At 40.4% G+C, this 226,217-nt stretch overlaps 4 protein-coding genes and 3 long non-coding RNA genes across 17 annotated transcripts; 2 read left to right on the top strand and 5 right to left on the bottom strand.

The window, feature by feature from the left end:
• Nucleotides 1-2,643: 2,643 nt before the first annotated feature.
• On the bottom strand, nucleotides 2,644-129,263 carry EEFSEC (eukaryotic elongation factor, selenocysteine-tRNA specific). Of its 10 annotated transcripts, none has more exons than XM_064432705.1 (7): nucleotides 129,130-129,263; nucleotides 91,746-91,953; nucleotides 89,616-89,712; nucleotides 87,860-88,024; nucleotides 58,841-59,482; nucleotides 43,896-44,052; nucleotides 2,644-4,501 (listed from the first exon to the last, which is right to left on the bottom strand). In XM_064432705.1, the coding sequence occupies exons 2-7, from the start codon at nucleotides 91,931-91,933 to the stop codon at nucleotides 4,317-4,319; spliced, it is 1,434 nt and encodes a 477-aa protein (XP_064288775.1). In that variant the 5' UTR covers nucleotides 91,934-91,953; nucleotides 129,130-129,263; the 3' UTR covers nucleotides 2,644-4,316. The 10 variants fall into 10 exon arrangements, with proteins under 10 accessions (XP_064288775.1, XP_064288771.1, XP_064288767.1 ...); XM_064432701.1 differs by lacking the exon at nucleotides 129,130-129,263 and adding an exon at nucleotides 125,106-125,393; XM_064432697.1 differs by lacking the exon at nucleotides 129,130-129,263 and adding an exon at nucleotides 124,522-124,829.
• Nucleotides 129,264-131,271: 2,008 nt separating this feature from the next.
• On the top strand, nucleotides 131,272-147,786 carry RUVBL1 (RuvB like AAA ATPase 1). Its single transcript, XM_064432707.1, has 11 exons — nucleotides 131,272-131,515; nucleotides 132,216-132,302; nucleotides 132,919-133,051; nucleotides 136,872-137,023; nucleotides 138,280-138,369; nucleotides 139,194-139,343; nucleotides 140,675-140,738; nucleotides 141,843-142,041; nucleotides 143,738-143,840; nucleotides 146,801-146,892; nucleotides 147,193-147,786. Exons 1-11 carry the CDS (start codon nucleotides 131,375-131,377, stop codon nucleotides 147,350-147,352), a joined length of 1,371 nt encoding a protein of 456 aa, XP_064288777.1. The 5' UTR covers nucleotides 131,272-131,374; the 3' UTR covers nucleotides 147,353-147,786.
• Nucleotides 133,270-135,843, bottom strand: LOC135308007 (uncharacterized). The gene is made up of 4 exons (XR_010368575.1): nucleotides 135,705-135,843; nucleotides 135,481-135,629; nucleotides 135,170-135,352; nucleotides 133,270-133,327 (listed from the first exon to the last, which is right to left on the bottom strand). It is a non-coding gene; the product is annotated as an uncharacterized LOC135308007 (long non-coding RNA).
• On the top strand, nucleotides 143,847-146,228 carry LOC135308008 (uncharacterized). Its single transcript, XR_010368576.1, has 2 exons — nucleotides 143,847-144,700; nucleotides 144,955-146,228. It is a non-coding gene; the product is annotated as an uncharacterized LOC135308008 (long non-coding RNA).
• LOC135308006 (uncharacterized) lies at nucleotides 147,459-155,100 on the bottom strand. 2 transcript variants are annotated; one of them, XR_010368573.1, is made up of 3 exons: nucleotides 155,040-155,100; nucleotides 148,951-149,173; nucleotides 147,459-147,817 (listed from the first exon to the last, which is right to left on the bottom strand). It is a non-coding gene; the product is annotated as an uncharacterized LOC135308006 (long non-coding RNA). The 2 variants fall into 2 exon arrangements; XR_010368574.1 differs by having other exon boundaries at nucleotides 148,951-149,170; nucleotides 155,040-155,099.
• Nucleotides 155,101-166,820: 11,720 nt separating this feature from the next.
• Nucleotides 166,821-178,804, bottom strand: SEC61A1 (SEC61 translocon subunit alpha 1). Its single transcript, XM_064432709.1, has 12 exons — nucleotides 178,698-178,804; nucleotides 177,436-177,503; nucleotides 176,726-176,791; nucleotides 176,559-176,637; nucleotides 175,627-175,758; nucleotides 174,165-174,274; nucleotides 173,813-173,966; nucleotides 172,847-173,007; nucleotides 172,011-172,208; nucleotides 171,542-171,733; nucleotides 169,897-169,973; nucleotides 166,821-169,145 (listed from the first exon to the last, which is right to left on the bottom strand). The coding sequence occupies exons 1-12, from the start codon at nucleotides 178,702-178,704 to the stop codon at nucleotides 168,959-168,961; spliced, it is 1,431 nt and encodes a 476-aa protein (XP_064288779.1). The 5' UTR covers nucleotides 178,705-178,804; the 3' UTR covers nucleotides 166,821-168,958.
• A 13,293-nt stretch (nucleotides 178,805-192,097) lies between these two features.
• KBTBD12 (kelch repeat and BTB domain containing 12) lies at nucleotides 192,098-222,417 on the bottom strand. Its single transcript, XM_064432710.1, has 5 exons — nucleotides 221,236-222,417; nucleotides 220,054-220,324; nucleotides 216,699-216,849; nucleotides 206,484-206,681; nucleotides 192,098-194,668 (listed from the first exon to the last, which is right to left on the bottom strand). Exons 1-5 carry the CDS (start codon nucleotides 222,303-222,305, stop codon nucleotides 194,499-194,501), a joined length of 1,860 nt encoding a protein of 619 aa, XP_064288780.1. The 5' UTR covers nucleotides 222,306-222,417; the 3' UTR covers nucleotides 192,098-194,498.
• Nucleotides 222,418-226,217: the final 3,800 nt, after the last annotated feature.

Below are 226,217 nucleotides of genomic sequence, written 5' to 3' on the forward strand. Positions count from 1 at the left end.
TCATCTAGCAAAACTGGCCTTTGTGATTGCAGTCATAAAGTTCTTCCTTTTCTGCAGGCTTGGCAGGTTAGCTCCCAATACTAGGCTCTATCTTAAAATAATTCTATTTATATCCTCAACAAGTTTGTTTAAAACTCGGTGTTTGTAAATTAAGCGCTTTCCAGCTCACTGTGGATATTAAACTAAAAGGGAAGCATGAAGGGGTTTTGGAACTGCTAATAAGGTAGCATTCCTCTGCTGCCTTTCATCCCTCATTTCACAAGATCCCAGAGCACTTTGCAGATGTAAACACAGAACTGCTCTCCCAGCAGTGAGAGGCAAACAGTGCTGGGGTGGACTGTGGCTTCACCACTGCAACTCCCCACGAGCTGTGATGGGCTCTCCTTTTGCTTTACCACCCCGTGGCTGTTCAACTGCAGAGTCCAACAGGCAAGGAAAGTGCTATTGCCCAGAAATAAATGCCTTGTACACGTCAAGAACTGCCCTGGTGCAGATGGTTCACTTTTCCACAGTCAGTTACTTGCAACCAACTAATAGAGGATTTAAGAGACAGAGCTATTTTCAGCTGAGCCAGAAACATACACAGAAAGGACACCGGTGCCTCAGGCTTTGGTCAACAGACTGGAGTTGATGGCTCCGTCCCAGACATTAAATGCATTGTAGTTTTTAACAGAAGCTGTTCTTTAAGAGCTGGGTTGCTAGCCTGATGCAAACCCTTCAGTCACAGTTCCAGTGCAAACCCCCTTTTTAGGTGGGGAGGCTCAGCTTAGATTCCAAGCAAAGGATGCCACCTACTGCATCCTTGCTACCATGAGCACAGCTTTGACCCTCCTGGCTCCAGACCTCTGGCACGATCACAAGCCAGACTGCAGTCCCAAAATAAATTCCAAGGAGAAGTAGAAAACAGGCTTGTAAAAATGAAGCTTTTCTCCCTGCTACTCTCTCCACAACCCGAAGATGTATTACTCACCAAACATCTGCACAGCCGCAATAATTTCTAGTTTTGCAACACTGACAACCTTAGGAGTATTGAAAAAACTCCTTACATCTTTATTCCATTTTGGATTCATTATAATACAGTCTGACAATATATGCTAGTACAGTACATTCTGCAACATTTAACCCCTGCTCCCAGCTGCCGTTCTTAACTTCACGGCTTAATGACACAGAGTCAGTAGATCACAATATGACCCTGTTAATATTTTTTTTAATGCCATTTTTACAAATTACAGCATAATGCACTGATTATGAGGATGAAAGGAAAGTCTCTACGTCTGTCTGGAAACCAAATAAAAGAATGTTTGAACATCTGTTCATCCTACAAATGTCTTTTAAAGCTTTGATTTTCCCATAATCATTTTGTTCCACCATTTCACCCTTTTTCGAATGTGTATCCAACAGCCTCAGGACAGTAGCCAGAGATCTGCAGTAATAGCACATTATAATCAAAGTTCTTGGGCACACTTAGGTTCTCCCTTTGGAATTCTACATCGGGAGAAACACAAAACACACAAGCCCCAGTCTCCAACAGATCCCTCCCCAGCTGTGTATCCCACACAGACATCTGCAGCAGGAGCAGAAGGAGAGGACGAGGCTTTGTGACAGGGGCTTTCTGCAGAGGATTCCGAGGCACAAGGGCAGGGTAGGGGGCAGCTGAAGGCACTGCCTGCTCCTGTGGGCCCATCAGAGCTGCTCAGGGTCAAAGCCTGAGCAGAGGCAGCTCCTCAGTGCACGCAGGAGCTGGGATGAGCTGCAAGCCAAGAACCTTCCCCACCTCACCGGGCTCCCAGCAACCGCCGTGGGAGCCCTGCCATGGATCTCCAGGGCAAGAGCAGGGAGAAGCAATGAGCAAACAAGGAAATGGGAGCACTGAGGAAGAGATCAGATCTTAGACTGAGAAGATGGAAGAAAAATTCCAAGCTAGTATGCTAGTCTGGAAATGAAATGGAAGATAGGAGGGAGATTTTAAAAATATGTTTACAAGAGACTGGATGAGAAAGGGATGGAGGTCCAACTCTGGAATTACTGCTGCTCACTCCCTTGGAGTACCCAAGCAAATAAACCATGGGACTCCCTGCACTAGGAGACCTTTCAGCCAAGAAGAGGACTGCAAATCTAAGTGTTCAGGGTTAATGAGTTTTCAAAGGGATCAAGTTCCTTAACAACAGACTCACTGATCCTGTTAAGGGCAATCCACGGTGTGGGGGGGAAAACATTCATCAGATAGGCTTTGCAAAAATACATATCCCCATTTACACTGACAACCTCCTCTCCAGAACTACTCAAAATTGTCTCAGAAATGAGAAAAGACAAAATCCTTTAAATGCAAGGATAACAACTCTGGAAGCACCTTTTCTTTCCAATACTCCAAATTAGCAACCCATTTAAAATTTGGCAAGGACACTAGAACAAGTATAAGTTCCTTAATAACTAGGAGCATTCAATTAGGTTTTTTTATACCCATAATGCTTAGACTAACCTAGGATGATAGTAACACTGTTCCTTCAATGTCACCTGTTCATCACTGCAGTATCTTAGGCAGAGGTACCAGTGCAGAGTACAAAATGGGATTTGATAAAGGCTTAAAAGAAAGATGACATTACAAATATTCTTTCCAAAGACTGCTTTTGGGGGTGTTTGGGAAGAAGAGAGAAATGGGGAAGGAGAGGTGACAGGGGTGTGAAATGCATTTTTTCCATTACAGAAGGATACATTTTCCAGCAAGGCTGGCAGCACAAGTTCCGTTAAGCCAATAGCTGAAGTTGCCTGCCTAATTCCTCTGGGATCACACTGAAAGCATACCCCATAATCTTAAGGGATGTGCTAAAGCTTTGCTGGGACTCACTCAGCAGAAACTGTTTGGGATTATTACACAAAGCACTAATTCTGTTCTGATTTAAAGGGGGACCATCAGCCTAGTTTAGACACCAGGCTTGCCCTGTCTCACAGCTGTCCAGCTGTAAATATCCTCTCAACAGATGATAACTTTGCCATTTGTAGCCACTTTGGCTACCTAGAAATTAAAAGGGTAAGACTGGAAAAAAAAATCAGGATCATGTTAACATGATGGACTCATGCCCATCGAGGGATATAATAATATGATTAATAAGAATGAATGCAGCAATTATTTACCTCCATGTGCAACATGCACTTACATTTACAAATGATCACCATCTATAGCTGACTTCAGCAAAGGGGTCACAGGCTGCTATTCAGCATCAACAAGCAGGTAATCTTTTTGTTCAAAAGGCAGAAACCAACATTTGCCATGCTGCCAAGCCCGAGTTCAATTTCTGTTCCAGACTGCAGCTTTCATACCTGTGGAATTGCTGTTAGTTTTCATGTTAAGGTGTCCTATACTTTGTATGCAACAAAGAAGGGATATTACCAGTGCTCTCCTTTTTATGAGCCTAGGACATGAAATTGAGAGAAAGAACTAAAGCAGCCATGAAATCCCTATTAAAAACTAATGGTTTCTAAAGCATCTTGGAGACACTCATTTTACAAGGCTTATGCAGCAATCTTCTATCATTATTTTAATGAAATAAAGCCCTTGACTATTTCCAGAGGCAACTTTTTCTTTCACACACAAAAGGCATTTTGGTTACAAAAAAACAAAAAAGGAAAAAGAAAATGAAAACAGTTTTGGAATAGGATTCATTGCAGAACAGGCAGGAAAATAAAAAAAGTTACATAAAATGTCACTGAAGATAAATTTGGAACCTTTGGAACAGCAAACAGAACAATTAAGACTCTCAGCTACACAGATCATTATGTTTAATATGGAAAACATTTCTAGATATAAACTGTATTTATAAAAAACATCCATACCATCTCTCAGATAGCATCTTACACAGTTGCAACTGAAGGAATGTGAAACATCCATTTTAGCTTTCACCTATTAAATAGTATGCCTTCTATCTCCCACTCTGCTCAAAGAAGTAAGCCTAGAATAATCAGCTTCACTTTGTGGGTCACATGAAATCACACCCAAACTTCTAAATCAAGAGAAACTTCAACACAGTTATCCAGGAAAACAGTGCAATTAGAACGTACACCCAGGGCTGCTCATCTGGCAGGTGAGATTCTCTGAGATGCCATAAAGATGCACACCACAGAAATTACAAAATAAGCAAATTTGAACAGAACAATCTGAGATTGCAGAGATTTTGGAAGGGGGCACAGTCAGGAAAAGCTTCCAGGCTCTGTTTGTGAGGAAGGAACAGGTCTAATGTGTTTGAACAAGAAACACATTACACCTCAATGCATTTCAGGGTCTGGACTTTAAGGTGAAATCAGAGGCCTCTCTTGTTTCCTCAGGACTGAATCATTTTCTTCTGTGTGTCAAAAACATATCTTTTAAAGATAAGTGAGATAGTAACAGGTTGGGCTGAATCATTCTTGCTGCTTTCATCCTCTTTGGTCACATCCCCCTTCCCTCCCTTAGATTTCTTCTTGGAGGCAGCAGTTAGCAGCATCTTGGTATCTGGCTTCAGCCCATCTGTAAAAGAGCAAGAACACACATGATTAACACACTCAACATTACATTTCAGAGAACTAGAAAAAACGAGCAGGCATGTTTTCATCTGAAATCAACCAAAGAAAATAAAGTAAATCAAATGCATTAGGGAAGTCACATTTCTGCATAAGACTCCTGCAGCACGGTAGTTTACATAGAAATAAGAGAAGTCTTTAAACATAAAGTTCACAACAGTGATACCACAAATCCAGTGCAGTATCCTGAATCCTTCAGTGTCCATCTACAGCTTTTAAAGTATTAAACACAGGCAAGAATTTAAACAAGCCAGGCCAGCTTGCCTGGTCTCAGTCTTTTATTTGGCAGGCCTTTCTTATTATTTAGACACATACCCAAAGTTTCTTGTCATCACTAAGAATATTTATAAAAATATAAGTCATGAATAAAAAACAACTGGTAAAACATTAAAATTATAGAGAGCCACAAGGCTCAGAAGATTCTTGAATTTCTTTAAATCTATTTTCTGGATTTACCTGAAGCACACTACTTTTTTATAACTTGCACATTGTAAATTATACATGTTTTGTGTTTGTTTATGTTTGCTGGGTTTTTTGCTTTTGTTTTTATTTTGTTAAGACAAAGTATTTGTTAGGGATTTCAACTTGCACTGCTTATTGCTTAGGGGCACTAGAATTAAGCTGCATAGTATTTTGGGGATCTGTTTCTCCAGACATTTGTGCCAAACAAAAATATTTGCCCTTTTCCTCCTAAACTGACAGGGTTTGTTACACCTTTATTTTTTCTTATAACTTAACACATTGGTAATATTTTAGATAAGAAAAGCAAGATAGCAAAGCCCAAAGAAATGCTGTAAAACAAGAGAGATGCAGCTCCTAAAACACCACTCCTGAAGAAGCACTTGCATAAAGCAGAAAGCAAGAAACTCCTCAAAGCTTTTTCAGTGCCACCTGAATATGCTACAATGTGGTTTTCAGGCTTTGGGCCAAAATCAGTTCAGGTATTTTTAACCTGTGGTGTCACATAACCTTATCTCAAACACTTAATCAGCCTCTCTCTCTTCATACTGAAATTCAGATGCGGATTCTTGTATCACAGCCTGACAAAAAGATTGAGATGCTTATGATTTCCTGGAGACAGGAGGTCTAGGGGCACAGGTGAACTGCTCCAGCTCACACACATCCAGGGCCACTCAGAGCTGATGGCAAGGGGACACAGCCCAGAGCCCAGCCCCTCATCTGGCTGTGTCAGGGAGCAAATTGTGCCAGCAGCATTCCCACCGCACGGCCAAGGGAAGGGAGGAAGTGAGGAAGTGTTGAAGCAAAACCAGGAAGCTCCCAGTTGCCATTTCCCAATCACAGCCCTGAAGTGGGGAGACTTTCACAGAGAAAGGGGTCTTTTATTTGGAAAAAAAACCCCAAAAAAACAAAGAAAAAACACAACAACAACAACAAAACAGCACACAAAAAAACCAACCAACAAAAGGCAAAAAAACAACCAAACAAAAAACCCAAACAAACAACCCCCCAACCCTCCCCACCACCCCAAAAAAAATCGCCAATAAAAAAGAAAAAGAAAGAGGAAAAAGTGCAAGATTCCATAAGAGGAGAAAATCAACATGTTTTTTATATAACTAAATAATTGACAGCCCACACTAAGGCTGCAGGAGTCCAGCATCAAGCACAATCAACTTTGTACAGTTCTGCAAGATCGTGCATTTCAGTCATGGCAGCTGCTGTTTTCTCTTTCCAGATGGCAGGACACAAAAAAAGCAATGATTATTTCATTGTGAAAATAATTGAGACTGTTCTTCCTTGATGGCTGAGAAGTCTGATAATGACTATCTTTGCACACGTAAGGTTCAATTAATCAAACTAGGTAATATGGTGTGGCGGGACCACATATTTATTATATGATTTTATTACATTGTAGAGTCATGTTTGATGCAGCTGTTTCGATTTTTTAATTGGATGCTTTCATATAAATCCCATTAATATCATTACCCTTACAATCACTCCATCTTCACTACGAAAAATAATTTATCACTACATGAAAAGCAACTTATTTCCTATTTGGAAAGCTCTGAGACTATTGTGGGTACTGCTAGAAAAAAAATAGCAACAGTCAAAAAAGGGGAAAACAAAATAAAAGCAGCAGAGTGACCTCAAGCAGCCCCACTCACTTTTGCAGAATTTATTTAATATTTTATATTTTATGTTTTTTACTGTTTTGATCAAGCTAATTGTAACTGTCCCTGCACAGGGTTTCCTCTGCTTTCCTGAGACAACCATTTATTTTTTGGACAAAGAAACATTTCATTTTGCTTTCTAGTTGGTTTCCCTTTCTGGGTCTTATCACTATTACAAATGTTGCTGTTACTGGCACAGCACTGTTTAAGAAAGATGTTTAACTAAATCCTTTCAGAAAGACACATTTTAATTAAAGCAAACAAATCCTAAAACACTTTTATTTTTGTTAGCAGGCTTTGCGAGACGCTAATTTCCAAAAAATGGTAATTGGCGGAAAGGAGAGAGGAAGGGAGGAGATGTGGCATTAAAATTGCAGCCAAAATTTTCCCTTATGGGCATCTGAAGAACCCAGGCTGCCTCTGCAAGCCCTTGCCCACAGGGACATGGCAGTGCTTGGCCTCTCACCCCCCAGAGACCCTGGGCTGCAGCAGCAAGTCAGGGAATTCTCAGCCACAAGGGTGAAATAACCACAGTGGATAAACTGAGCTTCAAACCCACCAGTGAGATCAGCTTGGATGGCCCAACACAACTGAACCTGGCACAGCCTCTGTGGTGTTCATACAAAGCATCTCATATCTGAAAAGTCCATGCTCGCTGCATGTGGAATTCTGCCGGGGAAAATGCATTTAAAACTGAGCCATCCCACCTCCTCCACCCTATCACTAACTTCCACATAGGAGAAGTAAGGGGATGCCTCACCTGCAGCACTTAACACCTATTTGGACTAAATAAGGTTTTCCAGGTAAGAAGTTTACAGAAAAAATGGCAGAAGGTGGCAGTTTGTAGCAGTGAAGTGACAGGCTGCCAGCCAGAGGCAGCTCAGGTATTACTGGACTCACATGGTATCTAAATTACCTAATCAGATCCCATGGCCCTCATTCTGCAAACAGATTAGGTGGCTGGCATCATACCCTGACAAATGGCATTTTCTGTTTTTCTGCTCTGGTGCCAGCAGGTCTCAGGGCTGAGGAGGCTCTGAGACAGGGAGCAGCACAAAGGAGCAGGCAGAGAGAGACAGGCACAATCGGGGTTTCATCTACCTCCGTGGATTTCTCACATTACACACAATGCATACTTTACATTTTACAAAACCAAGGAAATGAAGGGAAATATATCTGTCACCGAAGAAGACATCAGAGCTTTAATAGCTGAAATGACGGATATTTTTAGATGGAGGTCTAGTTTAACTTACTTACATTAAGGGTCTAATCTCTGCTGAACAATAGCTATGTTAGCTTGAACACATAGTGAGAAATCTGTTCCATTAATTAAGTGCTGCCTGTACTACTCGGATTTGTAGCAAATGTTAATAGATTTTTTTTTTCTTCCTCTGTTGGACAATTACTTTATTTTGCCAAGTTGCTAATGGATTAAATTGAAAAGGTCCATGTGTTAAAAAAGACTTTAGCTTCAAAGTTCTAAAAAATGCCTTGCATACAACAATGGAAAATACCTATGTATTAATATTATTAATGGGCCATCCTCAAAGGCACATAAGATATGTGAAAGCTTAGCAAATTCATTCCTACCCATCAAAACCACGTCAGTAAGAAGAAGAGCCCAGACAAGGTCTTATGCAAAATGTACTTTTAGCATCCACTCAGGTTAGAAAATCTAGTTGCAAAACAATGTAATTTACTTCATTCTTTTCAACTACTGTTAATAATTGACAAATAAAAATACAGACTCTAATATCCTTTGTCTCAGAATGGCCTGAAGGATTTAGTCCAAACTGATCCATTTGTAAGTGATATTAATAAAAAAATTCATTTTCAAATTCAAATGAAAAGCAATACCATATCAGGAAGAACAATTTCACATGCACAAAATAAAGGAAAAGCACAGTATTTTATACAATTTTCACAAATAAAAAGCTAGCAGCTTAGTGATTTGCAGTATCTTACACAGTGCCAGTGTTGAGTTTTGCAATTGCTCACACAAGAAATAAGCATAGAAACACACAGATTTTAACCATTTCATAAGGAAATTCCACATTGTAGAACTCTGGTCACCTTCTTGTGTATAGCATAAAATCCATTTTTATCTGTACACAATGGATCCAGCTCCATTCCCTCCCTCCAGGGAAGTTCCTCCCATGGACAGCAGCTCTGCCCTGTGCTCGCCCTCCTGCAGAGGACAGGCTCCACATCAGCCAGCCCGGAATGCCAGCCCCGACAAACCACAACACCCACACACAGCACCACAACCATGCTCACTTTTGCTTTGTTTTCACTCCTGCTTCAGCTGGAAGGAGGATGAAAGCTGACACAGTATCTGCTCCTCCAATTCCTTTTGCTCACCCAACAGCAGGGTGAAGGAGCACCTCTGTGCTTTTGCCCCATATAAATATTTTTTTCATCTATTACCTGTAACCTTGGACTATACTTTGCCTTTTACACTTTTAACTTCCCCACTACACATTCTCCTTCACTTAATACTGTCATTCCTTATCAACATCCCTTGTCAGATTTGTTGACTTTTTTTCTTATTAGCCTTCTGCTTCCCTGCTCCTTCAAAAGGTCCCCAAGAACAGTCCCTGTTCTTTCTTTCTGAAGTCCAACTCCTTCCTCCTTGACTCACAATTGCACTTGCTATTCAGCCCTTCAGGAGTTTTATCTCTCTCTCCCCCTTTTCCAACTGAATTTTTCAGATTTCCCATCTCTGTATTTCCATTTCCTATTTTCACAGTTCTCTTCAATATTTAGGAATAGTTCTGTAGTTCTGTCTCCTTCAAAGCTAATGAAACATTGTGTTTGAAGGCAAGATTTTAAAGACCGAATGCCAGACACACTTTAGATGAGAAGCAAGATAATACAGTATCTCCTTGTAGCCCAGCCAGAGACAGGAGCAATTTTTAAGCAACTGATAACCCATCATTGAAAACAGGTGTAATAATATAGGTGCAGGCATGCTTTCCAGCACAGCCAGGGAGAATAATTTATTTTGCCAAACTTCAACAACTCCCTTCTCTTGTGCACACTTGTAAAAAAAACTATTACAAACTATGCTGGTGAATATGGAAGTATCTGCATGGATTTTTACAGAGTTTTCTTAGAGCATAAGAATTGTAATGGGGAACAAAAAAATCACGTTAAAAGCTTTCAATGCTCCCAGTTAATGAGAACTTTGCTTTCAGGCCAAAATGAAACGTTCATCCCACCCTGCCCTGGCACTTGCCACGGTTTGCTGGAAAAGTGCTGGCTCAGGATCCTCACCATGCTGTTAGGAAAAAGCACATTGAGGCTACACCAGCAGCTACCCTGGGAATAGAAAATATTCCTTTCTTCATTACATATTAAGAAATTGCTAGATTATTTTTGACTTGCTGATACTATTGCCAAACCTCCCATTTCATTCAGGAATTTGTGAGCAGAGTTTCAGTGGGAAACTGAACTCGCTTCTCCCTTCTATAAAAAAAATATCCTATTGACTTCCTTTGAATACTGCAGGTAAGACTCAGCTACATGCAACTTCTTGTTTCCTGTCAACATGGAAATGTTAAAAATTCACTGAACATCAGAGAACAAGTTAACACAGCATATTTGATGTTGGAAATAATTTTTATCCGAGGCAAACGTAACCTTTTAATATGACAGGCAGACATTTTTCTTTCCTCCCGAGGGAAGGAAAAAAAGAGCAAAACTTGAAAGAGGCAAAGTGTTGGGGATAATCCTCACTCACAATGGATTATTTGTAACAGCTGGTTTGCACAATTTCAGGATTTCCTCAAATTGAACTCTCAGAACCTGAACCCTAATTACACAGTTAGAGAGTGTGTGCCTGCATCAACTCTTGCTAACAGAGAGTACAAAAGCTGGTTGACCTGAAAATCAGAAATAATTAGAGGCCCAGATGGAGACGTCCATGCCACAGTCTGATGCAGAGGGGCTTCACCAGAGAGTGCACAAAGACCAGCCTCTCCCTCAGCCTCCTGCAATGATGGACCACTGAAAGGAAATAGAAACTTTCTGCCAGTACTGCAGGACTCAAGAATCTTGTATTTCAGCACAACACAATTAAAAACTAAATAATTTTTCTTTTCTTGCAACAGCTATATATATTTATCCATCCTTAGAAATATCCATTCTTAAAAAAACATAGCTACCTGTGTCCAAAGAAGGATACAGAATTCAAATAGAGTAGTACTCCTATTTGTTTCACATTCTGGTTAACTTTAAAATAAGAATAAAAAATTTATCATTGGTTTCCAGCAAAATTAATAGAAATACCAGTGTTATAAGAACTGATTCTCAGAGTCCCACAATACACTAGAAAGCACACACTTGTTTTCCAACTAGTCCCAAAACACATCAGCAGTTCTAAAAAACTGTTTCTATGCACCCTAAGAACTCAAAGAGCTCATGTAATATCTCTAAAGTAACACTGGAGTGTTGATTTAAACAAAAGGCAAAAGCATTCCAAAATGAGAGGATCTGTTTGCCCAGCCTCTCCTGCTACAGTTATCTCTGCAGTCAGACAGAAAGGACAAGAACAACAAAATATAACATGCTGCTTCAACTTCTCACATCAGTTAGCAACTCTGCTTCTCTTCTCCTCTCCTAAAGATACCCATATTCTACCTTTTGACTTTATTAATCAATTTTGCACCTTCAATATCCCAGCAAAAAAAAAACCAAACCCAAACCAAACCAAAATCCAAAAAACAAAACAAAAAACCCCCAAACAAAAACCAATCCCAAACGACCAACAAAACAAAACCCAAACAAAAAAAAACAAACCCCAAAGTGATCAGGAAAAACAAGATCTTTGTGAGGCTTCCAAGGACAGAAGTACTGTGTTGCTGTACCCACAAACACTGTAATAGGGACCTCAAATGCACCACGCTACATCCAGTGGACTGGATGATGGGTCATCTAGAACTGCTGATCCTATTTGGCTTGGCATCCCATCTGCCTCTCATGAATGTATTGTGCTTTAGAAAGAGCAGGGGTGAAACTGTGTCCTGAGCTAACTGGAGCCCAGGATCAGGCAGGAACATCCTGACATCAGGGTCAACACCTATAAAACTTTTCTAGGCAGAAGATTTAAGTTCTCTTACAGGAGCCAGTCTACTCTGTTTCTAGGTGTTCATCACCACGATAACAAATATAATATGATTACCAAGACAATTTCAGTGTAATAGTTGACCACAGATTCACTCAAGAAAAAAGGGATACACACTCCTTTCCTTGCTACCCTCAGGAGCTCAGGATTTCAGCTTCAATTACTTCCACATATCAGGCAATGAATTTTACTTATGTAAATCCCTTCATAATTCTCCAGTAATTCTATTTTGAATTCACACCACCTTTTCCACATCTCTTGTCAGCTCTCTCAAATATTCTGCTAGAGTTTCAAACTCCAGAGAAGAGTAATTTTTCTTTTCTGGCCAGTAAAAGATCAGTTATTATCACCTTGCCTGGCTTGTGAATATTAACAGGGCTACAGCAAGAAGTTGGCCAGGGAGCAACCAGCCTCCAAGAATTCAAGAAAGGAGACTTCTTCCTTCCAAACATGCTAAACCCTCAGCATGCTATTTGGGATCCATGCAAAACATCCATAATTCTTTGTTTGATGACAGAGATGAGAAGAAAAAAATAATCTTACAGCCACTTTGAGCAGAAGTAGATTGCCCCATGTCCCAAACACTATTGTGACAGGCAGCCTGCATCAGCAGCACTGTTCCTGCAGTCTCAGCATGGCAGACTGCTTGGAAATCCTTCACAAATAAAACATCTTCCCATAAATTGGGGAACAGCGCCTGTACCACATCAGAGAAGGCTGCAGCTCAGTGGTGAGCAGGATTGAGTCTTGTGTATCAATTTAAGTTTATACAGGCTTTTGGACTGAAAGATATTATTATAAGAAGTGGTACTACTGGAAATAACATGGGTTTCATTATGGGCTCCTACTTCGCAGGGAAAGAGCCAATCTTCCCTGATGAGGAAGACAGAAGCTGTTTTAATTTAAGCAGCTGACCTGGGTGAAGTTCAGGCCGAAGCTGTATTTGGAAAACTCTCCCATCAAGCCGGACACAACCCTTTCAAGCTCAGTGCCAATTCCACACAATGGCTTGAACTGCGCTCTCTGGCAGTCCTTAAAGGCACATTTTGTATCTTGGCTTTTGCTGCAAGCAATCAAGAAAGAATGCAAGAAAACAAAACTGTTTCCCAAGCACTGTTTGCTGGTGCCATAATTAATATAATCAAACAATTCCACAAATTGCTTCCAATTGCTGGCGTCACTTTCATGTGCAGAGCCAGACTTTCAAAGAAGGGCCCTTCTTGTCCTACATCCTTACACTGGTAACCCTCGCTTCACACAATAGTAAACAAGACCTCACTAAATAGTAGAGGGTAATTTGTACTGTAATAGGTCCCCAAGGCACCATGGACACAATTTGAAATGCCATCTAATTTTTCTTTTTAATTAAAAAAGCAGTTACTATATTTAAACAACAACACAAAAAAGTTCAGAGGGGACAGATTGGAGTTTCCCACAGCTCTCTGGGAGTTTTCTCAAGGTCAGGAAGAGTTTTATAGGCTCAATTGGTACACATTTTTTTCTTTAATTAGTCTGCCATACCTTCTACATGAAGTCAGCGTCTTGATTTTCAGTCTGATATTTTTCATATTGCTAAATGGAGCACAGACTCCAGCACCACACCGTAGCTGCTGGCTGCTGAGTGGGTATCAGTGGTACACTTCCCTGTGCTTCCCTTGCCTGCTCCTTTCCCTCTCCTCTCTTCATCCTAAACCTGTCATCCACACTAAGGAGACCCAGTGTAAAACAGTGCATTGAGGATGCCATTCATTCAGCTTTATTTTGCTCAATTTACAGCAAGATGACCAGGATATATTATCTGTTTTCCCAAATTTACATAACACAACCACATTTTTAACCTTGTTTTTCAAAAATAAAATGCAACTATTAAACAGCGGGTACAAATAGACCACTGCCATCTGAAGCCACACAGCAGGACAGATTTCTGAACTTGACAAATCATGTATCACAGCACTGCTCTGCATCCATCTCATTACTTAAGTAAATCTACACAAGCCCACACACACTTTAGAAGGATATTTGTAGTTCCCACTATGGGTTTGCCAAAATACACCAACATTACCCTTCCGCCCTAATGACAACATGGAGATGAAGTGACATACTTAAGGTCTTCATTTCTTGGCCAGTTGGCCATCCTTCAGCAGAAATCAGTTGAGAGTACCAAACCTGACCGCATTTTATAGGCCAACACCGCTGCTGTTGCACAGTGCACCACAATCGTTTGCTGGCCATGTCTTCCTGGAACAAATTCCCTAAGAGCAGAGAACTTTCTACCTTCACTCTTGGAACAGAACCATGAGCTGTGTGCTGTACAAACTTTGTGTTTCTGTGCAGCAGGGACTAACCTGAATACAGGTTACAGGGAGACTCCAGTGCACCATGCTCTAGGTCTAGGCTACACAAACTAAGTGTACACACAATACAATGGATCAACTGTCAGAGCTAAAAGACAACCACTATGATCATATTTCTGGCCTCAAATCCAACACTGTTGCACTAGCCTAGAGGAAATTTTCAAATTATTTCCGCATGGACTTTCAGTATAGTAACAAGGTTGCAATTATGCGAGCTGATGTATCATACCAACAATTATTACAACTCTATTTTCACTTGATGGGCACTCGAGGTCCACAGAGCCACTGAGATCATGCCTAAGTGCTGTAGCATACCTGCAGGGAGAGGCACCACTCACACTGGTGCTGTGATTTCAGTCCACACATTCTTCAAGCTCCCTGAAGCAAAAACTGAGTGCATGGAAAATGCCCAGTGCATACCAGGAACAACTATGAAAAAATAATGGAACTAATAAGGAATCAAATTATTTATGCATATAAATGTAATGTTGGAAGCTTGGAATTATAGGCAGGCTGTTCTTACAATTCAACAGTAAAAAAATTACAGGCAGGTCAGCGTGAAATACCCAATACCATTCAAAACACTCAGAACAGTGTCTTGAAATCACAATTACTGTCACTGGCTCTCCTAAGCTCGCTCTCTTCTGGCAGAGTACTAAGAAACATGCAGACATAAACACAGAGTAGAATCTGGAAGAGTGTATGACAACTGTTATACAGGACAGAATTTCACAACTTTTATTTTTGAGGTAGTCCTTGCTGATTAAACTCTCAGATCAAGAGGAGCAGTATCACAAACATGTCTCCAGAAAGTACAGTTAGGTATGTAAAAATAGGAACCACTAAGCACAGGAGCTTTCATAGTTTTGAAAACCACAGAATATCCCTTTGGCACTAAATTAGCATCCACTGAAGGAGTTTCTCAGTCCAGAGGCACTCAGCAGTGGACCAGAAGGCACTTTTGATTGTGTTTTTGTCAGCATTCCAGTACCTATTAAACTGTAAATAAACAAAACTAACAATTCTCAAGTTATGTGCACCAAGGTGAGCAGAAACAACTGAAAACATGTTTTGCATTCAACACAAGGGACTAAAACTTCATCATCCCAGTGAAAAGGGAACAACAACAACAACAAAACCTGCAGCAGTGCCCAGTATCTCCTGCAGCAGCCTCTCAGAAATGCACACAATGTGGAAGAGGTCCAGGTGAGCAGACCTGACACGGAATCAAAGGCAATTCATTACAAAGCAGCTCCAGAAATCAAAGTGCTCAACCCACAGGCCCCTTTGTAATCCTCCCACCTCGGCTGCCACTCTCCTTGTGGAGGAGGCACCGCAGCAGCCACTCAGGCTGGACCAACTGCACTGACACATCCCAGGCATCTGCTGCTCAGCCCTGGTCCACAGTTTAGGTTTGGTGATATTCATCTTTCCCCAGGCTGCCTTTTTAAAGCAATCCCGAACAATGGGACTTCAGAATAAAGACTAAAACATTTCAAATTTTTTTTTTTTTAAACTTCTAGGCAAGGGCCTTTAAGGCGATTAGAAGGGGAGGGGGATTGGATAGCAGCTTTTGCTTTTTCATGTTATGTATATTGTGTGTAAACAAATATGCAATTTGCTTTAAAAAGATAAGGTGATTAAATTTTTATCGGGCTTGTACTCTGTTGTCACCACAACAAAGAGAATTAGGAGGAGGAAAGAAAGGCCTTTTTATTTGAATTATGCTCTTACCAGAGGTTCTCTACAGCACAGCTGTAAAGCCACTCAATGTTCTCCAAACAGGCCCTTTGATTACATTTTATTCAACTTGTTTGCATTTGGAGCAATCGAAAGGAAAAGAACGCTCCACATTTTGATGTCTTAATGTTCCTTAATACCTTCTTTAATTTATATTAAGCTTCTTAACTAGGGTGATGAATTCTTCAAAAACAATAAAGACCTAGTGCAGAAATCTTCCACACACCATGAAAATTGAAATTATAATGTATTCATGGCTTTTTTTTTGTTATAAAAAACATTATTTAGAAGAAAGATTTAAAGCATATAAAAAATTCCAAAGTTGTATGAAAATTACTTGATCCACAGAAATGGAGGAAAGTTCAAACTAATTATTACAAGGGAAATAAAATGTTGTAGGAGGTGGAGGAGAATAAACAGCATGAGAGTTTTGGATTACTACAAAGTTTTCAGTTATTTTAATAAACTATAAATTTATCCTCTGTTGTTTTCTACCAGAAAACTAACCATACAAACAAAACAACAAAAAAACCCCAAACAAACAAAAAAACACACCCACTAAAAATTTGTATCATTTTGTTTTACCAAGACAAAAGCAAATGTCTGCCAGTTCTTTCTCCTTTATTATTCATATACTTCTTCCCTAAAATGACTCTTCACAGTTCCACAGCGTGTTCCCCTCCCAGTGTCTTTCACAGTCTGCCAACACCAACAGCCAAACCACTGCTGCTGATGAAGGGGCACCCCAACACCCTCAGGTGCAGCAGCTCCACGGGGCACACACGTTCCTGGGTGAGGTTCCCAGACTCAAACCCCATCCACAGGTGGGTCTCAGTCAAACACTGAGAAATTCAAGGGTCACTCAATAAGTAAAGTCCACTTGAGGGACAAAACTGGACAGGTTTGCTCTCCCAGGCACTGTGATTTCCACTTGTAGTGGATGCTCAAACACTGATTACCTGGCTCATGTATCAAAACTCAATCTCAATAATTCCAATCTTCTATAAAACATCTCTTCTGCAGAAAATGAACACAGCTTTCAGTGAAAGCCCATTATGGAGTTCTATGTACAAATGATGGACTTTACATACAAAGCAGCCTTAGTAAGGAACATCCAAAAGGGTGTACTCTGTCTTTGCTTCCCAGTTTGTCTACTATTTTATTTTTCTTTTAACTGCTTTAAGTTTTCAGCAGTACATATGCATCTGCTTATGTACAGCCACAAACCTCTCACTTTGCTCCCCCTTGTCCTCTGCAATAGAAGTCCAGAGGGAAAAAACAAACCATGGCTGGTACTCCCCTGACACCAATACAGTGCCCAGAGCTGTGCTACAGTGACTGGGTGTCTGCGCACTACAGCAGCAGAGAAATGAGCTTCCTAAGTGAATATCTAAAATCCTTGAAATACTGTTGAAATAATAGTTTTCAAAGAGAACAGACATTTTGATCTGGAACAATTGTAATTTTCTGTCGACATCCACTAACTGCTCACCTACATTCTTCTCAGTCATGTTTTTAAGTAAATTCCAGGAAAGAGGAGTTTAAAACCTGAAAATAAAGCCTGCCACATTTACAAAATGTTTGTGGAAAAGCTCACTTAGCTGTACCAGCAATCAACCACCCACAATAATTAAAACAATTAAAAAATTCACATGCTGCATTTACCACAGAATAAAACAATGCTGATCCTAATCTAACACCAATGGCACCCTGGTTGGAACAACACCTTCCCCTCCTGAACGAGTCACACCACACCAGCACAGAGCAGCAAAACCCAATTCCAGAGTGAGTATGGATCCACAGATCAAAACTGAAAAATCTGAGTAAATTGCAGACTGTGACTAAGGCAGCACAAAACAGCTTTACAAACCACGTCGTTGCCTTCTGCTGTGGTGAAATGTTTTCTTCACAGCTGTCCTGCAAAGCAGTCACTGCTTTTGCAGGAAACAAGAGAGAAAGACAATACCGTGCCAATATAAACAGTTATTGAAGCACAATAATTATTGTATAACAGGTAATCAAGGCTGTATCCCAACTATTTAAACTTTCATCTGCATTTTTTAAGGGAGCAAGTACCAAATTTACATATCCAAAACAGTATTTTATGTATGTAACCAGTTAAGTCTTAACTGCTGTATCTAAAAAAGCTTGTGCCTTTAAGCACAAATGATTCATGAATTTTAATTTGTTTTAAATGTTGAAAAATTCCATCCAAGTAAATTAAGTCAACAAGCCAAACGATGAAGACATGTATCTGGCTTTATTTAAAAAATAAAAAAACTCAAGTCTATAAATTTCTTAGTCACCCACAAATCCTGTAGCAGTAAAAAATACTTTGCAATAACTTAAGTTTTCTGCATTTATTTTAATTAAGACACTATGCTTTTTACATGCTGGTTGAACACTACTGAGCCTTAACTTGATTTTCTTTGTATTATTTAACTACAATATTTTTATATGTTCCTTTAGAAATAAATTAGCCAATAATTATCAGAAAGCAGAGGGGAAGATTTGCAGAATGGGACTCTAAGCTGCTTCAATATTGTAAATTTCAAAAATGCAATGTCATCAGTCCACTCAACAAATAAAAAATGCTTAAAATTTATATAAGCATTATTCTAAAGATAACAATTTTTTTGTATTTCCCTCCTAAATATCAAGACTTAGTTCAATATTTTCATGCTTTTTTTCTCAGTAAATACAAAGACCAGAAATAAAACTTTGAATATAAAAGTTAATGTTTTCTAATAATTACTTTATAGTACTCAGGCTCCAAATAAACAGCATTGCCAACCAAGCTGAACCTGAGTAGTGCTATGTTTACAAAGGGACAGGCACAGTAGGTCAGACTTTAAATGAGATAGCACAGGCTGCAGAGATACAGTGACACAGACCCAGCACATATTAATAACTTAATATCTCTATCCATGCCACAGCAATACTTCCATTTTTCTAGGCAAGCACCCAAGGGCTGGGTTTCCTTCCTCACTGCTCTCTTCCTGGGGCACAGACTGTTCTAAAACCCAGTCAAGTAAAATATCAGAAAACAGGTACAGCCTCTGTCCAAGTCCAGGGAAGCAGATCACATTTAGGCTGAAGGAGATTAGTTTTCCTGAACCATCACCCCAAAAGACTCTCCTCATATTTCTGAAATTTCCAGGTGCTGATTACACTGTTTAGAAATAAGATGTAGGCAATTCACAGGGCTCTGATGCAGAAATTATTAACAAGTGTCCTGACACAGGTGGCTGGCTGGAACACAACAAATTACAGCAACCTAATGGACAAGATTCCCACTCCCAGTGCAAAGCTGTTTGACTGTCTGGGTCCAAATCCAGCTGTGAAAAGGAAAAAGGTTGCAACTTATATTGCAGGGTGTTACAACAGCCAACCCAGCTGCATGGAGCAACAACCCGGGCTGGAGAGCCCCTGCACATTTCCAACACACCAACTCCTCTGACTGGCACTGCCAAAACCATCCAACCCCCACAAATAAATACCGTGTTTCTAGGGACTGCAGTAAAAGGCAGCATTGAAGGAGAGGGAAATAAAATTACAGAAGATGTAATATGATCAGCCAAAACACACAAACAAGAATAAATCAGTCCCATTACCAAAACCACCAGCAGCACCTTTGTGATGACTATTGATTTCACTAAGTTTAGGTTCTAATAGTCCATTTCAGGAGAAGGGGCTGTCAGACCTGAAGACTTTTTTTTTTTTTGGCAAATAATTGTTAAATGTTTGCCATGTATTAACATATCAATGCTTATTATATCTAAATTACTCAAAGACAACACAGGAGCATATTTAGCCTATCATTATAAAAAATTTGTAGAGACACCAAATGAAAGAATGGAGTATCTTTTGCCCACTGAGTTTTCCCAGAATACTGTTTTTTTGAAAGGGGCTAATTTAAGAACTATTCACATTCAAATTACATTTTCTCTGGTAGCTCCTCTACATCTTCCTTGTAGCTCCCATTATGACACTGCTCCAATCAACTCTGCACTTCACAGCATTTGAAAAATCATCCAGTAAAAGGAAACCCTGTCCCTTCCCACACCCATCTGTGTTCTCTATTTAGAGCTCTGATGTCTCCAGTTATTGCTCAGGGCAGAGATGATCAACTGCAGGTTCTATGATGGCAACCAAGAAGCCATTTACAATTCCAACAGCTGTTACTGATTTTGCAGCAGAATTATGGCAAATCTGTAGTTCAAACCCTTCCTTCTTATGAGGAGGGGGGAAACAAGAACAAGAAAAAAACCAAAAACAAACAACAAAAACCCAAGAAAAGGGAAGGACTGGGGAAGTGCCATGGATAAAGGGCACAGCCCTGGCCAAAAACAGCTTTGCCTATGCAAAGCCAGGATAATAGAGACTATTACACCATGCTAAGTCAAGCCCAAGGTCCTATCTTATCCAGGTTCCTTCCTCACAGGCAGGCAGCAGAGGGGGAAGTCTGCAGCATACCAGAACATTGAGCCTTGTTCTCCTTCTAAAGGATGCATGCCCTGCAGACTGAGGCACAGGGCAGGGCTACCTCAGAGGCTGCCCAAGGGAATGGTCCAGCTGGGAATCACATCTCCATGCAGGGTAATGTGCCACCACAAGCACCAGCTCCAGCTTTATTGATCTACTGCAGCTTTCAGGGATCAAAATGGAAGCAGCAGCATTCCCCCATCTTGCCTGCTGATGGGGGAATTCATCAAAGTGTTCATAAAAGTGTGTCTTTTACATGCAGTTCATCAAGGCTATGGATCTACAGGAAGTTTACATTAATACTTATGCTGCTAAAATTCAAGCTGTAGTAAAAACTCTAAGGAGAAAGAAAAAATCAGAGACAAGACAGGTGCTTAGAATGCAGCAGCCTCTTCAACTGCCTCCCTCTGCAACAAAAGCAGCCTCCATGTCTTGAATGGCCACAGTTTAGACAACATATGTGGTACCCAAGGCTGCTCAAGATGCAAGTGAAATTACCCGTCTGCAGACAGAAATGAACGGGTCTTATTTTCTGTAGGAGGTAAAAAGGAGATCACCAAGGTCATTTTAGCAGAAGCCAAAAGAAGCATAAAACAATTATTGTTCAGCATTTTGTTTCATGCTTGAATGCATCAGCTTTGACTCAACAACTTTTTATTAGAAAATACAGCAGGTATAAAGCAAACATTCAGGTAAGACCTGCTCAACTTGCAACTCCAAAGTATACTTCTAGTGAACTTCATTAGAACAACAACAAAAAAATTAAATAAAATAGCCTTAACATTAGAAGAGTCACTCAGTCAGCAGTGCTGACTTCAAATGAAGGTTAGTTTGTGCTCTGCAATCTAAAATTACAATGGACAGGCCACTCTATTCCCAGCTTTTATTCAGTCCTATTTTACTACTTCAAATATATACTACCTAAATTTGTATACTCTTTAAGAGTAGTTAATCTTCAATTAAAATACCTAGAGCAGAAACTAAGATAACTGGTTTAAAAGGTAAAAGCTTATTGACAAAAATGTATTCTTCATATTGCCTTTTTTTTAATTCTGCATATTAAAAATGTCATTTTTATGACTTGGAAAAAATCTTCGGGAATAATGAAGGCTAACAAAAGACTGAAGAGCAGTAATTTAAAAAGCTCCATATGTAGCATCCTGATTACTGTATCAGTCCCATTTCCATAACGAAGGGAGAAGTCACCAAACTGCTGCCTGTCCTTTCTGGTGACAAGGAAAGGGCAAAGAGGACGGCGTGTTTCCAAGGCATCATCCTTCAGGTTCTCAGGGAAGAACAAGAAGTCCCCTGCAGTACAAGATGTGGGTGTCAGTGTCCAGCACTCTTCTGGAATACGGTAACCCAGCTTTGGTGGTCCCTGCACATGTAGTTAATTTGGAAGCGGCTGGGTTCAAAAGTTTATCCTCCCTTTTTGACCTGCAAAGGTTTAGTGTGTGGGCGTGCACGAGTGTGTACATCATACCACACAAGCTGAAGATGTGCAGCCACAACAGACACGGTGTGTGAGCGTTTGTGTGTCAGGGTTTGCACACAGAACATGCTGCACCTTCCCAAATACCAAAACATCGTCCAGTATACGCTGGAGTGATGTGCACTGGATGCAGCATTCAGCCATCCCAAGCCAAACACAGCCAGCCTGCATTTCAAAAAGCTTCTGGAATTTTAAAGCTTAATTTCAAAAGGACAAACTACTGAAAGAAAAAATTTAATTGCAATACTACCTGCTTAGATAAATAGATCGAACATGCTCCAGATAAAGTACACTGACCCGTTCTGCAAGCCTGACTAGATCTATGCACTAACATGCCCACCACAAGTACACCCAAGTAATGGATTCAAACCAGGAGTTCTCTTCATATTTACAGTGCTTTCCAGCACAGACACTGCAGGGTAAAAACAAATGAAGCTGGGGGTTAAGTAAGACAGGCAGGAAGACTAGAAAGCATGAGGAGGCTGGGGATCACTGAGCACAGTAAGTTCATGAGTAACAGTGACGAAAGTAGAGTAGCAGACTAGTGGAATAGTCACAACTTGGAAGAATGAATGTATTCTCCAGCCAACATCTGAATATCTTCTTGAATTGCTCTAAAGCACTCTACAATTGCAGGCAGAAATCTCTGATCTTGGCACGAAGGATATATTTTTCAACCATTTGTCATTTTACAGCTCAGACACAGAAGCAAGTCAGTGCCCATCAGCTGAGCTTCAGTAACTGCAAAATGCTCCTCAGCACATCGTATTCACCACAAAACATCTTCACTGGGATTTAAAGAGAGATCTGAGGTTCTGAATTTATAGCACATTTGTGAGGGGGTTTGAGCACTCAGACAGTCACTATCACTGAGATAACAAACAGTAACTCATTAATCCATGGAAATGTGACAGTATAGTTGAGTGCAGCAGTTTTCTCAGCACTTGTGTTATTTTGAAATCTTGATTCAATTGTTTACAGAAGCTCTTCACTTGTGTTCACAGCAGTAAGTGCTCTACATACCAGTGAATCTTTAATACTTCCTAAGTTGCAGCATGGATGAAATACTGGTTTCTTTTATTTAAATGATAAAAACAAGCACATAATGGATAAATAGTTTATGAGTGTAAGACACAAATTTTCAAACAGAACAAGCACTTTGTGTTTGTTGATGAAGTTTTAACTTTCAGTCAGAATTACATAACAATAACCCTATTACAAACCAGTTCCAAACACAACAAGGAGAAAACACTCTGTACGCAACACAAATCAAGTAAAGTATGTAGGCATAATGGCATAGAAAATAAAAGTTATTAAACAGAAGAGCCCATACATCAGCCACAAACTGGGAATTAAAACACAAGATGGAGCCCCAGGGGGAACACTTAATACAAAGACACTACACACAGCAAGTCTATCAAGACCAGACTACTTGACCAATGCCAAAAAATGCAAGTCTCTCTTCAAAAGTTCCAGGGACAAAGTGAAAAGTTAATGTTCAGAGCTATTGTGCATTTCAAACTTTCTTGTGACCTAAAAAAAAAGTTAAATCTATCTAGCTTTACAGGGAAATTTCCTGTTTTCAACAAAGATGTTTTATACAGTGGTTTAGCATCAGATGTGATGCCTAATACATGAAAAAAAAAGGTAAAAGCTCTCCAAGAAATCAGAAACTGTATTTTCATTTTTATACAGTAACCTTAACATCTAGTCAAAGAAAACACTTCCTATTTTTGTTTCAACACACTAGTATCCAACTACTTAAAAAAATCCCCAAACAAATGAAATAAATAATAACAATTCCAATATATTACATTAAAGCAGATAAATAAAACCCACAAAGCAATAAAAGAGAGAAGAACAGGCTCCCAATGCCCTGCAAAGCTGACAGGTCTATGGAAGTGATTCCAGCCAGAGCTGCTGTGTGAGCAGGGACAGCCCATTTAATCTATCATAAGTAAAATCTGGTTTATAAGTGTAACCTAGGAGTAACTACACATTTGATGGTTGAAATGAGAGGATGATTGAACCAGTAACTTGCTCACAACAAGGAAAACAGAGGGACAGATTCTGCCTTACAGAAGCCTCCAAACTGTCACACAACTTGCTCTCAAATTTTTGCAGCCCTAATGGGCAGACATTTCTATTGGAAATTAAGAAACCCAGGCCTAGGCAGTTTTGCTTCTTTGGTTTCCATCAGTTCACAACATTATTTCACCTCTGTCTCAGCTTCCCCACTTAGCAAACAGGGTTCCTAATGCTACAGTTCTTTATACAATACCTTGGAATACAGGGTCCTTTTTCAACCTGAAGAAAAGCTACACATTCTATGTAAGTTTACAAAGTGTCATTGTTGATGAAACAGCCCGTTCCTTTTAATTCCATATTTAAACAACTCTGCTGAGGTCTGAAGATGTTGATTTATTTCTGATTTTACAAATTTTAAAAAAGGCTTTCCATGGCATGTAATTCATGACTTTAACATTTCATCAAATATGCTTTTGTTAAGTGTGGTTGAGCAGGCACATTACTCAAGGTCATAAACTTTAAGTCAAATCACAGGCAACTGAGCAGCTCCTGTGCTTTTTCTATGGTCTCTGCGCCTCCACAGAAGGCTAATTATTTTACAACAAAACTTGAGAAGTGTATTTTTTACCCTGAAGCCATATTTGCTCCCTGTTTCACTATTTCTGTTTCCACAGCAGGAACTCTTGCCTGCAGCTCATGCTTTCCCATCAGAATCACAGTGCTTGAACCATTCATACACCAGCAAGAAGAATCATGTTGAAGGTAAATTACATCCTTAAGAAGCATTAACTTCTGAGTGATGTGAAATTTAAACCACAACAAAAGAAAACATAGAGACAGAGTTCAAAAGTCAAATAAGAATCAGAGGTACCTCTAAGCTTGCCTAGCTGTGGGTCTTTCAATGCCACTGGCAAAAAAACCCCAAACAACAAACCAAAAACCTACTGTCCTCTCAGAACACAATCAAAATGTACCAGAATCAAAGAGTGAAAAAACCCCAAAACTAATAAGTTGTATTTGCTAAACACTTGATGTATTTGTGTCCTTACAACTATAAGATGTACACATAATTATGGAAAATTATTAGATCATCCAGAGAACATCTCAATTAGAGACAGAGTATTTCCTGAAAGTACACCTTTGGTTACCTTTCCAGATGCATTTCCAACTCTTATGAATTAGACAACATCCAGTTTTCTTCTGAAGATTAATCTTCAATAGAGAATGAATACAGTGGATCAAAAGACTATTATGACAAACAATTGAAAAAGAAATTCACCAATAGTCAACTCCAACAGGCTTCTGGCTGACCCAATAACTAACCTGAAATACAACACACTGCAAAAGCTCCAGGAGATGGACTTACACTGGTGCTAAACCAAAACTCCGGAGTCTTCTTCACTGTACTGCCATAAATTTGCTGGAAACTTATCTAATATCTCTACATCTCTGCTCCACAGCTTTCTAGAGGAAAAAAAGAATAAACTCCATCTGATATGAGACAGGCACTAGCTGGGGGCTACCACTACCAAATGTCAGGGAAAGGACTTGAAACAGTTACAATCCATTATACTCATATTTACATTATGGATAGAGCAATAAAATATGTGAATATACAAAAATTCAAACTGTCCAGTTTGCCCAGAATTTTGCTGGACAAGAACTCTGCATATAATGTGCACTTTGCCAGAACTCAAGTCTCCTGAAAAACAAAAAATAGGAAAAAATAGTCTTAATCTCTTTGCTTGTACTGAGGTAGGTACATATTGCTGGGTTATTTGAGCATATAAGCTGTTTGAATTAATTTTTTCATTGAATATAACTTTCTTGACTCCCATGATTTTTTTTTTCTTTCATCAGTGTAAAACTTGCAGAAAAACTGTCCTGCAAAAGCAAACAGTTTTATATTCTAAGCAACAAATCAGTTGGCTGTGATGAAAACCATTACTATTACATCAGCTCCATTCTTAGGACAAGCCCCAAGATGTGCTGACATAAAAAACAGAAGTCATGGAAATACAGAAACAAAAGTCTCAGGGCACTATTTTGTACAAAAATAGATATTCCTATTTTTAGAAGAAAAAAAAAAGAAATCAAACCAGCAAATGTATTGCTGAACTGTGACTGGTCTGGAAAAGGGAGTTCCCTGACTATACAAATTGTCAGCCTCACCCAAAGTAAAGCAAGTGGGTTGTTTTGGTTTGGGCTTTTTTTTTTTTTTTTACATCTGTTAGGACCAAGTGACCCTCTTAAGGGAGGTAAAGTCTATTTTAATCTCCTCAGTTGTCCTGAAGCTCTGATTTTATCTTTGTCAGTTCTACAGACGAGTCCTTCACAAGTACCTCTGAACCCAACCTCTCTGTTGTTTCCTACTCGTGGCACTTTTCTGAGTATGTCTGAGGGACCAACAACCACATATGCTGGAAAAGGGCTTCCTGCACAGAAAAAGACTCACACCCCCAAAAAACTGGGGATTAAACCAAAAATTGTCATGGTACAATATCATGTGCCAGCAGTTTTCTGTTCAGGAAATCAGTCATTGAAAGTAGTGTCATGAAAGACAGCTGAGCAAACAAGAAAAGAAGTCACACACTTTCCTTGTAGGTGTTACAACTGTCTCTGGTAAGAAAAGAAGGGAGCTCAGCAAGTGTACTGGGATAGAAAGAAACCATAACATGTAGCAGTGCTCCAGGTGCTAAACACATTCACTTTCCAGGAGCTGGAACACATGGGGATCATACCTGGCTCTCCCAGAGCAGCCAAAATGCACACACAGTCTTGAGTCAGTGCTGAGCCAAAGCCCATCCTGAAAACCATGAAACCTCCTTGGACACAGCACAGTGAAATCAAATGGCAGGGATGCTCAAAGTGCAGCTCCATCTCCCTCCAAGCACTACATACAGCATTCCTTTGAACAGCCTTGGCTGCAAGCCCACTGGTTTCCCTACTTAATGCTGAGACGAGCTGCAAAGCCTTTATATTTGTAGAAGCACATTGAGAAAGTGCCTGAAAAGTGCCAGTACATGGCTGAAATGCCACCAGTCTGTACCATCTTAAAATCACATGCAGCATTAAGAAAAGACTGATAAGTAAGGCTCATATAAAACAGGTTTAACAAACCCAATTTAATAAAATAAATTAATTTATAACTACTGCAATCTTTCTGCTTTTATGATGACCAAATATGGGTACACAGCATCAGTTTTCAGCAAGGCTGGGGGGAGGGGAAAGACTTAACAGTTGGTCACAGACAAAGCTGGAAGGAAGAAAAAGGGTAATAATTTAGTGATGAAGAAACTCCAAAGACCTAGAAAAGCATGGCAGCCTCCAGAGATGGGGCTTGCCAAAAGGCTATTTTGGGGACAGATAGGGCTACAAAGCTGCTATTAAACTTCAAGCCTTAAAATAAACCCATAAACTCAGAAAATATTTATCTGTAAGGGTGGCAGCCCAATAAAAGTTTTATGAATGTTTTAAAACTGCCCTGTCAAGGGGCTAGCTGCTCAGTCACCTCCCTCCCTCCTAGAAAAACAACACGAGCAAGAAAGTTAGGCCCATGTGTCAGGTTCCCAAGCAGGAATGACAGGACAGCCTGAAAAATGGCTCTGCACCTCCTGCACCCTCCCATGAAGCCAGCAGAGCACACAGCTCCCTGCTGGGAGCAGGGTCCTGCCACAGCCAACACCAGCATCCCTGCAGCACCAGCCAGCCCTACTCACCTTCCCTGGGATCCCTCCTCCTCCCTGGGACTCACTGCATGCTGAGCAAGGAAATCAGAATATATGAACAGGACACCATGGATGATGGGAAAATACAAACCCAGTCTGGTTTTAAAGTTTGATTTCTAAAATCTTAGATCCAGAGATGGCAATAATATTTGTTTGTGCTGCCCAAATGAACCAGTCACCGTTAATTTGGCACTGGCTTAGAGATGGACAGTGGGCAAAGTGTACAGGATCAAGAAAAGCCCACTCTGGACTTTCCACGTGGCCCATTTTTGTTAACACCTAAAGGCTTTGGAGAAAAATCAAGCAGAAGTAATGCATGAATTTAAGTAAAAGAACATAGAATTCATTTACAAAACTGTGTGATGCCTGGAAACACCAGACAGAAGAGTGATGCTGCTTCTCCCTCTTGCCACATATTTTCTCCTCTCCCATTCCCCACCATCAAATCTAAAACTCCACACAAAGCTTAGCCAGAGGAAGCTTGGCAAATTCCTCAAAATCCAGGGGAGGAATAATCACTGGCAGCAAAATCAAAATAGGATGCAAGATAAGAACAAGCAATGAAAAATTGTTTGCAGCCAACCGGACTCTCACTGCTCACATGCAGAATTTGCCATGACAGCAATTAGGTCCAATTCAAAACAGCTTTCAAAAAAATGAACTACAGTTTGTTCACACTTAGTCCACTCTTTCTAAGCAGCACCATCCTACATGGTTTCTTCAATTTAATTTTCAAGTAAAACGCTTATAGACTTAAAACCAATACAAAATGCCCAAAGAAAACCCAAACCTGTGTGGCAGAAGAGAGGGTCTGATGTGCACTGATACAATGGAGCACACACAGCTCCCAGGCTGGTGGTGCAGATGTGAGCCTGTGGCCAGCCCAGGGATGGTTGGCAATGCAGATGTTTCCTGTCACCAGTGTCATGTTTGTGCTGTTACAGATTTATTTTTTTTAATGTATTGTGTTACTCCATCTATCTTAGTGAATTGTCCACCTTGTAAAATTCTAATTATATTATTTTCTTCTTGTTATCTGCATTATCTAAAATTATTTATACTATTACAACCTTGGTTTCAAACACTGGTTATAAACATTGTTACAACAGTTATGAGATCAAGGTTCCTATACATACACACGGAGAGATGAATAATTTACTTTCCAACTGCTCTGAAATGCTGGAACATGATTTTGTTTCCCCAACAAAAATCAAAAAACCCCAACAAACTAGAGGGTCCAATCTGTCTTCCCCTGGGAACTCAAAGTAGCAGCTTTCCTGAAGATGGCACAACACTGTCCTGTGTTTGAAGCTTTGTTGGCCACTTCTTTCTGGGGGCGTGGAGCAGTTGCTGAGCCAGAGTTTGGCAGGAGTAAGTGCTCTGTTAGATTAAATTTCAGCATAATGCTCTTGATAGGAATCGGAGCACCATCCTGAAAGTGCAACGCGAGGGTAAAACGCCAGCCATCAAGATGGATGGTTTGTTTTTATTTTTATAGAGATTTTCTAAACCTCAACTTTCACCTCTTAGCCCCCTCCCCCTCCTGTTCTCAGTCACCTCCAATACTCCATCTGTCCGCTTCATTTAATAGAAACCTATATTTCCTAGCTAATGGATGCATTTGGCTAAGAAGATAATCTCTTTGTGTTCGCTTCAGTTGCCACATTCCTGTTATCATATTAATACTGATTAAATACGAAACCTAACATTGAAGTCAGACCCCACACATTATTTAAAAGCGACAAGATGTTCATATTTTGGCACTTTGAAACCTCAGCCAGCATGGAAGTGACCTCTCCCCCACTCTGAACAGCTTTCAGCTGCGATGCCATCCATACAGATTTGTACAGGACAGGGTACTTTAAGAGCATTGTCCAACTTGAGAACACCAGACAAAGTTCAGGTTTCCTGAGAAGCTCTAAGAGTGCACAAACTGATCTCAAGGAAATGAACACGCTGCAGGTCAAGCAGCACAACTCTGGGGGTTACAGGACAGGAAGGGTCTGTACAGATCTCTGCTCTCTCAAAAATGTCCAGTGGCCATTAACAGCCCATGTTTGTACCTCAGTTTCCCCATCTGTATGAGAGGATATTTCACAAGCTCTGCTGTAGGTGTGCAGCCAGTTTATTAATGTCTGTTTGGGTCTGCACAGCTACAGACTGAAGGTGCTGCAGAAAAATGAAGTACGAATAACCAGACATCAAATCAGCAAAAACTAATTCAACAAATTCTGGGATTTAAGCCAACTTTGTAACATGTCACATTTTAAAATCAGCCAGTCCCACATGTGATAAAGCACACTTCTAACCCTCAGCAAAGCCATCCTCAAATTCCAGAACAACTCTACTCATCAGAATTACTCTGCAATAAGGAATGGTACAAATTCATCTGGGTCTTTCTCATTTCTCATGTGACCATCATCATCCTCCTCTGTGAAGGAGGAAAACTGGGACAGAATAGCTATGGAAATGAGTCTAATTAGATGCATGCTTTAACTCACTGTATTGTTCAACATGTAACCATCACTAATTTTTTTTAAATAAAAAATTATTAACATAGCTACTTATTTATTTGAGGGTTATCCCATTCAATTTAATGGGCTACCACTGCCATTCAATAGAAGCAGAAATTAGTAAGACAACCTCAAAGTTCTGGTGAAGTTAGTCATGTATGTCACTGATTTCTCAGAACTGCCATCAGTAAGAAGCTGAGCTGCACATTGTAGGCATCTTTGTGTGTAAACATCAAGTCACAGAATGAAAGCACATGCAAATTATTTATGAGTTCCTGAAGACAGACCCAGTGTTCCAACCACTCAGATTGCATCTACCTTTCTTTGAGACCAGGTCTGAGCTGCACACTCCTCTCAGCCAGTGCTTTCCTAGAAGGCGATGCGACACCTCCTGAGCAGCTCTGGAGCAGACGAGGTTACAGCATGGTCAGGAAAGCTCCCTGGGGATGTCAAGAAGGCTAAGCTAACCTTCTGAGATCCATATAAACAAACAACTGAACATGGAGAGCCTTGAACCGAGGGACTGCTGTTTATCTAACCCCTGAACTGCAGAAGACATCAATCCCTGCCTTATTAAAGAAATGCATACGCTAGCCAGACATGCCTGCTTGATCAGCTCTCTCCCATTCACAGCTTCTCCAGGGTCGGAGGAAGTTTCAACAGGGCCTGTTCCATAAATAAAATCCTTCTGGCTGGCAATAGCTGAATTGTATTAAGACTGGCTCAGACAGCTTCGATTAGAAATAATTGGCAGGGGTGGACTGAAATACCCTCCATCAATTTGCTCACAGATGGTCTCTTCCTCCTTTTCCTCCCCAAGCCAATTCTACCTGGTTCAGTGAAAGTAGCAGGGAATCCATGACATGGATGCTTCCACTTATTCTGTGTGTAATTCATGTATGTGTGTCCTGAAATCAAAACCTAGTATCTAATATAAGAGTAAAAGCTTTAAATACAGAGGCAATCAACAGGTCTTTAACAGAAGATTCCCAACCCTCAGAAAGCAAACCCGGGAAACTTCAGAGTCTGAATAACACAGATCCCTCCCCATGTTTACAAGATTTCTTTCATTTCTTAGCCACCCGAAAAGCAATCATTTGTGTATACTACAAATCCATCCTTTCTTTATAATGATTAGAGAAAATAAGGTTATTCAACCAAACTCATTTGCAAAACTCTACAGTATAGTCTTCTTACAAGAATCAGTATTTATTAAAGCTCAAAATCTTACAGAGAAACAACATTTAAAATCTGTTGTTAATCTACCTATAATTTTTACCAAATGCCAAATAAAACTTTTTTCCTGTGCTTATAAGAAATAAATTCTAAAAGAGACTCACTCCTGCTTTTGCTGCAGCATACATTTACTCTGAAATCTAATCACATATTTAAGACTAAACACTAGTGAATTGCACAATGATCAACTGAACAGAAATAGTCAAGTTGTAGTATTTTCACAGATGTGAGAAATTAATTTGATTTTTCACAGGAATAAATTGTCAAATATTAAATTATATACATATTTTAGTATTTTCCCAAAAAACTTTCTATTTGGCCTTGGTCAATGGAAAAATATTCTTAAAAATATTCAACTTCTCTTAAAAGGAAGAGTAGCTTAACAGAGAGCCTGGGTCAATAAACCCAAGCTTAAATTTCACTTCAAGTGAAAAATAAAAACACTGATAATTTACTGAATAAGTCAATCTTTCTCTGAATGTGCACAATTTCAAGACAGGAAAATAAAACCCACAACTAAATCCAATTACATTATGTCCTCAAATTACTCACTTCAGAGTATAACAAGGAAAATATTAAGAAAAACTAGGGGAAAAACGTCTGGGATTGGGGAAGCAGGCATCAATTTCCACATGAACTCCAAAGGGACTATAATCTTTGAACATCTGAGGAGGAGGTACTTGTGAGAACAATCCATTGTAATGAGCCATGAAAAGAAAATCCCCAGTTCATGATATACAGCCTGCTCTCCTGTCAGCAGCAACTTGCATTCTTTAGCACATTTTCAGTCCTCAAAAAACATCTTCTTTCTCTTATGCCTGGCACATGCTGCTTGGCACAGCCCATGTTACCATTGTGGGAGCTTGGAAGGTAATTCATTGCAATCATAAAGAAAACAAATGCATATTCTGCAGGCTGCATTCATGTTGTGATACCAGCCCTGATGAGCTCATACTCCAGCAGGCAAACAGCCCCTTGCCTAACACATCCCTGCATCAGGTGGCTGTATTAGGGACAGAGAACTGTTCTTTCACAGACAGAAAACTGAGGTAAACAAGTGCACTGAGGAGTAAATACATACCTGGCAGCAAACTTGTACTGAATTAAAAATCCTCAGGTGCACAGCAAAAAGCCTGCACCACACAAACAATGTTCTTCATACAAATACAGTGACAGTTTATGATGGAACAACAAAGTAATCAAAGGGATGGCACAGGTCCATCTTCTTGGTTCAGGGTTCTGCATATATATATATATATATATATATATATATATATATCCACACACACACATCTATATTCATATATACACACATATATACATATCTATACACATACACACACATATATCCCATTAAAAAATACCCTAAAAAGCAGCAGAGGCTGCTCTGGGTTGTGTGGGGAAGATCAGGGGATGGGGCTGCAGAAGTGAGAAAAGGCAAGTGGCCAAACAGAGAGGGAATTGAGTGGGAAGGGGAGAGTAGAAATGGATTAGGGTAAAACATAAAAAAAAAAAACAAAAACAAAACAAAACAAATCAAACTGGGTAACTCATCAGTTGTAATAGAAAAGAACAGGTTTTCTGAATCACTTAATTGTCTTTATTTGCTAATCTGGAATAGTTGAGGGGGATGAAGGGAAATCGGTGAGGAGAATTGAGGGCTTAGAGGTTTAAAAAAATATTGTCATAAAACACACAGCACAAAAGCATGCAATATGGAGTTCTTTAGATTGAAGTTACAACTTCAGAAAGACTTTTCTAAGCAGGATGATGGTCTTCTCTACTTTTCCTATAACTTTTATTCCATGTATTAAGTATTTTTTAAAGTATTTTTTGCAATTTTCTTTTCAATGCAGTAATACTGTAGCTACAGGCAGGAAATGCTTTTGTTGCTTATGTATAACATTATACAAAATCATGTCACAGCAGAGCCCCCCCTATGAAAACAGGTCTATTGAAGCTCCAGTTATTTCCTATTCTTTATTAAACACTCAAATTCCTTTGTGAAAACACAAACCAAAGACTCCTTTACACAGACTTCCTTGAAATCAATGCACACTATTAAGAACAACTATTTTTTTTTGTCCCCAAACTCAAAACATGGATCAGGCTCTCAAGGTTAACGTCCTTGTCACACAACAGTTCTCATACACGGTGCACTGGCCACTGTTCGAGTCAATACTTCAAATACTCTACAATTTGCAAACCACAAAGCTCTATGCCTCCAGGAAGCCCCCGTGGTGTATGTTTTTACTCAGACTTCAAAAAGCTATCAGAACAAACACTGGTGGAAAGGGAAGGTGAAAGGCCCAGGGGATGAATGATCAAAATCAAGTAAACGAGCACAAACAGTTTACAGAAAAGGAGAGAAATCTCATGGCAAGGGGGCAACCTGAATGCATGAGTGACCCTTGTGGAGACTTAAGAAGATCAAAGTTATGTAAAGGCTTGTAGCCTAAGTATTTTCCACCCAAATCCTGCAAAGCCATGAGTGAGAACTGCAACATCCAAAAACTAGCATCCCATTTTGCACACAAGAAAGCCAAAATAAAGATGAAGGAAATAATTCCTTCTCTGATATTGTACAAATAAACTACAGACCTGGGAACACAAAATTTGGATTCATGGCTTCCACTTTCTTTCTCTATGTAAAGAAGTGGGCTCTTGGAGGAAGCTGCCCACTAGAAATAGGACAGAGCAAGTTCCTCCTGACCAGCTCATCCTGAAACCCTTGGTCCACCTGTCTAGAAAGTATTTCTGTCATCTCTCACCAAAAAACGTAACCCTTCAAAGTAAAACTCCACCTAAAACACCAATAGAAGCAACTACAAATTGTGTATATCCCCTGCATATTTTTTTGGAGAATTTCAGGATCATTTTAAAAAGACCATATTTGGGCAGTTTGGTCATGTACCTGAATTCCTCACATTTAGCTGTACTGACATCAGCTAAGCCCTCAGCAAGAAAAAGGGCCCTTCCTTCCCAGAAGGACAGTGCTTAACTGAGCAGCAGTAAACCCACAGACATTTTTATGATGTTTTGTAACTCTTCAGAAGAAACTGCATTTTGTTCCTTCTGTACATTTTCCCAAGGCACTCACTGAAGCATCCCAAACTTGCAAAGTGCAAGTATATGAGAAAAAAGTTTTAAAAAAAATTTTAAAAAATCCTATTTGTTCTAGGAGATACAAGATATTACCAAATTATTATTTTTGATGCTCTAAGGTTGCTCAGCCAAACTGTACAGACACAATAAAACCACTATTAGTTATGTTCTTTTTCAAGAAAAAGTTTTCATATTTAAAATTACAGCGTGTACTGAATTTGCAAAATGAAACACCTAAAAAAGACAACAACAAAAAACCAGACAGAAGGTAGCACATGCATCCTGCTCTTGTTTGCAGGATGTGTGGTACATTAAACTTCTCTACTATTTCATGAAAGTAAGAGCAACTGTGTTGTTCCATGCCTTGTTTTAATCCAAACTGTTTAAAACTTCAACAGCATAAATCCAATGAAGTCAAAATTAAAATAAGAATTTGGTCTGCAAGAAACAGGACAACTGGGTGGTAGTGACTGTGCAAGGCATCTCCACTTTAAAATGAAATATATCCAAAATAAAAATGCACCAGAAATTTTAAAACCTGAATATGGTTCTATTCTGAAATTGTGGTTATAGAACCATCACATAGGGTAGGATTGCTTTTACAGGGGAAATAAACTTGCTCAGTTTCTAATTTTGAATACTTAATTTTGCCTCCCACACACATGTTGGATTTTTTCCTCTTTTTTTTTCTTCAAAAAGGTAACCTTCAGTAAAGGAGCCCCACTGAACAAAGGATTTCCTAAGCAGGTGAAGCAAGACTCACGACAGCCCAGTGGGCAGCTGACATAACAGCAGCATGGAGCCAAGAGGTGTTAGATAATTTGGAAATGGTGCCCAAGGAAGGGTGATGTGATGGCAAATGCAAGCACAGAACAAGCACAGGCAAATGGAGCAGCCTGTTTGGCCACGTCCCCTGCAGACGTGCCCTGCCAGGGAGCTGCACTGGGCCATGGGCTCCAAGAGCTTACAGCTGCTGCTACAATTATTCAAAATTCAGCAAAGTAACAGCCCTAAATGTGCAAGATGCTTATTTTCTCCCAGGGAATGCAACTTTTCACAACAACTACATTCCCCCAAAATAACAAAGCCTGGATTAACTGGAAAGACTTACGACCACTAGAGACTCTACACAGAAGTAAGGTTATTATACACAGCAGCATTTCCAGCTCTCAGTTTTACCACGAATCTCAAGATAAGTGCACCTCTTTTGAAATCCCAGATCCTAAAAACATGCAACTGAGTGCAAATCTCAGTTTGTTTAATTTATGTATCTAGTTCTTGTGGCTTAGGAGAATCTTATATATGACCTGAGTTTATCTAAGAAAAGAAACAATCTTTACAGATTTTTTTTTTTCCTTTTAATAAAAGGGGGGCTTACTATCATGAGTACTTTGGACAGCTGACTTCCAATGTCACTGCCAATTGAAACAACAACTGCTCAGTTTCAAAAATACTTGTAAAAACCCACAGTCGTCTCCCAAGCTCTTCCCACACTATCAGATCCTGATTTTATCCTCAAATTAAGATAGATAAATTCTATTATAGCATCTTTCTATTTTGCAGCAGGGATTTGAAACTTAATTTCAGGATAACCAGTAGAGCAGTTGCTGTTCTTGGAGGCAAAAAAGGAAACTTAATTAGAATGTACTTGGAGCAGACTATTTTGGCAGCTCAGTTCCCAATGGCCCCCATCTGCAGAGGGCACTCTCAGGCACAGAGCTAGACTGGATTTTCCCTTCAGCCCTTCCTTTCAAGAGCTCACAATATTGCAGCACTAGAACATCCACAGGTCAGAAAAAAATCACCTCTACCTTGCACATCCCCCTACAGAAACCTGAAAATGCTGCTAGAAATATTTGAGGGCAAACCAAGCTGTCAGTGGCATCCGACTTCAGGGACCAAGAAAGATGGGCAGATGAATAAAGAACAGAAGCAAACAGGAGAGAGGTGAGAGCATTAGCAAAAACTTAGTCAAGGTGAAGAGAGGCTCAATGGAGATTGGAAGCAAGCAAGAAAAGAAAATTGATTACTAAGAGGGGTTTCTTTTGGTTGTGGGTTATGCATATTTTTTTTTCTTCCCCAAGTGGTAGAATCAGTATAAGTTAAGATACCCTATGGTCAAACAAATCCCATCTGTTGGAAGTATTTTTATTTACTTAATAGGATTTTTTCCCATAAATAGCACAAATAATTGATTTAATATTTACAGCAGGACTCCAGTAAAATGCAAAAAAATAAAGGAGTTGATTACTCACTGCGGAGAAAAAAATCCCTCAGTACAGGACAACAGGTCAGTTACAAAGCATCACCAAAATCAGCAAAGTTTCCTTGTGTGTGTCAGTGTGGGGAATGCAATGACTGAATTAGGCCTGGTATCATAATGCATCAAGGGAGAGCTAATTAAGATTTTTTTTATATATCTGAAGTTCTAAATGCTTAACTTCACCACACTGTCTTTATAGACTGAGGCAGCACCTACATCCTTACTGCTTTTCACATAGGCACAGTAAGCTCAGAAAAACATGCTCTGCTGAGACGTACAGAAACAATCTGAACATGAACCCAAAGGCAGCAAAGCCCAGAGTGAAAGCTCAGTTTGCTTTGGGGCTGAGCTCACACTTGTACAAGTCTGAGGTGCTTTGCTACTCAGGGAAGCAAAAAGGACTCAGAAATGTGGTGCAGAATCACCAATGTTCCTTCTGCTACACTATGGCACTTCCATTAAGCTCCTCTTGCACAAGAATAGAAAGGGTGTGTGGCAGTAAAATAAAAGACCACACTCACTCTTTTCAATGACCCAGAGGATCACTGTGTAGCCCATATTGTACCCAACACAAGGGCTTACACAGGAGCTGGACTCTTTTCTTGCAGACACACTCACATGCTGCTACATCACCTAATGCCTGATAATTCCATAGTCCACATGTGCTTGATGCCAGAAAAACAACCTGCTGGACAGATACTCCAATGGAAACTTCAAATCCAGAGTCATAACCTGCCCTGGGAGCAGCATCTGCTCCAGTGTGCAATGACCTGCTGCCTGTGAAACCAGTCTTACTGTCAACACATTCTTCCTTCAGAGCTCTCAGTTCAGAGATTCCATCCTGCAGTTCTGTCATGGCAGACCAGACCAGCATCTCCCAGTCCCATCATGAATGAGGCAGGCAGTTAGTAAGTTGTTATTTCCTTTACTTCTGTTTTCATTCAGAAGGAATGTACACAAATTTTGACTTTGATTCCGCAAGAACTCTCTAAGGTCGATAAATCTGGTTATTCAGCTTCAAAGGTCAGTATGGGCTCACATGACGTCACCACACAAAAGCAGGCTCCATTCCTTCAGGCCAGCCTTTTTGTGCAAATGCAGTACAAATTCCCAGCTCCTATGTGGTCACCAGGACTTCCACATCACTACAGTTTAATCTGCTCAAGAGGGGATCATACAAGGAAGTGATGCCTCTCTGGCAACAACCATTTCCCAGCCTCTGTCCATACTACACCAGCCAACTTGCACAAAAAGGAGAGAAGAAGATTTATGCCTGAAGTACCCCTTAAGGATTTTAGGTTTTGTTTGGTTTAGAGGGTAGGGAAAAAGAGACTGTGAAAGAACAAGCAGAGCTAATCTCCAGCTTTTAAATAAAACACAGCTACACAGATTTCTTTGCCCTTGGGCTTTTGTTTTTCCTCTTGACTGAAATCCTGCTCAGCCTCACCTGATACTGACAGGGATGGCAACCCACCAGACCCTTGCAGCCAACATTTTTTTATTTTCCTTTATTAAAACAGAAGCCAGGCTGGGAAAACAAGGACATTAAATGTGCCTAAATTCCATTTGGCCTAAGAGAAGATTATCCTATTCTAATGCAACACAAGCAAAGAATTCCAAATGTCAAGATCTCCCACAAAAAAGGTATGCTGCTCAGTGACAGGATGTTTAATTATTCTCAGTGCAATGAAAAGGTTTAGGCTGCCCCATTCCTACTGATGTCAGTAAGGAGTGTCCTCCAAATCACAGAGTTAGGAATATGACATTAACTGCAGTCAACCATTTAAAGCTTGTCTCCTGCAATTGTTAAGAAAAACCCAAACCCCTGAAAGTAATATTCCACAAATGCCAGCCACCTTGGAGTGTTGAGACCTACCTGAACAAAGCAACATATGCCTTGAATAGTAATGAAAAAAAATCAAATACCAAAAAAGAATACAATTAAGATAGCTCTTAAGGAGGAGGTTACAGAAGACAATGTGATACACAAATTATTTTACTGTTGTATTTTTCAGTCTTCACATACCTTTAATTTCCCTCATGCTATTTAACCTCCACTCAACTTCCTCATTTAAGTGGAATCCTTAAAATACTGAAAAAAAATTGAATTTCACTTTTAAACCCTCAGTTTTTAACTGGAGTTGAAATCATGCAGAGTAGTGCTGTTCATGTACAGCTCTTGCTTCACAGCTCTCCCAATATGCCATTAAGTACTTTGCAAGCCAGTGGGGGGCCTCATCCAATGAAAAAAGCAGTAAAATACAAAAAGACCAAAGATGCACCAAATCCACAATATACTAAGGGGAAAACATATTTTGTATTTCTACCCTTAATTTCACATGTAAGAATACAAGGAATTCTCAAGAATAAGACACTTGGCTGAATTCTGACCACTGTATGTCATGTTACACCAACACTGCAGGATGCCAGAGGTGCAGTGTCCTGGAGAGGGAGAAGATCTGTGCTGCCCCTTCAGAACAGACTTTTATGGCACCTTCAATCCCTCTTACCCTGACAAGCAGTGGCAACAGTGAAATGGACTTGTTCTCTCAAGTGCAAGGCAAAAAGTTACTGGCAACAAAAGACAAAGTCATAAACCAGTTTGTTTTCACCTGTTTTAAGAAACTTAAAACTCCTGTTATCCTGTATGGCTAAAAAGAACAGACAAGCCACAAAGCCTGCACTCCAATATTCTCATTTTTATCTCTTCTTATGAAAAGTGTCTTTTATTACATTTAAATTTGCTCAATTCAGGAATGTGTTCGGCTTTTAGGAGTGTTAGATATGCACTGCTTCTTTCACATTAAGAAATAAGGTAACTCTAAGTCACATACAGCAATTTTTAGTCAAAAAGAGGAGAATAGCAGTTAGACACATTGCAGTGCCTCAGAAAGGATGAACACTTCACTAGAAATTAGACAGAAAGGAAAGTGAACCATGCCTGAGATATCACACATGCTCCAATTAGATTTAAAAAGTTGCTACATTTTACAATAAACAAGCACATGACAAATGCACTGAGCCAAAACCAAAGAAATGGGTATATCTAAAGTCAATCTTTTAGAAGATGTCAAGACACTCAGCAACAGATCATGGTTTTGCAAACCAAGCACAGTTTTACAGGGTCAGTTCTTGGATAAGAAAGTTACATAAAATTCACAATTAGCACTAAGTTATTCAAATGATTTGCTGAACTTTCCTCTAAATGTCTTACCAACTGGCACAACATTCCTTGGTGCAAGGTATGTTGAAATAAGCTTTTTCCAAAGACTGTCATTGTTAGCCTTTATCTTCTTTAGAATAAGACACTTAAACATACAGTTTTTGCCTCCCAAACTTGCTCTTGAACAATACTCCTCACTCATTTACCCTGTACAGTGTTCCATTTACAAGTAAAACAGCTGCCACACATCGCCCACCTCAGCAAGCAGTGCCCCATCAGTAGCTCGCTCCCTCATCCACACAAAGCATAACTTTAAAAGCAGTGTAGTTCAAATTGCCTTTCAAACCCCTTTTGCTTTTTAAGCAGCTTGTTAAACTACACAAAACTCTCTTGTGAGTTCAGAGATTATGTCCCCCTTTTTATGCATTTGATCATGCAACCAGTCTGGAAAGGAAGCATCATCTTGTCAATTAACAGGCCCTGAAACTTTGCCTTCAGTTAAAGCACAACCAGCTCCACAAACTGAGCCCTACAGAACAGATCTGCCAGCAAATACTTTTTTTTTTAAGATGCTGCTGAAAACATTCTAGAAAGGTCATACTTTTTCAAACAAGCAATAAAAGCATGCCTGGACACAAAAAGAGCAGTGAACTGAAAAATAAATTGTACTTCCACCCACCATCCTACTACCTGTCTGTTTTACCCTGCACTAGAAAAAATCCAGGCAAACTACACATAAATATTGTCAAATTGGAATACATCTTCATCTGCAAAGATGATCTGGCAGTGCAAGACATCTCTGCTAAATAACATCTCTCAACAGTCAAGTTACACTTTTCATGTTATTAAGCTTTGCTTCCACCTCCTTTGGACCACCCTAAGGGATTCCTCTCCGTTATGTTCTTCAAATACTTGTGGATAATAATATCTCCCACTTAGACATCGTTTAGCCAAGTTTCATGCATTTCTTTTCATCTTCTTTCCCTCATAAATCAATCCCTTCAGCCTCTCCAGCATTCTTGCTGCTCTTCCCTGAATTTCTTCCAAAGTACTGACATCTTTCAGCAACTGAGGAACTTCCAATTGCATGCTGTACTCTAGATGTTCTTTTTGTACTCTAAAGAAAGATAATTGTGTCTTTTCAAGAAATATTAATGCTCTAAGCCTGGAATAAATCTAAATCAGGAATTTCATTATTTTGGGTTTTTTTCCAGAATGGATCTGTAATTATCCCTGTTTCACAAAGCAGAAGAGCAGAGAGAAGTAACTGACTTATTGCTGCACACAAGCAGTGCCAGAGTAAGAACAGATCCACGTTCTGCCATTCCCAGCTGAGGTCTGCCAAGTTTCAGCCCACAGATGACACAAGACAAAGTTCCCAGGCTGATCTATGGCAGACACAAGTCATTTCCAAGAGAGTATGGAAGAACACTTGGGGAGCCCAACACTTGCTCATGGTACCAGAGGGACCATGCAGCACCCTAAGATGTGCCATGGCCTATTATTACCTTTAGCAGTCAGGAACAAATCTCTGACACATCTCCTTGGATTTTACTGGCATGGAGAGGTTTGTTTCTAGAACCAGTCACCAGCTATCATCAGGTTAATTAGCTGAACAAGCTAACTCAGTTCTAGGGGTTGACTGGTTTTAAATACGAGAGGACTCATGGACTGCCAGGCTGAGGCAGTACAAGGCAGTTTTCAACCCGGACATTTCCTTTCCTTCCCTCCTACTCCCTGATACATTTTTGAAGGAATCACAGAAAAATAACTTTAGAAAAATTTGAAAAAAGGTCTACCCAAAAAAATATGAAAGAGACTGTAGGAGAGGAGACAAGGATGAAGAATGGGGTGGGGGTAAGGGAAAGAGAAATCCGACCAGCGAAATTTAAAAAAAAAATCAACAACTCACAAACAGGGTGCAGACTCATTAAAAAAGCAACACTGATCTAACAAAGGAATGTGAACTGCAGTTGACTCAAGCAGTATCACAGCAATGGCCCTCCCCCTACACACAAATCTCTGGAACTCTTAAAGAGACACGTTTTTAGGCTATTTCAAATTCTGTGCTTCTTTTCCATTCCTCGACACCCTCAACCTGACTTAATTTAACTTACTGCCTTTTCTTTCCAGACAACAAGAGCACCCAAGTTTGACCCAGACTAAAGCAAAGCAAACTAAGTTGTATTATTCTGCCTACTTTAGAGAGGTATTAAATTCTAGCATTCTGCCACATATTCTTCTCATTGAAAGAATAAACCATAAAGGGTCCTCTGTTTCAAGGTCTGCTGTTGAACATCTGATGAGTGTAACCAAGATTAGATAACGAACACCTTGGTGAAAGGTATCATTTCTTCCCACTAGCTTAATGGACAGAGCAAAATGCCATTATCTAAATCTATATACAATTTTCTTAATGTAACTGCTGGTTGACAATTACAGTTCCTGCTTAAATCCACAAGGGTGCCAGAGACTCCTTTTAAGGCTTCTCTCTGTCCCAGGAAGAGCCATTTCCTCCATCCAAAAATGTAGAAATGGCAATGTAAATGCCATCCTCCTGTTCTTTTTGTTCATCAGATTTTTGCCTCTGGGAGAGAAAAGTTACTAAGAAAGTTACATAACTATACATTTTTAAGCAAGACACCATCTTTATTTTCAGCTTTTCAGCTCTAAAGTCATCTATGCATCATTTCATCACCTACCTAAAGGTACCTCAGTGAATCCCCAAAAATCTTTTCTATACCAGAAAACTAAAAGCAAACACTTATCTGCTGCAATCTTTTTCTTTAACTGTGAAGTGTGATTGCTAATTAGGCTCTCAGAAGCCTTACCTATTTGCAAAATCTAGCATTTGGTTACAAAACTAGAAGTACAGGTAGGATAGAACACGTGAGATATTTTATATAGTCAGAAATTCTTATCCTGTAATAAGAAGAAAGGAAAGTTGCAGAGGGTCAAAATTATAGCAGTTGAATCACACTCTAAATTAAATGGAAAGATAGTCCATCTTCTGCAAGGAATCAGGAAACTTCACCTTTCTCTGAAGATCAATGGCTATGTTGACTGTTTGACTGTTTGCTGCCATAGAACATTGTGATTTCTTTTTGCCACTTGTTCAACAGCAGCAATCTTGCTCATCTCCCTAAGAGGGTGGGGGATTAACTAGTGACAAATGGGCTGAAGACAAAACTGAAATACAAAAGTACTGCCTGGTATCCTTAAAATCTTATCCTGCAATCTGAGTTAAATGCAACACCTATTACTGCCTTTTGAAAAGGTTCAGAACTACTCTCCTGCTGTAAAAGAAGGAGGAAAAAACCCCCAGTAAATGACACTTATAAACTCTACCACCCATAATTTCCCATGCTCTAACCTAAGGAGGCATAAATCCTTCCTGTAATTCACCAGGATGAAAAATACAGTCATATATAATATTATAAAACCAGGAGACACAAGCAATAAAAAAACTCTCAAGATGTCCAAAACCCCATTTATCAAGCAGTTTTTGCTTGAAGGCAAGTTAGGTAATAACATGCAGAACAGACCCAATTTAAGGAACTTGCATCCAATATACTATGTTTAATAAGCAGCCACAGGTAAAAATGATTGCAGGTTTGCTTTCTTTTATTTGTTCAGAAGGGTTCTGGTGCAAATCATACATACATTAAGAGAGGAGAGATTACCACAAACCTCTCTGGGCACAGCATGATTTCTGTGTTAGTGCCACTTAGCAAGAAGTCATTTTGAGACCTGAGTTTGCTCACACAGGGGATGTGGCTTCAGGCCACTCAGTCTCACACTGTAAGTCACAGCCACCATCATGTAATTACAAGAGGTACAGTCCCCACCAGATCACTGCTCCAACTGGGTGTGAGCTGATTTCAAAACTTCAGGGGATCACTGGTAGCACTTCACCTTGCAATATGGAAAGTTCCTCTACACTGGACACAGATTGTTATTAGTTAACTGCTAACACCTACCTGGAATTCGGATTTTGAATTTACCACTTTGTCCAAAACCACCATCTATTATTCCATCTTCTCCTGTAGACAGTTTCACCTTCAGACCCACAAAAATCTGGATGTTTGTTTCCTTTTTGAACAATGAACGACCAATCACACTGTAATCATCCATCACCTGCAAAAAATAAAAAATAGGGATTCGTAACTCCACAAGCTAAAGTGACAAGAAATTATCCATGTTACATGCTAAGTTTGGCAACTTCTACCACTCCACCTCTGACAAACCATTTACCCCTAGATGAGCAAAACTCTGGGTGAGCCATCTAAACTGTTGAGTTTAAGGCAATTTGTGTCTAAAACCATAGAAGATTTTATGCATAGAAGATTATTTCTGCTTCTACCTCCCTTATCAAAATATAAGAATAAAACCTACATAAGAACATCCTGTAAAGATCAGTTAATTAAAATATTTTTTCTGCTTTAAAACCTTTCCATGAAAGTCACTGAAGTACCGACGCTCACAAAAAGTTTATTCCATTATTTATTCTGCAGCTAAGTACATTATCACCTACATAAGCATTCTTTCTCTTAGCTCCAGACCTGCATTCCAACAGCTACACTTCCAAAGAAATGACATAGCTTCTAAATAGAGCCTTTTAAATACTCACCTTTACATACATATTGATTTGTTAAACCAAGAGCCTTATGACCACTGTATCCAATTTTAATTTCAAGGTTTGTAACCCAGTGGGAAGAACCTTTCCAAGTTGAATTGTTAATTAAGCTATCAGGAACAAGAGGCAGTGAGGTTGGTGGGTAAGGCAAGATAAACAACCCTCCCTTAGGCATTACAAAGTATAAGGTGCAGTCAAGTGAGCCTAATCCTGTAGGTGTGAATATCCTTGTACACCCAATGCCTGCAGTTACTCTACCTTGTAGACGCAGAAAGAACATTTATTTATCAGAATAAATATGGGGATATTACTTCAATCTTTCCAAGATTATTTTTTGTGGTAAAAGCTGCAGCTCTTCTTCACATCTCAGGAACCATTTTTAGCTACACCTAAGGGTTGCAAAGACCAAAATGACTTAGAACAGTAAAGAATTCCAATCAGTTCTGAACACTCCCCTTTACTCAGTTTAAATGAACTCAAAATATTGATGACTCAAAATATTTCCAGCTTCTTAAGCAACTGTCCTTCCCTGAAGCCTCCTCCATAAACTATAATGCATATAAAGACTCAAATCCCTAGGATTGTTATTCTTTTGTTACATATATATGCCTCCATTTTAATGCCAATCTCAGGACGGTAGTAAATCTAGCATCAGAAATTTCATTTTTGTTTTATTTTAAACAGAACTTACTTGCTCAGCTATAAAGAGTCTTGAAAGGGCTGTGCAGTATTAGAGAGCACTGGCAGGACCTCCCCCTGTCCCAGCCCAGGTGCAGGATGAGAAATATCTACAGCCCTTCTTGCTTCTGTCACGTTGAGATGACAACAGGACAGGCAGCTCTGCTCTGGGCTGGGTGCAGCCAAGGCTGTGGGCAGAAACACTCAGATGCCTCAACAACATTCACTGCCCAAACTCCTCATCTTTCCCCCAAAGGACACTTTTTTTTTTTTTTTTTTTTTTGGCTGTGTCTGCACTCTCCCACTGCTTCAAAATAGCTTGAGAAGCATTGATGGCAGTATCACTGCTGAGCAACATTCTGGCTTAAATGCAAAACTGAATAATGTCTTTTTCTAGAGCCCCTGATAATAGGTGGAGGTTGAGGGGGGAGATAAGCTTTCAGGCACACTTGCCTTTCTTTGGCTAGACTAGAAGAAAAAGAAGCTGTTAATTCCAACCTGAAGAAGCACTTACATTCCCAAAACCAATTTTTTTTCCAGTTGCAGTGACTGGAGAAATAAAAAACATTACTTCATCCTACAAATCTTTTATTCCTAAAACAAGAATTTTAAAACTGTTCATCTCTCTTGTCCACTGCTGGCTAGTGTTTCTTTCCCCTGTGCTTGAAATACAGATGGTACAATATGCTCCAGGGAGGATCTCTAATATATCTATTCTTTTTGCAGTTATCCCTCAAATAGCACAGGAAGCCAACATTAAAGGCCAACATCTTTCTAAGCATCTTTTATTTTTCCAAGAGCACTTCAAAGTTATCTTTAACTTAATTAAAAATGGAATTACAGGATGAGCAATCATACTAGGCTAGCATGGCTCAGTTTAGAGCCTCCCCAGCAAGGCTGTCAAAAAAAACTCCAGTGACTTCTGTGAACAAGTGTTACAGGCATCAAGTACCTTAGAGTAAACCAGCAATAATAACCTTTAATTGAGTATTAGAACAGAAACAAACTCTATCAGCATTCAGTTATGCCACACTCACTTAAAACCTTAGAATTAAAAAACCCTTATCTTTTATAAAGAAAGGTGTTTTTTAGGGTCTTGCTCTTGTACATTCAGTATAGGAGAGTAACCAAGGACTCCAGCTGTGCTGTTCTTTTCACTCTAATGGTCACAGAATCACGGGGTTGGAAGAGACCTCTAAGATCAAGTCCAAGTCATGCCCTAACACCTCATCTAAACCATGGCACTGAGTGCCACATCCAGTCTTTTTTTAACCACATCCAGGGATGGTGACTCCACCACCTCCATGGGGAAGACAATTCCAGTAGTTTTTTACAGCAAGAATGATAAAGTTTTTCCTAGCATCCAACCTATATTTCCCTTGGTGCAGCTTAAGACTGTGTCCTCTTGTTCTGGCAGTGCTGCCTGGAGAAAGAGACCAACCCCCACCTGACTGCAACCACCCTTCAGGGAGCTGTAGAGAGTGATAAGGTCACATCTGAGTCTCCTTTTCTCCAGTCTGAGCACCCCCAGCTCCTTCAGTCATTCCTCCCAGGGTTTGTGTTCCCAGCCTCTCTCCAGCCTCGTTGCCTCCTCTGGATACACTCCAGTGTCTCAATGTCCTTCCCAAAATGAGGGGCCAGAGCTGGACACAGCACTCAAGGTGTGGCCTCACCAGTGCCAGGTACAGGGGAAGGATGACCTCCCTGCTCCTGCTGGCCACTCTATTCCTGATCCAGGCCAGGAGCCATTGGCTTTCTTGGCCACCAGGGCACACTGCTGGCTCATGTTCAGCCAGCTGTCACCAGCACCCCCAGGTCCCTTTCTGCCTTGGCACTGTCCAGCCATGTCACCCCAAGCTTATAACATTGCAGGGGGTTATTGATTATTTTGTGGCCAAAATGCAGGACTCAGCACTTGGACTTATTAAACTTCATCTTATTGGACTCTGCCCATCCATTCAACCATTTCAGGTCTCTCTGCAGAGCCCTCCTCCCTTCCAGCAGATCAACACAGGCTCCCAGCTCAGTGTCATCTGCAAATTTACCAATGAAAGACTCAATCCCCTCACCCATGTCATCAATAAAAACATTAAACCGAACCGGCCCCAGCACAGATCCCTGAGGGACACCACTGGTGACTGGCTGCCAGCTGGATTCAGCACCATTCACCAGCACTCTCTACGTCCCACCAGTTTTTAACTCAACTTGTTAAAACAAAAATCCCTCGTTTAACCAATGAATACGTTCTGTAGGTATCACCATGATTCCTTGGGCATCTCTACAGGCCATTAGAAAAAAAAAACACTTTAGTAGTGCTGAGATAATAAGTGATCAGTGACTTGCCTGACTGGCTGTTTGGAATAAAACCTCAATGACCTGAAGTCTCTGTCTCACGCACTAAATACTACACACCCCATCCTGTGCCATCCTTGCCCTCCAGTGAGCCTATCACCAATTTATCCCTGACAAAGACAAAATAACTAGAGATTGCCTGTCCTAACAGGAACTAAGATAACTGGATCAGTCTTTGCATTAAAATAAATGAGTGTAGCAGAGAATTGCTATGAAGGAAAGCTCATTTTCTCAACTTTAAGACTGCATTAGAAAATAATAAAAGAAAAAGAAAAATTATATTTTTGGTTTAGCTTTGCTTTGTAAAAAGGGAAAGAAATGCATGTTGTTCTCTCTAACTGAAACTCAACACTTCCAATTACTTTACCAGCAATTTACCTCCAATCGTGGGATTTTAAGTTAATCCCCTTTGAGTTCTCAGAACATCTACAATGGCAATCACTTTGCCTATTAGCTGAACAGCCTTTCGGGAGAGCTTTCTGCTTTTCTCTCAAACACTCTTTCTTTTGGTATAAAATATTATGAACTTACAAAGCCAAACACCACAAAGACAGTAAGGGATCCGCAGTCTGCTCTGGAGCAGCAGCAAGGGGCCTAGCAATGAGGGCAGACTAATTTTATTAACTTCAGGGAAACTTCAAAAAGCTTTAGGGCTTTAATGCCAGACAGAGACGACCCCAAAAGTCAGTTTAAGTGCTGCATAAACAAAGGATTAGGGCAAGAAAAAGCTGAAGGCTCCTTGCATTTCTTGTTTATATTGTCATATGACCTAGTAGGAGTGGGAGAGGGCTGCCTCTCTGACTTTAATCCCCCATGGTGTACAGTGGCGTTTCAGTTCACTGACCTACATTACGATAATATTTTTTTAAATTTATGGGCAGAGGTGCAGTATCAAACTCACTTAAGGACGTTGAAAAAAGAAAAGGGGCAGGACGGGAAAAATACCCAGAAGAGAAATTTTCTGGCTGGTATAGTCTCCCCCTCTCACTTAGGTTAGATCAGCAGCTTAGAAAAGGATTTCAAGTTCAAAGGGAATGTCTCTGTTACTCTTGTTTTATGGCTTAGACCAGAGGACACAATAGCACTGAGTTTATGAAATATCCCTTCCCACTTGGCTTTTGTGTTTGCACAAAAAAAAGTAAACAGTGCTTTATAACTGTAGGTGAAGTATGTGCATCTCTGGCACATAACCCTTGTGCTGAAACCAAGAAGTTAGCATAAAAAAAATAACCAACTTGCACTCCTCATCTCTTCAGTCTTACCCTGCCTTAGACTGTTTGCAAAACCACAGTTCACATTAAGTGTTGGAATTCAGTGCAAACCATAGTATTAATTCCAAGGAAAAACAAACTCCAGGATGCCCCTTTGAGCAGGACAGCAAGTTCTACTGTCCAGCCTGTTAAACAAGCCTCCTTTTTAGGATAATTTAAAAATAACTGTCACCTGAACACCTTCTCAAACAATCCATCACACATATTTTGAGAGCATATAACTCTCATCTCTTAATGTATTTGTAGGGAAAAAAAGTGGATCAGAACAGAAACACACAAGGAAAAAAAGTGGTACCAGTATGAGAGGAAAATAAGGAAAGGCTTAAGACAAAGTAAAAGCACTGAATATTAAATACTAGAAAAGACAGAAAGAGAAGGAATATTCTTTTCTGATTCAATAAAAAGTTACATGAGTTTAAAAAGAAATTTTTTAAAGGCCTAAGGATTATTCTGAGCAAACTCATAAAAGGTTCATTGGAACTAAAGCAGAAAAACAACAGGAGAGAAAAAAAGAACAAAAAGAACCTGTGACTAATACTGAAAATACAAAGCATTTTTATTACTTTTTTGTACGTCAGAAAAAGTACACTTGAGACATCTTCATCATGATCAGTGACAGCTCATTTATTTCTAGAAAACAGTTTCAAGCACTTTCCATTTCTGGTTCAGAAACGGGAATATTTTTGAGGCTGCAAATTCCTGTTCTCTTTTGAAACAAGTCTTCACACATTGAGAAAATGATGGTACATGAGGCCACGAAAAGGGTGAAGGAGAAAGGAACTGAGAGGATTGCACCAATGACCAAGTTTCCAGCTTTTTTGACTCTGCAAAGACTTTTAGCTTATAGCTGGTTATTGAGAATTAGCTGAACAATTTGGTGCAAAGAATGAATGATTTGGTCAGTCACAGCTTTTCCTCAAGAGCTTACTTAGAGCAGCATAAAGACTTTTCTTTCTGCAACTCCCTCCAGCACTAGAAGCCTTGTGCTTCACATCTCATTACTGCTGTTTTAATGGAAGACAGCACATTAACTTCTCCACATATCCATTAACTTGGTTTTCAGATGCTTGTCCCATCTCTCACGAGCCTATGTTTCTTATACCCAAAAAACATTTTCCTTTCTCTGCCTTTCTGAATAAAGGAACAATTGAGTTTGGGAATATTTAACAAGCAGCCGTAAAATGCTTCTCTCTGCAGAGCATGGTGCCACCAGTTGAGCCTGGTAAAACCCTGCATGGCAGCAAAAAAAAAAAAAAAGTGCTGAGTACTGAATCAGGACAATGAGTGAGAGGTGCACAACCAGACTGCTCTAGGTTCTAAAACCTCTACCAACAGCATTCTCCAGGCACATACAGGGTGCACCTTTATAGAGCAGAGTTTCCTTCATCTCTGTTTAAAGCTTAAAAGACTTGAATCCCAAAACAAACACAGGCACTGAATTCCTGACATGGTCTGAATGAAAACATTAGTTTTACCAAGTCAGAAGAAACTGGTTCATGTCATGATTTCATTTTTTATTAATCTATGCTGCATTCCCATTGTGTGGAAAAAGCAACCTCAACACAAATGGGAAAGTGGAGGCTCAAGACTGTTACTCCATCCTACACCATCCATCTCCAGACCAGCCAGCCCTGGCTTGCTACACAGACTAAAAACCCTGTGATCCTTACTATCCAAGACTAAAAACCAAACCACAAGCTGTTCTGTACACAAGATGGGTTGTGCAGGTCTTGACCTGGCTTTGGAAGCATGACACAGAGAGGACTGCCAAGCTGGAGATGACTCCTCTTCCTGGAGAAGGTTCTGAGCAACCAGGAGGATTGCTGGTGGTACCTCCATGACTTAAAAACACACAGGCAATTTCTTAACTATTTTAAAGTATTTTTAAACTGTGGTGATCTCAGGTTCTTAAATTCTAAACATGCAAAAGGAGACATCAGTGGGACATGGCAAGTTTCATTTGGAACATTGCACAGACCTGGCACATAGCAGGAGGTCAGCTATAGCCACAGTAAGTTAAATTTCTTTCTAAAGGACAGTGCCCACAAATAGCTTGAGGAGAGCAGGGGGGAATGAGGAGCAGAGGCTTACAAAACCCTCACTGGAAGGAGGCAGTAATGACAGGACAGGCCTGGAAAGAGCTGCCTGAAGCAACTGCTGCTGAGGAAGAAGAGAGAACTCTGAAAGACTTGCATTCCCCTCTGAAGACATTCAAATACCCCGAGTCTGTCCCCTGCCCTGAGGATCTCCAACTCCAGTGTGTGGATCTGCTGCCCAAAGCCACCTCCTCTGTCAGGTAACAGCTTCCTTCTGCCATTTGGCTAACAAGGTTTGTGCTACCAAGCCACACAAGCCTATGCTACACTGGATATTTAAAACTGCAGCCTCAGTGAAGGTGCACCGTAAAGGAATGGCTTCAGCAATATGGAGGTTTAGTTTTACTTCATCTTTCGACTTTAAAAATACCTAGGAAATTAAATAACTTAGGTTTTATATGAAAGTAAGTTGCAGAATTGGGCACTTAAGAAGTTAAGAAATGCCAGATGTCCATACAATCTTGTCCCTGTTCCTCTTTGATATGCTCCATGATATAGTCTTAACATGACCACATCCAAAAAAATTTCAGAGGAACCTTGCCTTATTAAGTGCAAAGGGTAGAGGCACAGGGGAACAGAATTAATGTTGCATAAGCAACTGTAAATCTGGTATTTCCTAACTTTCAAGTTCTTGATTTTGCAACCTAAGCAACATTCTTAATTTATTTTTGTATCCAATAAATAAAATGGTGTATTGGTTGCCTTGCTGACAAACTGATTCCCCCACAGGTGACTGTTACACAACCTCAGAAAAATCAAGACCAGCTGTCCACACACTTGCAAGACTCAAAAGCATGTCTGCATTTTAAATTTAATAATGTAAATAATAACCATAGGTGTTACTCAAACCTTGCAAAATTCTACTACCCAGTCACGTGGAGTAAGCCATTCTTTTGCTGGTGAGTGAACAAAACTTTTTTTTCCTATGGGTAAGAAGGCAGATTCTGCAACTTACCTGATACACTTTTATGACCAATTTATTGTACTGTGTTAATCCATATGCTGAATTGGGAAATGTTGGGAAACATCACCATCCTTTTCTCAGCACTGTTTAATAGAAATGGTATTTCTCTTTCACGGGCAGTAAACTCTCCCTTCCCCCCCTAAGCTTCTCAAACTCTTTTACTCAAAAACTAAACAAGAGCCAATAAATGAATGCATCTTTTCTATTCCTATTTAATAGTGCATTTTAACTAGTGAATGTGCTGTGCACTTTTATTCACCTGATTGCCTTCATCTCTGTATTATTACTGTATTTAGCATACCATCAGCAGCCAAGCAGAACCAAACAAACTCATGTTCAGACTTCAAAGCAGGAAAAACAGTAATTGTGGCGTCTGCATGTTTACAGTGGATGATGGAGTGACATCCACCACTTCTCCCAGCTAGAGACACAGAGAGCTCTGCAGACAGCCCAGGTCACTGCTTGTACGTGCAGGCAGCACTCAGATTTCAGAGTTGGCCTTGTTACTCACAGGGTGCCCCTATCAGTCTGCAAACCCCACCTCAGTCACACAGAAAGCACCTGGCTGATGCAGGGTGTTACTGGCATTGCACTGTCACTGCGGATGCAACATTAGCCCTAGTAAGACAATGAAACATCCTACACCTACATAAGTTAGATGGAGGAGTCTAACTATCCAAGGTGGTAAAATGTAATTATCTTCATTCATAGCAGCTCCATGCAACCACTCAACAGAAAATTTACGGGACAGTATTTCTGTCACACATACTTTGAAAACAGTCCATAGGCACAACTCTGAAACAAATTCTGGTATTATGGATATCTGAAAAGGATTAAGTGAAAAAAGTACCAGTGTTGTTTATAAATGACCCACTACCCAGGAATCTTTCCAGTCAGGATTACTCTGGTAGTCCTGTACTAACCTACTGCCTCCCCAGATAAAGGTATACACCACAGAACTGGTCTCATCCCTTAAATGAATCACATCAGATGTTCCTATTCACCCATGGGCAAGTCCATTTCTCCTCCTTTGCACACTCCTTCAGCAGTGTGGTTAAGTGTGTGGCTGAGCTACAACAAACCTGGCGTGTGCTCAGTAACTCAATGTGCTGTTTCCAAATATTGCTCATAGATTTAAAAAACCCACCATTTTCAAGACTGCTGCTTTTGAAAGTGTCTAGTTCCCCAAGGGACAGTCTGGGTCATTCCTGGTCATCAACAAATTTAATACCATTTTCTCACAGTTCCTGTAGTTGTTTACTGGCACTCATCTCCACAATATCCTATACTTCTTCTGAAAGGCAGAAAGATCTGTGAAGTGATGGTGACAAAGACCTTCCCTTGGACCACTCAGGTAATGTACTTGCACTGACAAAGCTCTTCCTATCCTGCTGGAAGAAGAGGAAAGAACCCAACACTTTTAAAAGATGCTGAAAGATAAGCTTTCTCTCTTCCATTCAGGATTCAGAAGAGATGCACTGATAAAGATCTTGATAACTTAGCTTGCTTTCACTTCTTGCTCTTGCAACAATATGTTTCTCCTTGGGGACACTTAGACCACACCAATATGCAAAGAATTAGTAACATGTTGTTATTAAGCAACAGGCATCCCTAGAAACTAAGCATGCTGGCTATATGATGGTCTCAGCCCCCAGGAGAGGAATGGGTACAACAAGAAATGGGTACAAAAAGAAAACTCACTATCCAGCAACCCACAACACCTGTGAACAAAATGTCCAGGAACAAAACCAGAACATCATGCACCATGATTACCAGCAAGCAAAGCCGAAAGAGCAAGGCAAATAATGAGAAAGATACATTAAAAACTTTGAAATAGAGGGAATTAATTCTTCTAACTGATAAAGTATCATTATAAAGGGCAAGTCCATTATGATAGGAAAGCATTCTGCTACACTTAAAATGGGAAACCATTCCAGCCAACACATGTATATTTTTCACTACACAAGCCTGAAAGTGCAGAAGGTGCAGCTCACACTGCAAGACAGACTTTTCCTCCTCCTTTTGTTTCTGTCACACAGCTATGGATTTACGAGTGCCCATGACAATAGGACCCTGTAGCAACCATCCTAAGATAAATCCTGCTCGTGCAAACATTTTCAAAACAGGCAGAATATCTGAGTCATGCAGGAAAGCATGATGCACTCCTATGGCTCACCTTTCAGTTGAAACTCCCTGCACTCAACCTGGATGTTCATGGAAGCCAAAGAGCAAATAATGTGACAAATATAAAGGATTTATTCCAGGAACTGAGTAACTGCTTCATGAGTCAGACTGGAATTAACCTGCAAGGCTGCACAGAGGTTAAATTCAAAGAAGGTATTTCAGAGATGATGTTAGGATTAATACAAGTCTCTTTGCCCAGAGAACTGTGAAGAGCTGAACACTGTCTCTAGAAGCACAAAACCAAGGACATCAGTTGCTGCTTAGCTTTGTAATTTGTCTCCAACTCCAGGAACAGCTGAGCTACTCCACTGCAGCAAGCACATATCCACTGCCAGCACCGAATGCCAAATCAGAGGGACAAAACCTCCTTCACACTCATTTGCCCTTTTTCCACCAAGATTCCCACATCACACTCCTTAGAGCTGCACTGGTGCTCACAATAGCACTCTGTTTTACCTTTTTATCAGTACGAGCCATTTGTTGCCAGCCTAGCTTTTTCCTATTGAAAGCACATTTGTCAGGCAGCCAAGGGTTTGCAAAAATAAAACGTCCAGAGGGCGACAGTCTCTGCCTCCACATAACCACACCCAAAAGATGCTCTTGACACAAACTTCCTCCCACTGAAGTTCTCCCCTCTCTCAAGTCCTCTCTGCAAGAGAAAGCTGGGCTAGCATTTCACACTATTTTTGAAACCATGAGGTTAAGCAAATATGAACCTCTACCACTGTCCTCTTGGCTCTGATGAAATAGCATATTTTGATTGTCCTTAAAATTCAACATACTTAAAACATTAAAAACCCATCATGGTCTAAAGTAAAAGAGAGCATTCACACATTTTCGTAACAGCTCAGAAATATCAAATGGCAAAATACCAGATAAAAACCATTACTGCAGCAGAATCATACAACATTTTCATAACCAAGATGCAATCCCAGCACCTCAGTTTCATGGACTAAGCTGCACCTCAGACAACACTAAATTCTCATATAGTAATTTGTCACAGATCACAATAATACTTTTTCCCCTTTACTCTCCTTCCCCCCCCAAAAATCAGGAGATGAATAAGCAAGGATGCACTGCAGACAGGCAAATAAAAAGATTTTGATGAGCAACAGTAGTCAAGTTTGATTCTTTCTCTCCCAGTGCTCCACTCAATGTTGACATTAGAGAAGTTAGATACCAAAAGGGAAAAGTGAGCAGTAAAAAATGCAATGACAGGGTACTAGAATTTTTGTAGAATGTTTTCCGTCACTTCAGCAGATGAGAAAAAAACAGGAAGCTCAGGCATGAAATTTCAGTAAACTGTACTACTTGAAGACTGTTTGCTAGCTTAAGTATGATTTTTTAAAAATACTGTATAGTAAATGTCATATTTTCCACAGATTTGATTTCTATGTGAAACAGGAAAAATGTCACACCTTCTTGTAGAGAGACAAAAAATGTTGGAGAATAAGTATTCTTGTTTTATTAAAAAAAAAAAGCCTTACAGTGCAGAAGGATGCCATGCACAAGGGGCACACAAGAAAAATACTGTGATGCTGAAACTTAATGAATTTACAGTTCTTACTATTCCATCAGTGCTCTGAAAGTAATCAGAATAGGAACAAAAAGCCAAAGCACAAATGCCTGATTTCTCCTGGGTAAACTGGTAGTTAAACTGCAGGGAATTTATTTTAATTCCAGCAGCAAGCAGGGGGGCTTGGGAGACCCCACATCAGATTAGCAGCAATGTTTTACAAATGGGCACTGTTGAATTCCCCTGCATCCCACTTTTGGAAGCATGTTTCTATGGTGAACCCGAGGAGGGACCTTACATGGCCCTGCCTCCCTCTCTCCCAGCTTTCAGGAAGCTATGAAGCTAATTTTCCCCAGCAGTATTCTCTGAAGGAAAAGTTCACTTCTTGTGAAGGTAACATGTATTTTTTAATTATTATTATTATTTTATGCCTCCCCAGGGAAGGTGAGGAGGGGGGAGCTTCCTTGCTCAACAGAGAAAGAAATTTTCCTGTATCAGTGCCAAGAATAGACACCCTAAATTCAGCGATCCTAATCTCCAGCCATCCATCAGCAGCAGGGTGGGACCAGCTGATTCAAGTTTTCTATTAGCTGGTGACTTTGTGTACTAAAATAAGTCTGTACCACCCAATTGTTCCTGCTGCTGTGCTCTGCAAAGCACAGTCACCAGCAGCTACCTTGGCTGTAAGTACTTCCCCAGCAGGCCCTTTATACCTGGCACCATCCTCTTCCCACCAACCCTTCCAAGTCCCTGAGTGCTCCTGGGACTTTACACCACGAGCCTTTCCTACAGTATTTGCTCCATCATCCCTTCAGCATGCATCAGGGAAAATGCCAGCTCCAAGTATCTGCAGCACAGGAGGCAGAATGTGGGTACAAACAAAGCTGCAATGGCAATTGTCCCTTTACAGGACCAATTAGTATCACACACACAGTGATTAAGGCACATATATAGGGCACACTGTGGTACAAAGGCAGGATAAAATAATAAAACTCCCTGATCTACATTTTAAAAGACACAAGAAGATACAGTAGTTCACTAACATAGCCTAATCAATTATTCTGTTGGTCAAATATTAAATAAAGCATGTTCATTGCTTTTTGTTTGGGCCAGAGTGTAATTGATTAATATTATTCCATTATTTACACAGTAAAATCTAGAGCAGAATATATAAACCAACAAACAGTTTGAAAATAACACTAAATAAAACTGGTTAAAATTGTATGACCAGGGCTATTGCAAACTGTCAACCCCAACAGACAACTCACACAGTTGGTACTCTGCAAGTTTTTAAGTGCCATAGATCAGTGCCAGGTACAGAGAGCACAAATAAAGAATGTGAGACAAGTTCACCTCAGCTAGAGAAAGGCATCTGTCTCACACAAACTTCCATTCCCATTGTTATTGTAAGCCAGGTCTCACTGGATCCTGGCAGCATGGGCCATGCACAAGAGTATCAATCTTTAGCCAAGATAAAGGCAAAAGTTTCATGAGTTCAGAACGCTCCTGAGTGCCAGAGGAATGACACACACACATATTTGGTCTAGAGCTTCTCTGCAGCTTAGAGCCCAGAACACTTTGGACTCCAGGTTCTGATTCAGTGTCTCCACCAGCCAGAGAGAAAAGCAGCTGGACATGTCAAACAAAAGAGACAATACACCTGCTACCAAAATTGTGAAGAGTGACTGAGGATTTTGGGTGTTTCAGGTAACTCATAGAAACAAATATAAAAATTCAGAAAGCTACAGACATCCCCCTCCTAACCACCCCTCTTTCTAGTGACAAAACTGGCATTCAGAAAACCAACACAATACCATAGGTCTGTCATTCCTTTGAAATAAAAGGCCTCCAAAATCAGAAGTGAAAATATTAGTTTCCCCTTTGTATTTTCTTTTTTTTTTTTTTAAGAGCTAAAAATTCAATAGAAACCTCAGGAAAAAAGGGAAAAAATATGAATTATCTATTTGATCAATTAATTTAGTGTGGCATTTTGAAAAACCTCACTGATCATGCCCTAAGAGGGATCTTCCTACTATTAAATTAGTAAAGCAAACAAACAATATTCAAGGAGTGTGCATTATACATGGCCAACACAGTATCACATGCCAAGTGTTTAGTCTTCTATAGCAAATTAAGGAGAGATATTATGCAATCCTCAACTCAGCTTTATGGAATTTTGAAAAGAAGAATGCTAAACATTTTGTTCAAACAATGAAGTTTTGAGTTAGGAAAATCAAAATTAAAAGAGTTCTTTACCCAATATTTAACAGATCATCTATCATACCAATACATCAACTAAACAAATGCTGAGGTTTGCATCAACTCTGTTCACTCAGGAGTAAACAATTAAGTTACTTCTACATTGTACATCTCCACCTAAACCATTCATCATGAAAAATTCCACTGTGCAGTGTATCAACAAGTGATTCTCCACTGCTGACTGAAGGGAAACCACCACCAAGGCCAAACCTGTGCCAGCAATGTAACACAAACCACTACAGACAGAGCACCTCTCCAATTCTGATGGCAGAGTACAAACAAACCCCTTTTATTTGCACTGTAGCTGCTAACTCCTCCAGAAAGCATCTCTGTTTTCTGCTACACTGAGATGGGTCAAACACAAGCACTATAGCAGATGATGATAATAATAATTACCTGTGTGACACAGAAATAACATGCATTAGATATGGCTGAACTTCTCCATGTCATGAACCTGATTCCAACTTCAACATGTTATCACTTGTAAGGCATCCTGTAGGAAATTTCTTTTTGCATACTAAAATAAATGTTTTTATTTATTAACATGTAAAGATACAAAAAAATAATTACTTGTGTTATTTAACCAAATGCTACTTTATTTTCCACTGTCTTTACATTTTCAATGCACTGCAGATTGTGTAAAATACAGCAATGGAAATCTGGAAGTTTTCTCACTTAGGATGGTGCACAAAGCCACTCTCTGGGAGGAACACTCTGATCAGACTCTGAAAGGATCAGTGCAAAAACAGCACCAAATTACTCACCACTGGATTGCACTGAATAAGCCAGTCACTTCAAACAGTGATTTCTGTTTGCAAGCAGACCAGATGTAATACACTGGGTAATACAAACATTACAAAAACCTGTGTAAGGGCTCTGGAACATAGCAGTGACAATTCTGTAGCCCACCAACATATGTACAGAACAAATATTTCCAGTTGCCATTTATAGCATAGAGAGGCAGCTTACCCTTTCCACTTGTCCTTCTTTGTGCTTCTGTTTGTAGACTTTCAGCTTTGGAAGGAAAGTCTCTGTGTAGTTCTTGTCTTCCATGCCTTGGAGCAGTACCCCATGGAATGCCAGCCTGCAGGTATTGGCATGAATATCTGTATCCAGCTTAGAGCCAATCACAAGGCACAGTTTAGGACAAGTGACTGGTTTTTCAAACTCCAGCAAAGCCCACTGCTGTTTTGGGAGCTGCACTTCTCCTGCCTGGTCATTTTCTTTGTTCTCCTCTGAAGAAACTGAGTCCTTGGACAAATATTGCTCTTGATAAAGATAATCTTTTTCAAAATCAAACACATTTTCTTGAATTTCTTCATTGAAGTTAGCAGGGGCTGGACTGAAAAACATCACTCTTCCCATAACTGTCTCATGACCGACTGTGATGTGGAACTTGGCCTTAGTGTGAAGAGCTCCTCGAAAATACTGAATTTTCTTCAGGGAAATGATGGCAGCGTGGATGGTGTGAAGTGAATCTGGGGTGCAAATCAGGCCTCGTTCCAGCAGCTTGGGATCAAACTGGGTCACACAGACACCTACTCTGTCACCCTGCATTGCATAAGTCACAGGAGTATGGAACATCTGCATGGACTTGACCTTCTTTGTCACCTATGGGTGAAAGGGGAACAAAAAGAATGAAACAATTAATTGCACATGAGTGCACTCATATGCTTATGTCACATGATATCTGCTTATAATGTGATATATCAGCCACACATGACACCCTGCTGTCTTGCAAGACAACTGACCTTCTAGAAGAGTCCACAACTCAAAAAGTAGATCAGTAGTCTGAGAACTCCATCACTTAAAATTACCAATATTTGAGTGCCCTAGCTTATTCTTCTTCTGTTCATGAGACTGACGATTATCATGACCACAAATAAGTTGATATTTACATCATCTGTGCTGCAGTACCCACAATACTATCTGCAAATAATCAGATATACCCACACCGTGGAATACCTTAAATATACTCCCTTGAGCATCTGCAGCATCAAAAGTATAGCACTACAGTACCCATTCATGCACCTATGTGTCTGCTTTCCCACCTCTTCCATGAAAATCCTTTCACACACCTCTTTGACATGGTTGAATAAACTGTAAAATGTGCAGAGAAAAAAACCCTTCTATTTGCACAGCACCAAGCACAATGAACTCATGAACCATCACTACAAAATAATCAGTAATACAAAAGCCCATCCTTTCCTATTCTATAGTATTCCATAGACTAAAAACTAAAATCCTCAAAGCTTTCTTAGGAAGATTTGAATGCTCATGAACATACAGCTAGCATTGCTGTCACTAAAATGTGGGCCTCCATATCTCAGGAATATCATAGGAAAAGTGGAACACCAATCACTACTTATATTAAAATTTCCCAGATGCTATCAAATTTTGGCCTTAATGAGCTTGCTATTGTATTACTTATTTCAAGGAAAGAAGAAGAATGAAATAAGCTTTTAAAGATCAGTCTAGGCTCAGCTTGATCAGACTAAACTGGTTTAGTTTAACAAGGATTCATTTTTGGTTTTTTTTTCAGTTCATCAAACCTTCACCCTTAGTGAGTACCCCCATCCCCTCAAGTTTAATGTAACCAGAAGTTTTTTCTGGTAATATGTTTATGGTGCCATCTGATGCATTCCTACTAATGCTGGATGCTTGGATAGGTAACCACTCTACTTCAAGTCCCTACATTAGATACCTTTTAATACTGAAATTATCTCTTTGGCAAGAAAAAAATTAAAAATCTCCTAAATACATATTATGTACTTGGACAAGATTCCTTACTACAGAAAAGTTATACACAGCATTTTTGAAGGGCTGAAACCTCAACACTCAGACCCAAGAACTGAACTCTTCATGAGAATGCTCAATTCCAGAGATAATTTTTTAGTATGCTTTTATCTACATCCAATAGATTATACTGTGAATGTGTACAGAACAACAGCATTGCTAGGACAGATCTCAACTGTCAGCATAATTTCTTCTTCCATTTCCCTCCACTTATCATGAATTCTGGAGCTATCAAAAAGGTTCATGCCAAATGCTACTGTGCAACTCCCAGCATTCAAGCTTTTACTTTCTTACTCAGCTGGAACTATTCTCAAATCAATCTCCAACCACCCCATGTCCCTTTGCAGCCCATCTTCTAATCCCAGCCCACTCATTTATCATCTAACTCCTGAAAATAAAAAACCAAAATATGCAAACACTGATGAAGAGAATTCCAAACCAAAGGACTGGACTCAGCAGAGCTGGGCTTCATCCTCAGATGTCACACAGCTTCAGAGCACTGCATTTAGGCTGGGCAATTCAGAACAGTCTAGGGAACTTAATTATTTTCATCATAGAGCTATTTACTCAGTAATTCATAATACTGAAAATATCATCTTTTTTCTGCATGTTAGCTGCAATGCATAAGTGGAAACAAAATGCTGTTTTTCACATCCTCCTTTTCCACAAAGCCTGCTGCCCTGTATGGAGGACATCTCACTTGGCTCCAGATAATCTGTCTATGGCTATTCCAAACATCACCCGGCCCAGAGGGGAACAAATTGCAGAAAGTTAGATCAAAATAGAAGAGCAGATGAAAAGTCTATTGGCTGAACTAAAGCCTTCAGTAACTGAAATATAAAGAGGTCTCCAAATAAGTCAGCAAAAAATGGTCACAGGCAATATATAGAAAGCTGTTTAAAAAAAAAAAAAGAAAATCTAGCAGCTACATGCCTTCTGGAAAACAACAAAATCTTATATTCCTTTTGGAAATCATAATTATACAAATAACAATACCCATGAGCTTCACCACTATGAATATTGTTTGGGTTCCCTGAGCCTCTGGCTGCTAACCAAAACCAAAAGAAACACCCTGTTACAGATTATAATGTTATTATTACAACATTTTTCAAATCAAATGCCACATCAATGCCTGTGAATTCTTGAAGAATCCACAAAATATTATAAGGAGATCAAGAGGTATGTTCATGTAAGAGAAAAAACATTCACTAAAAATGCCTGAACCAAAGTAGTTTGTCAAGATATTAACTAATGTCAAAACAGACTGAAAAGGCCATTGTAAATACTTGCTAGTTTCAGTTTCAAGCATTTTTGTACTCAAATAAACATTCATTACCCCTTTAGCTAAACCTCCTCAACAAACTAACCATACAGATACATTGGAGAGAAACAATTTAGCATTCAACTCCAGCTTTCTATTGACTTCCAAGATTGTATTTTTAAAGGCTGGAAGTAGAGGGGCTTGAATCAAACCCTCCCCAAACCCTTCCTTCTTTCATCCATCACCCCTCCTTCTCCAGTTTCAATCATTGTTACAGTTGCATCAAGTAATGTTGAAGGATTTCAAAAAGAAAAATGAAATATAAAAAACTCAAAGGTTTCTAAACATATGTGTTTCAAAGACATTACAAGCACTACAAGAATGAATCTGTAGTATGAAAAGTACCAGCCCAAACAATTTTGAAAGAATTCTGTGATTTCACATGTGATAATACCAGCAGTAAATCTTTCCTCTTCTACAGTCATGGATGGGGTCAATAAATTGGCAAGAACTAAGGAATCTTCCAGCACTGTCACTCCTCAAAACAGAATTGGAACCAGAAGATGCATTAGAGATCTGTCTAGTTTTCTACTTTAAATGAAGTCACAAAGACTTTATTATTATTATTACAGTTATAATATTATTTTTTAGAAATTACCCACTTAAACAGATGAATGAAAGTATTACAGAAACAGTCTACGTATATTAATCTGTAATATCTTTTACAGAATTTAGATAACATTTAAGACTAAAAAATGCTATTAGAAAACACAGTTGTGTGCATGTACTCAGGACACATATTGGCTTTTAATTAGGCATCCATGGAACTTTCCTCAGTCTTATGCCTACTCTCTCCTCCTAAATTAGCTCAAATGATTAGGCACATTTGACATGCAGCCCATAAACACTGATCAGAGGAGAATGAACAAGTACTTTTGAAATATTCACTTCACATGATTAACCTTTTTCCATTGTGACTTACAGTTCTCAACCATAGAACACAAAGCTGGATTGTATCAGAATATAAGCTGTGTTCTGCTACATTCCTCAGTGTTCATCTATATTAAACAATACACAGTTGCAAAGCATCACTTCCTGTGACAAAAAGCCTGCTGTAATTCCTATGTGTAAGATAAACATTGCAGTGGAGTATGGACACAAAAGTATTTTCCAGTATTGAATGAAGCTCCTGTTGATACACTTGCTCATGGTCTTCACAGTTTCAAATGCCACTTCAAGAACAGGCTGGATCCTGACTAATTCTCTTTCAGAAAACATTATCCTACTAACTGAAAACACATGGAAAATTTGCAGAATCACGTAAAGATCCACCCACCCCTGCCCCCTCCCAGCCAAAGCAGGTTATCTGAGCTGCCCCCAACTCTCTCCCAGAAGCAAATTGTGACTGTGCCCACCCAAAGCTCTCAGAATCACCTGATTTCCTTTTAGTTGGGTCTGGCTTTCACACAGGTCTGCTTGTCCTCAGACATGAGCAGGCAATGCCACTGCATCACTCAGCCTAGTGAGAATCACCACTTCAGGCTCATCTATGCAGTACCCTGCAGATTATTTAATCAGCCCATCTATATCGGCTCTAATTAGTATCTATTATTGTATCTGAAGCTTCCATAAACCTATCAGAGAAAGAAGACATTCAAGCCCATTTCTTTTTTCTCCTCCTGTTCTCAGTGCCAGAACTGTCAAAGGAGCACACAGCACAGCATCTTAACTGACCATAACCTCTGTTCCAAGAGCACAATGTTTGTTGGAGCTAGAATCTGACCAGAACACAGAGTGTGACTGGGGGATGGGTTAGATCACCCAAAGTGAGTTGGAGCTGCATCTCTTTCAAAAGGTCAGACATGGAACCAGCAGAGAAGTGAATCAGGGAGTTGGTCTGCACCCACTGTATCAAATAACAACAGCCAGAGTAGCTTTAAATCACTGATTTCCTGTTTTCTGAGCAGACCATGAACATCAGTACAGTATTTCATTTCATTACACTCTGATCCTGACTGGCAGAGACATTTGCCCATGGTTTAAAATACTCCAAATGTAGAGTTTTTATTCAAGAAGCTCAAGTACATTAGTAAAATTCATCTTTATTTTGTCTGGCCTTTAAAATACAAACCCAGAAGCACTGAAAGGGGTGCAACTGACCCCCAGTATTAGATTTGTTTCTCTTATGCATATCTAGTTTCCCTATGTAAGGGATTCCTACAAGCTATAACAGAGTTCTAAGCTTTCACATATTTTCTTTAGCTTTACAGCAATGGATTTTTCAAGTAGGGAGTTGGGGCTGGATCACTCAGTCCACCCCTCCACCACCAGAACGAGGTAAAATAATTCAGAGCACTGTCCTGAGCAACAGGAATTTGTAACCAAGACCAGCTATGACAAATATCTTTGGCATTTCATTGCATTTATTTCAAGCACCCCATTTTAGTTCTCAAAATGCTGTCCAGAAAACAGCTTCTAACTTCTATTGTCCACAAAAATTACCCAAGGCCCATTTTAGCAATCCACTCAGAGTGGGAAAATTAGGCCTTCATACACAGAAAGTGAACAATATTGAGTGCAACTTTAAAGTGACAGGCTTTACTGCTTGTGAACCATGCAGGTAAACATGGAGAACATGGATACCTTTACAAAACTTGCCACAAACTTGGCTAAGAAATTCACTCACACCTTGTTTTCTCGTGGCACAGGGGAATTGAGTCTGTGTCAACATATACATCAAGAGCCACGTGTTGAAATCTTACATCATTTGAAGAGATTTGCTTCCTGTTTTAAATTTTAGTTTGCATAATCACATTAATGTTCCTAAAGCATTATGTAAAAAGCCATAAAAAGGGCGAGAAAGAAGTTTGTGTTCAAATGCAGATGGAAAAACACAAAACAGAAATCAAAAGCACCCAAACAGTTCAGCCCTTGAGATAAACAAATGTATCCAATATAAGAGAACTCGTTATTTTAAGACCAAAGGAAAAGCCCACTAAGATTTTCAAAGCAGTTTACAACAGCCTAATAGAAAACAGGATACAGAAAAAGTCCACTAATGACTTTTTGCACTGATATGTCAGAGCTTTTTTTTCCTTTATTTATCCAACTTCCATTAAGTTATCAGCCATGTGCCATTGCTCATAGCTTCTTTAGATAAAAACCTAGCCATCCTGCTGCCTCTCAGTGCTGTGAGTGCATCTTTCTGATATGAGATACAGCAACCATGCTTCCCTGTAATGCTGATGAGAAACTGCAAAGTTAAAATAATTAGTCTCAGTAATAATATGTTAGAGAAAATGCTGATTATGAGTGCAGTAATTATAAAATTAGTATTGCATATGCAGTACAAAAAATGACCACACTTCAAATAGTGAGGACTCCAACAAGTTTAAAGATAAAAATCACAGTTCACAGCCTAGTCACTAAGAGCTGCATCTTTAAACTTGCATCGAAAAAAGGAACTGAAATTATGAAAGCACCATTTCAGCCCTGGGGTTTAAAATACACCAAGCACAAGCCTGCCTGAATCAGTACCCTAGCAAGAAAAAACACTCTTGAGAAGTGTAAGCTGGCCATACCTTGTATCAAAGTGCCAAATGCATGAAACACCACCTCAGTATCATCCAGAAGTGCATCTCTATAAGCAGAAGAGGAGCAGCAAACTCCCAACTGCGCCACCAATATGCATCCCATACCTGCTGCTATTGAAAGCAAGAACTTCATTCCTCCCTGTTGATCTACTACAAATTCAAATAAAGAATAAGGCATCTCATCTTCTCTCTTCCAGTATCCTCTCTAGGTTGTTAAACGATCTCAAACTACACTCTTGTCTGAAAGGCCACCAAGACTGAAAATTTTTAGTTTTCAGTCAGCCTGTGTTTAAGTCCATCCACTGAAATGAAGCAAAGCTCCAATTCAAACACAAAACTGCTCCTTACACATAATAAGGTGTCTTTACAAATTCTCTTCTAAACATGTGAATGTGAAGAATGTTGAATTCTTTGCTTTATGAGGGATGGTGAAGCCAAATCCCATAGATGAGCAAGCAGCCATGTATTTAGTGAAGCTGGCAAACCACTCCTGCTCAAAAGCATTAATAGGACATAGAGGATGTGAAGGCACAAGACAGCAACAACGAGCCATCAGAAATAAAGTCACATCCTCCACTGAAATTTAAAAAATCTTTTATCTTAAGAAATAATGCACCAAGTATTTTCTAGATGCTTTGAGATGCCTTTGTGGTTCATGCAGTAACTAGTTAGCTCCAAAATTTTAACCAGGATTTTGAAACAGCAGAAAATGGAGATAAAACAGGAGGTGTCAATAATACAAGAGCTGTCGATAACACATAATTGAACACCAAATCACACAATGATGCAGCCTCTGCCCACTGCTCAGGTTGTGGAGAGCTTTCTCTCTGAGTCAACATCACAAGAGCAGCTAGGACCAGCTACAACAGCAGAAACCTCCAAGAGTCAGAAGTAATTCCAAGTGTGTGGGTTCCAGCAAGATCATGTGGCTTAGTAGCAATTATCTGAAAGGCCTTGAATATTTCTAGATTCTATTATTTCTGCATAGCCTCACCTCCATGTGGGAAAGGAATATAGCATCGGGAGAAAAAATTATTTCATACTGAATGATTCTTTTAACTTAATATTTTTAAAGTGAGTTTTATAAGGGCATTCACCATATGACCACTGTGGTGCTTATGTAACACCCCACACATGCTATCAGATTTTATTTAATATATTCCTCCTTCTGGATAAATAGCACCAGAGCCTGAAGAGCCTCCACGGCAATACTGGAATAAAGCAATATAAAAGAGGACACTAAAATCCATTTGGGTTATTCCCTTTCCCAGCATCTAAAATATGACTATGCACCCAATATATAAAGAAGCACGTCAATGACCTTACTCTCATGCAACTCCACTTCAGTATCATAATTTTAATTTATATTACATGTATGCTATATTCATGCAGACAATCACAAACCAAAATATTAAGATTTTTCAGGTAAATTTAAGTGACCTTCTGTGCTTAAACAGTCTCCTCTAGCCTTTAAATATATAAACAATATTTTTTTCAACAGAACTTAATCTATCCCATGTACAGGCTGGACAAATCTCACTGAATAAAAAACTCTGTCCTCTATTTATTTTCTTCTCATGACTGAACTGCCCAGAATTCATTATTTACTGTAAACCATCAAATTACCACTGTATTACATGTAGGCTATCTTACTGGAGTATTTATTTGGTAAACTCCAGTAATCTTGTCACCCTTGTGATATAACATGGCATTACGCCTCACTGCAGATAAATTCAACTGCATCATTTGTCACAATCCAAATTCTCAAGGAAAAGAAAACCCAAAACCAACAATGTCCACTTTTTAGGCCAAAAGGCTAAGTTTTTAGAATTATTATAATTTCATAGCAATTTTCCTCATCAAAGCTTCCAATAAACTTAACAATTTCAGACAACTTCTGACTCACACCAACCCCCCAAATCCATCCCATCCCTCGCCAGCTGCCACATGAGAACGTTGTGAGGGATGCTATCCAAACCCACTCGGGTCATGACTGCCCCTGTCTCTGTGCTCTGCCCCAGAAGGCAATCAGGCTCCTCAAGCACCCTGCAGCATTTCCCAGTAACACCAGTTCTTAAAGCACTCTTTGGCTCCCACCCCTCACCTCTGCCAAGCCCCACTGCACTTTCATTTTCTCTCTGCTTTGCCTCTTCCAGATGTGGGTGAAGTTTTTCCCACAGGAGAGGATCACCTCCCACTCTGGTCCTCTGGCCAAAAGAGCCCAACAGCCACACACATCAAATGTCTGGGAGGCAGGGAGCAGATCCCTGCACCCCCTGGATGTGTGGAAGGATGCAGAAGGCAGACACCTACCATAATCCTTTCATCCCAAAATGACTGAAATATCTCAGGGTTTTGTTTTTGTTAGTGTTGTTTTTGTTTGTTTGTTTGTAATAAGAAAGAAATATTAAGAAGTCAAGTATCCTAAATTAAGTGGTACTGCTTGTGCCACCTATCACTACAGATGACAAAGTATGCACTTTAAAGGCATACTATAATGCCAATGAGTTGAGGTAGCAAGTATCAATGCAATGTCAGACCCACAGTAAAACTATGACACAGAAGCAGCTTAACATTTACATTCCAATTAAAATTTCTGCAACTTATCAAAAATATTTCAATAAAACATTTTTCTAAGAAAAAAAAAAGTCAAAACCAAAGCAAAATTATAGGTTACAAAAAGGTTTCTTCTTCCCACAGAACAAACTGAATTTTTTTTTTTCTAAATAGATTTAGGTTTAGAACAATAATAATACTTTTATCTGAAGACTTCAAAGTCACATGCAAAAAAATATATCACAGTAAACACAGGGTTGAAGGTTTTATAGAATTTCTACTGGCTTTTTTCCCCCCTTCTTCTTTAAAAGAAATTTGTTTACTACCAGTCTTTGAAAAGCATAAAAGGGAGGAAACTATAGGGAAAAGAAGTAAAACTTTTACGTGTAAGGAACATTTGGAGCTTTGTGAGAAGGCTGGTTTTGACAGAATATGCGACATGTAGCCCAATGTGAGTAATATTAGATCTCAAATAAAAATCAGCCCATGAATATACATAATCCAAAAGGTAATTCTCCCAATCTCTGAAATGTAATGGAGCCACTCTAGATCACTGAGGCATGAATATTTACCGTATTCAGGCTTTACTGCTCTCGATCTGGGTTCAATTTTGCAAATTAAAATGAAGGCTCTGTGGATAGAGAGATTAAAGAAGAGCATCCCAAAGCCTGCCTGTTTCCTTGGTGTGGTAGCAGTGATCTGGTTACCCTTCTGTTGGGTTATTTCTTTTTACTTATTGGAGTAGTTCAAAAGCAATTGAGAGTGGAAAAGGAGGTCATTTTTGGGTCACAACCTTAGAGTTACAGGCTCACTAAGGAAAACAAACAGAGTGAACATAAAGCTGCATTTAAAAATAATGAAAAATAATATTTTCAACTCTTTTCACTTTTATTTTGAACAGCCAAGGGGAGAAATAAGAAAAAAGTTGTTTTTCTCATTTCTTTCTCACGAACAAAGTTCTCCTGTCCTTTCTCTAAAATAAGCTTGTTAATAGAAGCCATGATTTATACAAAATGAAACAAAGGTGATGAATAATTACTGAGAGATCTGGTAGGCTTCATTAGCTATGGCAAACGTTAACATTAATCGTGATGATTTGAACATTTTCTAGGAAATGCCTGGAATATAAATACAGCAGCACTCGGGTGCCATACAGCAAACAAGCAAACACAACAGTACAAATCAAATGATACCGTGCTACTCCTGGTGAATTCCTTCTACTAATTACAATCAAAACAAAGGCTACCTCTGCTAGGAGAAGAAAAGAAAATGAAATTAATTACAGTCAGACAAGTATTTTTCGCAATACTTTTTAGTTTGTGAAATAAAAAACAATTGGTATACAAAATCTTTATAGCTTTCCCTCGAGGCAGGATTTTTTTTGTGGCAAATTTTAAAGAGTTCAACTGGTAAGCAATTTTCTATTACAAGTCAGTTACAGTGATTAAGATTAGACGAGTAAATTTATATCCTCTGCACTTTTGCAAGTCCTTAGGATATTTGCAAAATCTAAGCAGCTAAGTCTAGAGTAAAGAACAAATGGATTTATCCCTACCACCTTGGCAAATTATAGTAAGCTATTAAAGGAACAAAGCAGTACAGTGAAAGGTTTCATGCAGCAAAAATAAATTCTAATGCAAAGATACCTGGCAAAAAAGTCAGGTTTACAGTAATGGTTCTGATTACTTCATTCAAATGCATCCAAGGGAAAATGGAGGTAAAAAGTCAGAAAAACTAATGAAAAAAATTGGGGGAAGAATGAAGATACTCCCTCTTCAGAAACTGGAAATAAAGGCAAAATGCAGTCATCATCAGGTAACAAAAACTGCATTTACTATATAGAGGTGCCATGTGATAGCTTATGAAACAAGAAATTCACACTTTTTTGCTTCTGAGCTACGTCATGGTACCAAAGGGTTACTGTGCTTTGAAACCTTCACCAACAGCCTTACTAAACATTTAATATTTTTCTTTCTACTTTCTTAAAGGCCCCAGATGTGTTCTTGCAGATCAAAAGAGACCAACTTATAAAGTTAAACGAAATCAAGGGCTTTTGTTCCGAGGCATCATTGCTGAACTAATTATTCCTGGATGTTGTTTAATGAAAGAGCGGTGCCATATATTAAAACAGTTAACAGGATGAGTTGCGTGAGTTATAGGAAAGGTCTGATCTGGGATTATAAATTTTAGGTTTTCTTCAAAGGAGATGAAACAAACTACTCACAACTCCCCAGTCCTTTCTGTCACTGAAAGACTGAAATAAAAGAACCCAAAAATGTATGAAAGTTGAAATATCATTCTACATATTTACCCTTCCCTGAATGATAGAGAACTAAAGATGGGGGAGTTAAAAAACCTCCCGAGATTCTCTGAGATGGGGAAATGAAGATCTAAGTTATCCTGTCTATTCCCTAAACGCTACAAAGCACAAGTTAAAATAAATATTGGTAAGTCTTAGAAGAAACTTCATTTTAGACATACACGTGCAAAACAAGAAAGAACTCCCATCTTAAAGCAACCCAACACAAATAGTTACGAGAGCTATTAAGTATATTTACTATCAGGAAAAAAGGCAGGAGGGTAGGTAGACAAAGAGGTATTCCAGCATCACATTATTAGCAGAACTAGATCTTTTACATAATTCTGCAGCCCCCAACTGCTCTACTATTTTTGGTAAAATGCATATTTAACTATACTGTTACCTTACTGAGAGAAACAAAAGACCCTTAAGATCCCTAAGGACATCTCAGGCTAGGAAGGCAACTTTTCACTCATATACATTCAGACAATAAACACTTTACTTCCCTACTGATAGTCTCTTCTGTGTTTGTATTTTACAGCCTGACACAGGCCAACCCAACACTTGACACCCAATTAACAGACCTAGGAGCTGGAGGTCCGTATATTGATCACACTAAATGGGATTAGTGTGAAATAAAAAGTTCAAAGGGTCTTGACCAAACTTCACCACAGCCCAGCTGTGACAGCTGCTATGAATTTGTGTATCCAGTGCCTCACGTTTTTATTAAGAGGGTTCTGGTGCTCAAGAGTTTGCAGCAGCCTATGAGATCACGAAGGTTCACTAATAATGTCAGGCTCTGTAACTGTAGTGACTGACCAAAGAAAAAATCCTCTTGCTTGTTTACATAGGTCTTTTTGATTAACTCATGAAAAGGGCCCTCACCTCTGATACAACAAACACTTACAATAGACAAAGAGTTGTGACTTCTCTGCCTCTCAATGATTTGTTAACTTGCTGTGGAAGAGCTGTCCAATTTGAAAAACCCTAGGTGTGACTATAAAAGAAGTAATTCCCTATACATGCAAGCACACCTACTATATTCTGACAATACCAGAGAGAAGCTGTATTCAAATGATAGAAATACAAACTGTTATCTTCTAAACACTTCTAATCTTCTATTATCTTTCTATTTGCCTAAACCTTTCAATTGTCATCAGGTGAATAAATATTTCTACATTTTGCACACAGGCACTTCTTACTGGACATGATTTTTAAAACCTTTATCAAGATCCAATCAGCACATTTTATTTACCATTAGCATATTTTAGTATTTCTGAGTACCTATGTGTTATAAATGAGTAATGTGATGGTTGGCTCTCACAATTAAGGGATGAATATTATGTGCAGGTTAAGAGAAGCCCCATGCTCCCAGCACTGTAATTTTTCCTTATTCAGTCCTTTGCTGTATTTTGTTAAGGTTTAATAAACCTTTAAAACTTAAAAGTGAGTGTTGTTTCTCACACTATGCAAATCCATTTCTTATTTAAAACAAGCAGCCTCATTTTCCAGTATCAAGTGTCACAGACACCTGTAACAAACACAGGAAATCCACTGCACCTCAGGGAAGGGAAGAAGTCCATTAGGCAGAGATGTGCAAGTACCACTGAGGTACAGGGAATGCTCAACAGAATTCTCTGGCTAATACAACCTTTACCAAAATATTCATGAGAAACTATGAACAAAATGCTAGTTTGCTTTTGTTGGGGTTTTTATTTATTGATTTGGTTTAGAACACACTCTATCAGAATATTTTCTGAGAAATATCAGTTCCGGGTATTTATATATCAATGATAAGGAAACAGTCATCAGTCATGAGAAAGATGGAAAACAGTTGTCAATTAATAAATCATTTTAATCCATTATGGGTCTTTTAAAAGGAGCTAGATGTGGTCCATGAGGGAACCATAAAAACAGGCTCACTGGGGTTGCACCATGCATGTTTAACAGAGGAGACAGCTTCAGAGCCATCAGCAAGGACACCTGACAGCAAATCACCAAGGACAGAAGCTTGGTAAAAGTAACAGAGGCAACTTGAAACCCATGAAAGAACAGTAGCCTGTTGGCACATAAATTTCACAGTGTAAAGAACAATTCTTTATGTGGTATAGCAGTGCACCAAAAACCAGCTTTCCATTTCCTTTTTGTTTCTTTCTATGTATCTCTCTTCTGCTCTACTTCTTTCCTCACAGGATCTGTCACTTTCTGTCCTTTGGGTCCCTGGATTGTAGCTGCCAAATCACACCCGCTGAGAAAACCTTCACTAAATGGCCAATTCAAAGTAATTCCAATTGGGCTCCAAAATTAACATCCCAGGACTGGGAGATTTCACATACGACTGCTCTGCCTACACTCAAGACTGTAAAACTGCAAGTGTCACTCCCTCCCAAGGCCAGAAAGATAGAACCTTCTCTTTTTAAATTAAAGTTGAAATTACATGTAATCCAAAGTGTGCAGGCCACAAAAAATTCTATGAGATGACTGAATCCAGTCCAAAGAAGGTTATATAGCCTATTCAGCAATGCAAAATCTTCCATTATTAGAAACTAGATAGTTAGGGTTGGATGTTTGGATTTTTATTTCGGTTGGGGGTGGGCAACATATTTAAAAAGTTTCATAAGATTTTTTGTTTGGATTTTTTCTTTGGTGGGGGACAACTTATTTTAAAGAGTTGATCAGATTTTCAGATGAACTTTTTTTTTTCAGTTGATCAGATTTTCAGATGAGATTTTCCAATTTTTTTAAAAATTTCATCAGATTTTTTAGAGGTACTTCTTCATGATCAGGCTTTCTTATCTGCAGATTTTTTTTGTCATAATCACTAGCTCTCATAGCTCCAATATAGTAAAAAGTCCTGTGCTTTCATATGTTATCAGTTATTTTTTTCTGTGTTAAAAGTTGCATTAATGTTCATCTACAGGAAACAGAAACAAAGAAGATACATCACAGTGAGACTGTAATATTCATTTACCTGGAGACTGAAAAAAGATATAATTTGGGCAGTCGTCCAAATTATATTATATATATTATATAGTCATCCAAATTATATTATACATAGTTCCAGTCCTGTATGACTTTTCTAACACAATGCAAGGTGCTTGAAAAGAAAATATAATTTCATTGGAAGTGACTGAGCGCATTTTGGAAGGAAAATGCCTACTAGAAAAGCCTATGACTAAGTCCAGAGTGAATGTGAAACTAAAACCCGACCGTATCAATCGAAAGAAAAACGTCAATGTTCAAAAGTCTTCCTACTACAGCCAATGTTCATTAGAGGAAATTAAGTCAGCAAGTTGGTACAACTGGTGGAAGTTTTATCACTGTCTTTCAACAGCAGAAGTGCAGGAAAGATAATTTAAACAGAGATGAGGCCAAAGATAAACAGAAAAATAAGAAAAGCTTTTGACTTGGCCAGGACGCCAAGTTTCTCAAGCCTCTCTAAGGAGATCCTTGCTTCAAACTGAAGAGACTGAGCTTCAAGAATCAGTAAAACAAAAATGAGAAAAAATATACATGCAATTTTTAAGCATACATTTATATCCCACTGGCTCTAGATTCTATGTGTAACATATGTCCATTTCATATTCCTTCAGAAAATTAGATTTACAGGAGAAAAGTTTTTACATCAAGTTCAACAAAACAGCTGCCATTAGTCTCTTAACAATTTCATTTTTTTGTCTTTCTTAAAAGGTAAAATATCACTGTACCATTGAAATGTTCTCTGGTCAGATGTCATAATTTTTTGCATCCCCTTTGGATATCAGATTTTAAAACTATGATAGTTTTTCTCCCTTTTTCTACAAAAGGTAGGTACCACATTGCCTTTGGGGTTCTTTAATTTTATAAAAATGGGATAAATTGCACACATAGTTTAGAAAATATCCCATCCCCTTATTTTTATGAAAATATTATTTAAAATCCCAGAAGGATGCTAATATTTAACAAAAAGCATAGGGTTAGCCTATTAGGATACCAAATCTGACAAGTTATCTAAGGCAAAGTCATATTTTAGTCATTTCAGATGAAAAACATGAAATCCCAGTACCTTACCAACCATGCAACAATAGAAATTTGGTTGCAATGAATTCCAGTCTAACCCTCAATAGTGGATTCCAGTTACCATGCTCACAGGAGAAGGCAAAATATTGACAAAATATAACACCATTTTTTCAGATAAAGTAGTAAATGCTGCCACAGAAAACACTGCACAGATGTAAATCTACAAAGAAAATCAGATTCCCACTCAAACTTCACTCTTTTTAGACTTGTTAGACCCCTGGTACATGAAGGGATGAGCTCTCACTCTGCACAGACACAAGGGAATGAAAGAAGGATGCTAATGTGAGGTTTAGCAGCAAATAAATAGCTTTGCTGTTATAAATTTTAGTAGAAACATTATTAGTTAAACTTAGTGGGCTTTGTGGTTTAATATACATTTAGCACAAGTCATTTTTCTGCAAGCCTTTGGCTCCATCTGCTGACTTTTAATAATAAAAATAATTGATGAGGTTGAAAACGCTCATGTTTTTGGAACATGTAAATCACCCACATTTTTGTAAATGTGGTTCAAAAGGTACAACTAAATACCCCAAGTGTGTGGTCCTGTAAAATCATCTGTTAAAATTACCTTGAAGCAACAACATTCCAGTTCCGAGGAGAAGGTACCTGAGAGGGCCTTGGATGTACAAAGGGTAAACAAGTCTTGCTTGGGAGATTGGATGGAATCAGATTTAAACAACAGGTAGGCATCTGGAAGTTTATACCACAGAATCACACAGCAATTAAGTACAAACCTGAGAAGTGAGACTCTGAGCAGACTAATAAAAAGCATCAAAAATACATAACACAACCCTGTGAGAACTCACTGGAGACATTTGCTCAACACCTGACTGTGCTGGTTTCAGCTTCTCCCAATTGCAGAGAGATGTCTGCTTCAAAGAAACTAAAGCTTGTTTTATTTATGAACAAATAAAAAAAAGAGATAAAAAATAACTCTCCAGGTTCAAAAGCAGACATATTTGCCTGTTCCAACTCTGATTTATTTTTCATTATTGCAGAATTCTGATCATTATCAGAGCGCTACAAACTCAATCTAGGTAGAACTGCCACATGAAAAATTGCATATGAGAAATGCATTTAATATGCTCTTTAAATCTATCAGTCTTAGTCAAAAAACCCCACATTTATGATACTTCATTAGCCTTTTTTACAATTAAACAACTAAATCCATTATTAAATCACAGCAGTCTGCTTTATATTAACACTGAGCTCTCGTGGCTGCAAATTATTTGAGTGGTAACTGGGATAATCAGCATCTCTGGGAATCTGTTTTCCTTTGTGACTTGAACTTTTAGTATCTGTATTAGAAAAACTTAACAACCACTCTCATGACCACCCCCCATAAAAAAACAAAAAACCCCTACACACTCAACTTTCAAGACCTGCTGTGACATCTCTGTGCACTCTGGAACTTTCCTGTTACTGTCAGTGTAAGAGATACATTCAGCCTCTCAAACCAAATCCCACTTGTTGCAACTGCTACATATGGAGAAGATTTTTTTCTTTTCACATGCTGTTCTTAGTTTCTTTATCAATCTTGTAGCCAACTTACAGGTAAAAAAAAAATAGATGGAATAAATTATGTTAGCAAGGGGATTTAAACACAGAATGAAATCTTAACTTTGTTAAAGCTAAGATTAAACAGAATCTGAAACAGATCCGAAAGCTCAGTCTTTATCACAAAAAAGGCTCATTTTCATAGCTTTCTAGGAAAAAACCAAACAACTCTTCTGAAATGAAAATATAAAAACCCCTCTTAGATATAGCACATGCCACAGATACTGTAGTTTTTTAGAAGTTTCTTTTAAAACTATCAAACGTTTATAATGTCTCCTTCAGATCCAAAACTGAACCTAAGAAATTCACTCCTTTCAAAAACTTAAAACATAGGCATCCAAATTCTGAACAAAGATTACCAATGAATGTTAATGACCTACAAAACATTAGGAAGATACAAGATCCATTTCTACATGGCCACGCTCAGATATAGGTATGGCTCCATAGGTTTAAAACTATATTTATGCAAATACACTGGGGAAATTTATCACCACACAACGGAGATTGAGGGAAGCATTAATGAAAACTTAAAACATAATCACATTTAAACATAAACCTAACCTGAAAATTTGATTCTTCATATGCAGGAAAACAGCAAGAAAATCAGCATGTACTTTAAAGCAGTTCACCTAACTATAAGAATTTAAATCACATCAATGAGTTCTCTGTCGAAGTGCATCTAAATCCTGACTCAAATAAAAAGCCCCAGTGTCAGCATCACTAGATGGCATGGAAAAAATGAAAGGCAGGATTAAAACTTCACTTCTAGCTGATCAGAAGGGACATTGTCCATCAGGGACAACAAAGTAATGTAAAAGCAAAAGCAGTAATACAACGTTTGATTTGCAGCATTACTCTCACTGTGCCAGAAAACGTGAATGTTATGGATTCAGAATAACATTAACTCAGCCCACTCCTCATTCTGGATATCTAATGGCATGTTTTTACAACTGTTTGTAATGTATGTGTCACATGGACTAAGTCTTTCTTGTGAGTCACACTATAACCACAAAACTATGCCTGAGCATTAACTTTTCTTTCTCCTCTACTCCATTTAAATCTGACGTAAAAACTTTGCCTATCTCTTTCCCCATACATGCACCTTCAAAGCATCTTGCCAATACTGAACACATTAAACCCTCAGACAAGAATTAGAACCACCCTTATTTAAATAAACAAAACAAAAAACCCCAAAACTCCCATCCTCCTGAAAATTAAAAAAAAAAACCACCAAAAATCCACAAACAAAAAAATAAACTAAAAACCACAAAAACTCACAAACCAAGTGAATAGAACCCTTACCTTCACATGTTTATTTGTGTGTTTTTACTAGGGAATTGCTGTAATTTTTTCCAAAAATACTGCTTAATTTCCTGCCAAAAACATTCCTTTAAGAAAAAGCACCTCAGTGTTTCTAGTAATCCCCCAAATTAGTTCAGCATACAGATGTTTTACAGACGTAGAGGCAGATGAAGCCACAATTGCCTTCCCTAAAAATGTTCTCCTTACCCTTATTAATCCCATTCTGTCTATTCCCAACAGTAAATCTCAAGTTGTGAAAAAACTCCCCCCCACCACAAAGACTTTAAAATCTCCAAGGACCTCTCCAGAAGTGCAGCCAGAGCCTGTGATCTCAGCTCTGACAACCAGGGATGTGCTAACTGCACAGATCACACATCTGGACAGCTGATTTAAAGATGGAAGTTCAACAACCTCCACAGAAAGGATGAGTAGGCAAGAAAAGTGAAGATGAAAACAAAGCAAAGACAAGTAAGAGGAAAGACCTGAAAAAAAAACCCCATTTGTACTACAAAAAAGTGTTTGACCACGATTGTATTTTTGAACTTTTCACTAATCTGTTAGTGCTTTCTGCAAGAAAGAAAAGCAGACACTGAGATTTCTACCAACCCAAGAATTTTCCACCCTTTTGCTATTATTTAGGGAAATACATGCCCGAAAAATATTATCACACTAGAATAAATTATGCTGAACTTCAGTCTTGCATAACATCTCAGACTCACCAGAGGGCTCAGAACAAGTTTGAGCCTCACTTTGTATCTCTATTTTGGAGAACTTTCTCCAGCTCCACCCTTAAGAGATTAAAGACCTACCCTGGGGTGAAGATATCTAATAACCTCCTCTAGACCCAAACAACAGAGCAGCCCTTGGCAAGGCTGGAAAAGGCATTAATATCAGGGTCCTTGCCTCTTTAATACACTTCGTACACACAACTGCTTTTCCTCAAACAAGAACATCATGTCAACAACAGAAAAGGAACATTTGAAACAGAAACACATGTTATACAAAACATTATTCTTGTTCAATCACCACTTGACTCCAACTCTCTCCTAAAACCAAATGCAAAATAGTTCACAGTGGGATTTACTGTTGTAATTGACTTTATTTTACAAAGATTTGCATTTAGACAAAACCAACTGGTGTTGCTCTGTGGTGACTCGAAGCCAAAATGGACATTTATTTTAGTTGTATTGAGCATTTGGTCCAATTCTTCAGTAAAAATACATACTTTCAAGATTCCCTTGTTTCTGTGGTTTCGACTGTTTGTGGTATACCTGCGTATTCCTCACTCCCTCAAGACTTTAAACTGTTGTCAGCTAATCTTCACAAGCAGGATAGACATCTTCAACTAGGCAAGAAAATACCTCATGAATAATACCCATATTTCAAAAATGAAGTGATTCATAACAGTACATACTTTTTCCTTAAGCCACCATTTAACTTTTTGCAGCCCTATTAGGTATTGCACATCAAACAAAAACTTCTTCTAGGGATGCTTAGCATAACAGTCTATTGAAATTCATTACATAATTAATATTAAGAAAAAGCAACTACAACACAGTAACTGAAATTAAGAAAACAAAAACAAGTAAGTTAAAGGAATACCAAGAAAGAGCAAAAAAACTTCTAGGCATTCTGAAGCCCCACACAAAACTTACATGACAAACAAATTTCTGACTTGTTTTCCATACCTCTATCCCCTTTCTGTTGAAGAAAAAAGCTTGACAGCTGTATATATACACTGGGTTTTTTTTATTTCCGTGAGTTAATCTGTTCTCATGGCTGATTTCTGCCACCTAAACTGCACTAGGATTAAGGTCACCTCTGCTATTCTTCTGCAGAACCTATTACATACCCTATAGACATATATTGAGGGAATATATCTTAAATACAGGTTGCCTAGAGAGGAACAGCTTGGCTGGTAAATCTTTCACAAAGACCTGACAGTTTTTAAGTCTACTATTTTAGTATTTAAAAATGCATTAGCTACAGAGACTCTTTAAAAGGCTATTTGAGCTTTCCTTGCTATTTCTAAAGTGTGAAATGTTTATTCTTGATTATTTATTCATCAGAGGAGAAAGAAAGAGAAGCCAATTTTGTGTCATATGCTTTGAAGCTAATCTTTACTCCCATGAAGAGCCTGGGAGTTTGTAGCTTTCATTTCAGACAGTTGCAAATGGAAATCTGTATCCAGGCATTCGTATCATGTTCATCACAGCACTATCTGGGCAGCTAAACTAATTATATCATTCCAGCTGATACTGTAAATATTGGCTCTCTCTAGTATTAACTTTTCCAATTCAAGCTGCACCAGCTATTCTAACGTGAAGGGATGGGAATGTTTTAGTGAAAAGATTCATCTCACATTTAGTTTCAACAATACATGTTATTGTCACAGGCATATGATGACAGATTCAGGTGATGAGCTGAATAAACCTTTAGAGAGCAAAGTAAATTCTTACATAATTTTTATGGCAGTATCAAAGAATAAAATGTAGAGAGTTCTCTAAATGAAGCCCTCTCAGAAACACACAGTAGAAGGCATGAAATCCAGAGGACTTCCTATGGTGTTATGACAATACTTCATGGAAGTACTCTGGTAATAGAGTAACTACAGATTTCTGGGCAGTTATGCACTAATCCATTTTCTTCTGTCTCTGGGTCATATTTATTCTCAGCAGCATTGGTTAAGCAATGTTTTCAATATTCAGATCCTTTCTTTGCCAGTGGCCAGAACTGAGCAGAACTTTATAAATTACAGACCACAGCTTAGTTAATGTGGCACTTGCTGAGCTGTTCTGCTTCTAAAAGCCTCATCAAATAAAGAACTGCACTGTGTCTGGATGACCAAGGAAGAAGAGTGCCATTCCCTCCCTTCATCCTGATTACTGACATTTTGCCAAAGCCTCCAGCACTTGAATTTGAATATTTAAAACATGAGCTTTCCTCTCTGCCCTAACTAAGCCTTCTAATAAAGTTCCATTCCCAGCAGCAATGCATGTGAAGGCTGTGTGCACCATACAGGAGGTTACCTTCCCAATTACTATTCAAGCATCCCACTAGGATTCCTGCTCCAACTGTTTGTGTACATGCATGTGGGTCTGCTTTCAATTAAACTGCACTGAGAACAGTTCTACCTGATAAATTAAAAGAAATAAAGTTAATGACCTGGCAGCAGCAATGCTTAAGCAAACAAGTTATGCAAACACAATCCAGCCATCCTTTCCTTTAAGGAGTTACCCTAAAATTAAACAAAAAAGGCATTTGGATGAAACTTGTGACTACTACAGCAATGTCCATTAACTTAGTTCCAAACTGATCTTGAACCCCAGGGTACACAAAGCCAAGAACACAACACTTGATCCCGGGAGCTGCAATGGTTCAACAGGAAAGATGTTACCTGCTAAGTCCCAGGATAACACGTGCCTTTTTGTTCAGCTGCATCCCAGTCACAGCTCAAAACTGCAACAGCAGATGGAAAACACAAGAAGAAAAAAGTTTCTTCAATCTAAGGTATAAGTAGAAAAGACCAATCACCTTGAAGGGCAAACTCTGAGACTGGAAAGGAAGCTAGAAACGGACAAAAAAGGATAGGCAGGAGAAAGTAGAGTGAGCAGATGCATAAAGTTGAGACAATACAGAAAAATCTACATGTCTTGAGTAGCTCATTAGATGTTTAGTTTTCTTTTCAACCTCATTTTGGAGTAAAACCCTGTATATTTGTTTATCTTCGTGTGCTGCTATAGAAAAGCCAAACTGCTCACTCATGTAGCATACAAGAACAAAATCCATTTCTCCATTTGTGGCACTCGTGCACTGGGATTTGGAGGCTTTAGCATCAGATCCTGCAACCCAGTATGTTGGTAATTCCAAAAAGGACAGCTATACTGAGCATGAGATACTGCACACAGACATCACATCTGGCAGCAGTCTCCAGGAGTCCAAAGAGGACACTAAAGAGGCAAACGAGTGGGGAGAACTCCTACATACTGGGGCAGCACATGCAGTCACTAGTGGAACTTCAGAGCCAAGACCAACCTCAGAACAACTCTGTCTGGATCACTTTCCTGTCACTACAATGGTTCCTTCTTCTTCAGCTCAGTTGCTTTCCCACCTTGTATTTCTGTCACAACTTTCTTTAGCTTTTATAGTTCTCATGGAACAAAATGTTTACTGAAATCTTGACAGAAAAAATGCAGCTTATCTAAGAAAATCGGTCATCATATCAAATAAAACTGTGACATTCATATCACACAGTATTTTCTTCTACTTAGAGTCGAGATCATCTTGTATTATTTTTTCACTTTCAGCCCCACTGAAGAGTGTACTAGTTCTTACAAAGTAAGAGCTCTCTGCACTAGCTAACTATTAAGGCAAAATTATCTGCATGGCAGTGGCACAAAATACACACTCCAAATTAATCTCATGCATTAACCACTACCAGTCAGTATTGCAGGTAACTCTGCACAAGCAACAGTGCCATGGAAATGCTGCAGAAGTTAAGTCTACCTTGGAGAGCAATATCATTTCCAGCAATGCTGCATGTCCAGGTGGAGCCTTGATCCCAACAGTCATTTCAAGATTATTTAAACAGACAGAAGCAACACAGAAGTTACAAATCTCTTCCTTTTTAGATTCACTGTAGGAAGAAACTCATATGCTTTGCCTTCTATTGGATGAGAAAAATTACCCAATCTTGTACCCCAACTGTCTCTATCTGGCAGGGAGCACAGGGTACACCAAGACCTCCAAGAAAAGCTGCAGATGAATTTCAGTATTTGAAGAGTTAATTGGCCAGCACTGACTAGGCCACTTTTCTGCCTACAGAGATCACATTAGACACACAAGCTCCAGAAATACAGTGTATGGTTTGGATTAGCACTGCTCAGGTTGGCTGCTCTCCCCTGGCTTCCTTCCCTTCTGCTCAGACCAAGTAGAAAAAAATTAAAAGCCCCACAACATATATCTATTATGTATTACCCCTGGTCCTGAATAAAACAAACCTTAATGCACAAAGTCCTTTATCTTGCTCCCTCACTTTACTGTACCTACATGATACTCAATAAAAAATTGCAAGTGATTTGAACTAAACATTGTACTTCAATAACAGGTAGAGAATGAATAGCAACATACAAATCTCTTGCTGAACGTTTTTACTCCTGAGGGCTTTTTTGTGAGTTTAAAGGCCTAAAGTTAACCACAATTTTGTATGGTTTTTTAATACAAACTTAAAATGGATTTTGTGCTTCGCAGTCTTTAGGTTTTGTTGGCCTTTTTTTTTTTTTTTTGTGGGCTTGTTATTGGTTTGGGTTTTTTAAAAATAAAAAACAAAACCATAAAAACCACACAGTAAAAAGTTACAAAACCATACTTGAAAAAGAGGGAACTGATCTTCAGAAAGAACTCAGCATCTGCTACTCTTATTCTCTTAAGAGATTGAGCCAAAAAGATTTGAGAAGTTTTTATTGCCAGATCTAAATTTCATTCCACAGGCACAGGATCAGATCTTTCATCCTCTACTTAACCACAAAGAACTGTGCAGAGAAATTTTGTTCTTCCAAAACAACTGATAATATCCTAAATGCTCAAAGCAGAGTACTTTCCAATATAAGCCAAATCCTGCATATTTTGCTTTTAAGAAATGCCACAGCAGACGCAAAACCAGTAGGATTCACACTGATGTTTTCTAGGAAAGAAGAAAATCTCAAAAAAAACCATAACCCATGTTTTAAAAGCAGCAGACAAAAGTTTCATTCTTGTACTGAATTAAACAGCATGTAAAACATTATGTTTCTACATTTATTGCTTTAGGATTTAAATTTTGCACCCACACCTTTTAATATGCACCATAAACTACCTTTTCACAATTTACCAGCTACATTTAGGCAATTCTCCCTCAACCCAATCCTCCGAACTGCCCTTCTCCACAGCACTCCAGTGAAAAGAAAACTCTCAGGGCAAGCAAAACTCCCCTCCCAGCAGAGGACTTGTTGCATTTGAAAGGCTGTTGATATCAGTATTGGGCAAGAAAAACCCAAGCAGCACGGGAAGAAACAGATGTAGAAACAGTATTCAGACATATTCTCAGAATATACAGCAAGGGTTCTCCATCTGCAGTGTTAAAAGCAATCAACATTGACTGCAAGTTGGATGGGGCAAACATTGACTGCAGTTTTGTATTAGGAGGTCCAAAGTGCTCAAAATGGTAAAAGCAAAAACTTCTTTAAGGTTGCACCATGAAAGTCCACATACAAACGTTTTTGTGAGCCAGTTCAGTGGGGTTTGATCCAAGTTTGTTTTCTGAGATCTAAATATCCTCTGACAAGGCTTAACTGTGCAACTCTGATTGTACAAAATTCCTTAAATAAGCTAAAATGAGTTCTTACTACATGTACATACATACTAAAGTTCACTAATCAGAGGTCCTGGGACATCAGATAGACTGAGGTACTTATATGGACAAAAGTAGATCTCTGTTACAATTTTAATAGCTACAATGGTTTGAAGGAAAAAGCCTTGCAAATACTATTTGAGTTATTCTATCAGACAGTGGAGAATTTTTTTGTTGTGTTAGCCATAAAAGCTACAGAACTTTTGCCAAAACACAGACCAAGGTTATCTAGCCAACAAAAAAAGCTTAGGAAGAAACATCTCTCTTCATATGGTGAAAGTATATGAAGTCATGAAGCCACACAAAACTATGCTTCTTTAAAGTTCATAAAGTCAGTATAATTTGACAGTCAATAGACTCCTGCCAAGACAGAACCACTACTGGTTTCAACCAATACTCTCATTTTACTAGGAGACTTGATGAGATAAACAGAAGCAAGTTCCTCACATTTTTCATATCTAGGTCTCACATGACTTTGTGAAAGTTCACCTGAGTATTGAAACAATCTGTATGACTGCTCTGCAATACGAGGGGAGCATTTCATAAGTGTGCTTGCAACTTTGAGACGGAGATGCTCCACACTAATAATGGCAATTGGATACTACCAACCTCCAGGATGGAGCTGATAAGAATATTTTTCTTCCCTTTTAATGAGATTTATTACACAAGAAACAACTTTTTACCATACAACACAGATACATTATTGAGATTCAGCACAGAGTGAGAATCCCCACATGATCCCCTAGAGAAAAACAGGAATGGAACCACTCAGCAGGAACACAGCTACTCAGCATTCAAGACACTCACAACTTCTGACACATACACAGTACAAATGGCAGCACTGGACTTTACAGAGGCTCCAAGTCAGTTATTTACCTTCACCAGCCACTCAGCTTGCATCAATCTGCTCCAGCATTTGTTAGCAATTCATCAAACATGACAAACAGGAACCTGACTATAAAGCAAAGAGAAAAGTTTCTACTTCTTACAATTCCTGAAATAGAGCCCCAGCAGTGGTCTCCACACTGGGCTGCCACATCTGTGCTCTGGGTCTTGTACACCCACAGCCCTGATCACAGTAAGGCAATGCTGAGTGGACACTTCCAGGAAAACCAGACCCATGATCTGTGTACAGCTCTCTCTGCCTCCTGACCCAATTCAGACTTGACTTTTTCTACAATCTTTCTCACCTGGATAAGGAAGGCAAAAGATGCCTTCCTCCCACTGAAATGAAAACACTTTTCTTTTTCAGTTGAAGTGTGCTATAAAAAGACCCAGCAGCAGTGGAGTTTGACATTCAGCCTCTTTTAAACTGAAATCTCTAAACAACCTACACTTTAGATATCAGTAAAATAAAAACAAAACTAAATTGCAAAAAATCCTTATTATTCAAACTCCAGTAACTTTTATAAAGCAGAAATACAAGTGTCACAAGTTGTTGCAGTTTATAAACTCAAAAGACTATAGAGATTGAAAGACCACTGAAATAATCTTAAATGACATTCAGAATTCTGCCAACACTATGTTTTTGCTGCAGAAATCCTAGGTTCATGCTCTTCAAGGTGGATTTCAAGTGCTAAGGAGCAAATAGCACTAACTCAGTTGGATAGTGAACTGTTTGCTGTGTCAAAGCTTTTTGCCAAACACATATATATAATTTTTCTTTTTGCTATATGGATAATCAACCCCAGATGGCAATTTACATAGGCAAAGCATAAAGGAATCCATGCACTGCTGGTGCTCTCAGCCTCAATCAGAGCAAGCACGGGCATTTGAGAATGTCACTGTTTATTTTTAATTGCTGTGTCCCTCCTTTGTGCAGGTTCAAGCGGTCAAAGATGTCGAAGTCCATTAGTAGAACTGGAAGGTGATGCCACTTCACTTGGTGAGAGGGTTCTTCAAATTTTAAAAAAGCAGCTAGTTTGTGACGTCCCTAAATGTACCAGCTGTCAATCTCAGTTACCACTGGGTCAGGGCAAAGAAAGGTCAGAAAGAGTCATAAACCACAATGTGTTGTGAAATGTGCTTCCTCCGTTACCTTGTACGCCTGAGAAAGGTTTGACCTTTTATAGGTATCCTAACCCAGCTCTGCATGATGCTGGCAGGGGTAAGTACAACACACAGCTCAAACTTACAAACATTGCTCCCTTTTAATGTGCCCTAGTTTCCATACCTGTGCAACATGAAGGTGAATGTCCTCAAGTTGCTAGTGCCAAAACACAAAACTGTGCCCACAGCTATTATGATCCCAAGACATGAACACACCTTGTATTTCACATACAGCAGTGGAAGGTTTAATTCATTAACAGCAACTGGAAAAATAACGAAAACTTTGAGGGAAGTAGTTAATGCCATAAGAGCCAAGTGATCTGGCTTGTCTGCCAAGTGACCTGTTCATCTGCTAAGTTGTCTGTCACTTCAGTGACTACTCTCCTAGTCACCTGGGAAGAAAGCCCACTAAAAAAAAAGCCACACAAAGTCTTTTCCACTGTTGGAAAACAGACAAAGTCTATTTCCACTTTTAAATACCAATTCACAAGTTATTTACTCTATTTTTGTCATTTCTTCCTTCATATGGATTCTCAAAAAGCAGATTTACTCCTAAACACATTTCTTCAAAACATTCTTGGACTACAGATGAAAAGCAGAATAGTCACTTCCAGATATAATCTAGTGATGCATTCTTTCTTTGCAAGAAATAATTACTCTGCCCTGTCTCCCCCATCTCCTGGAGCACAAAATGACAGGAAGTTTGGCAAATGCTATGTCAAAAAGAAAGCAGTGAACTCGCTGTGCAGGGCCCTGTTTGGGCAGGAGCCATCTCCCACTCCCTGCACTCCTAACTACTTGGCCCTCTTTGGACCCCAAGCACAGGCAGGCCCAGGACTGAGAAAAGGACACAACAGCAAAGGAAAGAACGCTGCCAAGTGGAAACCAGGAGAAGCTGAAGCTAGAGCAACAACCCCAGGAATCATAATCTGTGCAGGAATTCAAAGCATAGCTCCCAAAATAGGCTGCATGCTGTAAATAAAAATATAGGCAGTGAGGAACTCGACTGGGGAAGAAGAAATGTCAGAGTACATATGGTACAAATCACTTCTATGCAAAGGGCAATAGCATACAAACTATTGTTTGTATGCCACAGGTATCACTGAAGAGGCTGGCCAGAAATGAATTGTCCACTATCAGCCAAATACCTCAGGTGAAATCAGAATGCCTCATGTAGTCCTTCACCTGTCCAAACAATACAGTCAAAATGAGAAAACAGCATGTTCACTCAATGAAATAGTAAGGCCCTCACAGTAAAATGACTTGAAGATAATACTGACAGCACCAAAACAGTTCCATCCTTGCTTGTTAGGCCAGAATTTGGCCTGCCCACAGACTGTAATCAGCTCGGTCCACTTTTATGTGGCAGCTGCAAAATACTCCTCAAGTCCTAATTCATTTTGGGCAATTACTACTAAGGGAAAATCAAAGCAGTGATAATCAGCACCTGTGAAATAGATTTCACATGTTCCAAGCATAAAGCCACTTTGTTTTCTTTTAAAGGAAAAATATATATTTTAAGGAAATTAAACAGTTACAACAGTTGAGCAGTTCAAAGGCCATTGGAAGGTCTCTTTGACTTTCTACAGGCTCTCTGAAGAGCCCAGCAGCAGCAAGCCACCTACTGCATCCCAGCAGTTCTCTCAGAACATGCTGACACAAATTAAAGCCTCAGCAAACAAAGAGAATGTACATCAAGCATTTCAATGCCCTCTTCTTGTCATTTCCTTTGCTTTCAGACATTTTTGGAAGCCTACCTATATGGACTCTTTTGCAAACCTTCTCACTGCAGCATATCTCAAATGAGAGTAAACTCCCTCAAACCTTGTTCAGTCCTTGGGTGCATCCCAGCTTGGAAACATGCCCACTTTGCTTCTCTGAATTTGAAAGCCTAACATGCTAATCTAGATCAGTCCTCTCTTCATCCAGCTAAACTACTGAGCAGGTAACTTTACAACTGCCTTATTTAAAAATCACTATGCCTCTTACTGTTATAAGCTGAGTTATAATAGAGTACAAAAATAAGAATTGAAAATAATTGAGTAATTTCAGACTGGATGAGAACACTCTCTTCTTTGTTGAGTGTCTCTGTCAGGAAAACCAGGGGGAATGAAAATGAGAGACTCACCTTCAGGGCAGGAATCTCCACATTGTCACCAAGGCTAACAGAGCCAGAAAGAATGGTCCCTGTCATCACTGTGCCTTGACCCTTGATAGAGAAACAGTGGTCAACTGCCATAAGGAAGTGTCCTGAGGGGTCTCTTGATGGCAGGTAAGCCTGAGACTTCAAGACCTGAAAAAAAAGATAAAAGCAGCACCATGCCTGGGTGAAAAGTCATGACAGCAACACAGCAGAAGGCAGGCAAGCAGATGATTGATTGAACAAGCTTGCAATTTTACTCATTTCAGGCATCTCCCAATGAGCTTAGAACTCACCAATGTCAAATTAACTGTGTGTGCCACAGGGGAGGCGCACACTTTGGAGCAGGAACAGTTCGATTTTCTGCCTCAGAAAGATTTGGTGTTGCACATTTAGCTTGGTTAGCAAAACCTCACTGGCGATAAAGTTGCTGCCAAACTCAATATAAACACTGCAGCAAAGCAAAGAGGAAAAAAACTATGTGTGTCATCTCCCCCTTTTTCCTCCCTCTCTCAAAAGCACAATTTTACAGAGCATTTTGCTACTTCAGCTTTTTTGGATTTTGTGAAAATGAACTTACGCACAGATATTAGCGCTCCATAAAGCCCATCTCTGACTCCCTCCCAGAAAAACTGTAATACTGGGTTAAGTTTTCAAATTCAACTTCCCCTTCAGATTTTTGTTAGTGCTTCTTGAAGGGTCAATCCATTAGGAAAAACTACATAAGTACCATTTTCTAGAGAAATTCTGAGTTTAGTGGTTTTTTTTTTTTGTTGACAAATACTAAGTTTCTTAAAATATATCAGCAGACAAAATATTTTAATTATAAAAAGGAAGTCATGTACTCAACAGTGCTTCAAAGGAACTGGTTCACTCCTTTCTCAAATCACTTTTGATATTTCTCTCTGTTATATCACCTGCAGGTACAACTGGCATTGCCTTTAACATCTGTTTTTAAGGTCAAAAACTGCAGTCCAAGCCCAGGTTGCAATGGCAGAACAATGGAGAGTCTCTTAGGAAGGACAGAAGGGCTAATAGCTCCAAGTTCAATGGCAGGGCTCACACAGCATTTGCCAGCTCATCTAATATTAGGTTTCAGTTGACAAAACAGCTGCAATGAGAGTTTCCTTCAAAGGTTGTAACCCTGGAGAACATCCCAGTAAATCTAACAGGAGCCAGATAAAGGCAGAATATATGCCAGATAAAGGCATATCTACTCAACTCTAGAAATTGCTGGGGGCAGACAGGGCCTGGCTAAGTCTGATCTAAGGACACACTACATCCCATCCCCAAGCCCATCCTGACTCACACAGCCTGGGAGGTGATGCAGCATTCAGTGCTCAGCAGCCTTGTGGAATATCCTGCCGTAAGACAAGCCTGGCTGCCCAGGGCCAGGCATCCCTAGATTTTTGAGTGATGCTGCACCCTAACTTCAGCAATTTATAAGTACTTTAAACCTGGCAGCATTCAAATCAGAATCTGACAAGTCTTCAAATAATGATGCCTTTGTTTTGAGATTCTTTTCTGCTGTCTGATGCAGCAGTGGCATTTCTCCAGGGCAAAGATGCTCCTGTCCCTAAGCTAATGACAGAAAGGATGAAAAGTATATTGCAAGCTACAAACTGCTCTCAGCTATTTCAGTTGTCCTGCTCTTCACAGTATAAACATCATGCCATGTAACTAAGGGTTTTGAACATCTGAGAATAGATATTTTCATGTTATTATTATGTTCTTCAGCATGTACCTCGATTAATTCAGAAATACCCTGTGGATTCTCAGACTCTGGGGCTTCTGGTCCACCAGGCTTTGCTGCAACAGCAACAATAGGACACCCTGAGAATCTGAAAGAGAGAGAAAGACTTTCACCATTAGACCACAGATCTTCTACACATGTCAATATAGAGACCAGGCTCATTTGAAGGCTAGGAAACTCCCTAAAATTCCAATTCATCTGCTCTTCTCCCACTGTGACTGACAATTTCTTCCTGAATTACCAGCAGATCAGCACTACTGAACTTCACTATGAAAGCTTCAGTCCTGTTGCACATTAGCTGCTGATTCAATTCTGTGACAGTCACATGCAAGATTCAGTTCATTTCAGAAGCAAACATCTGCTGTTACCCAGTCTTAATGCAGTGGTTTGCATCCAAAGTCACTTTACCTGGAGACCAGCACATTTTTAACTTCCATTAAACAATTAAAATTCTAAAGTCATAACCTTCAAAACTGGAGCCAAATGCAAGATGCCTCATGATGCCTACCTGAGTCTGCAATATCTGTAGACAACAGAAAGATCTAAATCTACTGAAATCCATGCCTGCAAAACTCACAAATCTCAAACACAAAAGGGTTCAGAGAGGAGCAGTACAGCCAGCTGACCTCAGTTTACCTTTTATGCTACAATCAGTTTTATTCTTCAAGTACTTAATTATTTTGGCCATCCTCTTGACACCCACCCCCCAGTGATTTTCTCACAAAAGGAAGCAAACTGGAGGGAAGAGATGGGGCTTTGCTAAAGAAATGTTAAGGTCTAGAAAGGGAGCTCACTCAGTGCTCCAGCTGTAATCAGGCACATGAGGTATTTTCTTTGTTTACACTCCATAAGCCTGAGGCATCTAAGGACAAAGGGTACTAAAAATGTGCACTGAAAATTCCTGTGATTAACCATAAAACTTTTTGAAATTTATTTTCATACAAGTATTTCAGAGCACTGTGTTGCAATAAACAAATTTATGTGTAACCAAATGCTTTACTCCTCTTCCCATACACCAGAACAAACTGGAGTAATAGTATAGTGCATTTGGAGGCACTTCTAAACATGATCCAGCCCTACTGAAACTCCATCAAACCAAATTTCTCCTGGAAGAATTTAGATCCTGCTGAGCAAAGCAAGAAGCTGATGTGCAAAAAATTTTTAAAAAACAAATTTCATTCATAGAGAAAATTTACTTTTAGTCTTGGTATCAATTCACAGAAAACCAAGTTTTGATTAGATAAATTCACAAATATCAAACTATTGAAATATACAACAGTTACCTTCCTCGGCCTTTTTTTTTTTTTTGGCCTTCCATACAATTTCCTGACAACATTACAATAATTTCCCCTGCATTGGTGGCAACATCTACTCTACAACTGCAACAGCCTTCAGCTTTGCTGGCTGCTATGGAATTCCACATGCATACCTATGTGTGTGGTGAAAATATTTCAACAAGTAAACTATTTGAAAGAAAAACAAAAACAAAACCCCACAATTGGCATTAGAGGCAATTGTCAAATGGTATCATATGTCCTGCTAAAAAGAATAGTTTAGGAATACATTTGGAGATTCAAAGTCAAGTGGGAAAAAGGCTGTTGAGAAACTCCACACGCCCCAGATACAACAGGACAGGCACATTGCAATCACACCCAGATCAGCAGTGCTTTCAAAGCACCATCAAGCACAGACTGCACACAGTGCCAAAACTGAATTTTGGTTCTCTCTCCTGTGTACTCTGAATCCTGTTCCTTAGATTATTCAACTCAAAATGTGACCCAATAGTTATGTCCCCTTATATCCCTGAGCAAAGCAAAGATGTGCTCCAACCACATCCACCAGTTCTTCACCTGGATGTTCTGGCTTTGTATAATCCTATCCAAACTCCAAGCAGCTCTTTAAATCTAAAAGCTTAATTACAAGAAAACATTTCTCTACACATGATACTTGCAGATGTTAATTTGGAATTGCATCTGAGTTTCTGTAAATCTTTTCACTCTCTTCTCATCATTTTTGCTAGATATGTCAGTATGTTTAGAAGCACATTGGAAGAGAAATGTTGGTATTTTTGCCAAAACAAATTTTGTGACAAGTTATCTGCTAGTATTACTGTTCACTTACTTGGTATTTTCCAAGGTCTTCTGCATTTTCTTAGTCATCTTCTCAATGGCACTCTGTCTCTTCCCCTCTGGAAGGAGATCTATTTTGTTCAGGACTACCACCATCTTCTGGCAGGCAATTTGCCCAATTACCAAGCACTCTGCTGACTGTGTCTGCATCCCTTTTGTCACATCTATCACAAGCATCATTAAATCGATAATCTGGGCACCTGGAGGAGAACTCACAGTCAGTATTGCCACAGCATAAAAAGATTAAGGATCATTTTCTCAAATTGTTTCCATTTAAATTTGTCAACAAATGCCCAGAAAGACAAACAAAACACAAGTCAAAGTAAGCACTGAATTCCACAGCTCTTTTGAAATTAAGACCTTGGGAATTTAAGCTATTATAGGCTATAACTGAGTTATAAGAACTAGGGAAGAATGTGATAGTTCAAGTCTAAGGCTGTTATCACTGCATTAAAAAATACTAAGAAAATTAAGCTTGTAGCAACACAGGCATGACGTTTGCCTCAATTAAAAATTATAATTTAAGCAGCCAAGCAAGAATCTAATACAGCCCAAGAAACACACAGCAACACTGCAGAGAGCTGCACACTCAGAGCAACCCCAACAAGAGCCAACCAGGTACCCCATGCTACCTGCTTCCCACCATTTTTCTTTCCAAGACCAAAATTTCATAAAAGTGAAAACCGTGATCACCACCAGAGACAGGTTTATCCCAAGTCTAAAGAACTTACTGAATCCCTCAGTGTTAGAAAAAGGCAATTTAAAACCTGCAGTGTATTGTCATTCACTCCCAATTCAGATCCACGCAACTTGAACAAGTAATTTCAAACACAGGAACAGATCTGATTCCTAGATCTCTTTGTGTAAAGCTTCCTAAATTTTAGGCCGACATTACCTATCATGCTTATGGATTATTTTTATTTTTCAAAGTATTGTTGTCATGAACCCTTACTCTTTCGATTGAAGCAACCTGGATTTCACGGATTTAAATTAGTTTTCAAGGAACTTTTGATGAATGTTGGACCCTCCACTAACTACCTTCAGAATTTTCTTGTTTCATTTTGAGGTAACTGAAATACTCTGAATACCAAAACAGAAAAGTGCAACTGACTGAAGCGTTGAGAAAGTAAACACAAAAAAGTAACAAAAATTTAAAGCTGAAGTACCAGAAAGTCATATGCCAAGAAAAGCACATTTTGAAAGATGATAAAAGCTAGAAATCATGTAAAATTCCAGTTCTCCAACTTAAGTACTTTTAATATTGGCCTTAAGATCAGAAGAACAAGAAATCAATACAACTGTTCCTTGTTCCTCCACGCTGTCCAGCCTTTCCCTTGCCTTTTTTTTGCTTTTAAGGCTTTTACAATGGGTACGACAACAGCTCCCCTTGTTCCCAGTTCCCATGAACTCAGGATAGGAAATCATTCCGAGGTTGAAGTGCATGGGTGAATGAGTGGGTGGGAACTACAAGAAAAAAAAATTAGGGCTACAAATGACTATTTCAACCTACCAGACCTTTCATCTTGTAATAATGAATGTTAAGCCCTTCAGAGAACTAGTTGGATAATTATGGTATTTCCAGTGCTCCTGCAGAATTTTCACCAATCATTTCAAGTATCTCTCCCTGACAAACCAAAGATGGGCTTTATATCTTCAAAAGTAGTTTCCATTTTTATTGTCTCGGGAATTGTATTGATTTAGAGCTTGCTTAAATTTCAACACAAACATCATCAAGACTGTACAAAAGGCTCAGACTTTATACACCACTCAAGTCCAGACTTAAAGGTCAGAAACCAAGGGAAACAAACAGCATGAAAATAGTTTGAATAGGACAAAGTACTTAACAATTAGAATGGATCCATTTTTGTGAATGCATACAACAGGGCTGTTTTAAACCTAATACACATTTTGTATTACACTGTTCTTCACAGCTGACATCCTCAAAAGGAATGGGAATAAATAATGAAAACCAAACCATCAAGTCCAATTCTTTATTCATACTATAAAAAGGACATTCTGGTAACACAACAATGCTGCAGCCTGAGCCTTACCAAACATTACTGTGACTACTAAAGCACAGTGATCCTCATGCTCCAGAACTAAGCCAAAGCTAAAAGATCCAAACCTGGCCCTGAAAAGGGCAGCTGAGAAGATGCAGTATGTACAGTGTGGTATCTTTCCCTCCAAAGTACACAAAATCTGCACTGAACTGTAATATGTATCTTCAGTAAAAGGAGTCACTTTACCCTGAAGCTCGAAATCAACTGCTTCAAATTCATTTGCTATACAGCAAATGCTTGCAATTGATGCACTTATGAATCTATTAGCAACACTTTAAAAGAGCCATAAAAATCACCAGCCCTGTTGCTAGAAGGTTGAGGATGTCTGCCTTGGGGCATTGCCCCATCTTCATAGAAGATGAACAAAGAGAAATAACTGTACATTCCATGGAAAAACTCCAGAAACACCAGAAGATATTCCATGGCACTCCAGACAAAAAATACTTCAAGTCAGGGAAAGCAACAGCACACCCAAGTTCACAGACACTGTCAGCACAATTACTGTGCCTCCTCCAAAGCCCCAGTGCACCACATTGTACCTGGCCATAGCTCCTAAGAGCTGGCACAAGATGGGACAGAGGGCACAGCAGGCAGAGCTGGCACACAGGCAGGGTGGGAAGCTGCTGCCCTTCACAGGAGTCGTGGAGCCAAGGCAAAGACCACGACAGCTCTGACAGAAATACCTGAACTGCGCTCTCACCGAGGCATGAGGAGGTTTTGTAATGTTTTTTATGTGTTTACTCATGCATATCAAGGCAGGAGTGCTCAGGTTTACAGGACCCTTGAGTATCAAGGTGGAAAAATAATGTAAAAGCTTGGTTCCTCAACTTTCCTTTTTGAGCTGTTTAATTAACCATCTTTGGCAATTTATCTTCGTCTCAATCCCCCAGCTTCTCCTACACAGTTTTAAATTTTGGTTTATTCTAGAACCTATTTCCTTCATTGCCTATCAGCCATGCATAAAGTTCATTAAATACTAAAACAAAATCATCTAGAGAAGTATACTAGGATTCACCAATGTCACATTTAAAATCAGGAAAGTTGGCAAGATAAAAAAAGTGTAACCCTCTACCACAGAACATCTCATTCATTAAGTTTTCTCCTCATAACATATATAATATATAGCAGACTTAGAATATATTTAACTTCAAATTCACTACTTAAATCATCTCTAGTAAACAATCAGCTTACTGTCATATCAGAGTTCAATCAACAAAAGGACAATATTTCTGAATATTTTTTTACAGCAGAGTAAGATTTAACAAGGAACAGTGAAGCAAGGATGGACTATATCAGTACTCTCATGAATACAACCTCACTAGGAAAGATGTTTTAATTTGGACATAAAAATATTACAGATATACTATGTGGAGACTCAAAAAACAGTAACAAGAATTTTAAAAGGTGAAAATATTACTCACACCTGCACTATCTGAAAACAACATATCAGCCATGGGGTCTTGTGCAAAATGGAATAGAAGAACTGAAAGAAGTCATAGGACAAAAAAAGCACTCCTCAAAACTCCTCAAAAAGGAGGCAGAATATGGGCCTACACAGTTAAAAATAGTAATAGGGAAGAGATTATGGACTATTTGAATATTCTTCAAACCTTCAGAACAAGAAATGGCTTGAAATTACTTTGAACAAAGCAGAGACACGCGCAAAGGACAGGTCTGCATACAAGGAAGCACAGCAATCAAAAACATTTTATCTGCACTGAAGCAGGTCACATAGAATCAATGAAAAAGTTAAACTAAGATACTCAAATTATTTCTTTTACAGAGAAAACAGGGGTGTAACCTTTTATTTACCACTTCATCTATGAAAGACATGTTCAAGAACATTGAAAAGATAAATCCTGACATGTGATTCCTCACTTTGCTTGAAAATGAAAGATCAATTATTGGAGTACCCTTTGTGTGATGACACACAGCTCAGATGAAGCCCTGTAAAAAGCAAATGAAATAAACAAGTTGTCATCAGAAAACACAAGGGGGTGGAGAAAGATGGGAATTATACTTCAAAGATAAGCAGCTAAACCACAGCAAAAATAAAGTAGATAGTCTGAGTGAAGAAAAACAAACAAGAAAGATAAAACATGAACTGAGAGATTCTGGATGACAGCCAGATAGAGGAAAAACACAAGACCAGCAGCACAGCATCACAAAGACTGCCAGTGCCAGCTAAACCTGGAGGCAGCAGCACTCATTTGTATCACAAAAGTGACAGGGAACACAAAACTCAGAAAATAAGAAAAATACCTTCAGAGACAAGATAAAGAAAAGGTCCAGCTACTGCTTTGAACACACAACCCATGCCAGCTTCTGAATTTTGAAGAGTATCTGATTATATAAAGTCATCAAGGAAGTAATTTATTACTCTTTACTCAGGAGATTAGTTGAATCACAGATGTCAGAGATTGTGACACGTTTCCAAAGAGCAGAAGGAAGCAACTCAAGCTTCCCTAAAGTGCACTTGCAACATCATTCCTAGCTAGTTCTCACTCTTGGATTCTGAAAGAACCCCCCAGCTGCTGCCTGAGTACACTGAAAGAGAACAGTATGCATCTTAAAAGTATCTGTATTGATCAACTTTTAGTCTTTTGGAAAAAAATCACTGCATTCTCTATATTTGCATTATTCAGTTTAATGTATCTTCAAATCTTTACTGAAACAGGACAAAAAAGCCTGCCCAGAGTTCTAGGAAACAATGCTGCAGACCTTCATCCCTTCCATCAAATTCACTCCTCATAATTGTGTTTAGTGTCACACACAATTGGTAAAAACCAGCTCTTATATCAGTGTTCACAGGGAAACACCATGGGAGTACCCAAGATATCAGATGCATTTTGGAAAACAGTAAAGCGCCATAATTGCCATGTTTTATTCTGGAACAGAGCATTCCATATAAATAACAAATCTCCTTCAACCTCAACCACAGAGGCTGTTGCAGTTCTGCATGTACATGAACCCAAACCACCTTCCATTTGTGCAGCCTGCTGCATGCTTGTAAATTTTATACCCCAACTCCCAGACTGAGCTGTGTCCCTACAGCAAAACATAATATCAACACTGATTTAGAAAAAAATGATATTATTAGATCTAGGAAGACAAACAAACAGTTCGGCCTCATGTATTAGTAATACATTTTTGGAACTGATAAACAATTGTATTATACATGCATTGAGCCCACTTTCAGAACCATCCAGTTATAATCTACAAGCACTAAATTAGCTACCAATTCCTCAGTGAAAAAGCTCACCCAAAAGGCATTTTCAATAAACAAGCAGAATCTCAATTGGTTTGTCTTTACCAAATGTAGATCAAGAACATGAGAGCATTTAAGCTGTATTATTTTGGCAAGCATAACTAAAGTATTGCATTATATTCCCAATAATACATCAATATAAAGCTGACTTGGCTTCAAAAGGTAAAACCTGGTGAAGGGAGGGAAGAAGAGGGGATCAGGTCCCTGTGTGAACAAAGGGGACGCTTTGAATGCCACACAAACATGGAACATAGGCACAGATTCAGAGTGGTGGCTTCTTTAACCTACTGTGTCCTGTCCTTTTTGTGGTAATCTTTTTAGCTGACTTTGCACAAACAGTACAACTCTTGTTCACAGGCAGCAAAAGGAAGCAGAAAATGGAACTTGAAATGTAAAAATAAAATAATTGTGGGCCATGGGCTATAATTTGATTTCATGCTCTACAAGGAAATGAAAGAGGACTTCCTTAAACATACTTTTTTTTAAAAAAATATGCTTTTTACCATGTTAGGATTTCCTCTAGTGTAGAAGAGAAAATAGGATTGTAGAAAATGTACGTTCTCAAGTATCATTGCTACTCAAGGGCAAAGCTCTGTTTTAATGTGCACTTCCCATTCTGGGGAAGAGGAAATTCTTCAATTAATAAACCGGGTGGACTGAGGCGAGTTTTTAAGGTTTAATCAATTTCATCTGCACACAGGATAAAAAGACCAACTATTCTACCATTTTTACCTCCGCTATTCCACTTCCAAAAAAAAAAAAAAAGAAAAAAATTAAATCAATGTTTTATTTTAAATTCTTTGAGGTTAGTATCTCCTGTCTCAGGAAATATTGTCTATATCATGCAGAGAGTATCCAACTTCCCCTTTCACAGCCCCCTCCCTTCACTTTTTTTTGTTAAGAAACTTTATTCAGAAACAACTAAATTATTCCCTGTTTTCATATACAGTTGCACTCTGGGAGATGTTACAAGTCACACAGGATTTTGCTAGGTACCTTAGGGGAGGCACTGTGATGAATAAGGAAGATGTTTTACAGGATATGGAATCCCCCAAAATTCAAATAGAAAGAGGAGGTGTGATGCAGGGAGAGGCATGCACTCAACTGGGGAACATGAATTACACATGAAGAAACCTTCTGTAAAGCAATGTAAATTGTGGATCAAAACTGATACAACTCCTGTTAGGAACCACTTTGAAAAGAAAAGGAACTCTTGGAGCTCAAGGATCCCACCATCACTTCCAAAACAGCTCAGAGCACAAACAGGGAGTTGTGCAGCTTCAAACCCCAGAGCATTTGTAACATCAGATAGAAAGCATCACACTGGCAACCCACAACATTTCTGAGTGCACAGTAAAGCTTAAAATTAGAAGCATTATGTCATTGCATTAATTCTCTTCAGATGAAAACCAGCCACTCTGGTTGGTCTGTAATTGAGAGCTAGAAAGGGAAAGCAGTGTGCCCATAAGGGCATACATACTTGGAATGTCTTGTATGTCAAATGACACATTTATTACAATTATTTATTTGTAAACGTGAGCTCAACTCAACTACAAGTAGTAGGTGATAACTTCCTATAAGAAATAAAAGGGTTCTTTTGCAAAAGATGTCACACAAGAATCCCCTTGAATATACTTTATACTTCATCTGCAAGAAAAAACAGTGTGCCATATTGTTGTGAAGAGGATAAAGGATAATGCCTCTACCATCTCCTTTGTCAAGTCATCCAAAGATCTGTCTTGTTTGAGTAAGTTCTAACTACATGTCAGAAACAAGTCTGTGTTCTTCAAAGGGAGGAAATGCCTGTAATGATTAGAGTATGTCAATAAGCTTGATCAGCCATGCTGAAGTAGCACAAACAGAGCTGATAAAGCCTCCATGAAGGTCATGCTAAGAAAGACTGAGGAGTATCTTCCAATAATTTTTACATGCTGGTCTAGCCACTGGAATATTGTACACAGGATTAAGCTTATATGAAATGGATGAGTTATTGAGAAAAAAAAAATCACAAACAAACCCTAAAGTGAAAATATCCCCAAAAAACACAGAGCAACACAGGAAGAAAGATCCTTTGCAAGGATTTACAGAATGTAAGGAGTCTCATGCTGTCTTCAGCCTCTTCAGAGGAAAACCAAGCCTGAGAAATATCTGAACACTTTGGTAGTTTCCACCACTTATAGAAGAGAGACTATTCTTAAACAAGGCAAATACAGGATGCCCTTATTACAATCTGACTAAATTCACTGGTTAAACACACATTAAAATCACACCTAGTATTGTAAAAAAATTGCAAAATTACAGAGAAGCCTTCCTCCAATGACTTCCAAATAAAAATTCACTACTAAAGAGAGATTGCTATGAACCTTTTTAATTTAGGTAACACATTAATTTCCTCTACTTGTCCTCCCCTCTTCCCAGCACAAACTGAACCTCAGTACACCTCACCTCCTCCCAGCCTGAGCATAAGCTAGAGCAGCACAAGTAATGGCTAAGGACACATCCTTCCACAGCCAAGGAAATGCCATGATTAACATCCTTCACTTCCACTGAAAAGACAAAACATGCAAGGGGAAAAGGCAATTTTAGCCACGTGGTTTCAAGCCAGGGCAATCACACACTTCCCTCTGTTGTTGTGCTGATCTACATCAGCCTGTACACAGGAGGGATGCAGAAGCAGCTGTCAGTGAAGCACAGCAGTGAAAAGGCTCTGGCACCTGGTCATGGAGCCTCCATGAGCTGGGAAGTTCCTGCTCCCAGTTACCTTTCCCCAACACTGTGTTTATTTATGCTTCCCAAAGGCAAAGTTGAAGCTCAGACCAGTTAGCTCAACCCAGCCAGAGCAGGGAGCTCTCCCTGAGTCTGGCCAGGGGACGCAGCTCCTGCAGCACCGCAGGGAGAGCCAGAGCTGGCACAAGGGAGGCAGCAGGAGCAGCCAAGAGCTGCAAAGGCAAAAAGGGAACGAGCAAAGCAACCTCCTGTTTCTGGGGACAAGATGCTGCTGCAGGCCAAGGGGCTCAGTGAACAGCAGCCTGAGGAACTACAGAGAAACTTAAAGCTGAATAAACACTCTACATATTGTTAGGAGGAATTGAAAGAAACTCAAGTACATGTGCATATACACAAAACTTGTGCAATTACTTCAGAAAATGGTGAAAAGATAGTCATCATATGCTGTTCAATGCAAAACTGATAAGTTTAGAAGCAGCAAAGAAAGGTGAAGTATTAGACTTTGCCTATATATAATATAATATTGAAATAAAATACTGCATTTTGACCTGGTCACTTTCTGGAAAATGAATCTTAAAGTAGCTGCAAAAAAGGAAACAAGAAAAATGCAGTTAGGTCCTTCACAAAGAAAAATTCGTGTTAACTATGACAAAAACAAATGAAGTTGAATGAAAGAAGGGAAATAAAACACCTCTAATAAACAAGCACAATCAATTATATAATTTTAAATAGCACAACAATTCAAATTCAGTGCTGCTAAAAACCACTTGTCTTTAGACAAATAAAAATACAGCTTTGGTATTTTCACCACTAAGATTGTAAAGCTACATCCAGACAGATGAAGATTCATCTTTTAATAAAACATTTATGATTTTATCCTGTGTAAGAGGTATTAAGATGAAACTTAAAGTAAAGGATACTTAATTCCATCACTAACTTTCTTGTTTGTCCCTCTAAAACAATCATTTCTACTATTTCCAAAGAAAACGTAGCAAACCAGATGAGTGACTACTAGGGTCTGGCATTTAAATTCCTGTTCTTTAAATAAATATTTGTCAAAAATCAGAAAGTCCCCCCAAATGGAAATCCTATAGACAATGAGGGGAGAGCAAAGCAAACAATCCCTGCCTTGTAACATGAAATGCCATGTAATACATAGCATGTGTAAAAATGGAGGTAAGGCACTATATGAGAGAAGACGTCATCCTTCTTCCATATGCACAAAAATCTTTTTTCTATAATGTTACCTATTGCTAGATCTGAATTTCTATATTGACAGGGCACAAACTGGACAGAATCCAAAACAGACCTCTACTTATTTTAATGCTGAAAACATAAACTATGGTACATTTTTTAAAAGCCTACATATCTTGGAAGAGCAACAATCATTCTGAGTAGACACAGATGACTGCTACAAAAAAAGGTAGCATTTGCTGAATTACTCAACACCGTGGTATTTCAGCTGCATTAATTTCTTTCTTGGCTTGAAGTCAAAAGTGCATAAATTGTGAATTAGTTAGCAAACATTAACTTTTTAAAGTGTCATTCATACATATGTATATGCAAATGCAGACACCAGTAAAAGCTGAGAATTTAAATATTTAGGATACTGCACAAAACTACAGTTTTAACATTTTAGACTGAATGTCATTATACAGCTCATCAGCCATGGAGTACAATCTGTGGCATATACTAAGAAAAACTATTATTTCATAGACTTGAAAGCAAAAGAAAGCATAGAAGAAACCAAGCGGGTTATCACTATCCGAGTAACAAAACTGGTTTGCCTGGGGGTGTTTGGTGGGATTTTGTTTGTTTTTTGCACTACCTGTTTATATTACACCTAGCAGAAAAAAGTTCAGTTTCATATTTTGGAATTCAGGCCATAAAACATTTCAGGCTATTTCAATATTTTGAAGTTCCCAAATGTTATACAAAAATGGCACCTGTAATTCCACCAATTCATCTCAAACCCAAACTTAGAGATTGGCAATGAGGTGGCCTGCTCCTTTTGCCTGGAATTGTTTAATTCATAAAATAAGGTTTCTCAAACACTGTGACAGTAAGTTGTGTAAGAAATCAACACTTCATGTTAATTTCATGCATGTTCAGGAAAAAAGATGCAAAGTAAGAAAAATGTAAAACCCTGCTTTGACCTCCTCAGATGATAATGTGTGCTCAGGGTTCTAGTAAGCTTTACTAGTTCCTAATGAGTGATTAGTTCAAGTTTCAGACTTGTTATTCAGAGGTATTTTGTTTTGGTATCAAGGCCACGTGTGCCTTTGCACAGCTCTGAAGAGTTAAATGTAACTTAACATTACACTTGGGCCTTATATAGTGACCATAAATGGTCCCTGATGGTCCATAAAGTATTTACTGTAAACACTGAAAAGCAAACAGGTCAGAGGGCCAAGAAGAAAAAAAATACCCTTTTTATAGTCCTGACCCATACCAGCTTTACATTTGCTCTCTACAAGATCTCCTGCCAAGTTTCAAGAAAAAAGAGTAATTATATTTGTATGTGATAATGTTAAATACGGTGCAAAAAATGGAAATACAAGTATGACCATTGTGTCCTTTGCATCTTTCACAGATTACAGACAGAGACCATCTTTGAAGCTATTTCCAAGACCTGAAAGAGAAAACAGTAGCTTAGCAGTATAAAAAGAATCAAATGTCTGGAAGAACCACAAACCTGCACCAATGAGGACATGAGCCCATCTCCAGTTCTGACTGATTTCCTTCCACATGTCTGAAGTCCTCTGCTCCATCTCTAATGACTCAGTTCACACCACACAGAAACAGACTATTCCCAGCTTCAAGAATGTTGCACCTGAGGTTTCTCTACTATCTGGACTGTGGAGACAAACACTGAGTGAAAGCCTCTGTCATACCTACAACCATGGAAATTCCTGCTACCTCCCTGATACTACAGGATGCTCAGGCCAGAGCTGACAGCAGCCTATACCAGTATGCCTTTCACTGTGAATGATGAGTTATGCAAAACCAGGTTTATATTGGAAAGAGAAAAGCAGTACAAAAATTACTGGAATTACTTGATCTATTTTCCAAGACTGTTTCAGGGAGAGCAGCACATAAACAGCCACAAGTGCACACATCTTCCCTCAAGCAGAGAGCTCCTTCAGTAAGTGAACTCCTGTATTAGCTTTTCAGACAATTTAACACACAATTTCCAAGAAACGACCAAGTGAAAAGCTTCCCAACCAATGTGTTCATATTTCTGCCCATATTTGAATCTACTCTTGCATACAAGCCCAGTACTGGACTCAGAGAGGGGGCAAAACCAGACTCATGAACAGTAATACAAAGTTGCTATAAATTCTGTTCTCTATCAGTACTACTTCACACTCAGCTCTTCAACTTTTCAAGTTAACCTCATTTGTACAAGATGATATCTTTCCATTAGCATATCTAGGATTCAATCCCACCCATGCCCCCATGTTTTAACACAAAGAGAACCAGCACATCTCAAAAATCCTTACACAAGCAACACACAACTTTAGTACTTGATTATCTCAGGATGGAAAGAATAAGCTATGCCTAATGACAATTAGTTGTTTTTTTCCCAGAAGTCTTCAGACCTGTTACTACAGTGCATCTATTGCCTCCCTCAGGGTGCTTTGGAAAATTACTGAATTATAAACATCTTGGAACATGTTAGAATTTCTTTAAGCATATTTTTATCAGTTTAATATTAGATGACAAGGAGACTTTTTTGCTATCTTTTGTGTTAACTTCTTCAAGTCCTACCTAGCCAAAGGATATCTCTCTGTAAATTCTTGCTCACTCTTCTGCCATATCTTTGAAACATCAGTCTAAAGAAACGTTCCATGCAGCAGTCACTGGAGATAAGGACCACCACACAGGTAGACAGACCTGAATATACATTTAGATATGCAACTCCAAACTTCCAAAACCTACAAACAGCAGTTTGCATGCAGCTGAAAATAGGTACAGATATGAAAGTTGTACCTGAGAGATACTGCTGAACCACTTTGAAATTCTTGACTCCAATTAACTTTTCTCTACTTAAATTCAGTGTTTTAGGCTAGCTACTCTGAAAATCATGGAATGCACTGGAGTCTCCAAGAAACACATCAATTATCACCTTGAGCACAGAGATTTTCTACAGGATTCTCTTCTCTCCACCCCTCTGTCAATTCAAGGACAGTAATCTTACAGTGCACCTGCAGCTTTAGATAGCTCAACCACCACTAGTAAGAAATTTATTTAAAATCTTGTACAGAGCAAGAGCATATTTCTACAAGACTACCAAAACCAAATTTTCTTAAACAATTCTGTCACCAAGTCCAAAAGTAAAACTCCAACTCATCAGATTCTAAATCATTCTACAAAAAAACAAGTGTTCCATACAAAGCTGAAAAAAACTCCTCCCTCTTAAGTTGTTACAAGCCCTAAGCTACCTTGTCTTTGAAATAAAGTAAGAAAAAGTCTTGCACCCTGCATTAAGGAGCTTCTTTTATATTAAATCCAGTCCTATTATGTTTTTACAACACTGCATGTAACACACTGTCCTAACAAAAGAGTTATGGTAGAGTATGGGAAGATATTCCTGCACAGCTCTCAGATGTGCTTCATCTGAGAATGCAAAACAAGATTTTCTTTTTTTTAAATTAACAGTTTACATTTTGCTTTTATTTTTCTTCTCCCCTGTCCTGAAAAAAAAAAAAAAATTAAAGATTGCTAGGGGCAATGAAAAATGCATTCTTTAATTTTCTGTTCACCTTCCACAATATTGAAATAACATCAGTCAGGGTTATAAACATCTGTAATTGCCAGGGGAATGTACAATACATTCAAAAACTCCAGGCCCACATATCCTGTAGCTCTGCACTTCACAAACAAAAGGTTGGGGAAAGAAAGAGGGGGTGGGGTATAGGGAATAAAGGCTTAAAGATTAAAGTCACAGGCAGAGACAGACGGCTCCGTTTTTTAATAACTGAAAACACTAGTTGTGCCTGAATGTGCTCATTGTTTTATGGCAGGGGGGAGAGTCTCTGCATGCTGGACTGGCTGGCGACAGAACTGCCTTTGCATCAAAAATAAGATTTGCAAAAAAAAAAAAAAAAAAGAAAAAAAAAGAAAAAAGTCACCAAACCCACGCCCTAATTTCCCCTCTTGCAATGGTTAATGATGCTTTTAGGTAGCAGTCAACAAATTATCCCACCTTACCTTTATTAAACTGGGGACAACTTCATGGCTGGAAGTATTACCTGATGGAAACAGTGTAAGACACGGCTGCAGAGATGGCTGAAGGTTTTATGCTGTGAAGGAACACAGACTACGAACAAGAACATAACAAACAAGGACGTCTAGGGAACAGCAAGCTTATAAATCAATTTGTGAAAGGTTCTTCACACACTAAAAGCAGTGCTGCAAGGCTGAATTATGGTATAAGCAGATTTTTATATGTTTCAAGAAGCTTAGCTGTCATGAGGAAGTAGCCCTTACTTTTTAAAAGCATCAGCTATACTTTTAATGAATGAAAAGTTTCATGAGTTGGGTTCACTTCAGTCAGTAAAAAATGCTTTTATGTTAAAATATTGCACTAGACCATTAACAAATTCAAAGTGTTTCTTTTACGCTTTAAAGTAATTTTTCTCTCAAAAATTTAGGAGTACAAGCACTTACACACTACATGGCTACTCAACACCCAATAACTACAAATGTGTATTATTTTTTAATTCCATAATATTAATTTCTCTATTAATTTCTTCCAAATAATATAATACTTCTCATGATCCATTTCAGTGGAAAAATATTTGTGAGTTAGATCCACCAGGGCCCAGGAACAAATCTTAAGGTCAATGCAATGAGGCCAGTTCCACTGCTGGGTGCCAATGGACTACAGGTAAGCAAGCAGCCTCAACAAACATATGTAAATAAAAAAAAAATTAAATAACTCTTTCACTTTTACTCTAATCTAGCCTCAGGTATTACCATAAGAGAGCTTTTGTTTTAATGTATTTTTTTTTACCTGCCAACTTGGTTTAAGTATAGACAGAAAGGAGATAATTCAGTAAGACAACAGGCTCTTTCATCTAAAACCATGAAACTCCCAGTCATAACTTCTTGGGGAAACCTAAAATAAAGAGCAGGGAGCCACACAACAGGAGTCAATGAAAAGTAGTCTCCTGCCCCAAGCAAGCACGCTGTGCCGGGAGGAATCAGTGGCCACAATACACAGCTCCTCAGCCAAAAATGTCAGACCTGGAATGCTCCAGCTATCATCCCCTCTTTGTTGATGCAACACTTTTGCATCATCAGCCACTGGACATCTTGTTGAGATTAAAAATATTGTGGAGAGTTACTGTCTGTTGAGCAAGGAAAAAAAAAGACAAGAGCCCATGTCAGAAAGGGAGGGGAAAGGAAAAGCTGAAATATGAGCTCATAAGCCTGATGTGGAGAATAAAGACAGGCTTTGTTTTACCTCATTCATACCAAGTACAAACAAGAGACTCATCACTGTTTTGAGTTTGAACTGCAAAATTTGTTTTGTATGCAGCACTGCCCATTTTTTTCCTCACGTAACTCAATTTTTTACCCATCTTTCTCAAAAGTAGCTTTGGTGATGCTCCAATCAAGTACTTCAGAATAGATGAAACCTGTCTAGTAACAGATTCATTCTGCCCACACTACATTCTGACACTTCAGAAGCACTTCCAAAGGCATTCTCACACAGTAAAGACCAGCCTTGGTTATATAATTAATGTTGCCCTCATGTCCTTGTGCACCCAAAGAAAGTAACTAAAATTAAAATACAGAAGTATTTAAAAGAAAATAAAAATCAATTGAAGGACACACTGGCTATGTAGCCATACTAACAGTTAGGCATTAAGCTGGAGATACTTCTTTGGCCAAGAAGCATTAATTCTTTTTAAACTTTCAAATGCAGAATTCAGTTCAAAAATACAACACAATGTACAGTCTTAAAGGGCACAGTCTTTGGAAGATTAGAAGTAAAAAAAAAACAAAACAAAACAAAAACTAGAAAAAAAGTCTGTCCTCTGACAGAAACACTACCCACCAGTGCTGTCCCTAAAAGAGCTCAAGGGCAATACCAAAAGGCAGCACAGGAAAGCAGAATCTGGATTCTCCTTTCGTGCTCCTAGGAAAAGGCGAGGAGGGTGGTAATTTACCGTGTACAACCAAATTGTACATGAAAGTTTAAAACCAGCCAATTAAAGCTAACATTATGGAATGGAACTGAGGTCCGAGTGGAACGCATTAGACACGCATTCCGCACAGCGGCTCCAGAGTCCGCCTGCGAGGCGGGTACTGCACAAAGTACAAAGGGTCAAGAAGCTCCTCTCAAAGAGAGCCCCAGCTTTGAGCAGGAGTCAGCAGAGACTGCCCAAAACAACCAAACATGGTGCACAGCTGCAAAGTGACAGCAAGGCTGCAAAGCCAAGCCATTGCCTGCATCGACAGAATGCTAGGAAGAGAGTTTGAAAATTCGTCAATCAAGCAAGGGCAAATCTCACCACAACTGAGAACCAAATGGAGGGGGATAACAAGGAACAAAAGAAGAACACTCCTAAAACTGGCAGCAATAAATATGCCTATACCAGTTAAAATATCTTACATACATCCCTTTCACACACTCAACTACAGTGCATCTTCCAAGTGATTTTTCCTTTCTTTCAGCTACAGCTCTGTTCTCTTAAGCAGGTCAATGTAGAATGGGTAGAAGAGCTACTAATGCCTGGTAGGAAGTTGAAAGACAACTACCTTAAGTTACCAGGACTATGTTACATTTTGCCTTATAGTCTTCTGTATATTGGAGCATGGTCAACCCCAATTTTGATGCAAGTTTCTGGATTTAGGTGATAGCAATGCAGGAAACTGTCATGTTGGTACTCCAGCTGCAGAACATAACCCAATGGAAATACAAAGAGAGAACAATCAGGTTATTTCTTATGTCCTATATTTCAACATACAACTCCACACACATGCAAACTAGGAAATTAATTCAATGTCAAGATAAAAAAATTCTGTGAGACTTTATAGCACTACCACTCTCCAAACCTTCACCATCTCCAAACACCAACAAGAATTATAATCTTTACCAGAACAGTAGTTGGATCAAGGATGAAAAGTAAGATTCATGCCAAAAAATTAGGTTGTTCTCAAGAAAGACACCTGGCAAACTATCTCAGTTTTTACGTCAAGCTTTATTTCAGGCACCCACAGCTATAGCAGTGCAGCACGCAGAAAGAAATCTGCCAGTTCTGAGAAACAAAATACTTTCATTCTCTGCAGTGTGCACAGATAATTAGAGCCAAAGTAAACAAGCAATACTTTGGAAAACAATTTTTTCTGGACATATTCTAGGCATCAGTTACCCTGACTTGCTACCATGCTAAATATTAGGTGCTTTGCTAACTTGCAAATTTCAGTGGAAGAGTAGCTGAAGAGTTAATGCTGCCATGAAATTGGTCTGACTAAGGTTTTAAGACTTTATACTGAACTACCAAGGGAAGTTTTTATATGCAAAAATCACCACAAACTTATCACTTGAAAACCACAGTCAAAGCAGTGATCTATTAGTTTATTCTCAGTTCATTTTAACAGAGTTTTCCATGTTTGTACACAAAGGCTGTAACTTCTGTTTGTGTTAAAAGATAAATTGGATTCCCCACTCAAATTTCATTAAAGATTTATTTTGTATTTAGTTGTCTGGCCTTCAGTCCATGGCAGACATCAGGCCCTGCCCAACAATTCTCTACCCAATCATGACAATAGGAAGCATTTTGCATAATTCGTTATTCCACTAAGTTGCATCACATCGTGCTAGAGACCCTTCTCCAACAGGCCATTATCAAGCACAGGGTACTATTTCATACCTCCTGCCAGGCCAGCACAAGGGCTTCTGACAGTGTATTTATTTTTATTTAAATTTTTGCTGACTAGGGTTGCACAAGATACACACCTCATTTCAGAGTAGTCCCAAGGGGTCAACAGTGATGTAAATTTCACATCCCAGTACTTCAGGACAAAACAAACTATATCATGTGGATATCCTATCTAAACTGCCAACACCACAAAGCACTCCAGAAATTGCAGGGTGTATGGCATTTGTGTTTCCCATTATTACATTTTCCACATAATTAATAAAAGTCCATTAAAATATAAAAGGTGAAGCTCACTGTAAAGGAGGAAAGCCGTGCAAAGTTTAATTACTAAATAAAACTAGGCACAACACTTGCCAAGATTAGAATTTATATTGTGTTAAGAAGGGCTGGAATTTAATGATCTATAACCACATTGAGATAAGAGACAGTAGCAATGCCTGAGTAAATGTTTTCTATAGGACTAAGAGGAGACAAGGTGAAAAATCTAAGTTATCATGATTTATAGCCATATGACTTCTTTAAAACAATTTTACAGTACAGTGAGTGCCATAAAAATATTCTAAATGTCACTGGTGGAATATTAGTTTAAAAATAAATACTTTAAATCTTTGAATTATATAGTTTATTATTTAACATCAGATATTCATGTGAATGAACTTTTATAGCCAAGGAGCAAAATACAGACCTGGTCTGACTTTATACTGGTTTGGACCTTAATCCTGCAGTCTCCCTTACTGAGTTCATTCCTACAGGACTTCATGGATTTAGAACACCCAGCTGGGCACTGAATTGGTACTTCTACAAAGCTGCAAATACACATGGCACCTCACAGATAAACACAGAGCAAGGACCTAGGTTTACAAAGCTCATAGACTAAATTTAGACCCCTTGCTCCCTAAAATAAGGGAAGTATTTTAATCTCTGACACAACCACATTATTGTTTCAAGTTTTATACTTAGAATAGCACAGATCTTTGTGAGAGGAACATATAGAAACTATCAACATACAAAACCAGGCCCTTTATCTCTAAAAGCTCTCATAAATATAGGAAAAGAGTTTTCATTTATGTATTTTGAAGAATTTCCAAAAGTGAAGTTGTTAAACACAACTCTACACAGAAATTTCATAGGGCAACTCAAACACTGTAAACCAGAACATGATAATCTAATCATAGATATTTCAGTATAATTCAGAGCAAGTCCTACCAGCATTTTCTCTAGGATGAGTGAACAACTGAGTAAAATATAAATGTTGACAGAAAGGAACAAGCATTTTACAGGCAGCAGTAGCAGTTTCTGTAAGCTGAGTTAGTGAGCAGTAACACCTGTGGGTTAAGCAAAACATCACTCAAGCTCAAAACCTTCAACAAGAACAGAACTGTGACAAAGGAGGATCTTCATGAGCTAAGTACAGCAGGTCTCAGTTTTGCATCCCCCACTCACCCTCCTGTATCATTTAAATCATTGCAAACCACTTTTTTCCTCACAAATAGAAATTTAAATTTTCAAGTTAAAACAAAGGCTGACAGCATCCCCAGGGAAGTGGGAAGAAAGCCTACAGAAAACAAAGTCTGCTCAGAATACACATTGCTCTGCCAGGCTCATGTGACCAGCTCTCAGGAATGCTGCCACTGCTTAAATTATTCACTCAAAATAAGCAACAAACAAGAATCCTGGCTAAACAAGAAAATAACATGGAGTGCAAGGCACTAATGCTGCCACTCCAAAGCTATAACAGTAGATTTCCATTTAACTGCAAATTGCAAGAGAACACCAGTCCCAGCAAAAATTCAAAGAGCAGCAAGGGCAGGCACTGAGCCATCACTGTCTAGCTTGGATGGGGTTCTGGAAAAGAAGCACCCAGAAGTGCAGTAAAGTCACCTGCCCCTGCTGATCTAATCTCTGCGACTAAGAGGAGAAATTCCTAAGCATGAATACAAAACAGGATCAAAAGTATATCAAGTATACAAAGAATATTTAAAGATTACATACTTCACTCTTTCACAAAACCTCTTCTTGGATGCTCTTGCCTTGTACAAGCCTTTTTAATATTTTTAATTATGGCTTTTCACTTTTTGTTAGGTATATTTCCCATTCATATCTTGTAGACTCAGAGAGGACAATGGTTTCTAAATTGAACTTCCTGACAGCAAGAACTAGAATTACAGAACAAGGGATGGAAAACTCAGAATGAGAATTTCATTTCAAATGAACTTAAGTAAATATACTTGTTATCTAACCACTTCGGCCTTCGCATCAAAAGATGGAGACAACTGCTCTTGGAGAAAGGTATAATAATAACGGAAGAGAAATACAATGGGACTTTATTAAGTATATTCTTACTGACAATTTACTGTAGACTTAAATTAAATTTTGTTAGAAGATTTCCTTAAAGTACCTCCAATAAATTATTTTTATTAATTATGTTTAAAATGTCATAGTTAATTTGCTTTTGAGGAAAAAATTATCTTGCCATTTTGTAAAAAAATAACATTGAAATAAAGCATATAAAGATGAAAAAAGGTGTGTAAGTACATAAAATGAAATTGTCTAATGACTGGTGTACATAAAAGAAAAAAAATCAAATAATCATAGAAATGGATATTTAATTTTTTTCCTCCCTTAATGAAGTAATAATAGTATCTGTTTATATGCTTTTTACTTCTAGTGTCCTGTTAAAAGCAAGCTACTCCTTGGGGCTGGAGAGAGACTTGAGACACCACAAGAGTTCAGGAAAAAAGTTTTTAAAGCAGTTTTCTCATCCGTAGTCACCATGTTTTAAACATAGCTACTGTTTTCTTACTCAGAAAAACAAGAATTCAGTGTACAATGAGAAGATTTGCCTCCCTCCAGGACCTAGATTCTGCTGGTCCATGGAAAATTGAATCACAACATCTCAAAATACGCAAGTTTTAGGAAGGGCTTTACCAGCAAAATGAAAGCTTTGAGGTTTTCAGTCGCAAGAGAGCAGCATCAATCTCTTCCCTCTGCAGCAGCACTGGGCAGGCAGAGAAGCCTATTTCCCTGCAGCTGTGTGAATAAACTGGAGTCAGCCTTGGATGCTGCTAAATCAGAAAGCAAAGCCACCAGACTTTAAAACATGGAAACACAAAACATGAAACAAACAGAAGTTAAGCAACCTGGGTTATCAGCAACCCAACTCCTCCTGTCACAAACCACTGTAACTCTCAGTCCAACAGTGCCCACTTAAATTTAACCCCACTTATGATACAAAACAGTTTTTTCAAGTATCAGGAGCCTTTTCTTCTGCCTCTTACTCATACAGGCAATGATACCATATCAACATCAAGAAATTGGTTTTCAATCCCATTTCACATTGTCCCTCCTCTTTTACTTCTTCTTGATACCCCTTTAGGTAAATAAGATCTTTTAATTCATTTCTGGAATTGCCAGCTTATGAACACAGAGAAAAATCTATTCTAAATACAAACTTCCACAGCAGCCTGCTACAGAGCTTATTCCCCTGTAGCTAAAAGAGGCACACCATGAACCACTGATGTTCTGCAAACAAAGCCTATGGAAACAGACTTCAGAAAGGAATTCTAGAAGTCCAAAGTGGTGGGGAAAAGAAAACAACAGCAACAAAAACCAAACCAAAAAACAACCACAACTCATTTTTTTTTTTCCCTAAAAATCCAGTAAGATTATAATTTAAAATCATGCCAAGGTTGTAAATGCCTCTCTACTCCTTTCTTTCAGTTCTTACATGGCAAGAAAAAAAATCTGCTGAAACTGCTCAATATCAGCCAAATTCAATAAACCAACACTATTTCTAACTGTAAATGCATCACTAAGGTAAATGAATGCATAATTGAAGAGCAGTAATCATTCCTTAATGAAATGCTGAAATCACCAAGAAAGAACACAGCATTGGTGATTAAAGCTCAATTTTTTTGGGTGCTCAGAGCTAACAGAAATAGAAAGACAGATTTCAACTCATGCATTTAAAGTATTTTAAATGATTGTTACCATTTAGCAGAAAAACATTTTCCAAAATCTATTTAATTTTGAAGAACTGGCTTGATATTTTGCTGACCTATTACAAAATCACAATTGCCACCTATAGACCATGCCCAAGCATTCCCTATTTCCATCACAACTTAACCACACTACTCTTATAAGTTCTCACAAACAGCTTCTTGCAGCTGAGCTCACCTTGGCTGCTTTTACTGCACCTATACTGTATAATGCTTCTGACCCAAAAATTAGTTTGCTATTGTTAGAGAACATCAGACTCCACTTTAGCTTCCCCTTAGAAACAGATTTTTCACTCACAGAACTTACTTATTCTATTTCTGAAAAAACTGTGCATAAAGAGGAACTGGGACAAAATTACAACTCTTTTACATAAAGCTTCTAAATAGAATAGCAACATCCCCAAAATGAGTGCATTTTGAGGATTTCATCACATCATCCTGAAAATTTTCAGCATCCAATAAAAACAGTTAATACAGGTGCACTTGAGATGCTACAAAATTTTTAGCTCTCCAACAGAAAGGGAAACTATTATATGCTACTAAAATAAGTATTAGGCAGCTTCACCTCAAACATTCTTGTACTTATTTTGTCCCTGCTGTTTTTATAAGAGCTCATAAGTTACTGCAAAAAAAATTTAAAACAGTACACAAGCCTTGAAAGAATACTGTCAACTAATTTAAATTTCACATTACTAATTTCTGGTTTTACCTAGGATTGACTCAATTATATGCAAGAACATAACAACAAATTCCATAATACTGACATCATTTTCTATGTGATCTATTCTCTTCCTAGCTACACTCCACCATCTTCTTAATGAGACAAAAATAAGTATCTTGACAATGCAAAGGAAAAAGAAACAAGTACAGTGACCAAAATAACTTTCATCTACTGCATCAATTTGACAGCAAGTCTTAAAAAAAACAGCATTCTTTTACACAGTAAGTTTAGGACTCCTGGTGCAGGGTAAGTAAAGAAACACACAGCTAAATTTATCTTCACTTTGCTTTGTTTGGCTTTAAGTTACAACAAAGAAAACATTCAACCACATTAAGCAGTGCTGGATATTAGGAGAATAATCAACTACATTATACTGTATATGAAGTTAAAAATAAATTAAAAAGCACATTTAGGGACATACAATGAAAGAACTCCCATAGACCTGCCTCTACATAATTTGTTCGTGAACACAGTTCAGTAGTGAAAACACCTCAAACAAACTTTCTGTAAAGACTGAATTTTCAGTCACTTGTTTTGGTTTGTTTATTTTAAAATAGAATTTAGCTTCAGTTCAAACTCTTTTGTTCCCTTAACCAGAAAAGTATTTTCTCTGCACAAGTTTGGTACAGTTCAATTTAACCAAATATATTTTTTGTACTTCCTTAAAAGCAGCACTCTGCAGCACCACAGACAGGTGAATCTGTTCCACAAGAGACTTCAGTCCAACACCACTTTTAGACAGGAAAAGCCACTATTGCTGGATATGGCAAAACACACCAGAGGAAACGGAGAGCTCAGCTACAAACACATGGGCACCACAACTTCATCACAGCACTTGAAATAATGGGAGCATCTCAGCTGTTAGTCAGGTGAAATATCCACTCAGAGAAAAAAATACTCATGATGGCCCCTCCCAGAGGGTGAAAAACCTATCAAACAGCAAGCAAATCTAAAGAACAGAATTATATCCTTAAAAAAAACTTATCAGGGGTGCCTGACCTGTGGCTTTTGAATTTTTAGCCATACACAAGAATAAATATTAACTATTATTTAAATGGTTTTATTATTTCCTTTATTTATACATATATAAACAAACAGATGTAATTTCAGTGTAAAAACCTGCTTTTCAGGCTTTAAGGATTTTTTTAAATTAGGCATATTATCATATGATTTGAAGCCAGACAGGGGCCAGGTTCAAATGCCCAAAGTTAGTTCCTTAGGGGAACAGTACTGCTGACACTTGGTGGCTTTTCCTTGATAAACTTTTTAATACTCTAAACTGAATACTCATAATTTCAGAGTTCAGGGAAAGATTCTAACGGTGAATGCTTTTAAGAATAACATTTTGGGATTTCTTTAGTCTTTAAATGCAACCTAGACACCTGAAATTAGGTACTATTTGATCCATTTTCCTTATTCTCTGATGAAATGTGTCTAGGTCAGACCTTTTGATGTCTTTAAAGGATACTGGCTAAATCAGAGTACAAGCTCAAAATGTTTTCTAATTAATGTACAGTTAATTTTTTTCATAAATCTTCAGAGTTAGGGCACAGTACAGTCCCCAAAATTGTATACATACAGAACTGCACATTAAAGCCAAAGAATACAAAATACTTATGTGAATCTTTCCATCACACAGCAACACTGCTGCACACGTACATTCCAATTTTTATAGGATGGGGCAATCCATCTCTACAAAGTTGTCTGCAATTCTTTGCATATCCACATTCACACCTCCACTGGGTTCCTCCACAGCCAGCCCCAGCTCACTGGTGCTGAACACCTGCAGTAAGCCCTGGGAGGGTTAACAGCAGCGCTTGCTGATGAGTCCCAAGCGTTTTGCGTGGGATCATTCACAGAAACTCCCTCAGCCCACATTTACTGCCTCATCCCTCCTGTCCCAGCAGGTGACCAGCACACCAGAGCTGCTGCTGCTGCCATGCTCAGCTGAAGTGACAGCCCAGAGCCAGCAGCAGGACAGAGCTGTGCCACAGCAGCGCTCAGCATCTCTCTCTGAATCGTCTCACCCGCTGCGATGTCAGCGTGGATAACCACTGCCAGAACACGACACACAATCCCCCCAAGTCAACCACAGGTTCAGGTAATCATGACCTCTCTTTTTACAGCATAAATGCATAATTTCCACACCACTCTTTGATGAAGGGACCACAGACTTAAAAAGAGGAAACAATTACAGTCATTAGAATTTCACCCAAGCGTGAGATTTAATCTCGGGCCGTGGTCTTGCCAATGGCTGTGGGGGTCTCAATGGAGACAAAACTGCTCTGTGGGAGAAAAAAATGCCTTGATGATGACATTAGTCAGCAAGAGAGACTGAGCTTTGTCTTCCATCCAACAGCACAGTCAAATACAAGGAAACCATTTTCCCTCCCCCTCTTCTGGATCCTAAAAAAGAAAGCTATAATTTTGTTTTTCTCTCTGAAATGCAGTTTTTGCATATTTTGGAAAACTTTCTTCCCCAAAGCAATCCTGCTGAAAGGCTAGTTTTTAAAATAAGAGAAGTAAATTTAAGCATAAATAAACATATATGACAAAAATCCCATTTCCTGTGCCTATCCTTATTAATATGAGAGTTTTATCAACAACTCTCAAAACACTTCTATAGCTTTTTTTTACCCAACAGATTCTTCAAGACCATTTCAAATTTTACATATACAAGGGAATCATATCTAAAGCATGTTCACCTGCTCTACAATGCATTTAATGAAAACAATACAGGTAAAACTTGGCCAAAAAAAAATTAAGGCAAAGTTTAACAACTAAAGAGTTCCTGAGATCCAAGAATACCAGCTTACTCTCATATGCCAATCATACATTGCATCCCAAATAAGACAGAAAACAAAGGAAAATGTAAGCACAAAAGACAACAAAGTGCTACAGGCAACAATATTAAATTCATTTTTCCAGTACTGCAGAAAAAAACAGATCTGCAGTGGACAAAAGAGTCATGATCATCATTCCATCTATAACATGAAGTAAGAAAGGAGTTTCTCAACAAAACCATAAGCCCAAATGAATCACCTCTTCTCTAGAGCCTGAGGTGAGGGAGCCTGGAATCTTACCCAGATCAATATAAATCTTAAAATTCAAACCTCAATTTTTATTCCCCCTTATCATTCTTTACCTCACGATGCTCCTAAATACAATTTCTTCATTTTTATTTAAGCTACCCTGTCTATTCCATTTCCTCTCCACCCACCAATTCCTTCTGCTGTTACATTACACATAAATACATATTTATTACTGTTTGTCTGGTCCCGACTACCCCTAGGGTTGGTAATGCTGACAATTACAATCTAATGTAGGATTAATCAGTCTAAATTTGAAACTGAGATTGTCATTCAATTTGGAAGCCAACACTAACCATTTCATGTTCACTTGAAGAGATTAGATAAACTGCACGAGAACATTTTGGTAAAATAATTGATAAGGAGATAGGAAATAAGAATTATTGGTATTTACTTAGCTTGCAACACTTTCTGGAAGCTAATAGTTTAAAGGAAGCACACTTCAGAACAGCTACCTAATCTGAATTTCACAGATAGCACAAGGAATATTTTCTCACAGAATGCATATCTCTGCAATCCCAATATCATGAGAGCTGTTTGAGTCTCTTTGCTGAAGCTCACAAGGGTAATTTAAACTCAGTTTTACCTCATGATCAGCTGAGGTACCCACAGAACACAAGATGTTCAAGAATCCAGCTGGAAATTACCACTGCAAAACAGCTGTCCTTGCCCTTCACTTGCCGGGCTAACCTTAGGGTTCCCAGACAGAAAAGTCACTGTCACAAGGAAAAACAACTTTTTATTACACTTAATGGACTTCAGCAATGACAATGTGCAGGTTTGGTTTGCTCACTTAGTGAGATCAGTTGCACATCTGTTTTACAATTATAACCGCAATTCTTCCATCCACATTTTGTTTTTATAGGGGTTTTCATAAACAGAATTTCACAACAGTCATGCAAAAACATGTATTATTCTAAGTACAAAAACCCCAAAACAAATATATTAAGAAAATTCAGTTCATGGCTCCATGAAGCTAACCAGCTATTAAAAATGGGTTCATACATAAGTAACATATCATTCTGCTTGCATCTAGCATCTACTAATTGAAGACAACTTCTAAATCAAGATGCAGAACCAATACAGTTGGATCTTATAAGGCTGGTTTGTCAATTAGCAGAATTTCAATTAGTAGATCACTGAGTTGCTCAACTGTACTATTTAGCAAGTAAGCTTATCCATCATCGGTAAAAATGCTACTTTGAAAAATGTGCTTTAAATTTACTTGCTTAACTATAAATATGCTCCATATTTTACAGTAAGTTGTTCTAGATATTATGCAGTTATTTATAATACTTCACTACATTAGCTAATATTTTATAGCATCTAAAAATTGATTAACAAAGCTTCCCTGCTCTTCCAAACAGTTGACAAAGTAATTTAAAGCAAGAATAAACATGAAGCAAAAGTGAAAAGTGGTTATTTGATGAATGCTTGCACACAGTATGCAGGAACAAAGAAATTCTGGTTTAAAACCAATAGGAAAAAGACTTGAACAGCGTAATTACAGTGGTTTGGTTATTAAGTTTTCCTGAGAAGCTGTCATGGTTTTGTGTCAAATAACGAAGTGTCAAATAGCACAGGTTTGTTGTATACAAGCAAACAAACACAACCACTCAGAAGCTTTGTAGAAAAAACTGTCATATATCAGCAAGGAACAATTTCCCATTGAAACAAGTTTCAATAAAACCACTCCTGGTTAATAATTTAGATTGAGAGTTCCATTATAAATCACATCTTCCAAACGTGAAAAGCACAATTATTTTTATTTCTTAAACCCCACACAGAAACCAGTATATTTCTGACAGGATTCTAAGAAGAAGCAGAAAAGAACATGATTATTCACTAGTACTTTTGCTATCAGGAGACAATGGCTCTCTTGCTCCTTGTAAACTACTTGACCCAGAAAATGAACAGAAGACTCCTCCTGCTTCAGTCTCTAATATTGCCTCAGAGTTGCTGTGTAAGTTTAGGAAGTTGTTGAACATGTAACTTTTGCAGTGAAATCAGCTTCAAGTCAAAATTGCAGAAAAAGGCATAAAACAGAAATAATAGCAGCAATCCCACAGTCACATCATTACAAAACCCACAAAAGCAAGAAGTAATGCAATACATAGAAAGTTAGAACTATTACAGTTATGATACAGACAGACAAAAACTCCACAAGACCTCGATTTTAAGAGCCCTGATATACCCCCCAAGTTTCATTCTACCCAATACCACACAACAAATCCTATTTCACACAGTAGTGGTTCAGAGCAGATTTAGTACAAATAGCTTCCTTTTACCCAGTTATTAAAATCATGGGGAAATAAGGAAGGAAATAAAAGACTTGTGCACAGTAAATTCCATGGTTCCCACATCAAACCAGTTGTTTCTTCTCACCTGTTACCTGTGTCTTGTGTCATGTGTAAAACCACCCCACACGTTTTTATTGCTCAAGGTATAAAAAGCACATCCCAAATTATAGATGAAATAAGACTAACCTTCTTTAAAACACAGAGGATGTTTTCTTTAAGAATGAGACAATTAACCCGGAGTTGTGTTCCAAATCGTGTCCTTAATTCCGTTTCTATTCACAGTGAGGTCACTCCCCCCAGGCTGACCTGTTACCCCAGTACTTATCCCTAAGATCCTACAATGTAAGCAAACACTGCCCTCTTGTGCACTGCAACATCCAGGAGACAAAGTTCCATTTCCAGGGTTGTGGAGACCACGCAAAGTTTTTATCCTGGTTGCCCTTCTTCATGCATAAGTCCTTAATTTAAAAGAAAAAAAAAAGTGGCTTTCATTTTAAAATGTCAATAAAAATACTCCTTCATGGTGTCAGACAAGTATCTGGCACCAGCTAAAATATAGTGACTAAAAAAAAAGACACTCTTTCAATTTCATTTAGAGAAATAAAGTTTATTTGAAATTTTAATACAAAGCAGTGTCAGCAATTCACAAGCACCATGAACCCAAAGAGTCTAATAGGTTTTAGAAAACATTCCCACTAGTGCTAGCTCAAGTCCCTTAATTTCCATAACATCAACCACAACATCGAGATTTGTGGACAGAAATTACATTACACAAGAGTGCTATGTTAATTTCATTTTTTTTCACCAGAACAGGGTTCATTATGTTACTTCCAACTGGCAGCCAAAGATCTCAGGACTCTCTGGTGACTCCTCTCTGAACAGAATGATATCCACTAAATACAAGGCACTCTTTCCCTCCAGAGGTTTCCCTTCATTCAACATCTGTACTCAACAGCAAGTCATCCACATATACATCTACAACTATAAAACTCTACTTGCTCACTCACTTAGAATAGAAAAAAAAACCCAAGACCTGTCACATCTTCACAAAGATCTCAACAAACAAATGCTCACATCGACAGAAGGGTGTTTTCATGGCAGTAATGCAAAGGTAACCCCAAGTTTACAAATCCTCTTAACAGCTTAGAGCAAACTCAGCAAAACAACTAATCTGTGATAAAAGGTGGGGTTTTTTTGTGATATGTTAATCTGACAAATAATCTGCATCTGACTGAATTTGAATGCTGGTAGCAAGACCACATTTCCCTTGATCTCCCAAGCCTGTTTTCATTGCACTCATTTGCATCAGCAAGACATGCTTTTGCTATGCTCATTTCCCCCTCTCCAAGCTCTAGTCAAGTTCAAAAGTCCTGGCCCCTCCAATGTATCAGGTATGAATTAATACCCTTCCTTAGCTGAACACAGCAGCAAAGTGGAAACAGACACTTGCAAGGCAGTCTGCTTTGAAAGGAACTGCAGGGACAAATGGTGACAATGAAGTTCTAGTTATAAAGTAAAAAGGTCAAAGGTTCAGACAGGCACAAGGATTACAAAACTACACGTTCGTCAGAGTTCCCCCCAGCCCAGGTTTAAACAACCAGAGTCAAGCAGTAGCTTTCCAATTAAAACCCTATAAGGATACTTTGTCCTTTGAACTTCATAGGGAAAAAAAAAAGACAATTTTCTGATTTAGAAGTTGTTTTGAGGACCCATCTCGAAATCAAACAGATAAAGGGCATCCAACAACAGCTCACCTAAAGCAAACACTCACTAACCCTTGGCTGCCTGTGTGGGGGAAGTTGGGATGAGGTAATCATGTTCTCCTATATTAGTGTGCTGACCCTTTGTAGGGCATGAAATTAACCATCAGCAAGGAAAAAATCTGCTACTGCTTAAACTACTTTGCTACGCAAAGTGGTCTTAAAATGAAATATGGGGATTGAATTTCGTCTGGCAGATTAACTTGTCTAACCTCTCTGCAGGCATCCCTTCCTGCTGAACTCATTTGAGAAACTATTCCAGACCCTACTGGTGCACAGGTCTGTGACAAACAAATGTAAAAGCAACTCTTATTTTACTTCAATGACATTAACATCAGCTTTGTGGAAGATGAGGAGCCGAACATTAAGAAAAGCACAGAAGCTTAAAAAACCCCATAGTGCTGTGACAGAAACTACCCCATCTCAGTGTGAAATTTTACCAGAAATACCCCCTAAATCTCTACAGCAACAGAAGAATGCAGTAGTGACAAAAATATTAGTCCTGCATCTTGAAGTCATTCCTTCAGTGCATAAACCAAAGTAGAAGGCTGATCTGGGTGCTTCTCACTGCTTGGCACAAGTCAGACACAAATGGCTGTCAATACTGGTTTTGTTGCTTTGCTTGAGACAAGATCCTGCTAAAGCAAAGGAAAAGTCTGAAACTGTGCTTTAAAATAAAGAGTTCTGTTCTTATTGTTTGAAAGAGTAAGACAGAAATACACAGCACAGTCCAAGCCATACAGCTACCCACAGTAACTTAATGCCTTCCTGCCACACACACACAAGAGCCTCAGAAGAATATAAACCAGTATGGTTTGAATACAAGTGAAAGGCATGATGAAGTACACCAAGTGACTATTACTTATTCCATTCCAACCTTGACTATCACCTTCCATCTAAAACTTAAAGAAAACATCTTGGGTGAAACTGTCTGCAACATTTCTCATTCCCAGCATGCAGGTAAAAAAACCCAAAAACACCAAAAAACCCACCCAAAACAAAACACTTTTGATTTAACATTTGATATGTTTTGTTTTCAAGGACAAGCTCTGCAAGAAAAATGTAGCCACACAGAATGAAATATGACTTCTATTTTTCATTCCAATTGGTTACTGCTCAAATATTCTGCATTCATTTAATCCTAAAGTATTGTGTCTGAACAAGTATCTTGTGAGTGACTGTGAGAAGCACTCACAAGGTCAAGCACTACCTGGCACAGCATGACAAAAATGCAATACTAGATTCTGACATGAAAAAAATCCACTTCAGGAATTAGCTACATACAGAAATATGTTAAAGAGTGGTAAATAGTAACATTTAACCTGTGAGCTGATTTATCAGCTTTGTACAGCAAAGGAATTAACTCTTAGAGCACTCTGGGAGCAGAGATGACAGTTACAAAAGAGAGATAACCTGGGATACCACTGGTGAAAATGGCACTTTGGAAGAAAAGAGCCAAAAAGTGACACCTCAGAAGGAAATCCTTGTGCTCCTCACCTCATGGGAGACCTGAGTGAACCATGCTGGTGCTACCCTGCCACAGCAGACGGTGTTTCCATGAGCTGGGAGCTCTCAAGGGAAGCCAACTAGCTTATCCCACCGTCAGTGAAAACAAAGAACTGCAAACAAGAAGATGCAATAACATTTTCTCCTGCAAACCCTGCATGCACACGACTAACAGAGTTCTGAAGCAGCCCTCTCGTCTCTGCTGCCACTCCACCTTCCAAATCCTCACATCCAGCTCCCTTGCCCACAGGCATTCCAGTTTTTCTGCAGGTCAACTTCCACCTCTAGCTACCCCAGGATTTCAACTCAGAACAGTGATATCTTAAAGAGGTATGGGAAATCTGAGGTGCAGAATAAACACCAGATAAAGTACTTTGCACGTATGCCTTACTGAAAAACCATATATAGAGAAAACGTGTAGTAACAGGGAAATCACAGATTCCATCAAAAAGAAAAGGGCAGTGGCATTCCTGGTTGCAGAGAAAATGTTAGGAATGGTGAACCCTTAATGCTTAGTAATGAGGAAGTAGATGAAAATAACCTAAATTTTTCAATACCATTATCTGGGAGGACTCACTTTCCATTCCTGAAGTGATGAAAAAGTTGGCATTATTGAAACACACATGAACACCAAAGAATGTATCCTGTTACAGAGGCCATGCTACACTTCAGTTTGAGTTTCACCAAACCTGGAAGCACCTAAATAGCCCCACAGGCACAGATCAGGTTTTATCATCAAGGTTTCACCTTTCAAACCTGGTAGTAAAAAAAGGCAAAAAAAGCATCCACTATCGAGATACATCTATTATCAAGCAGAAAACTGAAGCTCCTAATTCTTCAAACTATTAACACAATACTGCATTTTCCCTACAACCCTTTCTTAGGACAGAGAATTGCAGTAAATCACACTAATCAACTATTTTACTGAAGTAGAATACATAATGTGGTATAACTGGAACTAAGCAAGTCTGATGTGCTTATGTGTCTGAATTACCACCTGTAAAAATTATTTTTGCTGGGAACAAAACTGTCATCATCTCATCCCATCCATGCCTTCCTTCTCCCTGCACAGCCTACCAAAAAGCAAATCTGAATAACTCATTCAGCTGTGACTGAATACTTTGAAAAGCTTCATAAAAATAGCAGAAAGCAATGAGAAGTCTACCCCAAATAAGCATTAAAGTTACTGAAAAACAAAGCTGGTTAAAGCTGATTTCTAAGTTTTCCCACGTCCCCTTCATGAGAAAGTTCACACCACTCCGATTAGTTGCTGCTGGCAGAAAGGAATGTCTGACTACAAGTGACTCTTCAGTACATCCAAGAAGCATCTGCCAAAGTCAACTTTGCTCTTTAGAAGATAATCAGGTGCTTACAATTACTAAAGAAAAATAAGGGCTTGCCAAGTACAAGAGAAGAGTACAAGACCGCAGGTTTCTGGAATTAAGCACACGGCCACTCCTCCCTTGCAGAAACATTGCTGAAACAGAGCGTTTAACTGCTGCTGAAACTGACAAATAAGTAAATATTTACTATCTTCCCACAAGAAGTGCAAACAATACAACACCGTTAGCACTAACGCAACTTACAAACAGCACAATTGTTCAAAAATGGGTTAAATTCCCATGTAGTGACAAATAACTCAGCCTGGACCTCAGTCTAGCCAAGAAACGTTGTCCTACAAAACAACCACCAAGCTGTTATGAAAGAGACCCTGGCAGAGGAACTGAACTTGCAGGCGGATCCCCGCAGTTAAACCTGTGACTGTTTAAAACTCCTGCAGCTGCGACTCCATCCTCTCCTCAGCCAAGCACCGACCACCTGCCAACACTCCAGAGATGAAAGACAGAGAAAGGTGAGCTAATCTGAGTCCTAATGCAAATCAAATTAACCTTCTGACGTAATCTATGGAGACTAAAATGAAGAGTTACCAAAATCTATTTCTAAGCCTAAAATTATCATGTTACAACTCTGCAGTCCTCCAAGACAACACCGGCATGTCCAGCAACTGCATCACAGCTCTCAGCTACAGACAACATCAAACTCTGACAGCTTAAACAGGCAAGAAAACAGCAATTTATAGGGCTGTTCGATGCCGTTAATAAGCCTCCATACACAACAAATACAACTTTTTGTCTACTAAGTGTAAGAAAGCTGAGCACACCTGGCCATCCAAGCAGCACTCCAAGAACTCACATGTACAAAGTGCTTTCCTTTGAGCACAGGTTTTTTTATTGGAAGAGCACCTACGAGCAAGCGCAGCAAAGTCACAGGTCCGTGAGAAACCTGTCTCGCCCCGGCCCGGGTTTGGGCACGGCCGCAGACCCCGGCTGGCTCCCCGCGGCCCCGCTCCCTCCACGGCCACGGGCGGGCGCAGCCCCACGGGGCCCGGAGCACCCCGGGAGGCACGGCAGCCGCCGGGGCGGCCCCCCTGGCCCCCCTTACCGCCGATGATGGTGCGGATGAGGGAGGCGTGCCCCGGGCAGTCCACCAGCGTGAGCTGCAGCTCGCCGGGCCCCGGGCCGAGCTGCGGCGGCAGCGCGGTGCGCAGGCAGGAGAAGCCCAGGTCCAGCGTGATGCCCCGCGCGCGGCTCTGCGGCGCCCGGTCGAAGGCGGCGGTGGAGCCGGTGGTGCTGAGCGCCCGCGCCAGCGCCGTCTTGCCGCTGTCGATGTGGCCCAGCACTCCCACGTTCACGTTCAGAACACGGGCGGCCATGGCGGCGCTGCTCCCGCCCGGTCCGTCCCTACAGCGCCCCTGCGGCAACGCGGGCCCCGCCGCCGCCGTTCCGGCCGTGCGGCGGGCAGGGCTGCTCGGAGCCGGCGCGGTTCGTCCGCTCCGCGGCCGGGGATGAGCGGCAGCGGCCCGGCACACTGGCAGCTCACCTCTCTGCCCCTCGCAGGCACCCCCTGCACCGAGAGGCCATTTCAGCGGGTTACCTCAGGGCCCATCAGCTGCGCGCCCGGCCTGAGGGAGGCTGGCAGCCGGCGGCCCTGGGAGGGGGCATGGGATTTACCCTGAGCATCCGCACCTTGGCCCACGCTAATCGAACACTTCAGGGCTGCTTAAACACGCTGCCACATCACCCCCTCCATTCTGTCCCCGAGCGAACCCCGGTGCTGCTGGAACTGTGGTGACCACGTTTGGTTTCCAAGTCACATTGCAAACCCGCGTGAAGAAGCAGGTCACGTTTGGATCATTTATTCTCCCTATACTTAATAAATTCGAGGCTTGCATAATTTTCCTGTAAAGGGATATTTAAGTTAGGTAAAATTCTGCTTTAAAAGTCATATCCTTAATGAATTAAGAATCCAAGTTCATTAACAGCGAAGAACAGATCTGGTAACCACCGCCACCAAAACAGACCCAAGATGAACACTGGAGAAGGCTGAGGGCATTTCCAAGGCTAAGGGCGAGATTCCTTCCCTGATTTAAGTCACTTTGCTTTACAGATTACCAGGGAGATAAATGCTCTGCAGGATAAAGCTTAACACGTGTGCTTTTCAACAGTGACCAAGGAGCCCAAAGTACCTCTTCAAATGATTACAGCTCTTTACAAGCCAAGAAACCAAGACTGTGTTATAAACTTCCCACAGGTGTCAAAGTAGACTAGACTTGTTCTATATTCTACATTCTACTTTTTTTTTTTCTTTGAGAGCAGTGCAGTTGCTTTTCTGCTCACTCCATGCAGTAATACATATTGCTCACAGTAATAACATTCACATTTTAATAACTAATGAATGAGCCAGGAGTGTAAAATGATTTGCCTAAGGCTACTGCCAACATCATGGATTTGGTTTTTAGGCTTTGACTCCAAACTCCAGGCTTTTCCTACAAAGAAATTTGTAGGAAATTTTGCTTTATGTACCGACACTTTCAATATGAGTTTGGTTTAAAGCTGGGTGTTAATTACTCCTCCTTCCCAAACACATGGAAGTCAAGTTGACAGAATCAATGACTCAAATGAAAAAAGGGTGCATTTCTGTCTAGCACTCAGTGCTATTTGAGAGACAACTGTCTCCCTGAAGGAAAGCCATGAACTCACAAGGAATACTGAGCTAGCCTAGCTAATCAACTTCTCGAGCTTCTAGAATAGTTCAGCCTGATGGAATCTCTGTCATGGGAGCCAAATTAAGCATAATGTCACTTTTCAGACCAAGTTCCCAGGCTTTGAATAGTTTCCTGTCAAATCATTAGGCTCATATACACTTCCTTGTGCTGAATCTGTTACATCAATATGCAGTTGCAAAGGGAAGGGAAAGTTTACATCAATTCCCATAAGGCCCTAAAAAGTTAGAATCCACACAGATATCCCTGTATCATATAACCTGCCCTTTAATTCTTTTCTTTTAGCATTATTAGATGAGTTCAGAAGGAAGAGGTGGGAAAAGGTCTGATTCTCAACCAGAAAAAGGTATCCAGAAGTCCTCCCAAAACATCTAAAATAACAGCTATTTTTCAACAAGCATTGACAATGTAGAAAGGTCTAAAACTTTCTACAACTCTTGAGAAAGCTGGCAATGAGGGCAAGGAGGCCCCATTTCAATGATCACAGTGTAAGAGGCCACGGCAGGGCTCACCTGAGATCCATTTTGCTCTGCCAGCTTAACAAAGAGATGCATTTTGCTCAGCCAGAATTTAGAGGGGTACTGGATAGAACTTATGGGATGAAAAAATTATAATTCTTTCTGTTAAGGATAGCTAAGGAAGGAAAATAAAACTCTGCAGGAAAATGGATTTCATTCCACTCCTCACATAACAATATTGGCCCTTCTTTTACTCCTGAGTGACCTTCAAGAAGGAGGAGTAGAAATGGAGGTTTAATTTTATCCCTTTAGACACAGAATAGATTTACAACTTTCTCGATAGGGAAGCAGTTACTCTTCTGTAGAGGGAAGAAAAAAACCTCAGTGCCTACACCAGTTGTTACCACTGAGATCATACCTCTGTCTCCAGGGTTTTAAAGCCTGTGGATCTGATTTTGCCACATATCACTTGAGGTAATATTAGAGTGCACATTGTACCTGTGAAATCAATAACTTCAATCATCAATATCAAAGAAGAAATATGATAAAGACATACATAAGCACTTTTATTCAGAATTTAGAAAGGTCCATTCTGTTAGCTTACAAAGTTTTAAAATTAATTACAAATTTGGAAATTAAGGTGTGGCATTCAGTAGGACACATTACTCCTATTCCTTTGAAGAGTAGAAAAATAATCAGCTTCTTTTGCAGGGAACAGAACAAGACATGGCCACTATCCCCACCACTCCCCACCCCTACAAGAAGGTCTTGGTATTACTAAGAGGGAGAGGGGAGCCTGGCAAAATGAGAGAATCCCAGATTTTTCTATATCCCTCCCAAAATTTGTAGCATTTAGCTGTTTTCCTTGTTTTCCCATAAATAAACCATTCTCCATCCCAGTTATTCTCTCCTGTATGGAATTTCTTCCTTAAAACATGTTCACTTTAATGCTAAAGTTTATGGACTCATGGGAGAAAGGGCAGGAAGTCAGACTTTTGGGATAGGGTAAAAATGTAAAGGTCATTCACACACACACACACACATACTCGCTCTCACTCCAAAAATAATACACTATTTGACAGTTTCAGGATTCAGCATGTCCCACTGAAATTTGAAAGCTTATGTGAAACTAGGCTACGTCCTGTAACCTCAAACATTTAGTCTAGGAAAACAGCTCTCGAGTCTCCAGCTCCCAGCTCGGGTATCGCATGACATCTGTGCCAAACAGAAGACCTCAAACCAGGGGGCAAAAGAAACCTTGGTAAAATGAGTTGGTTAAACCTGGGGAATAACAGTTCAGAGTGTCAGTGATATTTTTTCTGGTTAGCTGGCTAGTGAAATATTAAATTATACTCAAAGCATCCGTAGAATGAGCTGGGCAGGATGGTTGTACAACCGGCCTATGTTCCATCTGGTGGCCTGGACAAAGGAGGAAGAAGACTCATGCTTTGCAATTGAATTATTTTATCCTCCCTCTCTAATACAGTACCTAGTTTAAAAAATCACAGAAAATAATGTAAAAGTTGAGGTTTTATATTTCCTTGTACTGATGTATCACAACACAAGCCACCAGCTATAAAAGATGATATACAATGATGATATACAGTAGTTCCACTTGTACTCTGCTCTTCCTGGGGAATAAACAATTAATCCTGTGTGGTCTAAAGGATTATTGTTTATTTTTCCTCATCTGAATATCCTCTTTTTCCCCTCTTTAACTGCAGCTTTAGGACAACGCTCAAAGAGCATACGAGTAAGTAAGACAATCAATACAATGAGCAATGGCAAACCTGGCACAGTTGAGTAATACCTGTGAGCAAGTAAGAGGGAGAAGCCAGCCTTACATTTATCCAGCAAACTGTTTTTTACTTTTATTTCTATTGAGGTATCCTCTTCTACTATAAACACAAACCCAAATAATTTTAATCACATTTTCTGCAGGTCAATATTCAAATTGTACTTTCATTGTGGCAGCAGATTTTATTTACTGAACAGCAATGGTCACTAGCAGACAGAAGTTTTAGGCTCTAAATTCTGGGTTTAAGACATCTTATTGCTGTAGACAAACAATTAACATTCTCTCTTATCCACTTTAAGCAGGAAAAATCTCTAATTAGTATTTCCAAAGTTAAAGAATCTTGTGTAGCATATCTGATTTTTATAGACATAGAATATTTCTATCCTTCCTCCAAGTCACAGTGAAGATTAACAGCAATTCTCTATTCCTGCCATCTACATTCCTGTATATTAAATTTCACCAAAAATAAATAAGCAAATATTATTAAATAGACTTTGAAATGCCATAATCTCAAATGCAGGTCTTGTTGCAACATCAAACAAGATAACATGGACCATATGGACAAGTTTCAGTCTAAGTTAACAAATTATTATGTATTTCACCCTTTTGAGAAGGAGGGTCATACCTAGCCTGAACCCCTTGATAGCAACACCACTGCCTTCAGAGCCCTTACCAGACTTGCTAATTATTCTTCCAGAACTGGCAGAAACTTGAACTCTGACCAGACTTACCCACAGCACTTGCGGCAGTTTAATGCACTGGAGAAATCAAAGTTGTATATTTGGTCTTTTACAAAGGAAAAAGTCTGCAGCTCACTACCATTAGGTGTTTGTATTCTGCGACTAATATATCCCTGAGAGGGTGTAGAGAGCCTAATGACATACACACTTTTCTAATTATTTAAAGACTAGCTCATATTCGTTAGTCAAAAATTCTTAGCTGCACAGTTGGATAGCAGGATACCCTTACAAAGGTGCTGAACCACACATGTGTGCAATTATATTGTAATTACAAATTTAAACTAGAGTATGTAAATATAAACTGACAGAACAATTAACAGAAAATGCAAGCAACAATAAGCAAAGTCTTTTCTTTGCCAAATTACATTTATAACAAAACTAATGGAAGCACTTGAACAAAGAGGGAATGAACAGCATGTATATGGTTCACTGGGCTTTTGCAAATAGAACCATAACTCCCATCCTCCCTAAAACAGCTGAGTTTGTGCTGTCACAGGACTGCTTTTGCAACCCCCCTGGCAGTGCACAGGAAAGCCAGGATGGCACCAGACAGCAGTGCTGCCTCAAACCACATTAATCCACTGGCTTTAAACACTGCAGACACAAACATGGCTTTATAATCACAGAAAACTCTCTATAGCTATGGGAAGAGTCCTGTCCTTTTTGTTTGTTTGGGGTTTTTTTGTTTTGGTGGGGGGTTTTTTTGTTTGTTTTTTTGTTGGGTTTTTTTTGTTTGTTTTTTGTGGGAGAGATCACAACATCTACAAACAAATTGAACTAGCTGGAACTGTAGGCTCCCAGATCCCATCTAAAATTCCACTGTCAGTGATCTCCATTTTAAGCTTTCAAACCCTCACAGCAGAGTTATCAAGCCCCAGTCTGGAGCTGTAACAGCCTGGAGGCTGGAGCATCACAGACCTCGGAAACGTGGATGTTTCTGGAGGCCATGAAACGGCCTGCTGGGAACCTGGAGTGTTTTTACCCATTTCAATTGCTCAGAGCTCATAAGGAATACGTGCTGTAGGTGCAGCACATGTCACAGCTTCAAATGCTTACAGGGAGGCCTCCAAGATGTGGAGCAGAATTATTCTGCAGTTTCAATGAGCAACACCGAGCAGGTGTTTTTACTTTTATTTCTATTGAGGTATCCTTTTCTACTATAATCACAAACCCAAATAATTTTAATCACGTTTTCTGCAGGTCAGTATTAAAATTGTACTTTCGTTGTGCTACAGCCTCCAGGCTGTTTCAGCTCCTGACTGGGGCTTGGTGCTGATTCTGCTGTGAGGGTTTGAAAGCTCAACATGGAGATCACTGACAGTGGAATTTTAGATGGGATCTGGGAGCCTACAGTTCCAGCGAGTTCAATTTGTTTGTAGATGTTGTGATCTCTCCCAAAAAACAGACCGGGGACTCTTCCCATAGATATGGAGAGACACCACCCCCGCTTTCCTTGGCAGGGGAGTGGGACTAGGTGGTCTCCACCAGTCCCTTCCAACCTTAACGATCCTGTGAATCTTTGACAAGGTTTTAGCAAACACCCTTGGAAAGCCTCAGATGATTTTTGTGAGCTAAAGCAGCCGAGGTTTTGCTGAGGCTCAGGGCTGCTGGCGCACTGCCAGCGGCTGTGGGCGGGCAGGGGACAGGACAGCGAGGCAGGGACAGCCAGCATCCCCCAGCAGGACAAACTGGCTCCAGCGCCACATCGGAGTGCAGAAAGAAAGAAATGAAGTGCTCATGGTGCTGCAGGGCCAGAAAGCTGCGAGCAAGAACGAGCTGGTTCCAAATCCAGCTGGGCTCCGCCCGCCTCTCCGACTCAGAGAATCGCAGAACCACTTAGGTTGGAAGAGACCTCCGAGATCATAGGGTGGCGGGTCACCACGTTCCGACCCAGAGGCTGGCACCGAGTGCCACGTCCAGCGTTTACCTGAGCGCCTCCCGGGACAGCCCCCGCCCTCCTTCCCGGCCCTACTCCTCCGCAGCCCCCGCGCCCGCCCGGACCGTCCGCGCAGCGCCGCACGCGGAAACGGGCGGGCGGACCCTAAAACCCTGAGCCCCCCTCGGCTGACGGGCAGGCCCGGCGCCCAATGAGCGCCGAGAGCGCCGCGGCGGGGGCCAATGGCGGGGCGGGGGCGGGGCGCGCCGGCGCGCGCTGGGAGCCCCGGTAACGCGCGGGCCGCGTGCGAGGAGCGCGGGGCGGCCGGGCCCGAGCTGCCGCTGCCCTGCCCTGCCCGCCATGAAGATCGAGGAGGTGAAGAGCACCTCGAAGACGCAGCGCATCGCCGCCCACAGCCATGTCAAGGGGCTGGGGCTGGACGAGAGCGGCGCCGCCAAGCCGGCGGGGGCCGGGCTCGTGGGGCAGGAGAACGCGCGGGAGGTGAGCGCGGGGCCGGGTCGGGCTGGGCTGTGTGAGCAGTCCCCTCAGCGAGGGAGAGCCGTGCCCGGGGCGCTCCGTGTGTTTGCTGCCCCGTGAGGCGCCCTGGGGCCGGTCGGGGCCGTGCTTGCTCTGCTCCTGCCCGGGGCAGGGACGGTGGCGGTCTCCTGGGTGTCGTCGTGGAGATTGGGGTGTCAGAGACAACGGAGCCGACCCAAAGCCAGCGGGTTCGGTGCACGCAGGGATGGGAGCATCCGCTTCAGTGCGGGGGGCTGCATAAAAGCGTCAGAGTGCCAGGCTGGTTTGGTTTGGAAGGGGTCTTGAGGACACCTCCCACTGGACCAGGTTGATCGGAGCCTCCCCAACCTGGCTGTGAAAGATCTGTAGAGGATCTGCGGCTCAGGCAGCGAGATCCTCTTGCTTTACTTTTAAACCTCTCTCTCTGTGCTTCGGACTGCGAGAGGGAAAAGGAGCCGAGGCTCACAGATTGAGTTTCGTTTTCTGTGGTTTTCAATGTCTGTGTCAGATGAAATGATTGTAGAAAGCACGTTTTCCTGATCTTGTCTTTCTTTTTGTGTGCATGAAATTGAAATCTTTACTTTTTGTTCAACCTGTTATTTCTAAACACTTTTAAGTAACATTGAAACAAAAATTTCTCTAGCAATAGTTGTGTTAACAGTATAAATGCTTATTTAACTTACAGGCATGTGGGGTTATAGTGGAGCTAATCAAAAGCAAAAAAATGGCTGGCAGAGCAGTGCTGTTGGCAGGACCTCCTGGAACTGGCAAGGTATTATTTTTCAATTTTGTTATAAAATGAAGTATTTCCAAATCTGTTTTAATTTGTCAAAACCGTTTCAGAGTAGCGGTTACAAAATGTTTTCATATATCAGAATCTGTTTTCAACCAATGTATTCATGTAGTTTTCTAATTGATATTTTAAGTTTTGTGGTGTCATTGACACTGGCAGTACCCAGTGGTGTGTTCAGCATCTTTAAGTTGAAACCACCTCTTGTAGGTTACTAAACACATAGGTAACAAGGGCTCTGAAAAAGTTTTAGAAGTTACTTTTATATTAAAAGCCAGAATAGTTTTTGCTTGGTTTACTTTTTTTCCCCATGCTATTTATTTATTTTTGACATCTGTATCATCTGTCAAATTCAAATGCCCAGCTTTGTGTTTTCAGGGTTTTTTTAAAGGTCTTTGGCCAAGGGCACCTGTGTTGGAGGAAGGTTGTTATATGTGAGAAATACACATCAGACAGAATAGTCTTACTATTAAATGGGTAGTTGATGTGTAGAAGGTGATACAATGAGGAAAGTTAACTTTGTGCAATAAGAATAGTTTCTTAATTCTCTTCAAAAGTAATGTCTGGTTTGTTTTTTTTTTTTTTTTTCCATTTAAAGACTGCTTTGGCTTTAGCTATTGCTCAGGAGCTGGGAAGCAAAGTTCCTTTTTGTCCTATGGTTGGAAGTGAGGTCTATTCCACTGAGATCAAGAAAACAGAAGTTCTGATGGAAAACTTCCGACGTGCAATTGGTAAGTTTCAGGAAAAGAAGAATTCAGTGTTTGCATGATACTTGCTTTGCTTTTTCCCAGTCATCCATAAAGGAAAAACTTTATAGTGGTCAAGCTGTTTTCAGATTTTTATGTGCTTATCTTCAGTGCTGATCCTAATTTAGTGAATCCCTTTCACACTTAGTGGACTCAGGTTTTCTGTTTACAGACTGTAATTTAATTATTGTATTTTTGTTTATACTTCACCAGATTCATCCTCCACATTCACCTCTCTGTTTTGCCTGTGACTGAATAAAGCTGAAAGAAAAAATAATTTTTAGTTTCTTACGTTAGCAGAAATACTTGTAGACAGAAAAATGCTCCTCCTGTTTTTTGTTCTATTGATTTTACCCTACTAAATAAACAGCCTTAACCAGGGGCTCCCAAACAGCAGCATTAGCCTGCCTTACTGTTCCAGTGAGCACAGAGAAGGTTCCATGCCAACTAAATAAACACTGTAACTTAATGTCTTCCTCAGTTCTATGGTGCATTTACAACTTTGATGTAAATTGGTTTAATTTGCAGCACAGCCTCAGTGACTGTCTAAAATCTCTTGCACAGCTGCTGCTGACAGCTGATAAGTGCAGATAGAAGTGGCCTTGGTTTGTGTGAGATTTGCTAGAGAGAGCCCAGTTGATTTTAGTCCTGAACGTATTAACAATAATTTTCCTGTTTCAGTGCCATGTTTCCTCTTGGGCTTCATCTGGCAGCAGCAGGGTGAAGAAGTCTCTCAGTTCTTCAGTGAAACAAAAGTATTCCATTGACTTCTATAAAAAAGCAACTCTCAGTAGTTTCTGGTCTTCTGGTTACCATGAAACTGGCAGGGCCTGGGGGAGGGAAGCCTCAGTAGTCTGCAAAATTTCCTTGATGTGATGAAGTTCCCTGTCAGAGGTTTGGAAACCTGAACCTGCAGGTGGAACTTATGCCATCCATGTTGTCAGTTGTAGAGATAGCAGAGATTTAACAGCCAGCTACATTGTTAGTTCCCTGCATTCCCTGAATGTCAACAGAGAGACACTTCTAAACAAATATTAGAGTTAATGAAAGATGGAACTTCTTTTATTCCTTTCTGTTGAATTCCATGTCACATGTTCGTAACACAGCCTTTATTGAATATTTTTATGTGTAAAAAAAAAAATTCTCTGAATTATTTTAATGTACTAGTAACCATCATTTCTTATAACTAAACACTTTCCAGTTGGGTTTTAATCTTGGGTAGGTTTTAGCTTCCCTGCTTGGTAAAGAAATATTTTACAAGGGTGTATTTTTTAAAAAAAATTGTTCTGTGCAGTGTAGTTTGGTTTGGGTGCAAGCGAAGCTTCAGCTCACACCTCCATAGTACTTGAAAGTATTAATTTAGGTTTTATTCAGTTTTGTTTGTATGTCTCCTTGGTAGCAGGTTCTGTGTACATCATCATTGCTCATATCATGAATTTTGCTTTCAAGGGGTTTAGCCACATGAATTTTAAAAATTATCAGAGATGTTAACATCAAAGTTTTTACTTAATGGTTGGGTTTTTTTTCCTTGGAAACTTCAGTCTGACTAGTTTACATCACTTTATAAGAAAGTAGGAGTTACTCTGAGTTTAGAGATTTTTTTATTGTTTATCTTTTAATAACAGACTCAACATACTCTCCTGGCCAAGTAGTGTTTGGGATGCAGCAGAGAGGTTATAATATGTAAGAAACCTAAAAGGACAGAGTGGAAAATAAGGAGATCACATTGTTGTATGGGTTAAAAGAAATTTAACCTGGGAGAGATTAATCCAGTATAGAGCTCATTAGCGTCTGGTAAGGATGATTATAGCAGCTAATGTCAAGAGCTCAGGTGCAGTGCTGCAGTAGCCACTTCAGTGGTGTAACTGTTCCTGGTGTTGCCAAGCTGTGCCTGCCAGTGGGTTCAGCAAGCCCTGTTCAGCTCCATGGAGTGCTGTTAAACCAAAGCATCAAACAGCCCACAATTGCTGCCTTGGATTTGTGTCTCATTTGGAAGGAGGAGATCTCTCTAAGAGCCCTTCTGAGAATGAAGCTTGTAGTTGACACATACATATTCATTTGAAATCAAAGGATTATCAACAGCAAGTTCAAAGCATCAGTTACCTTTGTCCAGAGCATGTTCATATGTGAGTATTTTCTACAGACACCTCTCTAGGAGCACATTAGTCTGGATTAGAGGAAGGCTTCTGAAGCAAATCCCTGGGTTTGCCCTCGCTGACTTGGCTTTGACTTGTGTTGTGGAGCGGAATGAGCACATGAACTGGATTCTTTCCAGATGAAACAGAACTGGAAGATTCATTGCATGCTTCAGCAGCATACAAATCATACCCCAAACACAAACAGGCTGCCACTTTTTCAGAGCAGGGTAGAGCTTGTGCTGGATGTTTAAAGCAAAACAAAGAGGACAAGCAGACCTGGTCCAGTTTGTGGCAATAGCAGTTTCAGTGTGCAGATTCCCATATTGCTTCACACTTGTTGCTTATGAACCAGTGTGGTGCAGTCTTGTCTAAGTCAGTTTTTTAACTCAGAGGTTCAATAATTTCTATCTGGTGCTTTGGCATACCTGAAGAACACTGAAATTAACTTCGTACATAACTGTTTATCTCATCTTAAGTAAGAGAAAGCAAACATTTCTTACCAAGAATTTGTCATGTTATTCACAGTTAGGCTTTCTCACATTTCAGATCCTGGTCTGAATTTGGGCCCAGTAGAGGGAGACAGACCCATATTTGTCAGTTCTTTATAGCCTCTATCAGCAGCTCAAAATTACTGGTGAAGTGTCTGATCTATTTCAAAGCAAAATGAAAAGTTACGGAACAAGCAAAGGTTTATAAAGTCACAATACCCTCAGACCGGGCAGGATGACTTCCTCATATCCTGTTACAGCCCATTCATTATTTTTGGTATGGCATGTGTGTCTCATAAAATATTTCATGGAGTTTCTTCAGATGTGGATTCTTTGAACTTCTATGTAGTTAGCACATACATAATTGTAGTGGTGGTGGTGATGATAGTGGGTTTGCTTTGAAACAGTCTGCCTGTAAATGTCTTCAGCTCTATATTATTTTTCAATTTAAAAATCACAGTAATTGTGATTAGAACAGAAGATAGCCAGATATTCTGATGATTGCTTGGCTGTCTGAAAAAATAACAAAGTGAGGATGTAATTTTCAGCTATTTTGAAATTATTTTAAATTTTATCTAGCTCACCTTTTGCTATTAACTGGAAAAATACTTAAAATTATACATAAACCCTTTAGTAATTTTATGATGTTCTAGCACAGTACCTGTTAATCAATTTGTGTTATATTTTTAACTCAGTTCCTAAAATATAGTTTTTTATGAAGTTAATTTTTTCTTCAATATTTTTGTTAACTTTGCAGGGCTTTTTTGATGGTCCAAAATTGTGTAAATCTCATATTAATGTCACTGGTTTCAGAAGATGTTCTGTGTTTCTGGCTTTAGCATAGGGAGCAAATCAAGCAAATTCCCTCTTTGTGGGAGGAAAAAGAGGCAGAGAATCCTAACATTTGCTTCAAGAACTAATAATAAGAATAGAAGAAAGTAATTTCTGAAAATTTAATAAACTTCTTAGCCAGTCAGAACTTGCCTGAGCTTTCATTCTGATGCACAGGATGAATATTCTCACTTAATATTGAAGAGAACAATAATTCAGCTTTCTGTCTTTAAAAGTAAAACATTACCATGAAATGTAATGCACCCTAACAATAGATTGGATTTTGTTGACAGTAAGGTAGCAGACTCATAAGTGTATACTGAAGCTATTTAAAACAATTTCTTGCAGGGTTGAGGATTAAAGAGACCAAGGAAGTTTATGAAGGAGAAGTCACAGAACTGACTCCCTGTGAGACTGAGAATCCTATGGGGGGATATGGCAAAACCATCAGCCATGTAATTATAGGACTCAAAACTGCAAAGGGAACCAAACAGCTGAAGGTATGTGTGGTAGAGTCTCCGAGATTTCCTTAAGTATTTTGGGTCTGCAGCTTCTATTTTTAGCACTTCTTATTTCCATTTTAAGCTCTTGATCCCTGTCTCTGTCAAGTGGGGCTGCCAGGAGGCTGCTTTCTTTGGCTAGGCAACTTTATCCTGACTGTTGATCTGCTTTATGTAGAATATTTAGATATTGGTCTTGTGTCCTACTAATTGAAATAGGAGATAAACCCATCATCACTTGGTTAGCAGCTGCTGTTTCTCTCTTTGGCAGCACTCACCTGTATGTCTTCAAGGAGTTAAAAAATGAGTTTTAATAGAAAGAGATCCTGATGCAATTTTGTAAATGACAAGTACCACAAAAAATGGGCTGAGTTGGCAGTCAGCTTCATTCTGTCTCAGTCTGTGATACACTCTGACCCTGGCTATAAATTAATGTTCATGGTAATAAACATGCAAGAAAGGCGTTGTTTGGTTTTGTTCTCGTGATTGTCTGGAAGCAAATTTTTGAGGATGGCTTGGGAAATATTGCCTATTTAAATATAAATTATTCTTTCTGTCACATCTTTTCTTTCTACATGGGGTGTCATGCTCTAGTGAATATTTGATAGAGAACTGGAAATTGAGCTGGTGTGTTGCCAGCTCAGGCCCACTTTCCTTTTGTTTTCTTGTCTCCATTCAATTTCCCTGTCAGACTTGGAGAGAACTAAAAGCTGTCTCTGTTGTTAAGTATCATCTTTCATTTGTTCACTCTGAAAACAAGGAAATGAAGAGAAAAGTGAATAAACATGTAGCAGGAGAAACAAAGGCATCTAATGTATTCCACACCCACTCTCCCTCACAGAGCTCCACAAAGGATAAGACTCAAGAAATCAAGGAACATTGATTCATATATTCAATGCTATAGCCAGATTTTTTATAAAAGTTTTCCTAGAAAGCGGGAGAACTACTGTTTCTTAGGTATAAATACATTGTCATTACTCAGAGCTATGTTTTGTAGCTGGTACCATTATGTTTCTGGCACTGTCACTTCCTTTTGGATAGGAGATTTTTTTGTAGACAGTAAGTTTTGTGCATCTTCCACATTTATTCACTATCCCTACTCCAAACGTTACAGCTTCATAAAGTCCTATATTGTCAGGGTGAGTTGCAGTTTAATTTCATCTGATGGGAGTGAGCTTCAAACTGAATTTCTTTACCTTGATTACCATAACAATATGGAGCTGTTTTGATCAACTGTGCTGTTTGCTTGTCTCCAGCTGGACCCGAGCATTTTTGAGAGTTTGCAGAAGGAGCGAGTGGAAACTGGCGACGTTATTTATATTGAAGCAAACAGTGGAGCTGTCAAGGTAAAAGAAAAGTTCTGTACTTTTATGCAGGTGTATGTTTTTTGCAGACCTTTCTCTGCCTTTGTCAGAAGGTTCTCTGATTTATTAACCTTAACTGACATGATATGGTTACATGGAAATTTTAAAAAGAGCCCAGTGCTTTCCTTATCGGGAGAGAAAAGTCCCTTTTACACCCAAAGGATGTGGAGATCTGGTTCACAATTAAGGTCATCTGGCAAGGAAGCTATCACTGATGCTGTCTGGATGAGTTTTCTTTTCTGTAAGATCAAGGCATCTCTGCGGGAAGAGGGGAAGAACCAAACAACTTTAGTCTTTTTCAGGCTGACATGTGCAACGTATTTAATCTTTCTTTTATCGCTCTGATATTTTCTCCACAAGATATATACATGTAGAAGGGAATACTGCATTAGTTAGCATTCTTTTCATATCTGATTTAGAAAGTGTATAGTGATACTTGCTGTTTAATGGATGAGCATAATATTTTCTATCATAATAAATCACCCACCTACAAAGGAGGTTCTCCCAATCTCTGGTTAATCTGCTGGATTTGTCCTTTAGCAAGAATTGCATACAGTAAAAGAAGGGGAGAGAGGAGTAGAATATTGTTACCACTGAAAATATCAGGTGTTTCTCAACAGAGTTTTTGAGCTTTGATCAGCAGATAGGGTATGCCTGTTGCTGAGCAGGGAGTGGGATGTCTGAATTGTCAGCTGAAGCATTTCAGAACTGGAATTGTGAACTAACCATGTTATCAAATTCTTGTCACTCAAGGTTTTGACACTGAAATTAATTCTATACCTGGGTTTCTTTTTTTTGTTCCTCAGAGGCAAGGCAGGTGTGATATCTATGCTACAGAATTTGACCTTGAAGCTGAAGAGTATGTTCCCTTGCCAAAAGGTGATGTGCACAAGAAAAAGGAAATTATTCAGGATGTCACCCTGCATGACTTGGATGTGGCCAATGCTCGACCTCAGGTATCTGACTTCACAGATGAAGTCTTTACAGAAAAATTATTTGAGATAGATGCGATGTTACCAGAATAATTGAGATGTAGGAAGTTGAGCTAACTCACCCTCAAAGACTGCACTGTAGGAAAAGCAGTAGGTGTCACACCTGGAAGGCCAGTCCAGCTCTCCTCAGGGAGGTCATGCTGCAGCTGGCTGCCTCAGGCCCTGCCATGGAGGTTCAAGAGGTTAAAGCAGTTGCTTCCTTGAAATTCATGCCCCTGGTCATGGAATACTGGTCAGCATAACACTCGTAGCACTACAGAGAACAGTCTGGGAGTTGTAGAACAGCTTCCACACAGGTATTTGGGATCCAGACCTTCACAGTTAATGCAAAATCCAGACCCTGCTCTCTTTCCCTCCTCCGCTGTGCCCCATCACTTGCAGAAAAAGAGCATTGTGGGCTGTTTCTCTGACCAGAAAAAGAGATTATTGCTTTCTCTCTAGAAGGAAAGCTGCCTACAGGTGTAAGGTAGAAGCAGCCAGACCTGCATGATTTCATTTAATGGAAGTTCTGAATGCAGATTAATATATTCTGCTGTTTATGTTTTTATAACCATGAAATGGAAACTACAAGGACTGTGATAAAAGGTGTTTTAAGTATTTTTGACTGCTGTGAATTGTGTTAATGTTCTTACTTATTTCAGAAATGTTTCATAGCCACTTGTTAAACTTTTTTGTGAATTTCAGTAGGGCTCTGCATGTGTTGCAGCAAAAGAGAAATAGAAAATAGAAGAATTATTCCTTGCTGTGTCTTAACATAAATCCACTGTTGAGGGAATTCTATCTGTGTCAAAACCAGAAGTCACTAACAAGTTTAAAAGCTGGAATCCCTACAGTAAAACAATACAACTCTTTAACTGAGTCAGTTTCAAAATAATTTGCAAAAAAATTGTTTTATAAAAATAATGGTATTAAAAAGTTATAAAATTTAGAATCGTTCTTCCTGTGTTGATAGGCTGAACACCTACTGTGCATGCAGGCAATCCAAGTCTCTGTGTTCCCTGACAATTTCATTCCTTCCGAGTTCCTCTGTGACAGTTTTTTCAAGAGAGGATATCTCATTTTGGTTTTTTATGCTCTACAAATGAGCAAGGATGAGGGGGTGGCTAGGTGATTATGTTTAGAGTACTCCTGTGGTGAGCTGACCTAAACTTTGACAGATTATCAAAGACTGCTGCTATAAAGTATTAAGTTAACTCTAAGAAACAACTTCTTTAACCAGCTCCTGATCTATAAAATTCCCAAGGTGTGTGCTTACTACACAATCTCAAAGCTGATCTATCACTTTCTTTTCCTAGGGAGGACAAGACATCCTTTCTATGATGGGACAGTTGATGAAACCTAAGAAAACTGAAATTACTGGTATGAAACCTGTATGGCATTTTGAGATTATGTGTTTTCCAGTTAGAAAAGGATTAAAAATAGAGTTAATATATTTAAATTAATGCATACATAATACATAATGCATACATAATATTCATAAATACTCAGATTTCCAAAAGCAGTGATAGAGTTGCTGGAATTGCAGTGTCTGGAGACAGTATGAGTTACTGGTTTGTTTATGGAGTGGTAAAATGTATCCAGTGCTCTGCAGCCACTTTCTGGGGAGAGGTCAGAATGCCAGTGCCCATCCTACAGCATTCCTGCCACAGTGTGAGGTTCAGGCTTTCAACAAAGAGCCAAACTGAATGCAGAAGTAATACACAAATTCTAGAAAATGGTGTAGCACTCATACTGAATTCTGGTGGAGAAATAAAATGGCACCTCTATAACAGCTGTGTAAGGACATGATGCTCCACATGCACTGCTGCTCTTCCCACCTGCAGCTCTTTGGAGAAAACTGTATCTACACACAAATTGCTCTCCTTTTTGCTTTGTAAGAAATTATGCTTCACTAACTTACTATCTAATTTTAAATAAAAATCTGTTTAAATACCTAACTGAATTGTAGTTTTTTCAAGTATTTTATCTGTCCCAGAGGTTGCTTTGCTTATTCTAATACCAAATACATTGATGTAACGTCTGGGATAGCTTTGAGAGCAGTAGGTTCACAGAAACTTATATAGCCTTTTTTTTTTCTTTTTTTGGTTAAAAACATCTTTGCTGGAATGGAGTAGCAAGATTTAATTCTTTCATTGATGTTCTTTTCAGTCATGCTTGGAAACTTCAGTAAGGTTTTTGTTTAAAATGAGGTTTGGTTTGACTTCTCCACCCCTACCAAACTCCACCAACCTACAGCAATCAAATTTTCATGTGTGAATATTTCAGTTAGAAATACTTTGTTGCACAGATATCTCCCCAACATAGTATGAAATGTCACAAAATTTTAGTGTCACAGGTATTTTCCTTGTGGCAGTAAGATACCAAACCATGGAAAAGTTCAAGGAGAATTTTCCTTGCTTCAAGCTTTACCCTCTGACCTATAGTTCACTAGCAGAACAACCAACAGTTTCTTTTTGTTCTCAGACAAACTTCGAGGAGAGATAAATAAAGTGGTGAACAAATACATTGATCAAGGCATTGCAGAGCTGGTGCCAGGTGTGCTCTTTGTGGATGAGGTTCACATGCTGGATATTGAGTGTTTCACATACCTGCACCGAGCACTGGAATCTTCTATTTCCCCCATTGTCATCTTTGCTTCCAACCGAGGAAACTGCATTATCAGGTATGATGTCTAAACTTGGATTTGCATTGTTCAAAAACCTTGGAATTAGCTGTGTCAGTAGAGTTACAATCTTAGAAGGCTTTTGTCTCTGACACTGACACCTGTGATAATCCTCTGCATGAGTTGCAAGCTGCATTGGTGCTCAAGAGCTGCTCATGAGCTTCATGATGGGACAAGCATTTAACACCAGGCTGACTGGAATTCCTCCTTTCCTCTGACACTTCCTGAATTGTTTCACTTCTGGGTGATCTGTGACAGTTACCATTGTCATTGTGTACCTCAATACATCTGTTACCTGCACATTAGGGCCATCAAAAGCACCAGAGCTACAAACCTCTAATGCCATTGTTTCCTGCTTCTGGATTATTTTAGTGCTTGCAATCCTAGTGCCATCAGGCTTCAGCTTCTTGTTCAGACTGGTAAAGTGTGTCACAGTTCAGCCTCTCCCTTTTCCTGCTCTCTTGGTCTGGTGTCTTGTGATTCTTCAGTCCTGCCAACCAACTTGGTTTTCATTTCCACTTCACTTTGGTATTTTGCACCCACAAAATACATTCTTTGCATGTTCAGTAAAAGTTCTCTCCTCTGATTTCAGAGTCTTCTGTAAGTTCTACTACTAGTTTGTGGTCTAGGTCTAATTATGTCTAAACAAGCTGTCATTAGCAATGATTGCTATACTTTGGATTGATTTAATTCAGCTGTATAACCAGCTTTTCATTTCTCTCATAGTGGCTCATCTGGTATTAATCTTTCTCTGTTTGCATTGCTTAGAAGTGAGAATGATAAGCCCTTCAAAAATGTTTAAGGTGGACATTACTGCATTGTCTTTGCAAAGATATAAAAAAGCTGTCTTGTAAAGGAAGTAGAGATCTGTCAGCATGGATTCACTGTAGATCTTGTTATGAAAAATCTGTGATTTAAGAAAGGAAATTTCCCATATAATAGTGACATCTAATACTGGAGAACCATGGCCAGAGCTGCAGCTACTTAAATACTAGCACTGAACTCAAAAGTGTAATTCTTTACCAGCACTTCACTGTTTTTACTGCAATCTGTGTAATTCTCCTGAATTAAATCTGGGTATCTTTCAACTTTACAGTAAATGACAGTGGTCTTGGGAAACCAGGAGTGCCTGTGTCTGCAGGCTGTGCTGTTGGGTGTTGTATGTCAAACAAATAAAATGGTTGGGAATCTAGATCCTGCCCTATCCTTCATACAGAGACCTAAACCTCTGAGTTTGCTGGATTGCAGGCATGGAATGTAAATCACCAAAGTATTCACTGGAGGGACTGGGGAGAGAATGGCGTGCTCAGCAAAAGGGGAGGTTGTCCAAATGGATTATAGTATATATAATTTCTGCTGATACTGCTAAACAACTTAGCAAGAATGATTTGCTCCTTGCTGGAGGATTCCTTGGAACATTAGATAAGGCTGTATTGTGAGATACAATACAAGAAAGCACCTCTCACTGTATTGTGGGAGGCAAGTTTAAGAGCTCCAGCAATAGTGTTTGTTTCCCTGGGACTATCTGGAATGAGCCTTAGACCAGAATGTTTCCTGCCTCTGACCCAGGGGGTGTGTGTCTCTGTGGACACACAACAGTTGTGAACTATTGTAGTCACTCTTTACTGATTTAACTAAGTCAATATACTGAACTCACAGTAGTATCTGATTTCTTTCTGTTTGGTTTCTCCTCTAGAGGCACAGAGGATATTGTGTCTCCTCATGGAATACCATTGGACCTGCTGGATCGAGTCATGATTATCAGAACCATGCTCTATACACCCCAAGAAATGAAGCAGGTATGCACAGGATTTTAAAGAGCTTGTTGCAAGTCCAGAGTTGTGCACAGCTTCTGCCTATTCTGTTATTGTAGAGATGTTTGACTCTGGTCACCAGGGCTTGTGCCAGAAGCTTCCTGCTTGTTAAAATCCTGCTTCTCTAGGAGTCAGTACAGTGAGCTGGTTAAAGCTGTGCTCACAGCTTCTCTGACTCCCAGCCACTGAGGAGCTGCTTAGCACATGTGGAGCTGAAAGTGGCACCTCACTTGCAGCAAGGGATGAACTGTTAGCTGAAGCAATCTCTTGCACAAATGTGCTTTCCATAGTTTGCAGATTTCAGCAGGTAGTGCTTTTTTGCTTGTATAAGATGAAGTGTCACATCATGGGATCTTTAGTCCCAGACCTCAGGCTTTTCCCTCACATGAGACATGAGAGCACTGAGGAGTATAACCTCATGTGCTGCATTTTTGCCTTTGTGCCTTGTACTGTAGCTTTAACCTACTGGGGCTGTCTCCTGAAACGGGGAGAATTTTTTGCTCCTAGTTAAATTTGGAAATGTAAGCACAGAAAGTGTTGCAGAGATATCCTTCCAAATGCCTGGAAGTTTTCCTGTGGGGCCATCACAATGTATTGTGTATTGATTATAATGCTTGGTGCCATTATGATGCATTTTGTCAAAGATCCCCTCTCATTAGGCTGTCAGTGCTGGGAAGTGACACAATGCAGAAGACATTAGGGTTTACCATGTCAATTCTTTGTATTATTTAAGAGATAGTGTCAGTGGAAGAGTGTGTTATGCCAGATAATGGTCTCCTGCTGCTGGAGAAGTGCCAGGGTGATGTGGATGCATTTATGGAAGAGGCAAAGCTTCATTTCACTTGGTTTGAGGAGCTTTTCATTGATGATATCCTAAGCTGTTCTCAGGATGATTTTTTTTGTACCTAAAGGACACTTTGAAGCATTGTGGTGTAGATTGCAGTAGAAGCAGCCCAGTCATTTAACAATACAGTTAGGTTTAGTCTACAAAACAAATTTTCATGTGTGACTTTTACTCAACCTGGGGGTATTAAAGGCTGTCTGGATTTCCCTGTAGCGTAAGTGAATTCTGTGTAGTTAGTGCTGTATTACCATGCAGGTAAGACACTTTCTGGATGCTGATGTTCAGAATTCTGAGCTGGGTAAGTGCTGTCATTTCCACCCTCCCCAGGGCTGAAGGAAAGGAAGTGTTCACACTAGCATTTCCTAAAGGTAAAAATTGAATTCAAAAACTCAGCCCCATTAATCATGTTCCCATAGTCAGATAATCTCATCTGCCCTTAAATTAAGGCTTTTCAATGGCAGCTTCTCATGGGAGAAGAGGAGGAGCTATTGCACTTAACTTTGGCTTCTAACTAAGTACAGTTGGTGTGGGGGTAAAAACACAGCATAAGTTAGTTATCTATTTTTACTCTCATTTGTCTTTCATGTTAGGAGGAAGTTCCTGCTGCTGATGTTTCTGTGTGAGACTCTTTGCCTTCACAATTGATTCTTTTATCAGCACAGAATCTGGTCATGTATCTACTGAAAGTTTGTAACCAGTTCAAAATATTTTTTGTGTGTGTTGATAAAGTAGAAATCCCATTTCTACACAAGACACACTAGAATAGGGGAAAAATTCACTTTTATGCTTATTCTAGTCAGGTGGTGTTGTTATCAAACTTTTTTTGCATATGTGCCTTAGATACTAAAGGTTGTGGGATGTTTTGTTCCTAATGTATTTCACCTGATAAAGACTTGTTTGCCTATTCCATAGTAAATGCATATGTAAGCAAGAAGTGGATTAATGGCTTGGGCTCTAGTCCTTTGGTAATGTTCTACCAGGTTACTAGATAAAAAGTTATTCTAAAAAACATTGTTGAAGATGTGACATTCAAAACCTTGTTTGTAGGAGAGGAAGAACAAAGTAGCAGTGTTTGAATGAAGGGAAGGGGATGTCTAGGTGATGTACAGGTAAAAAAATCTTCAACCTGAAATTGCAATTGGCAGCAGCATTGCCAATATTCAGTGCACATATCTTAGCACCAACTTTCTGCCATTTCAAGCCCCTCTCTTACTCTGCTCTCTGAGTGCATTTTTATGGCTTTAATTTAAACGAGTGCTTCTTGATATCTTGTTTACAAAGCTGCCAAAGTGAAAAATACCTGTATTATATGAGGCTTGCAGTTCCAGAGTTATCTCTGCACTACAACACAACATCATTATCCAGTCTGCCCCTTATCACTCAGCTGGTAATACAGACTACAGAGAGACTTGTGCCACTTTTGTTACAGCTTTATATGCTCAGGCTTATTGGTGATATCTTCCTCTCCAACTTTGTAAAGATCTTCAAACTGGTACAAGCCTGAGACTGTTCTTGAAAGATTAGATTCTTCTTAGTGATTTTTTTTTTCTTCTTGAAGGAATAGGTGAATCATAGAAAGTAACTTTTTGATTTATTTTGCTGTCTTCTTGTCAATTGAATAAAAAGTGTGTTGTGAGCCGCTAAGGAAAGGGTGCAGATTTCTGGAGGGCTTTTTGGAGGGCTCTGCTGTACAGCACCAGTGATACACTGCAGAATTCAGTAACTGGTGTAGCTATCCAAAAGCCTTCAGCTGCCACTAATTTCTAACATACATTTTCTATTTTCTTATATAAAAGTTCTCATGTTCTGCTCCTTAGTAGTAGATAGACTTGGCTAAGTGTGCAGAGTTGTCGTGAAGGGTTAGCAGTCCAGATGTGTTACTTTACCTTTCTGGTGTGATAACAGTTTTTTTAAGATTGTTTGCCTGTTTGCTTAGAATTCTACAAATTCTGGTTTAGTGATAGGTTACACCAGGGTAACTGTCCACACCGTCTTGTTTTGTAGCATGTCTCACCTCTAAGCTGACAGTTTACAGATACTAAGTTCAGTAATTTGGCATGTTAATTGTTTGGGCACTTACCTCACTTACTCTTCCCAACAGATCACAAAGCTTCGTGCTCAGACAGAAGGGATTAATATCAGTGAAGAAGCTCTAAACCACTTAGGGGAAATTGGTACCAAGACAACCCTAAGGTGAGTTGGGCACAGTTTTCTATTCAGCATGACTGGATCTAAAGCCACTGTAGGATAACTCACTGTTGGAAGCAGACCTTTACAATGACCTTTACAATGTCATGGTCTGTTAACAGTCATTAAAAAGAGTGGTGATGCTCCTGTTTTCTTCTTTAAAGAATGAATGAGCTGGGGTGCTTGCTGACTTTCTCATACTGCTGGTAGAGCTCTGTTTCCTAGCAAATATCCCAGCTCTGTGTATCATCAGTTCCCTGGGATGCACTGAATTGTAATTACTCATCTGCCTCTGTTTGATCACAGGTATGCTGTGCAGTTGCTGACCCCAGCTAACCTGCTTGCCAAGATTAATGGGAAAGACAGCATTGAGAAAGAGCATATTGAAGAAATAAATGAACTTTTCTATGATGCTAAATCCTCAGCAAAAATCTTGGCTGATCAACAGGAGAAGTACATGAAATGAAAAGCTTATCATGTTCCATGCTTTGAAGTAGCTTTAACCCTTAGCCAGGGCTGGCATAGTTATTGAATGAGAAATGTTAATGGTTTGTCTCTTTTGGGACTGAAGAATATTTAAATGTTGGACTGCTTTGTCAGGCCAGAATTAACTATTGAGTGTTCCTATTCCATTATCAACAATAAGATGCTCCATGGTTTGTGTGTAACATCTTAGTCTCCCCTTTATCAATATATGTGACATTAGTAGCTCTTGGCCCATCAGTTTTGTCTTAGATTTTGTTAAAGAAGAGCTCCAACTGAAGTTGATGCTTAAGAACAGTTTATTTTCTTTATGAATCCTGTTTTAAAATAGTTTCCTTTTACAGATTATAACATTTTGGTTTTGAATCAAAGTTTGTCTGAAGTGCTTTATAATAAAACATGTCAGGAAGATTGGAAGTGTGTGTGTGTGTTCACTCTGGGTGTTGACCTAAGAAACAATCAAAATAAATTGGAATTAACAAAACCAAATATGAGTGAAATGGATCTGCAACACAAAAATAGATTGCAGCAAAGGGAAAGATTGATTGGGACCTTTTAAAAGTGTTTACTTCTTTGTAGGATTTGGGGTTTATTTTCTGAAGACTTCCTTGGAGAATGCAGAAGTACCTAAGAGTTACGTTTTCCCCATTTAAAGCCTTTCCCCCAGAGAAACTTAAATTTTTCTTGAATTTTCCTAAAGCAGATTTTAAAAAAAATTGTTTCCATCATGATTAGCTATTTTTTGCACTATCCCCACTTTCTTGATCACTCAGAATCAGGAAAAATTTTCAAACTAAGACTGGAATCCCTCTCTGCACAATTCAGATGAACTTCAGCTTAGTCTTGTGTTCACAGTTGTGTGAAGCATGGATACCTGATTGCTTCACAGCACTTCCAGGTTAAATGATTAATGATTTAGATCCCTGTAACACTGACATACAAATCTCTGTAACCACATAAATGGATGTATTGGAGCAAAAATGGAGAAGCCTTAAGTGACTAACCTCACATTTCTTATTAGACTCTTTAGGGATTTAAAACTCTCTATGTGCACTACTTAAATAAGCATTTCTTGGGGTAGGGTGGGAAAAATAGTAACTTATCACAGGGGGGAAGGTTTAAATGTCCTTTTAGCATATGCAAAGTGGACATTGAAGAAGATGACTTTTCAATTAACTCATCAAAATTTTAATCTGTGTTCCTGATTGAGACACTGCCTCACAAAGACCAAACATGCTCAGCCTTCTGTGAGTCCTTCACAGGAAGTGATTCCTGTGGTTCCTCATGTGGGGAGAATCCCAGTAATGGCAAATTAGGAACACTTTGGGAGGGTTTTTTTTGGTGGGTTTTTTTTGTGGGTTTTTTTTTTTTTTTGTTTTTTGGGGTTTTTTTTTTGGGGGGGGGGGAGTTGGTTTTTTGTTGTTGTTTAGTTCTTAAAGGTGAAATATACCTCTGTTAGTCATTTTGCTTTCCTAAGAGGTTTTCTTCTGAGACTGTGGTAGTTAAAGAAGCTGAGATTATCGCAAAGCTATAGCATGCACATTTGTATAAAATAATTTACACGGGTTAATTGATACATACCAAATGTAACAAAGCTCCCTTGTTAAATCAGGGAATTCTGCCTTCTAAAACACGCAGGAGCTCAGTCATCATCTCCTTGGGGAAGGAGTCCAACTGCTAAAAATCTCTGTCCTCACCCCTTTATGCTCCAGAGGCTTGTCTCTCCCTTGTGCTGAAGTGCTGTTAGTGGAAATTGCTAATGATTTTTCAGCTCCAGTAACTGTAGACTGGACAGCAGAGTCTGCTGGGGAGAAAAAAAATAGAGCTGGAAGGAAGCTGGGTGGTTTGGATTAAATAATGTTTTGATCATATTCTACCATTTCAGTCATGTAAAAACCTGTCCCATTCTTCAAAGTAAAATTCAGTGCTCTTGTCAGCCAGCCCTAATTAGCTTTTGTACTTTAAATAATCTACCTACTCCTTTCTCTACATTTGCAAATAAACAATAATGACAGATAGATTTAATGAATTATTTTTGGTTTATCTGTGAATATTTTTGGCCAAGGAACATTCCTGCTTTCAAACGTAAAAATTCACTCTAACTCCAAATGAATAAAGATTGCAATTAACCTAGCAGAATAATTTTCACAGTGCTTCTAAAATCTCTTTTTACTGTGGTTGGATGGCACGTTCTGTTTTAGTGCTATGGCAGCACAGAAAGAGACACAGTGAATTAAGCTGCTGCATGATCAAAATTGAACCTTCTTTTTTCTGTTACAGTTTGAAAGTCCTTCTTGGCAATGATGAATGTAGTTATTTAAGAATATAAGTACCATTTTTCTTTGAGTTTTCTGAAATATCTAACTGATCAATTCAGAAAGAAGTTTGAATAAGCCCTAAATAATTCTGAATGCCAGAGCAGTTCAAAGGCCTAATCAACATTTGATGGCATTGGCTTTTTAGTGATGAATTTGTCTCTGTTCCAAAAGACCTACTGGGGCAGTGAAAGGTGGATTTCCTGGGATACTGAAATCTTAAGACCTCTGTTGCCACTTAACCATCAGCAGGAAGGGGCAGAAACTCTTGTTTCTACTTTAGCAAGCCAGTTGTTTCTTTGCTTACAAAATGTTCTTTATAAAAATACCATCTCTGTAAAACTGGGGAGAAATATCTGCTCTCACAACAGTTAAAACAAGTGATTCTCTGTAAAACTCAAGCTGGGTAGCCTGCCAGACCTCAGATACAAGCAAAGGCCTGGGAAGAAGTGAACTGTGAGCCCCACACTGCAAATAAGCAGCTCCATCCGACCCTGGTTTCACAGCAGACCTCATGACTGATGGTACCTGTCACTTGAGGCTGACTGCAGGTACAAGGGTACTTCAGGAAGAAAACAAGATCTCAAAATACACACAGGGGAAAGCAGCAGCAATCAAACCAAATCAGTTTTCCCAAACCTTGGGCAATTTCAAAAAAGGAAGTTATTAAATCATCATGTAAGACCATCCTTACCTCTGCCAAGTCTGTGCCAGAGCAGTGGCTGGTCCCAAAGGATCCCCAGGAAGGAGCAAGGACCCTTCTAACAGGCAGAACTTGGTGCAGAGCGTGCTCAGGAGGGGCTGCTGTTACCCACAGGTTTTGCTCCTGGAGGTGCCCCACTTTTCCCTTCTGCACCCTCGTGTCTGTACAGCACAGCAGCCCTGGCCCTGCAGGACCCTGTCCCCGAGTGCCACCTCTCTGATGGCCATTAAGTGCCTGGGGAAGATGTAGAGCTGTGCTACAAAGGGAAAATCCTTCCACTCCGGACGGTGAGGCAATGTTTATCTAGCCTATTAAGGGACGTCCAGCAGACTTACTGGTGTCAAAGCTTTGCCCATGAAAAAAGGTCTTTCATATTACTGATAAAAATAGTTCTGTTGAAAGAATCACTGCACCATGTACAATAGGTGCTGCTGAAAGATCTTCAGAAAAAGTGGAAATACTTCTGACACAAAGCTGCCCCTTGAAGGAGGAAGGCACAGGCAGCAAGGAACATTCCTACCAAATAAGTTTGGTTATTAATATTAAACGTGAAAGAACAAACTATTATTTTAATTCTTTTCTTTCTATTCTCCACAAAGGTTGCACTTGATGCATTAATCTTCTCAGGGAAGTTTTTACAACCGATTGCCTACACACTATGAGAAGTTTCTCCATCCATTACTTGCAGGGAAACGGGTCCTGCTGTATAGGAAAATATTTGTTACATCTTATCAGGGTGACACATAATCTAACAACAATTACAGCAAGCCCATATTTTGTACTATTTCGTTTTCAACGTGAAAAATAGTTCTAATATTAAACCTGGGGTGGGTGGGGGTTCTAGTAACCAGTTGAATATTATAAGCTGTGATTGCCTTTCAGTGTGGAGCGATGCCACACTTGGATCCTGCTCTGAGGCAGGGGACACACATAAATCCAGTGTACGTGCCTCCTATGCAGATGCCATGGTCTGGTAGTACCTGAAAGTTGATTCCTCCTGTTTGTACACACTGAGGGCAGAAATTGCTGTGTCTTCAGTTTTCATGTGGCCAAAAGCATTTAAAACAAAATTAACCTTTGGGAGAAAAACGGGAGAAAGTCTGAAAGCTGACCCAGCCAGGAAGCCACTACTGTCAGGAAAACTCAGGACTATACATATCCTGAAAACTTCCCACCTCAAAAATTGGTCCAGATGCCCTCAGTGGAAAAAGCTTTTATTCCCTTGTTGCATTGGCTGTTCCCTTTTGAAATTGGGGTGCCCACAAACAGCACCAGGGTGACTGCAGCAGCTCAAAGCATGGTGAGAGTTTTGCTGTGGGTCAGCAGGCACGAGACACAGGTAGAACCTTACCTCAGGCTGCAGGATGGCCAGAGTGTGTGCTGCTGTTACACCTGGGACCTGTTTTATTCCCTGCAGGGCCAGCAAAACATTCCCCAAAACATTTGGGAACCCTTCCTCTGTACCAATGCCTGCACTCACAGCTGGAGTGTGAGATACATCAGTGCTCCTCAGGCTGGGAAACACTTCAGAGAGGTGAAGATGAAGATGCTTTTTATTTCTTTTGACAGAAAATACCCTGGTATTCAAGAGTCATTACCGGCAGGAGATTATTTTAAACTCCACTGTTCTCATCCAGCCTCATAATGCCCTGAAGCAGACAGGAGCTTTTCATGCCTAACATTTTGGTTTCTTTGAAAGGAATGAACAAGTGCCATGCTCTGGACCAGCTCTGGGAGCTGGGTGTGAGCACACTTTGGGCTCTCAGTTCACAATTTGTATCTCTTCTGCCTGTTAATAGCTTTAGAGTCTGTGCATCCATGCACATTTTTAATTGTGCATGTCAAAGTGAGTCATTGACATCAGCAAAGTAACAGCACTGATATCCTGGGAGTTACAGCCATAAAATCTATTTAACAACATTTTTATAAAGTGAGGAGGCCAGGAAAAAAGCAGACTTTTTTTCTCTTTAAACAACAAAATTAAGAATTAATTTATTTTTATTGCAAAACAGTCTAAACGACCTTCACTTGGGTTTTTATTTTGGGTGCCAATTCAGGATTTCCAAACAGAAGAGACTTTACCTTGTGACTGTGCAGCCTGCACAGCCCTGCTGGGCTCCCTGATCTCCAGCCCTGGCACCAGGCTCCCAGCTCTGCCACTGCCCATCTCCACTGGCTGGCAGCCCCACCACTCTGCCACTAGCCAGGGGAGCTTCTGACGGTTTTCTGGTGCAAAACCAGGCAAGCAGGGGTAAAGAGGAGAGATCTGAGCACGTTTCAGATTGGAAACCAGACACTGGAGGGGCTGGAAGGACAGCAAAGAAGCAAAGGGCACGCTCACATCTGCAGCTGATACTTGCTTTCTTTTCCAAAGAAAGTTCAAATGCCTGAGTCTGCAGTGAAAAGTGGGAAAATGGCACAACTTGAGGTTTCACTGCCAGCTCAACATGGCCTGTGATTCCACTGATGGTGCAGATCCTGTCTCCTGTGGGAAGCTGGAACCCACAGGGACAGCTGAAGGCAGCTGCCATGAGAACAACACCCAGGCTGAGTTCCAGCAGCACAGGAATAGTCAGAGGGGCAGCCACAGCTCCTGAGCTTTGGGAGCACAGTGGTGCCAAGAGCATCAGGGTGCCCTCAGCCAGCCCTGGGCAGAGCTCGTGCAGAGGCTGCTGCCATGCAGGGAGAGGGGTGCACTGGGCTCCCCACAGCAAAAGCCATTTGCCTGTCCAGGACATTTGTCCAGCAAGTGTCAGCAAGGACAAAAGCAGCACTGCCAGCACACACCTGATCCCCCAGAACTGGGGCACTGTCCCTGCAATTGTCACCCCCCAGTGCACTGAACTCCCCTGCCAGGACAAGCTCTGCCTTACAGGGTGCTCAGCACACTTGGTGTGTTCTGGGTCAATGATTCACCCCTTGATGCCTGGCTTGCTCTTTTCTGCCCCCTCAGAAATTATTCCCCCTCCACAGCAATGGTGGTTACCTTCAGGGATCAGACACTTTTGCATGGGACAAAACAGATTTTGCTTTCAGACAAATCTGTGGCTGCCAGGGAGCCCATCTGAAGCCACTGCTGCAGTGCAGAACAGCAGAACTGGCACTGCCAGATCCCAGAGACCACAAAACACTCTGGATTCGCTTCTGGAAGTGGAGACGTTGCCCAGGACAGCAGCAACCGCCCACAAAACCCCAGCACTCAACCACAGGGCCCCCACATACACCCACTGTGCCCCTGCAGAGGCTGCTGCACCTCTCAGAGCTGCTGTGGGGCCCCGTGACACACACCTCACCCCAGGTGTGTTCAGGTAACTGAACTGAGCCCCAGAGCTCTGCACCAAAGATGAAGCAAAGCATGAAATTTTTTAAAACTATCTAGTAACCTTGTATGTGTCCTGAATGGGACATCTGTTGTTCAGTTTTCAAAATCATCTTGAGCACTTGAGTTAGATATTCCTGCTCTTACAGTTTCATGGACTGCAAAAAAATGTTACCAGACAAAAGCATTATTTACTCATTTTAGCACCAACAAAACACATCTGAATCATCTCTGCAGAGTATATATGAAGGGTTCACCCTTTTAAGCATCTTCTGAGGCTGTTTGGACAGACCAAACCAACAGTGCCTGTCTCCAACCTGTCTCACATCCTCAGTAAGATCCACACAGAGACCAGAGCTCTGCTTCCCTCTGTGAGCTGTGTTTGTCCATTCAAATTCAACACTTGCTTTGCTTGAGGGAAACATTCCTCAGGACTGTTTTCACCACCCATTCTTACCAACTTTTATCCCATCCATGTGGCTCCCACACCCACCAACCACTGCCTGCAGGAGTTATCTGCTTCCATGGAGAAGGCAGGGAGTAATCACCACTGAATTTCTGGAGACCAGATAGAACAAACTGCTTCTTTTGGAGATGCTGCCTAACCCTCCCTGCTTTCCTTCTGATCCTGTGGGATTTGAGACTGCAGACCACAGAGACCAGCACCCCTGATTTTACAGGCAACCTGTTTGATACAGATCTTCATATAATCCCCACTTTCATCAGGATAAAAACAAAACCAGATGCAGATTAGCAAATCATTTGTAGGGACACGAGAGCACAGAATGAGAGAATGACTGCCAAATGCTAATGCTAAAGAATTCAAGCCCAGGGGCTTCATACCAGGGAGGGACTGACAAGTGTAGAGCAGAGCTGGACAGCCAGGAAAGCTGCTGAAAACCACAGGAGATAACTGCATTTGAGGACATCACTGCTGATCCCTTAAATTAAAATAGACACCTTCCCTAAATACAACAAAATGAGCTCCCCCAGTGCCTCTCACAGATTTGGGCACCTGCTGCTCTCCCCAACCCCCAGAACAGGGCTGACAGTGTCTCTTTTACACCTGGGGTGGAATACACCCCCACAAACTTCCCCAGCTGCCTGCCCCCAACACCAGTGCTTGGATGGGCTGCAGGGTGTGCAGGGCTGGGCACCTGCAGTGGGATCCCTCCTGCAGTGGGATCCCTCCTGCAGTGGCCCTGTGCCACAGCACACACCACAGCACTGCTTCAGCTGAGACAGATCTTCATATAATCCCCACAACACTCAGAGCATCCCCACACCATTCCAGAAGGCTTTAAGCATCCACCCACACACAGTAACACCTTACCCCATCAGAGGGCTTCAGCCATCTGCCCAAGGAGAGAAACATCCCATCACTTCAGGAGGCTGCAAATATCTGCCCTTCTTGTTCTTCAGCTCAACCTTTTATCCCCTCATGCTGATGCACAGCACCTGTGTGCCCTCTGCTCCCTTTGGAGGTTGGGCAGTGCCCCTGGGCACTCCCTGGCTCATTGCTGTCAGTGCTGCTCACCTGCTGCTCACAGCTGTGCCCACTGGGGATGGGGCTGGGCCAGCCCCACTCCAATCACCACAAACTGTGTGCCTACAGCCCAGGGCACAGAACGTGTGGGCAGAGGCTCCAGGAAGCACAACATTGCAGCTTGGTCTGTAATCAGGGCTCCAGGGAGGCTTTGGGCCAATGCACAACAAGCCCAAGAGCAGCTGAGCCAGGGGCAGCCACGCTGCAGCCTGGAGACAAGGGCATCCTGCCCTGGAGGGCAGAACTCCTCTGGGGAAACAAGGCAGGTTCTGCACCTTGCTGCCAATGATGGCACTGTGGGTTGAGTCTGGCTGAAACCAAAGGATGGACAGAGTGAGGTGTGAGTAGGGCTCTGCTGCAGGGACAGTCACAGGACCTATAATCACACATTTCTTCCTCCAGGCTGCAGAGGTGAAGAGAGATCCCTGCCCGGCATAAATCCATACATGATGGGGTCATTCCAATTTATACCAAAGACTCCCAGCACATGGGGCTCCTTGCCAGTCTTTCCCACCATGACCAGCTCTGCCATGAGGGAGGATGGTGTCTTGCAAAGTTGCTCCTGTTCAAGGCTGGGCCAAGGATCCCTCTCCCTTCAGAGAGGGGGCCCTGAAGCACTGAATGCCAGCAAACAGGACAACAGCCTCAAATCCACTGCTGGCTCCCCACTGGAGGCACAGGCACCTCCAGCAGCCAGCATCACCTCCAACTTCACTTTTAGATTAATGTTCTTCCAAACTTTCCTTGGCTCCCCGTGCTCCCACTTTCTGTCACCCTTCTCATTACCGATGTATCTTTGCATCGAGGAAAGCGGGAGGAAAAATTGTTCTTTCAGGGTGACAGCTGAGCGAGGGCTATATTATTAAAGGTACCAATCATAGGTGCCGAGCTATCATCGCACGATGAATGCACTTGTCAGGAGCCCGGGGGAGAGGGAGGGAGGCAGGGAGGGAGGCAGGGAGGTGCTGGGACAGCGGCTCTCGCTCCCCCGCTCCTCTCCCGCCGCCCCCCGCTCTCCCTCTCCTTTAATGTTGGCCACCTCGGCTCGCCTGAACTTGGACCTTCAGCAGCGACAATTTCTCTGGCCTCGACAGCAGGATTAATTTCTCCTGCCCCCGGCGGGGCCTCTGAGTGCGGTGGAAGTCCAGCTGGCCTGCTGCTGATAAGATGTACCTTTTGATTTGTTTTGTCTTTGATTGCCTTTTCTGTCACCTACAATGGCTGGCCGCCTGGAGACCTCCACATCGCCTGACTGACGGATCTATTTATCTGTAGGCTGCTCCCCGGCTTCTCCTCCCCCTCGCTCCCCTCCTCCCCGAGCCACCACCTTGTACCACTGAAGTCCCAGTCTAATAGAAGCCGTGAAGGCTCATCCACCATAAAATACATCTGCCATCCTCCTTCTCTCCAAGATAAAAGCCTGTCAGTGTTACTTTCCAATTCCAGGCAGCTTGATTAATGGTGAAAAGCCACTGCAAGATCGACTTCTGGTTTTTACAAGCGCTGTCAGCCAGCCCAGGGTTATGCGAAACACACTCTTAGAAAACAAAACAAAATGAGAAAAGGTTGGGTGGGGAGGGAGAAGAGGGATGGGAAGGAGGGAGCGAGGGTAACCAAATCATATTAGGCTCAAGACTAAATAAAATAGGAACCTGGAGCCATCAAATACCTGTCAGTCGGGTGCAGAAATACACTCTGCAGCTCATTGTACCAAGGCAAATTATGGCAATAATAAATCATTGTTGAAGGAAGATTGTTGATAATTTTTTTTTTTTGGATGGTGGCATTCAATAGGGGCTCTGGGACACCTGCCACTGGGCTTGGAGCGAGAGCCAGAGCAGGTTATTAGCCTGTCACTCAGCCCTCCTCCTCACACCCCGCAGGAACCGCAGGCTCTGGGACCAGAATAAAAAGTCTGGAAAGAGAGATATTAAAAAAAAATTAATTACATAGCTGAAATACTCCTACAGGAAAAAATAAAAAAGGAGGGGGTCAAAAGAATTACAGCCCTCTTTGCAGGACTCATTTTTGATAAAGAATATTTTACAGTGGCCCAGCCTAGTAGTGCTTCAATCACTCCACTTCATCTGCCATCAAGAGACAGCATCTCTAGGGTGAAATATGACTGATGGAGCAAGGTAATGCCACACTGGAAAAGTCTGGGAAAATTTACAGCCCAGAACAGAGAGTATGGAATGTTCCTGAACCACTGAGACTGGGCTTGAATGGTCAGGAGAGGGGATTCTTCAGGCTCAATGCTATGAGAAGCAGCACCAGGGAGTGTGGAGGTGTGGGCTGTGAGTGTGACCCACAGTGCCTCTCACAGCACAGGACCCTCTCTGCTCTGTGGGATTATCACCCACATCCAACAGGAACCAAAACCATCCTCAGATAATCATTCACTGCAACATCTCTGCATCTGAGGTCAGTTTCCCATCTGAGTAGATTCATTCCAATATTTCCTGGGTGATGAGGTTTGACCGGATCATGGGTCAAGATGCACATTGCCCAACAAAATAATCCCATGTTCCTCCCAAGCATGAGCAGGGCTCAGCATCACTTTTCCCAAACTGGGAGGTCAGGCTGATCAGCAGACACCACCTGTCCTCTGCCAGCGAGAGGGGGAGCTGGGGGAGCTGGCAGGCTAGATGTAATTTCCAATGACCTCACACAGATAAACTCCTCTGTTCATTTGTAGGATCCTATGTGCCCATCACACTGGACAGAACCTCTGGCCTGGCCGTGGGACTTCAGTTTATTGCCTCCTGAGACACCCTGCAGAAGACAGAGCAGACTGAAGGAAAGGGTGATAAACAAGGAGCAGACACTGCAAGGGAGGATGGCAAACCTGAGAGATACAAGGAAGAAGAGAATGGAAAATAAAATTCCACAAAACAGGAGAAGAAAGTTTGAGGAAGAAGAAAGAAAATCTAGAGAATGAGGAAAGAAAAATAAAAAGAGAAAGTCAGAAATATGCTAAGAAAGGCAAGAGAAAGCACAACCAGAGGGAAGGAATAAACTCTCTGTATAACAATGCAATCCCAGAGAAAGCAGGAGGAGGAGCACAGGTGAGATGGGATGTTTGAAAAAAGGTTGTGCATCACAAGACAAGAGAAAGAGAGAGGAAGAGTAGAAAGGTGAAATGGAGAAAGCAAGAGAAAGAGAAATCCCCTGGAAATGCAGCAGTCTCTCTGGCAAGCTTCTTCCCAGGAAGTTAATGCCAGTAAACAAATAGAGGGGAGAACAAAAAAGTGTTGAGTAGAGAAGCACATCCACCAAAACCCCAGGCAGAGGTTTTACTTCAAGTTATGAATCAAATAATGCATTCAATTACTATTAGAGACACATTCTTGGACACATGATTTCCAAGTTTTTGTGCATGGGGGACCTCAAATCCTGCACCCCTTTTATCAGACCACTCAAAACACTCGGCTCCCCTCAATTATCTCACCAGCCAAAAGCAGTCACAATTCACTCCCACCAAAGTTCTTTCCTCACATCTGCAGCATCAGTCCCAGTCACCTGGCTCTGACCTGCCAGCCGAGGGGACACGGGGCTGTCGCTGTGCGGGACAGGCTGGCTTCCCGGGCAGAGCACAGGAGCCCGGGACAGTGCCCCATTGTCCGAGCGCTCCTTGATCTCCCCGGGGCATCGCCGCTGATGTGAGCGACGGCAAACGAGGGGTGACAGCGGGGACGGGCCGAGGGGGCACCGCGGGGACAGCAGGAAGCAGCCCCAGGCGGGGAGGAGCAGGGCAGGGCCATGCGGGGCGAGCATGGAGCTCAGCACAGCTCCTGCATCGGGGTGAGCTCAGGGACCTCCACATTCAGCTGGCCTCACCAGCCAGAGCGAAGCCTGCCGGGGACACAGGGGCTCCTGTCACTGCTGCCGTGGAGAAACTTCTTCCCAAGGAACTTCCCAAGAGCAGACGGGGGGGCCGCAGCCTGGCTTGTCCCAGTGCTCGGTGCTCTGCATCCATCTCCCCACAGCCCCATGGCCCCATCAACCCATGGCTCCATTGCTCCACAGCCCCATGGCCCCACAGCCCCATGGCCCCATCACCCCATGGTCTCATCACCCCATGGCCCCACAGCCCCATCACCCCATGGCCCCATCACCCCATGGCCCCACGGCCCCACGGCCCAGCTCCTGCCCGTCTGTGCTCCACGGCCACCACCCACACTGGGCTTCCCAAATCCTCGCAGATCCAGCAGTGCCAGAGCTTGTGCTCTGTGCTGAGCCCCTGGCTCCAGCCAGGGGACACCGACCCCACCTTTCCCCACCTTTCCCTCCTGAGCAGGAGGCGTCAGAAACAGCTAAGGCTCAACTGAGAAAAACAAAACAAAAAATTAGGAACACATGGGAACATGTATAAAAATATATTCATTTTTGAAGTGATACTGTTACTTCTGTACTTCACTGCTTGAAAAGAAAGTCTCCTATAAAATGAATAAATACTTCAATTTGAGTTATTACATGTTAAAACAGGTAACTACAACTCCCACTTATTGTTGCCAACTTTACTGTCAGTCCTTAATTTTGTACTCTCTTAACTACATTAAAAAGAATCTATATTGAAATCTCACATTGTTTTTTCCCCCAGCTAGTTCTTCAAAACAGAAGTTTTTATTTATCTGCATTATTATGTCTGGATGTAAGATCCACTTCAGAGCCACAAGATATAACCATGTTTTCTGTATACACATTAGCAATATTCATGCCTTTTATTTTCAATATCTTATTCTCTCCTATTTTAGGAATAAAAGTATTTAATTTCTCTGTCAATGCAAGAATCGTTGCATGAGATGCAATTTCATTTCTAACATGGACTGTACTTTGACAAGTATTCCAGAAATATGAATATTTTCTGTGTGTTATCTAATTGCACCACACACCATTTTTCATCATTAGAGAAGCAAAGTTTAACTTAAACAATAACTAACTACAGGAAATATTTCACTTTTCCTAAGAAACCCAGGGGTTTTCCTCCAATCACAAGATTTTCTCCACTCAATAGTTGAATTCATAAAAAAAAAAAAAAAGTATAACATTCAGAACTTTTTTTGTGTGATAATCTCTCTGCTCTGTGAGGCTGGAATGTCATGAGCATTCAAACCTGGCAGACTGTTCCTTACCGAACCAGACCATGGGAGCAAGATGATCATGAGCTGTGAACCAGGCTCACATCGCTCTGTGATCACACAGAGATGCTCGTGTGTGTGTGGGGAGAAAGGCAGGGGGTCTGTGGTGCCATCACACCCTTTCCCTGCAGGGAGCAGAGCCCTGTGCCAGCCTGGGGCACAGCAGAGCTCAGCAGCATCACTGCCACCAAAGCCCGGAGAGGCAGACAGAGATGGATGGCCAGGGCTGCCTGATCAATAGACCTTTTGTCCAAGCCTTTATCACCAACAATAGCAGCTGCAGCAATCCAAAACATATTTAGGTAAATACTGGGGACTAGCAAGCCAAACACTGCCACAGAAGCCAAAACCAATTCCCCAGCAGCACCTTTGCTGGGTCCCAAGTGGGGACTGTCAGGATCCTCAGCCCTGCTTCAGCCTGTCTGCTCTTTTATTATCCCCAGAGCTCTCCAGGTCTGAGAGCTGCACGTGGTTTTCCAGAGCAGTGACCACAGGAGTGATGTGTTCAAACTCAGTATTAATGTAAAGAACTATTGCAGCAGCTTTATTGAATGGCTCCAGCCCCTCTGGACATCTGTATTGTACAACTTGGATACAGGTGATAGGCACCTAAGATTACAGAGACTGATAACTATATACTCCTAAAGGGTCCTGTCCCTCTGGATAGATTTTTTCAGAGGATGAATTTGCTTTGTCCAATCCAGAAGGCAGGATCTTGCCAGGTCTATCCACACATACCATCACCAGTCTTCAGAAAAAGCAGTCACCTTCCCTCACACAGAATCAGAGCAGGCAACCCCACCCAGCCCGTGCTGGGGCAGCAGGAAAGCACTCATCCAATGGCATTGAAAGACCAATGGAACACACACATAGGAACAAGTGAGAAAATAAAAAAAAATTACATCCAGGAATTGTTAACCCTTTTAGATAGAAATATAGCAAAATTGTTTTACATGGTCAAGTGCTCTTGCTGTTGTTATAAAATGAAAACAAGCTCATCTCACAGCCTTTGAAAGGTCGTGTTGGACAAGGTCACAAAGCCCCTGTGCCCCATCTGATTTGGCAGCCAACGGCACGAGGCTCTTGTGCCTTCCAGCACACAGATGTGTGTGCACAAAGCTCTGGTGCACAGGGAAGAAAGCTGACCTGTGCTGTCCACCTTTCTGGGCATTCTGCTCCTCATTCTGCTCCCCTTGGCCCTTCCTACCCCTGACAGAAGTATTTGGTAGGAGCCACATCGTGCTCCTGCCAGAGGATTTATGGGAGAAAGACAAAGCTGCAGTAATGGCTCTGCACAGTAATGGAACAGAACAGCATCTATTCAGGCGACAGAGGCACCTGCTGAGGGGGCTCCAGGCAGGGAAACAGGGTGCTCCCCAATGTGTTTGCATTAGCAGCACCACATTATCATGGGAAATGTGAGGTTTGGACTGTCTAAGGGTCACTTCCACAGAAGGACTGAAGTTCTGACATGAGAAATACCCGTTTTGTACAAGAACTTCCCAGCACAGATCCACTCATGGAACACAAGGAAATAAAGTGGAGGATTTTGCTCAGGTCTTTCAAGTTTGCTCAGGTCTTTCAGTTGGACCCTGGACTAAATGAAGATGTTTTTTCCTGATGATTAGAGGGTGCAGCTTCATTATGCTCACACAGAGCTCCCTGAGCTGAAGCAATGTAACAGCCTGCAGGAAACTTCATTATGTCTCCAATAACACCTTCTAGAACCCCAGCAGCATCAATCTGTCACCTCTGCTTAGGTAAAATATCTAGATTGAGTCAATTTTATAGCTATTATGTTTAACAACCAAAACCATAGAGAAATGGTTTTGTCTTCTCTTACAGTAAAGTGTTAAACTTGATGAATTGCAGCACTCAAAGCTCTCATCATCATTTAATGGATTATGCATAAGGGAAACACTCTCTGCAGAAGCAGAAATTTCTGCAAGGGTGAAATAATATCAAGACCACGATGCATCAGCAATTCTGCATGAACAAAGGAAAACATGACCATGATGGCACATGGACCACTTAATTCTCTGACCCCCATTCTCCTACAGGTATGAGCTCACTGGTCACACACTGATTTTGGGATTAAGTACAGAATGAAGGGTATTATTTAATTAATTAAGTGTTGATAGTTATGTTTTAAAGACAGCTACTTTATATACATATGGATGTGCAGTTTGGATCTGCATTTCAGTCACTACAGAGTTAATGCTTCTTCTGGTCTTTTAAGAGGCAACATCAGTGGAAGAGGCAAGTAAAGAAGGGGAGATATTGTTTGAGCCAGGACTCCTGTAATGATCAGCTGTAGGACTGGAGACAGATCCTGTTCTGCTCTGCAGCCTTTTTTTTTTTTTCAGAGTGCACAATTTTTGGAACCAAAAATCTCCATGATATTGTAATTACAGACAGTACCCACAGAAAAGAGAATTCACATGCAGAAGAAACAACTCCTGCAACAAATATAACAGATGAGAACCCACTTCATAAAAATGGAAACACTTTTAATCTATTTGCTCTACAACTAGAACCCTTCTCTTTTCACATGCTGTATCCCTGTCACCATTCCAGTTTAATGAATCCTGTGAGCTTCCTCTACAAAAAGGTGGATACCTGTGTTTAAACCTAAATAAAAATGACTTTGATGTACCTCAGTTGCAGAAAGTAATGTCAGACTCCCTGGCTTGTGCTACTGTGTTCCATCACTAAATTAGATAAGTCTTATCCCAAATGTTGGCTTGTTTCCGCCAGCCTGCACTGCTTAAGAAATGGGAGGCACTGAGATAAGAGACAGTTCTTTTCTCCCTACTTGAGGAAATTAACATGTCCCCCCCAATAAATCTCTTCTCCTTTCAAGAGTCACTCAAAGCAAGGGGGATAGGTTAAAAAAATGCTCTCCTAATAACTTAAAAATCAACAGGTTAAGCTTGATCCTCAGACATCCAAGATAAAAGTGCTTAGGAAAGGAATTATTTTAACAAACACACATTTGTATCTTACAAGTTTCTACATCTACAGAGCACAAAAAACCCTTTGGACAGTTCTAAAGAAACATGAGGTCAGTCTGGGATACCAAGGTTAAATAAATCATTGATTTCTATAGCACACAGGTATTCTGGGCTTGTCTGGCAGGGGAGATCCAGCTGCCCCTCTGCATTTTAATCACCATCCACAGCCACACAAGGCACTCATAATTTGTAGTCAGAGCTCTTCAGAATCCTGGAGCTCAAGAGCATTTTCAGATGCACTGATTTTAGGTATAGGCACATCACACCACCACATCCCAGATTCACAAGGGTACATCCCCTCACTGCCCCTTGGCTCCTGCACTGCTTCTTGCCACAATCCCTTCATGGCCTCTCTCCACACACCCTCCAGTTAATTCCTGCAGCTCTGTAATCCCAAATCCTTGTGTAAGTGACCACATTTGTGGCCACAGGGAGCCCTTGCTCTACCTGCATTAGGCATAGTTCTGCAGCCCCAGGGAATCCAGCAGCAACAGCAATTTCATGTTCTTGCACTGCCAAAAGATGAAGCTATTTAAACAAAAAATAAAAATCTCACTTATATAGCGAAGTTAATCAGGCTGAATGTTCTGCTCACTGTTCCCTGTTCCTATATGTCTGGAGCTGCCTTCTTCTTTCATAAATCTTCACAGCACAGGTATAAAGAAGAGACACATTAGAGCTGTAAGAACATCAGAGAGCTTCAGACACGCTGAAGATTAAAGTGGGTAATACTTGCCTGAGATTTCAGATAGCTAATATTCCCCAGCAGTACTCACACCATTTTTGGAACCATCCACTTTAGCTTTAATATCTAAGAAGAGGAATCTGGGATTTTATATATGTGCCACGTATCCTGATTTTCTTCAAAGCAATATAAAAATACCTGAAACAGTTTCTTAAAAATATGTATCCTCACTGTTCTATTTGTTCCCTCTGTTTTAAGCTCCCAGGTATTCCTATTTCTGAGATATTGGCCCAGTCTTCTTGTTCTTCAGCAAGAAATATCTCAGAGCCAGCATCCTGTCTCTGACCTTGCCAGCCCCCTCTGCGATGACAGAGTGTATCATGTCTGTGCTCCTTCAGTCTCCAGCCTCCGATACAGCTGCCAAAGGAGGTGCCAATTGTCAGGGTATTTCCTTTCTGCCAAACGCTGCCAGCTTGGCTGGAACCACGCTGGCAGTGGCCAGAGGATTGCTAGAACCTGGCCCACAGAAGAGTTTCAATTTTCGCAGATCCATCCAGGAGCATATTATAAACCAGCAGCTTAAAGTCTAGCTGACTAATTAGGTCCCCAGCTTAGAATACTGATTTTGGTTTTAAATGCTTCTTTTCTTGTCTTCTTTCCAATCCCATAGACTGTCTCAGTCTAGGCTTAAGTGGCAGAAGAAGACAACTGCCCCTTGGCACTCAGCATGCTTGAAATATATTAGAAAATATCATAAACATTATAAACGCTCTAAAATATTATTTTCAGCGTTTCATCTTAAAACAACCTCAATCCTGGCCGCAGCTCCAGGAAGCACAAATAAATATTGGCAAACTCGGCTCTGAACTTTTTACATTGTACGACGCCCACCGGCACAGCAGGGAAGGAAAGGAAAGGACAAATTTGGGACAGGTTGGATCCGCCTTTCCCTGATTCCGAGTGCCGTGCTTGACTCGCAGGGTAACATTGCCACCCGGCGGGCGGAGACTCCGGGACCGAGGAGCCGTTCTGGGATCCAGAGCCGTTCTGGGATCCAGAGCCGTTCTGGGATCCAGGAGCCGTTCTGGGATCCAGAGCCGTTCTGGGATCCAGGAGCCGTTCTGGGATCCAGGAGCCGTTCCGGGATCCAGAGCCGTTCCGGGATCCAGGAGCCGCCCCGGAGCCGCAGCCCCGCAGCCGCCGGCGCTGCCCCGGCACCCGCACATCCTTTAGGGCAGGAGGCTGCCCAAGGCCGGGGGGTCACGGCAGAACCTGGCAGAGCAGCGGCGGGGAAAGGAGGTGAAGGACAGGCAAGGCGCACACCCGAGATGCCACCAGTGTCCCCCCCTGCCCAGAGGGACACTGTCCTGTCCTGTCCCTTCTCCACTGCACGGAGCCGCGGGGAGGCAGCGGGCCTGGGAAGGGCTGAGTGCGCAGCCAGCAGCACCGGGAGGGGTCTGGGATCCAGGACCCGGCCGTGTCACAGCACATCCCTGAGCAAACAGCTGCCAGGAACCTCGGAGCCTCCCCACAGCGGTGGGGAAACGGAGGGCCACCTAAAGCCTGTTAATCCTCCTTCCAAGAGAGGACAGTTAGGAAAAGCCACTGGGTCCCTTGGCTTCCTCTGTTATCAAACCTGGCTGAGAAGCCTGTTCCACAAATCAGTCTGTTTACAGCCTTTATCCCCAGAAAAAATCAAGGGAGCACAGTAATGAAGCATTTAAAGCAACAACCTTTACAATTGCAGCCATAAGGAGTTAATTTATTTTTAAATATAAAAACCCAACAATAAAATTTGAGAAATTAAGGGGAAAAGCCCATTTGTTTGCCATTTCAAAATTTTATGGCTCTAGGAATAAATGAACTAAAATAAACCTGGTGATTTTTAAGGCTTCATGAATAATGACAAAAGGGAAAAAAAAATCAAATATCCAGCACTTAAATGCTAAAGAAACTTTCACATGAAACCTGCACTGCAGAAGAAAAGGACATGTCAAGAATTTTGCACAAAACAACCCCAGGAGAAAGATGTCAGACGTTGCCCTGGTGTTGGTTCTCATCCAGCTCTTGCACATAACTCATCACACCTACAGTGACCTCAACTATTTCTGTGATCATATGTGAGATGACATAATATTCCCACAGCAACTACAGTCATCAATGCAAGTCTCCTGAGGAAAAATAAAACAGCAAGGGAGAAATTAGGCTGCTGTTTAGAGCGACTTCAAATATGACCAAAATTGTGGCTGAACTACCTGCATCCAGTCACAGTATTTTAAGTAAATTTGCTTTCAAGTAATGGGATATTTCTATTCAGGAGGAAGGCAAAATTCTCCCTTACTCTAAGTTCAAAAACTCAAAGGGCAAAACAATATTGGGAATATCATCAGCTTTGAGTTTTGTTGTGTCAATTATCACACTACTGGCACTGTATCTCTAATGGAAAGTTTTTGTTAGTGATACATCACTAGCCCACTCACCCTCTATTTACTTGTGCAGCGCCTTTAGAATTGCAACTCAAAAAGAAAAGCCTAAAGGAATGGTCAAGATCCAGATATTTTGGCAACCCACTACTGAGAGACCTTGGAGCAAATACAAATTGTCTTTATTTCACACTGATACTCTGATCAGGTGTTTTGAGGGTACCACTTTCTCAGCCTCATAGATGGGCAACCTTATTCTATAAGTGTTAGAATTGTAACAGTATCCAAGCACCAAAAGCCAAGCACTAGCTCCAAAGACGTACTTTATTTCATTATAAAGCAGATTTTATAGGCATTATTTCTTTTTGTGAACATCCATTGTATGGACAGCAGGTTCTGCTTGAGGACACAGCTGTTTGATAACAAAGATTCACCACTAGACCACAAAAAATACAGATGCAAAGAACAAGTGCTGCTTAGATAGCAAAGAGCAAATGGTCTAAACTGCAACCAGTTCAAACAGATATGACCAAAAATACAAGTACAGCTCCAGCCCAGCCAGAGCAGCATGCACAAAAGTGGAGTCTTTTATATTAAAATAAAGTTTGTATTGGGCTTCCTGGAAAAACAACAACAAAATCCCCAAAGCAGAATTGTATCAGAACCCTTTCCCTCTCCTTTTAATGCCACTTTTTAACTGTCCCCATCTCACATCACAGTTGTGCTGTGGTGCATTAGTACTTCATAAAATCCAGAAAAATTATTGAACGTAGTGTGACATCATAGTGAATGGCTGACAGTGATCATTTCATGGATACTTCATCCCAATTCTTTTACTCCTTTCCAGTTGTGATCCTCATCCCAGGCATTGACAGGTGCATCTCATTCCACTTTTGCAGATTTCCCACGTGTTTGGTATCTGAGCTCAGGGTATTAACCAGGGTTTCTGGATGTCATCTGTGCTCCTTGGGTGTGTAACAGAGTCCCACCACTCCAGCAGGAACAGTGACTCACAGACTGCCTGCCCAACATGCAATAACACACAGAAGGCATGTTGATGCAGTGTAAAGAAAAGTTCCAGCAGCCACAACTCCTCCTTCTGGTTTCCACGTTGTCCAATACTGATTGAGGAGAAGTGTATTTACAAGACTCATACACAAATATTTGCATTTGGTCCTAGGCACCTGATTAGTACTGACAATCTAAATTAAAATGGAAAATTAAGTTTTATTCTGGTCCATTACAGCCAGAACTGTAAACTCTCCATTTTTGAAGGTGTGATCTTCAAAAAGGAATCCCAATACTTTCTGAAAGAGTATTTTCCTATGTTCCACTCAAATCCATGAGATTATAGGATGGAAAAGCCTCCTACATAAGCCCCTTAGTGGAGTTATCTGACAAGGGTCTTGTATCTAGATCTACAAAAACAGACAAGTAGCATCCATTCTTTCCACTCTTTTGTGGTAATGAGACTCAAAATTCACTAGATATGAGTAATCAGATAACATCCTGATGGCTACGAGACCAGAATTCATTATCAAGGAGACAAACTTCACTCTAGCCAAGAGCACAAGCAGACTTGCATCTAAGCAGCCATAACACTCATTCCTTTCAGCTGACATCAGAACTAGAAGCACAGCCACTAATGGCAATAAAGACTAATTAGAAGGCTTTACAAAGTTGGTTTAACCAAGTTTCAAAGTAGCAACTCTGAGGCACAGGTTCTGGCAGAATCTAGATTTACCTGAGTTTTCTGCTTGTGGAGGAGAGGTGGTGGGAAAGGACACATTCCTTTCTTACACAGAAACTTGAAAACAGTCTCAAGCCAATACTCAACAGCTGACAAAGTCTAGTGTAGTAATTACAAGACAAAACATTTGGAATTATAGATATTATATCATAGTAAAAAGAAACAACTGCCTTTCAAATCTGCCATACTGAAAAAAATACCCCTAACACATTAAGCACCGTTTGTGCTTACAACCACAATTTTGGAACTTGAGCATCAGTTGGAGAGGTTTTTTTCACCATTATGCAAAGGAGCTGCAAAAACAAGTTAAATGGAAAAAAAATCCCTTCCAAATATTCATTTAACAAACATTAATTAAAACCTGTAAAGGCTTCAGGTTACTAAATGTGAAAGGGGCTCAAAAAATTTTCAGGAGTCATTGAACTAAATCCAAGTCAGAAAGCTGACTCTCCTAACACATAATTAAAAAACAATTTTCTTAAAAAAATTTTTTGCACATCTTCCTCATCAATTTATAAAATGCAAACAGTATGCTAGAAAAGTTTGAACATAAGGGAATGTGCTTTGGAAACATTATTAAAATATGTGTTTCTATAGAATGACACTATCAAGTTTCTGATACTTCTTTTCCCCTGACTGGCTACACTTTGACAATGTCCCTGCTCTCTTTCCGGGGTCCATGAGAAACTAGGTTTAGAAAAGAAGAGCTCCCATACTGCCAACTTCACTCTGTTCCTTTACAAAAATTTCAAAGTACTGATAAATGATGGTGACAGCGAGCAGAATTCCAGTTCCAGAGCCAATTGCCCCAAGGAAGTCTGCCAGCACAGAGAGGGCGCCGATGCAGAGCCCACCAAAGGCAGCAGCTGTAGGGATGTACCTGGAAAACACCAAATGGGAATAGAAAAGGGGCCATTAGAGTTTGCTTAGATAGTAACAAAAATATCAATGGCAGAATACTCTCTTCCCTTGTGAGTCTGCAATCTGGGTAAGAATATAAAATGCTCAACCTGACTGGAGTAGAAAAAAAATGCTACACTAAGAGGACAAGGTACTACAGTCCACCGTGGAATTAGGCACAAATATTAAACTCGTGGTTACTGGCTCTTCAAATCGTCTGTAGGTGACTGAAGTTCAAAGTTACAATAACATTACCATAACAAAAAAGGTACACAGGTCCTGCCCTGAAATCTGAAAACCTGAAGACATCAACCCCTGCCCTTCCCTGCACCTAGGAGATTTAAGTAACTACTTGTTTTAGAAGCAAGGTCTGCATGAAAACAGTCTTCACGACTAATAACACATGAAAAATTACAGTAAGAACATACTTCTGGGTCAGCTTGAAGTAGTAAAGTACTACTAGCTACCCTGAGAAGAGTATATAAATGAAGAAATAAAACAGGAGAATAAAAGGTCCAGAATTTGAGACAAATTCTTTAAATGAAAGGCAAAAATAAGCTGTACTGTAGAAGTCTTCCATTAATAAGATAATATTCTATGTCATATGCATGTGACATCAAAGCTGAAATAACACCTGTGTTGTAGGATCTAGGAAATGGAAGTCAAAGCAAGCTTTGCTCTTTGTTTGCCCATAACACTTTGCATGAACAGCCAGTGAATAAGTAGCTCACCTGTTGAGTTCATGTACCATTGAAGTTTCTCTGTGGCCTCTCATTACCATTTGCTGTTCTTTCAATTGCTTGGCAACCTGTATTGAAAGAAGGAATGGAAAGTAAGTTTACTGTGATTTCCCAAGGCCATGGAATGTAGTACTGTGGGAAAACAAGTAAATGGTGGTGGGGTTGGGTGTTTTTTTATTGCTTTGGGTTTTAGATTGTGTTTTACATTATTCATCTGAGTTCAAAATATCCAGTACTTTAACTTCAGATAAATTATAGTCACAGTCACTTTTCTACCTGTCAATTATACAAAGCTTTCTGGATATTTCTAGTCCTAGTGAGAAAAGGAAAATTTGGATATTGGTAGGCTCTCATACACATAATTCAATCCATGTTTTGCCATCTACCCTTCCCCTGATGAGGGTTCCATAGATGTTGCAAAACCATTCCTTGAAGTGTTCATTCCATTTCAGTTTCCTGCATTCAGCTGAGTCAACTATTTATTTGTGGAGCCACACTAGAAACTAGACTTAGAATCCCTTCTTGGAACATTATTCTTAAACTGGATTTCTGCAGTTACAGCAGAGCTCTGCAAACACTTTACTAACAACTCTGGGTAACAAACTCTAGCAGGGGAACATGAAGGTGCTCATCACTGACTCCATGCATTGAGAAAACACACTTTTAGATGAGGAAGCTGCCAGCTTTCCACTACACAGTGAACACTTAAGTAATAATTTATCAACTCTCATTTCTAAACTTTTTTGCATGAACCTAAAATTGTTTTATTTAGTATCAGGAAAAAGTATTAAAGTGTTAAAAGCTGTCTACTCTGAATACTAAATTGGTTTACTCTGAAATAAAAACCTGACTGTACATGGCTGTGAGTGCAGCCCTGCATGCCTGAGAAGCAGCAAGATGCAAGTGCAAAACAAGAGTGCTCACACTGTCACAGTAACTGTGCAGTTACTTATTTGTTAAAGAAAGATTAAACCATTCCATACGGCTGCCAAACTTCACCTCCTACCCAGGACCACACAATACAAATATACCACAATGGCAGCTATTTTCCATTTTGCTTTCCAACTCCAATTTCAGGATGATATAGCTCCTGAATGTTAAATATCCTGTTGCAAATGGAAATTTTGAGAAGCTAGCCTCAGGTATATCAATATTCTCCATTGTCAGTGCACTCTAGCTAAAAATAACAATCTCTAGTTAGTTTTCCCACAAAGGAAGCTCAGACCTCTCTGTCAGGAATGGCTGTCTGAGCTTTACCAGCAAGTTTTCAAGTGGCAACTGCCTTGCACACAGTGCACCTCTCATGTGGCACTGAAAGTTTCCACCTCTCCTGCTACCTTTCCTGCTCTCACACTGATCACATATTTCTATGTTCTAAGCTTCCTAATTCCAATTAAAGCAATTTAAGTTTTGATGTTGTTTTGAAAAAGCAGTAAAGAAAACAGGAAGAAAATGACCCCCATTCTGTCTTAATCTTTTTCAATTAAAGAAAGACACAGTCCCTGCTTACACAAACAATGAATATTATGAACAAGATTACCAGAACAGCTTTTTCAGAAGAAAGTCAGTCTTATTCTTATAACTGCCCATCTGTTTTCATAATGTAAGCTTATGTAATTTGTCATTTTAAACTTACATCTTTGGCAGAGGAGCCAGAGACTTCAATCCATGTTTTAGAGAAGAAAGCACAGGAACCCAGCATAAATACAATATAAACAACTGCATGTACAGGGTCTTCCAACACTGAAGAAAAGGACTCTGGGGGTGACAGGTAATAACAGAGTCCACCAACTGGATAAGCACGAGCAGGGCCTCCAGATGATGTGTCCTGGCAGAAGAAAGCAAGCAGTGAGTCACCAATCTTGTCACTATTTCTTAGCCATTAAGCCAAGTCTTAGAAAAGTTTGTATCACCTTTGCATAATTTACATTCATTCCAGCAAGCCTCGTATGCCACCATTAATTCAAACTAATTACTAATTTAGGAGTTTCAGCGTGCATGACCACCTATCAAAGTGTGTCTTAATATTGAGAGACCATCTCTTCAGCCCCACATTTCAACGGTGCTCTTGTAAAAATGTGTACAAGATGAGAAGGAATACTCACAGACCAGGTGCCCAGCAGGCTGACCAGCAAGTTGCCACTGAAGCGGGCAGAGAGCATCTGGGAGATGACATACAGGTTTGACACCAGGGCAGACTGCAGAATAATGGGAATGTTGGAAGTATAGAACAACTTGATGGGGTAGGTGTTGTACTGGCCCCGGTAGCGAGCAGATTTGATAGGAAGATCCACTCTGAAGCCCTGAAAAGTTTTCAAAAGAAAGTCCCTCATTATACCTGGATGGCAACCCATAGCAGAGATCATAAATTGCAAGTGCAAGGCTTTGACAGCAACAGAAGAAACCTGCAATCATTTTGTGCAAGTACAAATACTCTGCCCAGAGGGCTCTCCTGTCCATGAGAACCTTCTCAAAGGGTCTGCAAAACTGCATGGTTGTCTAAACACACACCCACACACAAGAAGGTATGAAAGATTCAGACATGAGAAGAAATCTGAAGTTTCAAGAAGACTGGACAAAGCATCCAGTAAAAGAAACATTACAACTTCCTACATTCTTCAGCAACAAACAGGCCTAAAAACTTCAAAGTGTTTCTCAGTAAAAAGCAATAGTATTTGGGTTTAGACAATATCACATGCATGCATTTTATTTGTTTTATTTGTTTCTTTTTTCAGAGACCAAACTAAGTCTCAAGCCTTCTGTGTGACTACTGTAAGTGTGAAAACTAATTAAGAGAAGGCAGTGCATAATGAACATCCAGATCCTGCATGTACAAAAATGAGCCTTGTGAATATATAATGTCTTGTAGAAGGAAGCAAATTTCAGACCTTCTTCCATACAGTTTTAAAACCCTGTAATTTTTACAATTATCCCAACTGACCTGGAAGTAAATGACAATTGCAAAGACAAAGATGGTGGCAATCAGATTCATGAGGTTGGGAAGATTCTGACGGTAAAAGGCCTCACGAAGAGCTCGGACTTTGTCTGTGCGAGTGGCCAGGAGGTGGAACAGAGCAATGATGGCTCCCTCAAATTCCATCCCTTGCAAAGGAAAAGAAAAAGTTACGCGAGCTGTGATTATCTCCAAGTTTCAGTGTTTTGTACAATTAAGCATATTTCTGAACTACAGGATTTAGAATAGGATTGCTCTGAGTCTTTTGCATCTTGAGCATGTTCTCAGACTTTTATATTGTCATCCTTCATGTCAGCTATGTTATTTCCAAGATTTTTTTAAAAATCCCCTTGTAGTGGCCTAGAAACTAAATCATAACCCAGCAAAGGATAGCTCTATTGGTCTCTAGAAACACTGACAAGCACCAAGTTCTTTCTTTCCTTCTCCTGATTAAAAAAAAAAGTAAACTTACAGGGAAGCATCAGGCTTTCTAGTGTGAGTGGTAAGACACAAGTTATTGTTTGGATTACAGCACATGGCATAACCTCACTTCTGTTTTCTACTACACAGCAGCAAACAGGATCATCTCCATTGGATTTGGGAGAATAAGGTCTTTAGGGCAAAGTGTAAAAAATGCAAGGAGCAGAAAGAAACAGCTAATATTTGGTCAGTTAGTTGGATAGCAACCATAATACAATGGCAGTCTACTACTGCTGACTTTAATGAAGGCACTGTAAGAAACTCAATTCAGTAAATATCTCATGAGATACAAATTGAGAAAAAAATGTCTTTGTGCTTGCAATTTGCACAGCAGCACCTGCTGCATTAGCAGGATTCCCTACAAAGTCAAGATGGCAGCAACAGCATTTGGCATTAACTTAACAGTGCAGAAAAACAGAAAATGTTGCCTTTTTGTACAAACTATTGGTAAAGAAAGCAGACTGTGCCATTTACCTCGCCCAGTGTTCACTGTGGTGGGGCTGAATGCTTTCCACACAATGGTCTCACAGATATTGGTAGCAATGAAGAGAGAGATGCCAGAACCAAGACCATATCCTTTCTGGAGCAGCTCATCCAAGAGCAGAACTATCAAACCAGCAACAAAAAGCTACAGTAAAAAAAGAAGTAGAGCATTAGTACCATGTCTTAATTTTGTCAGAAAAATAATGTGTATTAAAAGATTAGACTATATGTGAAGAAGCAGGTACACTTGGGCCTTTTTGCTCTGCATGAGGGGCAGCCTGTCCATAAAGCCGATTTTTTGACCCTTTCAGGGGAAGAGTAAGCAGAGAAGACTAGAAATTACCTGGATTGTGATAAGCAAGCAGATACCAGCACCCATCTCAGATGGGTCTCCATACATTCCAGTCATTACATACACAATGGACTGTCCAATGGTAATGATCATTCCAAACACTACAGAATAAAAAGAAAAAGTATGTATTTATCCTGGATACTTATGTCAGTGGGCAATTAGAGAAACAGAAATCACTTTTTAGCAGAGAATCTTTGTTTCAGCTGAGACAGAATTAATTTTCTTTGCAGTAGCTGGTAGAGTGCTGTGGTTTGGATTTTCCATGAGAATAATGCTGATAAGAGGCTGATGTGCTGTCGTTTTAGTTGTTGCTCAGCAGTGCTTACCCCAAGTGAAGGAATTCTCAGTGTGCCCTGCTCTGGCAGCCAGCAGCTGCACAACAAGCTGGCAAGGAGCATGACCAGGCCAGCTGACCCTAAGTGGCCACAGGGATATTCCACACCCTGGAACGTCAGGCTCAGCTGGGGGAACTGGCCAGGAGGGGCTGATCTCTGCTCAGGAACTGGCTGGGCAGCCATCAGCAGGTGGTGGGCATTGCACTGTGTATCACTTGTTTCTCTGAGGTTTTACTTCTCACTCTCCTTTTTGTTACAGTTGATGTTATTGTTATTATTATATTATACTTTGTATCAGTTATGGAACTGGTCTTATCTCATCCCACGAGGGTTTTTTTCCTCATTCTCCTCTCTTTCCCACAGGAGAGTGACCAAGTGTGCCATGTGATACTTAGTTGCCAGATGGGGTTAAACCAAACATTTGGGAAGGAATACACAAGTAACAGGGTGTTTAAATTCAAGAGCAAGTTAACTTTGTTGTCTGAAATTTGGCACTGAAAATAGAAATACACACAGCTAGTTCAAATGCACTTAGAAGCAAGTGGGTTTGGTTACCAAAGGCTGCTTTAGATACTGAAAACTCTGAGGGTGTTAAGATATTACTGTAGCAACTTATGATTTTTTCCAGTATATATATCAGTAAATAGTGTACAGCATCAAATATCTAAAAAAACACCCAATTTTTTCTGGAAGTCATTATCAACTGACCACAGAGACCCCTTATTGATGAGAAAGATCCATGCCCTGGAGCTGCAAGGTACAAACAGCTACAAGTAACATCTTAATCACTGTGAAACACTCAGATTAACACAGACCATCACAGTTCAAAACCTGAGTCTCCACAGTCTCTACATTGCTTCACTTATCTGGGAAGATTACAGCAGCAATGCCAATGGCACTGACACTTTTCCTTTTCACACCTTTCTGAAGCTTAACAGCCAACAAGGCAGAGAGCTGTCAGTGAGAGACTGATGAAATACACAGGTATCTGCAGCAGGACACACACAGCACAACAAACCCACAACCCAGCTGCACCTCTCATCCCATGGAAAATTCACTTTCCACTGCCAGGGTGAGATACTCTAATCCAGCAGTGCTCAACAGGAGCTGTCACTCACATTTCTGGGCTCCATTGAAGAGAGCTCTGTCCTTTGGGGTGTCACCAACCTCAATAATCTTAGCACCTGCCAAGAGCTGCATGATGAGCCCTGAGGTGACAATGGGTGAAATGCCCAGCTCCATCAATGTTCCTGCCAGACACAGGAAGAACAGCGAAGGTCAAAGTTAGTTTTTATCAACCTTTACATCACAATGGAGAAGATCTAAAACTCCAAATCCCCATAAAAATATCAGTGATAACAAACATTTTTTAGAAGTCAGTTTGATATGTAGTACTCCTCAGTACCTCAAAAATACTGTGTTCACAGAAAAAGACTTTTGCTGTCAAGAATAGATTTACTCTACATAAAACAAAGTATGATATAAATTGATAGATCAAATAATATAGAATGATAAAGAGCATGCAGGAAACTGTCACCATTCTTAATTCACAGCTGCATTAGAAAGCTTCCTCAAGAAACAGAAATTTATATAAACTATCATGAATTTTAACCTTCATACCTGCATTAGAAAGCCCCTACAAGAAACTGAAATTTATACAAACTACTATGCATTTCAATCTTTTGGGTGACAGACTCAAAGAAGTCACCCAGGAAACCACAGCACTCAAGGAAAAACAAATCTTGAAGATTACAACAGCAGCAATACAGGTAATTAGGAACTGTCTCTTCCCTAACCATTTCCATCCAAAAAAAAAAAAGCTCAATTTTTATACATATGATAGATTGCACATAGTCAACCAAAAACTCATTTTGTCCAGAAAGTTGTGCCTTTCCCAATGCCACGCTGATTTATAACTTTAAATAATACAGAAAAATTACTTTTCACTTTCCACTTCAGTTTTTATACTCATTACAATGGAGCAGAATGCAAGTCCAAAATCATTTTGATTCAAGCTAAAAGAGATGCCCTCCTGGAAGTCTGGCCATACCTCTATTTGATGCCAAAATCACTCTCATCCAGTAGAAAGGATCTGCAGAGTCTGATGACATAATGCCAAACAAGGGAATCTGCATTTCCAACCAAGAGATGAAATTAGAGACTTCACAGCATGCTTTAAACATTTCAGCTCTTCCTTCAAAAGGGAAGGAAACATACCTGGCAGCATACTAAGAAGATGAAGAGTGTGATAGCTGTCCATAGTACCTTTTCCTTGAACTGAATCTAAGGGGAAAAAACACAAAACCAACAACAGATTATAAAGCTGTCAAGATGATAAGACCTACTCTATCAAGCAAACTTTCACATCAGCACATCTGATTTTCTTGTGGAAGGACAAAGTGCAGAACATCCAAAAGAAAATAACATACTGTTCATCCCTTTCATCCCACATAAGACCAAGGAAAGCTACAAAGCTTTATTCAACATTTAATCCAAATAAAAAGGCTTATAAAAAGGTAATTGTAGTACTTGCACAGAAATGAGTCTCACATTTTCATGAGTAAGAGCTTATGATGAGAAAAAAAAAAAACAGTAATAGGGAGCAGCTTATCTCAGTAAGTAATCTTAGATTAGAGCTCATGAAGCAAAGATTTTCAAGTTGTGGCTTTAACTCACTCTAGTTTACACTTCAATCTGTGCTGCCCTCAACATCCCACCATGCACTGCTGTGACATCAACAAATCTGCCCAAGCCCATTTATTCTTGTACAACCACATCCACAGGAGATGCACCACACATCCACTAAAAGCAACTGTACCTAAAACTGCCATTCTCCCATCAGGGAAGAAACCCCAAATCCCACAAACGCAAACTCTGGTTTTATGTCACGCAAGTACAAAGCTAGGATGTAAGTTTTATTAACCTACCTTCCGTTCTGGCTTTTGAATTTCAGGCAAGATAACACAGAAGGGCTTGATCACTTCAAGAAATTTTACTGTACAGAAAGAAGTTCAAAGACAAAGTGAGCACACAGATTCAATGAACACTGGAAAAGCTCAAGCTGAATTGAATTTGGACCTGTACTTTACATAATAACAGTCCCAAATCTGGGGAAATTTTGGTTGGTTACTTTAGAGCAAGGTGTATGTTTTGTATTATTAAATTCTTTTCTGTTCTAATTACACAGAGATTCAGCTAACGTGCTTTGAGTACAGTATGGACTGGGAACAGAATTAAAGAAAGTCAAGCATTTCCCCAATTTACCAAGTAGGTTGACAGCACCAAAAAACCTTTGTCATTACTTTACATGACCTTATCAACACCCTTGAATTTTTACTTCATGGTAGTTTCTCCCCAGCCAAATATCAGAGAGAAAAAAAGTGCCTTCAGTAATATATATATTTTTTTTTTTGAGCCATACAGTTTAAGAATTCCTACACACTTTTGGGCCATACAGCTTAACAGTTCCTATCCATGCAATTCAGAAACATCAATTCAAGTTAGTCTGCAGAACATCTCATGCCATGATCCCCTCCTAGCCAAAAAGACACATCCCTAGGTCAGAAGTCTGTCTTAAAATAAGCACCAAATGAAGAGGGGATTTGCAAAGTCACAAGTTCTCCCATAAGCCGAGAGCTCTGAATTTGAAGAGTTAATCCAAAATCTGCCACGACAAATCTAGGCTTGCATCCGTATTTTGGACTGATTTGAGCCAAGAAGAGTACAGCAGTGCAGAACTGAAATGACTGTGCCTTTCCACCTTTTCATGCAAGGCTGCAGCTTCAGCGGCAACCTAAGCCCAGCCCACAAAAGCTATTTTCTTAATTTCAAGCGGTTATATCTGAAAAGCTCCACTGGACCGCGATATTCAAGTTAATTCAAATCAAGGTCTCTCCAATATCTGAGTAACACAGCAATGAGTGAGACGCTTTGCCAGCAGCTTCCCCTCGAGGTACGGATCCTGCAGAACCACTGCGGGACGCACACACCGCCCGCACCTCCCCGCCACACCGTCCCTGAGGGGGCCAGGCCCGAGCTGACACCGGCCCCGCACCCCGCCACCCTCAGCCCGCCGGAGCGCCCGCCGCGGGGCGCGCGGCGCCGGTTCCTTCCCCGCGAGGAGCTGGCGGCCCCGCGGGCGGCGCTGTCCGGCCCGAGGGGAGGCGGGAGCGCGGCTCCCGGTACTCACTGCCCATGGCGGCGCCGGCCGAGCAGCAGCGAGCGGCGGCCGCGGCGGCAGGGACACGTCAGGCTGCGGGCGCGCCGCCCCCTTCCGCTTCCTGCCACGCGCCGCGTCCGCCGCCGCGCCTGCGCCGCGCTCCGCCTACAACTCCCACCCTGCTCTGCGGTCAGGGAGAACGGTAACCCGCATGGAGATGATGCCCTCCACTGCTTGCCGGGAGTTGTAGTCCTGCGCCTCCCGCCATCTTGATGTGGTGTGGGACTGGCTGCCGTGTCGGGTTGTGTCGAAGAACACGTTTTAGCTAGCACAAAGCGTAGCGCTGCTTTAAGAGATTTTAACAGATAAATACATAAATAAGCACTTAAAATTCGTTTCCTGGTCGTGTGTTTTTGTAGTGGGGCGTTGTAGGCGTTGCTGTGCAGTAAGAACCTCCTTGCACCCGCCACAGGACAAGTGCTCAGATGGTAGAAAGAGCAGCTGCTCTTTCTGTGTAAATGTAAACTGTGTAAATGCCTCAGCTGCCTCTGGCCATTTGGAATGATCTGTGCAGGGAGTCCTCTGGACTCTGTGGTCAGTGGAGGTACAGGTGGAGAAATACTCTGCTTACCTTACATCTCTGGAGAAATGACTCTGCTTTCCTCACACAAGTTTTCGGATGAGATGAGTCACGCTCCAGGGGTATTGATCTCTGTTTATTATAGAGGGAACTCCGGTGACAACTCCACCGGGTATTGTGGGTGTCCGATGTCAGACAGCTCCAGGTCAGTGTCCCACTGTCCCTGGCCATGTGTAACACACCCAGATCCAACTGGCTTTAATAAAATGTGAAATATTGGTGAAAATGTGGAGCTTTGGGCTGTGTCATGGGACAGCCACATGTCACTGTCACCCGGCAGCGCTAGCAAGGGACACGTGCTCGCAGGGGCTGAATGTCTGAGGTGTTTCTCTCTAGAAACACTCAATGTTCTCTGTGTTCTCCAGGCCTCTGCAGGACCAGTTATCAGGAGTTTGAAAGGGAAGGTAAACAGAAGTCAAGGGAAAGATTAAAGCAAATAGAGGTGCTTATACAAAGCAGTTAAAGTCAGTGTATACACTCTATAGAGTGCGTAATTGCTTCCTCAAAATCTCCCTGATATTTTCTCAGCACTTAGGTGTGCTTTGTTTGATTATTTCATCTCTATTTTTCTGAGATTTAAAAGACCAGCCCAAATTCCTGTGTAAATTTTATTTATTTTACTGGTTTTTTAAAATTTTTTTTTTAATTGTTGGACTGTATATTTACCCTTCTCCAGGCTTCTGAAACCATGCATCTCATCTGTGAGTTATTGAAGACATTGCCAATGGCTGTGAGAATGTTTTACTTCTTGTCCAGGGTTGCTCATTTCAAAACATCCAGTTTATTGAAACTTGTTTCGATGCAGTCATTTCTAATTAGAGACAAAGCAACTGCTTTCCAAGTGACATGCTGTGTTGCAGAGCTGATTTGATAAGATGGTTTTAATTCAGTAAAGTGGACATTGTGCTGGTTTATTGGCGCTGGTAAGTGGAAAAGGCAGAGCCAGCAGTGGTTCTGTGGAAGTCAGGATAGGGAAGCACAGCAGTGATCAGGGGATTGATGGTAGAAGCAATGAGGTGCCAGAATTTGCACAGTTACACATGCTTTTTGTGCAAGTAAACTTTGTGCCATAAAAATAGACAAAGAATATTTAATAGGCTGTTATTTGCATATATCATCTGTCAGGCTTCTTATGTTCCTGTTTTTATTTTTTGAAAATAATTTTAGACAGTAAGAAAATTTGGTTCTCTACTGTAAAAAAAAAAAAAAATCACTACACAGAATTGTCTGCTTAGGGAGGATGAAAACTTATTGGATTTTGCCTACCTCTGTATTTTGTCCATCCTGGGCCTAAACAACTTCACATTTTGGATGAAGAGGGTACAGTCCTTCAAGTGAAACTTGCCATTGAAGTTCAGTTCTAGGTAGAACAAATGGTTACTGAAAGCAAGCTTTCCTTGGATCTTACAGTGAAAAAAGGAAACTGCTTTGCCAACTGCAGTAAAAAATACACAGAGAGGAGACAAGCTCAGCTCCTTTGTATAATCGAGTGTCACTCTGCAGAAGTGAAAAGCAAAAGAAACTGAAGCTACGGGTCTTAGGGCACTATTACACTAAAGCCATGTGAGACACTGAGTCAAATTTTGACCTGGTGTGACTCCCTGACCTTGACAGTTTATCCTGGGGAACTATTTTGGCAGCCAATTGCAGACAGTGTGGCAAAAATGGAATTTTATACACTGGGGCTGATTTTTACACACTGTTTTGGAAGCACCTACTACTGCAAGAAGACTCAGTGTGGAGTGGTGCCAGCTGGTACAACTGGAATGATGGTGATGATGATGATGATGATGATGATGGTGATGAAGAGGAGGATAGCATGTAATTAATAAACTGATCTTTAGAGAACAGCAACATCTGAGAAGCAGATGTAGACTTAAAACAGCTTGTTCTTTTCATGTTTTGCTATTCTTCAAACCAAATCAGTCTCTCTTATATAACCAAGCTAATCCTGCTTTAGAAATAATGCAATTTAGGACCATTAAAAACAGTAGCATTCACTTACTGGCACTGAAGTTTGTTAGTCAGTGTCACACACTGCAAATCTTCAGTCTTTACTGCAAAACTGTGTATCTCAGTACACCTCTATTGCATTAGTGCAAAGCTGACATTAATTACTGCTTTGCAAATCAAGCTTTGTTCTGTGCTGACTGACTACAGGTGCTGGACTTAACTGTGCTGAGTTGTCCCCTGATGCAAACAGCAAAGACTACATGATTGCTTCAATAGCCAGAGGTAAAAAACAGAAAATGGGGGCAGAGAGCAGAAATGGGGAGCCCAGCATAGACGAATTTGTGTCTGCCTTTACATGGCTCCTTTTTGTTCTAGTCATTGCTTGCAGAAACCAGCTACGACCTCTCTTTGAAGAAATCACATTTTTCACAACTGTGACTTGCTCACACCCAGTTCCCACACCAGCACATGTTATCAGTGTGCCAGGGATTGCCTGTTGTGCTGAGGGAAGACCTTTCCTCAGCAGGGAGGATGCAGGAGTCTTTCCAGCTGCTGCGACCCTGGGCTCAGAGCACCTGTAGGCTGGGATGGCCAGAGGGCACTGCAGAGCTGCTGTTTGTACACACCTGTGTCAGTGCACACACACACACATATGGATTTTCACCTCACAAAACATGTTTGTAGCATCAGTCTCCAAGAGGGACAGCAGCAGCCAGCACGGCCTGGGTCAGTTTAACTGCAGTGTTTGTATCCCGTTCCCTGCCCGCAGTTGTACGTGTAACCACAAGGTGGAAGAGCTGCTTTATTTATGGTGCCTTCTCAGCTTGCATGGAATGCACACAACTGTGTAGGCAAGTTTTATTAGTGCCATTATTTAATTGTTACAGTACCTCAATGCCCAAGGGCCACTTTCAGGAGCAGAAGTCCTTGAGTTAAGTGCAATGTGATCCAGTCCACAGTGCTGCACGGAGCTTCCTGCAGGCAGGTCCCTGGGTGCTTCAGGAGATCACTGTGACCTCTCTGCAGGGTACAGCTGCACTGTGGGTCCCCTTAAAGATCATCACGTGGGGAGCTCCATGAGATCCTGCTCAGATGGAGCAGCTGCAGCTCCAGTGCTCTGACAGTGTTCCCGGGACCAACCACAACTGTGACATACTTGACATCCCCTCTGCCTGCCACCCCCGTGCTGTCTCTCAGGCTGTTTGACAGGTGCTTGTTAGATGTCCCTAAAGATTTATTTATGCAGGTAGATGGGCTCTAGGGGTGGTAGCATGTGTGAAACAAGGTCACTAAGTGGAGGCTCATGATCTGAATGACAACGGAGCAGAGACATAAGGATGGCCTTTAGGAAACCCTGAGTAGACAACATTCCTAAAGTAAATTGTTTGCTACTAACCTAAAAGAGACTTAGCTGGTAGCTCCTTTAACCCAATAGCCAGACTTCATTGATTCCACAGAGCTAGAATTTCCCTTTTAGGCTGTAATCAGGAGAAAATCTCCCAGCTTGAGGAGCCCCAAGCAGCTGCCAGTTACAAGTGGTGTTCCCCAGGGCTCCACACTAGGGCCAGTTCTGTTAAATATCTTCCTCAAAGTATCATCTGGTCCAGCGGGTGGAGGGTACCCTCAGGAAGTGGCAGATGACACCAAGCTTGGTGGGAATGCTGATTTGCCAGAGAAGACACTCCAGAGGGGTCTGGGCAGGCTGGGCTGATGGGCGAAGGCCAATTGCATGAGGTTCAATGATTGTGAATTGCTGGGCCTTGCGCTTGGTTGTTTCATACCTGTGCCCATTTGGAAAAAAAAAAATCCAATTTCAATATCTAAAATGAGATAACCAAACCATTGATTAAATAGAATACATCAAAAGAAGTCTGCCAGACAACACCAAAATTGCAATGCACAAAAGCATTTCCAGTATCATTATCAGGACATGAGAGGTCAACTGAATATCTTGCTACTGCTTTGCACAAAGTGTTTTGAGTCCTGAACTCTGTTATGAGTCACACCCCTATTTCTCAAATTTGTTCACCCAGGTGCTCCTAGAACATCATTTTATTCCATGTATTTATGGCAATGCTTAATAAGGTATCTAAAGTACTGTATAACACTGTACCTTTAACGAGCCCTGCTCCCAGCTGGCAGCATCACAGCAGTGCTTTCTCAATAATGAGGATCCTGATTTCTGGTTCTGATAAAAGAGACCTTCTACATAACACACACTTTGTGTAGCACAGAGTCAGTGGCTAAACCCTGATCTTGTCAAAGAACAGTAACAGAAGTGCAATAGGAGTACTGTTTCATCCTGCATCTTCACATGAATCCTCAATATTTCAAGTAGAAACAAAAGGTAATGTGTAGTTTTGCAACGAGAGCAGCACTATTGATTCAGAAAAAGCTCTGTAATAAAGCTACCTTCTGTTTGCTAAACCATGCCACGGAGGGGACAAATTATGACAAATTATGGTAAAATTATGCAGATCAGCCAACAAGGTCAGACACATACTTACCACCACCAGCTCATGCAATATGGGCAGTTGAAATATATGCAAGAGGAATGAAATGGTTTTACACCCTTCCCTGGGGGATGCAGTGCTGGTGACTGCTGGGCACAGAACTCCAGACTGGATTGATAATGGCTGGTTCTCAGCTGACAGCCTGCAAACTGTTCCAGCTCATGGTGAACCAACAGGTGAGTATTTCAGCAAGACTGAAAGGCCTACAGCTAATACAAGGTTAAACTCTCTGTACCATCTAAATGCTTCCCATGTGTTCTCTTCCAGCTTCTTCAAGGTTTCAGAAGCCTTCAGCATTTTTTTTAATGTTACACCCCTCCTTTCCTCCACAGATTTGTTATTTTTCATGCCCTACTTGTTTTTCTGTGGCTTATCTCACTAGATTCTGTAAAAAAATGATAATAGACCTAACAAAACCAAATGTTTTCATATTTCTAGGGATTAAGAACTAGCTTTTCTTATATGATCTGTTTTTCAGTCATCAAATTATTGACCTGGAACCATTGTTTAAAAAAAACTAAAAACCCAACAAACAGCAGTGTTTGGAACATTAAGGAAAAAAGTGCTTCTCTTGCAAATACTGATTCCAATTTCCCTTAAGGGCCCATAGACTAGTAACCAGATATAGATAGCTCTGATAATGGACCAATTTACATAAAAATCACTGCCAGCATGATTCCCCATGTGGAAATTGGCCAGGGCTGGAAATCACCACGATTAACCTGAGAGCCTTTACACCTTTGCAGGGACAGCTTTTGGCACAGAGACTTAATTTCATCTAGAATTTTATGAAGCATTAGCAAAAATACCTTTTGTACTGCAACCACATTGGACCTGTATTTGGGAATGGAAACCTACCTAGGTTTTTGGTGTTTGGTGTTTGGTTTTCAAGTCAGCAAATCTTACCTGACACTGGGTCCCTCCAGTCCAGCTGGAAAGTTCTGACAGTGATCAGATAACAACATGAACATTGGACTTCTGCATCAGCTGTTGTTTTTCAAATCAGTGTTTGGATATTGAATTTGAATAACCTCATGCACACAGGGCTGTGGAGTTACATTCCCCTCTTGCACACAAAGCTGTACTGGTGGGGTGCACACAGAGTGAGGCTGAGCTCTGCCTGTAGCTGCATGGCTTTTTCATGCAAATTCAACCTGTAATACACTGACATTTCTGCATGCAGTAATTATCATGTGCACACTTGAAAAGAAAATGCTGTACATGTAAAATTCTGCTTTTGATACTGGAATAGAACTGATTTCTGTTTATTTTATGGATGTTTGAATCTTTTGCTGAATAATTCTGTGATTCTTTCAATTTTGATCTCTTGACAACATCAGCTTTTAAATCCAAACTCTTTGTAAACTACCTTTTGAGCAACTGTCTTTTTCTTTCTTCCGGAATTCTGAGCAGCAGCAGAAATTCATCAAGTAAATTGTCTTCCTGGCTTTAAAACCAAAGCTGAAACCTAAGCTGTTCTGTTTGGTACATAGTGAATGGGCTTTGATTTGATTTTTATTGTATTTCATTCAAACTTTACTATAAAAATCTCCCAGGGACACTTGCATGAGAAACACTTTGCAAGTAAAACAGCATTGTATTTCCAGTCTCCCATTTTTAAAGTCTCTCCATTATTGAAACATTTTTGTCATGCTTGCTTATCTCCATAATAATCCACTGTATGGCAGACAACTGCAGCTGTTAGGTCATGGAGCTAGATGTCTCTGTAGGTTTTTTTAATGGATTTTTTCCCCCCCCATACTACAAAAGGGTTTCAATGTGTCATTAACCCAGTGACCAGCACTTCTGCAGTCAGCCTGTGGGCTGTCCCCAGGCTGCTATATTTCCAGTGTTCTCTGACTCCAGTTTTGTCTCAGCTGATTTACTGACATGGAATTTGGTGTAGATTTGAGATCCCTCAAAAAACCATTATGGTTTAAATTGAGCAGATGATCTTTATGGGTGGTTCAACAGTGAGTTTTATGTCGATCCTAATAGTTGGTCCCTTTAGAATTTATCCACCCATATTTTACAGTAGAACGATGGTGACTTTCAGCAGATGGATAATTTCAGGTTTGGATTCAGGATGGGCATACAAAATGTTTCATTGATATCTCTTTAGTTGTAAAAATTGCAGTTTAAATCCAAACTAGATAGAAATTAATATATATCACTTCTTTTAATATATTTTTGATTACTATTTATCACTCAATCTCAGAAAAAGCTTTTTAAATGCTTACATTTAACAGGCTTGGCTTCTATTTCCATCATTGGCCAAAAATCCTGCTGGGTCACATCCTCTGAGTAGACATCCCTGTGGATCTCCTAATGCACTTTATAAAATGCATTCAGTAAATCCAATAACAACAGAAATATGATTAAATACACAGTGAACACATGGCTCCAAAAAAAAGCAAGTTAGAGCTTCACTTTGAATTTTTACTTGCAAAGATTTACTTTCCTTGTGAAAGTAGGCCATATAAATCTTTATCAATATTTACTTAGCTCAGCTAGGGAAATAAAACAGTAACTACACCCTGATCTGTGCAGTATCAGAGCAGTACAAACACATTAAAGTCCTCCTTAAATGCATGTGGGCAGGACTCTGGCCAACTAGGCAGAGCGAGAGAATTGCTAACACGCCTGAGTGTTACAGACATGCCAAGAGGCTTAGCAGCCTTCAGTGAACATTGCTGTTACAGCAGCTTGCCTGAAATAAGAAACAAAGAAATCAGATTAAAGACTGAGCTGCTTAGGGCAGCAGCATTAGTATGGCAAATTTCCTGGCAAGAGAGCTGTGATTTTGGGCATCAGGTGGCGGCTTTATGCTGCAGTGCTGGGTAGCAGCGGATTCCTCATCCCTTCTGAAAAACACAGAACAATAACTGTCAGGAAGGTTTTATCATCTGTGAATACTGGAAAGAGGGAAAATTTCCTGTTCCTGTGGTTTTGTTCATCTGCTATTTGGCATCTTTGTGTAAGAGCCCAAGAAGCCATCAAGCAGTAAGCTATTAATGCACCAGCTATGACAAGGCTTTGGAGCAATCTCAGTCTTTGTATAGCCTTTGACTGTTTGTCCCCTCCGAGCACTCCAAAGAGCTGGCTTTACAGTGGCTGGCTCCAGAGCTGAGGTGAGTGCTGGTGCATCAAGGCACGCTTTGATAAGTGAATTTTCAAGTGGCAGTGCTGGCACAAGCAGCTGCTGTGCCACACACCCCTCAGTGAGCATTTGTTCTCGGTGCCTCTCTCAGCGCTGTGCTGCTGTAAGCAATTTGTAGATTCATGGCAATGTGGGCTACAAAAATGATCTGACTGCAAAATGCTTTTTCAAATCCTGCAGATGAACTACAGATTTAGTCTTTTTTATACTCATTTAGGAGTTCTGACTGCATTATGAATGAATACCTTAGTTAGCTTCAGCTGAGCCTGATAATTAATGAGAGCAGCGAGCATGAAAGAGCTTGGGCTTCAGCATGGGCTGTCCAAGCCAGCTAGAGATCACACTGAATCGCTCCGACAGCTGGCACCTGCACTATTGAATCTTCACTGCTAATCATTACATCTGACTTGGAGACATCTATTCAGCTAAAAATCACTTCTCACAGCAGCAAGATGGCCATGGCTTTGCCTAAATGGAGGTGTGTTCTTTCTGACAGAAGAAGGGAGATGGAATCAGACACCTTTAAAAGTCACTTCATACTTTTTTGTCTTCTCACCTTTCTCTATATACTTCATAGTGCACCTGTGGAATATTCAATTCGTTAAGTGGACAACAAAACCTTAAAATGTGTCATTATGAAAGGACGCTCAAGGAATAATCAAATTAAGAACCCCTTAAGTTTTACTTAGTTTTATTGAATTCAGTAGATAAGCAAGTAGATGCCACATTATTTCAGCAATATTGTTTCAGTAAAACCTTTTAATGCATATTCTGTAGGTGATTCCTTGGGTGCAGCAGGGCCTTTTAGTGGCTAGTTAAATCAGTTACAGATTTGTTACAGAGCTCCCCAGAGAGCTGAATCTTTCCTATGACACATGTGGTAGATCATCTAAATTCAGGTCTCAGTTACCCAGTAAATCTACTACAGTTCTGCAAAGCACCTTCTCTTTTTTTTTGCTTCACTGCAACTGTGTCTAAGTAGAGTGTTTGATTAAATCAGATCTGCTTTGAGAAAAAGACAGTTCATTCATCCTTCTAATTACTACTGTTCAAATTTAGCCTCAATTAGTGACCTCTCAGTTTGCTGAGATTAGTTCTGCCTGTGTACAAGTGAGACTGGCTATCAAGGTACATGTAATAAGCCCTATATTCCTTCTTCTACTTAACACATCAACAATTAGATATGTGGTGTTGCTTTTCTATGAAGGAGTAAACAAAATGCCCTTGTTGGCTGCAAACACCCAATCTCTCTTTCCCAGAAAAGCTCAGTGTCTGAATGCTAGGGACAAATATGTTACTAAAAACCAGGGAGGTGAGAGCAGTGCAACAGTGTTATTGTTCTACCTTCTGCTATGTGGCTCTCTATATAACATTACACAGATGTGAGCCCCTGCCTCTAAACACACAAGGCAGCCCCCCAAAATGCTTGGGGATATGTTGTTATAACTGTTTCACATGGGTGAACCCGGGCAGACAGACCAGATGCCCAAGACTGGCAAATGGAGTAATTGAACTGAAAACACACCCAGAGGTTCAAACTTCTGATCAGTGCTCTAGTTACAAGACATCTCCCTGTGATCCTCCTCCTCACCCAGGGAAGCCTGCAAAAGCCTATTGAATGGGTATTATAGCTTTTTATGTTTGGATTCAGCAGTTGTTTCAGCCACATTTGAAAGGAATGAGTCAGGAATTTGTGTATGTGGGAAGTGGTTTCCTCTCACATTACTGCATGTATGGATGAAATACATTTCTTCTACTATGAAGCTGCTGAATGGGAAAATGAAGTAGTGCAGCTGACTGGCACTTTAGTGGCTGCACTTGGACCCTGATAATGAAAAGCCAGTGGCCTTGGGAGGCTGGTTTGGACAATGCATTCCACAGAAAAGCTGGTGAAATCACTTGTTATAAAGAATAACAAGAAAAGGACAAAGTGGAGAAAAAATACCAATATTAAAACCTGATAAATTAGAGACCCAGTTCTTTAGTGAAACCTGGCCTGGCTGAAAATGCAGGAGGAAATCTGGCTGTAAGACATGAGCTATAAAGCAATAATGAAGATGCCTCCCTCTGTGCTTCAGGCAGTTTTTGTAGCATCCAGTGTTCAGGAATCAGAGATAATGATAATGGCTTGTGCCTGCAGTCATTACAGCCATGGCACGCACAGTATGTGAGGCATTTAACATCAAACTCAGGGCACCATGCAGCGAGGGCAGGGCAGGGCTGGCTGGAATACAGGTCACCTCCCAACCTGGTCATGGCCACGGGATCTGTGACATTTCAGAGCAGGCAGGCTTCATCAGGTATGAGAATGAACAGCAGAATTTGGGCTGGGGCTAGAACCTGCCCAAAAACGAGGGTCCACAAATCCAGGGAGCTGGTGTGATCTTCCTTTTGTTCTTCAAAGCTGATTTGATGCTGGAGCTGTAGGCTGCTCTAGGGGCTGGAGCTGGGGTACACCCCAGTGGCTGTTCCCAGCTTCTGAGGAACTGCAGGAGAAACAAACGAGCTTAAGGACTGGTCAGATAAATGGGCTGAGGAGGAAATGGGATTAGGGGAAGAGAAACAGAAGAATGCCACATAAAGCTTTTGGGAAAACTCTGAGGAGAAAACTTTGAGAAAACTTCTGAGGAGAACACTACAGCCAGCAAAAAATTGGAGAAGGAAGAGGACATAGAGAAGTACTAAAAGATTTCCCCATTTGTTCCTTAGCTCATCAAGGAATTTAAGGATCTTTTTGACTTGAAGCCCAGAATAATTCCAATTATTTAAAGACCTACACTTTTCTTAAGTACTTTGGTGAGTTAGGCAGAAAGTAGAGTTGCCAGGTATCTTTTAGAAGAAGAATCTTATTGCTGCCAGTAAAGAATTTCTAAAAATAATGTTATATACATGTATATAAAATACATTCGACATTGTAGAACACTTAAGTTTTGAAGGTAATTCCTTAGGCAGGGCAGTGCAGCCTGTCAGGAGGCACAGCTCCACACCATGCTGGATCCCTCCAGCAATGCCAACACGCAGCCTGGCCTGGCCTGTGCCTGCTGCAGCCAGGGGTGATGAGTGAATCACTCAGGAAACACCAGGCAGGGCAGTACACACTGAGACATTCACTGAGAGAGAAGGAAAGTGTACTGCTGCCTACTTTCTATGTATATTTTTTGCCATTTCCAAATATTTCCTTTGCTTTCAACCTCTACACATCAAATGATAGCAAATTGCAAATGTACTAGTTCCAGCTGAGCACAACTGGGGGTGAAATAGCTTTTCTTTGAAGCTGCAGCTCGAGTCCCCTTGAAAAGCTGTAGGGAGAGCTACAGACATCTGCAAATGAGAACTGAATTTCTGACCAGGTGATTCAAAGCATTGTGATTCATGAAACTTATTTTCAGAGGAGCTACATAATCCATTAAGAGAGCAGCCAGTGAAAGGGACCACCCCCGTAGCTAAGACAGCAATCACTAGGTAAACAGCTTATTAAAAGAATGTCATTGTCTTCCAAATCAGCACAAAAGCATCATAGATCTTTATATATTGTAATATTAAAAAATATATTCTAACATCTTTTTTTTTTTCACTGATTGGAACATTGGATCATGGATCTCTGTACACATCTCAAGCAGAGGGAAAAAACAGGATCAGGATTCAGGGCCAGATCCACCACATGTTGTAACACTCTGGGAGCACTTCCCCCCTCTGTTGTCACCCTCTTGTATAGATGGTCCCTCAGCCTCTTACCTGGAGCATATTTGGGAGTGCTGGTGGAAGAGCTGACAGCTCTGCGTGCACCAAGGCAGGTTTCTTTTGGCAAATCAAGGCTTTCTGAGTGGCAACGTGTGTCTGCTGGAACACAACACAGACACTGCCCCATGAATTTCAATACTGCACTCATGCAAAATGTATGTGTGTGTCTGCCTGTTGTGGGCAGGGGCTGAGACCCAGGCAAGCAGCCCCAGCAGTGCTGGGTGAGGGTGACAGTCAGACGCCTGATGGTTTCCTGTTTGGCACATGTACGAAAACAGACATGAGAAATCTGCAGGATCTTTATGAAGTCAGTTATCTATGGACAATTTCAAAATAAAACATTGACTGGGGTTAAAAATTGAGAGCTTCAATTAGCTTTTTGTAGCATTTCAATTTTTTGCTTTATTCCCTGTGTGCCACATGACCAGCTACCATTCCAACCTTTTCCTTCATGTGTGGGAACCAGCGAAGAGCTTCAGCACCTCAAGTGAAACTGTGGTATATGCTTTTGCTTCATAAACCCCCCACCCATTCAAACAGCTGGCAGCTCCCAGCACGGCTTGCATTTTAGAGTTATGGATGATGTAAATTCAGCCTTGATGAAACACTAAGCTAACTGCTGCTCAGATAGAAAGGGGCTGCAGTAAAATATTATTTCAGTGAAACCCACACTTGGTGGAGGCTGGAGAATGCATACTCTGTATTTTTTTTATCAGGTTTTGTCGTAGAAGAAATTAAGACTCTTAAGGACTTTCACAGCAATGTGAGATTACCTGTGGACAGAGCAGAGCTGCAGATTCTTATACTCTCAGAGGGATGTTGGTTGACATTTTTACCTCTCAACAAGCATGCTTTCTGCTTCTGCCTGCCTCAGACAAGCTGCACTTTCAAATACTGCTTTGGAAATTTTAGTCATCCCAAGGGCAGCCCAGGAACTGCATGGGGCCCACATAAAATGAAGAAGTTCCTGCCCCCATTCTAGACATTTAATCCAGAAAAAAACCTCAAACATTCCCCTGCTTGATAAATAGTGCTAGACATTCTGACTTGGGCAGAAACGGAGACAGACTCATGGGGGTCCCCAGTGGCAGTCAGAGCCCGTGGGCAGCAGGAAAGGTGATGCTCAGTGCATGTGAGAGAAGGTCACTTGGCCCTGCTGCATGAAAAAACCCCTGTTAAGGGGTTTTTAACCCTGCCCAGCACAGCTCAAGCTCACTGATTGCAAGGCCAATATATGGAATATATGTCATTACTCTCCTCAGTTATCAAGACAGATCTTCTCAGAGTATATATTTTCCTTCCATCCAGCTCATTAAATATCAGTCTTAAAAGCAAAACATATGAAGTGAGAAAGAAACAGAAGCTCACTACTGAAATAAAAGTTTAATTGGGGTTTGCCAGCTGAGTTGCACATACATGGTCAAATATTACTAATGAAATGTTGCAAATATCTCCCTTCTTCCCTTGAAATATTCCAAATAGACTGTCTTTTAGGGAGTGAAATACAGTAGATTAGCCCAGGCTTTAAACCACAAGGACTGTAAGGAACAGAGCACAGAACAGAGACCAAAGATCAAAAAAGTCCCTTTAAAACAATCTTCCTTAAAGCAAAAAAAGAAAAAAAAAGATGAAAAAAAGCAAAATCAGTAGGTACAGTTGCAGAATTTGGAGTTTCACAAGGAAACCCTTAATGGATGCTCAAGAGCATTGCTTCCAGCTGCCTTAAGAGCCTTGTAGAGAAATGAAAACAAAATTACCTTTATTTCACAGTAACAACAAAAGTAAAAGAATTTCCAGTATTAGATGGTTATTGATTGGAAGAACTTTCTACTGATTTTGTTAAAAAATTTATTAAAGCAGAGTTTGCCTTCTTGATCTTACACCTACAACTGCACTTGATGACCAGAGGGGCTGAGATTTTAGAAGCTGGTCACTGATTTGTGCTGCTGAATTTCATGATTGTCACAACTCTGTTCTAGGCAGATGATAACCTATATGAGCAATGGAAAGAAAAAAGGATGGCTGGATAATAGAGACATTATGCAAACACAAGAGTACATGTTTAGGCTGTGACACATTTTCTGCTTGGGAAGTGTAAAGGGAGACAAGCAATTAGCTGTAAGGCTCATGGATTTACTCCTTTTCTATGTGTTTTCCTTAATTTCTACCCCTCAAATCCCTTCCTGTCTGAGTATTCCTCAGTGTACTACAAGAGTTATCAGGGAACATTAGTCCTCTCCTTCTTAAAGTTTTTACATGACAGCTTAATATTCCCACTGGATATTTATAGAATAATTAATGAGTAACAAAAGTCAAAATTGGGAAAGGGCTTTTGGATCATCCTCTCCATCTCTCTCTGCCATAAGCAGAGCACTGCAGTCAAAAAAGCAACAAAGAAAACTGGCATTTTTGCAGTCTAAAACAGGATTGAAAGAGAAAATTGAGATGCTCTAAAATACAAATCCTGAAAGTAACTATGGGTAAACTACCTGGTGGACTCCCTCACTTCTTTGCCTTCTTTTTTTTTTGTTCCACTTTTGTTGCTGCTTTTGTAGTTATCAAAAGCCACTTCTTGCTGGCAATGATTACTCTCACACAATATCATAGTTTAGTCTTATGTTTGACATGCAGTCTGCATTGCAGCGTGCTGCCATGTCCAGCTGTGGCCCAAGAGCACCAGGAGATTTCCAGTTCTCTTGTCTGCACTGCCCAGGCAGTGACAGATACACTGCGAGGCAGGCACCAGAGAACTGATGAATAATGGGATAGCAATTTTCACTCTAACCTACTCTCTTCAAGCCCTGCAAAGGCTAACACTGCCTTCAGAAGCACTGTTTGAATTGTTCCTCTTCCCTGTGATTATAGCCAATTCTGCTGGTAGAGAATTAGCCTTATTAGCCTCCATTAAAGCTATTATATAAACATTATTGTTTAGCACATCTCTCCTTTCCCTGTAGCTGCAATGCTGATATGCAGATAATACTGGTCTCATTTATTACTTTTTAGCTGGCATCCCCTTATTCACCTCTCAAGGGAAGTTTCCTAACTGAGCTCTAAGATCCTGGTTATACCAGACTGTGTAATAAACAGGATTTTTGTGAAAATTTAAGATTCTTCTTGTCTTTGGTAGAGACTGCCTACCAACCCTACTGAAAGACTCATTTGTGATTTGCTGCCAAAGGATTAATTTCCTACTAGCACAGGTTCAGGTCTATTAGCAAAGACAGGATGTCTTGGCTGTGGTGTCTGTGCTTTAGATAGTGTTTGCAGGAGGTGGTGTTCTTGGCTAATGGACCTTGGCTAATGGGATTTTGTTTCAAACAAAGGCTTTTCTATCTTTCACCTTTGTGTCAGTCAATTACAGTCTGGCACTTGTTTTTCATCAGCTGACTTATTCTATTTCTTAGCTTCCTGGGTAGCTCAGTAGATCCAAGTGGGATGAACAGCAAAGGAGGGATTTCCCTGGCTAGATCTTTTCCTCATGTGCCTGCTGTGAGCTGAGCTGTGAGCTGGGCTGCCACTGTGCCTGTCAGGCAGAGTCCCAGCAGCCCAGGCTTCACCCAGCTCTGGGGCTTGCACAGCCAGACCGAAGATGTAGAGCCACACACAAAGGCTGGACAACCTTGGCTTTCAAATCCAGAGCACCAGTACTATCAAATTAAGCATCATCAGAGAAGCACAGCTCAAAGGCAATTAAATCCTTAAGCATGTGTTGCCCTTCCCTCTCGGTGGGACCCAGCTGTGATCCAGAGCCAACGCAGCATTTGTCTCCCCAAATTCTTCAGTCTCTGCAGAATCTGGAAGCACTGAGAGTCCCTGAACTTCTATTGGCTCACTAAATCTGGAGGAGGAGGGATCAGATCCCGTGGGTTCAGCCGAGCCACGAGGCACACGTCGTAACTGTCGTGCATGAGGACGTTGGTGGCCACCACGTTCCACTGGTTCTCCCACGTGTCCAGCTCCAGGATCTCCTTGGTGATCACCTCATGACGAGCTGGAAAACAAAGCCAACAGCAGCAGGCATCAGGGGGCAAGTCAAACAGGATCAAAGAGGCTTGGGCAGTTGTTATCATGAGCCTTCTGAAAGTGGAAATAAAAAGGTAATTTCTGTGGTACTAACACTCAACACACAGCAAATTAAATAGTGCAGATGGAAATCTCCACAGTGCATTCAGTCCTCACTCTCTGGGTGCCAGGTGCAGCTGCAGAAATAAAAGCATCAAGTGCTCCATCTTTGTACAAGTATGCAGGTGGCAGTTTATCCTGCAGTCAATTGTCAGATGCTCATCTTCTAGAGACAGAGTATTGCCTCTCGTTCACAAGCATGCCTGTGTGCAGTGTGTTCTTTTCTTTGCCCCAGCCAAGATGCAATTCTCAGGCTGCAGGAAGCACTCCAATACTATGGCTTTTCTTGGGTGCACAGTCGGGACATCCTGTGATTTAGGGAGAAGTAAAGACAGAAAGAGCCCCCAAGGCTCTAGATGCACTTTAGATGTTCTGAAATGCTGAGGAATTTGTCATGGACAGGCAGGTTAGAAGAATGCCATTAAATCTCAGCCAATCTCCAGACAAGAAGCTTTTTACAAAGAAAAACCAAACATTAAAGAATCACTATGAAGCAGAGAACCAGCAGTGCTATATTAAAATTCTTACAACACTACAAACCCTTCCTTTGCTAACAAAGTCCTGAGCTCTGCAACAATTGTTACTCAAAGCCAATCTTTCCTAAAAACAAAACCCATCTTTCATTTCTGCTCACTTTTTGTTTTCATCTTAAAGTTGCTTTCTCACAGCAAGTAACCTTAGTCTAAACTTTCCTTACTTTGAGCTGAGGACATGCACATGCTTTGCTATCAGATGAACCTCCTTTTGCAAGGAGGAGCTCTGGGATGTGGGGAGGTCAGATGGAAACAAGACTCCACCTCCCAGGAATGGCTTCCTTGCTGAGTGGGTACAGGACAGTTCTGTTTTCGGCAGGTCCTGAACATGCACAAGATCTGTGGATGTTGAACAAGTTTTGTGGACATTTCTGCACATTTTTGTCATGCTTATCTAAGGAATCCACTCACCACCCACCCATTCACCATCGCCCTCTTTCATCTGGATACAGGAGGAGAGCACAGCTTTTCTGCCCCAGCTTCCACAACCTGTTCTCATTTCCCCTCTGTTGTGTCACAATTTATTGTGGTATAATTTTTGTTGGTCCAAAGCCAGACCTCTGAGACTCTCATAGATCTCCACAAGCTCACTCCCCAGGAGCTTTGAGTAAGATTTCAGGATAGTCTCATCTGAACAGTCTTTGTTCCATTCCTTTTTGTAAAACAGGTTGTGATGTTTTGCTTATTGAACCTGGACTTTATAGGAGGATAATAATGCATTAGAAAGCTACACCCATTCAAGACAGGAGACAGCGAACTGCTAAAAAAGCCATTTACATGTGAAGAGAGAAGCCATGACTGAAAAAGAGCAAACAAATAACGTGCCAGTACCAGCAAACTCCTGTATGACCCTGCAAGAGTGAAGAGGTTTTTCCTCAGGCAAATACAGGAACACAAACAGACCAAAGCTGTGAGATGGGAGGCCCCTGTCTCTGCAGCTTTTTATTAGATAATTTCTTTTATGCAATAATTTTTTATGCCTGGATTTTCTTTGGCATGGATGATGACAAAAATGAGCCAAACACAGGAAAAATAATCAAATGCTGGAACCAAGACATTCTGTGAGTGATTGCAACACTTCAGAAAAAGAATTCATAATTAAAACATCAAAGGCAGATTCAACAACCCTTCCTTACAAGCCCTGCTGTGTTTTTTCCTGACCTGGGTGACTCTCAACCTTTATGTCCCTTGTTTCCCTTTTCTGTGGGATATTCTGACTGGTTTTGTTCCACACTAGAAATTCTGCTGTGCAGCACAAGGAGTGTTAGTTAACTCTTAACCCTTGGGAGATAAAAAGAGTCAAGGGAAGCAATAATTTCTCTAGTCTTATCTTGTTTAAAGGAAATTAAACAGCACCCTTTAGAGGTGAGAAAGTTCATGTGAGGTAAAGCACTGCTCAAAATAGTCATACTTCAGAAAAAAACATTGCACCTTTTCTATTTAAAAGAGAAATGAGTTGAAAAATTTCAGTTCTCAAGCCTTCTTTTAAATTTATTTTTTCTCTTAATTTTTCTTGGTAACAACAACAGAAAAGGTGGTGCTTTTCAAAGAGAATAGCACCTTTGATTACAGGCTGTAATGCTGGATTGGGGCTTTAATCCCAATAAACAGCTTGAAGGTACAAATAATTCCTGATTCTCCTTCATCGATTTGCTTATTTAATTGCAATTTTAAAAAGGCAATATCATAGCAGCCTATTTTGCTCACAGGAGAATCCTGTGACACCTACAAAATGAAATTGGCTGTATCACAGAGATTACCTTCTTAAAAAGCCACCCCACACAACTCTCTGTCCTCACAGCATTATTCTGCCTCACCAGACAATCACTTCAACTAATAAAAGGGTTTCACTCATTTTATTTCTACAAAATGAGGCAGTGGTTTTCTGCACATTCTTGTTTAACCATGAGAAGTTTTAGGAAACTTTCCTACACTGTGTTTTTCTGCGCAGGATTTAAATTCTACAAACCTAACCCTGGTGCAGATACTTTTCTAGCAGTAAAACAGTGATTTATTTATACTCGGGAAAGAAAGAGGCTAAACCAGCAAAGGGATCATTAATCCCAGTGTAACTTAATCCCCAGCAGAAATTGTGGTGTGTTAAAAAGTCAAAACTCTTTTGGTACAGTTTTGCCTTCTTGATGTACAAGTGCAGACTGAAGGTTAACAGCGAGCCTATAAATTCATTCCTTGAATTGCACCTGAAAATGTTTAATTTATAAGTGTCAAAATTGTATTTTATATATGCAAATACAGCAGTCAAAAAAAAGTTAGTCTTAAGATTAACTTTTATATTCTGGTCTGCAAACAAAACACTTTCCACAATTTTTCACTTCTTTTTTTTTGAATGTGCAGAACGAAAAAGAACAAAAATATTGATATTCAGTAAGTGATTGCCTGCACTCTAGATACACAATCATGTTTTTTCTTGGAAAGGTTTGTGATTCACTCCCCAAATATGGCCAGACTTCATTTTATGCCATAAGTTTTCTCATGCCATTTGAATCAGCATTGAACATAAATCAGGATGAACGATTCTTGGAAAGACACAGTATGACTGCAGGCAACATAAATATTTCATCTGCTTTTTCATCTGTTTTTTGTTGTTGTTGGGTTTTTTGGTTTTGGGGTTTTTTTTGCTTTGTTGGGTTTTTGTTTCTTTATGAGTGTTTTGATGGGTTTTTTCTTTTGTTTTTTATAACCACATTCCAATTCTGATTTGGAGGCTGGGAATGAAAGAACAACTTTCCATATGACAATAGTATTTATTACAACTTCTTTTGGACTTTCTTTCTCTTTCTCATTTGTAACTGAAAATTCAGGTACAGTTGTTAGTTTTTGAGTCAGAAGAGCTAAAGGGAAGCAGATGTAGAAGAATTAAGCAATATGCTTAACAGGTAGAAAACCCATACTTCATCCAGGACTACTAACCACACAGCTATTACATTTGTAAGCCAAAATAAATAAATTCACTCTGCTGTAGCCTGCTCATTGTCCAGAGGATTGAACGAAAAAAGAAAATCATTCTGAATTTCCATTCACTGGAGTGAAATCTATGGTTGATATTTCATTATTTCTTGCAGAAGCCCATTGACGTCAGCTGGAGGTTTGCTCCAGCACAGGAATGAGGAAGCAGAGTGGTGGAGAGAGTGAGAGCAGATGCCAAGCCACAGTAATGATAAAAAAATATATATATATTTTAAAAAAAGGATAAAAAGATATCAGAGATAAAAAAATATTTTTAAAAAGGGAAAAAAGACAGAAATATATCAGAGATTAAAAAAAAAAATTATTCTAGGACAAGTTCACCTGCCTTCTGTCAGTGACAGAGCCACACTGACACACTGTTAGATGGCCAGCAGCACCTCAGCAACTTTATCCAGAGCAGAGCCACCTTGTATGCTGGGAAAAGCCTCAGTGTCACATCTGTCCTTGAGCTCTGTGCCCTAGGGCATCCTCACACAGGCCTCTTGTCTGAGCTCCTCCTGATGTTGGTCCTCAGGCTGATACAACAACCTTTTTTCCTTTCCAGTTTGAGGGTTCCTAATATGCTCTGCATTCTTTTGCCATAGATCTATGTATGTAAATAGATTTTTTTAAACAGACACCAACCCTGTAGCAGTTGCACTGCTGCCTGCTCTGCTCTTGTAATGGAAAAAATATCACAAGGTGCTTGCCAATTCAACAGTCCCTGAAATATTTACTCAGGTGTTTCTTTCCTTGTTTGCCCAGTTCTTGACAGCAAACAGCCACCCAGAGCTGCCTTGGAGCAGCTCAGCCTCCACTGCTGGTTTGTACCTGTTTTTTCATGCCATTGTCTGTACCAGAGAACGATTTCCAACACATGGGACCAGCCTCTGCTACTTATCTTCCTCACCACTAATAGCTGCTTTCATAATTACATGAGGTGGAGTTAGGTGACCTGGGAATTCATATTTGTGTTGCAATGGGATAGAAGTGCATTTAAATCATTACTACCAGATGCCCTGGCTCCTCATTTGCAGTAGGAAAAATAATAAGTTCATCAAGTCTGTGGCCTCCAATCCCATTTGTGTGTGAGCTGCTCCCCAACTCCACCAGTGAGACACAGGAGCACCCTCCTGAGGTCAAGGCCATCCATCATCTGTGCCTGTGGGCAGGGAGCACACAGGAGAGGGAACCTGGCTGGGCTGTTTAATGTGCTGGCCAGCCTTCGTGGTGTGGAGTACCAAGGCAGTGCATCCCACCAGGCACACCCAAAGCTGGGGGAAGGTGGGGCTGGAATTTACCACTGTGGCAGCTTGCTGTTTTCCCAGCACCTGCATGGAGTAAGGTAAGATACTCATTCTCATAGACAGGTCCTCTCTCCTCCTGATCTGCTGTGCAGTTCTTCAGGACCATGGTTTCATGACCCACCCATTCACTCACAAATCAATGGATACTAAAATTAAATATATATATATATATATATAAAGAATGGGCTGGTCTACAGAAGGGCATTTCTAATTCAGTTGCTTCAGCTCTTTTCCTGTTTTCCAGCTCCTTAAGCTTCTAAAATCTTTCCAGATTTTGCCTGCTCTTCACAGCCAAAGCCTCTTCCAGGCACAATCAGGTGACAGCAGGATCACAGGTTACAGAGACAGAGTCAATGCAAAATGAATTTATATGGGTAAAACCAGCAAATGAGTGTAACAACTGTTTGGCTCAGCCTGTCCTGAAATACTGTTTCTAAATGCCTTACAATAGGTTCATATATAATTTATAGAAGATAAAACATGTTTAGACTGTGCACAACAGCAGTTTTGAACACAGATATCATACATGGCTACAAGCCATGTTTCTAAACAACCTATTGACCTTTTCAGCAATTAATTAAAATGCATTAAAATATCTATTAATCATTCATTAACCCTTTATAAACAATAAACGAGCCTCAGTAAGAAGCAGGACTGAATAGCTCATACCACTTCCAGAGAGTGAGAAGGTCAAATTTAGATGTGAAATGAGCAGGTGCTGCTGCCCAGCAATTCCCCTGACCTGATTTGGCCTCATTTATGGCAGCACATTTCCAGCTAATGAGCAGGGTAGATGAGCAGCCCTCCCTGGGCAGGCAGCATTTGCAGAGGTCTCTCCCTCTGCCAGCAGCTCGTGCTGGTGCTGGGGGAGAATTTGGTGAAAGGTCAAGCTGCATTTTTTGGGGTGAATGTGTCTTATGAGCTGCAGAGCCATGGCAGTGCCTGCAGCCCTGAGCTGAGTGAAATACAAGGGCCCTGAATCCCTTCCTTTGGTGGGAATATTTATTCAAATGGCAACAACTGTGGGCAGAAGAACTTTAATTATTCATCTGTGCACACTAAATTTTAACAGAGGGAAACAAACAGTGCTGCAGATAAGCAGCCCGGGGTTTGAACCTCTGCTTTATTTAGCTGGGAACATGGGAAGGTGCTGGAGAACCAGGTTTTGTTCCAATCTCTCAACCCCCAAGCTTCACAAGTGCAGTATTTACTGTGCCAGACTCCTTAATATGTCTATATTTAATTCCAGTAATGTTCCATAACCACTATAATAAAAAACAAGCACTAGAATGATTCTCCATCTAAATCACATAATGGAGGAGACTAAGGGGAACAGCTTCCACGGGAGATTATTCAAAATAAATAACTATTAAGTTAGTCTGCTGTTAGGCTTGGGCAGTGTGGAGATAAAAACTCATTAGCTCAGCTGGAATATAATAATTACTACACAGTTCTGCACTGCTGCAAACAGAGCTGCTTCTATTCCAATGCATGGATTGCAGATTATGTAAATGAGGAAGAATAGATTAGAAAATTAACCCATTGTAAGTTTTTGTTTTGTTTTTAAGAATCAAAATTAACACAGGTAGTAGGACTGTATCACTGTCACCTATCCTGGGTAACAGTTGCAAGCACAAAATAATTTATATCCTTGCATGTCCATTTCATAGATATTTCTTCCCTTCTCCCTTCCTCTATTCAAAAGAAAAATTTATTTCTACTTGATTTGAGTAAGTAAATAACAAAACTGGATTAAGCAGCTCTGGTACCACATGAAACTACAGACATTACAGCAATTTTCAACATATATTTTAGGGAAGTACATTAACCTCCTCTGCTCTAAGCTACACAGGAGGGAGATGGCAAAACTGCCAGTTCAGAGACAGTTCCACAAAAAGCCCCATTACCTGATGGAATTATAAGACCTTTTAGGGGATATGTGCTGCTAAGAGCAGATCTATTAAACATTTCATAATTTACGTTGAGGTGCTTGTACCTGTACTTTGCACATCAGCTGATGTCACATGGATGACAGTATCACAGTAAAGGTGGCATTTTAATTAACATCATAGAATCACTTAGGCTGAAAAATCCCTCTAAGATCGCCAATTCCAACCATTAACTCAGCACTGCCAAGCTGCCACTAGCTCATGTCCCTCAGTGCCACAGCTACATGGCTTTTAAACACCTCCGGGGATGGTGATTCCACCACTGACCTAGGCAGCCCATTCCGGTGTTTGACAGTGCTTTTAGTGAAGAAACTTTCCCTAATATCCAATCTAAACCTACCCAGGTGAAACTTGGGGCTGCTTCCTCTTGTCCTGTCACTTGTTCCACCTGGGAGACGAGGCTGACCCCACCTGGCTACAATCTCCTTTCAGGTGCTGTAGATCCACAAGGTTCCCCTGAGCCTCCTTTTCTCCAGGCTGAACACCCCCAGCTAGTCCCAAGGTACTTGTGCTCCAGCCCTTGCCCAGCTCCCCTGCCCTTCTCTGGACACACTCCAGCACCCCAAAGTCTTTGTGTAGGGAGGAGCCCAAAACTGAACCCAGCATTGGAGCTGTGGCCTCAGCAGTGCCCAGTACAGGGGACAATCCCTGCCCTGGTCCTGCTGGCCACACTACTGCTGACACAGCCAGGATGCTTTGAGTTTAAAAAACCCAAAAAAACAACAACTCAGCTCTGGATTTCAGCTGGACCAACACCTATAGCCTGAAACCAAAGCTACAATCCCCAGCCACCAGATACAGGCTGCAAGTGACAATGACACCAGATGACATGGTCCCCACACACCTTTTCTTTCATTACTTTCACCAGAAAAACATTTCTAATGCTCAGAATCAGTCAAAAAGAAGGGAACCTGATCTGGCAGGCATTGGATAAGGGTGCAATCCTGCATACCTGAAGAGCTGCTCCCCCTCCATCAGGGAGCCACACTAATGAGGCTGCTTCTGCTGGGCACAGGCTGATGTCAGTAGCTGTCAGACTGTGCAGCTTGACAGGTTTTTGTTCAATGAAAAGAAAATAAAACACATCAACCAGAATGCTGTACAGTCGGGCTGCAAAGGCTGGTTTAAAATCCACAGTTGCAGCAGGAAATGTGGCAGTATTTTAGCAGAAATCTGGCTGGCTGTTGCACACTGAGCCCTGCTGAGTATTCATACTCAGGGTAATGTTTTCACTCTGTGCTGAACTATAAACCAATGGAAAAAAAATTGGAACATATGTGATTATCTTGATGAATGCTACAACAGTGCTAGAAAATGACATTTGTGACAAGGCTTCATGAGCTGGAGCTGAGACAAGCAGGGTAATGGCTCCTGTTTACCATAGAAGTTTCAGTAGAAAATGAGCTAATTTGTTATAAACAACTGGCCAACAGATGAACTTTTGCAAGTCTCACTAAGGAGGAAACAGATTTAAAACAAGAAGTGTGTTTTGGGGGTACTTAGGACTGTAAAAAGATACAACATTAATCAGCTAGTGATAACAATACAGAGGTCTCTCAGGTATTTTCTCCATCACACCAGACACCAAGTTCTGATGTGTTTGCCCTAGGTAAGCCAAGTTAGAATCCCTCAAATCCTGATTTAAACATGAAGCTTTAAGAGAAGGAGAACTCCTCTGAATTCTGAATTTCTCTCTGCTCATTCAGAGCAGATATAAAGCACCAAGGATCAGAATCTCCCTCTGAAGTGTCTGTGGTTCTCCATCTGCTGCAGGGAGCCCAGGGTTACCAAGGTCTCAGTGTAGGCACTGCAGAGAAGTGTCTAAGCTTCAGCTGAATTAATCCCCTCTCCTCTTCCATGGCCAGCTTTGAAAAAGCTTCTAACTTGAGCAAGCCTCAGCAGGGGAAGCCTTACAAGCTTTACCAACACTGAAAAATACTCCTTGCAGTTCAGAGGGAGCTTGAACACACTTTGGAGTTCACTCCTCTTCTAGAAGGACTCATATTGCTGCTGTCATCTGGCCAAGCTGACTTCCCTCTTGAGTAGCTGCAGTTTTTCTTCCTTTTCTCCTGGGGATGATGTTAGGGCTGCACCATTTGTCTTCCCTTCAGGCAGACAAGGACTTGTGACAGGCAACACATATGGAACAGTAATCCTGCCATCACAAAACTTCAGTTGTCACATGGGACTCAGAAAAGATGGCAGGTGAGCAGTAATCATTCTTTCTTCCAAATATAGGGCCCTTTAAGCAGTTAACAACTGCTTTTCAGCTTTGGCCACAGCATCTCTGGGCTCTAATGATCCACTTAGGTCTATACACATGCAGGAAGGCATATAGAGCAGGACATATACCAGTCAAAAATGCAACAATGTCTTTACTAGGTCAACTTCCTGCTGGATCAAGAGTGGGTTCAAGCAAATGCAAAGGCAAGTGAAGGCTGAAGAGATTGGGACAGATCTACACTATGCAGTGGGTTAGTTTCAGCCCTATAGGCTAAGGCTTCAATTGCAGCAGTGATTTTGGCTTATTTTCCTTTTTTTTTTTCTTTGCTGTGCTTATTCTTGAATGATCACAGCAGTACTTTGGCATTCAGCAGGCAGAAAACTCAAAGACTACAGCTGTGCTTCCAGCTTGTTCCAAGAACTCCAACTGGATGAAAATAAATTACAATGTTTTGTGAAATTGGAATATCCTCTTTCGGTCGCATCCCTCACAAAAACCAAAGTGACATGCCAAGAAGCCCAAAGACCAAAAACCAAACAAACACATTCTAAAATAATACTATCTTCTACTAAAGCAGCAGAAGCACATGCTGTTCTGTACCTTGAAGCTGCTGAGCAGCTGTAATTGTGGAAGTGCAGGGTCAAGTCACCCTCTCCAAGCTCCCATGTGCAGTAATAACCCTCTCTCACTCCAAGAGTAGATCAGACAAGAGCCCTTTCCAGCACACAGAGGACATGTGGCCAGGGAGAGAGGCCAGCCAGGTGACATCTCCACCTTCAGCTTCTGGCCTCTGCCCACCCTTGTCTTGATGGTGTAGCTTGAAGCTGTTACTGTTGTGACCATTTAGAAAGCCCTTTTCCTGTACTAACTTGAAAGTCACATTAAGAAGCCTGTGTTTAAGGCACAGGTGCCTCTCAACTCCTAAACTGTGGTTACACTTGGTTTGACAGTGAGACTCTTATTTTGGCTGCCTTGTTAATAACTGCCCAAGAGCACAACTACACACTACTTCTTTACTGGTGTACAGAATGCACATGCAGGGGGCCAGAACTCAGGTTGCACAGGTAACTGCAAAACTGGCATTTTCTAACTTTGACTTCTTGTTTTCCAATCAAAATAACATTATTAGTACAGAGGAGTTCTATACATAATGATACAGATTGCAATAGTAGAGGAGGAATCAGGACCCCATTGAGCTGGCATTATGCAAATATACAAAAGACAGCCTTCTTTAAATCCACAGGAGGACTTTCAGCTCTCCCAGAACAACCACTCTTTATACATGACTCAGTGACAGAATGTGGTGGCATTGTACAGAAAGTGTTTTTATGGCTCTGAAGTTACACTAGTCAGAAAATCTCATATTAATCTGTTAGTCATCTGGAAAAAAAAATTGCTTCATTTTTCACTGCTAATGATCACAGAGTCATCAAATTGTTTAGGGTGGAAAAGATCTTTAAGATCATCCAGTCCAACCATTAACCCAGCACTGCCAAGCCCACCACTAAACCATGTACCCGAGCTCCTCATCTACACATCTTTTATATCCCTCCAGGGATGGTGACTCAACCACTTCCTATGATTAGCCTTTTGAAATTTTTACCCACTAACTTTAGGCTCTTTCATAATGTTGCTGACAAAAAAACCACAACTAGAATGGCACAAGGTTTGCTATGGAAACACAGTGATTTGTGATAAGCAAAATTTCTCTGACGTCACAGAACTTCCATCAGAGATGGCATGAGAACATGCCAAACAATGGTTTTCAGGAAGCAGCTTCCTCAAACAGCAGCAAATGAAAGCAGAAGGCAAGCTGTGAACTAGCTGATGAAAATCATCACCCTAAAAGAACAGCAGCTTTAAGTTTAGAGGTTGTTATACAAGTGAAGCTGTAATTAGAAGGACATATCTCCCAGTGATACCACATGAGCACTCCTGGTCAACAGTGAGGCTGACATGATATTTATTCACAGTGGATAACTGCTATTGCTATCTGTGCCATTGCTTTCTCATAGAAAGGAATTTGGGGTGGCAGCTGTGTGTAGCAGAATCATTTAAGTGTGCTTGTTTTGCAATCCTTTGCATTTATAATGAAAAAAAATAGGTTATATGCACAGGAGATTTAGATAAAGCTAAGCAAAGTTGGAAGGAAGAAGACTTCAAAGAAGAAAGGTGTCCCTGGGGCTAAGGTCATTTAAAATCACCAGATCTGGAACTTCAGTCTTTTTGTATCTCAGTTTCCTGCCCAGGATCCTCATTAGGTACACTAGCTTTTTCAACATTGATTACAAAAAGCATGTATGTAAGCAGGCAGAGTGAGATAACATGGCTAAGGACTGATGGACAGGGCCTTAATCTTCAACAAATATGCCCAAGTTCTCTAATGTCCATAAAACACTAAGCTCCTCATTTCTGTGACTCTAAATGTAAATCCAGAATAATTCTGCTGAGGTTTAAATTTGGACAAGTTCAGAAACAGATCAGAAACATCCTTAAATATGTGTTTTGTTAAGGAGAAAAGCACAAGTCAAACAGAACCCCATTCATATTGACATTAGGAGCTGGCAGTCCAAAGGGCAGAGTCAGGTTGGCTCCAGGGCATGACAGTGCCACCTGATAGGGCTGAGCACTCACCAGGTCACTGTGTGTGTGTCCAGTGGAACTGATTTTAACCACACAGAGAATGCTGGACTCATTTTAGTACCTGCTCCATGAAATCCTCCACAGAGGTACAGCTTCCCTTCCACGCAGCCTGCACTGGTGGAGTTTGTCCGTAAGGAGAGGAGGGGAGAAGGCATTGGGGGTCCATCCCTCCAAAAGTCTCCATCAGGGTTATAAATCTCCACTGCATCAAGACATTTCCGTGTCTGTCCTCTGTCATAACCAAGGCACCCAATTCCTCCTGCAAAAGAGACACAGGTCAATTGTAGCAGTCCCACGTTCTGCTGTAAAATACATTGCTGGCTGCATTTTCTGTTTGCATCTTCTCATTTCCCACTCTTTCCTCTTCGCAGCTTCAGGAGTTTGTGAGAGAGCACAAAGCAGAAGCTACAGCACGTTATCCACAGACACCAAAGCAAGATCCCTTCTGAAGTCTCATATCAAAGGAAGGATGAGCAGAATATCTTCAAAACACAAAGGTATTTTGTTTTGTTTTCTTCCCATATGGTGGAAATTGTCATAATTATTTGTTCTATTTGCTGGACAAATTGCAATGGATCAAAACTTATTTTTCAAATACTGTTGTAGGATTTGACCTTCACATGTTACCGACAATTATTTGCATTTGTTGGTTAGTTTTCTTCAATAAAAGAAAAATATTATACCTATCTCTTATGGCACATTACTCTTATTTCTTAAAGCAAATAAAATTCCAGTAACAAACCCATCCAACAGACAGGGGAGCCAGCTGAGTTGTTAGCAACAAGCCCCACTGTTGAGTGGTTAACTAGGGTGCTTGAAGTGAGTATGCAGGATTGAAACAGATCCCAGTTTCCTTTTGCAGGTGTACCTGAGATCCCTATGCACACTGGAAACAATGACAGCACTTTGCAAACTCTGCCTTTCCAAATCCCTTCCAGTGATCAAATCCACATTTTGAATTTACAGCCTTTGGTTCTGGGGAATTAATATGCTGACGTCCCCGTGCAGGTTTTCCATCTGTGCCAATGGACACAATACCCTGTAATGAGCACTGATGGCGTTCTTTTGTGCATGTGTGTGTTTGGGACTGCTTTTAAACATCCAATGGCTGCAATAGGCAAGCCATTTCCCCATGGAGCCTGGCATCCCAGATACACGTGTAGGGCTCCATTGTGCAAATCCAAAATGCTTTGTAAGCATGTAATTACGCCCTTGCATATGCAAAGGGGAAGGACTGCAAGTGCAACCTGTGCTGGTTCAGCTGCTTTTAAAATATATTGCCCCTAGTGCTATTAAGCTGGTCTGTCAGAGAAATGAGCCCATAGTGCTCCAAGTTTTATTTGTATATTATTCTCCATCTACCTCTTAAAATGGACCATGTTATTTTTTAAATCTTTTGTGCATTCCCCAAAAGTATTTGCAAAAGGAAGCTCCCTGTAAATGGGGACTGCAGTGCTCCAAATTTGCTAGCAATGTATTCCTGATTTTCATTTTAGAGTCAGGCAAAGATAAAATCAAACCTGAATCAGAGCAGCAAAATTAGAATAAAATGCAGTGTTCATTATCATCAGCAGGAAGCTTTCCTCTGGCTGAAATTAACAGTATTTTATTTTGTTCAATATTTGAAATTAGAAACCTTCACCAAGTTTGGTTTTCCTCTCCTTTTCCAGCACAGGGAACCTTTACTTGTCCGAATACCCACCAGCAAGGTCCTTGCAGTTTGTACTGGATACCCCTTAGTGCGTGCTCACACGAGGCTGGCATTGCAATGTGTTCAGCATTAACACCCTCAATTAAAGCAGCATTTGCTCTGATGGGCTCCTCCTCTGAGGCTTGATTCACCTAAGAGAGCTGAGGCAGAGATTAACTGTGGTCATGGGATTTTGCTAATCATTTCCTTGTCAAAAAGGGAAGCATCATCCTGCTGAGCCTCTCATGATGGAGTCTCACTGAGTTATTCCTTGGGGTTTTTCAGAATTCAGACTTTTACTTTCTGTATTGTTCTTTATGCCATTATCCTCTCCTGTGCAGACTTTTCCACTACTCCTTATTGCCTCACTAAAGAGGTGCCACTCTTAGGACAGGACAATATTCCCCTAAATTTATTAAGAAAAATTCTAAGAGCTAATCAATTTTTTTTTAACTGATAAGGCTATTTAATTGGTTGCTTCTCATATGGTTTCTGATTGTACAGCTTCCATTGGCAGATTCCTAGAATACAGCATGAAAACAATTTGCCACCAGTTTATGTACAGTCCACAGACTGCAGTGTAATGCAGAGAGATTCTCAGGGCAGTTTTAACTGGGAACCAATAATATTAAAACTCCACACAGACTAAACTGACCCTTTCAAAATACATCTTTGTGGTGCCAAAGACAGATGGCTGCTGGTTGTCAAGTTAGATATTTTTAAATTAGCCCAGTTGTTACTGTACCCCACTGAAGAATATGCACTCACCCAAAAGAAAAGTCTTCGTGTGAAAAATGAGAGAGGTTCTTGTTCCATCAGAGGAATAAATGGTACCAGTTAGGGAATGCATGCAGCATGGCAGAAACCAATAACTCAGCTGATTGCCTTATTATTTCAAGCAGGGAGGGGAGGTGAACAAAATGGCTCTGAACTTCTCTAGAAGCATAATAGCTGTTTATTTCTTACTGTGTTTTTATTGTCATTTTCTAAATAGAGCAACTGTGAGCAAGGTAACTTCAGAAAGAACACAAATAATCAGGTATAAAACTGACAAAGCAGTCAGTGACTTTATGCAAAAAAAAAAAAAACCCTCACAACCATTACCTATTAATGAAGGCATTCAGCTGCCAGTCCAGGGGATCCACCACTAAACATTTTTCCTGTACAGTTATTAGAAAATTAGTTTTCCAGGACCTATTGGTGCATCTTTTCAAAAATTTCAGAGCTACTACAGGTTTTCAAGCATTTATGAAACCTTCATTAGGTGATTTAAGCAAATTATATTTAACCCCTTTTAATCCTGTCTTTATCAGAGACAGTCCTGAATGTACAAAACATTTCCATTTTATTTAAACCCTGCACAGCTATTTCAGCTAAATCCAATTTCAAATTCAATTTACAATAGCAAAACTAAGTTCTCAGCAAATAGAAAGGAAGAAGGAAAAATCAGAGGGGAGTAAAATTTAATTTTCAAGCTTAGAAGCAGAGCATTATGGAAAACAAGAAATCATGAACTTTAACCTCCTCTCTTAAAGCAATATTAACACTGAAAGGTTGCTAACAAAGGAACTGAGGATATCAGACTCTTTGAGCACTGTTTTTCTGTGTTCCCAGATGCAGTAGTTGAGAATTATTCCTGTGAGAAAGTATATTTTTCCTTCTATGGAATTGGATGCTCAGGACTCTTTCCAAAGAGCTGAATACAAAAACCACCACCAAAAAAATCTCAAATTTAAATCAATTCACATCTACAACCAAGTGGAGGCATCTCACATTTACCAGGCTATTCATAATCCACAATTTATATACCATGTGAGATTTCAAATTGGCAGGAAAAACCCCATTGCTGTGTCAGACAACTCTGGCCATTTTGTGACCCATCACTGAAGAATCCAGGATGATCTGTCCCACTGGCTTCTTCATTTTTATGAAACCATCAGGAATTCAAGTGGAGACACAGGGAACTGTAGTTAAGACAACAAAGACTGTCTTGATCTCAGGTTCTCTGGATAGAGCACCTGAAAAACTGAGCTCATGCTCTGCTCCTACAGGAGCCTCTACATAAAATGGGGGTGACATTTAGGGAGCTAAGGCAGAAGAGGGCATAGGGGTTTAGGTCATTAGGCCTGTGTTTAACTGATGCTCCTGGACCTATGGGCAAAAGGGGTGGCTGGAGGCCCCAGGTGATGCTGCTCAGGATGATCAAGAGTTGTTAGTGCCCTCAGGGTACTGACAGAGTTATTCTTTATCCTATAACTGGGTCCTCAGATCACAGTACCAAGCAACATGTGCTCTTAGTAGTGCCTCTTTGAATTTCTATCAAAGGAACCTGGGAAATAGGTTAAAAAAAAAAAAAAAAGGGACTCTTCAACAAGCAAATGAAATCCAGGATTTGTCTCCTGTAAAGTAATTCATTATTAAATTGATCTCTGGAATGCGCAATGAATTTAATAGTGCTAATCTCTTATGTAACATTTCCCTTCATTACCAGCACTCAAGCTGAGTCTCAGCAGTTATATTTCTCTCTCATTCTCTGCTAAGCAGGGCTGGATGGCAGAGAAATGAGGGATCCATAAAGCAGCCCTGGCAGGCACTTCCAAAGATGAAACCAAGAATCACTCTCATCCTTTGCTAACCCAGAGCACAGCAGATGAGGTAATGCAGCTCGTAGAAGACACGAGGGCATAAGATTGATTAAAAGCAGGGCTGAAAAACCAGATCATTGTCTTCCTAAGCATGATCAGTGTTTCAGTTTCAGCTCTTTTTCTCATAAAATGCCTTTTCTGACTCCCTTTGAAAATACTTAAGTGTGTAAAAAGCAGTTTCAATCTCATCCATCAGACCAATTTATCTGCCTATTTTTGTTCCTGCCTGCACATGGACACTTTGGAGGCTGTTGCACAGGTATAAAAGCTCAGAATCAGACCCATAAGCTGCTACTTGTCAGAAGTCCAAAGCATATTTATAAATAGACGTTTATTTTAAAAGAAAGTGTTTTTCAAATGCACAGTTAATACTGAAGCATGAAAGCTAAAATGTCTCCTTCCAGCTCCTCCTACACACACTTTCTTTTCCAGAGAGACCCCAAAGTACATATTCAAATAAGTATTTTATGATCAAGACATTCAGTATTTAATTGAACCTCATTTAACTGTTTAAAACTTTTAAAAGAAGCTTTCAGCAAGAATCCCAGGGGAAAAAGCCCAAGTTGTAAGAAGTAGGATGCCAGTCTGAGGAGGATAAACAAAAATTCTTTGGTTCCTAAATCTTCCCTAATAGGATTTCTCATCTAAGTCCTTCAATACATTATTATTTATAAAGCAGGAATTATACAGTATAAAAGCAACACATGGTAAAAACTGCCATAGTGATAGAGCTTTTTTTTTACCAGTGACCTGTATTTCAGGGACATTAGTTCTACTGAGTGTGTTTTGACATAAGTAATGAATATGGCATTCAAATGGATTCATTTGGATAAGTGTTCCTGATTTGTATGTTGGCTGTGATAAGTTTTTAGAGAAGTAGCTGGAAAGGATATTTTTTTTAAGTGAGAGATTAAAATGCATGACCTTAAATAGAGCCCTCCCATCTGGTTTTCTTCCAAAAGTGTCTCAATTGCCTCTGTCATTAAGAACACAATACTGCTCTTTCTTGGGCTTTCCAACAAATATAGTTATGTTCCTGGGAAAATATGGAGAGAAAGAGCTGAGGGCAGTGAAACGAGATGAATAGGAGAAAGAATTTTGAGCCTTAGGAAATGCTGTTCATTTACTTATGAGGATTATGTATGGTGTATAAATAGCATGAGAGTCCCCAGGAACATGGCACAACAAACAGACAGTTATGTTGCAGGATTGCTGATTAAGACACACGGTACAGGTTCTTGAACAATGCTATTAATCAGACCAAAAACTCTGATCTACTTCTCATTTTCCCTCCATCAGCTTGACTCTACAATAATTCCATTTAAGTCATTAGGGTTTTACACGCTGGAGCTGGCAATTAGTCTGGGAAGGGTTTTTGGACAGTGACTGCATACTCTGTGCTGTGCCAATAGGACTTTCCAGAAATTAACACTTCAAAGGCTAGGCATCAGATTCTGATCCGGGTGAGAATAAAGTGATTTTAACACAACTGCCATCAGACTACTTACTACAGATTTACACCTACATGGATGAGAACAAAAATTAGTTATCTATCAATGAGACTGCTACTTCAACTTATTCAAAGATAGAATTGATTGAGTACTTTCTCCTTCATAGTTATGATAGAAATTGCATTTATACATCACAGAGGATCAACTTTCTCTGCAATGATTTTTCATCTATGCTCTAGAGTCCCTCACTGTGCTGACACCTGTGTAAGAGATCCTGCTGGAAAGAGTTGACAACCTTACTTCATTTAAGGACTTAGTTCTAGCTGGGCATATAGTGATTCAAAGAAGATTTCTTTAGAGCAAGCCTTGAAAACAATCTCTTTATTTCATGGTTTTGGTTTTTTTTTTTTTTCCTGGGAAGCAGGGTGTGGTCCTCTGGGCATACAGAAGATATCTTGCATTCACCTGTTCCCACCTTGCCTCCTTTCCTTCCTCTGCCTCCAGCAGCCCCCATTGGCTCTCCTTAGCTGACTACAGGATACCCATGGAGATGTTCCATCCCAAAATAAACAAGAATGGTAGGAGAAGTGGGGGATCCCTGTGGGAATCCAAGCAGTGCCATTCCATGCTTCTGAATGGCCCCTTCACAGAGTGTCCCCTGACTGGGGCTGCACAGGAGCCTGTCAGACGTCCAGGTTCTGTGCACACACACTTCACCATGAGAAACTCCCATTGGGATAAGGAGGGTATCAATACAGAGACTCAACAAAAGCCTTTCTCTCCTCTGGAGCACAAAAGCTTAGACATTATGCCAGAGCTATCTCTGAGGCCTCTACATGAGAATAACCTATGATCTACCACAGTTGAGACAGCCACAATACACAGAGTATCCCCCACACTATTTGAGAAGGCTTCAACCCATGCAGAGTAACATCATGCCTCATCAGAAAGCTCCAGGCATCTGCCCATGCAGAATAACATCACAGCACTTCAGAAGGCTGCAAATATCTGCTCTTTCTTGTTCTTCAGCCAACCTTTTATCCCCTCACATTGATGCATTGCCCCTGTGTGCCCTCTGCTCCCTTTGGAGGTTGGTCAGTGCCCCTGGGCACTCCCTGGCTCATTGTTGTCAGTGCTGCTCACAGCTGTGCCCACTGGGGATGAGGCTGGGCCAGCCCCACTCCAATCACCACAAACTGTGTGCCTACAATGATCCTCCTCAGAATGTGTCTTTTTGCAGGAATCACCCTTGGCAGCATCTTTCTAAACTGCCAGAGTGCCTGACACTCCTTATGAAGCAGGGTGATGTCCAAGGGATCCACAGCTCTGGGGACCCTGCAGGGGTTTTACCACCCTCATGACAGTTGCTATTCTTTGCTCTGTCACTATCAACTCTATTCTTTCCATTCCCATTATCTCCTGAACATCATCTCCATGATCAAGTGCCAGATTAGGAGCACTTTCACTTTCTGTCAATGCCATGAAGTGCCTGTTCCCCCAGCTGGTGTTACCATCACAATTGTTTCTGTCCAAAGGGCATCTGGACCCACCTCACAGCCCAGCAGCCTTGAGAACTCACAAGGTAACATGAACCTGTCACCACAGACAAACCATAGAATAAAGCTTTTCTCTGTGAGGTTTAATTACACTTGGTGAGTGTGAGTTTACAGCTGGAGATGAGGCCACATGTGATGTCTCCACAGTAAGATTCCAGTATCATGTCTGTATCACTGTTTCCAGCCAGAGTTCACGTGGAAATTGCTTCATCACTTTGAGAGGTCTTGGAAAATGCTTTAATCTCTCCACAGAGTTTGCAGACTGTGATGAGTAACATTTAGCAACCACATTGTCTTAATTTTAACAGATAAATCTCCATTTCCACCCATACTCTTGCAGGTGGATTTAAACCAGCATATTCAAAAGTAGAATTTGTTGACCAATAATTTTTTGCTCAGACTTATCTTTGAATTAAAAAATTAGTTGTAATATTATTTGACTTCCCAAGAAAACAAGACTTATGCAATTATATGTGTCGTCTCTATCTGCATTTATTTTATTTTCTCTATTTTACGTAGCTTTTGTGCTGTTGGCCGGTTTCAACTAAATTTTGCAGATTGATGAACGTTAAAGGTCTTACAAGGCTTGTGAAAACTGGCAATGAGGAGCTTGTGAAAGCAGCCCAGACCTAGGTCAAAATGTCTTCTCTGCAACTGATATTCCTGCTACCTGATGGTAACTGATCTGTGTCTGCACTTGCTGCAGTTACACCTTGAGTGGGCAGAGCATCAGAAGGGAAGCAGGCTCAGAAATGTAATGGTAAAAATAGCCCAATCTTTCTCAAAAATCTGCTGCTTGGAGCAGCGTGTCAGCTTAGTTACCCTTGGTATAAATCACAAGCAAGTTTGTCCATTACAGTGAAATTACCCCAGATTTACATGATTAAAACTGAGATCAAACACTGCTTTTATGAATGCTTAATTAGACTTAGAGGTAAGAGTGAAGGGTCCAATGCAGCAGACTGTTAACCTAAGCATTAAGTGCATTGGTTCCCCTAGGAATAGGCTCAGAAAAAGACTGCCATGGGAAGGTGTGTGAACCAGCAAAATGATGGAGACAGGGCAAAACCCTGCCACCACCCGTGTGCAGATCAGATTGTAGGAAAGCTTTTCTCTCCCACAGACAGAGAATTATTGGTATTGGCCAGCAGGTAAGAAAGAATTCAAGCTAGTGTTCAGCTCCCTGAATACTGCAGCACTGGCTGCTACATGTACAAAACCAAGGCTTTTTATTTTTTTAATTAGCAAAATGTTTTTGGAGGTCCATGAGACCATGAACTTTACTCAATGCCATTTAAACACGTATTTTTTTGGATTTAAGGCTGTGTTTTGTGTTCAATTTATAAATTTCATTACTGTAATCATTCACATATGCTTCTTGCTTTGTGAGATTTCGAAGGAAGAAAATGGATGCAGGTTTCCCCATTAGCCACTCCTTTTCCTTGTGCCAGTGTCAGGTTTGCTGGGAAGAAGACTGTCAATTTGTTTTATCACATGCATCCCAAGGCAGCTGCTTTTTTTTGCTCCCTGACTCCCTGTGTCATCACAGCCTTCGAGGTCTTGATCTGGGAGCACTCCTTACTGAGACACATGAATGCTGCTGTTCTCTTCCCAGATATTCCAGCTGCTTCTGCTGCCCCATTAGAGCATCAGTGTCAGTATAAATAATTATATGTATTTAACCTTTTGCAAAGCACCAAGTCCCCATGTCTTCAAAGCACCTTTGAACCTGGGCAGCCAACACTCTCATTATTTAACAGCACACTGACATTCTCTATCACCCACCTCTGACAAAAATGACCCAACTTTCTGTTTACAAAACTCACTTTTCCATATGACCTTCTTTTACCCTTCCTGCTGGTTGTGCCTATGGGCCTCTCTCAAACCACTTAAGAGAAAGAAGTTTCTCTAAAAGAAGACAAATGCAGCATTAAAGCCATTTTCCTCTTCTGCTTCAAAGACACCTTTCCTGCATACCTCCCTTTCTGTATTATGAGCCAGGAACAAACTGCTTTATCCCTGGTGTGGAACAACCCAGACAAAGCCAGAACACCCTGATACAGGAGGTGTATTAAGCTGATAAGACTGTATTTTTGTATTCACTTTGATAAGCTTGTAAGCAGGAGTAGTTTGAAGCAGAGGGGATTGAAATGTCCTGGGGTGCTGATAGAATTGCTGCTTTCTTCATACCTAAAGCTGCCCATGAGACCATGCGAGCATGGAAGGGCATGAATCACTCACAGCCCACCTGTAGATTGACTGAATAAACTTTTTCCCCTGTTTCTCCAAGAACTTTCCAGTCATATATCTATCTACAATAAGGTTTTGGGGCAGGTAGGAGATTATTGAACTCATTAGCACAAATTGTGAAACTTTTGGTCAAAGTAATGTTTTGAAACAGAAAAAACCTGAAAGGATTCCATCAGAAAATTGACAAAAGGAAATACTTAGATTAAAAAAAGTGCACTGTGTTGAGGTAGGTGGAAGAGAAGTACTCACTGAGTTTTGTCAGGAGACACTCATTATGTTGATTTTGGGAAATCAAAATTTTCTTTATCCTTATGCCTTTCCTTCACAATACTGCATACATTCCTTAGCATTTCACTGCTCAGCTGTGAAATGGTGCTTCAAGGCTTCTCTACTCACCTTTTAAAATTCATTATTATTTATAACACACACTCACACCCAGAGAAAAGTATCTTTGTTGCACGAATCCAGAACACTACACATTCACATAATTTAATCCACGTAAATTACAGAAGGAAGAAATAACGTGAGGAAGAGACAACTTCAGAAAAATACTCTCCATTTGCTACGAGGTACTTTGCCCTACAGTACGTAACAAAGGGTGAGATATTTCACTTCACAAAGGCAAATTGCTGGAAAGAAGAAAAAGCCGTGGTGCTATTCTGTTAAAAATCTGTTTCCTCTTACCCAAGACATAAATCTCCCCATTGACTACGGCGGTGCTGAAGCGGTACTTGGAGAACTTCATTGGAGCCCTCTCCACCCATTTGTCTTGGCCCGGGTCGTAGCGAAACGTTCTGTTACTTAATCGATCCGGCTCCTCGTCAGGCAGATCCATCTGCATGAAATATGACAGCCATGTAATAACGCAACATTTGGAGCCCTCCACACGTGCCTGCAGGCAGTTAATCACAGCAGACAGCTCGGCAGATAAATAGCACAAACACATCAATTACAGCTGTGGGGGATTGTACTCCCCAGGGTTTAACAGCACCCATGGCTGGGAGTGCTCTAGAAGGCAAAGGAATAAGTGGGTGTCTCTATCCTGCCAAGGATTTGGGTCCTAACAATACATTCAGGGTTAGGGTTAGGGTTCCCAGTTCTGGAAGCACATACCCCCTTCCATAAGGCTGCTGTGCAGTCCTAATAATAATAATAATGAGGGAGAAGCAATCTTTTTTCCCCCAATAAATGTTGAAATCTCTTTCCACTATCACTCAGACTGTACCATCTCAGTCAGGTACTTTGTTGGCCTTTCTCAATCATATATCTATATCTATATCTATATCTATATCTTTATCTATATCTATATCATCTATATCATCTATATCATCTATATCTATATCTATATATCGATGTATATGTATATTTATACATATTTATATATCTTATCCTAATAAACATTTGCATATTTATTTAGTCAGCCTAACCACTGTAATGTTGTTGTTCAACAGCTGTAACTTCAATAGTTTTCATAATAAGCTCCTAACCCCCTCGCTGTGTCTTTGCTGCCATAACACTTCTTGTACTCACTCCTACTCCTCTTGTTCTCTCTAATCTTCTTCCCCCTTCTCTGCCTGTCTTATACAATGCAGGGAATTCAGATGCTGTTTTCTGGGTATGACATCCTTGAATGTTAGCAGTGGGATGTGGAGGGAGGATTCTGAAATATTTTGGGATGAAAGTTTTCACATAGAGAGAGTGAGAAGGAGAGAAATACTTTGCTTACTCGTGATGGTGTTACATGTGTCCTTGTTTTCTTGTTATTTTTCTTTCCCAAAAGACTTTTCCAGCACTAATGTCATGGAAAAGATAGTAGGAGGCAAACTAGAGAGTAAATATAAAGCCCCTTGGTTATTCCCTGTAAGTGCCCGGGGCATGTTCTTTCTCAGTGGTAAGTGTGAAACGCTAATTTATTCACTGAAAGAGGGGTATTTGGAAGCAGAATATTTTCAGCTCAGACTAAACATGTACTTAGGAGAAGACACCACTTGACATGCTGTAAATTCACATCCAACCTCATTTTTGTGGTAACATTCTCCTCGGAGTGCACCCTCTTCTCTCTGTGTACAGAAAACATAACTTCCAGCAGCCCTTCTCTCTGTCTCAGGGGTCTGAAATCTTCCTCTCAGCCTCACCAAACACTTTCTTCTATTTTAACAGCTCCCAGTTAGCAAGGCTGGAGTCACTTTGGGGTTTAACTGCGCTGGCATCAGGGGACAGGCTGATACTGAGTGGAGCAGTGCTGTGACGAACAAGTCCTTGCCCTCCTAAGCTGTTATTTGATGTCCTGGCTTGACTTTGTCTTGTCTTATTTCAATTACAGAGCCTGAGTGGGAAGGGTATTTTTCTCTGTCCTGTAATGGACACATGCATTTAGGGCACTCTGTCACTGCTGTTGTTAGTGTTTGTTCAGGATTGACAGAACATTCAGTGCTGCTCCAGCACAGGGACAGCCCCTGCCTTGGCCAGCTCATTTGCTTTCCCAGGGCAGCTGTGGTAACCCCACATATGCAATCACTGCATCTGACAGGGGGAAGATAGATGGTACCAGAAGAATTCAGCACTCTGCAGTGCTGGTCTTAAAGCACTTTTTTGAGTACTTTAGCTAATTTATTCCGGTCTGTGCAGGTACACCAGAATCTTACAAAGCTGTGAGTTTTGATCAATGGCTGTTAATCTGCTCATCTCAAACCTATTTCTACATAAACTCAGACACCCATGCATTGTCACTGATAGTACTGGTAGGCAGGTATTCACTTTAGGTGGGTTTTTAAAAAATTATTCTTGGCTCAATATTCCTGACTTGTGCTTCTAAGCCACTTTTCCCTCTCACAATCTGCTCTGGAAAAAAGCTTAACAAAGCTGGTTGTCTGACTTCAACATCTATCTTTGTTATATGACATAGCTTTCAGTTCAAGTTTTTTTTTACAGGCAGATTGTTTCTACATTAAGTGTTTTCATATTTTAGTTCTTTACCTATAAGATACCCTTGCACAGTTGTTTCTGCATCAGAAATATTCACTGATCTTTTTGTTGCCTCCTTGGGGACTCCCACACTCAAAATATTCAAAGAGGTGGAAATCTTGTTAGCTGATTGCAACTCACTTTTAAATACTTTGAACAATAATTTATTTCAAGAGGACAGAAACCACTGAGTTGTGATGACAGCCTGAACATATTGCAGTGAGCATTACAGATGCTCCACTTCATTGTCAAGTGAATGTGGGGCTTTTTCCTGAGCACACAAATTTGAAATTCACCAAGCAATAAACAAAAATGGGCTAGACTCTGCAAAATCATATTTTGCACTGGGGGAAACTGGAGAGAGTGAGCAGTGCCCTTGACATCCATCTTCCTTGTAGCATAGCTCTGTAAAATCTCTGTACTACTGAACATGTATCTGTGGCCCTGCTGAAAATCCCTGTAAAAACTTTACATGACCAAGCAATGGAACAGAAATGAATAAATGGATTGGTTAAAGGACTCTGTTTTCCAGAGAATGTTTTGACTTTTCATTTAAAATGTAATGTAATAAAAATCAAATAAATTAACTTTAGTTAACAAAGAAAGCTTCCTGAGAAATCAAGGTGAACTTTAAATGTCATATAGAAATCTGTCCCTGAAGTGTACTGTGTACACAATTTTTAAAGACAGGGCACAGTTAAGAGTCCCTGTATGATTAAATGCCATTATTTATTATACCTAGAAACATTAAGAGGATGGTAAATAAGGAATAGAAAGGATGGAACCTATAATGACAAAGGAGATGTATTTTAAACTCTTGCCCACTGTCCACATCTGTGTGAATAAAAACTTCCCTTCCTGAAGTTGGTATTTACAGTGAGGATGGCATAGATGGATATTATTCTTCTTCACCCTGTTTGGTTTTCCTACAGAATATGCCTGATCAGAGGAACGTGAGCAACTTAATCTTGTGTTATCACCGACACATTTTTCCCATGCAAGAAGCACTGTAAAATTACACAACAGTTCCTGTTAGTGCACAAAGCAAACACAGTAAATGGGCACAATTCTCAACCTGTGGTGTCCATCCACCCAGCACGTACAGCTTGTCCTTCACTGTCACCACCGCGTGGCAGGCCAGCGGCACTGGCAGGGGTGCCGTGCTCCTCCAGGTGCCTTCCTCCATGGAATACTTCTCCACACAGTTTGTGACCTGATACTGGTTTTTCACTTTCATTTGCCCTCCTATTACATAGAGGTCGTTGTGGGCAGTGCCCAGTGCGTAGAGCTCACGGAGCTGGGTGGTGCACAGACTGTGCCAAAAGTGGTTTCCTCGCTGGTGGTATCTGCAGGAAAACCCACAGCTGTAAATGCCCTGGTTCACCCAGCTCCCATCAGCCTCTCTGGAAATGTTACCCCCTTTAGCTGTCAGCCTTTACTCAGTACAATGACAAGATGAGCTCTCTCCTTCACAGAGAAGTTATAAAATCGAGCCCAATGTTTGCAAGATCAAGCATGTTTAGTATGAGAAATCCTAGGTATCCTTTCAAAGATATTTTACCCTAATTAAGGTAAGAAGGCACTTATTTCTGCATGTGCTGCTCAATCAGTTTCTGCTGAAATTAGTGGAAGCAGTGAGAATTCAACACTGCTGAAAAGAAAGCCACTTCACCTGCCTCACTATGAATTTATTTCCTCAAATTTACGCATTTGCATTTGAAAATGCTGTCACCACTTCAAAATTTGATCTTTAATCCAGGAAATGTCTGGCTTTCTTTAAAATGTGTACATCTGAAAAGGATGTGAGTAAAAACAGAATGAGGTTTTTGAGCTATCAATCATTATATTTAATCTATGAAGCATTATCACCAACATCAACAGAGTAATATGTTTTCTCTGTGTTACTGGGCTCATTGGATCATCTCTTGGCTCATTTCCCCCTGCTAATGACCTAGAAAAGAAATATCCAAGGAAAATACTGAGATTTGGATAGAGAGAATATAAAATCTACAGGCATTGATCTAATTGAGCTCATTTACTCAGAGGTACCACAAGAGTAACTCCTCATTCCTTCAGAAGAATTTGGTTGTATGTATATAATTCAGACCTGTGAAAATAAGTTGTGACAAATTAATCAAAGTAGTCAAAATCTCTAAGAAAAAAGAAATCAAGTAAAAAATGCTTTTTCTTTTTTGTCCCCAGGGACATTACTTAAAATTTTTAAATAATTAGGGTATTTCTGACAGAGGGTACACACCTATAAATTTCAATGTTCCTGGTCCTTTCTCTAGACATTTTGACGGCGCTTGCCTCGCCTGCCACAATGATATCATTTTTCTCAGTGACAACACCAGTGCAAACACATCCCAAGCCCTCTCCATACTTTGGGGAGGAAATGAAGTAAGTTTTTCGTGTTGCAGGAGCATAACAAAAGCTGGCATCTGCATAGCTGCCGTGCCTGGACCTGATGCCGAGGGAGTTGTTGCCGATGCAGAGCAGCAGGTCCGTAGTCTCCATGCCATATCGCAGGCTGAGGGAAGGGTGCCTGGACAGCTGGATGGTTTTCAGTGCTTCCTCGAACAGATCATTGCATTCTGAATTGCACAGAATAATTGTGTTCCTCTTCCGGGCTTCCACAAGAAAAGAGGGGCTGACAAGCACCAGTCTCACTTGCTTGAGGAGCTCAACGAGGTGTTCTGAACGTGACGCTCTGCTGTGCTTCACCCATCTAATGACGAGGTCCAGAATGCTCTCCTCCCTGGAAATATTCAGATCATCTGATTTGATGAGAGTCAGCAGCTGCTGGAACTCAACCTCTAGTATTTCTTCCTGCAAGCTCACCTCAGCAAAATGCTGATACATGTATTTCCTCGCTTGGTCGCATAAATCATCTGCCCCGATGTGGTTTGCAAAGTAATAGATGCCCACACAGTTGGAAGCATCCATATGGTCCATCATGTACTTCTGACACATGTTGCAAACCTCTTCCATCTGCATGAAGTAGGCAGCGAGGGCGACAGTCTGCACGTTGAGGCTGGTGAGGCGCAGCTCGGCGCTGTACACGTAGTGCAGGATCACGGACACGCTCTCGGCAGAGACGTCGTGCAGCACCACTTCCCTCTGCGTGCACTCCGCCAGGCCACATGTGAACATGGCTCTGAAATAGGCGCTGAAGGCAGCCAGCACCACCTTATGGCAGGGGAATTTCTCGCCTTCTGCAACCAGCACTACATCGGTTATCTCTGCGGATTCCTTCATTCTCTTTACTTGCTCCAATAAAGTCAAGCTATGGCGCTGCTTTCTCTTCTCCTCAGCCTTGCGGTCCATGGTGGATCTCCAAACTTCCTCTCTTTAAATATCCTCAGAATTAAAAGTCTTCATTGGGAATGTTTCTAGAGATAGAAGCATAATATTGTCCAATAAGAACAAACTATTGGGCAAATGAATATTGCAGTAATTACCTAAAGTTAATAATCTGTATGGTGTTATGAATCAATGTACATCAATGTATAAAAATAGTGCAAAATTATGGTGAGGTCTCAGGTTCAAGGTCTCCAAGATAAAATATAAGAAAAGTAAACTCTACAAATGACCTTCAGTTTTCAATACCTATCCCCAAATTCTGTGATTATTTTAAAGACTATCAGAGACTTCCCTTCAAAGCAGCCTTTTTCAACTGCCTTCTCCCTCTTTTCCCTGATCCTGATACAGAGCCTATAAAATCTGAGCTGAGAGAGTTGTTGTGGGTAGAGGCAGCTTTTACCCTCAGAGACTGATAGTGAAGCGGCAGGAAGCAACTTGGTCCAACTGGCCAGATTCTTTTCTCTCTCACACCAAAGCACAGGTCACTGGTTTCTACAGAGTTGCTACTGGTTTCCTTTGGAATAAGTAAAGTAAATAGAGTAGATAAATTCAGTAAATAGAGGCCAGCCAGCAAGCTGTTCTCCCTCTTCTCAGCAGGATGTTTATGTGCTGCAGAGTCACAGTTTAGGTTCCACTCGCTGTAAGCTCAGGGGACATTTTAAATTAAATTGTAATTATTAACATGCTCCCTCCAGTTTTATTTAAGGGGGGAGAAAGGGGAAATTTGTGGTCTCATTTCTGTTTGGTTTTTGTTTTTGTTTTGGGGTTTGGTTTGGTTTTTTGGTTTGGTTGTTTTTTTTTTGTTTTTTTTTTTGAAGGCAAATCCTTTAGTGAATCTCTGTCTTTCTGCAGAACGTGAGGTACAGGTGTAGAATTTCAGTGGGAGAATGACATTTACCATCACTTGAGGGATACCAGTCCTTATCACAGTTTTTGGCTGTACTATGGTAATGAGACAGTTCTGTTTTAGAAATGCATTAAGGACTCATGTCATGAGTCACCAGTACATGAACAAGTCCTAAAGCTGTGGTTTAACCATGTTTGAAATACATTGTAAACATGGTACAAAGTGCTTAATGAGACTGTTCAAAGGAGTAACATTCCTCAGCAGCTTAAATACTTGCAGGATCAAGGGCTTGCATCACAGATTGAATTGGTTTTCTCAAATCCTGGCAGCACAAAGCGAACTCTAAGTTTCATTAAAGAAACATGTATCAACATTAAAAAAATGAGTATATGAAATTCTTTGAAATTCCTCTAAAGGTATTTTTACAAACAGTCCAGATTTTTCTACAGATTTAGATAGATATTTAAAAATATTACAGTTATTTCCCAGGTGGAAAAGAAATGAACAGCTATATCACCAAACTCAAACGTACTCTTTTAGCTGTTCAGTTGTTTCTGGAACTAGTCCTCATTCTACAGTTAGGCAGATTCCTCACTCTGAGTGCTAATTTAAAAGCCAAGCATGCTTGAAGATTGGCATTTCCTTGATTTGATTGAGTCTTTCCATATTCCAAATATGGAACCAGAAGCAACAAATCTAAGAAATGAAACTGGGTTATTACCAGATTTAAAAAATGAATTTGGAAGACTAAACATTAACATCTGGATGTGGGCCAAGCTCTGAGCTCTTCTTATGATACCTCTAAAATTCAATCAAAACAGCAAGTTTGTACAAAAAAGACAGAGATGGTATTTCAAAATCTAGGGTTTTTTATTTTTCCTGTCTCCTTTAAAATTAAATACTGCATTTGAGAAAACATGGGTCTTAATCCTGTATTGACTACCTCTGGAGCAGTTTTTACAGTCAGTAGAAGCCTTTCACGAGATAAGAAATGTTCTCTTTTTTTTAATCCTACATGACAATTAGACCATTTATCGTTTTCCCCTTGTGCTATTTCATAATTTTGTAATATTTGATCTTCACTGCATTTTGATAAAGGAACCTCCCTATATCTCAGAAGCTGTGCTTCCCATCTCAAAGACCATAAGCACAGACCTCTTAAGGAAGATGAGCTGTAGTGTCCTGAAGTTGTATGAAAGTGTTAGTAAGCACCAACAAGCCCCAATCCTGTTTCTGTCTAATCATGACTTTTCCTCCAAAATTATCAACTTCTCTTCTTTCTCTTTTATGATGTCAAAACTTCATGCATCCCCCAGCTTTTCCTTAATGGTCAAAATATGTATTTTTAATGTACAGAACAAGTGAGATAATTAATCACCGTCATTTCCCCCAGACTTCTGTACAGATCAGGAAGAAGCTATCTGTAGAACTGAGTTATGATTTCATTTCCTTTGCTGGTCACCTTTAAGTTTTCTTTCACTGTTAATTTAGCTTTCTTAAGAGCAACACTTCATCAGTGATTACGCTGTTCATTAGATTTGTGAATTTTAAAGTGTTCATACCAGTGATCAGCACATCTGGCACAACACTCTGGCAGCCATCTCCTCTGCTCTTTCATCAGTAGGGCCTCAGCAACAGCATTGTTGAGAAAAAATACAGCTCATGCCATTAATGTGCTACTTGAGGTATTAATAACCTGATGGACAAATCCCACAGCCACTGCCCAGGCAGTGAAGGTCAGTGTCCATCTGCTCCACACCCACCATCACCTCATCCTGTGCACAGTCTGCACTTTCCAGGAGGGTCACCCACCATCACCTCACCCTGTGCACAGTCTGCACCTTCCTGGAGGATCACCCACCATCACCTCATCCTGTGCACAGTCTGCACCTTCCAGGAGGATCACTGCAGCCCTCCAACCTGGCTTCACCCACCTCACAAGCTCTGCAGAGCCACACTGCTTCCCCAGGCAGAGCTGCAGGAAGAGTGTGGTTACCTCACTCTTGCCACAAGACAATATTCACTTTTTCTTGTCAGAACACACCTTCTTTATCTCTGTGCTTTGACAGCACAGCCAGCTCCTGACTGAACTGTACTCAACAAAATCGTGCTGTTGACTTGTATGTGAGTCTGCTTTCTCTATTCTACAGCTGAGGAAACTGAAGCTAAAAGGTTAAAAAGAAAACAGGATTAAAACCCAGGGGTGAAATCCTTTCATTAACTTCAGAATTCGTCCCTGTGCTTTAGGTGCAAACTTGTCACTTCCCTCCCAGCTTTTAGCTCTGTTTAGGTGAGGTCATTGGAAGGATATTAATATTCTCCTTTGTATCACTGGAAAGACTATTAAAGGGTAATAATGGAACAGTGCTGCTTTGATTTCCCTCTGGGTTACAGAGGGAAAAGGATGGTACATGGATAGTAAAAGAGAGGGTAAGTGTGACACAAATATAATTTGCAGTGAGGCACTACTCTGAGATTTCGTCAGAGGCTGAGTTGTCACTATAAAACTTCCAGTGCAAAGTTCAAATCCTTTACAATGTCACCAGGAGCTGAAATCAGAGTTAACGCCTCACTCAGAATTTTGGGATACTTTTTTCTTCTACTGTGAAAAATGGATTCAGGTGCAAACCTTCATTGGACGTTACTTTATTTGAGACCTGGGGTATTAAATTTTCTCCAGTTCTCTCTGCTACTTTTTTTATATCAACTATTTAGTTAGTCTAATTTCACCTTTTCTTTTTTGCCTTTGTGCATGAACCTTACCAAGAGCCATATATAATGGTATGCAGGAGCTCCAGCATACGCTTTGCAAGGCAGTAGCGTGCTGCATGAGCAGTTTAAAACATAAATAAGCACACTGCTGTGAGCTCAGCTCTCCAGCTTTTATGAGACTATCAAACTATAAATAAATGCTGTCCTCAATTCTCAGTTACACTGCAGGCTCTTTGAACAGCCCCAGTGCAAAGGGACTCTATACCAGATGGAAGCAGCTCATCAGGAATTTCCCCCAACCACTGGGGGGGAAAAAA

This window comes from Passer domesticus, chromosome 9 (genome assembly GCF_036417665.1).
Source record: "Passer domesticus isolate bPasDom1 chromosome 9, bPasDom1.hap1, whole genome shotgun sequence".
NCBI classification, from domain to species: domain Eukaryota; kingdom Metazoa; phylum Chordata; class Aves; order Passeriformes; family Passeridae; genus Passer; species Passer domesticus.

Coding starts and splice junctions, on each gene's coding strand:
- EEFSEC (XM_064432697.1), bottom strand. CDS start 124,792: ATGGCCGCCCGTGTTCTGAACGTGAACGTGGGAGTGCTGGGCCACATC. Junction 91,954..124,521: donor CATCCGCACCATCATCGGCG/GTAAGGGGGGCC, acceptor GTTCTCCTCCAG/GTGCCCAGATTATCGATTTA. Junction 4,502..43,895: donor ATTCAAAATCCGAATTCCAG/GTAGGTGTTAGC, acceptor GCTCTTTTACAG/ATGGGCTGAAGCCAGATACC.
- RUVBL1 (XM_064432707.1), top strand. CDS start 131,375: ATGAAGATCGAGGAGGTGAAGAGCACCTCGAAGACGCAGCGCATCGCC. Junction 132,303..132,918: donor GACCTCCTGGAACTGGCAAG/GTATTATTTTTC, acceptor TTCCATTTAAAG/ACTGCTTTGGCTTTAGCTAT. Junction 138,370..139,193: donor CAAACAGTGGAGCTGTCAAG/GTAAAAGAAAAG, acceptor TTTGTTCCTCAG/AGGCAAGGCAGGTGTGATAT.
- SEC61A1 (XM_064432709.1), bottom strand. Junction 176,638..176,725: donor TCTTCTTAGTATGCTGCCAG/GTATGTTTCCTT, acceptor TTGGAAATGCAG/ATTCCCTTGTTTGGCATTAT. Junction 169,146..169,896: donor ATGGTACATGAACTCAACAG/GTGAGCTACTTA, acceptor GGTGTTTTCCAG/GTACATCCCTACAGCTGCTG.
- KBTBD12 (XM_064432710.1), bottom strand. CDS start 222,305: ATGGACCGCAAGGCTGAGGAGAAGAGAAAGCAGCGCCATAGCTTGACT. Junction 220,325..221,235: donor AGGAACATTGAAATTTATAG/GTGTGTACCCTC, acceptor GTTTTCCTGCAG/ATACCACCAGCGAGGAAACC. Junction 216,850..220,053: donor TGGGTGGATGGACACCACAG/GTTGAGAATTGT, acceptor TATTTCATGCAG/ATGGATCTGCCTGACGAGGA.